The sequence below is a fragment of the Streptopelia decaocto genome (assembly GCF_964273445.1).
Source record: "Streptopelia decaocto genome assembly, chromosome: 1".
Classification (NCBI taxonomy): domain Eukaryota; kingdom Metazoa; phylum Chordata; class Aves; order Columbiformes; family Columbidae; genus Streptopelia; species Streptopelia decaocto.
In genome coordinates, this window is record NC_138663.1 from 87,471,232 (window position 1) to 87,752,235 (window position 281,004).

General features: G+C 46.0%; 7 protein-coding genes across 15 annotated transcripts; 5 read left to right on the forward strand and 2 right to left on the reverse strand.

The window, feature by feature from the left end:
- Nucleotides 1-6,667: 6,667 nt before the first annotated feature.
- GTF2E1 (general transcription factor IIE subunit 1) lies at nt 6,668-60,795 on the reverse strand. 3 transcript variants are annotated; one of them, XM_082043252.1, is made up of 5 exons: nt 60,688-60,795; nt 50,932-51,409; nt 14,792-14,993; nt 9,742-9,989; nt 6,668-8,444 (listed from the first exon to the last, which is right to left on the reverse strand). In XM_082043252.1, the coding sequence occupies exons 2-5, from the start codon at nt 51,377-51,379 to the stop codon at nt 8,014-8,016; spliced, it is 1,329 nt and encodes a 442-aa protein (XP_081899378.1). In that variant the 5' UTR covers nt 51,380-51,409; nt 60,688-60,795; the 3' UTR covers nt 6,668-8,013. The 3 variants fall into 3 exon arrangements, with proteins under 3 accessions (XP_081899378.1, XP_081899377.1, XP_081899379.1); XM_082043251.1 differs by lacking the exon at nt 60,688-60,795 and adding an exon at nt 59,791-59,923; XM_082043253.1 differs by lacking the exon at nt 60,688-60,795 and adding an exon at nt 59,637-59,715.
- RABL3 (RAB, member of RAS oncogene family like 3) lies at nt 60,025-74,945 on the forward strand. Its single transcript, XM_082043254.1, has 8 exons — nt 60,025-60,233; nt 60,735-60,826; nt 62,017-62,146; nt 64,898-65,012; nt 67,794-67,944; nt 68,621-68,692; nt 69,777-69,815; nt 72,442-74,945. Exons 1-8 carry the CDS (start codon nt 60,188-60,190, stop codon nt 72,505-72,507), a joined length of 711 nt encoding a protein of 236 aa, XP_081899380.1. The 5' UTR covers nt 60,025-60,187; the 3' UTR covers nt 72,508-74,945.
- Nucleotides 74,946-87,395: 12,450 nt separating this feature from the next.
- Nucleotides 87,396-108,588, forward strand: HGD (homogentisate 1,2-dioxygenase; the record flags this gene model as incomplete). Its single annotated transcript, XM_082076179.1, has 14 exons — nt 87,396-87,401; nt 87,582-87,653; nt 90,210-90,298; nt 92,028-92,133; nt 95,604-95,663; nt 96,123-96,214; nt 97,354-97,388; nt 98,570-98,649; nt 98,777-98,876; nt 101,232-101,356; nt 101,945-102,049; nt 103,439-103,565; nt 107,551-107,732; nt 108,341-108,588. The coding sequence occupies 14 exons, from the start codon at nt 87,396-87,398 to the stop codon at nt 108,470-108,472; spliced, it is 1,311 nt and encodes a 436-aa protein (XP_081932305.1). The 3' UTR covers nt 108,473-108,588.
- Nucleotides 108,589-112,023: 3,435 nt separating this feature from the next.
- On the reverse strand, nt 112,024-114,539 carry NDUFB4 (NADH:ubiquinone oxidoreductase subunit B4). Its single transcript, XM_082061309.1, has 3 exons — nt 114,304-114,539; nt 113,901-114,047; nt 112,024-112,183 (listed from the first exon to the last, which is right to left on the reverse strand). The coding sequence occupies exons 1-3, from the start codon at nt 114,502-114,504 to the stop codon at nt 112,124-112,126; spliced, it is 408 nt and encodes a 135-aa protein (XP_081917435.1). The 5' UTR covers nt 114,505-114,539; the 3' UTR covers nt 112,024-112,123.
- Nucleotides 114,540-161,517: 46,978 nt separating this feature from the next.
- Nucleotides 161,518-217,782, forward strand: FSTL1 (follistatin like 1). The gene is made up of 11 exons (XM_082056771.1): nt 161,518-161,645; nt 161,753-161,812; nt 202,366-202,470; nt 203,717-203,846; nt 205,406-205,438; nt 206,955-207,085; nt 210,233-210,351; nt 211,124-211,236; nt 212,443-212,553; nt 214,235-214,332; nt 214,585-217,782. Exons 1-11 carry the CDS (start codon nt 161,643-161,645, stop codon nt 214,627-214,629), a joined length of 948 nt encoding a protein of 315 aa, XP_081912897.1. The 5' UTR covers nt 161,518-161,642; the 3' UTR covers nt 214,630-217,782.
- A 4,310-nt stretch (nt 217,783-222,092) lies between these two features.
- Nucleotides 222,093-236,836, forward strand: LRRC58 (leucine rich repeat containing 58). The gene is made up of 4 exons (XM_082043718.1): nt 222,093-222,636; nt 231,493-231,621; nt 232,938-233,215; nt 234,666-236,836. The coding sequence occupies exons 1-4, from the start codon at nt 222,116-222,118 to the stop codon at nt 234,872-234,874; spliced, it is 1,137 nt and encodes a 378-aa protein (XP_081899844.1). The 5' UTR covers nt 222,093-222,115; the 3' UTR covers nt 234,875-236,836.
- On the forward strand, nt 235,447-279,531 carry GPR156 (G protein-coupled receptor 156). Of its 7 annotated transcripts, XM_082043711.1 has the most exons (12): nt 235,447-235,574; nt 246,657-247,259; nt 263,489-263,635; nt 263,752-263,894; nt 266,606-266,742; nt 269,076-269,211; nt 270,027-270,137; nt 271,161-271,286; nt 271,757-271,852; nt 274,565-274,801; nt 276,641-276,799; nt 277,402-279,531. In XM_082043711.1, the coding sequence occupies exons 4-12, from the start codon at nt 263,790-263,792 to the stop codon at nt 278,584-278,586; spliced, it is 2,292 nt and encodes a 763-aa protein (XP_081899837.1). In that variant the 5' UTR covers nt 235,447-235,574; nt 246,657-247,259; nt 263,489-263,635; nt 263,752-263,789; the 3' UTR covers nt 278,587-279,531. The 7 variants fall into 7 exon arrangements, with proteins under 7 accessions (XP_081899837.1, XP_081899838.1, XP_081899839.1 ...); XM_082043712.1 differs by lacking the exon at nt 246,657-247,259 and having other exon boundaries at nt 235,482-235,574; XM_082043713.1 differs by lacking the exons at nt 235,447-235,574; nt 246,657-247,259 and adding an exon at nt 253,619-253,731.
- Nucleotides 279,532-281,004: the final 1,473 nt, after the last annotated feature.

A 281,004-nucleotide genomic window follows, 5' to 3' on the forward strand; every position in this document is an offset into this window, starting at 1 on the left:
GGAGAGAGTCCAATGAAGGGCTATGAAGGAACTGGAGCATCTCTAATCTGACGAAAGGCTGAGAGAGCTGGGACTGTTCAGCCTGGAGAAGAGAAGGCCCAGTGGGGATCTTATTGTATATAAATATTTGAAGGGAGGGCATGAAGAGGATCACAGAATCACAGAATGTTATGGATTGGAAGGGACCTCAAAAGATCATCTAGTCCAGTCCCCCAGTGGATGGAGCCAGGCTGTTCTCCAGTGACAGGAACAGACGCAATGGGCACAAACTGGAACATAAAAGGCTCTGTCTGAACATCAGGAAATGCTTTTTTACTGTGAGGGTGACTGAGCACTGCACAGGTTGCCCAGGGAGATTGTGGAGTCTCCATCCTTGGATATATTTACAAGCCTGGACATGGTCCTGGGTATAGCCTGCTCAAGGTGGCCCTTGAGGTGAGCAGGGGGGTCAGACCAGATGACATCCAGAGGCCCCTTCTAACCTCAACCCTTCTGTTACTCTGTGATTTTGTATAGTTACAGTTCTTGCTGTGAATAAAAGTTATCAGCAAGGTGGACCCTGCTCTCCTTGATTCCTTGCCATTAAGCTATAGGCTTGGGTATCATCTGTTTAGTTCTCCCAGTTTAAGGGGCATTTTTTTTTTTTTCCTTATTTTTCCTCTTCAAAATACAAAGGGGCTGGGGGAAGGGAGTGGGAGGTGGCCAGGCCAGGAAGGAATGAAAGTAACCATCTCCAGCAGACCACTCTCCACGTACAGCTCTTTCCACTAATGTGCTCCATGAATCCTGCAGCTCCTGTAGAATCCCATGGCTCCAGTAAAAAACAGAGAGGATGAGCACGAGTATCTGAATCACAACAGCCCTCTGTGCTTCTGCAGCTGTCACTGCCATGGCACAGACCGCACCGATCTCACTGAACGTTTAGCTCCTTCTAGCACTAAAAAATGTTGGCTTTCCCACTCAGAGCACTCCATCGGCAGGCATGAGGTCAGAGCGGTTCCCAGTTCTACCTCACTGTTACATCCTCAGGTGTCAAAGGGTGTTTCAAAGGGGACAGAGAAAGGTCTGGTTTCACTGCCTCTTTCTACTCAACAAACATTACAAATAATATCTTAGTAATGCATGATTTATTTCCCTTCCAACAAGCATTTCCAGTATTGATGGTCTTTTTATGACTGAGATAGACATGAAGCAGTTTTTATATCCACTGCAGACATAAATTGGACTAGACACTTTCTGCAAACAGGGAGCCATTCATCTCCTGTTCATTGGGTTTGACCACCTGATGAAATCTACTTTCACTCACAGTATTCATTTGGCTTGTTTTCGGTGTTTTTAATGGCTTGACTCACACCTTTCCCCTGGCAGACTCCATTAGTGTGTGAATTAGCAATCCCACAAGGAACTCATTAGCACAGTGCCAAGCCAGAGGTCTTCGGCTCCTGGTAGCACCTGGTCCACTGGTGCACCAAAGGTGCTAGCGCCTGCTGCGTAAGGAGCAAAAATGCAGAGTTAAAAAACAAACAAACAAACAGACAAGCACAAAAAACCAACCAACCAAAGAAGCATCACTGAAAATGCTGAAAATGTGGAGTTTTGACAGCTGTCCAACTGGAAGAATCCAAATCTGCTGTCTATGAAGAAAAGCTCTTCCATTCTGGACTTCAGCCAGGCTGCAGTGACATGACTGCCTAGATAGCAAAAACTTCAACTACTATTTGCTGCTCTTGGCAGCGGCTCCCACCTAAACCATACAAAATTACTTTATCTGTTAAAGTTCCCAAAAGAAGACATGTTTCAGGAGGGCTGGGCAGCCCCCTACATGACCTTACGTACTTGTTTCTCATACACTAACATAACAGCGCACACAGATGAAATGTTGAAAGAAAGAGGGACTTTTGAATGTGACACCAAATTCATTTTTGCAACTGATTGCTGCGAGGTATTCTTGCACCAAATTTTCCAGCGTGGTGAAAGCAGGAGTCAGATCATTCGAACGGACTTGCAGGCTCCTGCTGAAGTTGGTTGCTAACTTGTGACCTTCCTGGTGCCTTTGTATCACATCCAAGAGGCTGGCATGCTTGGAGAATATTACCCTTCCTAATGGGCTCTGAGGTAAGGGAATACACCAGGACAAATGCACCATGAGCCAAGTCCCTCTTCAGAACCTTGTATATTTTTGTTTTGCTTGGATATGGTGCCCATGCAGCCTTGTAGAGTGTGTGAAAGTGAAATTTTTCTCAAGATGTGTCATTTACTAAAGCCCGTATTTCCTTCTAACCCCATTTCCCTCCACCTTTCCCTGTTGTAATGGGGATTGTTTTCATCCCCTAACATCACCAGAATGGCTGACAGATGTTGAAAGCACATCTTGGAAGAAAGTCTTGTATGGCAAAGGAAGAATAACTGTGGTCACAGCACAGAGAGAGCAGATATGTCTCCCTAAAAAGATTTTATAGCCTTATTTGCATTTTTAAAAAGGGGATTTTGTTAGAAGCAGCAAGGAAATATGAGAACTTCAGCAACCCAAAATATTCCCAAGAGACAAAAAGAACAAGTGTTAAAAAAACCCCACAAACCAATCCAATCCAGTTCTACCAAATCATATCTACTCCAAGGAGCAGCTAAGATTTGAGAGTAAGGGAGTGGCCAGACTGCCGCTGATGCAGGTTCCCTCCCCACTGTAGGAAATTAGGGGGCCCGGTAGGTGTTGCCCCTGAGCCCAGCCAAAGCCTGGTTTCTGGGAAAGGCATAGGAAGGGATAGACCTACCGCATCCTTCGTTAAGCCTCTCTGCCGGGACATGGTACAGACAGAGGCTGAGACCTGCATGGTGGACCTCTGCTGCAGCGTGACAGTGCCATGAGCCCCAGGAGGGGAGGTGGCACAAGCCAGAGCTGCTTGTGGTGGGGTGGTGGGGTGGAGAAGGGACTGAAACTGAGTTTTAAATGGACACCTGTGTGTGATTCCCACCGTATGGGACAGGGCTGGTTCAGACACTGCAACCTCGGCGTACCCAGGTCCACTGGTACCAACCATTAAATGGTGCTTGGCATAACGCCCCCTCCTCCCCCTCAATATATCTTAAGGAAAAGCGTGGACTCTGCTAACAGTGCCTGGTAAATGTGGCATTGGATCAGGTAGATCTCCTTTGTCAGAAGGGCAGAAAAAATAGGAACAGGAGGATCCCTTTACCAGGTGGAACTGCGCCAGGCTTCTCAGCTCTGTGCACAATTTTAGCTCACTGCAAAATTACCTCTGTTCATTTGCCTTCCTCCAGCAAGTGATGGGATAGCAGAGGCTGGTGATATGGATCCCAGGTGAAAAATAAGCAGAAGCAATATGTCAGGGCTTTAATCACATCTGTACAAGATGTGATTTTTCCTCCTTGCCAGACGTACCTTTTTTTGTACACGGACATTAACTCTCATGGAACAATATTTGATCAGCCTGCATTTTCAGGCTGGATCCCTGCCTGTTTCTCTGGCTGAGCAGCCCAAGGTTTCCCCCCACCGCTGTAGTCAGCTTTTGGCAGGATTTGCACCTCTGTCACTGTGAGAAGCCGGGGCGAAGCGCAGGCAGGGTCTCTAACGCACTGCAGTGGAGCCCAGTCACTTCCAATGCGGCTGGCTCAGCCTCCTCTTTGCCATCCCTGGCTGGTTCATTAGCATCAAACCGTTCAAAAGGATGGAAATTAAATTATATTTAGGTCAGAATCATATTTTAAGCAAAAATACCTATTATATTTAAAGCATCTTGTTCAGAGACTTTCTGTCTGCTGCTTCCAGGATGGCTGCACAAATGCTCAATGTCCTTAATATGTTTTTTTAATGATACAGTAGGTGCTTCCAAAATCTTATTTTTGTTTAAATATAAATTAGGTTCATTCCCTCTCTCAATCTAATTAATGCCGGTAAATAAGAAAGCACTTTCTGGCACCTCATTTAGGCATCCCAAGCAGGCAAAAGCCCAGATTTCCCTGGATAAGTTTGAAAAATAGCTGTGCCATAGTGATGGGGCTACAGTCCTGGACAGCCGGGCGCTGCTGATGCTCTGCCCTATGGGTGGGGGCAGGCAGGCAGGCAGCCTTCCAGGAGCACCAGCAGTCAGACATCACTCCCCACGCTTGGGGCTGCTGCTCATTTTAAGCAAGTGGCCTCTCCGTGACTCTCTGTGCAATCACATCTTAAACAGCTTCAAGCATCTGGCTATGCCTCCTATCAAGATTGTATGAGTGATGATATCCTTGGACTTTACAAATATTGATCTTTATTCTGGAAGCAGCTCAGCAGACCAAAGCTACCCTTCAGCCCTGGCTCCCATGCTCCTGGAGAAGATGCTGTGTTGACTCACAGTCAATACACTTTAAACTGGAATATATGGTGATGTTTAGGGATCCTTGTTTAGATCAGTACTGCAAAGCCTCCTGTGAACAAGCCACAGACATGGTTACCTTGCCCGGGGCTTCGAATGGGATAAGGCAATACCAGGTCTAGAACAGTGCGGAGCAATTTTTTGCAGCACTCTATGACCCCTACCTCCTGCAAGGGACTGAGCCCACAGCCTCACTTGTTTACACAGACACACTCCAGAGCCAATGAACAGCTGCTGCGGCTTCTCCTCCACAACCCACCCAGGAGAGCAGACTGGACAGCCCGCTGTTTTGCCCTGCTGCTGGCATGTCCTTCCACCTGCTCATAAACTTGCCATTTCCACAAAGGATTCATATTGCATTTAATTCCTAAGACAATTTTCTCTCTCCTACGGGGTCCCAGCAGGAGACAGAGACCCAAGCACAGCTGGCTGCTTGCCCCCCTCAGCCCTGTCAAACCTCCCCGCAGCAGCACGCCCTGGTGCTGCAGGCATCCCCCAGGCAGGGCTCCTTGGATGTCTCAGGGAGGAGGCGATGCTATTTTTCTGCCCTTCCTCCAGGGGATCTTCAAATCCCTCAACTCTCGCTGAGCAACAGTCTGTTTAATCTGAATCTGTTTGAAGATGGCAACAACACAGGAAGAGTTGGATGGAGGAAGCCAGTTTTTAGGAGCTTAGTAGAAAGGATGAAAACATTCCTGTTTTCCAGTGTTGATAGTGTTCTTCCCGTCCACCAGCAGCTTCACTGATCTGCTCTGGCTTAGGAGGGACATCACATCTGTGCTGGACCAGGGAGGACATCACTCTACTGTGGCTTCCATGACCCAAAATGGGAGCAGGGACAGAATATGAGCAGCCTGAGAAATGCGTTTTTCTTTGCAGCCTGAGCTGCAGTGCCCTGGCCTCAAGCACACTCATCAGATAAAACGCACTTTAGGCTGAAAGCCAGCACAGAAACTGGTTTGAATGGGGTTACACAGAACATTCACCCAGGAAGGCTTCAGCACTCGACCGTGCTCATGCTGTTACTGGGTTAGCGTTAATGCAGCACATGTGGTCCAGCAGCCACAGGAAATGGCTGGGGCCTTCCTCGGAATTGATGGCTTTATCCCTTGCGTTAGCACCAGCCTCCTGGCGGTGCCTGGCTTTGCTTGCAGCAGCGGCTATTCTTCCTCTTCTGGCACGCGTGCACAGCCCTGCTTCAATTGCCAAAAAACCCCAAACAAATAAAAGAACCCAACCAACAAAAAAAAACCAAAAAGGCACCATTCATTGTACATGCTCCTGTTCATTCAAGCACTGCTTGTCACGACAGGGCAGTAGCAGCCTGTAGTTGTCCTTTGACAACAGCCCTAACCGGCTTCAACAGGGCAGAGCAGCCATCCTTTGGAGCGCTAGAAGCTGTCGGAAAGGGCAGAAGCAACGACGGCATCTGCTCGTGTGCATCGGCCTCGCCAGTCCTGCCAGGGCTGTGTGTGGCGGCTGACAGGCGGAAGGCAAGCCCTGCAAACCCTGCACCGACTCCCTCATGGGAAGTGTGCTTTGCTGAACGATAAAAATTATAACCGCCGTACAAACCACAATTAAATGTGTTTATTAAGTAAAACCACTACTTTATAGATGATTATGCTGGATATAGATTCAGTATCAGTGCTCTTATAGTAAAACCCAGTATTTCTTCACTTAAGCTTTAGTAAACCTACAGTTTGATTTTGCAGACTAAAAACTCAGTATAAACTACTGGTGAGTTACGACCATGAGTAGTTGTACTGTATTCAGAATTAGTTATAGGTTTCTGTCTTCGGCTCCTTGTAAATCTACCTGCCTTTCTCCAGTGTTAACCTTGAATTCAACCAGACTACATCTAGACAGAATTGGTACAGCACTTTTCTTCCTATTAGCTGATCACTGAATCTGACTTATCGGCTCTGTGGCTTGACATCTTGAAGCTTGATACCAGATCTTGGAAGTCTGTCTATACAAGAGTATCATTTTAGCAATACAGTGCAATAGCAATACAGTGTCTGTGAGACCTCCGCCATCAGGCTATGCTTCCCTCGAGGAAGAAGGAAAGGAATGGAAGTGCTGATCAAAAAGGGCGTCCCTCAGCACCAGTGCAATAGAACATCCTTCCTGGAAATGTAGGAGATTCCAGGAGGCCTTCAAGGAAGCTCTGCTGCAGTGTGATTTCAAGTAGTCCTTTCCTCAAAGGATAGCCTCAAATTTAATTTTTTTCTTGAATCTAGGAAATCAAAATGACAAGCTAACAACATTCCCAACTAGGACATGACAAACTGGAAGGTGAAAAAAAGAAGTTTCTCTTTATTTATTCATCTTTAAAATGACTTGAAAGCAAATTTAAAATACTATTTAAAAAACAAGAAAAAGAAGGGGTTTCAAATATTAAGAAGCTGAAAATAAAACCACGCAGGACGCATTACAAGGTTAGCAGAACATAGAAAGCATAGTTCATATAAAACAGATTTACAGTCTCAGTGAACAGCAAATTCATGCTGCCCATGTAAATGGAACAGCATGTAATAATGTCCCTACCCTCTGGAACACAAAATTATTTTATCATTTTATTTTATTGTAGTACTGGATAGGAAAACACAACAATTTAAAAAACCCAACATTTTAAACTGAAAGAGAAAAAACATTAAAAACATGATATTGCTCTGTAGGCACTGATAAATGTTCTTCTATTGTAAAAGTGTGCCAAAGCAGAATTTGAAATTGCATAATTGCTCTTAAAATGATACAGCCCTGGTGTGACGTCAAATAAAAACGATGCTATTTCTCTGGCACTGCCTGACAGTCCTGCCCACCACAAAAAGTCTGCAACACTGGTGTTGGGACATGGCTGGGCAGAAGCGACAGGCAGCAATACTGGAAAATGAAGGTATCTCCTGATAAGTCAGAGTGCTCTGACAGCTCAGATCCATGGAGGCCTTTCATGACACTGACAAAGAGTGACTGTGTGTGCTTGCCAAGGCTTTCATTCTGCATTTTTCAAGTTATACCTGACCTTGAGGTGCTAACCTAGTTAGGAGTGAACGAGAGCAAGAAAAGGTTGCTGCCCACAGGGCTGCTTAGAAATAGCCACTCTGGTGGCCAGCAGCTGCTGGCAGGAGGTCAGCTACAAGCCCTGCCCAAGTTTGCCAATCAGCAGATGATGCTTCCCTCTCCTCTCCCCTCACCGAGCACAGTCAGCTGTAACGTTACTTACAACCTCCTCCACAGAGCACTCTGATCAGACCACGGAGCACTTGGTCCTCTGAGGGCAGGGATGTGGACTTCACTAGGATCTGCAACAAAACCAATTCAAAGCATTTGGGAGGTGGGGGAGGCAGCTGCTGGGGCCTTGGAGAGGGTTAAAGCAGTGCCTGTGCAGGGCACCCTGAAGCAGATTTTTACCTTGCAAGCATCCTTACTTCCGACACTTGTCCTCCCCTACCTGTTTTGGCACATGTAGCCTTCCTGCTCTCCCCTCTCTAGTAGGCGAAATAGCTGAGATTAGCAGTCCTGAGCCCCAGTGCCCCTGCGCACAGGGGAGGAAAGATGCACTTCGGTCTTCTGTTTTACTACAGAGTGTCTGGCTTAAAAAGTCACTTTTTATAAAAAATACCATGGCAGGAAGCAGTTAATCAAACATATCCTCAAACATGCGTCGCCCCATGGCTATGTAAACCTCTTTTTCTTCTGGCGTCATCTGGGCCACCAGCTCAGGGCGCTGGCTCACTTGGCTGTACGAATGTGGACGCCCGGCCACTGTGACAGTGGGGTCCTCTGCCACCACCTCAAACTCTTCATCCTCCTCCTCATCCTCTAGCCCATATGCTGCAGTGGCTGCAGCGGGAGGGCGGGGAGGGGATTCCTCCTCCGACTCGCTTGTCTCGCTCTCAGAGTCACTGGCATTGGCACCCGACAGAGGAGCGGCACCTCCAACAGTGACTGTTGAAGCAGAAGGTGTCTTCTTCTCATGGATAAGCAGGGCACGCATCACCTCCTCATTGTCATCCAGAGCCGCACGGCTCTCCTCACGCTCCTGGAAGGCATCCAGATCCCGGCCCCCTGCAAAGAGACACAAGGGAATAATTGTTTCCTCACAGAGATCTGGGTGACGGCCCCGAAGGCTTTCTGGACCCACAGTTAACTACTGCCACTGAGCATGCTTGGTTAAGTCACATCCTTTCTCTATGCCAGCTCCTCCTCTCCCTTAGAAGACAGGGATAGTTACATTTTCTCCTACTGTACAGTAAAAGTCACCTAAAGGAGTCAATTCAAAACTACACGTGAATTGAATGTCTAACAGAAAAACAGGGTAAGAAGTCACCATGGCTGGTGAATAACAACAACATCTGCTACAGACTGCAGGAGGAAGTTGTTTCAGTCACCTCACTTTGTTCAATCTATTTGGAAAAAGTTTTGGGATCTGTATGCTTGAAAGGTGTTACAAGCAAGAAAGAAAATTAGATATAATCTGGCCACTATTTTACATCCATTTTCTTCACTTCTGCTATACCTACATACTCTCCCCCTCTCCTGATCACTGCACTGCTCACAAACGTTCCCTTTGCCGCCTTCTCTTCCTATGGCATCAACAGTTTCATTCTATAATCCTCAAATGACCTGGTAGATTGCATCTATTGATCCACTCTTGTAAAAATCATAGAAGGTTTCTATTTCCTGTTTTTAATATGTAACCTTAAATAACACACCTACCAAAGCAGGATGTTACTACTAGTGGTTACAAGATCTTGACTATTGTCCATGGACAACCTGACCTCAACATGAATGAAAATAAAAGCAAAGACAATGAGAAACAAACAAAGCAATAAAGACTCACCTGCCATGGCGACAGACCTCCCTACTGTACTGCCTGAAGCTTTACTTCTAACATGTTCTTCATATAAAACACATTTTGAAAAAATAATGGGCAAGAAGGCAGCTGGGAGCACAAAACCACTGCTGGTATATTTAGTAGGCTTCAGAGTGACCGAATGTTAATAAATGTTATTTTTCACCAGTGACCTATTAGTGGGTCACCTTTCTAGATGAGACTGAAAGACCTTTGTCCAAAAGCAATAAACTCTGAAGGTGGAAGACATATCAGATAATTCACATTTTAGAAGCACAAACAATTTTGTGTGTAACTCAGCTTTACTGATCTAGATTTCAATTCTGGATCTAATAAACCAGGATTTTTTACATCTGCCTACACACCGGTACTTTGCACAGCAGAGGGGATCAGACAAAATCTGGAGTGTAAGGAGCAGCAGCTGTACACACACAGGGGAACAATTTCTGACAGCACTCTAAGAGCATCACATAAGCAGCACAGTACTTCTAGCTCTGTGAATTTTCTTACCATCTTTGCTTTCATCAGGGTCATAAGCTCCCTGCACCGTGCTCTCTCGTAGCCAAATTGGTCTCTCTCTGGCCGGCTTTCCTTCACTTGCAGACCGGTTAAGATCCTCCTGGTCCTCCATGCTGATGACAACGTTCTGGGTATACAAGTCCTCATATGATGGTCCTTTTGTAGTCCATGCTTCCCGATGGTGTCCACCTGCAAGGCCAGCTGCTGTCCCTGAACCAGCACCAGCTGCACGCTCCTTGCTACATAAAAGGCAAAGAGAGAAAACCGGAGCACTCAGAATAAGCCCTTCCTCAGCCAACATTGCAACACTTAAACTATGATTAGTTATCTCTCCTGGTCTCCACAGAGAACTTGCATTCTGATTTCTAACATGCAGTGCCAGGATTTTCTACACCAGCTTGCTGTTTTGAGCACCTAGGGGGTCTCTAATGGGAAACCCTACATGAGACTATGGCAATGTCCACAACAGACACTGAAAATAAGAGATAGCACTAAGGCTGCTGATGCAGTCACATAAAGTAAAACATAAAATCCCAGGATACCCTGAAATAAAAGTCACAGCAGCAAAACATAGTTGAACAATTATGTGGTATTTGGAAAAGTCTCTTTTTGGCCTTTCACAGCAACTCTATATTGCATTAAAAAAGCACTAAAGTTTAAACAAGTCAGATGATAGGCCCAGAGACCCAGCATGCTCAGATCTGTGAACCATTATTAATCACAGGACCCGTGAAGGAGTTACTTAATTGTGAAAAACACAGTTCACATTTTTGCTTGAATTGTGAGTGACAATGCCTGTGCTAAGTCACATCTCCTTTGTTACACAGGAGATCTGTACTACCCACAGACACAGCCTTGGGAGGACTGGGAAGTCCAGGCACCTTCAAACCAGAGGACTAGGGCTAGGCAAAGAGCTTTGTGTGGTGGTGTGTGTTGGAGGCGGCAAGACAGAACTGTCTTTATTGGGGAAGAGCTGGAGAAAGAGAGGTGATGGCTGATGCGAAGGGTACGGCAGTCAAAGCCTAGACCTCCTTTGTTTTCTGAGAGAAGCTGCAGCCAGCACATTTTCCTCCAGGCTCCCTTCTAGCCTGGGAGACTGATGCAGGAAAAAAACCAAACCACATTCCTGCTTGGATCTGATGGAAAGAGGACATCAGGTGGAGTATTTTCTGCATAGTGATGGCAGTAAGCCTAAAATACTCTCTCTGGCCTGTGCTGCTACATACGCAATTATCAGGGAAAGCAGCTGAATGGAAACTCACTGCTCTCCAGGTGGGGAAAACCAAATGTGACTATTGCTCTAATTCAAAATCATATTTCATCTTCTCAGAGAAACAGATCCACTGCAGGCTGCACCCACTCTCAGCCATATAATTTCAGTCGTGTGACTGCCAGTGGTACCTAAGGCTTTTCACAGGTAACAGGCCTGCCTGGACTCCTCCAGAGCAAATCATCAAGGATAATCACTGTGTCCCTGCTCTGCTGCCAGATGAGCTGACAGAAGCTGTCAGTGAGCACAGTTCAGTCACTGCTATCTACCCAATGACATTTCCTCCAACCCAGAAGCTTAAAATAAGGTTGCAGTTGGAGAAGACCTGAGTAATATGCTTTTCTTTTTTTTTAAATTCAGCAAGGACTTAACCACTGCTTGATGAACTAATTCTGCTGAATTTTTAGGGGTAAACAGTGAGGGGGAAATATGCAGGTAGGTGATAACCAACCTTATCCAGATAAAAAATAGCGGTGCCTTCAGCCACAGTTTGGATTAAGGGCTACTCACAGCCTCCCAGTAGTGGGCTTGCTGGGGTCTGTTAGCAAAACACTTCACAGCATCCATTTTAACACGTGTCCACACACTAACAGGTTCTGTCCTGCAGCCAGCCCCACTAGGAGACCTTCACTGCAGCTTTGAATTTTGGGGCAGAAGACTCATGCCCATGTATTACTTATATAACCTAAGGAATCACATGGAGACCTTCTTCCCAGTGGGTTATTTCAAATGTTGGTACCTTCCAGCTCACAAGACAGGCGTGTGTTCTGTGAAAAGCACCACTTTGCTTCCCACACAATAGAAATCTCTAACGAGCGTTTCCCTGACGATTTTATGTAATCCACTTTCCTCACACGATACACAATGCAGCTCCCCCTCCCCATGACTGCAGCGTGACAGCTAAATACTCAGTAGCACCAGGGACTGCCTAATAATACTGCTGCACAGAGGTCCCCATAAGTGTGCCTGAAATGGACTTTTTTCCTATGTGGTATCATTTAGCAGCAAAACAACATCCACGACATCAGGAACATTTCAAAAATGAAAGTAACAACTCTAAGAGACACTTACAGTATGAATTACTTTTAAGCCATCTACCGCAATGTCCCACGCTTAGGTGGAACCATCTAGACGCTTTCTACCTACTTTTGGACCCTGGTTAGCTTTGCAAACATGTCTCAATTTACTTCCTTGTTTGTGGAACTGCATCTTCAGCAACACTGTTGGTAGGAGCCAGCAGCCCCTCAAGACCAGGGGAATACTCCTTACTGCCAGAAGAGATCTTATTGTTCAGCAACCCTCTTCCAAAGTACAGGGTTAAACACCATGGATCAGGCACCAGCAAAAGGCTAGATGCGTGAGCTGCTTTACCCTTAAATATCTCTCTCTCTCAGATCAAGATTTGCTTCCCCCCACCCAGGTCCAGACTTTGCATGGCCATCCTGCAACCAGGAACCACTCAGACAGTGGCTGCTCAGTGGCCCAGATGTGGCTACATTTGCTCTGTTACCCATCAGTTGTTTTACCCTGATGGGAATCCCTTAATGAGTGGTTAGCTGCCTTTAAATGCGATATAAATTATCCTTGACATAGCTGAGGTATGACCCACAGAAACCACACTGTGCAAAGGGGAAACTACTTGAAATTTTCATCTCAACCCTGCCTAGACTATTAAGAAAAGGTCTTGCATAATGGGAATAACTTTTTATGCCATGTTTGAAATAAAGCACTTTTTCACTTAGCTGCTATTACGAGTTTGAACTTCGCAGCAGACAATCCATGGTTCTTGATAGCATGACCACAAAAAATTAATTCTGTGAAGATTTTTGTTATATAAAATCATGCTATTTTGACATAAGAAAATTGAGAGGATATTAAAATCCATCTGTTTTAGAAAACCACAGAGAAGGGCTTACATAAAGCAGGTTTCTTTTGAAACCTGTGGGGCTAATTCATGCTCTGCCAAGATTAAGAAAATTAATGGCCTCCTAGAAAGACATAAATGAAGATCTGCCCTGTTTCCCACAGCAGGTGAATGACAATTATGCAATGTCAGCATGGTTGCTTAGAGCTGTAACTCTCCTGAACACACATGAAGTCACATGTGTTGGTGCAAAGAGAAGATGCAGGCACTTTATGACCTTTTCTGTTTGTTTCAGAATCATCAAATGTCAGTTTTGTCAATGATTTCATACACTCAAGATTCCATAAAAACAGAGAGAATAAATGACCCGGAGTTTGGCACTTTCAAATAAAAATTTCACAGCAGTGCTTTTATGCAATTAGCTGTTTTGAATTAATAAGAGTTAATAAATAATTAAATCATAATGTGTGCTGAAGAAAGTTGTATTCAAGTAAGCATTTAAAAGGCTGCCTATTTATTTTGTCATTCCTTGCACAGAGTAATTAATCATTTACAATGTTTTTGAAGTATTTAAGAGTCAAGTAAGCGGGTGCTGCTATTTAATCACAGGACTGCACCAGGCTTCTGCTGTGACAATTTCCTGTGCACAGAAGAGGAAGACTGACAAATCACTCTCATTTTGGTGGGGTTATCCCAGTTCTACTATTTAAACTATGGAAAAGGATTTTTAAAGCAAAGTCTAGTGATTAAGCTTGGGCATAAAGGCTTCAAAGACTCCCCATATCACCAGAGACATATTGAGCGACCTTGGAAAAATCTCTTCCCCTCTCTAGATTGCTTCTGTTTTTCTATTAGAACGATGAGGAAAATTAGCTACCTTCTTGGCTAGAAAAAGACTATGAATAGACAAAGAAATTTTTATTATATTAATTAGAAACTGTCCAGCATGAACATACGAGGAACAGTCTCTCTCAAGGTTAGTCTGAGAGAAAAAAAAATACATCCTGCTTGCTCTCCCATTAACTAAATCCAAGCACCCCAAGGCACTGTGGGAATGCTTCCCTTCGTGGTACATTCCCCCTTGCCATGTTTTTTGGGTTTTTTGTTTTGTTTTGTGGGGTTTTTTTTGGATTTTTGGGGGTTTTCTTTAAACACAGAGAAGTGCATCACATTTCACCACAGCTGACAAAACTGACAGTTCCCCACATCTTTCTGCATTATTTAAACATCATCTGTTTTTGTACAGCTAGGAATGTTCTGAAAGAAAGTGTCATTTCCCATGGGTAAGAACATTTTAAAGAGTTTTTGACTATAACATGGTCGCCTCCCAAAAAGAAGAAGTATGTAACAAGTAGGAGAAAATCAGAAAAAAAAATACCCTTATTACAAGTAACGCCTTTGAACTAGAACGTTGTTATATGTGGATTTGAAATGCAAAGTCTAGAATTCAGATAGCTTCGTTTCAAAAGCTGCATAGAGGCAAAAGGAATAGATGAAAGATAAGGGTTTGAGAGAAAGAAGACAGTGTAGATGGCACCTTCAGAGCTTTTCCAAATCGTTGCAGTTTTCATTTCTTAAATACTAGGGCAAGGACTTGGTATTACACAGCAGCTGCAGCATAGCAAGTAACAGGTAATTCAAGTATCCCACCCCACAGAAAACTATGTGCAGAAGGCTGACCAGAAGAATCATCATTTGCCTTGTTTAGCAAAAAATTGTTATGGCCCTTTGTCTCCTTAGAAACCACACACTCCTTGGGGAATCTGCCAGTAGCCTGCATAGTTGGTGCTGAACAAGTAAGCCTTCAATGCAGCCAGAGGCTGCACAAGGTTTGGGAAAGGCTCACAGAGCAGACAAATCCACCACAGGGAAGCAGCGCAGCGAGAGAAGACCGGGCCCTCTCCCACCTCTGCTTCAGGGCGGGAATCTCTGTGGGTTCTGGCTCCAGGATTTCATGGGCCAAGTTAACATCTTCCGTTTCACGAAGCAGCGCGTAGATGGGCTCAATCTGCTCGTTAAATCTTGCCACGAGTGTCCTTGCATCCTTTTTCGGCATCGCCGACTCATCCTCTTCCACTTCGGTCTCACAGAAAGTACAGCGGAAAGTTCCTAAAACGAAAAAAGTTGCAAAGCATTGGAAGGAAAGCAACAGGCCCTGCTCTTTGTACAGCCTTTTAAACAGCAGTGCTTTGCTGTTTTCTTAGCTTGATGCTAAATAGCTTTTCTCCCCCTGACAATCCCTTCCCACACACAGTGTACCTGGTTGTTATTATTTAAGCAGAAAACAAAGCAAGCATTTTGATGCCATCCGGTGATACCCAGTTGGGTACAGTTTCTCGCTCTGAAAAGCCCAGATAGGCTGCAGCACCTCTACTGAGACATCGCCTAATCCCATTCCCTCTTTTTTGCTGCACATTTTAAGCATCAGCTACGACTGGGCTGTGATAAAAGGCTTCACAATATACCCTTAGGAGTTCAACTTATCTGTTTCAGGTGCTTGCATTGGTATCTCCCAGGCCACGTGAAGAGGCTAATTACACAAGGAAGCAGGGTGTATGTACTTTTACACTGCACCAACCACCCTGCAGTAACTCCTAGTATTACCATTTTCATACTGCAACTAATGCAAAAAAGATGGCTTCTCCTTCTGTTTCTGGGACAAAATATGCAGAATAGCCATTACTGCAGAGTTGCAAATGCAAAAACATATCCTACCTAACCCCCCGTATTCACTTATTGAAATTGAGAATGGCAAGATAAGAATCATATGAATGGCAACTAAGAATAAGCTTCTTTTAAAGACCTCATCAGGATGTATAAAACCAGGTCAAACATAATGGCAAATGAAATGGTTGCATGGCAATGCAGTTTCAAAAAACCTACTGAACTTCTGCACAGCAGGCTTTTCAGTTTCATCGCTCCATCTGCGAGGACATGCACAGTAGGACCTTACCATATGGTCCACTATGAGGGGAGCAGCACAGTGTAATGACTTATCCTTCCAAGTGCTGGACTGAGAATGTATCGCTGCCTCCTCAGAACACTTACATCCAGAGAGCGATGCCCACAGGCTTCTCGATTTCTCTTGTCCCTGTGTGTTGTGTTGGTTTTTATTTATTTATTATTCATTATGTGATTTATTCTGTGGCACCTATATACATCTACCATAATCTCTCAATACTCCAATGAAGAAAGGAAATTATCTTTTTACTAACAGGGACCCTGAGGCTAGGTCATATCAGGGATATTATACGCTTATGTCTAAAAAATCAGTATTAGAGTCAGTATTGAAGCCTGCTATACCACAGCAATGCTATGTACAAACACAGTCGAAAGAATAGGGTTTGCCCAGGGCACACAGGCATGATGTAAGGAGACAGGCTGGCAAGCCAGGGCTTCTGGTATCTTGTTTTGCTGCTTACACAGATTTGCTAGTCTTGTCACTTCATTTTTCAGTGTACCTCTTTCTCTGCCTGTAAGACAGCGATAAAAACAGACCTAACTTCTTCACTGATGTCTGTGAGGGCTAGACAATGCTTGCACGCTTCTTGGAAAACACACATAACACTGTTTGTGACAGAAGGTAGATCTGTCACCTCTCACCATAGTCTGTAGAGATGCAGTTTTCTACCTCGGCACCATCTGAAGTAGCTTTTGCTGATTGTTTCTCATATTAATGCAAGTTTGTTGTATATGTGGCCTGCAGTATGTACACATTTCCTGCAATAAACTCTCTCTTTAGAAAGTTTGTCTCATCTACGTGTAAGAGCTAGAGCACTGAACAACAGCAGTATGCAAAGTAAAGGATAAGTGGATAAAGTGCTCTTCTCTCCCATCCAAGCATGAAACACTCTGCTTATTTTTCAGGCTGTAAAAATTGCCCCTACCGATTAAAAAAACTGCACATTATATAAGCTGTCAGCCCAGCAAGCACTGAAGCCAAAGTTTGGTCTCCTTATCCCACATCTGAGACTACTGGCATGACAAACTGGCAAACAAGTTGAATCAATTTAAAATAATTAGCACATCTCAGTTCCCCCAATGGACAAAGTGAACAAACACAGGTTAATGAGGAAAACTCTCCTCTTTTTACACCACCCCAAAAGTCCTGTTACGTGTTCCTGAGATAGCTCAGACTTTTCACACTTCCTTCCGTGAAGCCCATGAGTATTTGCAAAATATTAAGATTGTAGGGAGAATGGTTCCAATTCAGAGTACCAAAAAATCAGAAAGTAAATACAGCTCTAATGAAATGGAACTCCTAAAGCTATCATGGATTTGCTGCAACTTGAACTCCTCAGGGTTCTTAATAAGCACACACACACCAAAAAAAGTTAATAGATGAATTAAGAATCTGGGAATGAGTGAAATGACAAGCTTCCTCCATTAATATGCTGATTTTTTTGAGGTGATGCAGCATTTTACAAGAGGTGTGTGTGATTAGAGAACTGGGAAGTTGCCCTGCCATGGCAGATGGCATTTATCTGTTGCAAACCTCTTTCGTTAAGATTTTAAGAGGTTACAAAATGTCACCAGAGCTTTTATGACATAGCTCATCACATCAGAAGTGACACATGTTCCGCACAAATATGAACTGCATGTGACAAACATGAAGTGGAAGCCATCCCAAGGCTGAGAATGGCAACGTTCCCACTCCAATGATGTATTTCTTCCTTCAGCCCTTACACAACTGATTGTTTTCCATTCAAATACACTGCATAAACCAGGACAAGTAGATGTCCTGGAGTGAACAGACAAGAGGCTTTCCTCCATTTTGCAAAACCTAATGGAGAGCACATACATCCCCTCCTTTCCACACATGCTCAGACACTCAACAAACCTCTCTGGCTGCATGTTAAAAGCCAGCCATCTGAAAGAGATCTCCTCATCTGCTCCCAGATTCTCCAGGGCAGATAGACTGGTAATCTGGCTCCCCAAGGCATACTAAAATTAAAGCAGCTCAAGCTCTGAAGTATAGGGCCAGAATATTGAGAGATAATTCCTAATGACTTGATTTCACTTGAGAGAAGGAAAAGGTCAACTGCCCACGCGCATTGCACGCATCATGTCCATGCTGCATCTGCTATAATTAAGAGATTCAACTGGATATAGCCTTCCTAAGTCTGAGCCCTTCTCAAAAGGGTTCACGCTTCATCTCCAGTCCAGCAAGGTGTCTTCCATCCACTCTGTCCTTTGCGATACTGCCCCAGACTCTTGCTACTCTGATTCTTAGAAACCACTTAATTTTCAGCCTAAGCTTATTCCTATTCATTTCAAACCTATTTACTCTTTTGTCAAAAACTGTACCTCAGCTCAGCTAGTCTCTTTTAATCCTTCAGGTATATTTACCAACTGCTGTCTTACTCATCCCTCCACCTTCACTTTGCAAGGCTCAATAAGCCACACATTTTTCTTTGCCTTTTAAAACTGGCCAATCATTGCTCCAATCATTCTATCAGCCCCATTGGGCACTTCCTCCAGTTTGCTCTCATCTTTCTGCTATAAAGCTGAAAGTATACACAAGTGTCCAGATGAGTTCTCCCAAAAGCCCAATGGCATTAGTGCTTCTCTGATAGCCACTGAGACCTTTTAAGATCACAGTGTAACAGATCATGAAAGTGCTGCCTCGATTATCAATGTGTGATTATCGCAAGATCTAGCAATGCTCCCAGGTCCTTCTTCCTCCTCTGTAGTTTCCAGTTGATAAGCTTCACATTTATAGGAGACATCTGCATTAGATGCTAGGTGTGTGACACTGTACTTTATACTATAATCTTTCAACTTCTTTTTATCCCTCAGCCTTCATCCTCATCCAATTATTTATTCTTGACTGCATCACAAAACATTAAGCTAATTTATTTTCAAAATCTCCCACAACGTTCTTTTAGAAGTAGCATTATTACCGTTACATGGAGAGTGAGCTAAAGCACAGATGGCACAATTTCAGAAGTATCTGCTGATTTGAGCAGTACTTGATTTGACATGCCTAAGAAATGCTTTTCTGAAACTTCTGTTTCAGAAAAGAGCATGCAGTGTTTTTCCAATCTTCTTCCAAGCTCTAAAACTGGACATCTCAAATGAGTTAGGAACAACAGCTAATGATAGCCTTTGAAAAGTTTAGCTCAAAATGACTAGTCCAAGATCACACAGAAACTCAGCTGGCCTGAAGGATAAGATCATGTTTCTGTGGCTACTACAAACATTTTCTTCAAGAAATTCCCTCACTCTCACGCTGCACTTTTTTCTTTCCACAAAAAGACAGAAAAAAGTGCATTATATGTGTACAGCTCATCTCTGTTGCTGAGCAAAGCACACATTTTGTGGGGGAAAAAATTACGTGCTAGAGAAAAAGTTACAGGATGTATAAGCAACTTCAGTTTCAGCACTCTCTAACCCCGAGTGCTTCATGTGATGTTAAAAAGAGAGTATTAAGACCTTGAGGAAAGTAGTTTCTTGGGTTCCTACCAAGAGGAAGCCGGAAAAATGCCTCCCACCATGTGATGCTGTGCTGACAGCCATATGGTTGATCTCCAAACCTGAAGCGCTCGGTTCCACACCGGCCTCCATCATGGAATAACAGAGTGGAATAACAGAGAAGATCACAACCTGCTTGTGCTGCGCGACTCGGCTGCACAGGGACCTGGGTTGCCTTGCCAGCTTGCTTCCTGGCAACAACGGGAGGATGAGAAGGAAACACCTTGGGTCCTGTCCTAGCTTCTCAGAAGAAATGTACTTTGTGGGAACCTGCTTTCTTACCTGCTTGCCCCAAGCCTGAGGTTTCCTACCCAGTCCTTCTGATCTGCTCCCATCCCAGTTCCTGGCTTTTTCCCGTTCTGGTGGTCCTGTTCTCACTAGCAAGTCCTGGTCCATCTAGTTCTGCTTTCTCAGTGTGGTTTTCTCTCATGTCTCAGACTTCCCTGTCCAACCTTCTTTTCCTGGGCTGCTTTTTCCAATCCCAGCTTCTCCCCACTCTTGTGGCTCTCTGCCCCACACTCTTTGATCAGCTAATTTTGCTTCTCAACTTTAGCCCCACTCAACAGATTAATTTCCTGTTTCAAACCAGGGAAATTAAAGATCTTTTCACAGCACAACCTGTCATTCAGAATACTCTAACACAGGCAAAGGAATATACATTTCTCCAGTCTCCTCCTCCATTTTCCCATCAGCCCATTCTTCAAAATGGCCAAACAGGTTTTTGATTAAATTTTCCTAAGGGATTTAAACTTTGTTGGATGCATAGAATACAAAACCTCAGCATAAAGTGAGTGTATTACAAAGTTTTGAACAGAACAAAAAACACAGAGCAATTCCTACGCCCGTCCTCCACAAACGATCCAAGCTCATGTAATGGAAATACTTAGCAGTATAAGTAATAGGCAGTGCTGTCAGTACAAATTATAATTAACTTCCTTTCATTTCTCATTGATTTTCAAGATTCAGAGGGCTGTTTACGACAGTAGCTAAAGGCATTTCTCTCCTGAATCATTAAAGACACAAAATAGGAGGCCGAATGGCTACAACAGACCTGGATCATTAGTTAATCATAACATATTCCATAATAGGATGTAAGGATACTCACCTACTAGAAGCAGCAATCTGAGGGTTTAAATTGAAGCAAAGAGAGTTTTAATGCCTTTAATGGACCAAGCTAGTAACAGAGATAATTTTTAAAAGAGTTGATTATACACTGAATTAATGATAATGCAGATTAGACTGTAGGACCTGTTGATCTCTAGTGACTCCCAGACTTACAGACTTCCCAGCCCTCAGTGAACTGTCCTTAGCATCTCAACGAGAAAGCAACCCAGCGTGTCAGAGTGGGAAAAATGTTCCTGCCCCATAGAAAGACAAGTTTCTGCAGATTTTATCATGTAGCTTTCCCTGGCTCCATCTCTATTTTCTCCCCATATTGGAGATCTATAGTCCCAGTACATTTGTATTCACATTTGACTTGCAAAACTCCAGTTGTTTAAGGCAAGAAATAGAGAAACCCACCAATAAAATCTGTCTCCTGAACAACACAGCAATACTGTTTTCTCTTGCAAGTAATTCAGTGTTTCTATGCATGCATTAAAAGAGCCAATTACAGAGCACAGTGTGTTACATAAACTGTAATGCCACATCTCATCTTTCTGAGACAGTTTTCATGGTCCACTGGATCTCAGCTCTTGAGGACACTCCACAGCCTAGGGCTGACTGCAGTCCTCTATCTTGAAAAGTGACACAAAAAGTGTATGTTTTTGTATTAATCCTGTCTGGGATAGTACAGAGTGGTGATGGTACAAGAACAAACACTGGACCATATGTAGGAAATCATAGAATCATAGAATGTCCTGATTTGGAAGGGACCTACAAGGATCATCGAGTCCAACTCCCGTCCCTGCACAGGACAACCCCACAGTTCACACCATGTGTCTGAGGGCGTTGTCCAGTCTCTTCTTGAACACTGTCAGGCTTGGGGCTGTGACACCTCCCTGGGGAGCCTGTTCCAGTGCTCCACCACCCTCTGGGGGAAGAACCTTTTCCTAATGTCCAACCTAAACCTCCCCTGGCACATCTTCCTGCCATTCCCTTGGGTTCTGTCATTGGTCACCAAACAGAAGAGATCAGCACCTGCCCCTCCTGCTCCCCTTGTGAGGAAGCTGTAGATCACAATGAGGTCTCTTAGTCTTCTCCAGGCTGAACAAACTAAGTAACTTTGGCTGCTCTTCATACAGCTTCCTCTCCAAATCCTTCACCAACTTTGTGGCCCTCCTCTGGACACTCTCAGCGTTTTGGGAAGATTTACTAACCCACTTCTGGAATGAGACATCCATCTTTGCCATTGAAACTGAAAACATATCAGTCTTCATCCCAACCATCTGAAAAGGCTTGTTTTAAAATTTCTCACTGTGGAGAAGATAAGGTATATTGCAACTGAGATGAACAACATTGTTCAGAGGAGGTGACGGCACAAAGCCAGAACATGACTGTGATATCTGAAAGCAGAGAAGTGAAAAGTACTTGGGACGGTGCTGCCCAGAGGAGGTGGTCACTGCAGGGGCTGTAGCATGAAGCTGAGTATGCAGCACTCCCGTGAATGGCGCTGCAACCAAACCGGGGCAGTGTTGACCGCTCTGACACTTAGCAGATGAGGCCTGTGCAGAAGTGAATGTGGACTGCTAAATACAGCATCCTGCTCCCCAAACTGACAGATCTCTTTGTAACAGGCTAAGTACAGCATCTACTCTGTCCCTCTCTACCTTACTTGAAGAGGTACTACCAGGTACATACAATTAGGATTATGGGCAAGAAGAAGGATTGCAACAACCAATACTAAAGGCTGCTTGATGCATCCTATTATCAGATCCTAGATTGAAATTTGCTAAAACATCTTTTGTATCGTAATTCTGCTTCAGATGAGCAAGGAAGTGTGTGGAGTGCATATTTATAAAATGTCAAGCACAATGGTTCAGCTAGAAACAGGGCTAGGAACAAATAATGTAACTAATACTGTTATCTGAAGAGAGATTTTTATCTCTCTATGAATTTTTCTGCAGTATGTGAATTCCTAAGAAAGTTGTGTTATCTACTGTTTATAAATGGGATCGAGACCCCAAAATGAAGAAAAATTCTTCTATACTTTCTATGCCCCAAATGCAGATCCAGTTTCTTCCAGGTATGTATATATTCTAGCACAAATGCCACTGAGTCAATAGCAATGAGATCGATACTTCTCAGTATCAGACCATAAGGTTTTAAGACAGTTTTCAGTGAATTAGAGAAATATCATTCGCCTGGGAACAGCTTGTTTTCACTGACCTGTTCAACATCATATGAGACTATACGGTGAAGGCAGGAGGATAAAATGCAGTTCAGCAGCAGCGTTCAACTGTCTAGCCTACATGTATAACAGGTTTGGGAAGAAGTCATATACTTCTACCCTCCAAATCAGCCTTCAAAAAGGTTTAGTCTATGTGAGTGCAGTGAGTGCAAAAACCACTATTTGAGCATACAATTCAACACCATTTCAAGATACAGCTCTGACTTTTGATTACCTGATTTTGAGCCTTAATAATGCTGCTTAAACATTTTTCTTGTTTCATATAGATTCAGAGTATTGAATTGCCCATCAGGTATTAAACAGAGAGTAAATATTTCATTTGGGATTAATGTCAATCAGTTTCTTTTCAAAGCTTCTATTATTGTAATATAAATGTAGCAGACACAGCATTTCAGGGCACTTCTGCAGTAGCACTATTTCTGATTCAGATGAGGTAATTCTGCCAGAAACGTGTTCAAGAGGGTTCAAAACTACAACTTGCCAACATATGAAAAATGATCAAAACAATTTGTTTAAAAAATAAAAACAAGATGGCAACTTAAAAAAAAAAAAAAGAGAGAAAGGCACACTCAAACACAGAGCAGGTTTAGCAACAGATGAAGAAATATATTTTATAATTGCCATTAACAACTGTCTCACTATAATCAGAAGGAAATTTCACTTAGCCAGTGCATATGTTCATGTATTATTTATTCTCCCTGAGAGCAGTGTGTAAATGTATAAAAATTGAGGGACTGGCAGTCCTGGAAAAAGAAGGTCTCTCTCTCTCTCTCTCTCTCTGTTAAGCTGCAGAGCGGATTTTATTCAGGCAGTCACATTATCCTAGGCATAATTTGGAAAAATGGTGGCGCTGAAATGTTATTACAGATGGCCAAGAATAGCATCCAGCACTTGTTCTGGACCCTCTCAACACAAAATGAACCCTGCTGTTAACAATAAAAGTAGGAATTGCTGAGATAAGACACCCTTGGCAACACCTTTGAATACATAGGGACAGCATCGTCCTTCCCTGAAAATCTTGCACTAGGGACAGGGAAACAGAAGGTTTCAGAGGCTTGTTCCAGATCTCCCTGTTTCAGGCAGTGGCAAACATGAAATACTTCCCATGCCTGAGATCCATTTGTTAAACCACACCAGCACTTCTGATTTTCTGGAAGAGATGTGTTCTTTCATGTTTGTTGTCACTACTGAATCCCTTTAGTAACATAAAATGTTTTCCCTGAGGAGAGGGATTTACAACTCTGGCACACCTACTCTGCTACTTGCCCAAAAAGGGCTTCAAATTCAATAGATGGTGGCTCAGAAATGCCAACAACTGAAACCCTTTACTGCCAAATTCTCTTTGGAGTTAATGTGTGGCAAGAAAAATTCCCTACTGCATGAACTTGTTCCACAAAGCTACTAGGGCCGCCAACAGAGAACAATATAGATTAATAAAAAAAAATTAAAAATGTCATTTTCTCCTCATGATAATAAACTCCAGTTAAAAAGAAGGGTACCTAAGGGAACACTCCATCGATGCTGAGACTTTGCATTCCATGCAAATCTGCTCATGTACACACAAGAAATCCATTATTTAAGAACAAAGAGCAAGAACAAAATCCTTAAACCATCGTCCCAAGGCAGTATGTGAAAGGCTAACAGGGCCAATGTCAGAAGCATGCATTTCTATAACTGTGAAACTGTGCTTCAAGCAGTGGCAGGTCTTGGGATGGTAGCAGCAGCAATGGCAAGGAAAAGGAAGCAAGGCAGCGAGCTCCAAGCCAGCACGTTTTTCCCAGCCTTATTTTCAATGGCGTCACACAACGGGCCAACATCAAGAGGACAAACTGCTCTTCAGTCTACTGTCCCCTTTTTGTTTTCTGTGATGATTTGGAGGCTCTTCACAATGAACAAAGCAGGTTTTCCAGAAGCTGGTTACTTAAAACCAGTCTATTATCAAAACAGATCTCCTGAAGGTCTGGAATAGCTCATGGGCAACATCTGCCAGCGGTGTACTGGTGTAAGAGATCATGCTCCTAGCCTGCAGTTTTTGAAGGTGCCTCAGCACTGCAAAAATATACAATAGTATGTGATAAGATTGAGCATTTCTCTCTGATTGACTTTCTGAGATTCACTTTTTGCTTGGGAATATGAAGACTGATGCAACCTAACTTTTTCTACTGAACTAACTTGTATTCTCAGCTACATGAAAAAGATCCCCTTCTGGGACTTGTGCACATACCCTTTGCCTGGAAGTGCCACCTTTTAACTGCTGCCTTGTGCAGTATTTTTACAAATATATGGATTCTTTTCATATTTCTCACATTTTATCACATGAAGCCTCACTTGTTACGTGCCATCAAGAAAAATGAAACATGCATGTATTCTTTTTTTGTACCTTTAGATATTCTTCTAGATAGTCATGCCACACCTTGTCTATTTTCTTCTTAATGCTATGCCTTTTAAAAACCAATTAGTGCAAAAGTTCTTCTTTCTTCTTTACTCTCAAAGGAAATCTCTTTTTCCCCTTCCTTGTGAAAACCAGGCATGCCAAATGAGACACCCCAAGCCCAGTCGTGGCTGGGAAAGGATTATAGTCAAGCCAGATATTGATCCTACCTGCACGGCCCCCTGTATATTACACGGTGCTCAGTGCTGTGGCCAGAGCCGGGATAAGGGAGTGAAGAGAAATCCAAAGAAGTATGATGGCAAAGCTTTCCCCGAAGATGGTGCACTCAGTGCCTGACAGCCCTTCTTCCCTCTCCATCCATGCAGAGCCATTAGAGTGATGGGAGAAGCACTGACAGCTTGGGCAGCACTTTGTGGCTGAGGGAGTGGTGGGCAGGAAGGACCCCATTTTCTCATTAATAGAAGAGAGCAAATGGGAAGAGAAGCTCCTCGGGACTGAGCTGAGCTCCAGACTGCAAGATGGTGCTGAAATGGCCCTGGGGGGAAAAAGTTGGGAGTTTCTAGGAATGCACAGATTCCAGGAGGTAACTTGGAAAACAAAGGGAAGTTAACACAGGCTAAGCCTACAAAAATGTCAGAAAAAGAAAGTAAGGGGCGAGGGGGGGGAGGAATTACAAAGCACCGGATGAAATGTGTGGAAGAAATCGCCAAGGCTGCTCAAATGCTGGCCCATGACACCAAGCAGGATCTCTGGTGAAGCCAGGACTGAGGTCTGGGTTAGTTCTCTCCCATGCTGCCTCAGAGAAAGAAGCAGCAGGGGAGATTTATCTTTTACCTTCCCAGAGAATGATCTATCTGTGCCTTTTCTTTTGACTTTTGCAACGGGAACCGCATGGGCCTACAGAAGTGAGAGGGACTAAAACAACAGCATGGCTTAGTGAGATGGCAAGTGCCATGGGCACATGCTAAAAAACAAGATTACTGCTAACAGCCCTTCAAACACTGAATTCTCACCACTCTCACCCCTGCTACCTGTTTGGAAAAGAGGTGCTGTTTTCAATTATTGCTCTTTTTAGAGGAAAAAGATCTTCTACAGCTAAGGGCAATTTTTGCCTTCTGCACTGCAATGTCTCATCACAGGTTTCATGGTAAAAATAAGTAACGCTCACCAATGGCACCTCCACACTGCAGGGTTTGTACATAACCCTGTCTTACCAGCATCCAACCACTTAAAAAGATTTAAAGAGCAAGGCATCCCATGTGCACACAACTTTCTTTAAACTATCCTCTCACTCCAGCAACTTGCATGCCAAAAAAAGCAGGTTGGAAGGGCAGGGACAATGAAATAAACTAGTTCCAAGAATATTTCGATTATTAAACCACAAGTAAGATGGGACATTTCAGGTGTTAGCGCTGCAAAGTGCTAAGAAACTGGCCCTTCTGAAGTGGCACACAGGAGAACTGGTAAGAAACAAAGACAGCAAGGCTAGTTTTCCAGTGCAGTCTGACCTATACATAACAAGAAATAAGCCAGTGAAGTAATTTATTTTCATTCTCACCATCTGCAACACCAGCAAAAGAACAGGACTTATTAATATCAAGAGTGTTTCAACAGTGTTTCTGACCTAAAGATTGCTGCTGTCACAGAGAACCCGCTAGTGATTTGACATCTCACTCATGGAGCTGTTAAAGAGATACTGATGAAGCTTATAGTAACGCCAGACAATGCAATAAAAGCCTCCTTGACATCTGCAAATTTTGAGAGTCCAGAGGGACCACCTCTCTTTATGTCATTCTCTCTTATTTCTGTTTTAAATTCATTTCTTCTTTCTTTCTACTGCTAGCATCTCAAATTAGATCACCTGAAAAATAAGAGCTTAATTCAGCCTTGCCTTGTCTTACCCTCCTTGTTAGAGAGCCCTCAGATTATTTTGCATAGGAAATACCTCTTTAACAACCTAAAACAGCACTACCATTTAAAAAGAAAGTATAAAAGAGAAGAAGAGCAGTTAAAATGTGAAGAAATAGCAAATTTCATCCCATCTTTTGTATTTTATAATGTATGTTTGTGAATGTGCTATTTAAGGTAGACTATGTGGACCTGACAGTCTTAGGAAAAAAGTATTTAATATATCACCTGAAATGTCTTCCAAAACAAAAACATAAGTTATCTATAAATAATGTCCCAGCAAAATGTATCTTTGGACATCAGACTGGATGTACACTGAAAGGAGATGCCATGACAAGTGGCCTGGACAACAGAAGCTAAAGGCACAAAATAAGAAATTTAGTTTAACAAATGTTACTAAGTTAACAAAATAGACTAACAGGTTATCTGATTTGCTGTTGATTTCCATTAGAAAAACAATAACCAAAAATGTACTCCCTATTTCATAATTTGACCAACTCTACTAAATCTGACATAATTTCATTAACCTCTTCAGTCAAACAGAAAAAAAAAAAAGGTAGCACGGATAAACTACTCTTCAGATCGCTAAAACATCAAAAGTCTGGAGCTGTACCTCTGATTTTGCCTTTAAGTTCAATGGGTTGAGTCAGCTTTTGCCTTGTCTGTTTTCTGAGTGTAGAGAGAATTAACGTTTGCGAAGTGTTTTGGGCACAGCAAGTGTCAAGTCATTTCCTCTGACACAGACCACAAACCCAAATCAGGTGTATCCATGGATAATGTTTCATACTATACATATAGACAATGCTTGTGAAGGTCCCAGAAACCTCTTAAATGTTTTTATTTGTGATGATCTACAATTTCACCCAGCCAAAAGCAAAAAGAAAGCGACCAGGTTTTCCAAGTTGCTGTTTAGGAGCTAAGCACACCTGTGGATATATAAAAAAGTATGAGTACATTTTAAAAAACCCGAACACACAAAACCAACCAACCAACCAAACAAACAAAAAAATTCCTTTTTTTCTTTACATATAGTCTTTTCTCTACCTGTAACTTCTCATATCTTCAAAAACAACTGCTCTCTGATAACTCATTTTTCAGAGCTGCTTCTCTCCTCTTCCTTCCCTTTTCCCAGGGGGAGCAGTGGCTCCACTGATCATGTGCAACAACAGCTCCTGATTAATTCTGATAGACAACCAGCAGTTAGCTGGCACATCATCATCATCGCCCTAGGATGAACAATAATCTGCCTCACCATCTGCTCCCAGATTTATTTTTAACCAGGCATTGCTCCCTCCAGTGCGGCGAGTGCGGCAGGAACAGCACCCTGCCCCCTGGAAGCGCTGTGCTGTGGGGTGGGGGGACATCCAGTCGTGTGCCACTGAGCATCACAGTGGATAGGAAACAGATGGATCAATGCGCAAAAGGAAGGAGGAAAGGAAAATTGCTTCTTCTCTGTAAGGGCAAGCTAGTGCCTGTTCTCTTCCAGCAGACAGGAAGGGCCTGCTGGTTTTTAAGTTCTTTGAGCAGGTTTCGTAATATTAAATGGTCCAAGGTGGCAGAAGTAGGGGGCGGTGATTTATGTTGACCATGTACTGATGGGAATATGCTTCCCCGCGTTTACTGAAGACTGTGCAAAATTCCAATGTAAAAGCTTTTTTGATCGCTTCAGTTCACCTCTGAAAGTTAAAACTATACAAGGTTCACAGACAGCTGTGCTGTTGTGCCAGTTAGTCTCAACCCACGACATTCCTTGTGTAGCGTGGATGTCATTCACAAACTTGCTTTGAAGAGGAGAACCAAGACATTCCATGAGCACAGGAAGCGAGCTGGGAGCCATGGGAAGCACACAAGCACAGGTTGCAAGTGGGAAGGCAGCGAGGAGGTTCATTTTGTAACTGCATAGCCCTGCTCACTGCTTCTATGCTCACTTTTAGGTACAGAAGTACAAGTCCAGGAGGTGACAACTGCATTGTCACTGTGGATGTGCCACTTCTGAGAAGTGCCGCTGTCACCAGCAAACCACTGCAGGTGGATGATGACATATTTGGAAACCAATGTCACATTGTAATACAGACTTTCAAAGTAATCAGGTGGAGGCTAAAGCTTTGTGCAGCTGGTGGAGTGAACTACCTATCTTTGATATTCTGTCAGCAAGATCTGATGACTGCACCACAGAAAAGAGCGAACTGTTGTAAGCAGTCTTTGCGATATGAACAAGAATTATCAAACTCTCAGAAAGACAAGCAGAGTAGCTATGAGGGATGTGAGAAAGAGTAGAAACATAAAGGGACCTTAGCAGGTCTCCGGTTCAGCCTCCTGTTCAAACCAGAGCTGGCTTTGCAAAGAGACCCAGAAGCTCATGACTTCATCCAGGCCATGTCTCAAAACCTTCCAAGGGTGGAGACCGCACAATCTCTCTGGAGAACCTGCTACACTACTTGACCATCCATCCTCATGGTGAAAAGGTCTTATATTGGGTTGAAACCCCTCTTGTTTTGATTTATGCCCATTGTCTCTTGTCCCCCTACCAGGTACTACCGTGAAGAGTTTGGCTTTATCTTCCTGGTAGTCTTGTCTAAGCGCTTAAAGACAGCTATTAGATGCAAAGCAGTCTGATGCTGGGCTGTCCTGCAAAACTTCTTATAAGCAAACCGGGGAGAAAGGATAAAGATGAATTGACACTAGGAAGGATGCACAACTGAAAAATATTCTCACTGAGCAGGTATCAGTAATTCAGTACGAGCTGGGACAACCCTATGAAGTGAGGCCTTGATGACAGTTAATATTTTCTACTGACTGGCGGATAACTAAATTTTGTGAATTTAATTCAAAATTTAGATGGCAGAAGGAGTTACAAATGCTTTGGGAGACAATTGCAATTCTAAACGGAGAAATGTTTGGAATAAGTATTATAAAATTCAGTAGAGACAGGTATAAAATAGTGAACTTGAATTTTAAAAAAAAAAGGAGGGGGGCAGAAAGGGAAATTGTTTCGGCAGCACACTGTAGAAAACCTCAAGTTTATAACAAAGGACAGAACCAGGAACCAACAGTATTGTGCTGAAAAGAAAATAAAAGAAAATCTGGCTGATGTGTATATTAATAACTATGTCATGCAAAGCATGAGACAACAGTATGTTATCCTGCTTTACTCTGCCCTGCGAACATCTCTGCTGATAAATTGGATGCAGCTTCAGATCCCACACTTGAAGGTGGGGATTGACTGCAACAGTTCCAAAGGAACAAAATGACACAGCTTAACATGTTTAATCAGGGGAAAAACTGGGAAGACAGACTTGTTTCGTTTTAAGAAGGTGGTGGTAGGGAACAGCAAATTTTAGATACTTAGTATGTTACAGTAATGAAAACGGTGACAAACTGTTCTTCAATTTCACACATACACACAAAAGATTGATTACTCATGGCTTTAGTCTGGGGTAAAAAAACCCTTTAGGTTAGGATATTAAGAAAAACAGAGGATAAGAAGCACTGGAATTTGCTACCGTGGAGGTTAAATTTAGCCCATCGTCCTATTCTAAAGCAGGATATCTCTTCTAGCCCTGCACTGTATCTGAAAATGGCCTTCAGCACATTCTGAAATGCAGATATCTTTTATTGTATACTCATTCCCTACTTCGTACCTACTTTTCAAAGGAGAAACAAACATAACATTTTTAAAGCCATAAACATAAAATTGAAAATCCAGTATGAAAAAATTAAACAGAGCTTCCCTCCCACCACTGAGGGCTGTTTAATAAATAAGATTGCTAATAACAGATTTCCTTGGAAAATTTGATTCTGCATCATCGTTCTGGTTCACAAACAAATGTTTTATCTCTTGTTTTAGGCTTTCTTCTGTACATTTTAATCAACAGATTGCCAATCTTAGGGTATGGTTTTCCTCTATGCTTATGCTGAAAGCCAGTAAGCCAGGGTCACAGAAACTGAAGGATCCCAAACTGCACTTCTGGAGCCCTGCACTCCTTACTGAAACATCAGTGGTACAAAAACAGCATCCGGGTTCAATACGCAAACTCCATGCAACAGCGTGCACACAGACAGAACACCTGGTCCTTTTAGAAGACACTGGAATCGTGGCAAATGATCAGGTCAACTGCCATTTTGCAAGCACAGCAGTCATTTGAGAGCTGTGAGATGTACCTTTCCCTCGCTGCAGGAAGCAACAACATCTGAACAGCTGCACAGTGTAGTGATCCCAACCAGGAGGCTACTGCACACAGTCAGTGATCCACAGCAGAGTCAACCTGAGCAGCTGCAGGGCTGTGCTATGCTGTATATGCCACTTGGCCTTCAGGCCCGTGCTGCACATATACGCTGCCCGCTGGATAAACTTGGCCAGTTAATCATACCAGAGGACTCTCTAGGCAGCTGTCACACCTGTATCACCCCATCATGTCTTTAAGTGAGGCAGGATGCTCTCATGCAAACTTTCTTTCACTCAACAGCAGAAATTATTAATAAAATTCTCTTCTGAGAAACTCCTGTAAGAACACTGAAGATCATCATGCCAGCGAACCTCTCCACGGGTGGGGTTCTGCACACTGTGCTGTGCCCTCACTGGAGTTCAGAGATGTAAGATTGTCCATTCTCCCTTCTTTTTAGTTCCAATAAATGATATTTTATTCAATATGTCACAGAGTCTGAGTGCCTTTTTTACTAGGATCATAGCAAACACTTGTACCAGTGCTTTACACAGATCCTCTGCTAACCTGTTTAAGTAAAAAGTCACAGTAGCGTTTTTTACTTTAACACAATATTTCATGTCTGGCTTGGCACTGAACATCTCATTATGCTCTTGTCCTGTTTTCCCAGTCTCCATCATGTGCGGGCTGAAAGAACGGTATAAAATTGTAGGCTGATTCCTATGAGAAATGCTTCATCTCACATTCTTTGTTATTGCTGCTAGCACTCTCAGAAGGTGGGTACATACACATCCTTTGGGAGACTCTGGATAGAGTGAAGTTGCTGCTTTCCAAGTGGCCTGAAAGAGAGCTTAATCCAGCTTGAATTATTTTGAGTGATCACCACTGAAAAAAACCCAGATCAGTAACATTCTTGATCCTTTGCACTTTTAAACAGTTTCAGGGGTGAAAACAAAAACTTAAGATGAGGAATGTTACCAAAAAACATCTTCACACTCAAAACTCTGTCCAGAATCTGAGCCAAGATATGTATTATCTCAGTTGGCTGTGATTTTTAACAAATCAAAATAAAGCACAGTAGAATAATGACTAGCACAAAAATTATTCTAAGATCAAGTGTCAGAGTTTGTTTTTATAAATAAAAGGGCTTTTCAATTAATAGTTTTCCTAATGTAAGTTAAAACCTATTATTTTTGTAGGACAGTTAAATGTCTCTTGTGGAGAAGACTGTTCTATACAAGAGTTTAACACAGACTAGACCATACGTGAGCTTAATTTCAACATGTGCCAGTTAAATAGGTCTTCCAGAATCGGAGGACGAAACTGGCATTCATATGGTGCATATGACAGCTGGAGAGGACTCTTCCCACTGCACTTAAGTCACAAGGTTCCCTTTATTGCCTCGGTCTCTGATTCTCACCCATAAGCTTTCAGCCTGCCTGTGGTTATTCCTCAGAGGCAGCTCTTCACACTCCCTCCATCTCTTGATGTAGAGGACAAACCCTTCCACCCTTCCTTCCTTCCTTGCCTGTCCCTTCTGAACAGCCTGTAGCCATCAATCACCACACTCTAGTCATGGCATCTGTCCCACCAAGTTTCAGTAAAGGCCACTAGGCTGTAATCTTCTAACAGCCTGGTGGCTTCCAGCTCCTGCTGTTTGTTGCCCATGCTGCGTGCATTGGTATAGAGACACTTGAGCTGGGCTGTCAGTGGTGTTACCTTCTTAGCAGAACAGCCCTTAATTCCTTTTAAGTATTTCATTGGTGTTTTCCTGTTGGCCTCTATCTGCTTTAAGTTAGGGAAGTCAGGGAAGATCAATACCTTGTCTGGTATCAATGTCCAATGTTTGGGAGGAATCTCTCTCCCCTTCCCTCCCATTTATCCAGTTCCAGCATTTTGTAAGGTACTGCAAATACATTTTCAAACAAAACCAGTGTTGAGGATAATTTTGGCTTCCTTCAAAAGTCTTCAAAAGAGTAAAAAAGTTATCTGTATCAGTTTCCTGAGCAGTATTCCATTCTTATTTTAGCAGTACTAACTAATGAAGAGTGCCACCCTACATTTGATATTTTGCAGCACAGGCAGATGAAAGGTTTTACAGTTTCAAACTGTGACTTGAGAAAGAAAATAACAATATCCCAGCCTTTCAAGTTTTCTCTGAGGATGAGAGTTTGAAAGCCTGAACTCAGAGTGTCTTCCTGAGTTTGTCACCAAGTTATTTCCAATTAGGAACACATCATTAACATATCCATGCAAATCATGTTTACAGATGTATATAACTTTGCAAGACCTCATCGTAACACTGACAGTTATCATCATTAGAGAAGAACATTATTGTCACAGTTCTTAGTTCTTTTTAATAAATTAACTTTGTTGCAAATAAGTGTCGGCATATTTTATTATTATACATGAAAATACAGGTTAGTGCAAGCGTACACTGTCTGACAGCATACAAGGCAGTAAACTCATTTGCAGAACACCGATATCTTGCACTTCTTTTGAAAAGAAAGGGCATTTGTATGTTGTGTCAGATGCATACATACAGAAGAAATTAAGTTGAAAAATCTACCTTAATATTGCTAATTTACTGATGCTTGAATATCAGTTATCCACTCTTTTTCAATCAAAGCCAGAAAGCTCCAATACAATTCTGTTTAGATCTTTCATGCCTATCACTAAAGCAACTTGTGGAGTCCAACATCAAGAAATTTTCTTCTTGGCCTCCTGGAATATATACGTTTTTGAAAAATCGCACAGAAATAGTATTCTGAGTACTTGTCTGTTCTTGTATGAAATGTACTTTTTTACAGAGAGAGTTTCCATCAAAAATTTCCCTTTGACCCTCAGATCAAGGGTCTTTCCTTATTTGCACAATCAAAGATCATCCCTTCACTTTTGCATCAGCTTTCCTTCTAATAAAAAACTCTGACTTTCCTAAATATTTTCAAATTAATTTTGCCTCATTCACAGCAATCTGGGGAATGAAGCAATTTGTTCTGGTTCCATCTGAACACACAGGGACCTGGGGATGTTTTGCCTTAGAGCTACAACTAAATGAGGTGAACAGAGAATAAAAACAAACCCCCAAATCACATAACCTTGCTCTGCTGGCACCTGCACCAATTGCTGCACCAAGAAAAGCTGAGGTTTTATTGGGAAACCGGCACAAAAGCAAGCACAGGGTTATCACTGCAATCCCAAACCAGAATATTCTCAGTTCTCCTCAGGCACAAGACGAGGAACAGCACTACAAAGTTAGTGGCGTCCTCTTCTGTGTGCTCCAAGGACTACGTTTCAGTGACTTTCAGCTAGTTCATAATTTGAAAGTCACAGCCATCCCCATTTAATATATTCATTGTATGCCTGATGCACATCCAAAGAGATTCATAAAAACACTGTGATACAGGTCAAAGATGCAAGAGAAATCCGTCTGCATTTCACAACAAAGTGTTCAGTACCTATAAAGGATTTACTTCAGGGTCAAGGAAAGCAAGACAAAAGATTTCAGTGGAAGCAAGAAGAAATATTCAGATTTTTGACGAAAGCAGTCAACAAGAGATCAAGATACTTTATTAAAATCCATGCAAGTCTTCTAAAGAGCACAAAACACTGGCTTTCAAATTTATAAACAAATCCAATTTAACCCTTAAAGAACAATATTATAATGCTCTGGATTAAAATAAAATAAAATAAAACAAAAAGAATCAAAGACAAATACTCTGACACTGGGCAACAGACTGGAAGTTATCCTGAAAGGGTATGGAAGAAATGTGAAGCTCCAGCTCATTGATGTCCAAAACTTTTTTGATTGCACAGCCCATCAGTAAAAAATTTGAGCACATACCCTCAATATAAAGGTATTTACTTACAAATTGCACACATGTACTACTGTACTAATATGTACATTAGAAAACAAACATAGAAATAGAATGAGATAGAGATGAAAAACTAGTTTACAAGTTTTTTATTTAATGAATGGTACAAAAATATTTTCTTCGTACACCCCAAGGGACTGTTTTGCATGCACCCCACTTTGGAGACTGCTGCAGACGGCCTTTTCTCCTCCTTCCTGCTCCCAAGAAGAGTATCTGCTCTCTTGCACCTCAGTGAGGAACAGCATTTACCTTGAGCCCATGCAGAGATCAGCAGCTATGATGGCAGCAAGCCCATGACTGGCATTCAGGATTTGGAGAAGGGTGGAGGAGAGCTGAAACTCACTGTTCATCTTGTTAGGGATTACACTTCATAACACACTCAAGGAAAACTGCATGTTGGTGGAAGCCAAAGCATGGAAGAGAATTTACTCATCCTGAGGGAAATTAGTAGGAACATGAATTTTTAGAGGGGAAAAAAAAAAAAAAAAAGTCAGCACAGTCTTAAAGTTTTGGAGAAGCTAAAGGATAATGGGAAAAATGGGAAGCGATCTATTTTGATCAGGGGAGGATGTTCAACGGTTTTGTATGCTCGGCAGCAAACTAAAGAAACATAGCCCAGATAAATTCATCAGAAAATGACCGCGTAACTGGTAGAGAACAGCCTTAGTGAGTGTTTCAAGGGTCTATCCTGGTTCACTTATATTTCAGTACTTTCTACTAAACATTTTGGTTGTAGAATTGTATATGCAATATACTAATGAGACAAAATTAGAAAAGGCAGCAAATCTTTGGTAGAAGACACAATTGGAATGAAAAACAGTCTTTTTAAACTACAGAAATTGTCAGCATTCAACAAGATTATGTTTACTAAAGACGAAAGCATCCCACTTTTCTTATTATTAACCCATACCAGCGCTTTACCTTCTATACTGCCTACAGAAGACCACTGTGAGCATCATAAGGCATCTTAGGACTGGCAGAATAAGGATGAAAACAATATATCATATAACTGTTCAGACACTGCAATGCTGGGGCAGTTATAATAACCTACACAGACAAGATCAAGCCTATGCTTGTGGCTGTACCTCTAGGGTTATTCTCAAACAAGGTAACTCCTGAGTAAGATACCAGTTACAAGCTTTAACTGCTATAACCTGAAAAGAAAAAGAATATCATAAAATATATACAAGGATTTTATAACACAGCTGACAGAGGTTCCTAATTGAAGAGTCGTCACAAGTTAGGGGATCAGTGTTTTTATACTGAGAAATTGTACAGCATACCTGCAAGCAAACACTGCCATTAAAGAAAGTCACTTCATATAGCCTTCAAAAAAATACATCAGCAAATACTTATTTGAAATTTTCTGTCGCACAAATTCTGATACAGGCAGTGAGCGGACAACAAAAAAAACAACTACATTAATTAATTCTCAGATACAGATTTCCAAAACCGACTTCCTGTCTCTCAGCATTCAGAAGCTTACAGGGTCTTAATGATCCTTTCAAAACTGATTATAAACAAACATACGGACATTAATTGCAAATCTCTCAGCTCTCACAGGGAGTTTCAAATAGAAGGCTCACCGTGCTGTTTACTTGCTTTTGCTTTCCCTCTCCTTAAGTACGCACTCATGCTTGGTACCACAAATGCTTCAATCGGAGCAAGCAGAATTGGCACCACTCCAAACTAAATTGCCATCTTGCTGTTAGAAATGCACTGTGCACAGATTTAACTTGTATTTTACCAGATTTGACATAAGTGAGCTAATAAATAAAAATTCAAATAAAAAGGAGTTCACAGAAACAAGCTTATTCCTTTCCTCTACAGGTGGAAGAGCAGCAGTGCCCCAATGAACTTGAATTTGTGACACAGCTCATCATCTGTACTCTGAAGAGAGGGAAGCAGGGTAAAAAAAAGATTCATTTTTGCCAAAGACAACAAAGTCTCTTTAAATATAAGAGAAGACAGAAGGACAGATAGACAGAAGAACATAAAAAAATTTGTAAACCCTTGTTTATAATTTTTTCTTCTAGTTAAATATAAAGGTGAAATTTCGGAACAGCGCTGAAGACTAGCAGATGCTCATTGGTATTTCTGAGGCATCAGTCCTTTTCACGTGGGATCTGGAGGCTCACAGCTGTACAAAACTGGAGATCTCCAAAAATACTTGGTAAGAAAAATTCTGCTTCTAAAGCTGTTCGTCTAACCGGACAAATCAAACAAGTGTGAAGAAAAGGTACTATACATTTCCCATTTTGAAGATGGAGAAAGTAAGTAGTCGGTCATAAAGCCATGCAAGTATGCAGTACAAGGGCTCATGCCCAATGTATCAACCTGCAAGTTCTGTTTGGTATCCAACTGACAGAGTCACCCAAGGGAAAATCTAGGAGGATCCAAAAGTTGCATGCTGATGGGGGCATGGGTCAAGCTCAGGCTTAGTCACACTTAGTTCTACAACTGAAGCTGTTAGTCCCTGCCTTAAACTGTAACCACTGCGGTCTTGACAACACACAAGGCAGCAAAACCTTAACACTCAAACTGCTGAATGTGTAGTACAGATTCAGGTGATGATTAGGATTAAATTTTGGAAGCAAATATTAAACTGTTGAGGAGCACAGCAGCCTTCGTTGCTCGAAAGCAGCAAGTTCTTGTCTGCTTTACAAGTTACTGCTTTTGTGGGTCATTTATTAATAACGCTTTCAGCTCCAGGCAGATTAAGATGAAACACTAAAGCATTTAGCAGTGGCAAGACCCTTTGCCAAGAGGAAGGACTAGAGGCAGGACTAAGGAACTCGTTCCTCAGCAAAAACATTCCACTCTGGACACGCAAACTTCATTTATCACATAAAAATGTTTGGGAGATGGTAAGCAGGCTCACCTGTGTGTTGAGCACACAGAGATCTCCTCAAGTTAAGTACTTTAAAATCCCCCAAAGGATCAAGTCAAGCACAGAACCAGCCCAAAGTCTTCTGAACATTTTAGCTTATATAACATCAAATACAGCAGGTGAGGATTATTTCCTCTTCCTTCATCAGCTTCTCTGACATTTTAAAGATTTTTACCTCAATATTTTTATACACACATATCAGCCAATGTAATTACAACTGTTACTGACTTCTCATATGAAAAACATGTGGGGTTTGTTTTTAAAATTGATGTAGTCTGTTTGCAACAATAATCATATATCCCTCTGACCTTGTATACAAAGCAGGAAGAACCACTGAGACTGCCATCTTTCCGTTTCAGCTTGAGTGAAGCGTCACAAATCACCTAATCCTTTGTCTTTTTTGGTCAAGTTACATCCTTGTCCTCCACTTACTGCAATATCCTGCATCTGCTTCTTTTTGGGCTGGAGGGTAGACAAGCAAACCCCTTTTTAATCAGTTTCACCAGCTCAGTGCAATTATTATGGAAATTAAAAAGCAGGTCTCTCTTCTCTCAAATCCAGTGAATTACATCCAGAAGTTGCTAATCTTCTATTCGCAACTTAAAACCACAGTATTCAAGTATTCCCACAATCACAGACATTAGAGTTTGCATACAAAAGTCATGCAGTAAATCTGCTAAATTGATTTATCTACCTGTCAATAGGATTGTTTTCAGAAGCACCGTATTTTAACCCTTTTTCTCAGCCTGAACTCAGCAAGCTGGATCATACTGTTGAAGACTAACAGCAAAGGCAACACAGAAAAGACAGCTTGCCTTAGCTCCACCTGTAAGTACAACCAAAGAATCTGTATTAGCCACAACTAAGTCCCCAGGAACAAGCAGAAGAATAACAATAAAAGCATTAAACAGCCCAGGAGGAAGAAAAATTTTGACTGCAAAGAGGGAAAATTCTTCCCTGGTGCAATTTTAGACTGGCTTTATCAGAGAGATTTTGTATTATTGAGCTTTCTCCTATGCTGCCAAAGCTGCTGCCTATTTCCCTCCTACATCCAGATTTCCTTTAATCATTGAAGACAGGATGCTGTGTTCTGACGAAATGCCTTTCCTGGCCATCCCTGGTGGAGGGAATTAAAAGCCTTGCCAATCCTTTTGAAATGCAAATCTTCACCAAGTAGGTTTCATGCCTCTTGCTATTGTCGCCTCTCCCTGAGGAGCACAGGTTAGGTGGAACAGTGAACAGTAGACCGTTTACTTATCTTCCAAAATGAATATCATCTTGCACTTGTGATCCCCTAATCTCCCAATTTTCATTCTCCTCTTCCCTCCTCAGCAAATCTCACATTTTTCAAGCAAAAGAGCTTGTTACCTCTAGATGGAGAAACAGATTGATCGTCCTGCAGCAAAATCATTAATTCTCCTATCTGCATAGCCAATACAGCTCGATAGAATTTCTTTCTTGAGTTATTAACTATTTCTGTTACATGTTGAGACCTTAACAGAATAAACATTCAATCTAAATGCTTTTTGTGTTATTAACAAAAAAAAATATTCTTCTGCCCTTTTTTTGGAGAGCACAGACAGGGGAAAAATATTTTAATTAAAAAGGACTACAATTAGAATGAGTAAGAAGCACACAGACCAATAATCCAATATATGACAGGAGAAGATACTGAACCTGACCCTCTGAGAGAGCAAGTAATTGTCAATATGAAGACTCCTTGCGTAGTTTGGTTCTTTTGATTCAATTTCAGCCCACAGTTGTGGGGGATGATGCAGAGAAAAAAGACTATTATTTCCAGAAGGAAAAGATAAAAGTTTTGTAAAACAGGACAAAACTCTCCAGATAAAAATGTACACTGCAAAATGTTCTCCTGAAGTCAGTGATGAGGGCTATATTGAATTACTAGAATGGTTAAAGCAAGACTGAAATTACAGTTCAAATACATATTTATGAGCAACTCTATACTGACAGAAGTGGAGTTCAGAGCATTTTTTTCTCTACTTTAGGAAGAGAAATGAAGAACTTTATACTATTCAACAATGATAGATTAGTATTGGTAAGAACTTACAGACTCTAATATTGAACTTTCAACAAATTCATACTGAAAATTTAATGTTCATAGCTGATTACTGATGTGCAGCATTCTTAACAATACAAACCCTACCTTATTTTTGGCTTTATTTTGTAATGGGACTAGAGGAAAAAAAAGAAAAAAAGAATATATTACCTACATGCATTCCCAGTTTCACCTATTTATTCCTCAGAAAACATGGTTGGCAAGAAAAAGAATGAGCACTATTGCTTGTGGAACACTTTGACCCTTCAAATATTTTACATACGAATGTGTTCAACACCGGTGTATACTGCTGGTTCTCTATTTCAGTTCTGCAAGTTTTATATACATGAGGCTGTCTGCACTTCTGATTACAGAAAGCAATGACAACCAATACGCAGTCTGTGAGCAAGAAAGGACTCTCTAGAAGAATTCGCACTCCTGCTCCTCCTTTTGAGTTGCTTTGCCACAGGCGTGCGGATCTGGCCACGTTTAAGTACAACTACCAGAGCCCTATAGTTGGCTGCCTCACAGGTACAGAAAGAATATTTCAGAGACAATATTCCAATACATACACCTAACCTTTTTGAAATGTGCAACTGCTTCAGACACAGTGAAAGATCAAGCTTTCTTGTTCAACAGAAGGCTAGCAGAAGCAAAGTCTCTTCATAACTCTGTAATCCACACAGAAATCTCTGGATGAGTCTCCCAAATGCTGCCTACATTTCTCCTACATTTCTCCATATACTATACTGACATTACCTTTATCTACAACACTGACATGCATACAGCTTCACAGCAGTTGGCCACTCTTTTGGAAAACCAGCTGCTGAATTTCTCGTACCAAAACATCACAAGAGGTAGAAGGAACCAGCAACTCCATATGAAGATTAACTTCAATATTGCTTTGAACTTGAGATTGCCATCCACCACATTTAAGAACCAGATTGAATCTGGCAGGGACACTAAAGTTCTTATTCTTGTGAATGAAAGGAAGCAGATTTTGTGTGCTGGCAGAGCATGTGTGGACGGCAAATGCAAAAAGTATATGTTTGTCATGTAGGGGGATGGCATTACTGCCAGCTATCAAGCATTTCCATCAGGGCACCTGCTGCAGTTCAACTTTGCATGCTCTTGCAGGCAACTTTTTCCTCACAATATTCGGCTATTTTGAAAACTGGCTGCCAGAAACTACCCTCATTGCAGCCCCTGAAGCACAACTGATCAGCTTGCTATAGAAACCCTATGTTTCTCACTCGCTTATACAACTGATATATCTTGGTAAGCTGGGAAACCAGTCTGAACTGACATAACACAAAGAACAGCTTGAATGTTGCCACAGGGGAAATTGTTAGTTTTCCAGACAATGCAGTAGATTAGTGGAAAAGGATATTTGTCCAAACTCACAGATCAAGATTCAAATGTACACTCGAGTACAGAATTAAGTGGCAATAGGGACGAACTTTGACCTCTTTTCAACACATGAAAAAATTAATTCATGCTTTCAAAGCGTGAAAAGCAAAATGAAAAAAAAAAAAACAAAAACAAAACAAAACGCCAAACCACAAACACACAACCACCAAAACAACCAAACAACAAACCCAAAACCAACCCACAAAAAAAAAAAAAATCACAAAAATACACACTCCACCTCCAAAACCAAATACCCACATCAGCCTAAGAACACTTTACCAGGTTGGCAAAAGACAGACTCTCTTCCTTTGTCTTCCCAACCTTCAGTAGTAAGAAATTTCAGTCTTCAGCCACAACCGCTTTTTGTCAAGTTATTCTTAAATTCAGGCATTGAAAAAAAACATTAAAGAACAGAAGATTACTTCACTAGACATACTGAAAATTAGGTCAGCCTGAGAAGGTATCTTTCTTTAACAAGAAGCAACTGAACTTAAAACACTTTACCTTGTAAGGTAAGGTATAACATCTTACCTTGCAAGATGTTATAACTTCTGCTTCTGTCTGTAAAGGACCTACTTTTCATCCTCAAAAAAATACTATAAAGTTCCAAACACACAAATCAAGTAAGTCAGAACTCCTCTTACCATGAAACTGGCTTCAGCAAGCCAGTCTGGGCACCTTTCATTTGTCTCCTAAAGTTTGTGTATGGCTTAGTAATGTTTACAAGACTTCCACATCTACTTGTTTAAATCACATTTTGTTCCAGGTTCCCCAAAGCCTCCTTCAGAACATACTGGTAGATGGGCAAGAAGTTTCTGCTATGCACCTCTACACAGCAGAGAGACAGACATATCTCTGACACATTTAAGAGGTACATGCAGAAAATGTTTTAAAAAATTAAAAATCCTTAAGTAAAATACTTCCTCTTAAAAGAAATACCAGCTGACCACAGATACTTTGCCTTTCCACTTCACCCCTTAGAACTTGTGTATAGTTGAAGCTGATCAAATCTACAGAATGAAGCATTTCATAGTAAAGCTCCTGTTACCACCTACTTCTCAATCTTACAAGACTTATTTATAGACTCATAAATGATTAATAGAGATGTCTATCACATTCCACTGTTACTTACCATTTTTGACCACCGTAACTATAGTATTACTGTGCCATCTCACCACCCATCAGGCAACACTGACAGTGTATCAGCACTATGCCTGACCTGCAGAGTGCAATGGCAGACGTATTTCAGTACAGGATGGACACACTTGAGCCTCTAACATCTACCCTGATAGCACTCTGTGAGAAAACAAACCATGCTGTATTACTCTGATCACATTTGAGAAACAAAAAGACACCAGGTTTTTCTGGTCAAGGACCAAGAACAGCTATACAATGACAGTCCAGGGACCCAGTCAGCAGTTTAAAATACGTTTCTCTAGAGCTCTGTAAGGGATTCAAGCTAATAAGCTCTGCCAGGGGGCCACAGCAGGTTATCAGTGGCAAATGAGGCATGCAAGGTGCTCTAAGGGCACAGCAGTGCTGTAACTCAGTTGTGAAATAGCAACTTGATCACAGCCTGCAATATATATGTGGAACTGCATATATATGTATTTATTTCTTTGGCATAGTTTAGGTAGCAAGCTCCAGAAAATTCACAAGATATCAACAAAGTTTGCTTCTTCATTTCACAATGATATTAATCTAAATTTCACGCTACAGTTTCCCCTTTCTGCTGACCTGAGTTTGCAACTAGAGAAGGGGAACAATTTAACATTTAATGTCTTTAAAAATAAAAGAAAAAAAAAAGCACCTTCAGAACAACTTTATATTATCTAGAGGAACACCATGTTGATCATTCATCAGTACACAGTCCATTTTTAGGCCAACTAAGTTAAAAATACCGCAACAGAATTTTTGAGAATCCAAAGACATTTCTCTTGAAAAGGTAAATTAAACATTCAACAAAATGACTGCATGAGACACACATCAATTTATTGATCGTACACATCAAGTTATTGATTGTTCAGAAACACGAGATGATTTAATACATATTTAATATAAAATTGGAAAAGAAGAATCCTTTTCTCTTCTCAGTAAGAGGTATTTCTGCTCCAGCTCATATGCACAACCTCAGCAGCTCTGAGCTGACAGTTCTTCCTTCCTCCTACTGCGGATAAATGAAGCCAGACAGTAAGCAGAGCAAGACGCAACTGGACAGAGAGAATATCCAAAGGAAGCTCATTAGGAATTAAAGAACTTCTTTTTTTTTTTGCACTTTGACCAAGAAGATGACACCAAAATATCAACTGAGTCAACATACTACACCCTCAAATTGCATCCAAGAACAGAGAGACCGCAACACCAGTAACAGGACATGAGCTCCTGATCCCCCTTACAGATAGCCGTGCCTAAAAGGATGACACACTTTACAGATAATATTACCAAGGATGTAGTTTCAAAAGAACAGCAAGTTACTAGAGTAAAAGATAGGAATGCTGCAGTCCAGCTTTCATCACTGCAAATGGCTGAGCAGTATTCACAGACTTTACAGAGATCTTCTTGCTGTTATCTATTTCAATTTGCAAAGCCAAGAGAAAAGTTGAAGTGATAACCTTTACTTGAAGGGCAATTATACTGTAAGTCAGGGCATGCATTTACCAGATACTTTTTTTTAATCTAAGAGACACACAGCACACTATCCAGAGGTCACTGTGCAATAAAAGGAAGTGACCAGCCAGCACTCTACAGGCAACAGCTTTTCTGAGTTACTCCAGTTACTTACAGTCCTCCAGTCTGATGTTCTTGCACAGCACAGGCTCTAACACTACCAACACCTCTTTCTCCAGCAAGCTGAGAAATTCCTGATTAGACTAGATGGTTATCTTTCAGACAGGGTATCCAACCCGCAGGGAATGAGTTCGAGTTACAGATGTAACCTACACATCCCTTGTAAGTCATTCTAAAGAGTATTCTTACTTTTAGAAAAGCATGCATTAATTCTGATCTGTTTTTCTCAGTTTTCTCTTCCCTGTGGCTCCAGGCTTTATCAAGCTGAAGCAGAGTAAAGCTGACAGGAACACTCTTGGTGCTTTTGCCAGAAATTTGAATAGAAAAAGAGAAACTAAGCAGAGCATGGGCAGTTTCCTTCTGTTGGTGTTTGCCAAAAGCTCTCAGTGGCAGCACAGACAAACAAAATGTGCCTGTAAAGTCAAGAAGAATCACACTGATGGGTTTACATAGACTTGGAAAGCTAAAAACAATTAAAAAAATCTTCACAGAATTTGAAGTCATTCAAAACAGAATTGCTCTGGATCCTTTCTTTTTCAAGGGAAGTTTCTGGAATGCCATTTACAAAAAGATTTTAAGTCCTTATTTTGGCTGGTAAAGAGCTGGAATTTATTGTAGTAGTAATATCGTCTAGCACATGCATAGCAGCACATGGTAGACAAAGCAATCCTGAATGCATGTTCTGTAAATCATTGAACCTAAAGGACAAGAACTTACAGCATAAAGATCAAATAGGATTGACTACATAGTGTGAACATAGAGAATAAATAGCTCTAAGTGATTTATTTTTTCTAATGGCTGGGAGAGATCACAAGAAAGAGATGTACCGAAATGGAGACAAGAGCTCCATAAGAAAAGGCAAGGCAAAAAAGAGGGATAAGGCGAAGCATAAGAAAAATTAACAAAATAGATAGGACAGGCTCAAAAGTAATTTGGATCAGATAAGGAAGATTTGAAGCTAAAGTAGAACTTGCCTGAGGAAGTAGTAATTCAAAACAAGAAGAGAAGACAGATCTGTTCTAAATAGCTCTCTGAGGATGAAGTGAGAAGCTAAGCACTCAGAAGAAAAGGCAGTAGCTCTAGAAGTCAACACATAAGACCAAGGCAAAAAGATCAAAGATTAGTGAAATTTCGATTCTCAGTAACAGGGCCCAAACCATATAAACACTCAGCTGCTTACAAGCTGCCTGAATGTGATGTAACGTTCCTTGTGACAGGTAGAGAAAACCAGCCTCTGAACATGTTATGAAGTACACAAATGACATGTGAGAGGCTGACAGTAAAACGAGTGGGGTTAAAATGAAATTCAAGGTGTTGTTTTCCCTTCTGTAAAACTGATACTGCCACCTCTAATCTGTTCTTTCCAAATTAAATTTCATATCAGCACAGAGAACAAGAAAGAGATCCAGATACAAACTGTGTTACTATTACAGTGCATCTTCAGGAACATTAAGATAGCTATATCCAAAATCATTCACTAAACCAAGAGCAAACTGCAGGAGGGCAAAGAGGAGAAAAGTAATTAGCTGCTATGCTTTCCAATAACAAAAGACCCTAGTGATTACAACTGCAATTAAGAACATCTCAACAGCATCATCTTCCTGATTCATGTTATGCACTTATCTTCCATCTTTTTCTTTCCACTATTATTCATGTCTTATCTAACTGAATGTTATGGTGAGGACACTTAATGTACAGCTGGACATAAGAGAGACCAACTGTGATTACAATATAGTGTTAACATCAAGATGTTTCTTCACAGTGAAAGAAACACTAGACTGGATAAAAATGATATTGCAAAGGTAGAAAAAAAATCAGAGGAAAAACCACTTCGTCTAGCCTTATATTTTCTTTCTAACATCAAATTCACCTGCTGCACTGGTGTGTATCCTGATACAGCTTGGTATTTAGACTACCTAAGGAAATCCAAGGCTGAGTAACAGCCAGTGTGATGCAATGCAGGATCCTGTTCCTGCCACTCCTTCACTTCATCCCTACTCTCCCTTTTGTGGTTTCTAGTTGCATACTTTCTTTCAAATTGACCTTGAATTTGACAGTCAACTCCAACACTACACTAGATTTACAAATATGATTAGGGTATGAGGGCAGGATACATCACAGAGACCTTCCCCAACCAGATCATATTAATCATGCTACAGAACACATACTCATGAACATAATTTCCAATTTTGTGACATTGAATAAGTTTATCTACCCAAGCCCCTATGCATAGAGAAGACAGCTCCCTCTTCTGGGTGAGACAATGCAACTCCTCCCATCCTCCCCCCAACATGCCACAGAACAGACTTGTGCATATTTAATTCTCCCTGATTTTTTTTTTTTTTTTGTTAAAGCTAATTGACAAGATGGTATTGAGTTGTTTAGATTACTCTGCAATGTCAGGAATTGGCCTGCAGAAACCAAATTGCTGTTGTTTCTACATTTAGAAGCACAGAGAAGAAAATTCTTCCCTTAGGTCTGTGTAGGAGCCTGATGAAGTAACACCCTATCTCTAGGCAGAACATGTGAACACCCAGTGTCCCTTAGGTCAGCATCCACTGTCAGCCCAGGTCTGGGAATAGACAGAGTTCAGCAGTGTCATTCACAGTATGCATTTAAAGTCTGGCTCTTCTTACTGCTACTCAAACTCTTTCTTGTACATCCCTGCCTCAAGAGATAGTCCTTACCTTGTATAAGGGCATGGCCACAGCTTTCCACCTGCCCAAAGCTTCATCACATGAGCAGCTGCATGCAACTGCTAGCACATGGAACAAAGAGTGATGAAATATCAAAGAACAGGTTGACAGCAGACAATGGCACAAGTGAAAGACAATGATCTGTATTTCAAGTGCTTATATTAGGATCTTATAGGAAAACTACAATCTTTTTCCTTTCTCAGTCATCCCACCTGAAGCATAAGGCTAGAAGTAACACTTTTCATTCACAGACAATTTGTGTTTTTCTTTCTGTAGATCTCAAAATACTCAGAAAAGTGGGTAAGAACTGTCCGCTCAGCCTGTAACAACCCAGCTTGCACCAACTCTCACCAAAGGTACTGCCAAGGCAATAAGCAGACAGCAAATCTGCAACCTCTTGAATCAGGAAGGTCTTCTTAGCTTTGCTACAAGTTTCTACAACCTCTGCAAAATAAAAGCAGGCTGTGTTCAAGTTGTTTGCCTCTAAAAGCAGCCAGTACTGTTACTGCTGCTTTGATAGGAATGGTAAAAACTGCCACTGAGGAGCAAGTGTGGTATCTGGAGATCTGTTCAAGCTTGTCATGTAGAACAGATGGGGCTAAAACTCATGACCTGGGCACGCCATGCTTAGAGCTAGGAGGCACTCACTGGTCATACAACCAAGTGATTCCTGCAACACATCTGTTTCTTTTCACTTTTCAAAAGATTCCTTTGTGAGTTGAATCAGCAGCAAAACTCTAATATTTTTGTCACTTTGCCATTCACCATCTGACAGTTTCTTTAGCATTACATGATTCCTGTTCTTGAACTTCCCTAAGGACCAGACAATACTTTTTTAACCTTTGACAATACAGTAAGTTTTTGGAGCTTTTTTGGGTTGAGATGTTTAACAGCAGAAAAAAGGATGAAGAAAAATCATATAATGCTTCTAACAACAGAGAGATCACACTCTCAAGTTAACATTTATAGCATTTTAAATCTATATTTAAAATTACTTTAGTTGCAAACTCACTCTTTGTTCAAAAATATTTTTCCAAATTAACTGGATGAACAGCAACCAAAGTACATCTCTACCTATACGCCCTGAAAACGTACCTTTCTTACTATCAATTATTTTCTCTCAGCGGACACATTTCCACCTTCCAAAACCAACAATAATCACATCTTCTGATGAAAAAAGAAACACCTCAATTTATTGCAAAATTATTCACAAATGCAGTAAAGCAGAGAGCTAAAAAAGCCTTCATTTCACAGCTGGTAACCTATCAGAAACAGACCTCTGCTAAAGTTGAAAGACAGACACAGATGCTGTGGTAAAATTTAAAGAGCACTACGGATCCAACATATGGACAGGCTCTTCACAAGCACTCTTAATTCACAAATTGCAAAAGAATGACTACAGTCAAGGGCAGATTTTGGAAACCTCCTCACCATCACTGAGAAGGAAAGGCAAGAGCCTCTTCTAACCCACTCACTCTACAACAATTGCTCAGATTTTGCATTTGAGTTGCAACTAGGCAAGATAAAAGCAAAGCACGAGAAAACACAGGACATCTAAACCATCACCATCCCTGAGTGACAAGGACAAAAAGCAGATAGTGAAAAAGGAGGTCTTTTAACCAAAAAATCACAAATTTAAATGCAGCTTGGTCTAGACTAGGGAACAGGATGCCTTCCATGCTCTACCTGCTCCATGGACAAACAGACTTTGGCTCTGCAGGCCTTTTAATTCACAAAACTTTATCAAAGTGGCTGCAGTCCAGGAGCAGCTCAGGTCAACTGTGACTGAAATTCATGCGGCTCCCAGCTACCCTTCTGGGAGAGGTTTATGTACAGTGCTGATAAGGGCTAAAGACATCCTTGGAAAAGGATGGCTATTCACTAGCTGATAAACCTTGTTCCTCTATGTGCCTTGTCCTCATGAGCTCCCTTTGTGAGAGACAAAAAGGTGTCTCAGTTCTTTTCTAATATGGAATTCCAGAGGAGCAGGAAACAAATGCAGACAACACAATCCACTGCAATATACAACAGCCATTCTCACTCAAAAAAAAAAAAAAAAAATATTGCTCATGTATTTACCCAGAATGGAAACAAGCAGCTATCTCATGGTTTGGAGACTATGTGACTTAAACAGTAACTGCAGAGCCCTATCCAAACCGGTATTACACATAAAAGCTCTTTGAGCAACAATATCATCATGAACTATTCTAGATTAAGCTATCATTGACTTAAAAACTATATAAGAAGAAACAGAATATATATACATTCTAGACAGGTATGCTCTTATTGAAAGTGAGGGTAAACTGGCTATCTTGTTATTTGCATCAATAGTGACAGAAACCAACTGCTGGGAATTGCTGGGAAAACAACACTCAGCCTTCCACCAGCAAAACTGCAAAACACTCTGTGTGCCAGTGAATGATCCTCCGTTGTGGAGACAGCCACAGCCAGTGCCTGTATTGCAGACAAACCCTCAGTTGACCTCATCAGTTCCTGGAGCACAAGACTGCTGTCAAAGCCAAATCTCAGCATTATTGTCTTCTGCATCTGCTCAACAGCCGATTCTTTGCTCTTGGAACTCACTGTCTACACAGGCTGGGAGGATTCACCTGCAAAGTGTTACTGGTCCCCTTGGGATGAGTGTCTCACACTCCCCACCATGTTTGTTCTCTGCACAGGTTCTCCTCTCCTTACTGAAGCAAACTGCAAAAGCACTACACCCCCTCAGCTCAACACCCATGGCTTTAGCTGCCACAGAGGATCATTACTGTAGAAAGCATGTGCATTTTCTATACTCAGTGGTGAGTCCAGAAAATCTGGGTTGGCACTGCTGGTTTTGGTGCTCCATGAGGGAGCAACTTCTTCTCGGAGAGCTGCACTGGATTACAGCAATGACTTTTAGTTGACTCTACTGGATTCTGCTTGTCTAATACTAGATATAATCTTGTTCAAGTAAAATAGAGTTTCACAGCTCTTGATCTTTGGAGGCAGGAAAGAGGGAAAATGACAGGCTCAACATTTTTTGGGTGTTTGCCCTTCCCCAAAACAGATTAGACATCAGTAACCCTAGATTAAAAGCTTCACTACCCTTAAACAGTGATTTTTTTACAGATTCTCATTGTGATAACTGACACAAAGAACCACACTCCAATGTTTCTGAGAGGTATCCTGACTTTAGCTCTTTTATTTTTGTAGAAAAGTAAGATTAGGACAAAGAATTCAAAAGTAAAAAGTTAAAGAAACTAATTCAAAAGGTGGAAGCCTAGTACCCAACCCCTGCTTCCTGCCTTCCCCCCAAAATAATCTCAGATTAGACTAGCAAAATAGGATCTCATCAGGTGCAGGTGTTCTTCCTTTTCTTCCCTGGAACAGAAGCAGAAAGTATTTGGACTGCCCCTGTAGACAATGATACCCAGAAAGGATTCTTACTTCATATGCATGAGACAGGTATGCACCTCCACTGAGACTGCGACACACACTTGAAAAAGATTCTTGTTTACTCCCAGCCACAGACAAGTCCATAATTAATTTCTTTTAACTTTTGTGAGACTGCTTTACACTGGGGAAACAAGGTTGCGCAGTATAATGACATGGATAGAAGAAAATCAAACAGTAACAACTGACTCTTTGAATGACCATCTCTAAATTAAAAATTTTTGCATATCAAAGTCAACCATATATATGGCCTCTTGGCAAACTACCAGTAAGTCATATAGTTCACAGGCAAGACCAGGTTATACTGAAGAACTGCCAACTTCCAACAAAGACAGATTACCTAATTCATCCTAGAATTCGATTGTGATACAACCTCCACTTCTCTACTGCTTGTCACTCAAGCATTTTACCAACACTGCTATTTGCCTGTACAGACTGTGTAAGTCTGTATACATTACTTATGTATTTTGCCCAAACACCACCTGCAGAAACAGAGTGCCCTCTAGCTCCAGTTCAACTCAAGAGAATTTCCTAAGACTTCATTTCCTTAATCTCCTGCATTTACAGACAAAGGAGAGAGCAAGAGCATTCTGTTACCTGTAAACTTACCTGTTCTGGGATCAAACAACTGGTTGGCTTCCAAGTCTGTGAAAGTGCTGAAGCAAATGGGGCATTTAAAAGAGGCGCGATTGGTGGAGTCTCTTTCATCTGTCTCAATCCTCCTCCTCATGTGGTCCAGCTTGTACTTCACCACATTAACCAGAAGGCGGTAGTTGATGAAGTAGTAGTTGTGACGGGTGGTTTTGCCATCTGGAGCTGTCTCTACCCTCATCCTGCATTTGATGAACTTATCACCCTTGAGGGTGTTGAGAACAGCCCGCAACTGCTTTCTATCAAACTTCAGGAGTTCTAACATATCCTCTTCCTTCACACATGGGTTCCTGATGAGAATGTCCAGAGCCAAAGCATGTTCGATGCCGTAAAAGCCACGCACCACGTATTTGGCAAGACGTTTGAGAGCTGCTGGGACCTCAGTGAGGACGTCTGGGTCAGTCATAGCAGGTTCAGATCTTGAGCTTCATGTATACTGCAATGTAAAAAGGCAGATGGATTCTTAGCTACTCTTCTGACTATCGAAGTTTTGATTTTTCTCACTTAGAGCAAAGAAAAGGATGGAGTGTTTTCTATTTCTCTTCCCCAAGCCCTGCACTGCCTCCTTAGGTGTTAATAATGCCAATGCTACAGAAGTAACATTAGGAAACAGTACCTCTCATGCAAAACAAAATGATGGAAAACTTTAAAAAAGCACACAAGAAACTGGTACCATAACATACGGCAGATTTCATTTCTACTCAGTCACAGCAACAGAACAAGAAAGCTGTCTTGAAGCCGAGCTCCAGCAGACAGCTTCGCGATCAGTTAAGACTTGTATCTTGGGAGAAGTAGAAAAAGGCTACAGCAAGAAATGTCCTTTGACAGCCCAAGAGAGGAACAGTCTTATGACCCCGGCTGATGTCACTTTATCGTACTCTAAGTAGCCCTGCCTGCTTCTAGTCCTCAGACACTGGGCAGAGATATTATACAAGGACAGCTTGCCAGCAGAGACTGGTTTGCATTCAGGCAAAAGCTCCCAGCTGCACAATGAGAACAGATACACTTTTTCCTTACTTTCTGATAAATAGACCTTAGTCGACCATCTGCAGCGTGAAAACTGTTAGCACTACCAACTCCTACATCACAGACTGCTTCAGCCTTGATCTTAGATGAGCAAACTGGTCCTTCCAAAGGGTCGATCCTTCATTTAAAGTGTCTCACATTCAGGCCTTAGAAGACCACAGATAATATAGCATGATAAATGAAGTAAAAGTCAAGACTTAGTGAACATGAGGAGATGATGTGTTTAAAAAGAAAAAGTATTCTATGAAGGATCCTTTGAGTTACTTACGACAACTTACTGCACTACCTGTGACAAGACAATAATTGCTACAGAAATACTGTATTTTCATTTTTCTTCACCTTAATATCAAATGGCACAAATGGTCATGGCAATTACATGCTTCTGTGACATCCACAGCATCATATATAGGATCGTATAATGCAAGGAATTTCTCCTTCTGTCACCTGTGCCACACAGGCAAAAATCAAGCCCCAATAGACAGTGACAGTAGACAACGGCAGTGACTACTCTGAAGCTGCCAGTTTTGTCTAGTGGAGAGAAAAAGGGAAGCAACTCCATAAGGCAGAGAGCAAAGGCTTATTGCCATTTCACAGAGTGGTTTTGCACATTCTCCCTCCACTCTTTCAAGTCTGTCCATCTCTAGGCAATAACAAAATTCCCCTCCACTCATAATGCACTTGGGTTTCCAGGTATGAAATGTTCAAAATAAGCATGAAGTATTATAGGTGCTTTTGAAATATCTATTCAGGGGGTTGTACTTTCAGTTAACTTCAAATAAAGCTTTGATTAGCTTTTTTCAATATGAGACTTCTATGCTAGTATAGGATATGAATAACCGTTTCTTAAGCAAAAGGTTTCTTCAACTGAAGAACCCCACACCTTAATGTCTTTGTTCATCATTGCTAAGCAATTTTTATCTGTGAACTAATATCATAAATAGTACAACTCTGCCAATCTCAATTTTCACTTCTATTATGCATTTCACACACTGTATATCTACCTCCACAGCATTCGAGTCTCAAATAAAGGAAAAAGAAGGTCAACACCAGAAGAAAGAATCTGGATTGATATGCTATTTTCTTCATCGCTATCATAAAACATGCAAGATCCTTTTCGACAAACCCCATTTTAGAACTTTTCTGTACACCCCACACTAAGACATCCCTCTGAAATCACCAAGCTGTACAAGTATCCAAGCAGCTGATGACTCACTCATCAGCTAAGACTACTGAAAAATCTGTGATCATTTACCACAATAGCCTGCTTGGATTTTCTTTTTTTTTTTTTTGGTATGAAAAACACTGCCTTCTCAGAAAACTTTAAGCAACATTACCCACTGAAGCTTTACTTCTCTCCAACCCCTACCCTCTTCTGCAACTGAGGCGGTATGTTCCACTTAAGGGTTATGGCTAGTGCAACTGGAAAGCAATTAGCCTGTCGTGTGTGGAGCTTAACAGTAAGTAAATTAAGATGGTCCACTCTTTTTTGCTGTTTGGGTAAAAAAGAAAACAAAACACACTTTCATACTTTTCTTTTAAAATGCTTCTCTGCTTGAGCTTTTCTTTTTTTCTAACTTGCAGCCAAATGGTATTCACAGTGCTCAAACTGAAATGAAATTAACAACATTTGTTGACTGCTGGTGTGCAAGCTCAGAATAGCCTACAGAAAACAATGCTCAGATGTCCAGCTCCCCTTCAAGGAAATTAAATCGAAATATGTCTACCATGGCATGAATTAGCTGTGACACAAGTACTACTAGAATCAGTTAGCTTTCTTTTGCATGCCAGAAACACAATGATTTGCCTCACACAAAGGACAGTTTTGTAGAGCTCTGCATTAAAAGTAAAAGCATTAGCAATAAAAGATGCCCCATGATGAGTTAGCCATATAGTATTTTTAAATTTCTAAGTTAGACCCAGTCTGAATACCATAACAGGACATACACAGCGATACTATTAATATAAAACAATGTCAGTGCAGAAGCTGGGCAGAAGCTGGCCGGAAGCCTTTATTTATTCAAATTGTTAAATCCTTTTCAGAGTTTAATAACATTAATGTAAAGATCAATTTTAAATAAAACCTGGCACCCCAGAATTAAAAAGTCAAATTTAGAAACTCAAAAGGTTTTTAAGTACTGATCTCAAAAACAAACAAACAAACAAACCTTCTATCCTCACCAATTCACTGTCCCTTAAAAATTCCTTGCAGGAAAACCTGGCAAAGCAACTTGTAGTGGGCTCAGTGACCTTCAGAACATCAGTTGTAACAAAAAAGGAGAAAAGTAGTTTTAAATAAGCACAACTCTGTATACCTCATCTGAGAGCTGATGGAAAGCATTTTCTCTGCACTAATCTCTTTGACAAGCGAGCTGCCGATTTCCACAGCCGCTTTCAAAACAGGTTTACGGCACAATTTCCCAAATGCTGCACTCAAACAGCTTAAACTGAGACCTACCAGGGACCAATAAATAAAACCACCTCTAGGAGTACACACTTTCCAGCAATAGAGATTTAACAATATTTCTTAGTGTCAATCTGTATAAATTTATCTTTTTCATCTAGTGGGACTAGGTGTTTTTGCACAATTATTTCTTCTCCTTTACTGGGAGATTTTTAGTGACATCCAAATCTTCTACATCCTCAGGTAATAACGGGCATCTTGAATATAGCACTGGTTTTCTTCCAGGCATGGATATGTGGAAATACAAGCTTCTGAAACCACCATAAACCATTCTCTTCCATTAAACTCCACTTCAAAAAGTTGATTAACATGAATTAAATTCTAAATCCTGCAGAAGGCAGCCTTTGGGTGAGACAACCAACTGGCTAGTGTCAGCTTTAAGAAAGAAAAGAAAAAAAAAAAAAAAAAGAACTAAAGCCACCAAAGAACACCCTTGTCAGTTGTTGCTACATGAAAGTCAACAATGCTGAACACAACTAACTTAGTTCTAAAAATAAGCATGGACACATGTTCAGCAAACACCAGTTTTTATATTACGTTGAGGTCTAATCAAAAGCAAAGGCTCAAACAAGATGTGTATGGCTGGATAAAGGACATATTTTGCCACATCCTTGATAATCATGTTCTCATATAAACTACATGATCCAGAACAATGGCATATCCTGCTGCCAGAACTCATCAAGCCAGCATGTAACAAATTGTTTCTCTAGGAAAGCCTGACATTTGGTCCACAAAGAATCCCAGGTGACAGCAGATGAGCTGCAAATCCTTACTACCTTTCACCCGGCAAGAAAGACTGTGATGCAGCTCACAAATTACAACCCAGTGCCACAAAAATATTAGTTTAAAATACAGAAGTGGGGGAGTGGGGGACTTTACCATTTCATCCTTGAACAGTGATTTCACCTTCCATCAAAGCAGTAAGTCAAGCCTGAATTAATTAAGTGTGCAAAGAAATGTGATAACATCTCCTAATAAGGTTTTAATGGACGTGCATCTGTTTTATAATAATGTCTGTACTGACCTTAATAATGTATAAACATCAAGGGACATTGTCAAGGAAAAAAAAAAAAGAAAAATAACGCCCAATATACACCACTACACAGTAAGCACCTAGAGCACCAATAATAAAGCACACTGGACAGGATGATATTCAGAAAGACCAAAAATAAAAAATTCAGAATTTAAACATAGGCTTTATTAAAAGACAGCTGTTGAGGAATTGTTCTGGGTAATTATATGAATACAATTCAGTATTACAGGTATAGGAGGAAAGTAGATCTGTGTATGTTATCACAGGAGGACAGCAACCCTAAAACCACTTTTTTTTTAATTGCTCTGAATGTAACAATAAATACTGATGTGGCTATAAAGGACAACACTGGGAAGAGAGACCTACAGTTACACATTAGTATTGGATCTGTTGGGTGAAGAAACACAGTGTATAATCTGTAAAATAGAGATCATACTCCAGGTTGAGTAAAAGTGCATGAGGCAGAGGTCTTGAGCATAACTAGAGATGTCAGAAAGGAAATCAAGAGGAGAGCAAGTGACCGCAAAAAAACACTCAGTATGATGGAACCAAAAGCCGTATAGAAGCCAAAAATTCAACTGAGAAAACATCTCCACTGGTCAGGACTTTCCTGATGCAACGAAGTACCTGAACTGTTCTTCTCTATGTACAAAGATTTCAATAATTCTTTCGAGAACTCAAACAGGAATTCTGCTAAGGATGTTTGATCTGTTTTTCTTCCTGCTTTTCCTGACTAAAGCTGAGATAAAAGATGAAAAGTACTAAAAAGGAGAGACATAGAAGCCACAATGTAGATTAAACTAGAACTAAAAAAACATAAAAACTTAAGTCAGCCAGTGAATTAGCCTGGATTTTTATCCAACGCTGCAAGTGAACATCACCCTATTTTAATGTGTAACTTCGAGTCTCACTGTTCGTATATTTGACAAGGCAAATATTTTAAAAGCGGGGTCCTGAAAAAGGAAGCAGACTGCTCTTCCAACTCCCTTGGGTATACAAACCCTTTATAACACCCCAAATCTCTTCTGGAGGAAAACTTGGGAGTTGCGGGGGTGTCTGGGAATCTAGGTCTATCAGACATTATGCTAACACTTGGAAAGATACTTCCTCTTTTTCCCCACATCTAATTTAAATTGTCAGTGCTCTTTTTCACTAAATCTTTGAGACCAGGTTTTGCTGATTTGTTGGGAAAAATGGTTCTGCAGGCTTCTGCCGTAAAATTTTTTAAAAGGAAAAAAGAAAATACTTGCTTACACTACTGACATCTTCTTCAGGAAAAATCAAAATCAGATTATAATAGAGTTCCTCACCTGTAAGCACTGCTACCAGGAGCCAGCATATACCACATCCCACTCCAGCAGGCACTTGCAAACATCAGATCCTAGTTTTGTAGTCTCTCACTCTAACAAAATTTAAAATTCTGACTTCCAGAAGATGACGAGGCTAAGCTGAGAGGAGCGATTCTGAATCTTCCTGAGTGAAGGGGAAGAAGGCACGAATTTCAGAATGACAGTGGGAAAACATGCCACCAAGATTTTAAATGTCTGTACAATGTAACCTCAGACACTACTCATCCTTTCCTGAAAATGGCACAGAATCTTCACTTTTCAGTTCTGCCTTTTTTTTGCCTTTCTCTGTAGTGACTGGATGATGTGTGCAACATGTCTCTATTATCCACAACTGCCTTTATCCCACAGCAGTTGCAAACCCAAAGTCTTCTGGCATTTTATCAAAAGCTTAGTGAGTTCTATTCCTTGGAGGCCTCAGGAATACCGCTGCTCGGCCTTCCTCCTGCACTCCATCTTGATGAGAAATCATCTATTTTCATTGCAAGAACTGCCCTGAAGTATTAAAAGAAAAAAAAAACATCTGCTTTCACTCAAATTTTGCCTTCTTAAGGGCATCCCATAAACTGAAACCAAGAGGCCACAAGTATCATAGGGTTTTCCTCACTGAAGATGAAATGTTGTGCTGCAACTGCACACAAAAAGGCTGAAAGGCCTGGCTGAAATTACGATATTTTCACCTAATTTCACAAGTAAAAATATATGAAATCACACAGGATAAGGCCACAAGATCTAACCATGCAAAGCAGAAACTGAACAATGCAGGCTCAGGATGTAAATTAAAGGACCACCTATGTGAATACATACAAAGAGAAGTCCTTCAAATGCACATTATCATTAACAAACTATTTACAGGTGTAGCTGTAGAAAAAAATGTAGCGCATTATTTATGGAACACCAAACTTAGTGGCTAGAATAGTGAAGGTACAGTTTCATGTTACAGCTTAAGACAAATTATACTCTCCCTCCCACAAAGAAGTTTTTTTTCCTTCCCAGTGTTCAGCCAAAACCCCTGCCATTCTGTGATAATTTTGACAGTTGCCAATTCATGTAGCAAGGTGAACCAAGCTGAGAAAAAAATGAAAAACATACCAAAAAAAAAAGTAAGGTATTTTACAGGGAGGGCAAGGAGGAAAAGTTCAAGAACCAAAACTTATGTTACCAGACTAGAATCTATACAAAGCAGAGAGTAGAAAGCACGGCTAGGGATGTAGAAGAGTGAGCTTTCCCCACATACTGGCAAAGATGGTTAATCAATTGTAATGTGAAGCCACTAGAACATTTTAACCATGGACATCAGAAATTCTCAAAATTTAAACTCTGATTGAACATATACGAGTAGAAGTATATCTGTTATTTTGGAGACATTGGCCCTCACATAATGAAGCTCTAAAGTTTGGGGTTTTTTTAAAGGAAAAAAAGAGGATTTCTCACAAATATCAAGCCTAAGAATTACACTCAGGTACAGTGGGCTTAACGCCAGCATTCCTTGTTAAGTTTCTGATAGAAAGAAAGCAGTAATTTTTTTCATACCCTGGATTATGTCACTTCTCATCATGATAGATGATGTGAGTACTATTGTCTGAGTTTCAGGAATTCCAGAAAGTAATACAAAGATTTATGAAAGCATCGGGTTCAGAAAAGTCTAAGTGCACCCAGGTGTGGCACGGAAGTGTATACACAGTGGATGTAAGGAATAAAGAAACAGAGAAGCTAAATAACAATATTCCGGGGTAGCTTTAATTCATGTGGTTTCTTCTTTAGAATAATTCCCTAAAGCATCCTGTGTGTGCCATAAATAGTATCTTAAAGGCAGTGGAAGGCAGGAATGAAACTCCCATCATCCCTTATTGCTGCCAGAGGGTATTTGCTCGTCTCCCAAGCACATGGCTTTGCCATCTCCCATGCCAGCGCTGGCACTCAGAGGATCTTCCAGTGCACCAATCTGCACCATTAAAAGGCAGAAAAATACCTTTTTTTTTTTCCTTCCAGGTTTTTCAACAGTGGTTGAAAGATATTAAGCCACCTATGTTTCATGAAAAGGTAGCTTAACTGTGTGCTGCTGAACAAGCTTTTCAGAATGCCGATCTTCCTTATTCATTCTGAGCCACTTGTAACACAAGTTTGCCAGTTGCACCCATTTAACAGCTTAGTGCCATTATGAGATGTAATGTTCATCACCTTCTCAGGGAACCAGCAAGCTTATGAAGCCATAAGAAAATTAGAGCCCATAAAGAAAATATCTTCTTGACCTGGAGACCTAAATGGTTTCACTGTATGGCTCAGCCGATGGCCAAATAGGGCACAAAAGAATGAGCTTAAAGATGTTCGTTTTGACAACAACAGGCTGTTGAGCCAACACATCCAGCTCATTCCACTGCACCCTAGATTTGTTACAGTGTCAATTACTCCTCAGCTTCCCATAATCTTGTAGCTTCCTTCCAATTACAAACTGCACAGACTGGACTGTAGCAGCAGACTAAGCTTTAAAGCCAAGAGAAGTGGAGAGCCCCTTATACTGTTTGTACGGCTTTTCTGTGTGAGCTTCAAACACCCGATTGTGTAGGCTCCTGTAAAGACATGAGACTAAACACACACAAACAAGAAATCCCCTATAAGCTGCACACGAGGAGAGGCAGATGGTGGTTTGGAGCCAAGAGCGAAGCAAGGTCCCAGGGCAGCGGCCCAGCCGCACACACGCGGGGAGTACGGACCCCCACGGGCGGGGCCGGCATGCCAGGCCCCTCAGCAACACCCAAAACTGGAGCCAGGGGTCCCCGTGGGCCATAGTACCCACCGCGGCTGGGCCCACGGGAGACAGAGCTGGGGGGAGGGGGCGCCCGGCCGCTTCCCCTTGTGGCACCGCGTGGTTCCCCGCGCGGTACGTCCGCTGGCTCCGGGATGGCGCCGCAGGGCGGGCACGGCCGCCGCTCCCCGGGGCCGGCACTGACCTGCCGCCGCTTCCAGCTCTCCCCGCTCCGGGCGGCGCTTTCGGCGGCTCCGCACGGGCACGTCAGAGCCGCGCGCGCCTGTGGCGTCAGCCGGGCGCCGGGAGCCTCGTCCAACTGCCCTCCACGTTCCGCGCGTGCGCGGTACCGCCCCCCTCCGTCCCCAGCAGCCATTCCGCTCCGTGGCTGAGCGGTAAACGACAGGAAAGGGAGCCAATCGCATCCCTACAGAGCCCCAGGCGTTCCCGCTTTCACATGAGTTAAACCAATCAAGGGTGAAAACGACGCCGGTGGTCGAGCAGCCAGCCAATGGGTGGAGTGAAGCAGAAGGATCGTGCGCTGCGATTGGCGGCGCCGGGACAGCCCGGAAGCCTGCGGGGTTGTTGCTAGGTAGGGTAAAATGGCGGCTTTGGACAGGGTCAAGGTTCTGGTGTTGGGCGACTCCGGTGAGTGTCCCTCCCCGCTCCGCCGCCTCCCGCACCCCTCCCGCCCAATGCGCGGGCGCACAGCGAGGGTGGGGGGCATATCCCCACCAACGCGGAGCCGGGGGGAGCGACCCTCCCCGAGGTGCCGGATGGTGCATGCGCACTGCGCCGCTCCCTTGCCCGGCCCCTCCGCTCACCCCGCCCGTCCCCCGACTGCAATCCGCCGGCCGGAGCCCCCGCTCCCTGAGCAACGCCGGCCGGGGGCCCTGCCCGCCCCGCGTCGCGTACCCTGGGGCCGGCAGTGCAGGTGCCCACGCTGGTCCTCGGGGCTTCGCGCCTTCTCCCCCCTGCGCTGCCCCGGCCGTTGGGCACTGGCCGGTGGCCGTTATCGGCCGCCACCGGGAGAAGGGCGGCGAGGGGACTGTCACGTTCCATCAGTGCTTCTCCCCATTACCCCTTGGTGTCTTCTACCTACCTTAGTGTGATCTCACAGGGGGTTTTATTCTCTGTGTACACTTGCAGGTGTCGGAAAGTCTTCGCTTGTTCACCTCTTGTGCCATAACCAGGTGTTGGGAAACCCGTCGTGGACAGTGGGCTGCTCCGTGGATGTTCGAGTAGGTTATGTGCCCGGCCTCTTGCTACTCATGGCTTAAAGCCTAAGGCAGGAGAACGGACTTGACTTTTTTTTTTTTTTTTTTCATTTTCATTACTCACCGCCCCAGAAATAAGTGTATTTTAGTGTTTTGTTTTGCTGAGCAAATTATCTTTTGAAGCAAATAATATTAAATGTGAGCCAAGCACTTGTGTGAGCAAGTTTTCACTGACCTTACAAGGTTGCCAAAAGCAAACAAGATATTTGTCATTCGTAGCGCCGCCACTTACTGCAGTGGCCACTGGTGTGTTGCAAGTCATGAAAGTCAGAAGGCAAGGAACTTAAACCGTGCCTCCCTGAGAAGCTCTTAATGCACAACTAAATTGTCAGCCAAACATATCAGGGGAAAAAAAATTGCTTGTGTAATTTGAGGGTACTGACCATGACCATAGGGTTGCTTCTCTTCCTTTCTCCTCATTGCAGGACCTGCTATTAAAGGAATGAGGATATTAATCTAATACATTTTCAGCCCAACCTACAGTCCTCCTGGGCTGGTGATAAATGCTTTCTCCCTTCATTGCTCTTTGCTGCACTCTCCTTGAAATGTGTTGCCATAGGTTAGGAGTGACCCTGTCTTGCTGTCTGTGAGTTTCACTTCAAAGAATGCTAAAATATATTTCCAGAATTTGGGGAAAGAAACACGGCAATCCTGATTGACTGTGGAGCAAAACTACCTAGCAGATTCTGGGGCAAAAATTGTTGATTGATTAGTTCAGTTGGGATGTCAATGAAAATTTGGAGAGGAAAAAGATGTGGGTAGTTGGAATCCGATGTGGGCACCTGTGTTTATATTCTTATGGTACTACCATGTATGTTTTAACAACTGTAAGAAGTCAGGACCTTACTTTCTCATCTGCTTTGGCAATATGTTATTTCTAAGCACATCATGAGGCATTAGGCTGGTTAATATTGAGGTGGAAAAGATACTCCCTGCTGACTCACCAAGCTCCATCTCAAGTAAGAACTGTGGTATCCAGTGGCCACTGCTTGACTCATTCCATCTCTCTTCTACTTGAGAGATTTGAAGTGGTGTCAATGTGAAAATTTACAAATTTCTATCCAATAATACTTTCAGCTGAATGTGTAAGTGTTGTGTGGATTAACTCCTGTGAGCTGGTGCTGTGGTTATGTACGCTGTGAATTTTTCATCAGATCCATGACTACAAAGAAGGGACTCCAGAAGAGAAGACCTACTACATTGAGCTGTGGGATGTCGGAGGTTCAGTGGGTAGTGCCACTAGTGTGAAAAGCACACGAGCAGTATTTTATAACTTGCTGAACGGTAAGTTTGCTTGGTGTAAGTCTGGTTTTATCACTGTTTCTGTTACAAGCAGTCACTTGGTTCTGAGATAGGATTCCTGTAAGTCTGGCTGAGGGCTATAGTGTTCTCTTTTCTAATTCCAGTATGTTTATACAGGAAAAAAAATGATACCATTTGTAGGCATAATTTTATGGATTCAGTTTTAACTGGAAAGCTATTTTAGGCAAACCTGTGCAGATGAGCTTCATCAGCCTTTTGCTACAGTCTTGTTCAGCAGGCGCAACAGGGAGCCTTTGAAGTTGCAGTGATGTCCCTTCCAGCTACACTTGCAGACATAAAGGTTGCCTTCACCTTTCTAGGCCTGATATACATGCAGAAATATGATTTATATTTTATTGTCCGTTCAGTTCCAAAAACTACAGCAGGGAAATCAGTATGTGAATTTATATGAACTTTGTTAGTGATATCCTACCCTGGCAAATTTGAACTTTTCTCTCATAAAATTGCAATATGCTGATTATCTATGTACTCATTTGATTTGCCACATTATTTTAAATATTCAAATCTTGCAACTTGCTGTGAATAGAAAGTAGTATTTTATGCCTTCTGTTGAGATGCTTACTTAAAGGCTTAGTAGTTCATCTGTGCCACTAGTAAGAGCAAATAAGATATTACGAAGTTAATAATGCAGTATTTCAGTTGTTACTTTTTGTCATCCAAGGATAGTTCACTAAAAATAGGTGTATACCAGATTAGCAACTGCTTTTGAAAAACTGTTTGATTCTCATTCCTTGTTCCAAGTCATTTGAGGGCCTTTCAAAAATGTGTTAAGCTATACAATAGACATTTTTTGCTCTGGGATTATTTAACTAGTTATTTCTTCCTCCTCTCCCAGGAGGAAAACTGTGTGTAGGTACTTCTTGCTTCTATTGTTAACCAGACCTCTGTAAATAAGGTTTGAGTTGAGTTGTGCCCTCAAAGCAAGCTGCTTTGGTATATGAAAAAATGTTATTTATTTTTGACACCAAATCCACAGTATGCCAGTGAGTGTGGGTCAGACTTGGAAATATTCTAGAACAGCCCTTTAGGAGATGAAATTTTGAACTTACGCATCTGAATTATAATTGATGACGTTATTAAGATAGAGTTATTTATCTCCCATGCTGAAAAGATACTATTAGGCAGTTCACTGTTGACTTTGGTAGTTAGCTTTGGCTCTGGTTTCATTCATTAGATTAATTCCTTCATTAGAGCTTGTCTCACAAATTGCCTCTGACTGACCTGATGTAAGAAGAGAAGATGAATGCGTTCCTTCTGTCTGACTATGCTTTCTGGGCTTTCAGTGGTCTGAAAAAACTGAGATCAAAAGACAGTTAATGTTTGATTGTGGCAGCCTCTGTGCGCACTGCCAGGGAGACCTGGCTGTTGACCGGGTCAGATACAGTTGCTTTGTTTTAATCGCAGGTCTTCTAGAAGCTTTGGTGTCCCTGGGTCTGGTGTGTGGACTATGATACTCCACGACAGTGACTTGGCAGTGAGGCCGGGGCTTGCAGACTTTAGTCGGGGAGGAACTTTGCCTTGAGTAGCCATTGGTCCTGCCTGACCTTTTTTGATGTTGACACGGTCTTTTTCTGCTGGTGCAACTAGACTACATAGGTTTTCAGTGAAGCAGATAAGGGAACTGGCCAATCAAAAGCTTAACTGGGGAAGAGAGTGTAGAGGTGGAGAGTGCTTCTCACAGATTACACAGCAGTGCCTCTGAATCCGTTGCTGTAGGCCAAGTTGTGTTGTGTCAGGCTTTCTCCCCCTATGCTAGGGGGAGATACACAGTTGAGTTGCATTTTTATGTTGTTCCTGAATTAAATGCTTGGAAAGAGGGCTATGGTCGTGTTATGCTGGATATTCTCATAGGAAAGTCTGTGCAGAATTGTGTGGGGTAGTGAAGAAAGTTTGTAGAAATGTGGTTTGTTCATACTGTGTACAGTGGGTGGCACCTTTGGGAGTAAAAGTGAAAGATTAAATGAGCAATTTTTTTCTACCAGTGGACTGTGAAGTGTGTTGAGAACAAATCCTGATGAAGACAAGGGGTGTAATTCCATTTTGTCTTTGAGTGAATGATGGTTTGAAGTCTGGAGGAAGTGAGAACATTCCACAGGTTGCAGAAGGTGTGAATAAATAGAAGAAATTTGCTAGCAGGAGTTGGTAATTGAGTTAGGAACTGTGGTTATCAGAAGTGGGTGTCTGTTAATAGCACAGCTAGGAAATTTGGCTAGCTGTTTTTCTGTCTCAGAATTTACGTTTTGAAGGATCATGGTAATGCAAAATGCCGGAAGCTTAATCTTAAATATATAAAATGTTATTAATTCATGTTTCTACTAGCCATTTGGTGGACTGTGAAAGTTTATCAGAGTCTGTTTCCCCTTTGGATACCTCCCCAAATACGTAGAATTAGTTCTAAAAAATGTGGGGTCAGTATCATTAGGACTAGACAGAGCAGAATCAGGGAATGCCTGTACGCCTCTTATGGATTAAACCCTGAGGTGGCTGTTTGTTCCTTCATTTCATGAGATTTTTCTCTTAGCTCTTATCCAATTCCTGTTAAGCAGCTTTAAAAAAAAACCTTTCAGCTTTACGCGTTCACTGTAACTGAACTGATTATACTTCCCTGTCTTCATTCTCAGATATCTGGGATTGTGCAGATGTCATTTTGGTAAGATCTGGAAAAAATATATATCATTAAATAGCATCTTGCTGTCTTCTTTTTCACTTTAGGGATAATTTTAGTGCATGACTTAACTAACAAGAAATCATCCCAGAATTTGTACCGCTGGTCTTTGGAAGCACTCAACAGAGATGTTGCTCCAACAGGAGTTCTTGTGACAAATGGGTGAGTGAAAAACATACATGCAGGATTAAGGCACAGTAATTCCAAGCTGTTGTGGAAGTCTTTGTTCATACCTAAGGCTACTTGAAGTCCACACAAAATTAGATGTGGCTAGACTTTCAAGAAAGAAAGACAAAAAAATTGAGAGTATCAAGGACAATAACTGTTCTTTTTGTTTAACACTGCCAATCAGACAATTCTGCCAGTAGATTCCTAAACTGTATGACAGAGACTTTGCTCTAAAGGAAAATAGGTTTATGTTGTCCTTCATTTGTCTGAGGCCTCTGTGAGAATGGGTCCATTCCCTGATACCTGAAGACTTAGAGTCATCGAATCATAGAATAGTTTGGGTTGGAAGGGACTTTCAAAGGTCATCTAGTCCAACCCCCCTGCAATGAGCAAGGACATCTTCAACTAGATCAGGTTGCTCAGAGCCCTGTCCAGCCTGGCCTGGAATGTCTCCAGGGATGGGGCATCTACCACCCCTCTGGGCAACCTGTGCCACTGCTTCACCACCCTCATTGTAAAATATTTCTTCCTTATGTCTGGCCTGAATCTCCCCTCCTTTAGTTTTAAACCATCACCCCTTGTTCTGTCGCAACAGGCTCTGCTAAGAGGTCTGTCCCCATCTTTCTTAGGAGGCCCCTTTTAAGTACAGAAAGGCCACAATAGGGTCTCACCGGAGCCTTCTCTTCTCCAGACTGAACAGACCCAACTCTCTCAGCCTGTCCTCATAGGAGAGCTGTTCCAGCCCTCTGTTTTGGTGGCCTCCCCTCCAACAGGTCCATGTCTTTCCTGTACTGAGGCTCCAGAGCTGGACACAGGACTCCAGGTGGGGTCTCACCAGAGCAGAGGGGCAGAATTTCCTTCCTTGACCTGCTGGCCATGCTACTTTTGATGCAGCCCAAGATACAGCTGGCCTTCTGTGCTGCAAGTGCACATTGCCAGCTCATGTCCAGTCTTTTATTCACCAGTACCTCCAAGTCCTTCTCCACAGAGCTGCTCTCAGTCCCTTTATTCCCCCAGCCTGTATTGATACTGAGGGTTGCCATGATGCAGGTGTGGGACCTTGCACTTGGCCTCGTTGAACCTCATGAGTTTTGCATGGGCCCACTTCTCAAGCTTCTCCAGGTCCCTCTCAGTGGCATCCTGTCCCTCAGACGTGTCAACTGCACCACTCAGCTTGGTGTCATCTGCAAACTTGCTGAGAGTGCATTCGATCCCACTGTCTATGTCATTGATGAAGGTATTAAACAGTACTGGTCCCAGTATGGACCCCTGAGGGACAGCAATTGTCACTGGTGTCCATCCAAACACTGGGCCATTGACCACCACTCTCTGGGTGTGACCATCCAGCCAGTTCCTCATCCACCAAACAGTTCACCCATCAAATCCATACCTCTCCAATTTAGAGAGAAGGATGTTGTGAGGGACCTTGTCAAAGGCTTTACAGAAGTCCAGATAGACGACATCCACAGCCCTTCCTTTGTCCACTGATGTAGTTACTCTGTTATGGTTACACTGATGTAGACCTGTGTGTCTGTACTGAGATGTGCAAAGCCCTTGTAAAGGAAGCGTCATAGGTTGGCATGTCTGTGTTCCAAAAGGCGTTCCCTCAATGCACCGAGACCGAGGAAGTTCACTTAATTATTTTTCTGGTTTGGGTGGGGGAATCACTTCAGGAGTATGGCTAAAATAAGTTCAGAAAACTCTGCTTAAACAGCATGTTCATAATTAGCTTTCTAACATCTTGTCAAGTATTTTCTCCTGTAACTCCATGCTCCTGTTATACATGTAGTCAAGGAGGTTTTCAGATCACTGATAAAGCTCACACATGAGCCGAAAAGCAATAATAAGGAGTAGCTTTTTGTGGGAAGAATATCAGTTGTTTTCTGCCCGTGCTGGTACACAGGTGTTTCTGTAGAAACATGAGAGAACAGAAAGAGGGTTTGCATTATATAAACTGCAGATTTATCCAGTGTTTCCACATACAGGTTCTTCACAATTGATTTAGTTTTCAGAAGGTTAATTTCTGTCAGGGACAGATGCTCAGCCACTAGCAATTGCTTGGTCAAGTTGTTGCTGTTTGTTGTAAAACTGCTTTCTAGAAATCTTTATTCAGGAAAAATGACATAGAAGTCTTTATCCTAGCTGAGGGGAATGATTGGAGCTTGATTTTGTGATCACATTTAATTGCAATACTATTAATTTTATAAAGGCTATCTTTGATCATTATTCATATATCTGAATCAAAGCTTATTGGAATTCAGCTTGTAGTGGCTACCCTTACTTGAATGCAAAACAATTAGTAACTTGCCACCACAGAACTGTCGTTGCAACCCTCTTTGATCTAAGGTAGAAAGGAGTAGTGTTTCACTGTTGCAATTTATTTCATTGTCCATCCTTAAAAACTGTATGTATGTAGGAACTTCAGATATTCAGAGATGCTAGCTCCCTGGTCTGTCTCTGGTTGCTGCATACACTTGGCACAATACTGGAATTCCAGTTTCTTGCCTGCTTGTCTTAGCATTTCTTCTGCAGTTCATCTATGCTGAGAAGAAATCAAACTCATGTGGTTTCTCTTTCCTTTCAATTCCTGTGTAATGACTTAGATGCAGAAGACCTTCCTTAATATACAGTTACAGCACATTCTCACTTAGACAGATAATGACCCTTAATAAATAAGTGACTGCTATTTGAAAGAGACAGGGAAGCTGATGATGCCCCTGTACCCACTTACATGACCATCACTTCATTCAGAATTGCATTTGTTTTCGTCATCAGTGACTATGACCGTGAACAGTTTGCTGATAACCAGATTCCACTGCTGGTAATAGGAACTAAGCTGGATCAGATCCCAGAAACAAAGCGCAATGAAGTTTTGACCAGAACAGCTTTCCTGGCTGAAGATTTCAATGCTGAAGAGATAAATTTGGTTAGTACCCTTGTCACCAGTGTTGTTTTTCTTTTGTATGGGACTGATTTCAATTTTTGGTAAGTAAAGATGTTGTTACAAAAATTGGGATTTTGGAGATTTTCTCAGTAATGCTGGGGTCATGCAAATTTTGACTGGCCATCCCCCTTGCTTGATGAAATGATCGTCTTTGTTTCACTATAGGGAAGTATAGGGGGTGTTAGATAAGGTCACTGAAGCTTAGAACTGATGGTTGTGAGTTTTCTCTTCCCTGTTCTTAGTTCTGACACAGACTATCTTTGAATGAAACATGGAGATCACTTTATATATATACATATATATAAAAATATATGTATATATATGTATAAAAAAATATACATGTGCTGTGTCAATGCTTGTATATACATACACATGTATGCACAATCTCTTGTATAGTCTGTAGAAATTATTCGCCAACTGTATAGCTGGTGGCAGAAGGAAGACGTGGAGCACGTAGCGGGGCACTTAGAATTCTCTGATTGACTCACAGAACAGAAGTTGAACTTTTCTTTCAAATGACTGTGGAGCAGAAATCAGCAGATACAGTGTTTTTCCTAACTGATTGCATGTGCCAGGGGAAAAGGTATGTTGATTTCCTTGTGGTTCCTTGCATTTATTTCCTTGTGCTGAATTTGTTTTTGTCTTCTGTGTGTTCTAGGATTGCACCAATCCTCGTTACCTGGCTGCAGGTTCATCCAATGCTGTCAAGCTAAGTAGGTTTTTTGATAAGGTAAGTCAAGTCAAATTACATTTTATTGTTCTGTGTATTGAACACTGTCTGTGATTTGAACATGGAACAACAGTCAGCTGCTCCTTTCATGTTCCATTTTTTATTTGGTCCAAGCCAAGTGTGGGGAGGCCCAAGATTGATCTACCTTTGGAAATCTCCAGAAAATAGCTGATCTGCTTGAAGGTTTGATCCTTGGTCTGCTTAGAGCAATGAAAGAGAACTCACAGATGTGCAGAGACACTCTGCATATGCTTTTGGAGTTCTTTGGTAGGGCAGAGGGTTTGCATTGTGCTGAGGTAGTAATGTGGGGAGTTACAAAACTCTGGTAAGCTCTGTTGCTCCTAGTTAAAGCCAGCTTTGAAGAATGAAGAAATTTGGCATATTAATCTCCCTTCCTGCACAAGAGAGCACCAAGGCTTACTGTGAAAATGACAGAAGGAATGCTCTAGTTTAAGCATACCCTGGACGAAGAGATCATAGTGGAGCAGATCACCTCCTGTAACAGAGCACACTTTAGAAAGAGACAATTTGGCTTGAATTTTCTTTGGAGGTGGGTGTAGGCTGTACAGGGTGATAGAAATAGCTTTTTGATTCTTAGATTAATGGTATTGCCTCCATAGGTATCCTTCAGCACAGACAGTTGGTGCTTCGCTCTCAGAGAGCAAGTCGGGCTGCCTTGTCTCAAGCATCCCCTATGTGCAGGGGCTACTCAGAACCATTGAGTTGTTATGCACAGGCAGAACGAGCTTTTTCTAGTGCTCAGAACAGCTTCACCTGCAGAGAGCGGTGGTAATAACTTACTGTGATGCGGTAAGGAGACATCCAAACCATCACCGCTGTTACTAAAGGGGGCTAACTATATCAGGTGTGTGGAAGTTGAGGATAACACAGGTTTACTAAGAATGGTGGGAGATGGCAACTCCTGTGTATAATAGAGCATTGCGCTTAAAGCAATAGGCCTTGTGCAGGAGATGTGGGTTCAGACCTTGTCCCATTTAGCTGTGAGTTTCAGTGCTCAGGTGTGAAGTGTTATTTGGAATCTGCATATGCTATGCCAGCTAAGGTCATTCTCTGTTTTTCACAGGTCATAGAGAAGCGATACTTCTTAAGAGATGGCAATCAGGTTTGTAATTTTTCCTCCTTTTTTTTTTTTGTTTCTCCCTGTGTCATGGGAAGTGCTGACAGAGACCTCTTTAAAACATGGGCTTTATGTGACTTAAATGATAATCTATGCTGGTACTTGAGTTTTTAAATCTATGGGAGCACAGCTGTTTTCAATAGACACAAAAAAGGTGACTTTTGTCTGCTGAAGTATTTGTTTGTAATGTGATTGGCAGTAAAATAAGTAAGTATGCTAACATACTAGAAGTTGCAAAAGGGAAGTAAAATGGGTAAATACGATTTCTTTCAGATCTGTCAGCTTTAGGCTGCTTGTTTGCAGATTTAGGCCAGCGATGCTGTCCTGGAGGTCAATGAAAAAGCTTTTTTTGCACAGCTGGGACTAGCATTTTTTTTGGTACAGGTAGTTTTCATAGAACCAGTGGAGCCACAATGAAAATGGCAGTGTGATAGCAACTTGTGGTTCATTGCTAAATGGCTGAATTAACTATTTTCAGTACAGTTGGTGAAGAACTAGCAAAATGACTCTTCTGGTTTGGGCAGGCCACTTCAACTTTTTGTGCCCCTTACCTTCCCATAGGCCGAGAGTAGGAGGGTTCCACTTATCATATCTGTGAGGTGCTTGCAAATTACCGTGAATAGCACCACTGAAATACAAGCAAATGTATCATTAGATATAGCTGTGCTGAAAGCCCCTTAGGGAGAGTGGGGAAAAAATACTCGCAGGTTACAAAACGCTTACTTTCTTTGAGCATTTTTTATGCCTTTTAAAAATAAATTTGCTTTTTCCTCTTTCAGTTCTGCATTATGCCTTTTTTCCTCCCCTCTCCCTTCCTCCCCAAATCCTAGTGAAATGAAGTCTCGCTTTCATGGGGATAATAGCTTAATGCAGAAATCTGCTTGTGTGCTGGTTCTTTTAGATGCATAATATAAGATTTTTATTTTTCTTATTTGATCATTTTTAGTCACTAGCCAGGGATTAACTTTATATTCCTTTTGGCCACGTGCCAAAGATTACAGCTTTCTGATGACTACTTTCACCAAACTCACTGAAAACAGCTCAAAAGCTTAAAGCAGATCTTAAGCAGTGGACAGTCCTATTTAAAGAGACAAAATCCAAATTGGAACTGGAGATTTCATTATAACCTCTTAATGTTATTATTTGAAATTATCTACTTAATGTAAGTCTTACAAATGTATTTGTGGGTTTTCTACAATAGGTCTCTTCGATCATTCGTGTTTTGAGGTATTTCTGTTACAGACTTCTTCAGGATGAAAGAATGATAAGTTTCAAATTGTAGCTATGGCTTCAATCAGATCTCTGAAAAATAAATAATTGTTACTCTTAATTAGTGACTTTGATATAAAAAATGCTAAAGCAGATAAGTTTTTAGCTATGGTGTTCTGCTACTTTTTAGTTACAATGATTGCATTTTTCCTGTTTGAATTCCCAAAGCAGTTTTGATGAGATGAACCTTTGTGCAAAATCTGCTTGATTTTTCCATTAGAGATGATTGATTTTCAGAGATGAACGAAACAATTCCTGAATGAATACCTTGCATATCTGTTTGAGTTTTGGGCCTGAAAAACCTAACTAAATTTAAATTATTTTTTTAGTGGACTTCTATTTTGAGTAAGCTCTTTAGCTTTCTCAGTTTAGCAATGAAGTGTGTAACCTAAATAGTATAATTTTTATTATAATTTCATCCCATACCTTCCATGCATGCCCATGTTCTCCTGGTGTGATTTGTAGTTCTTGGTTGACACCTTCCATTTTAATGTACTGTATTTCCTGTGAGAGTGTGGAATTGTTCTGGAAGGACGGGTTTACTGGGCCTGCTCTTTCTGCTTTTATGTAATTAGATATCTAAAAGTTATTCTGTATTGTAATCAAATAGTTGTATGATGCCACCAGTAGGACAGACATCTTACACAGCATTAGAAAGCAGTGCATCTTTTCTTTTGGGGATTCACAGCTGCATTGGATTGCAAATCTGTTCAAAGTACTCTTAAGCCAGAGAAGCTTCTGATGGTTTCAAGTAGATTTTCTTTGTAAGCACTCATTGTCACGGGGTAAGCAGTGTCTACAGATTGGCTGCAAAAGCAGGAGTGCTAATCCTTTACATTGTTGGAGCCATTTCTATTACAATTATTTTCCTAAAGCTTTCAGCAATTGATAAAACTGTACTTTCAACTACCGGTGAAGTGCTGCTGTCTCAGATTAGAAGGCATAAAGTCTCAACAGCTGTTTAACAGAACGTGGTAACATTATTTTATAGTTTTAAAAATGGAGTAGAAATTCTTGTATGCATCTGAATCCTGGAGGAAATATGGACTCTGAAATCTGCAATTAACTGGTTTAGGATTTGCCCCCAAAATTAAACCTTTTATTGTAATACTTGCCAAAAAGCCTTAAGGAGCTCCATAGAACAAACGAGCTATGCTTAAGTTTTGCATCTTGTTTAATTGATGGTGCTCCTCTAGCAGTAAGCTTAAGCATTTTAGTCCTGATTCTCAAGATGGTGTGGAAGAGGAAGGCGTTGCAGTTGGCTTGGTAACAGGCACTCGCATGTGGGCTAGAGGGAGCTCATGCTGATTCTGATGTGACAACTAATCTTTCATGTCTCTAGATTCCTGGCTTCTCTGAAAGGAAAAGGTTTGGAGGAGGAACACTGAAGAGCCTTCATTATGATTGAGTACTGAAGAAGTGGAAGATGACTCTCTGAGTTCGTAATGACATTCCCAATCTGACTGGATGCTTAAAGACAGTAATGCTTATGTCAAGCAGAATGAAATGATATTATGCTTTGGCCAGGTAAACTGCTGAAGCTACTTTTTCTGGAAAAGACTTGGGGAAGAATTTCCAGAAATCTAATCTGAAGCCCAAAGCGTTTCTTAGGATTGCAGGCTGTCTGCTCATATGGGAACATTTTGGGAAAGTGTGCAATAAATTGAATGCCTCTCACACAGCTGTGGGAGACTCCATCATACACAGCACATATATGTGACATCTTTTTCTCCATTTTGGAAAAGTTATGGACAGTCTTTGCAATTAATTACATTCATCTTACCTCTGAAAGAAAGATGACAGTGAGTGGGCTTCTTATTTACAGTAAAGTGAAAAAGTGAGCAAAACGTAAGGACGGGTAAGGAATGGAAAATAATAAATGCCTTCCTTAAATGAATGATGTCTCACCTGGAACACACTGTCTAGCCCTATTCAAAAGGGATAAAAGAAAAAAGCAAGAGATTAAAAAAGATTTGAAGCCTTAAAAAGAAAATTATGAGTAGAAAACAAGTGGTATTAATTCTGCTGCTTAAATTAAAATTGTTTACCTTGGAGAGGACAAAGTGAATCAAGTACTCCTGTTTATCTTTTCATAATTGAGTGCAGCCTTGTTCTTAAATTAAAAGGCAATGCATTGAAAGCTTATGGAAAAAGTATGTTTTTATACAGTGGAACAAATGTGAAATAGTCTTACTGAGCCTGAGAGCTTAGTGAATTCAGGAAACATGAAATGTAAGAACACCCTCTGAATTAAAGTGGGTAGAAATTTTAAAGGGAATTTAAAAAGTAGAAACTGAGCATGATTAGAAGGAAAGTTCTGTGATAGGGATGTTTCCTTTTCGCATTTAGTACAAAGGATAAAAGGAGACTTGATCTGGTCTGATCTACTGTCCAGGCTCATGTCTTCCTAAATAGCCCAAGCTTTGCATGGTTTCTCACCTCATAGTTATATGGAATGGCAAAAGCCTGATTTATGGCAGTGTCTTCTTTCCCTTCCTTCCTCACAGTTACCTCTAATGGTTAAGCCTCTGGCAAAGGCAAACTGAGAGCTAGAATTAGATATAAATACAGATCATTAACAAATGGGCATAGAAGAAAGTAAAATGCTGGTGTGAAAATGACAGTAAGCAGAGTTTTGCAGTCTCCAGATTACATCTGCCTGCAGCTCTTCTCTAGCAGCTGCTTGGAAATAAATGGAAAACTGCCTATTGCCACTAATCAGGCACAAAAATGACAGCTGGGTACATGAGTAAAACTTATTAAAAATATGAACACTTTGCTTTTCCTTAGGCCATTTCCAGAAAGGTCTTGGAGCATTTGCAGACATGACTGCAATAAGTTTTTAGAGGCCTGTATGAAATAGGTTATTAGTTTACATTTACTTTACAATTAGGGAAAATAAGGTACTGAAATATTCATAGCAGATAACCCATGTCTGAGCTATGCAGCTCATGACAGCAGCAGTGTCTCTGTCTGCTCCCTTGACAATGAAAGCTGGAATTATTTTCTCAAGGTCAGGTTCTGTCTTAGGGTAACCAGATCTTGGCTCCCTCAGGTTGCTGAGGAACTGCAGAGCAGAACAAGAAAGCTGGGGCTATTTTTTCCTTCACCCTGTAGCTTCCTTAGCAGAATTGGAAGTGTTGCAGAGTAAGGGAGGCCATTTAGTATAAGAAGCTGCATGAAGCAATAGTTGCACAGGTCTTTGATTCAGAATGAGCAACTCTCCACAGTAGCCCCCTTCAATTAATGAAAAAAGGACCATTGCCCAGCATGCTGTAGGGTGGTCTAAGCCCTCATTGCAGCTTACCTGTATTTGTGCGTTTTGCTCCTGAGGCTCCGCAAAGAAGAAATGAAGTCTTTGTATGAGAAATCTTGCAAAGGTCAGTTCATACTCCAGGAAGAGGAGACAACACATAGGTGCTGTGCATCAGTGGCACTGAAGGTGATGACAGTCAGGATTTAGGACCAAATTAGAAAAAGATGCTGTTGTGATAGGAGGGAGAGAGGATAAAGGGAATAATACAGAGGAAAAGTAGAACATGTGGGCAAGCAGTAGAAGGTTAGCAGACTGAGAAGTTTGCTTGAGGCTGCAGCTCCTGCCACAGGCTCAATTAAGTCTGTCTGCGCTCACTCATCCACCCATGATATCTTCATGAACTCTGCCCAGGATATTTCTGTCCACTCTTGAACTGACCTGCTGTGTGGTCTGACAACTGACTTCATGGTCAGTCTCACTATCTTGTCTGCAGTGAAGGAGGCTTCCCAGGAGACAAAGCTCTGATGTATCTGTTGATCAAATTGTTGTGCTTTCAATACACCAGAAATTAAAGAGTTTACTCTTGTTAATTTTAGTCTGTGTGTTTAACTTCAAGAAAATGAGTAATCAGAGTTGTTCCAAGCTATTTGTGTTGTCACAGTATTTATTGTGATACTATCACCAACCTTAACTCTGTCCTACGTAAACAAATCATCTAACTTAATAATTAGTTTTAATGCACTGAAATCCTTTAGACAGTTCTCATTTGCTTATAATTCTGAAGGGCAAAGGCTAAATTTCTGTGGTGTTCTCTATCTGTAATCTTGAAAAATGGCTGTAGACCTGTCTGACCAGGATTATGGTGCTTTAGCATTTGTGGTCCCAGACTAGAATAGATTGCTCTTAAAACACTTGTGTGGTTTTTTTTCCATGTATTTTGTACCTACAGTTCTAGTATTTTATCAGGGCTGAGGTAAGGATATTAGCATATTCAAGTTATGTTTAAATATAATCCTGAAACTTAATGGTTTCTCCATGCTTGGGGTTTAGATAATTGCAGTATCCCTGTCTTGTCGTTTTCACATTTACATGAATGGCACATACTGCAGCTCTCTTGAAATAGCTCCATATGGTTTTTGTTTTGAGTGGTAGCTTCTGTTTTCCTAAATGTAACGCATAGGCAGAATGGACTGAAAATTATAAATAAGAAAAACCACAGGAATTGGCAGAAGCTGTTGCAGGCACCATTAGCCTGCCAACTACAAGTAGGGTGAGATTAGGTCCATCTTTATTTTAATCAGAGGTAATGGCTCCATACACAAGTGCTGCCAGTTCAGCACCACACCTTGGTTGTACCCATATTGTTGTGTATAGAGCAAGAATACCTCACACTTGTGGCGTATATCAAGTGTTCATGATCCAGCAGGCGATGCGGAATGACTGTCCCAGTTCTTCTTTGCATGGATTTTTACCCTTACTCACTGCCCCATCCCTTCTGTGCTTCCACTTGGCTTCTATCTTAAAATGTCTGAACATCAGTTTTAAATTGACACTAAAGAAAGAGCTGTGTTGATATTTCTGCCAAATGCAGGCTCATGCAGGTACATTTGGGATGTGTTAGACTTCCCATGTGCACACAGGTGAAATGTATAGCAAATGAGCCTCCCCTCTTCCCAAGGTGCTTTGCAGAGCTTTCTGGTTGATTTATTACCAGTTTGACGACTGAGGGGATAGTCAGAAGCATGAGTATGTCCTAAATATGGAAAATCCCCCAAATCTGCCCCTCTTGATTTCCATGCAGAAGAGTAGGAAACCCATGCATACAGTAACCTTAAATGCTTGGGTGTATGTTTTTGTTGCTGCCCTTTGCAGCAATCTTTAGCAAAGGTGCTACTGTCTTTAAGCACATGAAACCTATCTAGTAATGGGATTTTAGGTGCAAGCTTCATACAAATTTTCATTATTGGTAATAATATTTGCAGAGGCAGCTGCAATATGCTCCATTTATCACAAATGAGATACAAACTGCTGCGTTGTAGCCTGCAGTCAATAGATTTTGTTTGGTGAGGTACACCAAAGTCAGCACTTAAATCCCCGTTTCTCAGTTGATAAGGTGGCAGACTTTACTGGCAGAAAATCTGCTGCTTTTCAGCAAAGGGAGCTTAATCCTTTTATTTCTTTTCTTAGCCAGCTCTTCCCATTAGAAGTCATGTTGCTGTCACACATCCCTTATGAGGACACTGGTTACTTTGATTCCTCTGTACGGTTGAGCATGTCTGTGGCTTAGTGCACTAGTTCTCTTTGACAAAAAGCCATTATCATTATTGATGAACCTGTCACTGGCTGGCAAGTTACCAGAAAGTGCTCAGAGGTAAAGCTTTCCCTAGGGTGTGCTTTGCTGCAGCACTGTGCGTGAGGTCCTCAGACAGACACTGCTTTGGGAAAAAAACATCAGGTGGAAGAGGGGAAGGAGAACAAAACCCAAAGTGGGATTCTTAGTATTATCCATTTGCACTGCTGTGGATTTATTCTAACATGTAATCAGCCAATGGGGAAAATATGTTTCTTTATGGTACATGAGAACTCAATGAAGAAGTTAAGAAGAATCTCCGTCACTAACTATGGGTGTATGAGCAGCATAAGGACTTTCCTGCTGTGCAGGCGAAGCTGAAATAAACCATGATTCTGAGAACCTGAGTCTAAACAGATCTTGAAATTAGAGGTAGTTCTCTAACAGCGGAAGTGATGATGCCTGAAACAGTTACTGGAAAAAAGCAGATATATCATTGTTTGAGGTTTGTCAAGGTAGAATTAGTTTTCTGAAAGATGTGCTTTAACGCAGCTTTGAGGTAAAGTACACCAGTATGTTTGTAAGTTGGTTTAGATGATTGGAGCTATCTATGGCATCAAAGAGACTGTGAAATCTATCTTGGGCAGTTCAGCAGCTTAGCCAGCTCCTGCTGCAAATACTGTTAAGTACAGAAATGTGCTTTCTTTTTCCTGCTTTAGCATTATATCACTAAGACACAGCTGCTTGTGGCCCTTGGGCTTATCAATGCACAGAAACTCTGGTTCCATACCTACTGAAATTCTACAGGGAAATCCTTTCTCAGCATACCACCACGGACTTCTCTCAAAAGATGTTGGATACAAGACAAACTCATAAAAAACGTGCTCTTTCTTGACTAGATCAACCAAATGAAAGCCTGGGCTCTGTGGGCAATCCGACTCAAAGTTCAGTCATTTCTTTTGACTGGGAGGAGCATGAAGTGAAATAGTGTGTGATTAACCCATGCACATCTATGTTCCCACTTGACCTAAAAGTTAACGTTTACAAAATGGAAATACACTGCTGACTTTGGGTTAAAGATTTATTAAAGGACAAGGACACCCTGTATCTTTGACAACTAGGACTCTTTTAGGAGATTTTATCTTGCTATCTGAGAACATCCTCTCCTCCTGAGGCTTGTTCTGCTGTGGATTACATTGGGTGTGATGGGCTGTCCTGCTCTTGAAGAATAAAAGGTTAGAGGACAAACTTCAGTGACTGTCCAAAATTAGCACCCTCCTTAGCTGTTGCAGCAGAGTGGAGAAGGACAGAACAGGACAACATGGCCAGATTTTCTCTTGACTGCTAGGAGTGATTCTTCTAGCTTGAAGGCAGAAGCATCACAGCAACATGAACAGGTGGCTTCTCAATCCTCTGTTCATGCAACATCTGCTTTTTGGTGACAAGGAGTGTGTGCTCTCCACCACAGACAACTTTTATGACCTTTCCTGCACAAATAAATGATAATAATTAACCTGTCTGACATTTGCTGCTGAATGGTCCCAGAAAAATGACAAGGACGTATTTCATCAGAGCCATTCTACAAAAAAAGTATATGTTATTAAAAGAGCCCTTTTTGCCTCAAAGCTGTTGGCAGTGATAAAGAAGTATAAATATTATTGCTTTATTTTCTCATAGAATGGCAAATGGTTCAAATAAGAGATTAAATCCCCTGGTACTAAGTAGTACAGTAGCAGATAAACCAAGACAGCTGCTCTAAAAAGCTCCTGTCCTGTTCGGCAGCATGTAAAGGGTTAACAAACAGAGATGAAACACAAGCTGGGGAAGCTGAGATCACAGAGGCAGGAGTGAATGAATATATTAATAAATATGTACATCAGTGAATGTGATTTAGCTGATGAGGATAGGTAGGAGAAGAGGTTTATCCTTTGAGAAAGAAGATACATCACTATGAAAAGCAGTGGGCCACTGCAACAGCAGGTTTACAGCCATGTCAGAAAGGATCTGTCTTAGTTGCCTTTTACATACATTGTGCACGGGACAGAAGAGCTTTACTTTTGGGACTGGACAACCACATGCTACAAGAAGAGATGGTGAGCCGTGATCCAGTAATTGTACTGATCATAGCAGCCCTGGCAGACTCCAGCCCATGCTGGGAGGCACTGTGCTAAGCATTGAGTAGAAATTTATGAAGTTGTCAGCCCTGCTCGGGAAAATGTATACCCTGATAGACAAATACTAAGGTAAAGGGACAGGAAGAACATACAGCCTTGCCTCTGCCACGTGGCGTGAAGTACACATTATATGGGAAATTGCTAATGGGGAGCATGGGGAAGCAAAGGGACTAAGATCCCTTGTCTCTCCCTCCCTTTTCTTCCAGGGACTCAGGTCATTCACCCATGCAGTGCCTCACTACCTCAGCTTGCAAGTGATTCAGCAGGAAACAAAAAGCCTTTTAATGCACGTGCTATGAATTCAAGTTATTTGAGTCCTCTTTGTCTATTGGATCAAGTATAAGCTGCCACATCTTCTATTGGAAAGGATTTTTCCATTCTTCTCCTCATCTTTCATTCACCACTGAGATATTGAACACCGGCTGTTAAATTTTCAAGCAAGACCCTTGGCACTGTCTCTCATTTGGCCTCTCTGACTTAGATGAGCTCCTTGCACATTGCCATCATGATGCCAGTGAGAACAGTTCAAATCTATTATAATAAACTCCTGGTATGCAGGTACGATACAGTTGCATATACATCATGTGGCAGCAAGTACAGTTGCATTGATTCTTGTGCCTTTTTTTGTATATATCTTTTGGGTCTTGTTATATATTTCATCTGGAATCTCCTTGGAATAAAGGCCAGATAAAGCCATGCACTGGGCAGATGTCATAAATACAGAAAAATGGCTGAGAAGGCACTGAATGCTTTTAATGCTCATTCTCCCATGCTTAATTCATTGTGTTTGTGAATCATGTTTATGTAATAACAATTCATTGTGTTTATGAATCATATTTAAGTGATAACGAAGACAGTTGCTAAAATATTAATGAAGCATATCTATACTTAATGTTTCATAAGATCTATATTTAAGAGCTTCTGCGACTAACTAAAGGGGTTGTTTAAGCTAAATCACAGAATCAATGAGGTTGGAAGTGATCTCTGGAGATCATCTAGTCTGCTCAAGCAGAATCAGCTGGAGCAACTTGCCCAGGACCATGTCCAGTTGGGTTTTGAATATCTTCCCAGCTGGACAATAAACAACTTCTCTGGGCAACCTGTTCCAGCATTTGACCATCACTTAATATTCACATCCAAGGGCAAAAAGTGTAGTCCACAGAACTACAAGCAATTCAGCCTCATCTCCACCCCCAAGAAGGGATGCTCTATTGCTTCAGGGCAAGTAATCCTGGAAACCATCTCCAGACACATGAAGGACATGAAGATGATGGGAGTAGTCAGCATGGATTTATGATTTCCCTCTTAAATGCAATGGGCTGGGTCAGAAACACCACAGAAGTGTTAAGAAATGTTCTTTTATGTATTTCATATAATTTGGAGGTCAACAAATCAAGTCTCAGCTCAACAGTATCTTATTAAATAGTTTTGTTTTTTTTTTTTTCCTGTATGGAATGGAAAAGAAAGGTTCAAAACATTCAGATGGCCGTCAAGTGAATAAAGTGATAGTACCTTGTCCTTCCTTAGGAAAAAAGAACAAGCAGGAAGTAGGTCTACCCATAATTAAAAAGGAACACCTTTGTTTTTACCTGTCCAACAAGAAGAAAACAAGAGAACAGGGTCTGTAAAGAAGTGTGAGCAAGGTGAAATGTAGCTCTCAAAGGGGAATGTAAGCTAAAATGTGATGTTATCTCTCCTGCTGTGTTTCTCAGGGAAAGGGGATCTTGGAAACCCCTGAAACTTCGCAACTGCAGTTTGCAAAACTGTAGTCACATGTATAATTTTTCTCTCAGAAAATAAGTGAGATGAACTCCTTACTCTTAAATATTGTCTGGTAGGAAAGCAGTCTCAAGGGTAGGTGACAGGTGACAGATAGTTTATTTCTTTGGCAATGATGAATCACTGCTCAGGGTGAACTAACACATTCACCATCTCTGCCTTGAGCTGGAGAATTCCTCAGGACTGGCGCAGATTTTTATGTCAAAGCTAGAAAAGGCCAAGGTATGGAGAGAGCCTCCCTGGGCAAATGGGAAGATGGGAAGCAGTAACGGAGACCTAAAGAAGACTTATAGCTTGCAGATTACTCGTTCTATCTTCTATACAGTCCTAAAATTACATTAAAACCTTGGAAGGCAACCGAGAGGCTGATGTGACCCCCGGTAAAAATGAGTTTGACAGCCCTGCTCTAGAGCCTAACACAGGGAGACCTGGTTCAAGACTTTCAGATACTGCCGTAATAAAATGATAGAAGTTCCTAGTGGTACTTATACCCAGCCCACCTGCATTGTAATGAGGTTAAAATTTGACCTGTTTTAGAGAATACATTACCTAATCTTGTACAGCTAGGTTAGCTGAGTCTGTTCCTGGTGACTATGCAATAAAACCATTAGTGTCATGAAACTAGAAGAGCCCAGCGCAGTCCCTGAACTGTCCCTAAGCTGAGGGAGTTCAAGGCAGTGGGTCAAGGTGGCTGTCAAGCAGGCAGAAAGTCCCAGTAGAGTTTAGGAAAGGATGGGACACTTGCTTTCTTTGGCCATGACACTTGCTAGCTCTAGGAGAGGATGAGATGTTAGTTCCAGGGTCATAGTCAAATTTCATTGTGTACCCCCAAGATATTTCCTCCTGATGGGGCTTATAGTAGAGCAGGTCACTGAAAAGGAAAAAAAAAAAAAAAAAAAAGGCCCTTTTTTTTGAGAGAGAGGAGAATTAAAAGTAAAAAAAAAAATCAAATAAAATCGATTTATTTTTTTCTGCCACTTCTGTGAACACAGAGCTACTTTCATTAGTATTCTGTAGCTAAATGCTTGCTGCTGCTCCTGCCTCAGCAACAGCTTTCTTGAAAAATATTAATATTTCAGAATTTGTAAGTTCCTCTCACTAGCTCTAATTACAGGAATACAAAATCCTCACCTACTTCTGCTACTTCTGCCCCCAAACTGCTGTTTAATGTTGCCATATAGTGTTTCACAGGCATCACTACCTTCACCAAGGTGGGGATGTGATCTCTTCTATCCCCAATGTAACATGTCTTGGAAGCATAATGAACAAATATTTGTTACACATTTAGAGTGTTGTATCTGAAAATTGCTAGAAGTATAATTTATGAATAAAGTTTATAAAACAGTTGCAAAAGTCAGTCTCCTTTGTTCTTAAACACCTTGTTTCAACATCTAAGGAGGAAAAGGAGTGGTGAGGGAACCCAGTCCCCCTCACCCCCTGTTTATTTTCTTCAAATCAATCCCGGGGTTTGTTCTGCAGAGAAGGGCCGGCGGTTGGTTAAACATAGACTGCGGTCTCAGGTTTAAAACCTCCCTTGGCCTTTCTCACCCCCAGCACTGTCAGCCTGCCACCAGTTCGGCTCGGTCAACCAGCTAGCAGGCTCTGCTTGGCAGGCTGCTTCGGCCAGATACCTGCTTGGGGTTTGTGTCTGCTCCAGGAGGACAAGGAGGACCAGGGGGAGGATGACAAGCTTACAGGTAAGGGGTTGGGGGCCCATGGCACAGCAGTGCTGGCTGTGGACACCTGTTCTCCGCTGACAGCAATTTTTTGGCACCTGTTTTGATTTTAATGTGCCACTCTGTTGTGTTTCAAAGCTCTCTTGGGATAAAGGATTTTGCTGTGTTTTGTCTATAAGTCTGCTTTTCTTTTCCTCTTCTCCTCCTTTGGAAATCATTCTTTGTCCCAGCACAGAACCTCTTCATCACAGGGTTTGTTCTTCCCTCACCCTTTGCACACACCCCTCCTCCTATCCTGGCTGCCAAGGGGGTTGTTTCCCTCTCAGCCTATGAAATGTGGCTGATAACATCTGCCCAGATGTTGCAACCCTGGCCACCATCCTCCCCAGCAGCCCAGGGAAGCAGTGGCTCCAATCTGGAGTAGTTTCTCCGTACCCCTCACAGGGCACATCGGCTCAGCTGTGCCCTCCTCTCCCAGCCCCAGTGGGCAGCCAGCCAGAGCTTTACCTGGCACCGTTTGCCAGAGCACGAGGAGTGTGGGGAGAGGGTGGGACTGGACATGGGTCATGCATAGGAATGCAAGGACTGCACCCCCAAACCGCTCTGATACCTATCTCATTGCACAGGGGCCAGCCGCCCCAGGGCCATCAGGGCACGTGAGTTACGCTGCAGCAGGCAGAAGCAGCAAGGGCTCATCCCAGAACCGCTGTGAGTTTCGAGAACTCGTGCAGGACCATGATGTTTCTCCCCAGTCTTCAGGGCTGTTATTGTTACTAAGCCTCTTCCTAGCTCTGGATATGCCTGTGATATGTACATGTGCTCCTTCGCCACCTTTTGCAATGCTCATTATTTTACATAGTGGTCTTACTTGTCTTCTTACACCTCCCTGAAGAGTCCTGCCTCCTCATACAGTAAAATTTCAATGTGCTCCTTTTGTGCTTGTCCGTGACCCACCCCCCCAGCTTTCACCATCCTCTTTCAGCAATGAGGCAGCCTAGCCTCCATACCATTCCAGACCTGTGACCTGCCGACATCTTCTGTCTCCATCTCAGACTGATTCCTAGCAGACCCTAACAATTTGTTGGCCAGTGTGACTGTGGCTGCAAGCTGAGCATGGATCAGCTGGCAATGGGAATGGGCTGCTCTGCCAGTGCCTTCTCTCTGAGATGCCATATACATCAGTACCTGGTCATCACCTCTACCCAGACCTCCTTCTTTTTGCATCTTTCCTCCAAAAGCATCGCTTCACCCTTCGTCTCCAATCCTCCCATCACCCATCCCTCTCTTCCCACCTCTACCAAGTGCCCTGACGCACCTCAGACCTGAGCAGGTCCTTTCATGAAGGGTCTGGCCCTAGACTGTCCCTGGCACTTTTGGAGGAGGTGGTTGGCGAGATGTTGGGGAGATGGCAGCTCCTGCTGAGGATGTGGGCTCTGCGGCACCATGGCAGGAGAGGGGCAGAGCTGTTACCCCACAAAGAGTCTGTGGAGCCCTGCATAGAGGGTGCAAGGCTGCCCTCCTCATTGCTACAAATGCTTATGTCCCTGTTTCTGTGGGTTTGTGTTAGACCCTCTGGTGTTGCCTGGTCTGAGCTGATATGAAATGCCATGCCTTTTGTCTAGAGATGAATGTTGTTTTCCTGTGTCCTGCAGCAGGAACTGATAGAGAAATGTATTATGCAGCGTTTGAAGAAGGGTCTTAATTATTTTGCAGTCTATGTGTTCAGACTTCAAATGTGTTTTTCCCATGCCTGCTGTCTAATCCGGTGAACAAAAGGTTATGGTTTATAGGTCAGAGTACGACACCCATTGTGAGCACTCTGCTTTGCATCCCAGTTATTCTAATCAATGAGTTTTGCTGAATTTTTAATGCGGTGCTGGACTTTTATCTCTCTCATTTTGTTGAAAAATGACAAAACAAAAAACAAAGTGGAGTCAGATGAATTCCTAAGATCCTGTTTGCATAAAAAGCTACAGGATCTCGAACAAAATAACAACAACAGTAATTAAAAGCTGGAGAGAAAACAAAGGACCACAGAGAACTTTCATTTTACAGAGAAACCACTTGCCCCATTACCAAATATTTCCCATCAGTCTACCTGACTGGAGTTATTTACAACATGGCTAGGAACCATGGAGGTCAGGCAGGAACCTAGAGGGATGTCGCTTTGGACCAAAAACCGAGTGCCATGCCATGGAGAAGAAGGGCTGGTTTCCATCTTTCTGCATTTTTTTCATCAAGGAAGGATGCTCCAGTGAGGGGTCATTTCTCCTGGCTTGGGGCCACCCTGTGCAATGCAAACTGAGAGGTGGGAGAGGGGCTCAGAAGGTCGGCAGGGAGAAGGGCCATGTCTGCTCCCAGCCAACCTGCAGGGACAGGGTCTTTGTGTGGTGCTCCAGAGCCCTGGAGCACAAAGCCTGTTGTGCATGCAGGGAGCTGGTGTTGCACAGCTATTTTTTGGCAGTCCTAGTAGTGTTTGACACTGACCCCTAAGAGGATGGAGAGAAGACTCTCTGAGGTCCACCACATGGAAAGACAAAATAAAAAGAGTGAAGGAGGAAAGCCACACTGAACATCCAGGCAAAGCCTTGGGGACACACTCAGGGTGATAAATCACCAGTCGGACAACATCTCCCCTCCTGTAGCTGCAATCCTCCCAACATCTTTTTTTCAACCCTCGATGCAGTTACCTGAGGGTATTTCTTTTTTCTTGGCAGAAGAATTGATTTGACCAAACAATGACACAGCAGCTTCTGCCCCCACTCTCAGGGCAGCAGAGCACTCCCACAGTCACCCCATCCCAAACACAACCTCTTCCCCAGCTCAGCTCCCCTGCCCCACACCACTCAGCCTCCTGCCTCGCTGGGTGATGCCCAGCAGCTCTGGAGCCCCCAGCGACGTGCAGCCAAGGAAGGCAGCAGCTCTCCATCCAGCCTGGTGGGAAGGGAGCCAGCTGCCTGCGCCGGGTGAGGTGCTGTGCAGCACCAACATGGGCACAGAGCAGCTGCTGGCAAGAGAAGTTTGCTGCTGAGTTGGGTTTCTTTCCTTACCCCATCCCAGCAAGCAGAAGCAAAAGGGTTTTTGGGGATCTGGATGGGTAGGCTAGCTGGGCAAGTCACTGGCTTTTTAGCTTGAAGGATGGGGAAATGGATTTCTTACATCAAATCATCCTTTCCCCTCGCCCTGGTACCATGCCAGGGGGCTGCCAGAGGCACATGCTGGTTACTAGATATGCAAACCCACCTAAGAGACACAGACCATACCCTCCCAGCTCTCCACAAGCTTAGTCGAGCATTTGGCAGGTGATGCTCAGCAAAGCAGCCTGCACGTTGCGTTAACCCTCCCCTTGCTGTCCTAATGGCAGAGCCTGCTGGGCCTTGCTGGCTATGCCTCCAGCAAACAAGCATGTCCCCCTCCTCCTCCTCTTCCCTCTTTCCTCCCCTGTTCATTAAGGCTGCCCTGCAGGCAAACACTCCAGCCACCTCTACATTGCTGGTAAAGGAGGATGCAGTGCGGAGGTCTTGGTTAATTCTGGAACTGCTGCAGTCCCATCAGATATTGCTGCATTTCTGTTTAAAAGAGTGAAGGAAAAAAAAATAAAAAGAAAGGCTCCAGTACAATACATTTGCCAAGGCTGCTTAGGTGACCTGCTGCTTTGCATATCAATGTGCTTCTTGCAGAACCCTGGGCAGAGCACAGTCCTAAAAATGCACATTGGTTTGTAAGAAGAAAAGAATGATGTTCCCCAAACTGACGGAAACCAAGATGTTTTTCAGGCTCAGGCTAAGCAGGGCTTCCAGACAGCCTGGCTCCCCAGGGAATGGACTTTCCTTTACAGGTGGCTGAAAGGTGCCTGAGGAAAGCTCATGGTTTCTCAGGAGGTTTCAGGTTTGCTCTCTGAGTGTCTGCTACACTGGGAAATTCCTAGAGGGCTGCAAATTGCACAAGGCTGAGAATCCCCGGGGGGAATAATCCAGACACTATAATAATATAATAAACAAGGTACAGGGGCTTTTGTCACTCCACCTTTGTGTCAGACCTCTGTCACACGGCACCAAGGGAGGGTGCCTGCCACTTGCCGGGGTGTCTCCATGCCAGAGCCCCCAGGCAGCTACTGGGTGGCAGTGGCTTCACAGTGAGCCTCTGTGTCAGCCAAGTGGCTTTGCCACCCCAGCACCACTGTGTGAAGGCAGATGAGTAGCCCGGCTACTCTTACAGTTGACAGAGGGGAGTATTAATATTTAACTCTCTCTCCAGGCCATGGAGCTGAAGACATTGATCGCTGCCAAAACATCTCTGCGTTCATGCAGAGTTCAACAGAGTTGCTTCATGCCTTTCTGTAGCATCTGAAGGGACTGTATTTACATTTCTGTCAGGGCAAAGCTAAGGTCTCTGTTAAACCTGATTTCCTTTGTGTGTCCCAGATTTACTGTGGGGCTTTTCTCAGTGCTGCAAAGGTGAGAGCTGCATCCCCTGGGGTCCAGCTGGCTTTTAGCCACGCTCAGACCACAGCAGCCATAGGCAGGGCAGGCATGGGAGGGTGTGCAGGGCTGTTCCATCCACAGGTCTCTTGGGTATACATCACTCCAGAAAACCAGATTATCAGCTGGAAATTATTTAATTCTTGTTTACTACCATGGTGGACAGTTCACATCCAGCTGGGCAATACTCATTTAGGGCAAATCACTGACACCGTGTAAGTCCCAGTAAAGTTGCCTTTCCTCCCTCATCCCGACTATGACCTGACCTTTTTCTTGATGGTCATGGGAATGTATCGCAAAGACCTGACAACCCACTGACTCCCACTTTCAATTCTTGACCATTCGAGGGCTATGACTCGGTGCACAAATTTACAAGGCAGTCTGCAGATGTTAGAACATTCACTATTCAAGAGAAGTACACCTCTGTAATGTTCATGCATACTTTTTCTCCCTATACATCACCCCATTGTTCTTGAATCTTACTGTATATGTGATATTTGGCATATTTCTCAAGTGCATTCATGGTGCAGAAAGTGGTCAAAGTGTACATGTAGATTTAACAGAAGAGCAAATCCTATCTGAGCTTCCCAGTCTACCATATGGTTTGCTAATGAAGGGAACTCAGGGGGTCCATGGCAACATGCAAGTGGGTCACTAAGGAAAGTCATATTTAATACAAAGAGTGCCCTCCCCCATCCCCAGGCACTGGAAAAAAAGAAAAAAAAAAAAAAAAAAAAAAAGAGGAGGGAAACAATGGACAGATTTTTTTGGAGAGGCTTTGCTTGTATTTTCAAACTGCTGATGAGCTGTGTGGTTTATTTTACAGTACATGTCAGGATTTGGAAATGAACACGTTTCTGAGGATCCACGCTGTCCAGGAGCTTTACCGGAGGGACAGGTACCAAGGTTTTTTTAAGTGATTTGTTAAAATGGCATGGAATAGAGTGAATATCTGTTCTCTAGGCTTCTTTTCAGTCTTAACATGTTTCCTTTCTCTCTGTCACCACAAAAGTCTCCAGGAGCCTTCTTTATGCAGGGCTGGAATAAGAAGATGCTGGCAAAAATCAGAATTAAAGATTTCCATTCATGCTTTCTATTTTTAAGTTACTCGTGAGCTTCCAAGTTTCACCTTGGGGGTTAAGACTTGCCTGAATTACCTCTGCTCAACAGCAGCTGTTTTCCAAAAGGAGTTTGCAGTAAAAGTGGCTCAGCCACACCAAGAAGGAAGCCGTTGGCTCTGGAATAAACCAGAGCAGAATTTTGAAGCTTGGTGGAGAGATAGTGCTCAGGCAGGAGAAGCTACTTTTAGGATTTCTGCAGAAATTTGGTTTGATGAAGCAGGCTTATAAGCCTTTGGCAGGAGAGCAGCTTCTTTGTAGGGAGGGGACATGAATTCCTTTGGTAATAAACCAACAGATTAATTCTTAAAAGTAAGTAACTTCTAAAAATGTTAGATTAAAATAAATTATGTGGGATCGTTCTGTTTTAGAGAAAGAGATCATGACCCATGTGATGTTAGCCAGTTGGGCCACAGAGGCAAGAACGAAACCCTGAGGAATTTAAGCTCTCTCATCTCCTTTGTGCTGGTCTCCTTTACACCAGCAAACATTTTGAGGCCAACTGTGCCCTCCCTTGAACATTCTGTGATCCCTTGAATTTGGATGGCAGCATTTCACGCTCAGTCAGTGGCATCCCTTGGTGCAAGTCAGCTCCTCTTCATCCTCTGTGCAAAAGGGGGCAGCAGAATTAAGGTCAAACAGGGAACTTCATCTTTTGCTTTTCCTGAATTTTCTGGCTCTCCCCAGTTCTGATGTTTTGCAGGTTGTGTGCCTGCATGGATAGTAACACAGCACACAAAGACACTTACAATACATATATATGCCCCCTAGGTCTGCATTGCAGCCTACAGTGTGCCCACAAGAAAGACAAACGGCTGTGCTGGATCAGCCTGATGGCTCAGCTAGTGCAGTGTTTTGTTTCTGAGACTGGCTACAGCAGATGGGTGGACAAAAAATATACGAGACACCTTAAAATTGGGAAATGGATAGTGGTGGCTGCTGGTTTGAACAGGCAGTGGGCAGTGGTGGATGTGCTCCTTGTGATTTCCTAGAGCATCACTGCTTTCCAGAGGAAGAGACCACTCCAGCTCCTGGCTGAGATACTCTCCTCTGGGACAGAGTTTGGTCTCGGTGTGAAAAGAGTTAATAGAAAAATCTGAAAACGAGTTAGACAAAAAAAAACCTCCAGTCCCAGAGGTGGATCCTTTCTCCTCTGCAGTATTTATAAGACTGGCATCTGCAGTCGTGCTGGCTCAGATGAAAATGACAAGGGCTATTGATCCCCCTGCTTCACTGCATACCCATACTGACAAGATGGAGTTTGAGGGATGGAAGCTACGTGCATTATGAGAGCTTTACCTCTTCCTTCTGCCCATTGTCAGGGCAATGTTTGATACCGTATGGATGGCTGATCCGCTCAGCTGCAGCAGGGTGGCAGGATGCTAAACTAGACCTTGCAGGAGGGAGATGGGATGGCAAATGGTGTATGACTGTCCCACTGGGGTTTTTCTTTCCTGCAGTTCTTGGATGCCTTTGCTTCTTGCTGATCTCAAACAAATAGATGCTGGCCTACTTAGAACAAAATGTTTAGATTCTGTTCTCTGAAAAGGAAGAATCTGTCCTTCAGTTATGATCTCACAAGGGCTGCTAAACCTGTGCTTGTTGCACCCACGTCTCTGCAAGTGGGAAAGTGCCCCCTTTGCACTCCAAAGGAGAACTGTCACTGTGCAGAAGCCCTACAAAAAAGCAAAGACTACCACACAGATCACTCCTGCTCTTGGGCAGCAAATAGCACTGGCAGGAGGAGGCAGCATACCTTTGAAATGCCCACTCTAGGCACCCTTTCCCTGTGCAGAGGGCAGGAGGAGATGGGGGCATTTAGGGAGCAGGAGAGAAGAAGCAAAGGTGCAGCTGCTGTGAGTCTTCATCAGCGCTCTGGAAAGCCAGACATACATGATGCTCTGGACCTGCCATTCTGAACACTTGGTCTCAAAAATATTTGTGCGTAATAACAGTCTGCTTTTCAGTCTGTAAACACTGGGAATAATTTATTTTTCCCTGATGCTCCTGTTGCTGACCCTACTGATCACTGCCCCTTACAGCTTGCTCTAGCAGCAGGCATGTTGACTCAATGGTTATGCCAAATCCTTAGGGCATTTCTGTGGCCTCTTGCATGTGGGAATGGGCTTTGTGGTCTGGCTGGTACCCTCAGAGCACCCAGCCCCACAGGAGCAAGAACTATACGACTGCTGGGACTGACACACCGACTCAGGAGCACAGCTCACCACATAGCATCAGGGTGCCAGCCACCCACCACAGTGTTCTATCAGGGGCTCTGGAGCTAAATCCCTTGTCACTGCTTCTCACTCCTTATTTTTTCTTCTCCTTCCATTCAGAATAACCCACAAGTCTGCCCATATGGCCTGTACGCTGAACAGCTCTCGGGCTCTGCCTTCACCTGCCCCCGACACACGAACAAGCGAAGGTACCATGACCCCCAGCAGTGGGCAGGGGATGTGGGGCATTTGGGGTGAGCATGGGGGAGCGATGGAGAGGCTGCCTCTGTGCCACCAGCACTTTCTGTGAGCTTGGGTGGGTGAAAAACCTCCACCCCACACTTGGAAAGGGGAAAGAGCAGAAAACCATGGGAGAGGATGATTGGGTGGGGTGAGTGGGCTGTGAAAATGCTGAGAAGGGGGGAGTTGGGATGGGGAAGAAAACAGTTTTCTGAGTGAGGAGAGGAAGTGGAGGGGATGTCCAGGGGGGCTGGCTCATCCTCAGGGGTCTGTGTGCTGCGCAAAACAACTTCAGGGTCTCAGCCCTGATGCTACTGCAAAAATATCACTGCTGTGACTGGCACAGGTAAGCAACTGATGGACAGTGTCAAACCCAAGCTTCTGAGCAAGAGTCTTCCCTTTTTCCCTCTTTTTTCCTCCCTTCCCCTCTCATGCTCCTGCAAGCTGGCCAGGGCCAGTGAGGCACTGTCTCAGGCTGTGCCCATTTTGGGGCTGGCCAGGGGCTCAAACCAGTGCCAGGCACCCAGCACACTGCTTACTACCTCGCACTCCCAGTAGTGCCGGGGACAGTTTGTTCCAGCTAGCAGCAAATGTCCCAGAGCTCTGTCCCGGTCATTGTGCTCCAGCCTTGACCAGATTGCCAAAGATGGGTTTCTCAATTTGCTTCTCCCATAGCGGTTTTTCTCTCCCTTCTGTTGTTCATTCAAATGAAAGGCAAATGCATCATCTGAGCTGCCTAGCAGAGCCCCGCTCTCCAGGCTGGTGCCGGCTCGCAGTGTGCGTGGGAAAAGGATGATTCATTGTTTGCTGCGTGAAGATGTCCTTCATGGAAATTTTCCAGCTCTCAAGGGAGAGCTCCCTCCTCCCCTCTCCCACCCACCCAAACTGCAACCACCGCTGTTAACACATCAAAGGCACTGGCAGCCCTGCCTAGCTCAGGCTCTCCTGATTACCTCTGCTCTCCCACCTGATTAAAAGCCCAGTTTTGGGCTGGGCTGTGCCTGTGCATAGTGTGCAGATGCCGGAGCGGTGGGGGTGGCAGGGGCTGCAGCCACAGACACAGCGGGCAGCAAGGATGGAGCATGACAGTCCCAGGCAGTGATGGAGGAATGGGGGACCTCCTGCAACAGTATTATCCCACAGAAAACTCTGGTCTTGGCTGCATGGGCTTGATGGTAGTCCTATGGGCATGGCCAGCCAGGCGTAGGAGGTTACTTTCAGTAATCCATCCAAGCTCAGATACTGGCTGTGACCTTCTGTCTCCTGAAAGCTCCTCTGTACTTTCAGTTACATGCTGTGCTCATCGCTGTCTTGTCTGAGCTCCTTTGTAGCTGTGTTTAAATGGGCTTTTTTTCCACCTCTGAGATTGCTGTATTTCAGGCACAGATAAAGCTCTATCTTAATTTTTTACAAACATATGTGTGTGTGTGAATGTAAATATATGTAATCATATGTAAACACACATATCGACATTTGCCTACATATGACAACATATATTTTTATTTAGAAGCTATGATAAAAAGCCATCTCTCTAGAAGTCTCTGACTGTGTGCTGGTGTTTGATATTTAATACATCTTTTGGTCCAGTTGCCACCAATGTAAATGTTATTCATGCCTTTAGGAGTTCAATCAGCCAGCAGCCACCCAGAGGGTTTAATCTCTTCCTCGGGCAAATCCAGGTCTTCTTCTTCTTTGTAGCTGGCTATATCGGATCCTGCCTTCAGTCTGCCATAAACCCTTCAAAGCTCTCGAGGAAGGCCACTTGACACATGACTGGGATGAAGTTGAACCTGACCCCAACCAGGTAACGCTGCTGGAAAGAGCCCTGGTCCTGCCAGGAGGACAGTCAAATATTAAGCCAACCAGGGGTGCAAAGGCGCTGAGCTGCAAGAGGTCTGAGGAGAGCTGTAGGGAGCTGGGGGTCTAGCCAACACAAGAGCTGGGTCCTGATTGCCACCTGATGTTTCTCACCTATGGGTCATCCAAGGAAGGACAGCCGTCAATGCAATGGTTGTTGCTTCCCACCTCAATGGGTGCTTGTGCTGCTTCCCAGTGTCACAGGGTTTGGTTTGTGCTGTCTGATGTCTCCCTTGTGGACTCCTGTTGGCCATCTCTCAGGCTGCTCTGTCTTCCTCTTCAGTTTCCCCCATCAAAGGCTTATCATGCCCCAGCCCAGCAGGGCGAGCATCAGCATGTCTCTGCCATCCATCCCCTCCTTCACTGCACTTTTGGAAAGGCTGCTGACTGCCAGCCTGTTTCCCTGCAGCCCTCAGGGGAAATCAAGTTTCATTCTGGAGAGTCACGCAGGGGCACGGCATTTGTCTTCCTCTGTTATGGCCTTGCCATCATCTTTAATCATTATTTCTTCCCTGTCAGTCCCAGAATGTTCAGCTTTGCTAATCTGACTCTCTCCTCCTGCCATGCTCTTCTCAACATCATCTTATGGTCATCGGTTTTTATTCCTCACAGGCTTTGCCCTTCGATGCATCATCATTAGCTAATTTCCAGCCTCCCAGCAGCCTTGCCATTTGTCTAAATACTTTCCCAGTTCTGCTGGAATATGTTTTCCAGCCACTGACCAAGGAGCAGTGACAGGCTCGTATTTAGGTCCCTTTGGTACTCCTTCCCAAAGGAAGCCCCAATGACTTCTGTTACCACCTGATCCAACTGTGGTGCCTTCTTGCAGCCAGCATCTATCATTATGGTTATTAATGATTACGGTAATTCCAAGATGCCCGGCTCTCAAGCATCTCAAGCCATTTACATCCAGTACCTCTTCTACCTAAGGGAGCATCAACGAAGTGCCTGCCCACTTCCCCTCTCACTGCTTTCAGTGGGAATCATCAAACCCAGAGGGGCTATTTCCTAGCAGTAAGCGGGATCCATCTTCCCACTTTTCTTCTCATCCTCTCTCAAGCAGAGCCAGAGACCAGGTTCAGTTTGTTGGACAAGACTGATGCTTCCCAGTGGTGCTTTGTGTTTCACCCAGCTCACTTAAAGGAGTTTTCCCAATCGTCATCCATCTAAAAGGATGGCCATATGGAGGCACTTTGTGTAAAGCCCATTGAAGTCAATGGGAAAAAACATTCTTTAATATTGCCTGAATTATAAAAGGCACAGGGGACAAAACAGAAAAGAGGACAAAGATAATGAAAAAATATGGGGTGGCATCCATGCAAGAAATGCTGAAACAAGAAAGCTTTCCAGCCTGGAACAGAAATGACCAAGGGAAGTTAAGATTGAGAGGCAGAGGGAAAACACATACCAATAACTAACATCATGTTCAAAAAGAAAAAAAGAAAAAAAAATAGGCTATCCTTTACAAAAATGCATTAACTGTGGAACTTCTTGCCAGACAATGAGCATAATTTCAAAAAGTGATTGGACAAACCTTGGAGAGAGAAAACCTATAAAAGTAATAGTAAGCACAAAGGTGCTGTATCTCAGGAGGCTCATGGATCATATATCAGGGAAACAACACTAAAAGCTTTCCTGTTTTAAGCAACCCATTGCTGGCTGCTGCTGTCTGTCTTGGACTTCTTTTCTGGCTCAGGGAGCTCATTCTGCTCTTCTTGCGTTGGGGAAACCCAAATGCAGCAGAGATGCGCAGAGCTGGGCAGTGGCTTAGTATCTTGCAACTGTTTCGGATGAGAGGGGCCAGGCACCATGTCAGTTGCCACCAGTGGGCTGGATGACCCCCACACAGGGGAATTGACAGGGAAAGGAGAAACTCATGGGTTGAGATAAACATAGTTTAATAAAATAACAATGCTAATATACTACTAATAATATTAATATCTATATTAAAAATGGAAATAAAATATGAAATAAAAGATACTCAATGCAATTCCTCATGAACTCCATCCACACTGAGCAGCCAGTCCCAGGAAACAGCAACTGGTCCCAACAGCCGATCCTGGAGAGAGGAAAAAGGCAGAAAGGCCCAGAGGCCTCTGCAAAACAGCAGGATGGCAAAAGGCCGAACTTGTGAAAGTCCCAAACAGAACTCCCCTAAAGAGGTCTCTGTCCCAGCTCTGACAAAAAGAGAGAGAGACCAAAAGATTCCAACTCTCCTTAAATGTGAAGCATGACACTGATGGCATGGAATATTCTTATTGATCAGCATGTATGTCAGTCAAGCTCTGCTCCGTCTCTGCCCCCCTTCCTTGATGCCTCACACCTGTGGGCAGAGTGCTCAGAATTGGCTCTCAGACCAGAGCAATTAAAAACACTAACTCTCTCCTGGGCTGTTATCTCCTTGTTCTCAAACTAAGTCCAAATAACGACTGCGCTATGAAAAAGAAAGGTTTCTAACTGTGTGAATGAAAATTAACTCATTTTCAGACAAAGCAGCACAATTCCCTTCAAATTTAGCTGGAATTTCTACACGGAGTTCAAAATTTTGAGGAGCAGCAGGCAAGGACACAAAGTCCCATGAGATTTGTTTTCTCAGGGTACCAGCTTAAAAACATGGCAAGGACCACCAGATGAAGTAGACAGAAGCAAGAAAATATTCTCATGGATGCCCAGAGTCACAGGCACTTCCATCTGAGGTCAAGTGTATTCATGCAGGGGATATTTCTGGCAGATGGTCACACCAGCATACTCCTAATTCCAGATGTTTGGGTTGGTCTGCACTGAAACATCCCTCAGAGAGGTGCCGCAGCACCTCGTTCCCAAGAGCTGCAAGACCCTGATTATGATATAGGCAGCAATAAATATTTCGAACTCCTCTGGCACCTTCTGCCTGAGAATCTTGACAGGCTTTGCAAGAAGCGATTAGCGCTCCTTGCAGCTCCCCCTCGGGCAGGTAGAGATATTTTTGCTTCGGGTGTGGGGAAAATGAGGTGAAGCAAACAGGAGTGTTATGCTCCAGTCATGGAGGGAGTGAATCATCCAGCGCAGCGTGGAGCACAGGACTGTGACAATTTGGCTGTGGAAAGCTGGTTCATCTGAATTTCTTTGCTCTCAACAGTGTTGTTACTAATAGAGGAAGAGACAGCTTTTAAATAGGATTTATTTTTTTTTAACCTTGGCACTACACAAGCCTGCCAATTTTTTTACAAAATTATATTCAAAAGGAAAAAAAGCTCCCTAAATCAAAAGAGATGTGCAAACCAAATTAAGCAAGGCAAAGAGGAAAGAGAAAGCTACCTCAGCTAGCATAGGACAGGGAAGTGGGAAGGGACAGGGGTCTGCTTTCCTTTGAATTTGCCATCGTTTGTGTTATAACAACTGGTATTGCTTTCTTGCTTTGTGCTTGCTGCAATCTAGCTGCGATGGAAACCTTTCGAGATCCCAAAAGCCCCTCAGAAAAAGCTGGACTTCGTAAGCGTAAGTTGGGGGACCAGGGCATCTGGGCATCCTCCATCTCTGCTCCCCTCAGGAGGTAGCGGGGCACATGGAATGCTCAACATTGGGCTAACAGCAGTGGTTTTGACACCTCTGGCTTGCAGAGCATCCATGGGAAAGGAGAGGATCCCAGGTTTCAACCACCTGACAGTGGACTTGATTTGCTTGGTTGGCTTTCAAGAAACTTTTCAAAAAGCCCCAAGCCCCAGTTCTCCCCAGTCCCTGTTCTGCAAAACATCAGCTCACATGGATTGCTAATAAACCCTTGAGATATTAAAGAAAAGCCAACGTGTTTGGCCAAAGGCCATATGTGGACAGGCTGGTAGTGGTATGGGAAATGAGGAGAGGGGGTGAGCCCCAGCAAGGGGGTGGGATGAGGGGAGGAAGAGGAGCTAGCCCCTGCCCCACTGCCTGCTGCTGATGCTTTGGGTTCACCCATAGGGACTGCACACCTTGTGCGGAGCTGGAGAACCCAGAGGACGCAATGGCATTGCCGTCCATATTTTTGTCTGCAACACCTCCATGTTCAACAGGTCAGTGACTGCTACACTGGAGGGTCTGGCTGTCCTGGGCTGGCTGCCTGCATGTGTATGTCTGTCACCATGGTGCTCGAGTCCAAAGGCTGAAAAGAGGGTCTACAAAGCTACAAAGATGATTAGGGGTCTGAAGCATCTTTCTTATGAGGAAAGACTGAGAGAGCTGGGTCTGTTCAGCCTGGAGAAGAGAAGGCTGAGAGGGGACCTTATTTATGTTTATAAATATCTCAAGGGTGGGTGTCAAGAGGATGGGACCAGACTTTTCAATGGTGCCAAACAATAGGATGAGGGGCAATGGGCACAGATTGAAACATAGGAGATTCCATCTGAATATGACGAGAAGCTTCTTTACTTTGAGGGTGCCAGAGCCCTGAAACAGGCTGCCCAGAGAGGTTGTGGAGTCTCCTTCTCTGGAGACATGCAAAACCCACCTGGACACATTCCTGTGTGATCTGCTCTGGGTGAACCTCCTTTAGTAGGGGGGTTGGTCTGGATGATCTCCAGAGGTCCCTTCCGACCCCAACCACTCTGTGATTCTGTGCCTGCTGGTGGCTAGCATAGCCAGCTGCTCCCAGCAGTGCTGCCTCTGTGTACCTGTACTCCCATGTGCACAGGCAAAGGTGTTCATGGTGTCTATGGCAGGTGTTTGTGAAGTAGGCTTTGCTCCATATTCAAGCACTGGGGAAGTGGGTGGGAAGGAGGGAGCTGGGCATCGAGATGCAGCAAGAGGGGATGTGTTGGATCCAGGTGCTCTTGTCCCAGGGACTGGAGCTGCTCCTTTGAGGTCAACATGCATGATGCCTCTGATGGGCATCACCACCCCCTGCAGCAGCTCACAAGGGAGCTCAGCCCCACTCCCCAGTTTACGACGCCTGATGCAGCCATGGACACAAAGGCAGAGACCTGGCAGAGGTTGTAGGACATCCTTCTTCCAGGCCAGGCACATTAAACCTCCCTGCCTCCTCTTCACTGGCCCACATATTGCATTGCCTACCCACAAGTAGCATTTCTGGTGCCAAAGGAGAAACCTCTGCCATGTCAGTCTCCCAGCTCAAAACTCCCCAGCTGGGGTTGTGGTATGTCCAAGCACTGGTGGTTTACAGTACCTTGACATTCTTGTTCTACTTTTTCTTTAGATGCCTTTATAATTCAGATGGCGACTTCCTGATTGGTGAGTTGACACTTTGGCTTTTTGTTTCCCTACAAGGGTCTACCCTGGTTGCCACCTGTCTGCCTCCAGAGCCTGGATCCTACAACTGTGATCTGGAGGAGAAGGTCAGCTTCACCCTCATGCCACCCAGATTTGGTGGCCTGGCACCAACTGGGGTGTCAGGCTGGTTGCACCATTCCTGTGCATGTCAGAGCGCACGTCTGTGCCAGACCTCAGCTTTGTTTTTGAGCAGTGACCCAGCTTCCTTGGCATGGTGCTCAGGGATCATTTCCCAGCACTCCCCAGACTGGTATTAGGCACACCACAGGCGGAGGTTTTCTGGAAAACATAAGTCTCAGGATTTCTTAACAGCTTACAGCTAGATCCCTTCATTGCTTCAGTCCAAGAGTATTTGGCATGGCAGCTTAGCATCCCACGTTCCGCCAGCCTCAGGCAACCAGACTGCCACAGTGAATGTTGAGGTTGGCACACAAAGTGTGCACATGCCAAAAAATATTGAGCGGTATCGGAAGCCTGATACTTACTTGTATCTTTCTTGACCGAGTGACAGAAATGCCTTGAGATCGCCAACAGAAACATTTATCCCATCAAATAGCTATTAAGTTGTACTCACTCACCTTCCTCACTACTGTGAAGTAAAAGTGCTAGGGCAGGTTTTGTAAATTTGCTAGTTTTTGAAGTCAAAACATGAGCTCTCCTGCACCAGGACAGTCACAGGAAATAATGTGGACATTGGTGAAGCATTGCTTCTACCCACAGGAAGCAGGGAGAATAGTTATTCCCAGACACCTCACACTGCCACAGTCACAACAAGGATGGGTATGTGCACCTTTGTGTGTGAAGATCATGAGACAGACAGGTATGGCCCCAAATGTATCAAGTCCCACCTATTCAAACTGTGGCACAAACCCTACACCAAAGGACCACAAGGTGCTGGATGGCCTAACCTCATGCAGGTACCTGCTGTGACAAGGGGACCATGGGGCTGGTCTGGAACTCTCCCTCCAGTGTGGTCATCACTGCTGCAAGGCTCTGCATGGGAGAGGGAACCCGGTGCTGCCGTGAAGCAGAGTCAGAAAGGGTCAATTGCTCTTCCTTGGAGACTGTGTGCTCTTGGCAGACATAGATGAAGGCATTCGCCACATCGCTTCAGCTCCTCTGCCTGGATTTTGTTTCCATAGTGCCCCAGCAAGGAAAACTGCTCATCACGACTGAGTTTGGGAAGATGCTAGTGGAGCCCAATGAAATTTGCGTCATCCAGGTAAGGGCTGCCTGTGCCTTGCCTGTGGCTCAGAGCTCAACATTGGAGCAAGCCAGCTCTTGCATTCAGCTGCTTATGGTTTGTCAGGAAAGTCCTGGCAGGATCCTAGTCTTCTTTTGTTTTCCAGCAAGGAATGCGTTTCAGTGTGGAGGTGTTTGGAGACACCAGAGGCTACATCCTGGAGGTGTATGGTGCACACTTTGAGCTGCCTGACCTGGGACCCATTGGTAACACTCTCCCATCAGACCTACAGTGAATTTCACAGAGACAGCCAGGAATTACAAGCCCAAATCTATCCTTTTATCTCCCATGCACACAGTCCTTTCCATGCACACAGTCCTTCCTAAAGACACTTTCTGTCCCAGCATTGTTATTCCCCTGCAGAGCAAGCATCCCCCAACTACATGTGACAGCTCAGTCACCCTGATTTTCCCCTGGGATTGAAGGGATCATTTCTCTCACACTGCCTTTTCCACTTTCTCTCTTCCCTTCTGGTTTGGCAGTCCTCATCTGCTGGCTCTGAATCTGTTCCTACCAAAAAAAACCTCAAAAGGCCATCATCACTGAAGCCTCTTACTTACAGATATGGCATAAACTGAAGTGACAGGAGTGAATTTAACCAGTAAAAGGAAAGGTATATTTCAGAGGCAACAGATATTCTTGAAGCACCATTTTAGATTTAATGAAGTGGGTTTTACCCCATTTCTGTTAACAGAGGTGTTTTAGAGCTCTAGAGCCTAGAGTCCCTTAATGCCAGAAGCTGTTCCCTTTGGAGAATTAGAAATGAATAAAATGAGCGGCACAGGACTGGAATCAGCAACACACTCACATCTCCGTTTTGTGCTGCCAGGGCGGATCTGCTTTCACTGAGCACAGATCTCATAAATCACAGACCCTCTCTGCCAGCTGCCTCTTGGTCTGTGCAATGTCATAGATCACGAAGACACAGACTTTAGCTGCCGTGACAAAGATATTGCCAGGGTGCATGGCACCTGAAGCCCCACTGGTTCCCCTATCATTTCCCAGCTTTCTGGAGGTGCTCAGCTCAGGTTAGTTCTCCTTCCTTATCCCTGGAGTACTCACCTCCAAATATTTCTAGCTCAGAAAAACAGTTAATGCTGCTGAAATTGTCTCAGTGGAAGGAAAAGGAACTTCCCTAAGAGCTAAAATAACTACCAAGCTCATATCAATAGTTTTCCACTTCCAGACTCGTGTGTTGGGGTTGGTTGGTTGATTTTCATTTTAGGTTGGGTTGGGCTTTTCCCCTGCTCTAGACTGGGCTTGTTTTATAACCCTCAGTCAGATCTAAAAGGCTGGCCATGCTTGAAGTAAGTTGAGTAGGTATTATCCATCAGTAACAAGCTTGGCATGGCCCATCTGTATTCAAAGGGATTTGCAAATACCTCCTAGGTGTAGTGAAACTGAAGCCGGTCATTCTTGTGGTGGAGAACCAGCCCAATTTGCAGGCATTTAATGGGACCCCACTCGAGCATCACTCCCATGTGATGTGCTGGACACGAGTCTTTGAGCACCGAGCCTACAGTGATTCTTCAGCAGCTTTCCTTTCAGTCAGCTGAGGTTACCTGCCTTCACCCACTTCTTGCACTCTGCGCCTGCTCCACTTGATTATTGATATTGTTGCCCCAGCCTGTTCGTAACATTTTTTTCCCATTAGCTAGTTTTGCAGACACTGTTGGACTGGGGTGATTTGTTCTTGGTTTTTTTGTTTGGCTTTTTTTTTTTTTCGGTCTCCAAAATGCAGGAATCTATTATAACATTTACTTTCTGGAGAAAAAGAAAAGGAGTGCACTAGCCTGTAAACCTTTTCAGGAGGTGGCAATTATAAGAGCTCCTCTTCTCACCACCTACCCACCTTCCCCTCAGAGACCAAGATCCTTTGTATTTCAGTCTTACTTTATTCTAACTTCACTTTTCACTTGAAAAATGACAGCTGGAGAAAAGCACTGACTGTTAAACCTTAGCAGCAGGTAGTAATGTCTGCATTTTTATCCAAAAAATTCAAACCCACTTTGTAACAATAATACTGATGATAAAAAGCCAAATACTTCAAGACCCATATGGTGCTTTGCATTTTGAAAATGCACTTCTCACGCTAACGAACACCTCAGTATGCCCATAGTCTGCAAGTATCACTAGCCCTTATTTTATTACTGTTTTTGCAAGCATTCAGAAATGCATTTGGCCCCCTCATGACACGCCTTCTAACTTCTGCATGGTGAAGTGTCCAACCACCATGATGTCCAGGAACAGAGAGCAATTCACCCTTCGTTTTTCACTTAATTCCTAGTTGCTATATGAGTTTAATTGAGGACGAAGTACTAATCTTGTTCTGATGGCAACTAGGGGAGACCTGTCTTAGTCACATAAGGGGTGTATTACGATTATCTTGCTCGTAGAAGGACGAGAAGTAATTACTATTTCAGCTTTCATGGTGGGCCAAGAAGCAGTAAAGTCATTCAAAAAGCAGAAGGGCACAAGCCATGAAACCAGAAAATTGCGCCAGCCTTTCACTTTGCTTGCAGCTTGCCCAAAGAGCTCTGGCATCTCTCTTTCTTCTGCAGGAGCCAATGGCCTGGCCAACCCACGTGACTTCTTGGTGCCCGTTGCGTGGTACGAGGACCGCCAAGTGTCAGGGGGCTACACGGTGATCAGCAAGTACCAGGGCAAGCTGTTTGCAGCCCAGCAGGTGAGGATGCCCTGGGAGAACAGGTGACACTGAAGTATAGTGACTGCTGGTGCATTGCCTGGGATATGCAACTTGGTAGCATGGATGTTGTGTCAGGAGGTCCTGCTGGGTTAAGTGGAGCAGGACTGAGCCCTTGCCTTGTCGGGCTGTTCGTCTTCCCAGTTGAGGCTAGTTTGTCTGGAAAAAAAGTGTTTGGGAAGACTTGGTTAGACCAGATTCTTTGCCTCGTTGTTTCCACACGTTCACAGTGACAGAGTAGAAAAGATTAGCTGGAGCTGCTGTGAAAAGCCAGGGTTTCCTTAGCAGAGAGCTAGTGTTGCAGCTGTTCAAGTGCTGCCTGGGCACTTGGAAGCCCTTACAGACCAAACCCCAGAGGCAGGGCTGAGGCTCACCATGTGGAGATGCTCAGGAAAACCACATCGTTGCAATATCGGGCTGTGCCAAAGGGCTTTGTGCTCCAGGCTGCCAATGTACTGGCACTGTACATCAGCACTAAACCCATTTTTAATTTAAGAGCAGTGCCCTGCGTACGTGTAGCAAAATTGGAAGGTTGTGTATTGGTAACCCTCTGTCTCTTTTCTTTGGTAGGATTTCTCCCCCTTCAATGTCGTAGCCTGGCATGGGAACTACACGCCGTACAAATACCATCTGGAAAAATTCATGGTCATTAATTCCGTCGCTTTCGACCACGCGGTAAGTCCTGGAGCTGGGCAAGGCAGAGCAATGCTGTGTGGATATTGTACCATCCAAACTCACCCTGAGCTACAGGGCCCGGCACCTGTTAAAAAGATACGTTGTGCTCTAAGAAACAGCGTGAAATCTTTTGCACTGCTTTCCCTAGGCCCAAAGCAAGCACTTGAAGGGAAAGACAACCTCCTTTGTGGTACAAAGACATAACTGGGGGTTGATCAGCTTCTTAAACAGCTTTATGCAGCTTAGCATAGAATTTCTGCACCCTGGAGGAGAGCTGAATACTGAAGCCAACACACACCATGCAACTCAGCAAAAAGATTTTTGCTTCAAATTCTTGCCTTGATTTATTTCTTGCAATTGCATAGGATCCTTCCCCTGGTTCTGCTGAGCCCAGCACTGAAATTCATTCAAAGAGCTGGCAGCTTTCATTGCAATAATTTCTAGATCTTATGGAAAATAACTAAAGCCAAAACTAATGTGAGCAGCTCTTCTAACAAGGAAACCAGCCCAGTGGGAGAGGTGCCCACAGTGATGCCATCTCTTGGTGCTGCTTCTGCAAGTGGGTGTGCAAGGAGAGTGGGACATTTCTAGTGAGATAACCAAGAGAAATTATTGTTTAAACTCCAGAAAATGCTGCCAGGAGACGGATGGGTTTGGGATCAAAGCCCAGAAAATCACTTTACTGGTCTAGAGATTTCAAAAACCCTTGAAGCAAGCCACAGTTTATCTGCACTTTGTTCTCCCTGTTTGTAAGCTAACGGGGCTGTGAGGCCAGATGCTTCTGGCAGGATGTTCCTGTCCTCTGTAACCAGCTAAGGCAGAGGGAGGGTTTAGTGGCAGGAGGAGTGCTGGAGACCGCTCCTGGAATTACAGTACCCCATCTTCCTCCCTTGCATCTGCCACCAGATGCGAGAGCATCATTGGTGGCATGAGGGTGGTAAAATACTGGGCCGGGTTGCCCAGAGAGGTGTTAGATGCCCCATCTCTGGAGACATTCCAGATCAGGCTGTACGGGGCTCTGAGCAACCTGATCTAGTTGCAGATGTCCCTGCTCATTGCAAGGGGAGGTGGACTAGGTGACCTTTGAAGGTCGCTTCCAACCCAAACTATTCTATGATTCTATGATTGCTGGGGCAGTGAAGGCTCTGTAAGGCTGCCTAAAGGAAGAACCATCCAGAGCCATCTCTTGCCCCTCATGTTCAGCATGGGACTGAGATGCTGGGGGCTGTCACACAGGGTCACAACTCTCAAGCACACTAGCAGGTGCAGGTGGTAAAAGTGTTTTGGCAAGGGAAAGGCTGCATCAGTGAGGTTTACCAGCAGGATGACTTGAACAGATAGCTCTAAGCCCTCCTTTGTTTCATGCTATTTTGCTTTCCTTTTTTTCAGGATCCTTCCATCTTCACTGTCCTGACAGCCAAGTCAACCCGTGCTGGAGTGGCACTGGCTGACTTTGTCATATTCCCCCCACGATGGGGGGTAGCTAACAACACCTTCCGTCCACCATACTACCACCGTAAGTCTGCTCTCTGCTGTTCGTGCTTGAGTAGAGGACTGCAGAAAAAAAAGCAAGCCTCCATTTAATTGAGAGAACACACAGGGAAGAATCAGTCTGATTTGTTGTCCTTGGCAGAGTTAGAGTCAGCTTCTTGGAGTCGGTCAGTCCTCACTGGAAAGCAAACAAAAACAAAGATGTTTCAACTTAGAGCATCTCAGGAAAACTCAGAGGTGATGGGCTGGTTGTGTCTGCATAGATGGATGCGTCTGTACTCAAGGAGCTCCCACTGAGACCAGGTGTATATTGAACTTGGCATCGCACAAACGCATCAGAAATTGTCCCATCATCCAGCCATGAATTGCTTAATATCTTATTAGAATACATACAGAACAGGAGAAAGGAAAATATGGTGTCACAGGTGGTGAGAAGCACAGAGGGATGTAGAGCTGGCCAAGGCCATCACAGGGTGAGATCGGAGTTACAGAAAAGGAGTGAATTTGCTCTCCTGAGCCCTTCTTCACCATTTGCACAGTGATGGAGGTACCTCTGGCATTTAAGAAGCCAGAGATCAGGAACTGGGCTCCTTCTCAGGCAGGGAGACAGTTGCTGTTTTGGGGATTTGGTTGCCATCACCATAGCAAGGGTGATTTTGGCAGGTTTTTGCTTGTTTGTTTTTTCTTGGGAGTTTTTTTGTTTCTTTTTGGTAGCACATGGCCACATGTTGTGTTGAATGGATGCTGGAAAGCCCGTTCCCCACATGGGATTGCCCTTCCAGAGTGGTAAATGAAGCAACCTGCTCTGTGAGACTGAGGAGGAAAGCTTATCTACCCTGCACCCCTTCTGTCAACAGCTAAAAAGCTATGAAGGTCACCCCACGGTCACTCTGAAGTGCTGAGGGGCTTTCTGCACACTTAGTAACCACAGTTTAATAGCCAGTTCCTCCTGTTACTTAGAAATATTTCCAAGTGTCTTGGGGGCTGGCAGAATTAGTGGTGCCTGCAAGCACAGTAGGCAGCTGTGCCATCATCCAAATAAATCCCGCAGGTAAATTCCTGCCCTGTCATTCTGCTTTCATTTGCAATAATGAATGTGACATGGAAATGTGTCTCCTGACTGGCTGGGGTAGTGCCAAGTCACTTGTATTAGACCCAAAGAGGTGAGACACACTGCCAGTTTACCACGATTAAGTTGCCATGCATCAGCAGATCTGTGCTACCTTTCCACAGACACTTTGTGTTAAACAACATGAACTTCACAGAATCACAGAATGTTAGGGATTGGAAGGGACCTCGAAAGATCAGCTAGTCCAATCTCCCTGCCGGAGCAGGAACACCTAGATGACACAGGAATGTGTCCAGGCGAGTTTTGAATCTCTCCAGAGGAGGAGACTCCACAACCTCCCTGGGCAGCCTGTTCCAGTGCTCTGGCACCCTCACTGAGGAGAAGTTTCTTCTCAAATTTAAGTGGAGCCTTTTGTGTTCCAGTTTGTAGCAATTGCCCCTTGTCCTATCATTGGTTGTCACTGAGAAGAGCCTGGCTCCATCCTCGTGACACCCTTTATATATCTGTAAACATTAATGAGGTCACCCCTCAGTCTCCTCTTCTCCAAGCTAAAGGGACCCAGCTCCCTCAGCCTTTCCTCATAAGGGAGATGCCCCACTCCCTTAATCATCTTTGTTGCCCTGCGCTGGACCCTCTCCAGCAGTTCCCTGTCCTTCTGGAACTGAGGGCCCCAGAACTGGACACAATATTCCAGGTGTGGTCTCACCAGGGCGGAGTAGAGGGGAAGGAGAACCTCTCTCAACCTACTAACCACCCCCCTTGTAATACACCCCAGGATGCCATTGGCCTTCCTGGCCACAAGGGCACAGTGCTGGCTCATGGTCATCCTGCTGTCCACCAGGACTCCCAGGTCCCTTTCTTGCTAAGCCTGTGGTAAAAGATGGCTGAAATAACTCATATTCTCTTGTCTGTGTTGTGAGCTAAGAGTACCCGTGCAGACAGCTACAGCAGCTACTCACTCGGCCACGGTACTGTGGCCACAGGCTTGAGCACTAAATTCAAGAAGAGCAGGTTGGTTGTCTACTCCATCCCAGCCCCAGGTGGGGCAGAGCTTGAGTGGGTAAGGCAGACATCGCAACAGTCAATTATCAAGACACTGTATGTGTTAGTTCTCTGAAATTAGTGCCGTGATGAAAATCTTGTACCATTAAGAGAGACATAACAGGAGAGAGCTGTTCTGGGGTAGAAGTAGCACATGTTCAGTGCTGCTGAACTCTCTATATATATTTTACAAGAGGCCTATTTTGTTTGCCAGCAATCCCCTGTTGCTCCTTTCCTCAGGTGCAGTGGAAATCCTGTGTTCACATAATCTTGCTGAACTCAGAGTCACAGTTTTCACCTTGCATTAGCTTTTCCCCAAGTATAAATATAGCAGTGGTGACTCAAAAATATTCCTGCTACACACCATAACAATTTCACATACAAAGGTAGCCGTGCAGCTCATAAATTCTGACTTACTCTTGGTCACCTTTCTCCATCCTTGGAGGCTGTAAATTATTCCTAGGGTCTTTGGATCACAGGTTGAAAAATGTCAGATGCAGTTTTTATACCATGAGCATATATTGCACCTGTATCTGAGAGAGCACTTGTGTGATTCTGATTACAGTGTGACCTAATATCTAATGGTTCCTATGGAATTCTAACTTGACAACATCCTGCTTCTTGAAGAAAACTTTATTTTACCCATAGGGAATGGAGGCACACCTAAGTTATCAGGGGTCCCGTAAGAAAGCTGTGAATTTCCTGTGGAGAATTTTGAAGAAGCTGGACACAGCTGACCTCTTAAGTCTCAGCCTGGTTTCCTACTCACTTGCCCAATTCTTCCTAAGCAATATTGTGAATTCAGCTGCAGATGCATTGGCAATCCAGCTCTTAGGGTCTGTACAGCAGTCTGAATGTGTCAAGCACAGTACATGAGCTGATTCAATGCAAAGCCCGTAACAATCCAGTCTTACATGAGACACTGACAACTTGGGATGAAAATTAATGGATGTTTGCATACATATATAGGCCAGCTCTGCTTTGAGCTAAATTAGTTCTGTTGTTAAACATTTCAGAGTCTCGATTGTACTTAACAAAGACTGAACTAGTGTTTAAAAAGGGCTATATATAACATAGTTACAGAAGCATGTCCTGGTTTTGCAAAAACTGACCACTAAGCAGAAAGTTGCCATATTGTCTAGTCACATCAGGTCTACTAAAGCTTAAAGTTTGGGACAGCAGTTGTTAAAGTACTTCCCTTGCAGGGAACATAACTCAGTAAGTACTGAATGATGAAATACAGTGATCCTTATCTAAGTTAGCAGTGTATTATTCCACTGGTTTCAGAGGGTCTACTTAAAGTATTATTCCTCAGGGAAGGACAAAATTTGGCTCCTTGTGTTTGGTTGCCTCTTGAGAAACAGGTAGATAATGCATGAATCAAAAGCATGAGCTACTGAAGGACCTGGCTGGACTGGAGGTGGTAGAAGAATATAAAAATTATTTCATGCTTATAGCCTGGGACAGCAGACCAGGCTCTCTCACCAGACTCTCGGCCAGGCATTTTGTGCCTGTAACACAGGGATGACTATACAGAACTTCCTTTCCAGCGCTTTAAGATCTCTAATCCAAGTCTGTAAATATCAGGTTCCACCATGCAGTCTGCATGCAGGCATAGTACTTACACAACTTGAGGTGGTAGGAAAAGCACAGGTCTACCAACTTCAATGCACCTTCGTTAGGGAACTCTGTTTCTGAATCCAGATATTTGGGAGTGCAGTAAAACCTTTACAGCTTTACAAGCTGTGCCTGTAGGATCCCCGATGTCTTCCATGTGACAGCTGGCTTAGGAACCTCCACTCCACCCAGTGCCAGGCCCAGCTTAGCTTGTGTGTGTCAGGGAGCTCACAGCCCAGCTGTGATGCCTCCCAGTCTCATCTCTTCTCTATGCCTCCTTCAGGAAACTGCATGAGTGAGTTCATGGGGCTCATCAAAGGCCACTACGAAGCAAAGGAGGAAGGCTTCCAGCCCGGAGGGGCCAGCTTGCACAGCATGATGACTCCTCATGGGCCAGATGCTGACTGTTTTGAGAAGGCGAGCAAAGCCAAGCTGGAGCCTGAGAGGGTTGCAGAAGGGACCATGGTAAGGAGCCAAGGGAGTCAGTATCATTTTGGATACAGCACGGTATACTGCAGCTGTGCCACTCTCAAAGTACAGCCTAGCTTCCTGCTGGCAAGCTGGAAAAGTACTTAGACCAAACTGCTGCAGCATTCAGCTCCCTTACCAATCAGCACTGTTCAGCTCCCAGGAGCTCCCCTGGAGCCATGCGATGCCAGGCAGCTTTGATCATCTGCCCACATAAATTGTTGCCTGAGCAGGAACCTGGGAATTTTCATGCTGATTAATTTAATTTTTGTCTTAGCCTATGGAGAAAGAAGTGAAACCCCTGACTGTCCTCCTTTCCGCACCCCTAACAATCTAATGATGATCATCGACAGACTTCGAACTAGAGCTGTGGGAACAACCTGGCTTTCCTGGACGTGCAGGGAATATACTCCTGAAAACTGGTTAACAGCAGCATTGCAATGCCAGCTCTGAAGAGCTTTCTCTCCTGGGTTGATCAGGCTGGAGGCAGAACTTGGCAGTGCTGGACCATGTGCACAATTCCCATTTGCAGTATAGCAGAGCCGCCTTGCTTGGATGCAAACTCTTGCTCTCTTATCCTAACCTATCTTCCCTCTTCCCAACAGGCCTTCATGTTTGAATCATCCCTCAGTCTGGCTGTCACCAAATGGGGCCTCCAGACCTCCAACCGCCTAGATAAAAACTACTACAAGTGTTGGGAACCTCTGAAAAGTCATTTCAACCCTAAGTGCAAATAAAGAGAAGTATTCATTGCTTGTAAAACTTGAGGGAAGACAGAGAAATCCAGTGTACCTACATGTGGTGGCACTGTCAATTTGGGCAACGCAGAGTGCTCCAGAGCAGCATTTCCAGTAGCCACCAAGCCACAGAAATGATCGTGCCTATGCAACTTGGGAAATGCAGGAAAAAGCACCACTGTTTTTAGCTTTCAACTACTCAATTAAAGCTTTCCTGATGACGTGCTGAAGCACTTGTGTGGCTCTCACCACATGTAGTTGTTGTGAATGCTGTACCTTGTGTGGACATGAGGGGACAGCCAGTCTCCATTCACAGGGCCTCCTGAAAATATGACCTGGTGTGTCTTTCACAGGGAGAAGCTAGGGCTCAACAATGCATTTCATGCTGTCTGTAGGGGAAGAGTTTTCCAAACAGAGCTGAAGGGTCTACCAGACCTAAGCCTCCTATTAGAACAGGGCATTTCAACCTGCTACTCTGTGAGGGGTTGCCAGGGAAAGACTTGAAAATCAGAAAAGTAGACTGCAAATTAGAGAAGGTTGGAGAATGCAAAACGCTTCACTGTTAAATGAGGGAAAGTTTCCTTTCCAACCCCACATTCTGGCCTTCAACACGTCCTTCAACACTGACTTGTTTGTCAGCACTTCACAAATTCTCTCCCTCGTTAAGTGTTAATTTGCAGCATAGCGAATGCAAAAGAACTTGTAAGGCCAGACATTTGTTCCTGGGAAGGTGCCCGGAAGAAAGCTCAAATGCAGACAACATTGAGGAGGCTCTCAAAAATCATTGGAATGTGGAAGTCTCACCCCTAGGTGGTGAGTTACACACGGTGGAGGCAGAAAGCATAAGCCCCAGGTAGGCTGGGAACCAGGAGCACAGCCCAGGCAATCCAAACCTCAGGCCTGTGCTTTAGCATGTACCCACGTGAAACAGTTTCTAAGCTTGGTGCTATCTGTTTCTTACTTCCTGATAGAAACAATTCTCAATTTTCCAAAAGAGAAGGAAATGCAGAGCAGCAACATCTAACTTCAGTCAGTTACATCCATCATTGGTTTTGGATCTGCACCAGATCCTTGGGGGAAAAAAATAAAAAAGCATCAGCTTTGAGCAAATATTACATTATAAAATCTACAGGGAGATGTTTACTCTAAAATAGCCATCTCAAGAAAGGACATTCAGGAGAATCAATTTGCCGGAGAAGCTGATTTAATCAGACTGATCCAGGGATAAATGAGGTCTAAATGTTTCACAGGCAAAGGGGAAAAGCTTGTTTTGTTTGGGACCTAAATTATCACCCAGTGATCTGCAGTCTTGAGTTTCTCTTGCTATAGACTCCTCACTGAAGCAGACATGGGTGGTAACACATCAGAAAAGGGTGAAATTCCACGAGGCAGAATCACTCTCCTGTCTTCACCCTACATTTCTGAAGGGAAACTCCCCTTTCCTTCCTCTACACATCCAGCACTGCTGCCTCAAACCACCAACTTCACCTCCAGTAGTGCAGCACATTTGTTACTTCCAAGAAAACCACTTAGAGACTTCTGCAAACAACAGAAAAGTAGGGCAGCCTTTCCCCAAGCACCACGCTCAAATCTGCAGGGACATAGCATCAGATATGCTCATCTGCAAAGGAAAGGGCAGGTGCCACAAGCAGCAATACAAGGCTGGCCTAAAATACTAGAGGCACTGCGCTCATCTACAACCCATTGTGAACCATTTGTTCAACTGGCCTGAAAAAAATACAGCTGCAAGGGAGAATTTACATGCGTGGCAACTCAAGTTCCAATTAGCTGAGGAAATGGGTCCTGGGAGATCAAATTAGTTTGTGGCAGCAGGAAGATAGTTAATTTAGCATGCTCAGACAAGCAATTATTTCTTTCCCTAAATACCACTTTCTCCATGCATTGATGCCTCTCTCTCTGCAGTGACCCACAGCCGTATCTTGTAATATTATTTGTGACAGTCTTTTAGAAGCTGTTCTGCAGACAGAATAATCTGGGTTTGCTTTAGTTAAGCTAGAAGAACACGCCGCAGAGACAGGTGCAAGAGGGTTGCCAAGAGCACATATGGGATTGCAAAAGCAGGCCACAGCCTTGCACAGCTGCTGCACACAGCCTTGGTGCCAAGCTCCCCATAGCCTTAACCTTTCATGACCTGGAGAGTAAAGGGAAGAGCTGCAACAGGAAACAATTAAAAACAAACAAACAAAAACCAAACAACAACAAAAACCTCAAACAAACAAACAAACCCACCCTAAAACACAGAACAAAAAACCAACACCAAAAAAACCTCACACCACACCAACAATAAGGAAATGCATTTTTACCATGACAGTGACTGAACACTGACACATTACCCAGAGAGGTTCTGGAGTCTCTCCATCTTTGGAGATACGCAGCAGCTGTCTGGATATGGTCCTAGGCAGCTAGCTCTAGGTTGCACTACTTGAGCTGGGGACTGGACCAGATGACCTCCAGAGGTCACTTCCCACCTCAGCCACTCCATGATTACATGAAAAACCTCATTGACTCACTCAATGATGAAGGAGGACTGCAAATGGCCCATGTTCGGACCCTAATCATGCAGGGAGGTGACTTAACAGAGCTGCTCTTGCCAACTCCACACAGGCTGCTTTTCTGGAAAGCAGAGGGGAGTTTTCAACTTCAGCATCAGACTAAGTTTTTGGCCCGGACATCAATATTTGGGAAGAAACCATTCCTGTACGATGTCTGAAGAATGAGGGTTTTTGGATCATAATGGCACCTACAAGCCATGTGAAAATTAGTCTGAATTAACAGTCTTTTCCCTGCATTCAAGTTTGAGTACTTCGACAGTAACAATTCCATATTCCCTATACCAGTTGACCTGAATAGAAAAGACGTGTGCTCCTGTAGGAATAAGCAGAGAAGACATGTTTGCAGGCAAAAGATCAACTTACGTTTGGTTTTATTTTTATCATGGCCTATTTGAAGTGGTGAAACAGAATTCTCCTATACTGCAAGGGAATGGATATAAAAAAATAAAAATCCTTTTTATTTCTTGTCTCTCACTCAGAGGAACCTCAGAATTAGTGGAAATGCTAGCCACATACACCATGACAATGTTCAGCTCACTGTTTCCAAGCCTGGTTATTTTATCCAGAAGTTTATTGAAATAAACAAATACATGGTTTAGGTTTTTATTAGGGAAAAAAATAAACTCAAGTTATTGAGAGCAGGTAGGCAGGCTCCTAAAGTTATTAGAAAAGTATCACAGAACTTGCCTATTATCCAATTAGGGCAAACTACAGAGTCAAACTGCCACCAGGAAGAAATACCTAGTAGGCAAACAGTAGTTCTTTGGGCTTGCTTAGTATTTTAGCCTGCTACTCATTTTAAACTTCAGCCTGTGCTGCTCTGACAGCAGAAACTTCCACAGTTCCAAAGGAGCCTCTACACGCAGACCAAAAGAGTATGCTGGTTGAGTTCAGGACACCCTCTCCTTATTTATCTGCATTAGATACTAGGATCCTGCATTTCTGCACTCCCCATAATTGTTAAAGATGCAAGACAAACAACGAGCAATTAAGTTTTATTCTTACGAAGGAGAAACGTCAGCACATAATACATCTTATTTTATTTCTATCCTGTGAACAGCACTGCAATTCCAGGAACTTAAAATACACTGAGTGGTCGCTCGTATTTACCCTCTCGGATAAGCTTCTCTTTATGATCCTGTGGAAGAAAGAGAACATTCATCATTATCCTATTAGAGAAGGAATTTCAATAAGCCTAGGACAGGAGAAAAGCAGGTTGAGTATTTCAGCATGTACTAAAGAAGTTAGCACCACATATGATCTTATGGGTCTCTTCCAACTGAAATGATTCTGTAGGCAAACTCTGGTAGCAGTTTTTGTGGTTAAAAAGCAAAAAAGAACAAGGCATTTTAGCTTCACCTACCAGAGCAGCAAGACATGCTCAGACTGACCTCTCTGCACATCTATCCACTCTCACAAGCCAGCAGAGACCAATTACCATGATGTATTTTTTACCAAACTAGTTGTGTCACAGCTAATTTATACTTGTAGTTTTTATCTCCTGCTTCTGGCTGAATAATCCAGTTTAGAGATCTAATTATGGAGAAACTTCTTAATAACTTGGCTAAACGTGCCTGTGTTCACTTTCAGACTATTTGTATCTCACTCTGGAGCCAGGTACCTTTCTGACAAGTCTTGTTACAGTACATGGACACTGCAGATATTGCCCAGATTCCTTCTGCTGGATAAAACCAGAAGACTACGTCAAAACTTGGCAATTTATCTCGTTTTTCCAGACATATAACAAAGACCTTTCAGAGAAAAAGAGTGTAACAGCTGTTGGACTTGATATACTAGCAGAAAACTAAGAAAAATCTCTAAACATCAGTAAAAGAACTAGAATAAAGGAAAAGAAACTGTCCTGGAGACTACATTAAAGAACTCACCTTAAATATTCCCAGGCAAGTATGTCCAGATTTCACTCTCACAGGTGTATTTTCAAATACTCACATGCTAGGCCACCCTTAGCAGGTAAGCCCCAGTGTGGCTTCACATACAAAACCAAACCAACATGACAATAGTGCAGAAATGCTGAAGTCTCAAAAAAACATTCACATCAATGTGCTTGGCATGTATCCTAAACCCTGTATTTTCGATTCATCCTAGTAAACAGCATCCCCTACAAATATTCTATTAATTGTAACTGATGTTTGTGCTCCCTGGCTTGTGACTTGATCTAAAAAAGCTAGTTTTGTGCAAAAGAGGGAAATAAAAGTGTTTTACAATAGCCACAAATTCACTAGCAAAAACAGCCACTATGTGCGAGTCACCTAACATTTTTTATGTATGTATATAGCTGAGTATTTTCAGAATTATCTACCATTGCTCAGATTCTAACACCCACATTTCAGGAGTTGGAACAGAAGCAAGATAAACCTTGCAAAATCTTAAAAATCCAGCTGAGATCAGGCACTCTAATCCACACAAGTGCTCCTTCCTGTTTGCTTCATTAGATTAATGGTCAAGCAATTCACAGAGACCTCACTACATCTGTCATCCATAAACTCCCTACTTATTTATTTTAGAAAAGCACGGTTACTGCGTGTCAACAGCTGAAAATCAAGAGTTTCTTATTACTAATTTACACTGTCAGTGCTAAGGAGAGCATTGTTATGACAAAACATCCTGAGCAGGGTAACTGTGATTTGCCATACTCAAGGGTACCACACAGGGCTCTTAGCACAACAGGACATTGCAAACAGTTATGAGGCTTTGAGAGAGCAGGCTCAACATCAGCCTCATTACTTAAACAGTATTAATCATTCTCAGGTGTAAGAGAAACCCATCAATTAAGCCTCCGGGCAGATCTACATTTTACAATTCGGTGTTCACTGATGTGTTGCCCACAGACTTACCCTGTCCACTTTAAAAACACCGGCCCAGAAGAGGAGAGGACCCAAGGCAAAAAGAGCCCCTAGAAAGGACGTCTTGGGCGTCGGGCGGAAAGTAGGGTATACATTCTGCGTCCTCGCGTAGGCCCAGCGGATCAAGGCGGGATCTTCCTGGGCGGGAAAGAAAGCCACGGTAAGGCCCCGGGCACCCTGCGACACCCCCCAACCCCGGGGCCGGGAAAGGCCGCGGCTGCCGCCCGGCACAGGCCGGGACGGGCCACAAGGTCACGGGGAGGGGAGGGCAGCGCAGCGCCCCGCCAGCACGGACCCAGGCCCGGGCCCCGCTCCGGGACGCCAGGCGGTGCGGACCAGGCCCCGCGACCCTCCCCGTTCCCCTTTGCCAGCCCGCGCCCCCCGCCCCACTCACGATGATGGTGGGCGGGTGGGGGTTGTTGAGCTGCAGCTGGTACTGCCGCTTCAGGCGGGCGCGGATGGCCAGGCGCTCGGCCTCCGCGCGGCGCTTCTCCGGCGACGCGTCATAGGTGTCCGGGTCGAGCTCGGCCGGCAGCGAGACGAAGCGGTTGGGCCGGTACGCCTCGGCGGCGCTGGGAGGGGGCCCCGGCGCCATCTTGTGCGCTCAGCTGAGCCGCAGGCGCCAGGAGGCGGGGCCGGCCTCGCGCCGTCGGGGGAGCCCCGCCCCCGCGGGGTACGCGTCGCAGCTGCGCCCCCTGCCGGCCCGCGCGGGCTCCACCGGATCACAGAGCGCTAGGGATTGGAAGGGACCTCAAAGATCACCCAGTCCAATCCCCCCGCCGGAGCAGGAACACCTAGATGAGGTTACACAGGAATGTGTCCAGGCGGATTTTGAATGTCTCCAAAGAAGGAGACTCCACAACCCCCCTGGGCAGCCTGTTCCAGTGCTCTGTCACCCTCACTGAGAAGAAGATTCTTCTCAAATTTAAATGGAACCTCCTTGTGTTCCAGTTTATACCCGTTGCCCCTTGTCCTATCATTGGTTGTCACCGAGAAGAGCCTGGCTCCATCCTCATGACACTCACCCTTTACATATTTATAAACATTAATGAGGTCACCCCTCAGTCTCCTCTTCTCCAAACTAAAGGGACCCAGCTCCCTCAGCCTTTCCTCATAAGGGAGATGCTCCACTCCCTTCATCTTTGTTGCCCTACGCTGGACTCTCTCCAGCAGTTCCCTGTCCTTCTGGAACTGAGGGGCCCAGAACTGGACACAATATTCCAGGTGTGGTCTCACCAGGGCGGAGTAGAGAGGGAGAAGAACCTCTCTCGACCTACTAACCAACCCCCTTCTAATACACCCCAGGATGCCATTGGCCTTCCTGGCCACAAGGGCACAGTGCTGGCTCACAGTACCAGAGGCGGGTGCGGCGGAGCTGGCGGGAGCGGCGTCCGTCCTTGCCTCGCCCCCGGGGCTGGCTCAGAGGGTGGTCAGGTTGGCCGAGGGGGTGGTCATGTCAAGGGAAGGTTGGTCCCTTGTTGACAGCAGTCCCTGCAGGTTAAATAGGGCATGGAGTCACGGAATCGTTTTGGTTGGAAGAGATCTTCAGGGTCATAGAGTCCAAACATAACCTAACTCAGGCACTAAACCATATCCCTAAGAACATCATGTACACATCTTTTAATCACCTCCAGGGATGGTGACTCCATCACTTCCCTGGGCAGACTGTTCCAACACCTGACAAGCCTTTCTGTGAAGAAATTTTTCCTTATATCTCAGCTAAACCTCCCCTGGTGCAACTTGAGGCCATTTCCTCTCGTTCTATCCCATCCTAATGGTCTGTGCCTTTCCCCACGCTGAAAGAAAAGGACCGCTGGGATGGAGCTGGGCTGCCAGGGGTGTTGTGCTGCCTAATTTGTTGAGTGCCCAAAGGGGATAATGAGGCAGCCCTGTGCTCTCTTTCCAGACCTAGGCTATGCACATTTAACCAAAATATCTGATGCTAAATAAGTGATGTATTGCAGGCAGGCTGGAAGTTGCAAAGTCCTGGTGTCTTTGACTTTCTGCTTCCACTCGTCTCTTTGATTTTTTCAACCACGGCTTGGCTGCTTAGATAAGCCACCAGATAACCTTCAGGATTGTCATGTAGTGAGTCACTGCCCTGATAAAATTTATCAAATCACCCTCTGCTGATTAATATGAGGCAAATAAAGCAAATGCTGGCCTGAAGGTTTTGACTTCAGGAAGTTTCTGTCTTGTCTTTATGAAGAGCTTTGTTCTCCAGAGGTGTAAAAAATACATGCAAGTTGTCTTTCTGGCAACAAACTTGCCAGTAAACAAGTTTTCCGCATTTTTTTCTTCTTTGGGTATACGAAGCAATGACAGCAGTTATGCTGATTGGAACCAAGTAAGTTAACGGCTGTGTATATATAGTTATGGCCTCATTTACACTGGGGTAACCTACAGACTCAGGTAATGGTGGGTGAGGGAATTACAGTTTGCTCCTAAGCACACACAAAATAATACTGCTGACTTTATTTAAGATGCTGTGCTTTGGCACTGCAATAATAGAGCAGAGGCTCTGCCTCACATCTTATGATTTCACTCTTCTTTTACCTAAGCACTTGGAAAACTATCTCCTTTTGGCCTGAGCGGGTAATTAGGAGTTGGGGGTTCACTATTTGATAACAGCAGGACAAAATTCCAGTTGGATATCCCTGCAGTTTCTATACCTTGAGCACACCAGCACAGCAGGAGGTACTTTTCCGCCTCTCAAGTACAAGCCAGAAGCCCTCTCAGAAACTCTCTGCCAGTGTTTATCCAGGTTTTCCACCCTCATTTTCTGTACAAACGTACAGCTGCAAGTCCAGGTGAAAACTTCAGCTGCCTCATTTGCATTCAGCTCCCAAGGAAATATGTCTTACATGCCCTGTTCCTTTCCTTTCCAGGGCTTTTATCTTGGGACGGTGTTTCTCCTGTTGCATGGAACAATTTACTCCCTTTACTTCCCCATTTCATGACTGTGACATGTAGTGAGAGCTCTGTGCCTCTCCCAGCTCCAGGATTGTCTCCCTCCATAACCAGTGTGTGGAGAGCTGTGTTAGCAGCACGGTACCTACACCAGCAGCACGGTGCCTACACCAGCAGCACTGCCATGTGGCACCCCGGTGGTACTTTTACCTCTGAGGCTCCCCAAGCACTTAGCATCCTGTGTTTTCCTGCCCATGCACGGCCTGCTTCTTTGAAAGCTGTTCCTCCCTACTCTCTGTTTTATTTCTTATTAAGTGACATATGCAGCCTCAAAACAGAGGGTGCATATTGGATTAGCATACTGGGACGGGATAGCTGCTCGGTGGGAAATAGTGTGTGTTTTTCCCCTCTTTGCTGCATCACAGAATGGAACTGAAAGCTCCCGATCCTGTGGATCTCCCAAAGGACTTTGAAACAATCAGATGCTTCTCCTCAATCTGCTGTCTCCTAAGGTCTGTCTGTAATGGCGTGGGACAATTCCTGTGGGCAGGAAGAAGCAAAGATGTTCTTGTGGTGAAGTCACTTGGCAAAGGCAGTGGGTTCAGGTCCCAGTCTTGTTGCAGACCCTTTGTGATCTTATCTGTGCAGGTCAGAGCTGTGCCTTCTCCCTCTTCCTGGAGCTCACAGCTGTGAGTCTGCATGCTTGGCATGCAAACAGTGCTGAAAGTAATTCTACTGGGAGAAAAACAGAAGGTGCAAAGCTACATTTCCATTAACAACGTAATGTACTGTATTAGAAAATTGAGCAACCAGCCGCTGTGCTGAAAACACCTTTGCATTTCATCTCTAATCACTAACTCATTCTCCATCCCAAAGGACTGAGCTCCCCACAGGGATTCTTTTCTGAGAAATGTCACTGGTTTCATAGGGTAAGAACATAACTAAATCCCTTCCAGAGATGTGTATTCTCTGACACTCAAGCTTGTGCATTGCAATTTGTTGTTTTCACTCCTCCAGAGGTGATTTTGTGCATGTGCTTCATTTCATAACAGCCATGTCCCTAACTTTAAAACACCATCCTTCAGCAAAAGCCCAAGACACCAAGAGTACGTGTCTAAACCTTGTATAAAACAGTGCAGGACAAAGACAGAAATACTGCAGTCAAAGCACTGGACGGAAATCAGTGATTGTTTGTTTTGTTTTGTTTGCTTTGGGGTTTTGTTTGTTTTTTTCTGTCTTTGTTTGTTTGTTTTGTTTTGTTGGTTTGGTTTGGTTTGTTTGGATTTTTTTTTTTCTTTCCTGCTGACAGAAACTGCTGCTCACAGTGGGAAATGCTGCAGTGACAAACTGGACTCCTGTGCAGACCTCCCGCATCATCCGCTCCTTCTGAGCCACCTCTGTCAGACTCCAAACACAGCCTGGCTGCTCACTGCAAACCATTTTTGAAACAAAATATTTTGTGAGAATGAACAAGACCCTTCTTGTCCCTATTTTTTCCAGCCAAATCATAAAGCTCGTTTGAATCTTCTCCTGACTGCTAGTGTTGACCTAAGGCAAGCAGCTGGAATTAAAAACAGGCACTTGTGAGAGTGGGGCCACTCTCAGTCGGGCAACACGGACTTGGACTACAATATGCTGGGCATAAAACCACATCTTTGTGAGCTCAAATGCAAGACAGAAAAGGTAAGATCCCAAGTGGTTTTCTACTTTTTGATCAAGGCTGATGATTATTGAATGTTTGAGGTTGGCAGTATTGAATCAAATTGACAATTCTCATATGAAAATACCTTTCAAGCTTACATTACCTGTTTTCTTTGTGATCACCAGGAACCAGAATGGAATCAGTCAAGAAAATTAACACTTCCCCAGAACCCAGTGGTGGGTTGACATCTACCGGCTGCCAGATGCCCACCCAGCCACTCTCTCACTCTCCCTTCACAACAGGACTGGGGGAGAAAATGAGATCAAAAAGCTTGTGGGTTGAGATAAAAACAATTATTAAGAAAAGCAAAAGCTGCTCACAGAAGCAAACCAAAAAGAGGAATTTATTCACTATGTCACATTGGCAGGCAGATGTCCAGCCACATCCTGGGAAGCAGGGCCTCCGTACACACAGCAGTTGCTCAGGAAGACGAACAACATAACAACAAATGTACCCCTAGCACCCACCCTTCCCTCAGCTTTTATTGCTGAGCATGACAGCATAAGGTATGAGATATCCCTTTGGTCAGTTTGGGTCAGCAGTCCCAGCTATGTCCCCTCCCAAACGCTTGCCCATATCCAGCCTACAGACCTTTGAGGTTGGGGGGTTGGAGAGAAAGGCTTGATGCTGTGTAAGCGCTGCTCAGCAATAGCCAGAACACTGGTATGTTACCAGTGCTATTTTAGCCATAGGTGCAAGGCATGGGACCACACAGACTGCTGTGAAGAAAGTTAACTCCATCCTAGGCAGATCCAGTACAAGGTCATCTTGAAAAGTCCTACATACAACTTGATTTCAGAGAGCATTCTCCTCCAAACCAGAAGTCTGAAATCAGCCACCTTTCTACGTCAGATTCTTTGGTTGAAACTGCAAATAATTTCCAGCTTGAGTTTAAAGTAACCCAAGATACTGACCTTCGGTTTAGACCTGTATGATTTTGTTGGTGGCTTTTCAGTCATGCTCCAAAATATACACAGACTAAATTTGTACGACTGTAGACACAAAGTCACATCTTTTCAGAGCGGCCAGGCTGAGTGACTCTGTGCTTTAAGTGAATGAAAGGAAAATGAACCTAAATCACAGACCTTGATTACCTATTTCCAAGGTGATTGCGCATGACACTTTCAGAAGACATAGGTTAAATGGTTAAATGTTCTGTCATCTCAAAAAATAGTTGCGTCTGTCAAACTTGCGCTGAGCGCTTGTGGTTGTCCTGTTTGCATTGGTTGCTGGGTTGGGTCAACATGTTGCTGGGCTCTGTTAGGAATTCTCGCTGACCTTTTGCAAGGAAAGTGATCTGGAAAACAGGGCAGGAGTTGACAAGAACACTCATATCACAAGAAAGTTCCCAAACAGGCATCCCGTACTTGTAATTCTCTCCTGTTATGGGCAAGAAGGGTCTTTTGGCTCCTGATTCTGTTCCATACAGATGAATGAACACTGATGTGTGTGCTGCTGACCTTCTTCTGAGGGAAATAGGTGTCAGGCATCCATCTGCATGGATAAATCCATGGTAAAAAGCATAGCGGATACAGAAGGGGAGCAATGTAAAACATCGTAGGACACAGCAGAGTTTTTCTAGGCTCAGGACAATTGTGTCTAGTTGCAGGATATAGCTATGCTAATAAATTCTCCAGATAAATGTAATTCATTCTGCGTTAAGAACTGAAGTCCCCAGTACCTTTATCTTGCAGTTGTTTGAAGAAAAACTGGCATGCAAAGGAAGGAGTTAACATAGTTAGGGGAATTATGAATAGTTCAATCGTTATTACAGCCAACAGGCCACCCATAAATGTGTATCAAATGTTGAGCTCAGCAGGAGTGAGTTACAAAACTAGGACACTTAATGAGTCATAAAGTGCCGGGAATAATGAGAAACGACATTAAACAAGCCATTTCTGCCTCTCCTGGGCTTGTCCAGAGATGGTGACAAGAAGCCCTCTGCTGTTTCAGCTTTTCCTGCTGAAATAAAATTTTTGAGTCATGCTGAATTATGGTTGTGGCCAAGCTGCCTGAGCTGGGGAGCTGGTGCCAGCTGGGAGGCTCTGGTGGGAGAGAGAAGCTGGCAGTGAGTATATCTTCTCCACTCCTTTGCAGGGTATTGATTGTAGCATTTCGTAACATAATTTTCTTAGCTCTCCCTCTGTTCCCAGCTCCTTGCAGGAGAGGCTATTAATAGTCATGTAACATTGAGTGGGAGAGCATGAAAAGGTCTGAGAATAAAGGGCTTAGAATAAACTACCATGGCAATTAAAAAGCTGAATGTCCAAGGATAAGTCCTGTTACTGCTTAAGGGTTGGAAGTGCTTGGCCAGCCAAGGAGTAACATTGTTCTTGGGCTTCCCCTCATGATGGCTGTCATCAGCCAGCTGTCATTGCCTCGACCAGCCTCCTCTGAACCCTCCATCAACCACTGGCCCAGGAGCATCATTGAATCTCAGTCCCTTGGCCTTAACTCTTGCCTGAGCTGTCTCAAGTGTGTGTTGCATTTAGTCTTGGACCACTATAACTCCAGATCCCAGCTTGACCTCAGACCTTCCTTGTCACTTTGGCCTTACCTGGACGTCCCTGGACTGTGGCTGGTCATGGTTATTGCTATTGGACCTGCCCTGATCACCAACAAGGCTCCCAGCTTGCCTTCCCTTGTGGAGCAGCCCCATCTTGCCATCCCTGGACTGCACCGTCACTCACAGAGCAGTGCTCAACCTCAGGACTCTAGGGAGTGCATGTGGCACTCAGGGTGGGCTCATATTGACACCAGTAAAAACTCAAAAAGTGGTTGTGGTAAGAGTCAATGGGAAGACACTCAACTGTTGCAGAAAATGTCTCACACAGGGTAACGGGAGCAAGAGGCAGTTGCCTCCCTGAAGCAGCTTGCAGCGAGACCCACACAGCAATACAAGGTGGGGTTACCCTGCCTGTACCCGAGCAAAGCTAAACTCACTCCTGATGGTACAACAACACAGGAAGAAAGGAAGAATTAACCAGGCAAGGAACTTGCACAGACATGGGTGGGTCCTTCTCTATAGCCTTCACCATGACGCTGGTCTGTAAAACTAAAAGGCTGGTTGCAGAAACTGAGTTTGATCAGCCCTCATGTGCTGAGGAGAACCAGCAAGAAGTTTGATGGCTGCTTGCACTTCCTTTGGCTTCAAGTCACAGGAAGACTCTACAGTAAGTGGAAGCAAAGTAGGAAGAACATGAACGCCCCTCCTTCAAATGTCTTGTGTACAGGCTGCTTGACACAGAGAAGACAAGAGGAAACAGGGATCAGAGTACCACAGGGTTGGCAGTTGCCATCTGCTAAGCATTTTGCAAGTGGTTGCCACCATGACTGCAGCTTTTTGTGAAGATGCTTGGAAGAAAGTGAGTGAGATGTGGCCAGGGGAGAGCTGGGAGAAGACTGAGCAGCAAATGAAGGAGGCAGAGGAAATCAGAGTGTGTTCAGAGAGCAAAGAGCCCCTCAGCAGCAGTGGGAATGTGGGAGGAAAGGGCTGGGAAGAGGAAAAACATCTGCAGATGAGAAGCAGGGCAGCAGATGCACAGTGGGGAATGGAGTGAAGGGCAGTAGGAGAATGGAGAAAGCTCTGTGTCTGAAGGGCCCTGCAAGGGTCACACCAGAGGCAGAAATCTTTCCTTTTGGAGCTGCAGACCACAATTACACTAGCTAGATTTGGGGGATGTGCCACTGTAAACAGAAGTAATTTATCCAAAGAGCAAACCTCTGTGCCAAGAGGTTATCTAAAGAAGTATGGAGACATTAATCTAGGAGGCAATTTTTAACCTTGGCAGCTGCCTTACCCAGTCTCCCCAACAAGACAGAAGAAACCTGATGAGTTCTGCAATGCTAAGGGATATTTCTTGTGTAGTTAATGTTCCTGATTTATATAATGATAACAAGAGCCCAAGGAAAGCACTGCTTTGCTATTTTATCTCTATAGGTCAGAAGTTTAAGGTTTTACTATTGCTATCATTCTTTTTTTTTTTGACATTGTAATACCCAGGCTGGACACTGTATATCTTTCCCACTAGCTGGCATTCTGCAGTAACAGCCTCATTTGTATTCTGTCTTTTACTTGCACAAAAAACCCCACTCTGCATTGCCATAACTAAGTACTTCCCACTGCGATACAGAGATTGCCAGAAAGTCAAACTAAATTCAACATGTCTCTGGTAACATATTTTATTCATACTGATGGTCTGCTTCACAGTGTGTTCTTAAAGACTTGCTTTAAAATTTAAGCTCCAGACTTCTAACAAAAAGTATAAAGCAAAACAAAGTGAGCATCTTTTTCTATGTAACTGTACAATGGAGCTACCTCTACTTCAAGGCTGATCTATCACAGATTTCAGGTTGTTTATTTTTTCCCACACAGGGCTTGAGCGTCTTCTTGTACAAGGGAGAAATTTGTGTCTTCTTAAGGAGTTATTATCTATAAAGTCCTGCTCTTTTTTCCAGTTAAAAATGAATTTTGGGCTGTGGAGAAGTTTTGGACTGGATGATCCTGAAGACTCAGGCTTCCTCCAAGATCCTGTTCATGAGTGGACTCCAGCAGGACACACAAAGTCCCTGACACCAAACCAACCCTTTGGGCACTGTTATTCTTTCTTGAGGAGCAGGAGTGACCATATCTGTTGGGGACTGAAGTCTCAGTGGCCCCTCTTGGTTGGATCTTCATGCAGTAGCCTTTTCCTCACATGATGGGTTTTTTTGTGAAAGGAAATCTGGATAAAGCCATGAAGTAACTTCAAGTGAGGTGTTGCAGGGAATCTGATGGCCAGAGCCATTTTTCACAGGGCTCCCCTTTGCTGTCAGCAAGCCCAGGGTTTCACCCATGGGTCTGGGCAGAGCTTACAGGGGCACCCTCCAGGTACAATAAAGGCTGTATAACATTTGGTAATCTGGCACACATTGACTACTGCTGAGGCTGGGAAGTATTTGGGCTAAACTAGACTCTTTCCACAGCCCATGGGGAAACACAGGATCTCCAGGGGATTGCTCACAGCTTCTCAGACATGTCTCAGGGTTGGAGGACTCACCACCTGGAGCTTACTCCATCATGTCAGAGAGGTGCAAGCTGAGTTCACAGCGGGCAGTGCTACTTTTCCGATAGGCTGAATGAGGCAGATCTCTCCTTTCTTATGTGGACAGATTAAAACACCTGGGGAGAAATGGGAAAAAAAAGAAACGTTGGCTGCTGGCAGTGATCTGTATCAGGAGAAACAGGGCAGGTCTTCTGTTACCCTGTGTGAGACATTTTCTGCAACAGCTGAGTGTCTTCCCATTGACTCTTACCGCAACCACTTTTTGAGTTTTTACTGGTGTCAATATGAGCCCACCCTTGGTGCCACATACACTCCCTAGAGTCTGGAGGTTGAGCACTGCTCTGTGAGTGACGGTGCAGTCCAGGGATGGCAAGATGGGGCTGCTCCACAAGGGAAGGCAAGCTGGGAGCCTTGTTGGTGATCAGGGCACGTCCAACAGCAATAACCATGAAACGCCACTGTCCAGGGAGCTCAACACATGACACACATTTATGGGCAGCCTGTTGGCTGTAATAACGATTGAACTATTCATAATTCCCCTATGTTAACTCCTTCCTTTGCATGCCAGTTTTTCTTCAAACAACTGCAAGATAAAGATACAGAGGACTTTAGTTCGTAATGCAGAATGAACTACATTTATCCAGAGAATTTATTAGCATAGCTATATCCTGCAACTAGACACAATTGTCCTGAGCCTAGAAAAACTCTGCTGTGTCCTACGATGTTTTACACTGTTCCTCTTCTATACCCGCTATGCTTTTTACCATTGATTTATCCATGCAGATGGATGCCTGACACCTATTTCCCTCAGAAGAAGGTCAGCAGCACACACATCAGTGTTCATTCATCTGTATGGAACAGAATCAGGAGCCAAAAGACCCTTCTTGCCCATAACAGGAGAGAATTACAAGTATGGGATGCCTGTTTGGGAACTTTCTTGTGATATGAGTGTTCTTGTCAACTCCTGCCCTGTTTTCCAGATCACTTTCCTTGCAAAAGGTCAGCGAGAATTCCTAACAGAGCCCAGCAACATGTTGACCCAACCCAGCAACCAATGCAAACAGGACAACCGCAGGCGCTCAGCACAAGTTTGACAGACACAGCTATTTTTTGAGATGACAGAACATTTAACCGTTTAAACTATGTCTTCTGAAAGCGTCACGCGCGATCACCTTGGAAACAGGTAATCAAGGTCTGTGATTTAGGTTCATTTTCCTTTCATTCACTTAAAGCACAGAGTCACTCAGCCTGGCTGCTCTGAAAAGATGTGACTTTGTGTCTACAGTCGTACAAATTTAGTCTGTGTATATTTTGGAGCATGACTGAAAAGCCACCAACAAAATCATACAGGTCTAAACCAAAGGTCAGTATCTTGGGTTACTTTAAACTCAAGCTGGAAATTATTTGCAGTTTCAACCAAAGAATCTGACATAGAAAGGTGGCTGATTTCAGACTTCTGGTTTGGAGGAGAATGCTCTCTGAAATCAAGTTGTATGTAGGACTTTCCAAGATGACCTTGTACTGGATCTGCCTAGGATGGAGTTAACTTTCTTCACAGCAGTCTGTGTGCTTTGCACCTATGGCTAAAATAGCGCTGGTAACATACCAGTGTTCTGGCTATTGCTGAGCAGTGCTTACACAGCCACAAGCCTTTCTCTCCTACTGCCTTTCACTCCATTCTCCACTGTGCATCTGCTGCCCTGCTTCTCATCTGCAGATGTTTTTCCCCTTCCCAACCATTTCCTCCCACACTCCCACTGCTGCTGAGGGGCTCTTTGCTCTCTGAACACACTCTGATTTCCTCTGCCTCCTTCACTTGCTGCTCAGTCTTCTCCCAGCTCTCCCCTGGCCACATCTCACTCACTTTCTTCCAAGCATCTTCACAAAAAGCTGCAGTCATGGTGGCAACCACTTGCAAAATGCTTAGCAGATGGCAACTGCCAACCCTATGGTACTCTGATCCCTGTTTCCTCTTGTCTTCTCTGTGTCAAGCAACCTGTACACAAGACATTTGAAGGAGGGGCATTCATGTTCTTCCTACTTTGCTTCCATTTACTGTAGAGTCGTCCTGTGACCTGAAGCCAAAGGAAGCGGAAGAAGCTGCTTCAGGGAGGCAGCTCCCTCTTGCTCATGACATGATCCACCAGTCACTGCAGTGAGTGGAGATGCCCACAATGCGTAGCCACAAACTGAATGAGTCCAAGGGAAATGGCAAAGCCTAGTGCTGTAAGGTCTGTATCAGTCTTTCACAGCTGGCTGGGATGCCTCTTCTGCTGGAGATACTGATAGGTCATTGTGTTTCTCTGTAATTTCCTGGGGACTGAACACATCCCATCAGCTGAAGGAACGGGGCAATGACTCACTCCTCAACCTGCCTAACTCTTTCCAGGATAATCCTTCTGACCAAGGATTGAGAATGTCTGGGATATACCCACAGGAGAAGCTAATATGCTAAAATGCATGTGTCTCAAATCCAAATGAAAATCTGAACATGATAAATCACTCATGCTGCACAACAGTCATCAAAGTCAAAGTGCTTTTTCTTTACAGTCGTGTAACTCCTCCCCAGCACAGAGCAAGACCCTATTTCCCATCCCTTTGCTTTGTCCAGTGGGACTATGTCACATCCTTGATCCTTCCTTGTTTTGCTTCACTTTAGAAAGAGCATGGGTAAACCAGGAATACCAAGTGCCTAATCTTAAAAATCTCCTGCATATGTCTTAAGATCAGTGAAATTATAAAGCTGAAACATTTAGATTTCTTGTTCTTAGACAATGTTTTTGTAGATGTATCATAGGGGTGAGATCTGCTCCTGACAGCAATGCTGCCCTTTTGCCAAGCAGTGATGGAAAGGTCTCTCTGGCCTTCAGAGGAGTCTCAGAGCAGAAATACCTCTGGCTGTACCCTTCCACCTCTGACAGCAGTCAAGGAAATTACTTTAGTTGACAGCTTATGGATATTTGTCATATTTTCTCACAGCACAACCTCTTTCAAATATCTTGTCTGAGTGGACCTATGTTGCATCTGGCACCAGCTTTATCAAACATTGGGTGAACCTGTCCATCAACTACATCTAGATTTATGAAAAGATTTGTGACAAATTCTTCTGATTTGTTGATCATGTAGTATACTGTTTACACTTTTGAGATGCACAGGCATGCACCTGCAAGGTGTGATATGGTGGTGAGAGGTCTCTTCCCTGGGAGGGAGAAGCTGTCACAGTCCATTATCTTGATCTTGTTCAGAAACAAAGGTGCAAAAGTATTTCTTGATCCTGGAGTCTAGACAGCCACAGCTTTAGTCACTACTAGTTTAAGCAGTTTCCTACAGAGGGCACCGGCCTCTGCCCATGGCCCTGAGGAGACCTTGAGGTACTCCATACAGCCCAGCTTCCTGCAGAGCAATGTCCCTCTCTGTCTAGGCTGGTGGCGTTATTAGCATTGGCTTGTCCTTGCCTGATACCTTCATCTTGGAGGAAAGGAGAAGCCAGGGATTGGGTGAGATGCCACTTGGTCAGAACATTAGTTGGTCAGAACATAGATATTTTGAGGCGGCTCCTCTGGAAAAAATTACTTTCTTGTTTGAGAGTTGCTTGTTGTTTGTGCCCTGTGGCAGTGAAAGCTCAAGATGTGACAAGGAAAAGGTGGTCATAAGCCCAGGGACAGGAGAAGTGAATCACCAGCTCCACAGCTGGAACTGACATTGTGACACTGCTTGACACCCTCCTGCTTTTATTCCTGTCTTAGGAATTTAGGTCTTTGGATCCATTCCAGGACTTCTGAAGAAACCATCAATCTTTCCTTAGCAGTGAGAGGTAATGCTGGAAGCATAGTGGGTTAATGATGACAGTGATAAAAATACTGATAAAAATAGTCTGACAATATCTCCAACCACTTTCACAGATTTTCTTTTTTAATGCAACATTTCTGTTTTGTTTGGCAGTAACAGAAGCACCCTCTCTTCCTTCTATTAAAAAAGTATTTTCATTTGTTTATTTTTCACCTCCTTTTCTCCTCCTTATACTGGTTGTTAAGGTTGTTAAGTAAACAAGAGGGGAAAGTGAGAGGGATAAAGGGGAAGAAAAAATTCAGGTTTTGGTATTTTGAATCTGTTCTTTCAACCAAACCCAGAAAAATGAGAAAAAAAATATGAGAAAATTCCTTTCAGCAAAAGCTGTTGGTTCTTCATGCTCCCTCAAATGAATTCCCACTGCACTGTGTGTCCCTGCATGTAGCAAAAGGCAAACTAGCGTGAGGCATCTAGAAAAGGTTGGCTCCTGACAATATCCCTGGTTTAGTTTTAGAAGTCCAGAAAAGCAATGGTAAGCAGCAAATCCTTTTTTTTTTTTTCTGAACAGTTATCCATAACTGGTGCTAGACTTTGCGAAGTAACTTTAGGTTGCTCCTTTCTGCACTAGTGATCAAAGTCTCCTGAGATTCTACATACCCTGGTCTGGTAGGTGTGCTGCAGTCTGGACAGGTTTGCTGGAGCGTGCTTGAGTCCTGCTCAGAGGATTATTAATGATGTGAAACCTCAGCTGCCTTTTCTGAGATGAAATCAGTGAAGCTCTGCAGAAAGCAGGAGGTGAATAGCAGTGACACAGCAAAACTGTTTCATAGAAAAGATCTTTTCTACAAGGGTTCACACTGCCCTGCAGACAAAAAGAGGGTCAAAACAAGCTCTGTACTCCTACCAAACATCTTGCAGCAAAACTATTGTTCTTTATGAAGCTCTAGAATACTTTTCCTCTCAACTTTTACACACAGCTGAATGGGGAAGGGGGTTTGAGCAATGCAGTCCCGAACTTGTAAAATAGTGGAAGGGTTCAAAAAGAAAGGGATCTCTGATCTAATTTGAAATTAATATATGTTTTCAAGATGTGTCTCTGCTGTAGCAGTAAAAGTAATAAGGATCAGTAGTAATTCTGACCAGCATGCTGGGTTTCAGCCCAAAGAAATATTCATAGAAGGAAAAAATAAAGGTTTATAACAGAAGAACTGACCAGACTGAAGCTGTGGTCAGTAATGCTTCTTCTACACCTTCATTCTTAACCCTGAGCTGCTTTCTGTGGGTTGAAATAGCTGCTGCCAAAATACTAATTACTTTAAAGAAGCTGCAGAGCCAATGCTTCCAGAGGAATTTCCTATTGTTTCAGTGTACTGTGCTTAAGTAAGCATCTGCTTCAGAAAATAACACTGGGGTTGCAATAGAGCTCTTCCAGATGCTGTTTAATTTTCCAAATGAAAACAAAGTAGGGGAAAATTGAAAATATAAGAGCCTTACTTAGACAGAGTCCTCTCTTCACTGTAGGCAACACTGAATACATAAGATCTCAAGCGAGCTGAGACAGAGCTCTGGGGATCCATCCTGAGGGGTCCCTGACAGAGGGCTCGGGTGGGTGTTGGTGACAAAGGGAGGCTGGTGTCTCCTCGGGAGTGCAGTGAGGCTGAGGACTCTTCACCAGAAAGGACGAGCTGGTGCCTTGGCCATTCAAAAAGGCACAAAGGAAGAAGGACAAAAGCAATCTCTCTCTGCTTTGTCCAGTAGCCAAGGCCTGATGTGAAGATGCAATGTGTGGGAGGGATGGAAAGGGAAGAAAATACACTGCCAGGCCCCAGTCTTGGTTGATTATTTGATGTCAAAACACGTTGCCATCTGATGATGGGGTCAAAACTCATTCTTAGGGCTGCTTTGAGAGGCTCATGCACAACATGCTGTGCTACAAAAGGGTGAGTAGGAGCTTTGTACCATTTCTCCGAGGCAGGAGAGCTCTTGATAGGGCAGGGCTGTGCAATCCTTCTGCCTGCTGGGGAATGCCAAGGGGCTTTGTACCTCGTGAGTGATTTACCATCAACCTGCACAGTGTTGTGCAGTTCAGCCCATGGCCCCCATCACCATTATCAGCGGGACAGTCAGGTTTGGAGATGTCTGCTGTTCTTACCCATTAAATCAGTGTGACTGATGAGCATTTAAACTGATGTCTGTCCATCTCCTTTGTGGGAAGCTCTTATTTATCCTTCACTCCCACCAGCTGCAACCTAGTGGATCGAGTCTAACAGCAAGCGATAGGAGGCCTGATTTTGCTTTTGGCTCTCTTAATGACCTTGGGAAATCTCTCTCCCTGTCTACTTTAGTTTCTCTGCCAATACAGTGGTAATAATATTTTTTTATCCATTTTTGTTGACAGGTTTGGGAATTATAAGCAGACCACATCCCACATGCTGGAACTTCATCGTAGAGATTGTTTGTTCGGTTTCCTAAGGAACCCAGGAGTACATCTGGAATGTCATGGTTGCTACACAATCATCCTGAGGCTTGACCCTACTGTCACACAGGAGGCATAGCCCAATGTCTAAGAGCTGAAGCAAAAATTTATCCATGGGAAGCTCAAGAAAAAAAATCTCTTCTGGTCACTGCAAAAGAGCAAATCCTCCCAGGCTAAAAGGGTAGAAAGAGAATTCAACTTCTGTGTTATCTAAGTGCTTAGTGCACAAGGTCAGGAGACAGTCCAGCTTTTTCTGAGTTATGCCCAGGGACATTTCAGATTACTCACATCACCTAGTATTTGGAAATACGTATAGAGCCATTTATAGCACCAGACATTTTCATCCAAGATTAATGCAGTGGGACTGCGGTGCTGCCAGAACAAAGTCCCTCAGTACCATTTGTATGTTGCCTTTCGCAGAAAAGACTAAGAGCCATTTGGCAACTGGAGGATATAAGTTTAAAAGGGGACAGAGCGAATTGTTTTAGTTGCCTCATGTTGGGCAGGAGATAACAAAAGAAATCAAGGGTCACATCACAGGGGTTTTTACCGTGATGATGATGATGATGGGTCCTCATTGCTATTGCTTCTGGTGGTGGGACTACAGTTCCTACACTGGAGATCGAACACAGAGTAGTAGTAGTAGCTATAGCACATCGTGGACATCTGCCCACTGTGTCCTTGGGCACTGCCTTGGGCTTTTGCAGCCCACAGTTTCAGTACCCAAATTTTGTCCATCCTTTGGGATGAACCCCAGCATCTCCGGGGAAGGCACCCCTCAGTCATGTGCTCTTCCTTGCTGGTGATAGTTGCCTTTCCCTTTCTGATCTTCCAAGGCTGGCTGGCTGGCAGCTCACAGCCTCAGAGACATCAGGTACAGGTAGAGTGACAGCTTGCCAGGGTGGGAGGATGAAAACATATGTTTAAGACACCCATTAAAGACCTGCTGACGCCTGATGATGAACATTCATGAAATGCTGATTTGTATACATTTCTGCTTGTGTAAAGTGGATCTTTTCATGGATCTTTTCAATCTCCTGGTACTTTTAGTAGCTTGATCCTTTGCGTGGGAATATAGTCTTGGTTGCTTGGGAAATCTGTATGTCCTAAGTCACTTGCAGATTCCTAACCTTTTCCCGCACAACAGACTCTGATACCTGGCTTGGACATAGCAATATCTTAGTGTCTTTCATTTTTGCTTTTACTACAGAATTATTACATTGCTATTCATATCCATTGCATCTGAAAAAAAATGAAAATAATGTTTACTATTGTTCTTCCTTATTATTAAATGACTGCTCTGGTAAGATCATGTTTGCCTATTTTGCACAGTCTTTTGTTCATACAGATGGAAAATTACAGTTACTTGTAACTCCATACAAACTTATATCTGAACAATTGTATTCCTCACAATCAAAATTAATAATAATTAAGGATAACTGGAATCTTAGTTCATAAAACTAAAACAAAACATTTCACTAGTGCAGTTTTTGTTTCTTCTGGCTTCTAATGTTTAAAAACAAAGTCTCATTATTCTAATCAGCAAGCCAGAAAACAGACGATGCCACTATTAGAGACCAGTCATATGTGTCTCATCAAGAATGGTGTACAGTTTGTCAGCACTTCACAACCTGAAATGCATTTGCATAAGTTCTTGAATGAACACTCATCAGTGAGAAATACATCTGGGAAATTAGTCCTGAGTCCTTATGCTTCATCAAAAAGCTCACACTGGTTTGGAAATGCATTTGCCCAGACAAAAGGTTTAGCTTGCCAGCTTTGCTGCAAGCTAAAATTTTTTGCTTCCCAATGGCTGTTGGAAAGGCTCACTGTAAATTGAGTAGGACCAACCCTCAGGCTAGTGCAAATTACCATGCACACAGTGCTGCTTCTTTGTTTTACTGTCAGTGTTCCTGAACTCACCTTATTCTGACTTCCCAAAGGCATCACTAACATCCTATATTTTAGCCTATATTTTATTTATGGTAAAAAAATGAATAAGATAAAAGTCATTCAAATCCTTGGTTGCTCTGTTGGATTTCTATTGTCACCTCAAAGCAGAGGATGTACTGGTTGTCATACAGTGCTGGCAGTGGCAGCTGAAGAAGAAATAACATAAAATGTGCAGTTTACCAAACAGACTTTGCAGAAAAATGCCACTGTCCTGTTACTCTCTGCCTTGCATGCTGCAGTTCTGAAATGGCTGTGAAGGAGGAGTGAGCATCTGGTTCAGTACCCAGCTCACTTCCCACAGGTCAAGAGCTGCAGCAAGCCTCACTTCTTCATGTTCCAGTCTCTGCCTGACCGCAGGGTGTTTGTCCTGGGGGATGAGGCAGACTTTAAGCAGAAAATAAGCTGCAAAGTGCCTGGTGCTGTCTCTAGGTATAATCCCATTTCCAAGAGCTCTGCAGGACAGAGGAGGATCCACTACCTGGGACTCTATACTTTTATACAAAGCTGGTGAGGGGTCTGGAGCACAAGTCTGATGAGGAGCAGCTGAGGGAACTGGGGCTGTTTAGCCTGGAGAAAAGGAGGCTGAGGGGAGACCTTATCTCTCTCTACAGCTGCCTGAAAGGAGGTTGTGGCATGGAGGGTGTTGGTCTCTTCTCCCAAGTAGCAAGAGATAGGGCGAGAGGAAATGGCCTCAAGTTGCACCAGGGGAGGTTTAGATTGGATATTAGGAAAAACTTCTTCACAGGGAGGGTTGTCAGGCATTGGAACAGGCTGCCCAGGGAAGTGCTGGAGTCATCATCCCTGGAGGTGTTTAAAAGGTATGTAGATGACGTTCTTAGGGACACGGACTTGGCAGTGGTAGGTTGATGGTTGGACTTGATGATTTTAAACGTCTTTTACAACAAAAATGATTCTATTATTCTATACTTCATCCTGCTATAACAAGGCTTTTCAGATATAGGGTAGTATTTCTCCTTTGCCTCAGGAAGGGACAGTCCCTGGTGTTGAAAACAAGGCAGTAGAAGCTTGCACAGCTTGTCCTGCAGCACTGGGAAACATCACTGACACCAAGGCAGGGCTCCAGTTGCTGCACAGACCTGTGACATGCTGCAAACAGGGCAGAGCAGAAGCAGGAGACACAGCATGTTGGTCTCACTGCTTCTAAATGGGGTCCACACAAGATCGAACCATATCGCATGCTCTCCTAAGCCACGTGAAGTGACAGAGAGCTCCCTTCCCCTTCACTTCATCAAAAGTTCTCACGTACTTTCTTCTCAGGCGGGGTTTTAGGTCCAGCCAAGGGGCTGAAAAGCAGGTATGGGAGGAGGTGGGCTATCAAGGACATCAAACTTCTCCAGGAGGCAAAGCCCCTGCCCTCTCTGGCTGATGCGTCCCCTGGCAGGGAAGGGAGACGTGCCCTCTGGTGGCAGAACCGGGGAGAAATAAGTTTAAAACCTTTCCAAACCTCCGGGACACAGGCGCCGAGGTAGGATCTATACACCCTGATCCCAGCCAAAATATTTGGCCTCCAATTAGGTTTGTACTGCCCTTGAAAGTCAAGCACGCGATGGGCTGCTTCTCTGCAGTCTGGGTTTCCTTGCTACAGCCAGAGGCTCAGCTGCCCTGGGCACCCCATCTTCCAGCTAGGACAGCAGATTTTGGAGGAGTCCTCCAATGATCCATTGAGAACTTGCCCTGCTGCCCAGCTCAGCTATTGAAGCTCCGAAGTATGCACCCAGGGTTATCAGCATCTGAGCACTTCGATACTGGCTTTGTCTCTCTTTGTCGCACAGCACTGTTAGGAAGCTTTTAACAATTCATGCTGAAAGATTGTCTCGGATTCAGATGTGGGCGAGAAGCAAGCAGAAGAGTTTTACTGCTCGCAGGGAGAGTCCAGACCAAATAGATTTTGACAACACCTGTGATTACAGTGAGCAAGTTGTTTAGGAAACTGTGAAGCTTTTGTTTCTTATGCATGATGTCTTGATCGTTCCAGAGCAGTCGTCTTCTCCACAGTGGCCACATTGTTCTTGGTATTGGTGGTACCCATCCAGCAAGGGGCTATGGCTTCATGCCTTCCTGGGTGCTTCCCTTTCACCCTTACTTGCTTCTTTGGGTGCGAACTGCAAGTCACTGAAGAATGAGTTTCTTAGGGCTGCTTTTCACCTAAAAGAATGCGGCAAAAACATCAAGTGTGAACTACTTCAGTGTTTGAGCAGCTGACTGTCCCCTTCCATCACACTACAGGTGCAGCACAGCACAGGCAGGAGCCATCACTGTTGCATCCACTCATGCTGATGTGACCTTGCAAATCTAAGTTTGGAGATCCTTAGTTTGCAAATTGCTTGAATCCTGAATGAAATTGCATTGTTGCTCCTAGTCACATGGAATATCCAAAAAGACCCTGATAACTACTCATTCCTATGAGCTCTGCCACGAGTGAAGGTCAGCAATGCCATTTCCACTGCAAAACCTCAATTGCTGAATGCTCCCCTCCTGCATCAGTGTGTGGGGTCTGGAAGGGATAGAGAAAGTAATTCCTGAGCATCAGGTCTCTGGATGTTTCCTCATCAGTACAACGGTAAGTTATCACTAGCTGTAGTTGGATACACTAGACCTGCTGAGTTTAAAAAGACTTTCCAGGTAAAAGCTTTATCCAGTCTCCCACTTTCTGCACTATCTTCAGCATTTCAGTGGTGTGGAACAACCGAGCAGGGGCAGCTCTCATCACGTGGGATCTCTGTACCTTGGTTTCAATTTTTCACTCAAGCAAGCCCAGGGCTTGGTGCTTGGTGTAACTCCTGTTACTGGTGCTGGAGGGACATGGAACACATTGGCAGATACCCAAAAAGGTTTGCTCATCACCATTGTTGCAAAGGTATCTCATCAGGTGGAGCTGCCTGTGCTTGGATATTATGTTTTGGTGGTTATTAGGATGTTCTGTTGTGGAGAGCTCAGGAGAGTTTAGGCATGTGCATAACAATCTTTGAAATAATTAAAACAGCTTGTGTGAGAAAGACTGTATGGTCAGTCACACCTAAAATTAATTGCCAAGGAAGGCTGGTGAAATAGTCTGTTAGCTGAGAAATTATTTCTCTAGCTCTGTGCACAGCATAAACCCAGTGGACCTGGGAAGACTGGTATCAAATGATAAACAGTAGATTGAGATTTATTTTTAAAGGGGTCCTGCAAACAGGAACAGCGTGCACAACTGTGGTACTTTTATTTCTTCAGAAAATGTCTTAAGAGCCCAAAACTGTTGGCTTGATGGTTTAATATATTTTCTGCTTAATTTTTGCTTTCAAGTGGGAATGCAAAGCCTGAAATTTCATTAACTTTGACGAGGTTTTGCTGAAGTTTCAGTAGTGAAATAGGGATGTTGACAGATCTGAAATGAAAGGCTGGAAAACATACCTATTCCCCTAACTGTGATTTCCATTTAAGCTAAACTTTTTTAGAATAAAGCAAACAAAAATCACTTTAAGAGACTAATAGCAACAGAAATTACTTCTCAATTAAAATTTGCACTCGCTAGTCTATTATCTTTTTGATAATGCTGCTAATTTTTCCATTGCTCGTAGAATGTTCAAGAAAACAAGAAGTAAAAAATTCAGAATTCATATCATACAAAACCAGCAGGACAAAAAAAAATAATTGTTGTTTGGAAAAGGACTTTCAGCTTCTCTTTTTGCACAGAAGTAAAAGCTCTTCTTGCCACTTGGAAGCAATTTTCAAGGATTCTGAATTGCTAGAAAGGAATACTTTCCATTTCCATTCTACTCTTCAGTTTTACATGGATTTTTTTCTTGTTTGGGGACTGTACTTTTGTCACATGCATTCAGTATGTTAATCACTTCAATTATTTATATATCTCATGATAGATTTTGAGGCAGCCTTTTCCACCCAAATACACATCTGGCCTATATAGTTTCAACTGGCAAAGGGATTTTTTATAACCGGATATTAAAATACTGTCTCGGTTCACTGATCCCCATAGAATCATAGCAAGGATGCAGTAGCAAAATATATGGAAAGTGTGTGTCTCTTTGCAGCTAATGGGGAAACAGGATTTGGCAGAAGATGCTCCTTTTTTGTGCAGTGGAGGACTGCAGGCAGCAGCCCACTGCTGGGAGGTTTATTCTGAGAGGTAACACGGCTGATGGTTCTGATATCTTATAATTCATTTACTTGTAATTCCTGTTTCAGCCACAAAACAGCCCTTGTAGTACCAGACTAGTCACTCATGCATGGTCTGTTGTATATGAGGCATTAGAAGGTGGGTTAATAAACACTATCAGTCCTCCAGGGAAGACTGCTGTATTTTCTATAGTATCCTATAGATTGTAGGGTCCTATAGGCTCCTATTTTTCATTGTGTCCACATTACCTACACTCAGATGGCAAGAAAAAAAATGCACAAGTCATCATCTCAGGCAGGTTTAAATCCATGTTATTCAGCCAATGATGCAATGTTGTGTCATATTCTCACTCTCAAAGAACACTCTCAACTTTGAAAAGAAACTTCACACTTTGCTTCTGGCCATTTTCATGTGCTTTAGCTGCAAAAAGGCAAAAATTAGACTGGGAACATCAGGTTCAGTCCCTTACCCTACTGTAAATTCCCTTCATGGTTCTTGGAAAATTGTTTGCTCTTGCTGTGACTTGGTTGCTGACCTGTAATTCAGCATGTTACTAACCAGTCTCCTGGCGTGTGGGGAGCAAAACCACATGGCACAGTTACTATAGCAATGAGACCCTGAATTCAGGTGCCTATTTTCATACACACAGCACTAGACATCCAGAGCAGCCCTGGGTAGTCTGCAAAGCCCCATGCAGCCTCTGCTGCTGCTTCTCCCATCTCCCCCGGCCTCACTTCACCCTCTGTCTTGGCAGATGTGTGTGCAGATGTGTGGCCAGCTGTTTTTGAAGCACCTCATGCCCTCCAAGGGCAAGGTTGCTAGGGTCTGGCCAAGCTCCTGCTGCTCAACAAGTGCAGAACAGGATGGGACAGGGGAGAGGAGATGGCAGGGAATGACTTTGGTCTATGGGAGAAAAAGAAGGGGTTTCCCAGTTTATTGGGTTTTTTTAGCAAAAAGCTAAAAGTGAGAGAACGCTGGTCCTGCTGAGGCTCACACCAGCAAAGCAGCCACATCTTTTGCGTTTCCTCCAGACAAGTGTCTAGGAGACAGAGGTGCTTGCAGGTGGCGCTGATATTGCTTCACAAAATTAGCCCTCAAGAGGCTCTGGGACAGCTGCTGAAGGGAGAGTCACACCTCAAAGAGCAGTGCAAAGCTGGCAAGAAAGGGGGTGGGATTGCTACACCTCCAAGGGATATGGGCACATTTGCCATATGCTTCCTTGACACAAAGGGAATGCACTCAGCTCTCTGCTCCCTGCAGAAACCCATAGCAGGGGTTATATCTTCTGGGCAGCATCCAGCCCAACAGGATCCTGGTTCACAATTGGGTTTCTGAGATACTGGTGACATAACCACAGCTTCCTTTGTCTCTGTCTTCCATGCAATTAGGTGTTTCAAAGACTCCTTGCTACCTACAACAGGCATGGGTGGCTTCTCCTCTCACATCCTGCCCATAGCATGGTCCAGTGGTCTGATTTCCACATGCACAGTAGAAAGACAGGGGTGCACATAGCTTTGCCATGAGTTTCAAGGTTGTAGCTACAACTGCAATGTTATGTCCTGTGACTCCAGCTGTTCCAGGCTGTCATGATCAGATGTGGTGTCCTCCATAGGAGCATGGCATTCTGCCCATTCATACCTCCAGCTGTCTCTTCAATAAAGCTAAGCATCACCTTAAAACCTGGATGTCCCAAGACAGCTATTATCTGCCTGTTATTTCAGCAAGCTCTTGAAGAGCTGTTTTGTTTTCATTTTACAAGGGTACCTATACCAATCTGCTTCAAATATGAGCCTTCTGGGATTTCAGTGCACAACCTGTATTCATCTCCTTCTGGATGCCTTTAGAGATTAAAAGTGTCTCCTTTCCAAGTCGTACTTTGCCTTGTTTCTATTTTGTAGCTGGATGTTGGCTTACCTTCCTTTTTGCTGAAATCTTCCTTAGAGTGAAAATGCTTTTTTCTGCTTAAAGTCCACACTTCTTCCAACACACCTCCTAAAGTCTTACAGTTTCTGTGAGAGTGACATCTATTGCAGATAATGACTTCAGATGAGAGACAAACACTTCCCTGTTATTCACTCAGTGCATAATAAATGCAGCAATTTCCCCATACGCTCCTGTTTCCTTTGTGGAGGCAAGGGCAGACACAAGAGAACATCTCTTTGGGGATGAACAGATGCTTCCCAGATGAATAGGATGGTGTAGCTAGGCTGTGCAGTACTTGTATGGTACCCAGCCTACACCACAGAAGTCATCTCATGGAGCTCCTGCTCCATGAAGGATCCATCCAAGGAAGGGATCCTTGCCTGACTCCTGGTATAGACCCACCATCAGCCCCTGTCCACACTCCTATACTCAGCCCTACGTCAGAGACACTTGTTGCCATCCCAGCCACTGTCTGCAGTGCAGAATCTGTGCAGCAACAGTTCCTCTGTCACTCCATGGCTGCAACAGCCCCGGTGTCTTTTGGCAGTGCCTCTGGTACAGACGTGGTGTGACACTGGCCATCCTGCCTCCACTCCAGACAGTTTTCATAAACTGCCAGAAGATTTCTACCTTTCTGCTCTATCTGCGTGGGGGACTAGGAAATGTATCTGTCAATAAGACGACGTTTTATTCTTTAACATAAACCTAGACAAAATAGTTCATCAAAGATTTTGCTGTGCCTCTGCCACAAACTACTGCAAGAACATCCCACCTCCACCTACTAGATCCTCTCTAAGCACCTTTTATAGTGATTCTTCCAGTTCCCTCAAGCTAGGGATGAGGGTTGAATTTAAGCAAGGAGACCACGTCATCTCATTAAAAAGGCCTTTGTTCGTGAACTGGTTTGGATATACAGCAAGATGGCCAGCCTTCACAGCCCACATACTTTACAGACAGCTATTCAGCTTCCTTTGGCTATCAAATGAATGTATTGAAGTAGATGAGATTATCCCAGATTTACACAGATAGGAATGAAAACATCTTCCCTGGGATTTTCAGATGACTAAAGTGACTTTGTGTTTTCAGATCAATTTGCCGGAGAGTGACAGGTGCGGTGGACAGAAGGCAAATTTCATACTAGGATGTCACTACACAAATCAGCAGAACCCAGGTTATAAGAGCAAAGAAATAGAAGGGAGTTTGGGAAGGTGGAGAAAGATTAAGTCATCTCTTCGGTCTGTTTACAGACTTTCATTAATGTGGTGGTTGAGAGGAGTGCTATTCTCCCCCTCCCTTTGAAGTGTCCTTTGCACAAAACCTTAAGGAAAAATTGCTTTGGCTCTGTCAACATGGGAATTGCTACTATTTTTGCTCAGCGTCAGCTCTAGTGGCACTAAGCACTCCAGGTTTCCTGCCTGGCATCTGTCCAGTCCCAATGCACACACTGGCTGTCTGGGTCCTTGATTCCCATTGATACCTAAAGGGAGACCTGCACAGGTGATGCAGAGAGGTAGGTGATAACATATAAACCTCCTGCTATTGTGGTCCAGCTATGGAAAAAGCTTCCCAGTAGATGAACAGGAGGCCATGAGCTGGTGGCAGAAGCACAGTAGCCCTTGTCTGACAGGCCAGGCCTCCGAGTGCTGGAAATTTTTCTCACTGCAGCCTTTGAATTCCAGCTTTGTCTAGCTGTACCAGCCTTGCTCCCTCCTGGGGCTCAATTTGGTCAGCTGGAGTGCTTTGGCCCATGTGGGTTATGCCACTTCCCCAAAGAGAGCACAGCTCTCCTGCCGAAAGGATTTTCTGGCCAGGGTAATCACATTTACATGAAAGCTTTTGCCAGCTTTGCTATATTGGGCTAGGATAGAGAGCTGGCTGAAGGTAAATGATAGTCTTTGAGATAAAGCTTTGCCAGAAAAACTTTTAGTGTGGCTTAGTCTTAATAGCTGCTGTGTTGGTGCTATATCTCTGGTTATTTTTAGTTTGCCTTTGCAATAGACAGACTCGTACCTTTCTCATGGATAATGTGAAATTCACCAAGTTCGGAGTGCACATTTTAATTAACTTAGTGTTTGCTCAAAAGAAAATGATATCGCTGCACTTTCATTTGATAATTTAAGTAATTCTCACTGGATGTTCACTCCTGACCTGTAAGCCCTCATATTTAAAACAAACCAAGGGGTGGCAGGGGAAGAAAGGCATTTTTTGGCAAGGAAACTGCTGCCCTCAGGCTATTAATGCATCTTAATCTTGAACAGAAAATGAAATCACTTTGGGCACGTGCCAAGCAATACAATGACTTTCCTCTGATTTCAGGGAGTTCTTGAACAGCCTTTCTCACATGGAGTACAAGCCATACTCCTAGGGCTTCCTTCTGCTCTCACTTTACACCCATTTCATATCCCTAGCAAGGCTGTCTCAGCAGAGTTTCCCCAGATTAACAAAAGAAAACCAGACCTCTTTGGTGCTGTTATTTATTATTTGTATTATGGCTTAGGGCCTATATTTACTGTTGCTGACACTGGACTTCATGCCTAGGGAACCAGAGGGCACATTTTTTTCTTCTGATTGTGCTTTTGAGCACAATTAACTCTAAACTGCATAACTTGCTGGTCCCCTCATAGTGTTACTCAGAAATATGTCTGAACCTCTCTCTGCAAGGCAGAAGGCCTGTAATAGTTATTGGGCTGCTAAAAGAAGCCAAATAGCATCCCCTTGTCACTGATTTGTCCCAGGGTTCAGTGTGTGGTCCTGTTTACCTACCCTGATGTCACAGTGGTGACAAAAGGGCCTGTCCCACTTCTCCTGCTCACCAGGGGGCTTCTGGCCAGCCCTTATCCCCCCACATGGATCTGGCACATTGGGTTGCAAGGTGAATTAGATTGTCTCACTTATTCAGCTTGAAATTAACCTGGGAAAATGTCTGCGGGGCTCATGAGTGTGCTGGTCTGAGCAGCTGCCCAGCCGTGCGGTGCTGGGGAGAGGCATGGGAGCAGGATGGCTCCAGCCACTGGTGACCCACAGTTAAACATCTTCCAAGTATTAGTTGGTAAGATGTTGGCTTCTTTCTTGACATGGACAGAAATGCGGGCATCGTGCAAGAGATGAACAGGAGGTGAGGGAAAGCAGCAGGGGGAGCAGAGCAGGGGCATGAGAAATTTATGGAAGGACAGCAAAAGAGGTGGGCTAAAGCTGAACATTTTGCAGGTGGTGGTGACTGTTGAGGAACTAAGGGCAAATGGATGGGAGACAAAGCGAGCTGAGAGAGAAGGGACTGGAAGAGCACAAAGCACAAATGGAGGGGTCTGCTGGGGGAAAAGAGCAAAATAAGTTGTCTGAAGCATAACAAAGTAGGAACAGAAGTATGCAGAGGGGTATGGATGCTACTGCCCCCAGACTTGATCCTGACTTTGACTTGCTGACTTCCCTCCCCAGCTGCCCTCTCTGCTTTTGACAAGGCTGGAGCAGAGGAGAGCTTGGATGGGTGCTCCTGATGAAGGGAAAGCACAAACAGGGGGTGTCTGCAAGGGCAGAGGGTGAGAGTAGGGTCCTGGGGGGAGCAGAGTGTAACCAGGGGTCTGGAGGAGAACAGCACATGTACGGACACTCTCTGAAGGAAAATGTCTCTGCACAAACACAGATTACCCAGGAAAAATAAAGTTCTGGGCAAAATGAGCTCAATGGAGAGCAGATAGCTGAGGCTATAAGCAAAACTCTGCTTTGACAGGCAGGAACGGTGTGCTGAAGGAGAAGGTCTTCATAGGGTCAAACCAGAAAGAGGCACAAAAGAAATTAGTGATGAAGAGCCAATTAGCACTTGAACAGAGAGGGCTCAGAGAGCACAGGCATCTAGAAGAAGAACGTGGGGTCAGGGAGCTGATAAAATGGAGAGCCAAGGGCAACAGAGTGCCAGAGATATTGCTGAGAGAAGAGGGAGGAAGCAGAGGGCCTGAGCTGCATCCATCATTTGAAGCAAAGCATTCAGCAGAGGTAGAATCATAGAACCATAGAACAGTTTGGGTTGGAAGGGACCTTCAAAGGTCATCTAGTCCAACCCCCTGCAATGAGCAGGGATATCTCCAACTAGATCAGGTTGCTCAGAGCCCTGTCCAGCCTGGCCTGGAATGTCTGCAGGGATGGGTCATCTACCACCTCTCTGGGCAACCTGTGCCAGTGCTTCACCACCTTCACTGTAAAAAATTTCTTCCTCATGTCTAGCCTGAATCTCCCCTTTTTTAGTTTAAAACCATTACCCTTTGTGGTGTTGTAATGCCCTTCTGGAAGGGAACATCATCAGGATGTCAGTGCAATGCATTGCACTGCTCAAAGCAATGAGCGGACCTTGTTCTCAGGAGTCCAGGTGCAAGCTTGTCATTTGAGCAGATGGAAAGGTACCTATCCCTCCCCAAAAGAGTGACTTCAGAGCACCTCTGAGGACAGCAATTCAGCAGCAGTGACATTGCACTCTTCCTGACATGGTACAGAGCAGGAGAAAAAGTATTGAGGCATCTCTAATTCTGCTAATGGGGCCTAGGGGACACGCTGGTGTCACTGGATCTTCTCATGGGGGCACAGGCCAGGCACCAGCCTGGGACAGAGTGAAGGAGAATCACAGCCCTGAACACCACTGCAAGACTGGCAGGATGCAGAGACCTGCATTTGGCACAGCAGGGAAATGCAGTGTTTCATGCAGATATACATCAGTGCCAAGTATCTCCAGTTCTGTGCCCCAGAAGTGACAGCAAAACCGGTTCTGGGACCAAAAGCCTTTCGTCCCTGAAATCTGACAGAAAATCTTAACACTTGCCTCACAGGAGAGAAAATTAGATGTTGTCCTGGATTTTGAATGCATGGGATAGAGTGGTAAGCACACACCTCATGAACAGCTTGTCAGGGCCCTGAGTGCACTCTCCCACTTCTATGATTTTGTCTGGCAGCCCCAGACCAGCTGGCACATCAGAGCTGGTGGAGAAAAAGGAGCTGGAGCATCACTTGCATATCTCTGCTGAGATGCTTTTGTGGGGACTTCCCCCTCCTTAGCCTGGGAACTGCTTTTAAGTTGTGGCTCCCTCATCCTTAGCTCTGCCTGAGCTGTGCCATGGCCATGTTCATGCCAGGCTGGTACCCCGCTGATGGGACCCCTGACCCTGCCTCGGGGTCTTGAATCCCTGGATGAACCTCAGGCTTGCCTCATCACTTTGGGCATTGCTGCTCCCTGCTGTGGTTTTATTGCATCTGGCAGGCTGGGGCAAGGGCACTTGTCCAGCAATGGAGCTGTGCTGTGGCAGGGGATGATGGATGGTTTCTCCTCTGCTGCAGGGGAACTGAATCAAGCAGGAATCATGGAGGATGACATCCCAGGCTCCCTTGGGATTCCCTTGCCAGCACAACCCCTCCCTGCAAGAGGGCAGTGCCTGCCTAAAATTATGATCCAGCAGAACACACATGGTGGCATCCACCACTGGCAAGCCCAAGAAAGGACAAGGGAGCAGAGCTTGCACTGCAGATAAAGATGATTGAGCCAGTGGAGGAAGCTCTGGAATGATTTTGCACAATAATCGCAAGGGAAGAGAGAAGGGGAAGAGAGGAAGGTTGTTCAGCCTGGAGAAGGCTCCAGGCAGACCTTATTGCAGCCTTTCAGTGTTTAAAATGAGCCTACAAGAAAGATAGGGACAGAATTTTTAGCAGGGCCTGTTGCAAGAGGACAAGAAGTAATGGTTTAAAACTAAAGGAGGGAAGATTCAGGTTAGACATGAGGAAGAAATTTTTTACAATGTGGTTAGTGAAACACTGGCACAGGTTGCCCAGAGAGAGGGTAGATGCCCCATCCCTGGAGACATTCCAGGCCAGGCTGGATGGGGCTCTGAGCAACCTGATCTAGTTGAAGATGTCCCTGCTCATTGCAGGGGGTTGGACTAGATGACCTTTGAAGGTCCCTTCCAACTCAAATTATTCTATGATTTTATGATTCTGTGATTATAATCTATAGCTGGATAGACCTTTGAGACACAAAGAAAGCAATAAGAGAAAACATTGCTCTTTACACACCCAACAGATATATGCCAGTCAAATAAGCGCTCAGTCTGAGCACCAGCAGTTCAGGCTGGGCCAAGAAAGCAGGATGTTAATGACTTTAAGAAGATAGCATTTCAAGTGGCTGCCTCTTATGATATTGCCTGTCCTGGAAACATGCCCCAAAAGATTCATGAAATAACACAAAGCTGGTGAAGAGCTGGCGTCACTCTTGATGACATTCTTATGCATGACAGACTCAGAGAAAAACATGACAAAAAAATCTAATAGCATTCACTACAAGCAGCAGAGAGTGCAGCCTAAAATTGAGGCACAGCAAAATGCAAATCCACACAGAGGAGCTAAATTATTTTGTCCATGCTGCAGATAGAAAAGATATCAGATTTGATTCAAAATAAAGCAAGCAGCTAATGAACAGCAAGTTCCTTCTAGAAGTCAGCCACTGCACAAGAACGTTGACACACCTTTCGAGATTTATACCATCAGGAGCATAAATGCACAGCTTACAAACTGGAGAAGGGTATAAATGAGGAAGACTAAGAAGGGGCAGTGGCAAGGAAATGTTGAACAAGACCTCCAAAGCTGTTGCTTTGAAATCAGGTTAAATAAACAAAAGAAAGGAAAATAGCACATCAAGACAGTTAAAGCGGGAGGTCTGGTAGTGTTGTGGTTTAGCTCCTAAGCACCACTCAGACAAAACCAGCACACTGTACCACTGAGTCATTAGTACATAAGTCTAAAACTAGAAAGATTCAAATTGAATGAGAAAAAAAAATGAGAGGAAGACAAGTTCTTCTAGCACATTTTCTTTCTTGAAATTTTTTATGGAATAGGAAAAAAAGAGAAGGAAGGGTTTGAGGAAGAGATCCATAGTGAAAGCCTAACGCTTAAGAGCGTCTACAAATAAGTTATCAGAAACAGCAACAGAAGCAGAATGTGGGATGTGCTGGATTTTAAAAAGAAGCAAAGAGAGCAAAGTGACTGCACAAGAATAACAAGCTCCCTTGGCTATTGCAGACTTTTGGAATGAGAAAAACATTGTCTGCAGAGAAAAGACTAAGGCTGAAAGGCAAGGAGAAACAGTGATTCCTACCAAAATGGATACACAGGACCTGAAAAAAAAAAAGACAGCTAAAGGGCATTTTGCTATAGTGCTTTATAAGAAAAAAAAAAAGGAAAAAGTAAAAAGCATGTTTTTTCACATGGTGTGAAAGCACAGGTAGAAAGAAATATCGGACATTGTTGTTCAAACAGAAACAGTACTGCAAGGGATGAATCATGATTTGTGTTATTGGCAGCAGCTGACAATTGATGCATTCAGTGGAAGAGAGACCACAGCCTGCTTATCACAAATTATTGTGAGAAGATAGGTTTTGTTTAGCTACGCCATTAGCTAGCAAATTTTCCAGCACTGTGGCGAATCCCATGAAGGCAAAATTCAATTAGTAAACAAGGGTGCCTGCAGTTCTTCAGACACAGACAGTGGGGTGAGAGGGTTCAGGAGAAGTCCCTGGGATGTCAAGTGCTCTCTGTGTGATTAATGTGCCGTGTCAGGGGCCATGAGGAGCTGGGGCCTAGCTATTGATGGAGACGTGCATAGAGTTGTGGCACTGTTAATATTTGTTATCATCTACAGTTCCTGAGCTGGCCTTAGAAACGCTGTCACCAGCAAGGAGGCCATTTACACCACAAGGCATGTGTTCACTAAATGACACAGTAGGCTTTAAATGCAATGGCAAGCTCTTCCTCTTCTGTCCACTACCTCCTCCAGCTGCCCCTTATTTGAATCAAATGGTGGTATATGCCATGCTCTGAGCTGTTTTTCCATTTGTAGATGGGATGTAAAGATGGGGAGGCAAGTCTTAAGAGAAACTCAGGGGGAGATTCTGGGATCTTGTTTCCTCTTGTGTGTGCACATGTGTGGGGATGAACTGAGCCACGAGGTAGGAGAGAGGCTTCGAGTGTCTGAATTCAACACTCTCCACTGTTTGCTGAAGGCAATTGCAGCTAAGCCAATGCAAGTGTTTGACTGTTCAATATGGTATCAGAAGTGCATCCTCTGAGTACTGCAATTTTGATGCTCATTAATTCCAACCTGTGGTTTCAGATAAAAAAAATTGAAAACGTGGCCCAGCTAGAACCAAAGACTAGAAGACAAAAGAAGAACTTCGCTAACTCTTCTGTTTCTTTGAAAGCTCAACATGAAGATCCCGAATTTCCCACACCCCCACAAAAGAACAAGCAAGTGCTGAAGCAAGAATGGATCTTTGTCTGCTACAGGTGTCAGAAGTAAGGGATTTTTCTTCCCTTTGAACATTGAGCTGTAATTTGTATTGATTCTGGCTGTGATCTGGTTGTCAGCCCATCTAAACAGAGATGCAACGATTTTGCAAAGGGAGGGAGGTGGCCAGCAGGACTGTGTGATCTAGTATGTGCCAGTCTCCCAACCTAGCCAAAACTCTGGTTGTTTACGCAAATCCCAGTCCTATTGCTTGTGAGGTCCTACAGTTGCATGTATTCACAGTCAGAGAACAATGTAGGTGGGAGGAGACCCCTGGAGGTCTCTAATCCAATCCCCTGCTCCCAGCAGGGCTAATTCTAAAGTTCAATAAGGTTGCTCGGGGCCAGGTGAGTCCTAAAATCTCGAAGAGAGGAGATTCTCCAGTCTCTCTAGGCAGATATTGCAGTGCTGAACCACTCTGCCCTGTCAAAAAACAAAATCCAGTGGGATTTTTATTTCTTGTTAGATCAAGTTGGAATTTCCTTTTCTGCTACCTACATCCATTGCCTCTCAGCCTTTCAACCTGGACCTCCGTGAGGAGTCTGACTCCCCCATAACCCTCTCATTAGTCAAAGGCAGCAAGAAGTCCCCCCACAACCTTCTCTTCTCCAGGATGAACAAACCCAGGTCTCTCAGCTTCTCCTTACACATTATGAGCTCCAAAGCCCTGGTCCTGGTGGACCTCATTTAGTATATCAATATCGCTCATGCCCTGGGAAGACCGGAAACAGTGCTCCAGATGCAGCCTCATGAGTGTTGAATAACGGGAAATAGTCCCTTCCCTTGGCTTGTCCTCCTGCTTCTGCAGTCCAGCATGCATTTGGCCTACATGGCTGCTGTGGTGCACTTCTGAGTCTTGTTCAACTAAGCTGTCCCCTGGAGGCCCAAGAGCTTTTCCTGCAAAGGCATTTTCTAGGCAGCCAGCAGCCAGCCTGCACTGGGAATGGGGTTTTGCGAGCAGTGCAAAACTTTATATTTGTCATTGTTGAATTTCGTGAGGTTTCTGCCAGCCCTACTTCTTCAGATTATTTTGGTCCTTCTGAATGGCAGTGCTGCCCTCCAGCATACCCACCACTTTCTCAAGTTTGCTATCATCTGCAAACTCCTTGTGTTCTCTGCCCCCTTTTCTTCCTGTAGATGGCAATGTTAAATGGTACTGGTCCCACTATTGATCCCCTGAGGAATGTTACTCATAACTGGCTTTCTAAAAGACTTCAAAAAACTGACCTCTATACTTTGAGCTCACCTATCCAGCCTGGTTTTTACCCATTTTGTAGTCCACCCATCCAGTCCATACCCCCCGATGTTAGCTACAAGGACACTATGGGCCAATGTTCTAGTAACCAAATACTTCATTTGGTAGGGGAGAAACACGCATGCACCTAGACATCAGCCATCAAAGAGTTTTCCTGTATCACATTTGGCCACATCTTCTTTGCTGGCAATAGATCAGCTGGACCCAGTCTCTCTGGAAAGTGGTAGAGCAGGACACAGGGCCAGGACTTGCACACGGCAGTAAAACTGTCAGGGAGTTATGGCAAGTGGCCAGAACCACAAGCTGTGCTATGCCAGTCACAGATGGGAAATGGAAATTTGTGACATTTTGTACTTCAACCCAATATCTGAACAGATTTGCAGATTGAGACCACATTAAAAAAAAATATATATATAATAATTTTTTAAAAAGTTGTCTTTCTCTCCCTGACTTATGTAACCTGCCAAATTTCATAGTCTTACCACAACACTGCAAGTATCAAAAGCACAAAGAAAAGTCACAAAAGGGTGGGGGAGGAGCTTTTTATTTTATCTTAAGGAATGTGCTGGGCTGCCAAGATTTAGGAGTGTGAACTCCTCTGTAAAATCAAAGGAATCAGGATCCACAGTTTTCAGCCAGGGTCCACTGGTTATTTCCACCAGTTAACCACAGCAAGCAGTCAGCTATAGCCCCAAAAGGCTGGGTTTTGTGCTAGTAAATACAAACACTGTTTCCTGAGGGGTCTGGCGCAGTCAGCTGAGGATCCAAAAGAAAAAAATGAAGGAGATGTCTCTAAAGTTCTTGCTTCAACAGCCTGAATTTCTGCTCCTTTTTGGAATTATTGAGAAACAAGTCTTCACTGTTAAAACTATTCTTTTCCCAAGCCTCTTTTCAGCAAGCAAGGATGCTGTTTCTGTAAGAATTTAAAAGGAAATACATGTCTGAGACAGAGAGCAAGAATGGAAAATTTCAGTACAAACAAACGGTGAACGTTTGGCAGCTGGGAGCTGACAGGGTTTTGTAATACACTGTAAGAGAGGGATTGTCTTGTTGGCTCTACCAACAGTCAAATTTCTAAGGAAAGAAAAAAATGTGCTTCTTGGAGTGCTTTTTCTTTTGCAGAAAATGCTCCAAAAGGCTGTTACGGTGGAGAACTGGGAGTTATTTTTTCAGATGGAGCCCAGTATGTTCCCAAAAATGTCTGTCACCTCCTTCTGTTCCTTTCCCTTGTCCCAGCCTTGGCCAAACTCTTTAGCCACAACCTTTTTTCTTCTTCCTGCTGTACTCAGCCTTCCCAACTCTAGCTTGCTTCCTCCTGCTTTTATTTTACTGAGATCAGCCTTGCCAGCAGTGCGGAATGGGAAACAAATGGCTTTAGCTTGTGTTTTCTGCACCCTACAGGGATGGGAAGCTTTGGCACAACTATAGGTGTCTGTCAGGAAGGTCAGTTAATGTTAAGTACAGTCATTAACAACAGAAGACTGCAGCAACCAGGGTTCACAGCCTTTCCCATCTCCCTCCAGGAAATGACCAAAGGATGTACATTTCTTTGCAGATAATCTATTGCTTTTTCCAAGGGTACAATGCTGGTTGTCTTAAGAGGGCTTTGCTTTGCTATGTTTCCATACCCAAACACTAAAATTAGGCATTTCCACTACAGAGCAGTATTTTTGCTTGAAAGGCAATCAACCACAAGAAGGTAAAATGGATCTGTGTCTGAGGAGGAACACCATGTCCATATCTCCATGTCATCACATCAGTTGAAGGCCACTAAGATGGTCGGCACACGTCCTGCACCCTCAGTAGGTGCATGGGTACCAGCTCTGATCTTCACAGGTTGGGTGAAGGCAGCAACATGAGTCTTTTCACAAGGCAGATGAGTTTGTCTGCTTGACTCACAGCTGGAGGCAAGGAGACTGATATTTCTGTGCCTTGATGATGCCTCTGCCAGTTGGACAAGCAGCTTGGAGAAGGAAATTTACCTGCAATGCAGAACAGAGTGGCAAGGACCAGATGGGAATAAAAGGATTTGTATTGCAACAAGACCACTGGGGCTGAAATAGAGAGAAAGAAGGCAGTGACTGTGTGTGGCAAAGCGTGGCCAGGGATATGTGAGACAGAACTGGTAGGATCTGGACTACTGGTGGAGATCAGACTGGGAGAGGGAAGACATAGCCAGAAGTAGCTGAGGTGGAGGGTCTGTGGAGAGCCTAACAATAAAGACTGGGAAGCATGGTTGACTGGACAAGGAGCTGCAAGAGGGAAACTGGGAGTGGGAGATGGATGTTTGGGGGAACGCTGAGGAGAAGAGGAGGGAGACTGCGTCTCAAAGCCAGAGGTAGGCTGGTGCTTTGGGAGCTGAGTGGAGAAAGCAAGCAGATTCTGAGGAGTGGAGGCAGTGGCAGGAAAGAAAACAGGACTGGGATGAGAAACGAGCCCTGGGTACAGCAAGGACCAGGGCAAGGTATGGATGGAGGATTGAAGCCAGGAAGAGATAGGGCTGGGTCACACTGTCACCAGGAGTGGCTGGGCAGCAGCCACCCACCCACTGCCCACCGGCCTCAGTGGGACGTGCTGTCAGCACACGGGCAGCATCTTCTCCACCTACTGGTCCATGTAAAGAAGCCGTCACTCCCCTTTGGAATAGACTCCAAGCCAACTGTTGTTCTTGGTGGGCATCCATCTGATATCATGATCTGGGGGTTTGTTGTTGTTGGTTTCTTTGGGGTTTTTTTAGTTTATTTTTTGGAAGATGGGACAGATGAGAGTCTTGCCAAGTTGAAATGCTTTGAGTCATCAGGACATGGAAGGTTATTTCAGATTGTCCTTTGCATTGCAGTGAAACCCCAAGTGACCACCTCACATCAGTTGCTCATCAAGAGCTCCACACATGGCCTCTGCTCCCCACTTCCCTTTCTCTTCCCTCCCGTTTTTTTAGGGTTGATGTCTGTCTGTGGGTGACAGACTCATCTTCTCCCTTGAACAGTAGGTACATCAGGAGACATCAGTGTGTGCTTACTGTGTGGTCTGACCACAGGCTGCTCCTGAGCCACCCGTACCTGCAGTGATTGCAGTGTGCCCTCTGCTGTCTTGCTATCCATGTAGTCTGGCGTTGCTGAGATTTTTAGAAGCTGAGCCACCTCCCAGAAGCAAAACCAACTGTGACCCCCAGCTGCCCTTGTACCATTTCCACAATTTGTGAGAGGTGCCCTCCCAAAATGAGAGAGGCATTTCCTAGCTGGGAGCTGCTGTGGAAGATGCTCTGCAGATGGCTTTGCAAGGGCTGTGTGCCCAGGCCACCCCTCCTGGGTATCAATGTGGTTCCTCTGCATATGCACTGTGCAACTTGAAAGGAGAGCCAGACCCCAGCTCTGAGCTTTTGTACACAGACCGGTGATTAAGACACCAAAATGTAAACAGACGCGATATTTTTAAAAGAAAAAAAGCCATGCAGATGGGTCATTTGTGATCTAGCTCTGTTAACTACCCTCTCACTTCACTAGGTATCACCCTCCCACTGAAGGACAGACAAAACATTTTTAAATTCATTCCTTTCCATGGCTTTTACCATCTGTCCTGTCTTCACACTCTTTGATGCATCCCTCCAGATCTAAATTCTCTCAATTTTTCTGCCTCAGTTCCCCAGTTCTGTCATGTTTTTTTCCAAACATCAGTATTTTCTTTTTTTTTCCCCCCCCCCCCCCTTTTTTCTCTATTGTCTGTTCTTGCTTCTTGGTTGCAAAAACTGATATCTGTCATTGGGTGTCCCATATCTCTCCTTAAACATGTGTGAACTGACAAATGATGTATCGCTTCCTTACCAGAGTGGCTCATCTGTTCTCATCTGTTCAGAACAGATTTCACTTGGGCAGTGTTTCTTGGCAGCCAAGGAAAAATCGCCATTGCTTTGGGGAAAATGTCTGATCTTTGCTCTGACCAAACAATGTAAGTTGTTTTTAATTTTGTTTACTTTGCCATTGCAGTATTATGTTTGCAAGAAAAGGAAGAAAAAGATACAACCCCCAAAAGGGAGAATGAATCAGCTCAGTGAGGCAGTATACCATTAGTCTTAAGTAAATTGGCCAGGTTTTTCTCCTGTTCCTCTATTTGTGCTTTAAAAAAAAAAAAAGATGTTTTTAACCAACCTTATGCCTGATCAGACCAGATGAACAGGAGCAGGAGGTGGCTCTGTGCAGTCGAATGCCTATTTACCTGCTATTAACGAAAGAAATACAAGTGAAGGAATTTGTGAAAAAGAATTAATGTAGTTAATTATATATTTCCAGTCAGCATTTTAGGTTACTTTTAGGTTTGTAGCAAGTTTACACTACTAATGCCTGAATACAAAAAATATATAATGACCTAACCCCCAATTTAGAACCATAGCCTAAATTCAAGCTAATTCCCAATGTTGAGTAGGCTTTGGCGTCCGTCTCTGACAGTGACTCAGGTCATCTATGCCAAGATACATCCAGGTCCAGGAGGTTTCTCAGACCAGTTGACAGCTCAATTTCAGATCGCTGAGCTCCTACATTTGGAGACCCCTACAGATGCTGAGGGAGCCCAGGTCTGGGGACATAGGAAGGGTAATTTTAGGGACAGCATGTAAACACTAAATGCTTCATTGGGACAGTGGTGCAGCACTGCAATAGGTGCCCAGGGAGGTGTTGGAGTACCCATCTGCAGAGATTTTCAAGACTTCTCTAGACAGTGACTTGGGCAACCAAATGCATATTGGAGATAGCCCTGCTTCAGGTAAGGCCACCAAGATCCCTTCTAAGCCAGTGTTTCTGTGATTCTGCAGGATTGCCCAAATGCACATGGAGACCCAGCCTGGCAGAGGTGCTCAGATCACACCCCCCTTCACTTTGATAGTCAGTTCAGCTCTGCAAACAGCTGCCAAAGAAGTAGTTGCTGCCCATCTTTCACCATCTAACCAGGTGCTCAGAGCATTTATCTGGAGTGGATGAGATATGCTGCTAGGCTTCAGGTGGTAAAAAGGGAGATAAGAGGAATTTTCCAACACTTTTGTTGAAATCACGGGGCTTGCAAGTGAGAATAAGTCAAAATTGTCAAGCCAGTTGAAATGAGGTCCGGTCCAGAAGGTACCGATCATGAGCTCTAATCCTGGAAACTAGGCCTTTCGCTTCCCAGAATAGCCTGGTAAAATGCAAAATACAGGACTGGGAATAGCATATCTCTGCACAGACCTCCCTTGTCCTAGGGCAGCCCTTGCTCATGAAGCAATAGAACCCCACTCCTTCCTGATCAGGGTGCTGACAGAGGAGTCCTGGCAAATCTCCCTGCAGCAGTATAAGATGTGGTTGTAAGTAGCTATTTTACATCTCTGCTGTAGCTGTATGTCAGTTCCTAGAGCTGAGTTGGCTGGAAGGGGCCTTAAGTATGTGCTGTTTGGAACTTAATTTCATTTCTGGATTCTTCTCATCTAGTGGCTCCTTAACTTTCTTGCAAACATGAAATAAAGCATTGCAGACTTTCCTTCTCAAGGCAGATGAGATCATGATGTTTGGAGAAATTTCAGCAGAAGACTCCAATGACCAGAATGGCAAAGTTATGTGAGGATGCAGAAAGGAGCTTGGTGGGTTCTTTGGATGGGCCCTCTCGTCTCAGTGACCTCCTCTGTAGCTGAGCTCGATGGGACGGGGAGTCTACAGAGCAGAGTCTGATGCCATTCCACTCGCTAGTTTCTGTTTGCTCGGGTCTGTACAATAAGTAGGTGGTCCAGCTCCATACATGTGGTGCCCCTAGCAGAAGATGATGCTTTGAGGTGGGAAAAGAAGAATCCAAACAGAAAGCCTTACTTGGCTTTTCCTTCCCTTCCTCCAACCCCCTTTAGTAGTTTTCTGCAGCAGGGGCAATTTGACCCCCAAACAGGGGTGTCTCACAAAATATGGGTAGATCTCAATGGTGCAACACAAAGGCTCTTTGTGCTGTATGCTGTGGAGTTAATCATCAGTCACAGTTGTCTACCACCAGTCTCTATAACCAATTACACACAGCATCATCAAAGTTAATTTACTAAGCTGTTAAAATGGCTGTACAGTACAGTGAGCCTCCTCCCACCATGAGCATCTTTTTCAGCTGTCCCCCTGCTGAGGATGCTTCAGGCTGGGTGGTCCCAGCAACACCCTGCGGCATTTTTCAGTCTTGTCAGCAGCCTGGAATAGGGTCCTTTCTTCTGAGCTCTTGGCTTCGTTTCCCAGCCTAAGTTACAGGAGTCCTGTAGAAAATGATTTGGAGGACAAGAGGCAGCTCTGATAATAGGAAACGTCTGTGAGGGATTGGAACATTGGCTTGTAATCCCCGGACAAAACTGCCTCATTTAGAAAAAGCGGGGGGGAAGCATGCAGAACAAAGATCTTATTTCACTTCATGAAATGAACACGTGGTGTTTTCTCTGGAATGGCTTGCTGACAAACGGTTCCAAATTTTCCAGGGACCGTGACTTTTATTTAGGCTCAGACAAGGCCATAAATGACTGAAAAGTATGTAAGTTCACAGCTTATGTTAATTTGTCATTTCCAGGCTCGATGCTAACTCATAGCCAGGTTTGCATTTCCTGGGGAGAGGGGTGGTGGGAGAGGCCTCTACTACCCCTGCCCCAGACCTTCTGGCCAGTTCTTGTGTACGTCATGTACAGCTTTGCATGGGGACAGAGTTGCAAAGTGTGGCTCCATCCAGATCCGCTGTGTCACCTGTCTGTTGAGCATCTCCCATCGAACTGCGACTCGCAACCACAACTCACAAACAAAATGAGCCAAAACTGCCAGCCCAGGTGTTTTGTCTGGAGCAGATGACCTTACACCTGGCTAAATGGAGACAGGTGCAAGCTTGTGAAAGATACTTGATGTCTGGGTTCAGTGGAGAGATTTTATTCAGCATTTTGGGTTCTAACATTTTTGTTAGAGATCTAACATTATTGCTAAATGGCTGCATCGCTTGCTATGGGAACTCATTGACACAGACATTTAAAGAGTCGAAGGTTCAGATCCAGTGAACAGACTCAATTTCTAAAGGTGGGACTGCTCTCCTGTTAAAGTCAGTGTCGGTTGTCCAGCTGGGATTTGAGAATGAGATGCCACGCTTCCACCACAAATCTGTCCCCTCCCTCAGCCTCCCAGCGACAGGACGTCCCATGCACTGTTCAGCTAGAACCTGCCTGTCCCCCTTTGCAAGCAAGCCCTCTGATGGTGCTTTCATCCTTTCCTTTTGCTCATGGCTTGCTTTGCTCATCTCTTCCAGGCTGTAGTGCTGCCAAAGAGGTGTCTCTCACCTCTCTTGCCTTGCCCATCTAAGGCAGTTCCGTGGTCTCTGCAGCATTGCACTGGCCCAGAGTAGTGAGCATGACATCTGAGCTCCACCACCCCGCTCTTGCAGTTTCCATTCTCCTGCGACAACTGGTCCAGTTTACAATCACAGCTTCTTACTCAATTTGCCTCCTATCAATCACTAACATTTCCAGTCCAAAACCTTTCTCTCACACAGGTTGAAACTGGTGACCTTTTCCTTTGGATTGGCTTTGTTTACAGCTATTTATCCTATTCTTACACATAAAAGGCCTGGCATAAATCTTGACCCACTGAGGCAGCTTGGCTGCAGCCATTAAAGGCCAACATGTTCAAATATGGATGTCTAAGGTCAGACACTTTCTCTGTACTTAGAACCTAATGCAACAGCCTAATTTGCAGGTGCTCAGGAACTGCACTTGCCAGCCTCTGTGGTGGAGCTGAGGGTGCTCAGCATCTCTAAGGGAATGATAGCTCTAGTTGAAGACAGGCATTGCACCTCTGTATAGGGGAAAACTAAAACCCCTTGGTTTCCCAGGGCTGGGAGGGGAATATATGATTTCATAGCATTGCTAAGCAATGACAAGAGCTGGTCTCTACGGTGAGCTGTATTTACTAACATACTGCACATTTTCTTGCTTAACAGCACAGTTTCTCATTTTATAAGGGTCCCTGAGCTAATGTTTGTGTCGTAGATCAGCTGTCCAAACTTACCTTGCCAACTCCCAAGCTTTCACATCTAGACCACCAGAACAGCCATCTCGAATTTGTGTACTGAACGTCGCAAGAGCCTGTAGTTAAATAAGGCTGTGTGGACCTCTCCTCCTGATCTCACAGACCTCTGGTGACTCACAGAGCTGCTGTTCCACACCCAACCCCCACTGACCCAGGCACAACTCACACAACTCAAACACGCTCTGAGCAGCAAAATTCCTGAACGCCTTCTAGCAAGCATTGCAGGCTTTGCCAAGGGCTGGGACAAATAGCTAAGTGTGTTTGAGTATATTCTATGCTAGTGGGTTGCCCATCCTTGGAGGATTAGAAATAGCCAGCAAAATTACTCAGGGTGTGGGTAAGAGAACCCTGGAACTCCTGTCCTCTGATCCATAGACCTGACCTGCACAATCTGTGAGAGGTTTTTGTATATGTATAATGCAAGAGTAAGGAGTAGGTAGCTATGGGATGTGAGTTCAAGATGCTCTCTGACAGTCCTGTAACAGTGTTGAGAGCCAGGATCTGGCAATTGTTTGAATGAATCAGTGGCATCTCGAGGTGCACTCAATTTCCATCACCACACAGCTGTGGACAGATTATGTATGGTAGGAGACATCCCCAGCCAGAGCTGCTCTGTAGAGGGTGACCTTAGAGGTCTCTGAGCTCCCATCTGTCATAGATGGATTGCATGGTGCTGAGGCACATGAAAGCCTCTACACAAAATCCTCCCACGTCTCACCAGGCTCATTAGCTCTGCGTCCATGCTCTCCCTTTCCAAACAGGGATTGGGTCCACATACCCCAACATCTCCTATGATGCTCATATTAATCCAGGTGTAACCCAGCCCTGTTGCCTCAGCCATGGGGGATCTCACAGACCTTTATTGGCAGTATCCTTAGTTTGAAGGAGCTGATTTCCCTGACCAATGTGCCTCCACCAGCAGATACTTTTTCAGCATGTTCTGAAGCATCATCCTCCAGGAGCTCTTCCACAGCACCTCCTCTCCCCAGCGCTGGAACAACTCTTCAGCTTTGGCTTCAAGCAGTGCTTCAGCGGGGTTCAAATACTGCAGGGAAGGGAGAAGGCATGGCTGAGAGAGTGAGGGAAGGGGGCTTATCAATGCATCCCCTTGAAATGCCCACTGGCACTTGGCTCTCTCACTTGGTAGTCAAGAGCTGTGGGTCCCACAGCCAAGCCACAAGTGATGATCTGCACCTTCTGCTTTACAGCAGGATTGCAAGAATTAGCACCCCTCTGGGGAATTTTGCTGGGTATTTCAGTCAAATGTTAAGCTTGCCTCTGCATGAGAGCAGTGATTGAGAGATGAGACAAGTGAGTGGCATGTGAAACACTTGTGTTTTATTGCAAGTTGCAATATAATTGATAGATTATAACAACCTGTGCCTGAGCTCAAGGCAACCTGGTTTGATTTCCTGCTACATTCATGAGCACAAGCCCCCTACTGTTTCAGCTAATGAAGAAAGTGCTCTTAATTGTGTGAATCGGGATTTGCCAGTGGTGGACAACCGCTTGCTCCACAGCAATAGCGCATTTGGGATAAGATGCCTGGGCTCATTGCATAGAACATGGCAGAGCCAGGTGCATCACTGTAGCTCAGCGATGCAGAAAGACAAAGGAGCTGTAATAACATCATACCATCGGAAAGTCCTGGACTCGACTCTCTCCTCTGCCAGAAGTGACCTTAGCAACTTCTCAGTGAATGTGTCTTCAAAATGTGGGAGATAAAGGGGAAGGACATGAAAAGAAGCAATGATTGTTTCCTCACTCATGGAGAATAATGTTACATTTAACAGCGCATGCTGTGAAATGCATGTGACATTAGCAGGTGTGGAGGTGAGTTGGGGCTCTGCCTTGCAGCGTATCTCCATGGCAGTATGTACCTGCATGCTGGGTTGTGATGTAGCATCACACGCTAGAAAATCCATCTTAGGAACCATATGGTCTCTTTCACCTGCCTGTACGATGGACAACTCACCTTACCTTGATGCTGGTCCCAAGGGCTATTTTGCTGGACTCCTGCAGCTGCCTTTTGCATTATCAGACCTTTCAGGTCTTCTGGGGCCAGGCTCCAACGAGCTGCGGCAGTAGCACTTAGGCTAGAACCCCTCAAATTATCTGAGCACTAGTGCCTTGCTAGTGACTGCCTTGTTTAGATGGAATAAGGTCCTTGCTCATCTAAGCAGATAAGCCACATCTCCTCTGCATCAGGGTAGATGTGCCAGGCGGTCTCTGTGAACAACCAGCACGTACATACTGCCCGGGAATGCTCTGTCCTTCATGCCAGATCTTGCTTCAGGTGCATAAGCTGTGTTCATTGTGGGTAAGGAATCACAGTAATTCTGAAAGGAGCATATCCCAAAGAGCACAGCTAATGGGTTTGTCAGCTCTGAGCTGTTAGGCCATGGGCTAGCAGCATCCTAGAGGGTACCAATCTGCTGCTGGCTGAGTAGAACTTCTCTTGTGAGAGTGATTTTAGTTTGAAGGCTGTAGCAGACTTATAGGAATAAACAAGCTCATTGGATAATTCAGGTTGGAAGAAACCTCAGGAAGTCTCTAGTCCATCCTCCTGCTCCAAACAGGGTCTCTTCTCCAGGCTGAAGAAGCCCAGTGCCCTCGGCATTGCTCACGTAACTCTACATGACACAGTTGCCTCCAGTCGCACACGAGCTGAGCTTTCTCAGCTACAACCTTGCTGACCTGCTGTTCAAAAATAATACCCTGCTTCCTAATTCCACCAAATAACACTGCTGCAAATTTCTTACTCTTCAGTGGGGCAGGTTACTGCCCCATCCCCAAAGCCACTTGACAAAAAACTTGGGTTTCTTCAGTCATCACCTAAAATGCGGTGGGGACAAGGCGGTCACTGACTTCAGTACAACACTGCAAGCACAACCCCATCCCTGAGGGCTGATGTTTCATGTGGCTGGGGGGAAAGGAGGAGACATGAAAGCTGTGGGTGGTGGACAGGAGTGAGGTAATGTGGAGAGGGTGATATCATGGTATAGCCACAAGGGCTGGGTGAAGGCCTTAAGAAGTGATTTATTGGTGCATGTTTAGCTTAGTTTCCCCAGGAAATGAGGCTTACACAACCACTTTGGGTGTATATCTTTGCACATGCTGTAATAAGGGAGAGGCTGCAGAATGAGAGTAACCCTCGTGAGGCACCGGAAAGTCCAGGGCAGTGATGCTGACAGTGGCCCAAGAATGGAGAAAGCTCCACTTGCAGCCTGCACTTTATTAAACACAGGAGAATGTATCCACCCATGAGAAGTACACTTGTGTGAGTCCAGGCTTTCTTCGCTCTGCTTCTCAGACAATGGCTTGGTACTGAATTTCAGTTGTGTGGCCACTTGGGCATATATGTGTGTATCTCAAAATGTGTAACAAAATGTTTGTTTTAAAAGTAGTGGTGTCTGGAAAGTAAGCGTCAGCAGAAATAAAATATTGATGTGTGTAATAGAATAACATCTTCCCTCTAGAGCAATGATTCCCAATTTTTTTGGCCCACCAGAGCATTGCAACCTTCAAAATTTCAGGCGAACATTGTTCAACCTTATAATGAAGCTTTTAGCTGAAAGCGTTTTTATGATACTACTTCGGTTGTGTAGCCAGCAATGATGAATTACCATATCCATTATGGCCACAGCTTGAAAGCACAACTGCAAATGCATTTACTTTCCCTTTATTCTAGTGCTTACGATTCACTCTCCATGTTATGAGTCCATCACAGAAAAGCAAAGATTCCTGGCAGATTTATTTCTTATGCACTTAGGAAGTACACACCAGTTCTTTGTAGTTTACAGTTTATAATGGTGAAAGTTGGGAATAAAAGTTTGTCAGATATCATGTATTTGATTATAAAATGTCTGCCTTCATACACAGTGTATAGTAGACTCTGGTGCATGTGCTGAGAGTGTTTCGTGCTGCCTGTAACAGAAGAAACAATACAACTTTTCCCTGCCTAGGTAAGTTCCCTGACAGAACAGACATCCATGCTCCCACGAACACCTCCAGCTCTATCACCATCCTCATCTTTCCAGCAAAGGGCTAAAGACTGTTCCTCCTCACTCTTCCAGAGATACGCAGGCCTCGTCTGCACGCAAAAGTTTTACCTGATTTAAGGGGGTAGCTGTACAAACAGCTGTCTCCCCTTGTGGGCACCTGTCCTCTGTGGGACAGGTAACATCCTCTCTGATGCTAGTGTTAGAGATGCACTTTGGTTTTCACCTCTACTCATTTCCACATGATAAAAACTAACTTGAAGAAATACTCTTTGGTGCACATGAATGCAAATGCAGAATGGAGGATTAATCCTTTACATTGTGTTTCATATTCAGTCCTTTGATTACACAGAAACAAACAAACAAACAAACAAACATGCTCATAGTGACCTATATAATCCAGCACACTGGCTAATCACACTTAATGAGGTGATTGCCCATGATATCAGGGTGGGAGCGGGGAGACCCCTGCTAGTGCTCTGTTCCCAAGAGTCACTTTTACCCTCTGGAGATAGAGAGACTCCTCGTGTAGCTCTTGTGCAGAGCCAGGCATCAAGAGGCCAGGAATTGATGAATCTTTTAAAACGTATTTACCATTTGCTATTCACTTCTTTTTTCTTATCATGGCACTCACATCAGGGTGACTCAGGGTAAGCCTGATTCTGATCCCATGGTGCTTCTGCAAACTAGAGGCCGGCTGAGTTCAGCCATAACCCTGCCTGCTTTGTGTCATGAGGCAAGGCAATCAATGGCTCCAAAACAAGGAGGTACATTGTGAGAGGTGAGGTATTTTTTAAAAAAAAGACAATGAAAACCACATCACTCAGCATTAGCAATGAAATAATCAGGCATCTCTTCAGGATAGATTTATAGCCTAGTACCACTCACAGCAAGAAGCAGAACTTGCTTGGAGAGGATGCTCCATAAATGCAAAATTAGTAACAGTAGTCCTAAAAACAAAACACAGCGAGGGAACATAGCAGGAGGAAGCACAGCTAAAGGGCACAGCTGCTGTGATCAGTGCAGATGTGGGCTGATACAGGATAACACTTTTCCAGAGTTTACTCCTTCCAGCAGGATGCTGAAATAATCTTTGGTCTTGGTGAACAATGAGGGGACACATGCCAGCATCTCCCATGGTGCCTGCTCACATGGAGGGCACAGAATAAAGCAGGGCAAGAAGATGGACAGTTTATGGGGATGCTCGGTTATGGAGCAAAATGGGATTGGAAAGCTGGTGGTGTCACTTTTGGCTACAGCCAACCTTAAAACTTGAGGAAAAGCCCTTGACAAGCAGTGTCATGGCGTTGCTTGCTGTGGAGATTTCTCTATGTGCCTGGGACAGTCTGTCTCTTTGCATTGTAAGGTCCTGCCTTCCTGCTACCAGAGGCTTTCAAAATTCAGAGTTGAAGAGATTAAACAACAGGATCACTGGTATTTATATGTGAACGAGCACTACTGGGCATTTCAAGTGGGATTACAGCCCTCTGTGCCTGGCACAACACCCCAGATGCCAGTTGCGCTCAGGCAGTGCCATTTGGATCCTAACACACAGTGGCTTGAAACCCTTGTTTTCAAACCCCCCTGAATCCCGACACGGATGGCCCCCGTATCCCCGGCCGGCACTTCAGCGGGGCCTCAGGGCTGGAGCACGGAGACAGCGGGTTTCTACAGCTGAAAGCCCATTTTGTGCCTCAATTTCCCCCTTCTTTTTTTATGTGACAACGTGGGGGGCGGCTGTGACCCCCTCAGCGGGGTGCTCTCTGGCCGGGCTGGCTGACACTTGTACCCGGGCATGACTGCGCCCCGCTTTTCCTGGCCCCCCAATAGTGTAGGGCTCGGAGGGCAATAATCGCCCGGGCACTCGCTGGGCCAAGGCGGCCCGAGCCCCCCGCCCACGGGGCGACCGAGTCCCCAGTGGGGCGCCGAGGGGCCCGCCGGCGGGAGCGCCGGGGACACCTCCGAGGAGCGGCGGGGTCCGGGAGGGGCCGCCCCTCACAGCGGGCCGGGGAGGAGCCGGCCCCGGGGCGGGGGTAGGCGGTGGGGGTCGGGCCGGGGGTGGAGCCGCGGGCTGGCGGGTCGGGGTGAGGGGGAGTCCTCCCCTTCCCTTCCCGATCAAGCCGGAGCCGGGGAAGGCGCCTCCGCAACTCCTCCTGCCCCGCCGGTGCCGCCAGCCGCCCGCAGCATGGTGAGCGGGGCCGCCCGGCGGGAAGTTTGGTGGCGGCGGTGGCGGCGGCCGCCCCGGCCCGCACTCACCGACCCCCCCCATCCCCTTTCCCGCTCCCTCTCTTGCAGATCTGGAAAACTCTGCCGCTGCTCTGCGCTCTGCTGGCCGTCGCCCGCCTGCGAGCCGAGGTAGGCGGGGGGCCGGGGGCGGGCGGGCCGGCGTGGGGGGAGCGCGGGGCTCCTTCTGGCGTTTTCCACCGCGTCCCCCTTCCCCGGCGCCGCCGGGCCGCATCCCGGGCGGCATCCCGGAGTGGGGAGGGGAAGCTGCCGGGACTGGGGAAAGTAGCAGCCGGGGCGGGAGGGAAGTTGCGGGGCCGCCGGGCCCCTCCGTGAGGGTGAGGGAGATGCATCCCCACCCGGGCCGGACCCCCCTGCCGCCGGGCTGGGCTCCCCCGAGTAGCCCCTTCCTCTCCCTCCCGCTCTTTCTGTCTTTCTTTCTCTCTTTTCTTCCCTTCCTTTACTGCAATGACATTGAAAACCATTGAAAGCCCCCAACTCGCAACGCCCCCCCAGCTCTGTTGACAGAACATAAACGGTGCCTGAATTCCCGGTTGCGGCGGCCTCCGTAAAAAGTGAGGTCAGAAACAAAATATTTGATAATTACGGCGGGGGAAATGTGGAAGTGATTTGAGGAAAATGAACTCAAGCTGGGCTGGGGAGGGAGGCTGAGCCTGCTTGCTTGGGGAGGGAAGCGGTCCCGCTCGGGGGGCGGCTCGTCCTCCCGGCCTGCATTTTTTCTCCCTACATATTTCTCCCAGATGGTGAGCCCCACCCTAGAGCATCGCAGTTTGGCTCTGCACAAAAAAAAAATGAAAAAATAAAATAAAAAAAGCATAAACACATCTGATTTGCTAGAAACGGTTCCCTCTTTTTCTGCCTCTTGCCCGTGGACCATGCTGCCCTGGTTATGGCAAAGAGGGCAGTTTAGGGTGAAACACATCGCTCTTGCTCTGTCCCCATAAGCAAAGCTTCTTTGGTGAACTCCCCGCAACTGCCAGCCGCTCGCTGAAGGGTCGAACAGTGCAAAAGCTGGGGCACGTGAGGAGCAGAGGTGAGACGGGATGGTTGCAAGACAGCTCTAGTCGTGGCTGTCGTGAAAACCGAGGGGAGCAGGACTGAGCTGTAGTGTGAGTTAGCATTTCACATCTGCCCGTACGTGATAATATTGCAATACACTTTCATCCCCAAAGCGTGACGTACTTATGTAGTCAGCATTTCCATACATGCCCTCTGACATTGTCCTGAAAAAGCCAGAATGGTTATCTGTTTTATTAGGAACCCTAAATAAACCGTAACCAGTTCTAGTCCAGAAACCTCCATAGGAAGCAAATACACAGCAGTGCACTCATAAGACAATTTATAATAACAGCTAAATAGTGATGGCAGTGGTCTGAGCAAAGCCTCTTGGAGTCAGTGACCCAGAGAAACATTGCCAAGGTGTGTTTGGCCCTTGATTTCACCACTGCCACTAACATTGTGTTGACTTGGTCAAATTGCTAAGTCCTGCTATTTGCCTAATGCACTCTAATTTGGAATACCTGGATGGCTTCCAAAGTGTAAGTACTGTCATGTCTCTGTGCCTCATCTGCAAACTGAAAGTAAGAAAAGTGTACAGCCATCATGTTCAAAACTTGGTTTTAAAGGCCAGTTCATGCTTGAGTGGATAAATGAATGATTTGCCTGTTTTCAGGGATAGTGGTCCAGGTGTCAAACCAGTGGATGTTTTGCTTCTATGCCACTCTGAGTTCAGCAAAACCTGCGAGTGATGACTGAGGTTTGGGTCTGGTTTCAGGGAAAACTGACACCTCAGACAGCTTTTGTTTTGGGGTTCAGTTTTATTCCTTGTTGCTGGTAGCTGCTGAGTGATGACCATCAGTCCACTCACCAGCAGTATCCCACCCTCTGGGATATCTAGACCTTCTCATTTTCTAGGGAGTGGGCTGTTCTTGAAGCCGAGCTCTTGCATTTGAGAGGTGGCTTTGATGGTTGCCTGCCTCTAAATGTTTCTTATTACCACTTCCCTGCATTACTGATTGGCATTTAATAAAATTAGTATGGCATTTTCCTGTGTGGTTTTCCTTTTTCCAGATTTTGGAAGTGATAACCTCTGTATTTCTTCTGTTTCTGCTGCAATTTGCACTTTGTGCCTTTCAGTATGTTCGGAATATTAACACTGAGCCTTAAGCTTCTAATCCTTTTGTCGGCAAAACTACATCTGAACTGTACCAGGGTTTTTGTACAAGACTCATTTCTACAACATTGTTAGGTGCATAATTAGAGTCTTTAAAGAAAGAAAGAAATTGCTTCAGTAAATGTTCCTGGCATGACTTTGTGCAGACTGGAAAAATCTGAGGCTTGCCAAAACTTGGGAGCTTTTCTTGGCCCAGTTCAGTAATAGTAACAAGAGCAATAGATGGTGAACTGTACTCCTCAGATGGAAGCCAGCCACCAGCTTCAGACAGTCCTTTTTATCGCTTTCTTCCTGGATCAGGCTCTCGATGAGGCAGCCGTTCACTCGTATTAACGGGGATGTTACAGAAGTGAAGTTGCTTGTGTTCTCATCTGGGGCTTTCCGAAGCAGATGAAGTGATTTTTTTTTTTTTTTATTTTAGTATGGGTTTTTTTTGCGGGGGGGTGGGGGGCGAAGCATCCATTGCAATAGAGGAAAAGGGAGAGGCTCAAAATGTCTGATGAATGTATTAAAAGTTAATCAGCTGTTCATACCCTGCTGGAGTAAGTTACCTAGTTAACACTGGAGAGGAGTCTAGTTGCTGTTGGACAGTGTCCCTGAGGTCTGAAGGGTGGCGTACAGGAGCACTTCCATTTGTGGTACCACTGTAATTATACCAGCATCGTTACATGTCACACCAGGATACTTATTTTGAAATAAGGGTGAGGTGGTTTTCATAAATTATTTTGGCTCAAACCTGATTGAGAAACATCAGGAAAGTTGTTTTTCGCCATGAATTTTAGACGTTAGCAATGGGGCTTACTCCAGCATGAGTATATTGGCGTGAGCTGCGGACAGAAGTCTGTTCCCGAATCCAGCCTTGCCAGGAGGAGAGGTCACTGCCCTGGCATGCCCTCTGCTTCTTGCCAGTTTTCTGGCCGTTCAGATTAATCCCAGAGACCCGTAGCTGTTCTCTTGAACTGTCCTTAACCCATTTCTGGCCAAACGAGCCAGCCTTTTGAAAGAGTTATGTAAACATTTTAATCTGACTTGTTTCATTTTGCCTAAAAAGGGCTAGAGGAGGAGAGCTGGAGGCTCTCGCAAGGAGATATACTGACAGATGTGAGGGGGCTATACCCCCCGAGCAACGTGGCGATGACAAGCATCTGGAGGCAGATTTATGACCTTTTCTAATAGCACAGTGTTTGCAGTCTCTACGTGTTGTAACCCTGGGATTAATTTTTCCCTCAGTGTAATTTTTTGACATGAAAAGCCGAAAAAGGATGTTGAGGGGGGAGACAAGACAAAGTTTTCAGCCAAGTTCTGTCTGCTTAACTCACCTGAGCGCTTCTTTTCCATCTGACTTGACTGCTTTTGCATGCAGGAAGGGTGATGCGCCACCCCTTCCAAGTCCTGTTCCCCTTTTGCCAGCAAAGTGCTTGTGTGCCTGGGGGGAGATGGAGCTGGCAGTTCAGCTGGTCTTCATAAAGCCTGGTGTGCTTCCTCCCATTGGGCTGTTCACATAGTCTGGCCAGCATTGTCAGCTTGCTTTGGTTAAGCTTTTCCCATGGTTTTGCAATGGTGAAGGCTGAAAACTGCTGTCTTAAGAGATTAAATTGAATAAATGAAAGTTGAGATGTAATTGCATAGCTGTATTTGGCCCAGAAGTTATAATTTTAAGAAAGGTCCGTTTACCTTTGAAATGAAGAGGTAGAGACTTTGTAGATAGTTCAGTCCTCGCTGGTAATTTTTGTCCATGGTAAGAAAAGACACCATGGTGCCAGTCATGTGGGTAACTCGGGCTGTTTTTAACATGCACTGGCTTTGTTCAATAAATCCCAGCAATCACATGTAACCCACTAATGTAATAAAACTACCTTCCCAGGTCTAATCTAGCAGGCACATCTTCAGTCTTCAGTGGAAGGAAATACAGCATCCTTTTTTTTCTCCTGAACTGGTTTTGGAGTTATAGGCATCTTCCTGCTTGAAACTGTGTCCTTGAGTGCCAGACCAGGCATTGCTGGAGTTCCTCATCAAGGCCATAAGCATGTTTTAAATGGGGAGCCAGGGAAAACGTGATTCTATCCTGGGGACACGGCAGAGGCTCATCTATGCAAAGCCTGGTTTTTAAGGCACGTGCTGTGCCGTGGGGCAGCTGCTGTGCTCCGGATAGTCCCAGGGATCAGAGTCCGGGAGACTAAACAAGCGGTTCTGTCTGAGGCACCTTGTGTTGTGCTGGAGTCACTGGCCAAATGCCCCATGTCCAAGTGTTTGAACAGCCTCCCGGCTATTTTGATGGGACCACAACCTCCAAGCAGCAGCGTGCGCGGCAGAAGCTCTGAAGCAGAAGCGACGTTGCGGAGCACGTATGTGTGCGTGGCACCCTGGTGCTCCTTCTCAGTTGGAGCTGCCGTCAGACCCAAGCTGCTTTGTGCAAATGCTTTGGAGCTGAGTGAATGACTTTATCTGCCAGAGTGCAAATTCCTTTGCTGGTAATTAACAGGGGGCTGCTGCTGGGGGCTGCCTGGGAGGCAGCTCCGCTCCCAGCACAGGAGGGAAGGACTGGCTGAGAGTCTCCTGTTGCATTTTCCAGCTGCTGTTGTTGGTACAGCTGCTTACCCATCAGGAGGCACTGGGGCACCTTTGATCTTTCGTGTGTGGTGTTATACGAGCTGGGGAATGTTTCTCTTTGTGCAGAAGAGAGTTTGTCACAAATCTCAGCCAGATGTGTCTTTCCGGGCTCATGAGACTCCTATTAACCAGGCTGTGTTTTTGCCACATATCTTGTGAGCTAGATGAGATTGGTTCCCAGAAATGCCTTATTTAGCTGCATCAACTCAGGGGGGTTGGCTTCTGCTGTACTGTGATGTCTCAGCTAACCTATGAATAATCAGCATTTCTTTGGAAAGATTTATCCCTCCCAGCATTGTCTCTGAGTTTAGCAAAAGAAAAAAGCAGATTGCTTCTATGCTATGAAGCGTGCTTCCTTCCAGAACTGCTTCTGGGAGGCGGGCACGGGGTTATACACATCTTGACTTTCCCAGAGGTTGTAGATTTTTCCACAGCTAATGTGCTAAGTTAGATGTGAGATCGTTAGAGCAGGGGCTTATTTGCTCTTGACTACAGGGCTCTGATTGCAATTTCTAGGCATTGCAGCAGTAAATAAACAAATGGCAGATAAACAGGCCTGGAGGCTTCTGTGCTATCTGTATTAAAGCACAGATAACCGCAGCACAAGCACATGGTATTTTCTTACTACTTGCTCTGAAGTGTGCTTCAGCTCTGATCTGGACTGAAGACACCAGCCAGCAGTAAGTAACAAGGGACTGTGTCCCTTCTCTGCTGTGCAAACCAGCTACCCACAAGTGAAGTTCATAGAAGATACTATGAAATCTTAGTGCCTGCTCTATGCCTTAGCTCTCCCACTTATTACAGTGTACCTCTGGGTTTTGACATTGGGCCCATGGTTGCAGTGGATTCGTTGTAGGTTGCCTGTGAGAGATAATGAAGGAAACCAAGCTTGTGCTCCAGTCTGCACACGTGGAATTTCTTGAGACACCCTCACCTTGTCTGAAGTGTGTCAAGGGGTCCGTAACCTGGAAACAATATGGACGTTCCTCTTAGACGAACACATTTGGAAAGAACAAGGGGTTTGGGGCAGATGACTGAGGTGGGATTTGATATCTCATTAGCTCAGCTGTAGGTGGATCCCACATTTCCACTGTTTGACAGCCAAGCAAATATTTTGGCAGAAGAAACTAAGCACTGCTTGAAGACTGGAATCTGTTTTTTGTCTCACTGGGAAGAGGGTGCCAGTTCTCCTGTGCGTCTGAGGAAAATACCCAATGCACCAGGAAAACCAGGAGTTGAGAGGAAACACTTGTTAGAACCCATCTCATTCACCTCTGTATAAGCACTGTAGGATGGCTCTCTGTACAGTGTTTCCCTTGGCTGTGCCCTGTCAACCGCTGTCCCAGAGATGGACCACTAACCACTTTCTCTAAATACTGTGGTGCTATGTAACGGACCCCATAGTAACCAGTTTTTGTTTTGATGGGAGAAGGGGGTATTAAAATCCTGGATAAGAGAGAAGCAAGAGTGGGGTGACAGGGATGGGCTGGCAAAGGTACTTGCCTCTGATGGAGAGATGCACTGGTGAACCTTGTCCTAAGGCAGGAGCCCGTGGGCTGGGTGTGCCTCCTGCCATCAGAAATGCTGCCCTTGGCCACTCTTTCCTCATCACCCCACTGCCAGGTTGAGGCATTTTGGGGGTTGAGTGTCAGGAGGACAGAACAAGGAGTTTCTGTCCATCCTCCGGGACAGGCAGAAAAGGGACCATTGGACAGGCGCTGGCCGGTTGCCAGATTGGCCTCCAGTGCCACAGTGTCTAGGGATGGTTTTGACAGCAGAGTCTGCTTTTTCCCAACAATTAATTGATCCGGAGGATGGTGCCTGGGGGGGGCCCTCCATGCTAGGGCGGCCCCTGCCATTTAAGTGCTGTAATTGTAGCCTGAAGCCAAGAGCTTTCCTTATGCATGACGTAACTCTTTGCATATGTACTCCTTGCTGCTCTGGGACTTTCTTTCCCCTCCTGTGTTTTGGCCACTTTTTCGTGTTTATGTTTGAGAAGCTTATGTATGAGGGATTGGAATTGTTGTCTCGTTTCCTATATGTAGGAGGAAGCGATTTCCTCAGGGAATTTTTGCTATGTCTGGATCGTTTCGTTGTCTGGGTGAGTAAAAATTCCTCAGGGATAACCAAAAAGGTTGTGACCCAGCTTTGGTCTGCAGCTCGCGCATTCAAACCCAGGGCTCTGGAAGATTAAGGTGGCAGGGGACCAAGCATTCACGTTGAAGGCATCGCCTTCAGCTTGGCAGAAAAGCTGCGGTATTCCAGTCTGAGGACAGCATGTTTGTTCTGTATGATGCAAGCTCTGGGGTATTCCAGCCCCTCGATGATGAATGCCACGCAAATAGTATACGCCTAATCTTATTCAGGCTGTGCTCCCCTTCTCCAGTTGCCCTGGGGATGCATGGTGGCAAAGTCAGGTCACAACAGAGACTCCATGGAGCCTCCTCTGCTTTCTCATGGAGCTCCATTCCTTATGTCCCCAGGACTAGGGCCTGGACCCGTTGGTGGAGGATGTGTAAAAGTAAGGAGGGAGTGCTTTTTTTTTTTTTTTTATTTTTTTTTTATTTTAACTGCCTAATCTATACCCCGTCTGCAGTTAAAGAGCAAGCCTTGGTGTCTCGGCTTGCTCTTGTGCCGAGCTTTCATAGAATCATGGAATGTCCTGAGCTGGAAGGGACCCACAGGGATCATCAAGTCCAACTCCTGTCCCTGCACAGGACAACCCCAAAATTCATACCATATGTCTGAGGGCATTATCCAAATGCTTGAACACTGTCAGACTTGGGGCCGTGACTGCATCCCTGGGGACCCTGTTCCAGTGCTCCAGCACTTCAGGAGGGCAAGAGGCGTGTCCTCAGGCCTTTGTTCACCTGAGAAGTGTATGTGGGAAGACATGTGCACACCCACAGGATCCTTCCCCGCAGCCCATGTGTTTTGCCAAGATTTTCAGAGGGGATAGTGACAAAACATGGTAATGCTTTTTGGCATCGTTCAAAGCATGCCCCATTAGAAAAACAGACTGTTTCTTCTACAGTGTATCACTGCATGCCCTGGGATTAGTAGCTGCCTGTACAAATTGTAGCCATTAGGGTCCTGTCATATCCGGTTTTACACATCCCCAATAAGTGATGCCCCCCTTCCTGTTCTGTGAAAAACGATACATGCTCTGGAGTATCTCCAACTCAATGTGTCTTCATGGTCCTCTTCTATGAGCAAGTAGACCATTAATCTTTTTATTCTGTCCCAACAATACTAGTTACGCCCCCATGCTCAGTGATAATCAGTTCCTTCCCCACACTATTATCTCCATCATGTACACGTCGCCGGTTTAGGGGGCCCCTCAGCTCCATGCTTAGTCCACTTCTTTTAGTCTCCTAGCAGCTCCATTCCTCCTGTCAAAGCAGAACAGTTTTTCCATGGCTGCCTAAAGTAATGGAGCTTTATGTGATCTTATTCTCTGTTTGTTGATACCTTTGAACCTCCTCGAATAACTTTTAAAACCAACACCCACTTTCAGCCATTTTAGTGAAGTATATTAATTTCCTACAATATACTGTGTTCCTCATAAGTTTTGTAAAAGTAGATGCTGTGATGCAGTAGTTACTGCCCCACCCGAGGGAAAAGCTCCAGTGTGAGATCAGCTTTTACTACAGACTAGAGAAGTGTTTTGTGAGTATTCCCTGCTGATTGCAGTTCATACCTTCGTAGCCACCAAATGTGATCAGCCTCGAGACGGGAACCTGTGAGAAGCAGCTCGTCGAACAGCTTGTGGTTGCTCAGCTTCACACTTTATGGTTTGTCCTTCCCTCCTTGGTGCTCAGAGCTGCATGCAGGTCCTCCAGGAGGGTGTCATGGAGGAAGCTGAGCCAAAGCGTGTTTAATCGTGGGACACAAAAATGGTTTGTGGTTTACACACGCACACAGAGCCACCTTTCTCGGCCCTATTATGGAGTAACTTGCTGGTGACTCCTGCAACCCAGAGCTGGGATGGGGGAGTGGAGGGGAGCACAGCAAAATTCACGATCTATGTGGAATATTTGGGGATTTCAGATTCTACTGGGTGAGTTTTAAATGTTGCTGTGGTATATGAATAGTCTGAAACCTCACAGTGTCAGTGCAGTGCCTGGGCCACTGAACTTTGTGTGCGTGGAAGCCGAACGAGACAGGAGAACAGCTGGGCATTAATATGGCCTCACAAGTCACTGCCAAGCTCTTCCGCAGTGCAGCAGCACACATCCAGACGCTGGGGTGAGTTGGACCATCCTGGCTGCAGATGCAAGGTTAACAGTAAACCAGCATTAAACAGAGACAACTGTTGGGTTTTGGTTGGTGGTTTGTTTTTTGGTTGGTTGGTTTTGGCGTTTGTGTGTGTGTTTTGTGGGGTTTTTTGTGGTTTTTGCTTGTTTTTTGTTTGTTTTGTTTTGTTTTGTTTTCCAGGTTTATATTGTTTTGTTTTCCAGGTTTATATTTCTTTGTTCTGGGGTTTTGGCAAGGTGGACTAAAGGGGAGTCTGAGCGCATGTGGCTCAAACAACTTCAGAGCCTTGTAGGCATCAGGAAAATGCAAACAGACTCTTGTCTCCAGACCTATTTGTTCTTACTCTTAGCATCATGCCTTGATTTGTCTGTAGGCTTCGGGCAAGGCACCTAATTCATCTAAGCTGCAGTGTTCGTATCTGTAAAATACGTATAATGATGGTGCTAAGCCTCTTGGAAGGGCTTATGAAGCTGAATGCATTCCTGTTAAAAAAAGTTTAAAAGCTCCATGCAGAAGGTGCAACAAGCACTGTAGAGGGTCATTATCCTTATCAACAACAATAACAGTAGTGAGGAAAACAGAGATAAAATGTGGACCAGAATTGCCAGGCAATAAAGTGCACAAAGGGCTCTTACAGACCACATTTAAGAAGTGAGCTGATGGCCCACAGATGGGAAGGAAGAGATGGTTGCATGTTTGCATGGAGCCAGAGAAAGAGAGAGGAGGGGTGTAAGGTGGGAGGGATGGGGTGTCTCACAGTGGGGATTGCATTTCTGGAGCGTGTGTGCTCTCAGAGGGGAGCTCCAGCCATTTGTAGCTCAGAGGAAACAAATTGGAGATGGTGCTATAAGGGGAGCGCTGGACATTATGGCAATGTAGATTTCCCTGTGAGCTTATGTTGTGGTTAAGTAGAGGATCTTGCATGGGGCATAGTCGCTTGCTTTCCCTGACTGGTCTGCCAAAGGTTGACAAGGAAGAGAAGATGGGTTAGCGATTTCCGTTGGTTGTCATGGTAACTAATGGAAATTACCTTTTTTTTTTTTTGTTATATATGAAGATGTTTGTCAAAACAGCTGGGAAATATCCTCTGTCATTTTTTTTTTCCTTTTAATGTTTTCACTGCTGTCTCCTGGTCTTAAAAAGCATGTTGTTACCAGAATGTTTCTGGGGAGGTTATACAGAGTTTTTGAGTGCTGTAAAGTGTGTCCTGGCCTTCTGCAAGGCACCCATGTGAGTATTTTCTCACCAAGAGGCCTAAAAGTAGGTGCCCAAGATCACAGGTAGCCTGATTCCCATGTAAATGGTAAGCAGATGATTAGCTACTCTGAAAAAGTTCAAGCTGGATGAAAAGGGGATGATAATGCCAGTTTGTCAAAGCTGAGTTGTCAGGCTTATTGACATAGTGACAATAAAGAGCTTGGAAAATTTCAGATTAGAGGTGTGGGTGAAACATGATGTATTGTTATTACTATTTCATGTAAACATCAGCATGTCTTGTCACTAAAAATCTGGCTGTCTACAAACTCCACTGACACTAAGAAGGACAATTTTCCCCACAAATCAGTAGATGGTGAGGCCAGAAGGAGCTCTTGTGCTTCACTTCTACCCTCTTGCATAATACAGCCTATATATCCACCTCTTTGAGTAATTCCATTCGCTCTGGACTTTAAAGCGTGTCTTAAAAAACATCTAGACTTGATTAAGTAATTACCACAAATGGAAAATACCACTGTGTTTGTTACATTGCTGCAGTGGTTAATTACCCACATGCTGCTACACCTAATTTCTGGGTTGCGGTTGTCTAGTTTTGATCTCTGAATGCTGAATCTTGAGTTTGATCTGCTAAAAAGAAGATGCCTTTAGTACCACGCGTCTGTTCCCCACTGTTGTAACAGATCTGCGACAAGGACTGCTCCTAGCCTCGTCTTTGGAAAACTAAACAGCCTGAGCTCCTCAAGCCGTCCCCTGGTGAAGTCTGCCTCCTCATCCCCCGCTCAATACTGGGTCTCCATGCAGTGCTGTCCCTTTTCCCAGTCTGTTGATGCTCCCTCGCCATGTAGTGACCGGGCATTTCCACATGCTGTTACTGGGAATCCGTGCAGCCTTGGGCAATAGGAGTTGTGAAAAGAAAAATGACAAAAACCCAAACAATAGGAACCCTAATTTAATATTATAGAGTTATATATAGTAACTCACACACCATCAGGAAGCGTACCTGGCAAGGTTTTCATAATAGGAGTCTTCCCATGGTATGCAAATTTGCTGCTGTCCTTACCGACTAAAGCCTTGGTTTTGTGTTTCCTACAGTACACGCTTAAGTTGAAGCTCAATATTTAGAGGCTTCTTGACGCCCTCTTGACGCCACAGGTGAGATTTGACTGGGCTGGGGGCCGGTGGGATTAATGCTCAGTGCAGATCATGCCCTGTAGCAGGCAAAGGGCTGTATCGCAGCACTGTGGCCAGCTGGAGCCTGTCCTCTGGTAGCAGCTTCAGTCGAGCCATGCTAGAGCTCACACTGCTCAGCCAGCGCCCCCAGCACAGTGTCTCTTCTGTCACAGGGACCTTTACACCAGACCAGTTGACTGCTGGGCTTGTGGGCCAGTTTGAGTTCATGGGCTGCTGGGGTGGGAAGAGCAGCTACCACAAACTGCATCATTTCATGATAATCACATAACCAGAGGTGGTGGCAATTGAGATGGCAAATGAGCAGTACAGCTCCCTGAATACTGAAGGCGTGCATACTGTTCCCTTGCTTGACTTAAAACAAAAATTGCTATTGAGGTTCTGCTAGTTAAGCAAAACTTTCAAGAGGAGCTTGCAAAATAGTCACAGAATTCTGCATCTGTCTGTATGTTTCTCTGTAATGGGAACCAGTTAACTTCAAAGAAGTTCAAGCATAGTTCTGTAGAGATTTACCAAAAGATAAAACATCTATGCTTTTGTTGCCTTCCTAGAGAAAGCTGTTTGGGCATTAACCATTGCTACTTGTCACAGGGAGAAGTATTAAGTGCCTTGTGACTTGCACAAAGGGGTCTTTACAGGTTGCCCAGAGGGGTTGTGGCTGGAAACATTCCAGGCCAGGCTGAACGGGGCTCTGAGCAACCTGATCTAGTTGAAGATGTCCCTGCTCATTGCAGAGAGGTTGGACTAGATGACCTTTGAAGGTCCCTTCCAACCCAAACTATTCTATGATAGTCTGGTAGTGCTTTGGGCACAGTAGTGGGGAAATGCATGGTCTCTTGTATGCCTACACTTAGAGTATCTAAACCAAGCAGTGATGGTTTGTAGAACTAGGGCCTCAGAGCTGTTTGAGGCTGCATGTAAGCATGTCTCTGCAGTGTGAAGTCCCATCTGAGTGCCAGCACATTCTGCTATTGCTCCGATTTGTATTCTTTTTCTCATGGCAGAGGCTGGTGGATGAATGAGGCTTTGTCAGGAGGAAGAGTCCTCTCTGATGTCGGAGGCGGGATCTATTCCTCAGTGTGCCTTGGTTTGTTTAACACATGGGTGTCAGTCTGGCACTGAGGGGGACACAAAGAACATGCAAGCTGCCCCCCCTCTAGTCAACTCAAGCCATCACCAGCAAGTCTGCCCCGCATTTGATATAATTAGAGAGGTGGAAGCAGAGCCAACTCTCTTGCTGTTCACTCCACCCTTCTCAAACAATCCATTTCTAACCAAATAACAATACAGGAAAATTTTCCAAGAGTAAATCTTGCTCACTTGCTGTCCTGGGGGCCATGGACTCTCTTCTGAGATGTGTTCATACAGAGCTTGTCACAGGCTGGGCTGGATCTTGACTTGGACCATGGGAAGCTTCTGTTCTAAAAATCCATGATAAAGATGCAGGGATTATTACAATACCCCTTCTATGTTTATTTTTCTATTTACATATTTAAATATGGGTGTCTACGGGCTTTCACTCCTCTGAAAGAAAGCAGAAAACTCTCTGTGGTTTTTGTTCTCGGGTCCATTCCAGTTCATGCTTCGGGAAGACTGAGTGGGTTAGGGTGAAGGTTTGTCCTTTGATAGCTTTAAGGCATCTTTCTGGAAGGCAGCCTTAACTTTGTAGAAGAGGCATTCAAATAAAGAAAGCTCGTGCACTTTTTCTGTGGGCAGGCTAGTTGGCAGTCATTTTTCCTTTGGTCACTGACAAGACATGAGAGGAGGTAGTTCCCTCTCCCGAGGTGATGTTCTCGCCTCTGCTCTGCTGTGAGCTCAAAACCCATATTTTAATAAAAGTCTGGAAAGGGGCAGCAAAGCCTTGTGTTCCTCAGAGCAGTGTTTTGTGTTTTGTTTTTTCGCTTTCTAAACTTGGACCCAAAGTTTCTTGCAGCCTATCTCTAAAGGAGCGGTTTAGCAGCAGGTGCGAGCTGCTCTGCTCGTGAGCTGCCGTGGAGCAAGGTGAGTGCCTCCTGTACCGCTCTCCCTGTGTGCTCCCCATCCTCCTCCTCTGCCCCTATGCAGCTGAAAATTGAACTCTGCCCCAAAAAAAACTCCAGTTGATGGGGAGGAGGGGATACACAGTTCTTTATTTTTTGTCTTTGCACAGGCATGAGCAAAAACGCGGGGAAGCAGAATGCAGGGAGAGGGAAGGATGTGCCTCCCTCTTTGCCCCATCCTGTCCCCTACTGCTGACCACAGCCCCTTGCAGGAGAGGCTCCTTTGTTGGCTGCTCTTTTTTTTTTCAGCTGCAAGAGAGCATTCAGGCTTTTTCAGAGGAGCTGTGGCCTGTCCCCATTGTTCCTCTCGTACAAAACCTATGGGGGTCATCATGGGTCACCGGGATGGAGAAGCGTTGCCAGGCGAGCTTCTCCTCCTGTGCCCACTCTGCTGGGGGGAGTGCAGTGGTTTGTGGGGAGTGGGTTTGTGAAGGCTTCAGCAGCTTTGGCAGCCCTGAAGACAGGGCCTGGCCCAGTGCTCAGGTCTGGTGGTGGAGGCAGGGAGTCTGTCCAGCATGGACTGGAGCTGTGCTGCAGCTTATGCTGCATGAGGCCCAGGGATGGCTCACCTGTCCCTGCCATGCTTCCCACCGTCAGAGGCTGCTGGAGCCCTTGATGAGGCCTGGCAAGGCCTCTCCTTCATGCCTTCCAGAAGTGGACAGTGGTGGGGGGCGATTTCCACCGCCCCAAGGGGCCAAGTGCCCATGGAGTGCTTCCCTGGTAGGGATGGAGGAGTTGTTAAGCACTTTTTTATTGCAGAGATGACTCCAGAGAGCATTAGGGGAGGTACTCAAGGACAGAGGGTACCGCAATTGAAGGATGGATGCTTCTGCATCCATCAGTTTAGTTCTGTGTCAGGGAGCTTTGTGTCTTTGCCCATACTCATGCAGTATGTGGGCAGGGCAGTGTCATGGACCAACTGCAGTTGTTGGCTGGGCTTACCTGCCAGGTCTTGCAAGGCTCAGTTTTGCTTCTCACAGACTTCCTGTGTGGTACTGGATAAGCTGCTGAAACCCAGGGTGCTGGAGACATAATAGATCCAAGGTTCATGGAGAAAAAGGGGATTTCATCTCTTAAATGGTGATACAAGTACTTCAGGGTGGATACTTTGGTAGGACCCTTGGTCCTACATCAGTGCATGAGATTGTAAAGGAGAGCTTTAGACCTTGTGACTGCCATTTAGGTGATAATTCCATGCAGTTCATGCCTGCCCTCAGGAAGCAGCTGTGTGATGCAGTGGCTGAGAAACATGCACATAGCTGTCTCGGCTTTCAGACATAGGGCTGTTCGTTTAGCCCACAGGTGTTCACGCAGCAAGTACCAGGAGTCCCAAGCTTGTTCCTTTCTGCCTCTGTCCCATGCAGCAGCATGACATGCTCCTAAAAGGTTGTTGAAAGCATTAGGATGTCTTGGGGAGGAGTGCCTGTATTTGCATCATTATTTTTGATAGGATTTAGCTGTTAAAAGCCAGGCATACCGCATACTGCTGGCTGCGGTCCCAGTAGTAGTGTGGTCTGATCTCTCTACAGTTGCATGGTTTCCAACAGGGAAACAGAGAGGTGGGAAATTACCATGTGTTGGCTCAGATGAAGGTACAAAACTAAGGTAAAATGAAGAAACACAGCAAAGTCCATGCATGAAGCTTACAGAAGTAAATTGTGTCTCATGGACTGTTGCTTAGTGTGTTTGATCTAAGAGAAGGGGAAGAACCTACAAGGTTCAATGGGACATTGATGTGACTGAACAGGGTCACTAAGGCAGGGCTGTGCTGACATCCTGGTGGTTTGCAGGATATGAAGCTCGTGAAAGTCAGTTGTGTTTTGCTATAAGAAGGGACTTGGAGGATTAAACTCAGGCAGCTGAAGTGCTTCACAACCATGGACATCTGCTCCACGCTTTGGCTGAAATGGCCATCACGCAGCAGGGATGACTGGACAGGTCACAAAGCGTGTCCGGAATTGCTTATGGCACAACATGTGTTAACATTGACATCAGGTCAGCTTTACTGTGGTGAATGAACCAGTAAGCTGCAACACATCAGGAACTGCTTCACAGCCTATTTAGGTACTTTTGCTGTAGGGTGAGCATTCATTCCTAGAGGGGAGAAGCAAGCAGCCACAAGCAATGTCTCCTTGTAGATACTTGATTTTAATCTGCAACGTGGACTCGATGTTGCTAACTGCAACATTAGGGGCTGCTTGTATAAATGATCACTGCTGGGACTAGGCTGTGTTTATCTACAGGTTTCACAGGGTCACCAAGCACAAGGGTACCAAGCACAAGAGCAAATAAAAAATACTTGCATGGGTAAGGAATTTGTGGTTCATATGTTAACTGAGAATCAGTGTCAAGTCCCCATGAGTGAATACCTCTTACCGATCAGCACAGATCTCTCTTTGGTCAGGGTTGTTCTCTTCTGAGTTAGCATGCTGAAATGACTCAGGTCATGCATATGCTAAAGCACTTATAGTGCAAGGAAGGAGATACAGCCAGCAGCTGGCTTTGCAGAGGCTGTGATAAAGATGTAAGATGTTGTGATTCCAGTAAATCTTTCATTGCAGGCTAGGATTATTACCTTATCTCGCTTTTGCTATGGGCTAAAGAAGCACACATAGACTGTTCCTTCAGCTCAGCAGGATAACTTTCTAGAGCTGGTATCTTATGTGTGCATCTGACCTGACATCTCTACACCCTCACAGGGTCTGGGTGTTTGGCATGGAAAGACTGGGGCAAGCTTTGGAGGTTTTATCCTGGGAGGGCTGTTAAGACCTGCAACAAGGAGCTTTTGGGGCTTCATTGGGTAGTGGGCTTCTTTGTTTTTTAATTTGTTTCAAATGGAGCTAACCCAAATTATTGGGGAGCTGAAAAGTAAGATCTGTTTTCTTTGAAAAGCAAACCAAGAGGCTTTACTGATAAAATGAAGTGCGCTATTGTATTACCGAACCTTTCATTGCACAATATTAGACTTTCAGTAACTGCAAAGCCTCAGGGTGGCCTGCAGCACCCTGCATGTGTTTATTGTGGCTCAGTACATTGTTATAATATCGTTACTTCTAAAATCATGTAGGGTAAAACAAATCATGTTAGATTTCCTGCAGCCTGCATGTTTGTACAGGTAGCATCTAGTGTAACTTTGTTCAGCACGGCAAGCATGACATCCAGTACATGGGAGTAATGTCTCCACATACACGGTGATATGTACTTAAGCAATTTGTTCTCAGTATTCAAAAGGCTACCGCTGTTTTCCTGGTGTGCTTGAGTCAAAGCCAGCTCTAAGAACACATTTTAATAAATGCCTTGGGTGTGTGAATTTCCTGGGTTTTCTTAAATCTTTGTTGAAAAAGAAAACCTATTGTCCTTTCTGAGTTTCCCATCTTAATTTATTTCAAAGCACGCCATTTTACCACTGAAATCTCTGTTCTGCATAGAAGAGGATCTGGTGACATTAGGAGTTGTAAAAACAGACTGTTTATACATTCAGGGGATGTCATTGCTGGAGCTGAGCCCCGGGGAGGGTGTCAGAAAGGGGGTGGGAGAGCTCTCGTCTTCGATATACCTGGTTTAAGCTGGAGGCAATGGACAATGCTCCTGCTCTTACAGTGGGCTCTGGGCTAGTGGGGCGTGAGCTGTGGGGATATCTCTGCAGACCTGGCTTTATCTTCTTCGCCCACAGCTCCCTTCCCCTTGGGTGAGCAGCAGATAGCCACATCAGCCTTTACAGCAGCACAGGATGCAGCAGAGAGGCACTGCAGCAATTCCTGTAGAATAAACATCTTTCATAAGCTCTTCAGCTCCTTTATTTGCCCATTTTCTTTCAAATCCCTGCTAAGCCATTCACAGCTGGGGAGACATTTTGTTCTGTTCTCGTCTGCTCTTCCTCTCCTTGGATATACAGCCGCGAGTCTGCAATCATACTGAAAACCAATGATCGTCAGCAGTTCAGTCTAGTACACCGGGCTGTGAACTGTAGTGGCTGAAGCACAAGCGTGTATTTCTTTCTGCTGACTTTATTAGAGGAGCAATAAATTCTGGCTGGCCGACAAGGTGGACAGCCAAGGCTGGCAGACAGCTGTGCAAGCTAATGTCTTAAACTGCTGCGGCTGGATTTGCCGGAGGCTGCGTTCTGAAACCCTTGGTCTCCCTCAGTTTTATGTCTGTCAGAGTTCATTTTTTTTCTCATCTGAAAGTAACACCAAAAATCCACTTGTCTTTACTGGGTGCTGCCGTAGAACCTACCATCCCACAGAAGTATCTCCTGCACCTCCCCAGTGCAGCCCTAGCTGCAAAAAGAGCTGCTTAGCTTCACACACAGACTTTGCTAACGGTGCAGCAGAAGCTGGGGCTGTTCTGTGTTTAATTGAAACTGCAGAAGCAGCGTGACCTTCTTTGCAGTTACTTGCCACGTTCATTAAATGGGAAATTTTCTCCGTCGAATACCAAAATTGTTTATACTGCATTAAGCAAGGGAGACTTGCCAAATATTTTATGCTTGTTTAACTTAAAATACATTCAAACTCAGTGTGCTCCCCCTGTCTTTGATTTGATTTTGACATGAAGCATGTAAAACACCGAGTTTTAGCCTGCCACAGATGTCTCTGTGGTGTCTATACAGTTCCACAAACAAGGGGATTTGTAGAGAAACATTAACTCAGCCATTTCTACAGTGTTCCTAGCAAAGGGAGAGCATGGCAGCTGCCCTCTCTTTGTGGAGCTGAGCGCCCCAGAAATGAGATTATTTTCAGACAGTGCTGTGGGCTGGGTTTCCAGCAAGGCTGAAGGCTTTTGTTTCTTTTTCTTATCATTGTTTCCAGCGTCTGTGAACATCAGGCTGTTTGGGGGGGAAACTCTGCCTTGGCAGAAGAAACAAAGTAGTCCTCATTATTTTTTTCTCATGGAGGCATGCATAAAAAAGGTAAATAAAATGTCAGTCTTCTATAGCGTAGTTCCCAAGAGGCTGGGAAGCCAACCTCCTGTGATCAGCAGGGTCACCTCCAGTTCGGGGAGTGGTACATGGGAACCCTAGTGCTTGAAAGCATTGGTAGGGTTGTATTTGCAAGTTGTATCACAGAGACTCCTTCTGTTTGGGGGGCCTAGCAAAACTTTCTGATGTCTGGCTTCTTGGTGTTATATGGGAAAACAGATGCACAAAAAAATGTAACATTAAATGAGCAAGCAAAAAAAACCCCATTGAATTAACCTGTCCCCAAGCCAACTGAGCTGGCTTTGGTAATTGGAGATCTGTTGTCTGTGCAGAGATCTTGGCTTCCACTGCCACTATAAACTTTCAGGCTTCTGGGACGTTTCCCAAGGTCTGGCACGATCACCTTCACTGCTGAGGGAGCAATGGCTGCTGTGCAGGTACCATTTACTTCTCTGTGCACCACTGCCTTGTTGTGTATCTTGCTCTACCACCTTTTTTTTGCTCTGGATGCACCCCAGTCCCATGTTCCCAAGCTTCAGGGCATAAATCTGCTGAGCTGCAGCTCCAGCTGCCATGAAAAATTCATTTACATTGGGACATAAGTGCTGCTTGGGTGGTTGATGCTTGTGTGATCAGGCAAATGGCACTTGGAGGCAGTGCCTTGCATTGGCAAGACCTGGCTGCCCAGAAGGACCTGGTCCCTCTAGGTGTGGGTCCTGGAGGAGGGTGGTGTTCTGCTGTTGGGGCTGAAGAGACCTGGGACCGGCGGTGCTGAGCTCTGTCTGCAGCTGGTTTGGCATTCCTCAGTGCTGTTTGCCTCTGTGGTACAGAGCATTTGTAATTAAATTTCGCTGTCCGCTGCATCATCTATCTCAGCCCATTAGAGCATTTGCTGTTTAATTACTTAAGCTACCATCAGATCTCTGTAAGGTAGGTTGTTACTACATCTCTCTTACTGCAGACAAAAACAAGCAAATGAAACCATCACCTCAGTTGGTCTTCATGCTCTGTCTAGAGTTGTGGCAGCAACCCTTGACTCCATAGTGCCAACAGCACAGGGCTCTGCTTCTCTTTTGAGGAAAAAATAAAGGAAAAAAAAACAGTGGAAGGTCAGCGATGAGAAGCAAGCCTCCCATGTGCTTGGCTCTTAGATCCACAGCGCTTGCTCACCAAATGACTGAGGAGGGGACTGCGGTTTCATCGGTGGAGCAGCAGTAGCTCAGCCACCTTCACAAGCAAAGTGTTTTAGTACCTGCGCATTCAGACCGGTGCCGCTGCTAATTTAGGCTCTAAGCAGGATCCCACCACATGGCTGGCTTGCTAAGGGAACGTAAAACACACACTGGGACCTGCTGCCACAGGATCCAGGTCCCACATCCAGCTCTAGCTCCAGGGGATGGTCATGTCCTACCTGCTGTGCCCTCTTCTGTCTAGTCTCAGTCATGTCCTGAGCCTGCCTCTTCTATGCAAAACATCTGCTGCTTCATTTCTCTACCCTTGTACTATTTGTCCTAAATTACTGTTTTCTTCTGGCACCAGCCCTGCTGGCTGTAATGACTGATGACCTGCAAGAGAGATGTAGTTCCCTGTCTTTCATTTCATCACCCCGTGCTGTGCCCCAGGCAAGAGCTGCCTGTGAAATCCTGCAGTCCCAGAAGAGAGCTTGTTTGGTCATCATGTTCAGCTAGTGTTTGGTCAACACAATGAGGATCCATGAGCCATAAGGGGAAGGATTGTTCTTAGCAGGGACTGAAGTTTCAGAAGTAGTCTTCAGATGCTAAAAAGGTCACTAACTGTGTGCAAACTGGTGATTTCCACAAACACACACTTGCACACACACCTGCTGCAGCCTTTGAGAGATGTGGATATCTCTCCACAAGCAAGAGGCACCAGGGGGACTCTCCCACCAAACTCAGGTTCTTGCAGACACGCCAAGGACTGTTCTGTGTTCTGAGCACAACAACTTTAACAATTCCTCGAACACGGACAAAACAACTTATTTAACTTGTTCTCAGAAATCACTGACCTTTTTCTGTTGATGCTTCAAAAATGAAAAGTCAGCCTGAGGCAAACACCTGGCGAGGAAAATGTCAACCTGAGCAGTTCAGTGCTGGCAAAGTTCTCAGCAGCAGAAGAGGTGGTTTCATAAGGGGAAGTGTCAGGCTGTTTTTAAGTGTTGGGTTGCTACCCATTCCACCTGTAATGTGGTGTGACACCTTGACTTCTGTGAATCAGATGGCTTGTCTGCTCTCCATTCCATTGAGGACCTTTAGAAGAGGTCAGGCCATGAAGTACAAACCCAGCCAAAGTTGGAGGTAGATCAGAGCTGCTGTTTCAGATGTACAGCTCAGGGTGCCTTGTTTGTTTTGTTTTGGTCTTTTTTATTATTTTTCCAGCCACAAGGACATCTTGCAAATACCAGTTGAGGGGAAAATGATGCCTTCGTCTTGGCTTTTAATAGATTTCCAGTCATCGCGCTTGGGTCCTTGCAGGTTGTGGCTGAGATTCTGTCATGGCTTTGGCAATGCACAAGGCTGTTTGCTGTCTTTGAGGCCAAGTGGGACAGAATGGTCCACATCTACACTGTTAAACTGTCTTAAGTCCTAATTAGGGTTGCTGTGTGTGAATAACCTCTTGGTTACCCGTCATCTGTGCGAATACCTACACCATGTCTGAGAACTTGCAGACCACACTGGTGGCCCTGCTTATGCTTCGACATCACAGACATCTGAACTTGGGTGCTTAGGACTGTCCTGCCAGTGCCTGGCCCTCTTGAACTTCCCAGGGTGAGTGCAAGCTCTCAGCCCATTGCAGAACCACTCAGTTACCTATTTTTTTTAAAATTGTTTTTCTTCCCTTTCTGGGTGGTGTTCAGGAGGGGGTTGCTGTCAGTCAACCCTTTGTGGCTTCTCTCGCAGCCTTGGGGTATTCCTGTCACCGGCTGAACTTCAAGCAGCTTTGCTGGGATTAGCCTAGACATAAAGGGTTACTGAAGTATCTGTGATATCTGTTATGAATTCACTCTGTTTAGTACTTCAAACTCTTTCTCCTTGCTCCTGGATTAGTAGTCTTAGCTATTGCTAATGAGTTTGTTAGAAACACCAGTACGGAGATGAACTGTCGCTGGTGAACTCTCATAGTTTGATGCATGCTGCAGAGGAGTCCCCAGATGGTTACAATTTCTGGTTATTCGTGACAGAACTGCAAGTAGCATAGAGGCTTGTGTAACACCGTTATCCGGCATATGGGTTGTGTCCCCACTACAAAATCTCTTCTATATTTCTGAGCAGTGGAGGTTTGTGCAGTAAAATACATCTCCCATGAAAGCTTTTCTTGTCCTCCTATCTCTCCATGTAAAATTCTTTCATCAGCAGCCTCAAGGACAATGCTACATTGCTGAGATATTTAATTCTGCAGAATTTGTATTGGGAAAGAATATAATTGTATTTTTTCATAACAAAGCCATTATATTGTCAAATCTTAACTTTCTGTTGCATTAGCGAACAGCCAGTGGAGATTGCTGGGAAAAGAAAGTGCATAGCTTAACCTAAATTTTTTGCTAGCAAGAAAAATGGAATGAAAACAAAATGAATTTATAATGAAATGGATTTATTTCTGGGCTCTCCCATTGTGCTGTTGTTTGCTTTCTTTGAGGGCATTTATTGCTCATTAGCATCTTTGGAGACAGGAGTCCATTATTTACCCAAAGAGCAGCCAACAGTGGAGAGACAACAATGCAGCCTCCCTCCCTTTCTCTCCCCTCCATCCTCTGCATCCCTCCTACATTCCCAAAACCAGCCTCGAGTTTGTCCTGAGGGGGATCATTCTTTGATGGGGAGAGGACAACTAAGTCTGTGTGGTCTGCTGCTTTCTGTTGGAGATGCCAGCAGAGACAGAGGATTTGCTGGACGCCACCAGCTCCTCAGGGCCAGGTCCCTGTGCTGGGGAGGAACATGGGATGCCCTCCCGGACCATGGGAGGCAAAGTGTTGGGTGTCTGAGCTCGTCTGTGCTTAATCAGCCTCATGGGAAGCAGGGTGACAAGGGCTGTTTGAGGAACAAGGAGGAGGATGAATGTGCGTGTGATCCCAATGAAGAGATTTTGTGAAAGGCTGCACAAGAAGGAATAGTTTCTTTCCGTGAGAGTTAAAGCCAGGAGAAGAAGGTGGGAGAGCCAGATGTGAGCCGTCTGTGTCAGCATCCCTACCCTCCTCCTCCTTTTCTCCCAGGAATTGTTCCTGAGCCCTCTACGTGCTCCATCTGGGGGAGCTTAGATAAGTAAAGAGATCCCAGGCATCTGTGGCAATTGTTGCCTTGTAGCATGGCAGTTTTAATTGCAGGATACGTAGCCCTGGTTTACTAGAGAGGGTTTACAATGTGGGGAAAATGCTGCCTGTTTTTCTTTCAGCTGCTTGTTGAGATAATAGCATGTTTAATAATGCCTATCAGCTCCAAAACAGTAGGGGATTGGGTTTGGGAAGGGGCTGGTCCCTCTCTGAAACACAACTGAGTTTGCCTCATGTTAGGAGCTGTTGTTCTGTTTGTTCCTAGCCTAATACAATCAAGAACAAATCCTTTGTTTCTCCATCCCTAATCTTGCATGCCACATCTTGTTGAGTGGAGGATTCTTTTTCCCTGGAAGAAACAGGAATTTGACGGTCATGACTTATTGTCCTCAGTATAATCTTGGCTAAGCTTGCACTGTAGCAAAAATATTAAATTCAGTATTGGAACTTTTCTTTGCTCTCTTCTGTCTGTAAAATAGTGTTAAACTGCATATTTTCACCCCTGATTTGACCTGTCCCCCAGAATTCCACTGCAGTGGAAGATTTTTGGATCCCATGCTTCTTTAAAAGTGTGGTTGATAACAAAGCAGAGATCACTTTTATGAAAGAGCATTATTTATTAAGACAGACATCTGTTACTGCTGTCTATTTTCCTCCCTTATGCTGGGCAGGATGAGGGAATGAAATGCCAGGGAGGAGAATGTGCTGTTTAAGTTATAGAATTAATATGCTTTAAGTTAAGTTAAAGTATAGAATTTATTCATATGCCAGTATGAATAAATAGGTATGAATTGGCCATTAATACAGTCAGTCTTGACGTTACAGGAAGGCTCATAACTTTAAGAGGGTTTTCCAACCAGGCTTTCAATGGGCATGAGAAAGGGAAAAAATAACATCCTTTAATCAGTGTAAGATAAATGGAGTTCTATGCAGAGGGGGACTGGCAGCATGGATGTGGAATTGTTGACTCAAGAGGTGCCTCCCAGCCCTGTGTGTTTCCTACATGTGGGTGACGCCATGGGAGCTTTGCCGTGTCACTCAAAGGCAAGCATTTGTGATGGAGAGTGTTGCTGGAGGGCAGCAGGACCGGTGTGACCAGTGTGTTGGGAAGCGAGCAAAGAAAGTCATCTGGACAGGCAGGGAGTGGTTAAGCCGGAGCTCCGTGGGGAGGCAGGACACAGTGAGACCAGCGAGTGGTGGGGGATTGGACTAGATGATCTTTTGAGGTCCCTTCGAATCCCTAAAATTCTGTGATTCTGTGAGTCCTGCCACTCAGGTCTTGTGAAGGTCTGTTCTCAGTCTCCAGGGAGATTCCTGAACAACAAAATAGATTACAGCTTTTTATTACTGGCACCTTTGAGAGCATGAGGGCATGATGTCCAAGTGATCATTGTTGAAAAATGGGAGATCCAGTTTAAGTTTCCTTTTAACCAAAAGAGCCAAAACCCAAATTTTCCGAAGTGTTAGAAAGGGTTCAAAGCCTTTGAGAAAACAGAAGGCTCCATGTACAGTGTTACAAGAGTAAAAATCAATCAAGGTGGGAAGAAAGCAGTCTTCAGTCTGACAGCACAGAGCAATGAGAGCTGCTGGCAGCTGGAGGAAGTTCAGCACTAATGAACAGAAGTTCTGGCACTCAAGAGAGAAATTATACAGCAAGTGGACAGCAGGAAAGGTTGTGTAGCAGAGAGACACCCCAGAGTTTATTACCAGGACCAGCTTTGCTGGAAACATCATGCTGCAGCGGTGGTGTGAAGGGAACGCGACCAGTTTCTCCTCTAGGCTGGTGCCTTTGCTGCTCCTGCTTGGAGCTCCCTCATCTGGGGCAAGACTGTGGGTGGGAAGGATGGTGCCAGGGGGACCTGGGGCTCAGTGGTGCTGGGGGGCAGGGTGGGAGCTGTGCCAGTCACAGCTCCTGTGGCAGCCCTGAGTTGTGATGGTGGTCGGGTGGGTGGCACAAGGCTGTCTGTGGAACAAGAATTATAATTGTCTCAGAGAGGCATGGGGAAAGGGCCCATCTAAAGAGGTTACCCCAAAAGAGCCACTTCTTCAATCCGTCTTCCTTTACTTGCTTCAGTTTGCCTTGTGTGAACATGATAGTGGTGTAGTTCACACACTTACAGAGAAAGTGCATGCCATTAATTCAGCCCACCTCTGAGTCATGACAGTGGAGGGAGATACAGGAGTACTTGCCTCAAACCACGTGATACACACAAACTGGAAGGGCCATGCTTTTCAGCGCATGTACAACAGGAGCAGGCCAGCCCCAGCAACAGGGCCTCCCTCACACAGAGAAACGGCCATAGTGGCCAGCTAAGGGAGTCCCATGGTTTTGCAAGTGGTCCCTGGCCGAAGCCTGTTGACATGCCTCTGTTTTGCTGGCATGAAGCAATGGGGGCATCAAGATGCAAGATGGGGAGCTTCACCTCTCATTTCAATGAGGCTGAGATTTTTCCCTTTGGATCCAGTTGGTCTGGTGGTTTCTCTTCCACACACTCTGGTGGTTGGCTGGGCTTTTTTTAAACAGGGAAATGCTTATAATTCCGTGTCTTGGTGTTTGAGGGAGTGAGGGCTGCAGCTGCCGGCCAGGCTCTGAGCCTATCTCTGCCAGCAGCCTGGGCCTCAGGCTGGTGTGATCCTTCAGAGCTGCCTTTGGCTCTCCTGAGCTGTGCCAGCCTCACCCTACCAGAGGGAAAGGGGGCATTTGGAGGGGCACAGGGAGGCCCTTTCTCTTGCTAGTTGTGAGGGCTGAGGCAGAGATCCTGCAGCAGTGCCAAAATTTAAGTGGGAACCACTGGTGGAGACAGTATGTTGGGCTGAAATCCTGCCGGACCACTGGCAGACTCTCCCTTTAACGCCACGATGGGGCTGAACTGCATGCCAAGACCAGGAGCAAGCTTCCCCAGTGTGTTTGGGGTTGGGAGTTTGGTTTGGCTTGTGCTGAAGCTGGGCAGGGGAGATGGGGTGCGCACAGAAGGCTGCATTGCAGCCCCCTGAGCTCCTGCTAGCCTCTTCGGTGTTGCACAAATCCTGGAGTTTCTGCCCAAGACCTCAAGCACTCTTTGGGTTTCCTCCCTATAGCACACATCGCCCAGCGGAAGGCAGTGCTGCTTCATGTGCCTGTGACTTGCTCTGGGAGCCCTGGGAACAAAAGAGATGAGAAATGCATGTTGTTATTAAGCAGGTTTGTGCACTGATAGCATCATGCCCTCTGCATTTTGCACTCTGTTTTCCTCAAGGCCATCATAGCCCTTAGGGGAAAGCAGGGGAGCTGCCTTTTATTCTGCTGGGCTGGCTGGTGGCCCTGAGGGGTCACTCCTGGCTCCAAAGCAGAGAGGGTTTTGCCAGGACCTGGCAGCATACCTGGCAGAGGCAGGTTCACTGGCTGGCAGCTCCGCCTCCCCGGCCATGCGCCCGCAGCTGCTTCGAGGAAAGCCTGCAAGCCAGGAATGCGTAAGGATGCCAGCGTCTGTGCACACTCACAGCCTTTCATCTCAGAAATGCAGCCCAGCCAGGCCACAGGGCAGAAAGCAAAACATCCTGGGAAGAGCTCAAGAACTATTAGAGAATAGTTTGTGCTTTTGGAGGTGATTCAAGCAGTGATCCCTCTTCTAGGAACGTGGGCTGCGGGAGGTGTGGAGAGCCTCAGGGTCACTAGCAGGGCTCAGAGACATCTCCCTCTAGCCCAGGGCAGTACCGAAGTTCATAGCAGGTCACTAATGCCTTGTCGCTGTCTCCAGAGCAGCGAAAAAAGAGAGACAGGCAACTGCTTGGCTTGTCATCATTGCATCTGGCTGGCACTGGTGTGGACCTAGATAGGCTACCAAAGTTCAAAAGCCCCATTTAAGGTGGCTTCAGCACTCAAGTCTTTCATCTCTCCACAACTCAGGTCACCTCTGGGTGCTTGTATAGGCAATGACAGTGAGTCTCTTGAAATCGGCCATGACGGAATGAGAGAGCTGGGAAGAAGACCTTGGCACCCTGCTCCTCATGTTTCTTCATGAGTCCTGGGCACTCTCTGCTTCTCAGGTGAGCCTGAGTATCTTCATACCACTCCATAGGGCAGGTGTCAGCCTCCCATTTGAGCTTCAGCACGCAAACCTCTCGACACCCATTAGCTCGCGAGCTGGGCTCGACTGCTGCCAGCAGAGGGAAAATGCTGTTTTCCTCTGCAGAGAACTGTGTGGCTCAGCAGGGAGGCAGGCACAGGTTCCTCAGGGTCTGAGGGGTGGGAAGCGATGGGACAGGACTGAGCGTTTGAGAGGGGACTGGAGCAGAGCCGGGGTGGAGAAGCATGTTTGCAGTCCCGATGCAATTGGACTGGGACTGCAAACTGGGAGCTGCCTTGTTAAATCAGTGCTGTTTACTTTGCTGGAGTGACTCAGAGGAGAGGACGCTTTCCCTGAAGCAACATCTAACTGGGTTATCATAACCACCAAATAGAGCTGTGGCTTTGTTTTTCTGTTTGTTTGTTTTTTAAAGTCAAGCCATGGGAGCCAGCATCAACAGTCTTCCCAACTAGACAGGAAAAAATTCCATGATTGCAGAGAGAGGGGGAGAGAGAAGTCTGCAACAGTTCTGCGTTATTTCCAGACACAGTCACGAAGAGCCAGATGGAAGGAGATGAAAGAATGAGAAGAATAGGTTGCTTTAGACACCAAATAATGATGTTTTAGGAATAAATCCATGGAATTTTTTTTTTTAATTCCTTAGCTGAATCAGAGAGTCAAACCAAAAATTTCATTTCAGGGCAGCTGAAATTCATTTTTTATTCTCAGCAGAAAAAAAGAACTGACCAAACAAAAAATTGCTAAGCTTATGAAAACGTGTTTTTATTTTCTTCTCTTCAACCTTTAAGTTTACAACACTTATATTTCAAAATAAAAAAGGCAAAATAATTCATCCTAGCTTTGATTCCAAAATTATTTCTGTTCTCTGAAGTAGGCGCAAATTTCCAAATAGTTTTGGTCAACCTCAAATTGCATTTTCCAGTGAATTAGTTCTCTGTCTGAAAAAATGCTATCCAGCTTTATTTGGGAGTTATAGGAAATCAATAATCACTTCTCCTGTTTCTTAATCACAGAATTGCCTTTGGGCTGCAAATGCTGGTGGGTCTGTGCTGTTAGCCTGGCATGGGGGCCACGGGGTAATAAGGGGAGCTCTGCTCTGGGAGAAGTGGAAAGCGACCGAGACAACACGTGTGGGTGTGGGGTATGCTGCTTCTTGTGGACACAACAGAGGTTATTCTCTTCTCAGTTATGTTCACCCTTCGCTTTCTGTGCTGTTCTGCTGCTATGAGAGGACACATAGTTGTAACAGGTACATTGTGAAAGCAACAGCTTGTAAGCTAACAGGTCAGGGGAGTGTCAGCGAAATACCATCCGTCTTCCTCACTGATAGCCCACACGGCATAGTTTATCTCCTGTTCCCCTTCTGTTTATGCTGGGTTAATTCAAGAGTGAGATGGGGGAGCCCACGAGGACACAACAGTGTGAACACAAGCAGCTGGCCTAAGAAGAAGCCATGATGTCCAGCTGAGCATCCTGAGTGAGAGAAGGTTCAGCGAGAGCTGCAGGAGCAGCACAGAGGCAAAGGGACTGCCGATGGCTTTGGCACCAATAGCCCGAGGCGATACTCATCCGTGGAGCATCCGTGGGAAGCACTCTGGACTTGGGAAACGCTTGGGCTGGAAACACTTGGACTTGGAGATTTTTTTTTTCTTTCCTCCCAGCTGTGGCAGTTGCCATAGTGACTGGATTTTATAGCATATTTCACAGCGATGCTACCAATTTTCTCATGGCCTTCTCACCTCATCAGAGCTTCCTCTTGGCCCTGTCAGTGAAGAGATCAGCTATTAAGCACAAGTCTGAGAGACTTACAATAGTGCTTCAAGATAGGTGTGAAATGGTGTTAGCTCTGCACAGGGATGGTTTCAGGTGCTGGTGCCTGGGCTGAAGGCTTTCTGGGGACAGCAGGGGCAGCAGGAGTTGAAAAGAAGTAGCTGGTTCTAGCTCGGGGGTCACAGTTCGCCTTGCACTGGGTCCCAGATGGCCCAACACCGCTACTCTGTGGTCCCAGTGTGTGGCTGCAGGGTGACCGCCCTTCCAGTTTATTGGGATTTGCTTGTTGCTGATTTTATGTTTCTGAGAGCAGAGAAAAAGACATGTACACCTCTCCCTGTAGTTTGTATGCTTGTGCAGCCCTCCTTGTGTTCCTCTTGCAGCAAGGATTTTCACTTAGTTTTTACAGCAGTGTTTTTCCTCTCCTCTTTCCAATACAAATGAGTAGATGTACACACCCTTCTGGCCAATGTCAGGTCTTCAACAGTAAAAGCTGAGGTTACAAGAACCTAGAGAGCTTTTTTTGTGCCTGCCCACCTCCTGAAATCCTCGTTTGCATTTTGGAGGTTGAAGTATGACAGAGCTTTGGCAGACTTGCTTTCAGCTCCCTCTGGCTACAGGGACACAGTTTAACCTTTGATGGAGCTGCATCTTTTTGGCAGATGTACCACTGATCAGCAGCCTTCCCAATCTTCTCTCCTTCTTGCAGGTTTGTTTCACCTGGCTTGTTGTTTTCAGATTTTCCCATTAGTCTGATAACTATTCCTGACTGTATGGTTTCAGGAGGCAGATGCTTTGTCAAGGGCCAAGAAAAGTTGTCTAGACAAAACAATGCCTAGTAATGGGATTTATTCCGACCCTTCCTCACTGTACCCACTGTGTAAAGGGGATCTCATGACTCTTCATGAGATAAAGAAGTTTCAAAGGAGAGAAATTACTGTGGCAGATGGCACTGTCCCCTGGGGATTCCCTCTTGCAGAGCCATCTCCTGCGGAGCCATTGAGTGGAACAGCCCTGAAGCTGCTCTGAATTATCGAGGAGCTGAGCAAGTTCTTGACCAAGGCTGGAAGATGAGAAATGCAAGACTGGCTTATGTCCAAGTCTGTTCTCACCCTGCCTCCCACACTGAGGCTGACTCAGTGCTTCCCTCCAATCTCACAGCGATTTCCATTGCGCTTTTGCAATGTAATGTGGTAGAAAGCAGGCGAAGAAGGACCAAGGCGCAGAGCTGGGAAGAGGGATCATCAAATCCGTTGCATTAATGATGGGAAGAAAACCACTGAGGTCTCTTGCACAAGGAGCCGGAGGCTGCTGGTAAACCTCAGAGTTTCCTGCACTCCGTGTTCCCCTCATGTGTCCAGTTACTGGAAGAGGTGAGGAGATGCCATAGGGTTGTAAATCTTAACTTGCCTCTAACTGCTTAGCTCGCTCTTCCCTTCCCTCTGTTGGAGCCAGGTGGTGGCTGAGAAATGTGCCAGATTTGGATCCCATTCAGAAATAAATCATCCCAGCTGTCTGGAAAAAGAGGCAACAAAACTTACTGGCAGAACTGGTAAAATCTGCAGGGCTTCTGAGTGTGGGAAATCAGGCAGATGAAGGATGGAAAAAGAGGGATTGTCATGACACAGAAGGGGCTGTAGGTCACCACAGATTTAGGTGCTGAAGAGGAACATTTGAGGTTGTATGTGGCATGAACAGCATCAGTGTGGGTAGTGAGGGGAGGGGACTGCGGAGCAAGTGCACCCCAAAATGGGGAAGATGATCTCAGGGCTCTGGTGCTGAGCTCTGTGGTGCTTGGAGAGGGAAAGGGGTGATGGAGTCTGTGTTTAATGGCTAGGAGGAGTCTGTGCTCCCCTTTATGTCTGGAGGTCAGGACAGTGTTCCACCTCTGCCTGCCTGCCCTGAGGAGGAACTCCTCCTCATCCTCCTCCCTCACACCTTCCTGTAGGCAAGGGCTTCCTCTGACTTGTCTCATGTACTACCCATGAACAAAACAGCTCCTCCTGTTGAAATTCAGGAATCGATGCTGGTTGTGTATTTATTTATATATTTTAAACAAAACAGCATGGAGAATTGTGGCTCCCAGAAGTCCAGCCATGGCCAGATGGAGTCTGGCCCAGAGCACTTGAGGTCTGGGAAGGATAGTTGTACCCTAACAGGGAGTATGATTTGTATGTCAGATAGTGAACTGGTTCCGGCCCTGGACCAGGGAGCAAAGGAGTTGAACTGCTGCCTTCTAGTAGTTCTTGAGCAAATCCCCTCCCCTGGGCCTTTCTTTGTCAATCTGCCACATGAGGAGAATGATACCAATCTCACCCCACAGGCCCTATGGGACTAACTTAATTTAGGACCTTTCACATGCACTGAGATCCTTCCCCGTGCATGAAAGTTATTTTCTTATGCAAATATGAAGTGATTAACTGGATTCCTCCCCCTGAGAACCTTGGTGCAGCAGCAGCAGCACCTTCTCTCCTTCCGTGGGACTGACTCTGCCGTGCTTGCAGCTGAAGCCCCTCCAGCCAGCTTGGCACGCACAAATCAGTCTCTGATCTCCTGCCTCCGTGCCTTGCCAGGAGCCAGCGCTACCAAGAAGGTTCCTGGTGGCTGCAGAGGAGCTGGCAGTTCCACCGCACGATGCGGCAGGAGGTAATCCCGCGCCTTCTTCCAGAAGCACTGCAGGGATGGGTAGAGGAAAGAGTGCTAAGAAACAGTGCAGTTTTGGGCCATTACATTTTTTGGGGCTGTGAGCGCAAGGGGATTTTTAGGGTGAGTGGCGAAGCGAAGCTGCAGCAGGGAGAGCGCTGCCAGACGCGACCTCCCTTCCTCCTTGCAGCCATTTTCCAGACTTGTTTGTGGTAGAGATTTCCTCTTCCCCAGACTCTCATGTCATTGTTCCCCTTATGGGGCCTCACCGGTCATTGCCTTCTGGTGGAAAATATGAGGTTGTGGGGGCCAGAGCGCAGACATTCCTTCCAGTTTAAAAGGGAAAACAGAGTCCTTGTGCAGTGGAGTCCCCGAGGGAGGTGTGCCTGGCTCCGCCACTGTTAGCAGCATCGCACTGGAAGAGAAATCAGCTGTTCGGCAGATGGCTTTCTCCCCTTGATTAGGTTGTGGGGAGAAAAGCCTTCTTCCTCCCAATTCCTGCTTCCCTTTCATTGCAGCCACCAGCTCCTGGCTGCTTGCTGTGGGACATGACAAAGCCATGGCTGGTGTGTTAGGGCTGTGGCCCCTGTCAAGGGGCCAGGCCATACGGCCACTGGGGTCACTGGGAAGGTAGAACTCTCTGTATCCACCCCGCCAATCTCTGCAAGGCAGTACTGCCATGGTAGTCTTTTCTGTAGGAGCAGTAGCATCAGACATCTTCATCTCCCTGATGTAGCCATGGACAAATGCCTGCAAGCAGGCTACCCTGGGCAATGTTGTTTTTCCACAGCCCTACACAGAAGTCACTGACCTGGTGGGCCCCTCTCATCACAGAGGTCAGTTAGAGCCTTGCTGCTCTGATATGATGGACACAGCCAGTTTGTGGGTCACGGACTGAGCAAACCAGCAAGGCAGGAAGGGTCACACACAGATGGATGAGGTATAGGTTTTGTGGAGGGAACCTCCTCTGAGCTCTGGGAGTTACAGGTCCCTTCCTCTCTTGCCTGCTAGTCTCTGAATCTTAAGTTTTCTGGGAACGCACCTCAGTTCCTAGCATGGGCAGAGATGTGTGCTCTGGCTTGTTTCCCATTAGTGAAAGTCAGCTGCCATTAAATATTCACCTATTAAGCATTCAAAAGCCTTTAAAGGGTTGCATTTTGTGTGATGTGTTTAGTGAGCCAGGCGTGGATGTCAGCTGAGAAGAAGAAGAGATACCAGGAGAGTGTTGGGAAGGGGGATGGTGACTGGGAACTGTACAGGGAGTGCAGCAGCTCCAGGCACTGTGTCCAGATGGCTGTTCACAGCCCTGGATTGCAGCTGACTGAAATACCTCAGAAGTGGAAGCTGCAAGGGATGGATGAAAGTAGAAGAGAGACACGGTCTGTCCTTCAGCACAAGGAAGATGTTGGGGAGGAAGCACAAGGGTGAGCGTGGGGGAGACCGAAGCAGAGCTGGAGTCATGGCAGGGGGGCTGGGGTGAGGACCTGCCCCCGGGCTGCAAGCAGCAGTGGTGCTGAGTCTGCTGAGACAAGAGGCTGAGCTGAAGGCATGTTTCATGGGGCTCTGCAAAGAAATTACAGCCTGGTTCCCTAAGGAAGCAAAGCTATGTCAGCAGGCTGTCTGTGCCTGCCTGTCTTTCACCTCCAGCGAGTATTGAATCTATCAGCCTGTTTCCGCCACAGCTGATAAAGCGGTAGAGGCCTCCAAGATAATGGGATCCAGCTGGTTTTGTGACTCTAGGTGACTGGCTTAATGAGGGGGGCTTGTGAAGACCCCCCCTGAGGAAGGAGTCCACACGCTGCCCTGCGACTAGCTGACAGACAGGCCGTGCAGAGAGAGCTGTTGGAAGCTGGGCTTCATTAGTTCTGCTGCTCGCAGGTCGGCTTTAGGATTTAGGGGAGGAGGAATCCTGAAGTTCTAATGGTGCTGGACCCCTCTGCATCCAACGCAGGCGTCACGCTGACACACTTCAAATAGGATATTGTTAGGATTGGAAATACTGTCAAATTCGTCTGGTTGCAGTGCCCTGAGGAATCGACCGCTGGTCCAGACTTTGCCTCACAAACATCTTCTCCTTTTTAACTAGCTAGCTTGGGGACAGCCTGTTTTCAAGCCTTATGAGCTGCCCATCATCACCTTTGCTGGTCTGAGCCCCAGTATGTGTACCCTGGGCCTCCCAGAGGCAAGGGGAGGGGGAGGTCCTTGGGGAGGGTGGGGGTGGTTCCAGAGGGTGCCACTTTGGGACTGGATAACACCAGACCTGAGGAAGGGTTCAGCTGGGTCTTCTTGATGTGACCCTGCACCAGTGGGTTCAGCAACCTCTGATGGCAGGTTTCCTGCCAGAGCAGAGGGGACAGATTGCTCCACAGACTGCTGTGCCATCCTACTAGCAATGTCCTGGGAGGCAGGTTTTACTGGGGAGCTGGACCAGAAATCAGGTGTGGTTCAATCCCCACGTGCTGGGCTTATCTCCATCTTACTTTTGACAACTAAAAATCAAACCTTCCAAGTCGGACTTAAAGGTATAATTTGTGTGGGGGTTCTTCCAGAGCCTGCAGATGTCCTGAGGCAAAAGCCCTAAGGAAGAGAGATTGCAGTGTTCGCCTTACCCATCTATTTATGGCAAACCCAGTGTCGGGGGTGCCTGCTTGTTTCACGCTAATCTGCTCAGTTTATGCTGCTGCCAAATTTCCGCCCCGTCACACCAGAGTGTTAGAGGATCCAGGGAGCTGCCGCGGGAATTGGGTCAGGTTTACAGGGAGGGCTGGGCACTTTGCTTGTTAGTCACAAACCGGAACAATGGAACAAACATGCTGCCAGAGCCAGCAGCACAAGTGGCCGGAGGTAACAGGCTGCCTGCCCGTGCGTGCCCTCCAGCCAGCTTGGGATCTCTCTCCCCAGGCTCCTGCAGGAGGGCAGGATGCAGAAAGAGCTGTTTTACCCAGAGGCACGCTTGGGTAATGGGATGAAATCCATGAGCCAAATGCTTTCCCAGGGCCATCACTGTGCAGGAGTTGCTATTAATAAGTTTTCCTGACCTCCTCAGAGCTGCTCTGCAGCCCAACTCTCTCTTTTGGATACTGCAGCACAACATAGTACCTCTCCTTCCCAGCCCCACAACAGGGCAGAAGGGACGTTTGGGAGTCAGGAGATGTGGCCTCTCAGCTTTCTGCATTGTTGACCTAGCGCTTTGTGTCTCCAAATCTTTCTGCGCTGAGAAGAAAACATTGCCAAGACAACAGCTGAATGAAGCGCTGGGTTTTGCAGCTGGATGTTGAATTGGTTTCCAAATCATGCAGGCAGCACTATGTACAGGTGGCACCTTGGTGTATTCAGAGACCCTTTATATCTCATATCTCTATATCTCCTGTGTTAATCATGGCAGGGAACAGGCAAAAGGGATATGGATGGGAAGCCATAGGGGGGAGGCTGAAATACATAGCTGGAAAGCTTGTTTCTCCCTGTCTGCATGAAGGGAGTCTATTGTGAATTGTACTGGTTATATCTGAAAACTTCCTCACAGTTTTTTTGCTGCTGCCTTCCCTGAGGCGTGAGAATCTGTGCCAGTCTTGCAACCCCAGATAGCATTTTCGTGCCCTTTAGTTTTGCCTTTTGGGTGTAATACTCGAGTTTGTGTAATACGTGGGATTACCTCCCGGAGGAGGTTTCAGTGCTACACCTCTGGAACACTTTGATTTCCCTGCACATCAGGCAGGGCAAAAATGCAAAGCCTTGATTTTACAGCAAACAGCACAGAGCATTATGTGAGGGGTCAAGTCATTTTACGGATTTCCACAGACTAATGCCAAAAGAGGAAAAAGACCTACAGTCGCTGCTGATAGCAAGAAAAGCTTTTTAGTCATGTCAGTAGGAGCAGGACAGCAGGTAGTATTAATATTTCTCCAGTGCAGTGTGGGTGCTGAGAGAAAGACTTTTGAGATCTCCAAGACGAGATGTTCTATGGAAGGATGTGCAGAAAGCAAAAAGCAATCTGAGGGGTTGTTTTCAAGCACATTAACTCCCCACCTCGTAGCAGAGTGGTCTCCCTGCTCACTTCCCGGAGCACATATAATAGCAGGAATCCCTGCTGCTCCCTTCAGGCAGTGGGGCACTGCGGACGTGCAGCTGCTTGCACAGCTCTTCTCTGCAGGTGAAAGCTCATTCTTCCTTTACAGAGGTGTTTTGTCGCTGAACTGTTAATGGTTTCAGCTTTCACAGGCTGGTTGGGAAAGTCCCCATTTCCACCAGGTGACACCAGGCAAAAGTGTGGCTCAGCAGGGGCCAGCGGAGGGAGCAGCCAAGGGAGAGCTACAACGAGCAGCTCCCTTGTAAAACCAAAGAGCCATGGTGTCTCTTTTCCTTTGTGTGTGCCATCACTCATGTCTTACTGCAGACACCGCACTGTTTTTGTGCAGTCCCACCAGTGTGGTACAGGCGTGGCAGCTAGTGCAGGACCTCGGGATCCTATGCAGACCCATATATGACACCCTGTGTTGGGGCTTGGTCCTGGACACCCGGGTGCAGGCAGGGGCTCGGAAATGCTCCCAGCATCTGCACCTACGCTGGGCTGGGGGTCCAGCTCCTCAGCGCCAGTTTCTGCTGGAGATGAGAAACAGTCCTTCCCGCTACCTAATTTTAGCTCTCCACCTTGAGGCTCTGCTTTGCTGGTTGCCATGGTGATCCCTCACTGCCGGCGCTGCCTGCGGGTGCCTTGGAAATGTCGTTTTTGCCTCTTTGCTCCCTGGGAAGCAACAGCTGAGGCAGAAGCAGTGCCTGTGGCTCACTGCGCTGTCAGTTCAGGTCTTCTGCTTGGCTCTGGCCCATTTGCATGCAAGAATTCTTTCACAGAGTGTTAGCGATTGGAAGGGACCTCGAAAGATCACCTAGTCCAATCCCCCCGTTGGAGCAGGAACGCCTAGATGAGGTTACACAGGAATGTGTCCAGGCGGGTTTTGAATGTCTCCAGAGAAGAAGACTCCACAACCTCCCTGGGCAGCCTGTTCCAGTGCTCTGTCACCCTCACTGTGAAGAAATTTCCTCTTATATTTAAGTGAAACCTCTTGTGTTCCAGTTTGTACCCATTGCCCCTTGTCCTACCATTGGTTGTCACCAAGAAGAGCCTGGCTCCATCCTCATGACACTCACCCTTCACATATTTATAAACATGAATGAAGTCACCCCTCAGTCTCCTCTTCTCCAAGCTAAAGAGACCCAGCTCCCTCAGCCTTTCCTCATACATCTCCCGTATGAGGAGATATATGCTCCACCCCCTTAATCATCTTTGTGGCTCTAAGCGTAACCCTTTGTCCATGAGGTTACGCTTCCTAGCACCCCAAAAGCAGTGTATGTTCCTGTCCCCATTCAGCAGACAGTCTGGGCTGTGCATGTGTGATGCTGACGCTGCCCAGCTGCTCTGGGTTTCTGGCTCATGAGCTGTGGCAAACAGCTTTTTCTGGGGCCTTTGCCCAAGGAGATGTCCAGAGAGGTTGTGTCCCTGTGGAGGCAGTGGGGTGAAGAGCCAGGAGTGCCCCTGTGCCGTTGGCGGATGCTCGGGATCCAGGTGCTTCTGCCCTGGCTTCATGCCCACTGCTCTGAGATCTTCACGCTGGCTCTCTGGGCAGCAGAGGAGTAAGTAAAAGCATTTCTGAAATGGAGCAAGCTTGGGCATTGCACCTGAGGCAGAAGAGGGGAGCTGCTTTGTCACGGCTGGCGGTGTAAATGCCACCGTGCAGCAATTAATAATGATTTTCTGCCCTTTCCCTTCCGCCTGCCCGAGCGCGCTGTGCACAGGGATGAGTGACACTTCCCAAGCCCATGGTGACAGAAAAGGCAATGGCAGCTTGCAGGGAGGAAACAGTGTAAAGAAAATGTGATTGCAGCCCTCTAATCCTGAAATGAATTTAAGGACAATGGCATTGAAACACTGTGGAGTCTTTTTGTGTGTGTGACCTTGCATTTAAACCTTTGCAGTTCATATTTCCAAGCTTTTACATGGTAGATGCGAGGACGAGCTATATTATATTGAAGTGGCAGCTGCCATCCCCGCTTACTCACATGACTCCAACAGATGGAGCTTTATAAAGAGCAAACATGACGAGGTCCAAGGTAAGAGCAGAATATCTGTCACAAGAAACTAGCTGGCATCATCTGGGAGGTCGCCAGATAATCGGGAGTGAAGATTATAAAGCCTCATTCGCAGACCCCCACCATCCTCATCCATTCATCCACCGCCAACCTCTGTCGCACTCCCAGTTACACACAGGAGACTCTAGCATTTGCTGGAAAGGCGTCTGGGGAGCCAGTGGAGAGAGCTGCTACCCCATGATGCGCCGTGAACCACCCTAGGGCTGTGTGGCCCTACCAAGGGGTAGCGGTGGCAACTGCTAACTTCATCTGTGTACAGGCTGGTGGAGAAAAGTGTTTTCTGGCTCTTGCAGGAGGTGAAGGCAGGATCTACAGCAGCAGTGGCTGCTGGTGCCTGGCAGAGGGGGGCACCTCAACCTGCAAAGCAGCTGCACTAGGTCAGGTTCCAGGTGCAGGGTGGAGTAGATGTAGGGTATGAGAGGTGATGTCTGGTGAAGAGGGTCTCGGAGATTTTGGGAGGTGGGCATGTGAGTAGAAGGCTATGGTTTGTAGGTTGTAGATGGAGAAAGTGTGGTTTGTGGGGTGAGCATTGCAAGGGTGAGGGGTGCAGGGGGCTGAAAGAACTGGGGTGGAAGCTGAGAGCTGCTTTCACTGAAGCTGGAGGAAGGACCCAGCCTGGTAGCTCTTGCCATGGCTGCTGCTGCTGGGAGAGAGGATGAGCAAGCTGGCTCTGAGAGACCCTGTGCCAGAGCGAGAGGGCAGGCAAGCAGAGCAGCTTGATTACTTTCTTTCTCTGGAAAACCCCTGAGGTGGACACAGCAGTGCTGGGACATGGCAACCACCTCTGACCCACTGGCAGCCTGGGACGGCTTAGAACAACAACAAAGAACCAACCATCAAACCATCTAGCTGTGGTTAATAACATAAATCAGAACAACATGGCTCTCTAGTCTGGTAGGAGGCAGATTGTCCTCAGTGGCTGTTCTGACAGCATGACCCCGCCAGCATCCCCACCCTGGGTCCCAGTGGGAGAGCTGTGGGATGGCTCCTGGGCCTGGCGCTACAGGGGAGGGAGCTGTGGCCAGGACAGCCTGGTTTCCAGCGCACTGGCAAGGGAAGAGGACTCTTGCCAACAGAGCTCGGTCCCTGCGGACACCTGCCGAGGCCAGCTGCGATTGTAGTGGTGCCATCTCAGCCCAGGAGGCCAAAGCCGGGCTTGGTATCAGTGGGCACGGCCAGGAACTTGGTGCTGGTGATCCTGCCTGGCTATGGGTCAGGAGGGGCAGAGCACTGCCATCCATTGCCAGGCACCCGGATCATAGGCCTTGGTGGGTTGCAGTTCAAACCCATGTCTAGCTCATTTTTCCCTGGTCTTTTGCTCAGTGAAGGGGTGGGCACGTTGTTTGAAACCCTTTAAATAGACAAGCACTTAGGTGCCTCCAGTGCGTTTTAGGTGTGGGAGTGCCGTAGCCAGACTCCAACCTGGGATAATTTGTTTTTTCTTTGCGCTTTTTGCAAAAGGAGTTAATCTTGCTTTCCTGCCCTATGTTGTGTGAGGTTGCTTTGTGCAGTGAAGCACTCACATTGGTCCATCCCACCCTACAAGGGCCTAGATCATTTCCCCCAGCGCTCCACCAGAAGCCAGCTGAGGTGGATGTAGCAGAAGAGGCAGTGCGTTTCACAGCTCAGAAATGATAATGTGAAAAGAAGATGAAGCGGCAGAGGGAGAATAACAGGCTGTCCACATGGGGTGAGCAGGCCTAGGACACAGTGTGTCTGAATACTAAAGGCTGTTTCAAAAACTGGGACCCAATTTGAAATCACTATGTCTCTGCAACTGGGTCCATCTTTTTGAAACAGGCTGTATATTTTTATTTTACAGGATAAGCTGTGAGATAGGAACATTTGCAGAGAGTAGAAAAGCATTTGTCGCTATGAGAACCTGGAGGGAATTCCACACTTCTTGGGCTTGATGGCTGCACACTATACCCCCAGACAAAATATTCTGAAGACTGGGGCAAGGTCATTCAGAAAATGGTCTGGCTGTCACTGTGGGCTCTTCAGTAAAGTAACAACCTACTGTAAAATTGTGGTTCAAAAGCAAAACAAAACAAACAAAAAAAAGAAAGTATAAAGAAGCAATAGCAGAAAAAATGTGTTCAACATTTGTTATTAAATGTATCAATAGTGCTTGGTCCTCAGGCAAATGCTGCTCTTTTTATCACCTACTTTCAAGAATATATGATGGAGGTACAAAGATACCACAGTGAACTGAGGTTAAGAATAATACTCAGATTAGAAGGTAAGAAAAGTTGTGTATAAAAGTTCTGTATAAACAGAAGAGTTACAGCAGATGTGATTGACCTATCACACTGGTTATTTTACATTCCTTAATCTTCTGTCTCTGATACAAAAGTGTTGAGGGAGCCAGTTGGCTAGGCTGAACCAGATACTTAACATACAGGTGGAAAATGAGTCACAAAGGAAATTAATGACAAAGCAGGGAGTTAAACCAGGGTCTTCAAAGTCTGAACCCCTGGAACCATCTTCTCTTTTGAAAGTCTAAGTAAAAAAATTATTCAACTGATAAAAGTGAATAGTGGTTTTATTGAAAACATTATTAAGCTGTGGAGATCTTCCCTGGTAGGTGTCACCAGTTTGAGTCACCAGTAGGACTCAAGAAAAAAGGATTCGACAGTTATGTGAACAACAAGAATTCTTGTGATGACTTTGGCTAGGAGAAAACTGTAAAGCGTATAAATTGTGCTGCAGGGTATAAGTCAACTGCTGGCTGTCAGGGACAGGAAGAAATTTTCTCTGTGAGAAGGTTACTGTATAATTATCTATGACAGTGTTTCCTCCTTTGAAGTGTTTAATCTTGACCAGTGGAGGCAAGATAATGGGTCATGTAGTTTTGTGAAGTTTTTTTGTGACAGGGGCATTATCTGGTGCCTGATGGACATTTCTTCCACCTGCTTGGTATCAAACCTTTCTCCAGGGTAGTATTCACCTTCTTCTTAAATGCCTCAAGCAAAAACATTTCTGCTCCCTACCTTGATGGAAAAAAATATTGAAGACAGCAGTCCTTGACATGAGCAAATTATTCTTGCTATTTGTGCTAGGTTCTCTGTTGCTGATGCTCGCTTCAGTTCTCTTAGCTGATTTTCCAGGAGTGACCTCAAGGAAGCCCTCTATTGCTGGGGCTGTAGCCCCAGCTCTTGTGTCTGCTCCTGGTTATTGTCTGAGCTGTCCCGTCTATTGCAGTCACGTCTTTCTTGTCTGTAATCTGTGCCTTACCACCCTGGTGCTCTTTGGTCCAGTCTAGAGTTAAATGTGATATTTTTTTAAAGCCATGTTGCTGCTGTTTCAGGTAAATTGATGTATTTTGTGTCTCTTGCTTTGTATCTTGCAGGAAGAGCCAAGGAGCAAATCCAAGATCTGTGCCAATGTTTTCTGCGGAGCTGGGCGGGAGTGCACAGTGACTGAGAAGGGAGAGCCAACCTGCCTCTGCATCGAGGTATGGGGGCAGCACAGCTTCTGCATCTGGGACAGGTGTCACTAACACCACCCTCCAGCTGGGTTTTGGTTGCTGGAAGATTCCCATGATGTGATGAGGACACAACTGTTTTGGAGCAGCTGCAAATTCACAGTGGCTCTTCAAACAGCTGGGCCTTTCCCAGTGTGGTGTGGGGAAGAGCTCTGTAGGTTAGATATTGTCTGGAGCTTGCAATTTTGATACTCGCACAGCTGCCTCTGGGGTCTTTACACACACAGGAGACTTGGCTGGAGGTCTTTTGTTGGGAAAGCCCAGCAGGGTATTGATATGCAGCTGGCTTTGAAGGGCACTATAAGGAGTGGTCTGCAGGCTCCAAGACAGCCTGCCATCACTGGCATCATTTGAGGAGGCTACAAGCACCCTACTAAAAATCTGCTTTTGTAAAATGGAAATAATTGTGGTAGAGTGCTGTGAGGATGAATAGCTTCATCCAGCAGGGAGCCACAGATGATTAGAAGAGCCTTTCCCCGTTGTAGAGACAGTGTTTGCCTACTCTGCTCTGCCCCGTGCTTTCAAACCATTCCTGCCTGGCTCCTGGGAATGGGTGTGAGGCTCTTTGTTCCCACTTCTCACAGAGCCTGCAGCTCTGATGTGGCCAGCCTGAGCACTGGAGAGTGAAATGCCACATGAGCAGGAAGAGAGTCTGTCACTCAGTGTAGGCTTGGCCAGACTGAAAGGGACACAAGAAAGAAGCCCACAGCCTGAAGAGTGGCACTGGCGAGCTCTCCCTCTGCTGTAGGCTGTGCTGTTTGCTCGTGGCTGATGGTTTATTCCACATTCCATTGCAGAAAGGTGGAGCAGGATCTACAAAGAGATGTACAGAGCTGAGCAAGCACAGGTGCATGGAATTGATTAATAGAAACACCTCCAGGCAGGCCCATCCATTGCACACAGAGCAGCAGTTGCAGTATTATACTCAGTATTTATGCTGGGCACTGATTTCTCTTCTGGGCTCTGCTTTCAGGAAGGCTCTTGTGGTGGTGGTGATGGAGGCTGGGATAAAGGGAAGCATTTGAACCCACACCCACAGTCTCCTCTGTGCAGGTTTTTCTGAGATGGTGATGGGTGGGTTCAGCCTGCTCCAAACACCTTTTGGGCTATTCCAAAGGCTTCTGTCAAGCTGGACTGATGCTGGGACTCATCTGCTTCCCTCTAAGTGTCCTGAAGAGGCAGGTAAAATGCTGTTTTCTCTGGATCTCTCACACAGAAATGCAAACCTCACAAGAGGCCTGTGTGTGGTAGCAATGGCAAGACGTACCTGAACCACTGTGAGCTGCACCGTGATGCCTGCCTCACTGGCTCCAAGATACAGGTGGATTATGATGGCCACTGTAAAGGTAACCCTGTGTTCGGGAGTGATGAGGGCCAGCAACTCTTTTAGGGATGGAGAGCTGGGAGCCAAGCGTGATAACAAAGCACGGCAGAGGTCTTGCCAGCCAGGACCCTGTCCCACAGTTACTGAGTGGGCTAACAGGGCAAGCCTGGGAACAACAGACGGGTTCAGCCAAGAGTCCAGATCACCAGGCAAGTTTGTGGTGATGAAGGAGGCCTGAAGTTGAGCCATGAAATCAAGTCAGGGTCAGATCCAGTGATGGTAACCAGGATCAGGCACAGGCCTGTAATTGCCAGACAAGTCCATAGTGATGCAGTCCGTAGCAGTCTGACATATAGGTGGTAAAATGGTCACCACATCAGGGCCTAGAGGAACAGGACCTATGGCAAGTACAGAAATGGTTGTAACAGAGCTGGAGACAGACATACCTACAACATAACCCCCCAGGCAAGGACTAGGGGCGGCAGTGTCAGCTGTAATGGACTCATGGGTAGAGAGTGTGGATGGAGGCCCTAGGTGAGGTTGGCAGGGCCATTGAGACCCTCATTAGTGCACTCACGGTCCTGACACCTTGGCTGTGGTGGGATCTTGGAGCTATTGTCCCCCTGCATTGGTGGGAGAGGGCACTCAGGAGAGCAGGGCAACTTCTTGCTCCTGTCTGCCTCTCTCTGAGCTCGTGGATTCAGCCAGGCAGGTCACTGGGTCTACCTGCTGAAGAAAGGTCAGGCTCTCGGGATAAACCCCAAAACCCCATACTACCATCCAAGTTCACAAGGGACCTCAAAAGCCTTAGGAGGAAAGATTTTGTCTCAATGATGGGGCTGTTAAACTCACTTCTACACCTTGTGTCCCAGCCTTGCACATGCCTATCTCTCCTGAATGAGAGGTACCTTTGTGAAAAAAGCTGTTCCAAGGGTGAACAGGTGACAAGGGAAAAGTAGCACAGGCCCAAACTGCCTGGCGTCCTTTGCTGCTTGAGTGAAACCTCTGCCAGAACCACGTGTAGCCTATTGCTAAGCAGTAACTCAGAGCCATGGCATCACTGAGATAGGGAGGGAGCTCCTTTCCTGAGACCATCTAGTCTAACCCCTCTGCTCAAGCAGGGTCACCTAGAGCAGATTAAACAGGACTGTGTCCAGTACAGGGTTTCTAATATCTCCAAGGATGGAGACTCCACATCCTCTTTGGCCAGCCTATTTTAGTGTTCACAGTAAAAAAGTGTTTCCGTCTGTTCAGATGGAATTTCCTGTGTTTAAATATGTGCTTGTTGCCTCTTGCCCTGTCAGTTGAGGCTACAGAGAACAGTCTGGCTTAATCTTCTTCATTTCTTCCCATCAGATTCATAAACATTTATGATATTGCCCCTGAGCCTTCTGTTCTTCAGGCTAAACAGTCTTTAGCCTCCCCTCGGGTGACAGATGTTCCAGTCCCTTAATCATACATGTGGCCCTCATGTATCCTAAGGTTCCCAGTTTCCTCTGCCAAGTGGCACCGAGGGTAGAAAGAGATTTGTATTGCTTCGTGTTGTGTCAGAAATATCTTCTTCTGTCTTTCCACTAACAGAGAAGAAGTCTGAGAACCCAGCTGCAAGTCCAGGTAAGAAGCCATCTCCTTGTGTGGCTAGGGCCTCTGTGTGTATTTGGGAAGAGAAATGTCTGCTGGGGGAGTTGAATGGTTCTGCGTAAAAGTGATATCTCTGCACAGGCTGCTGCAGTCTGAGATGGTAAATCAGCTGAAATATGATTACCCAGCTCTCTACTCCTGTGTAACCTTTCAGAGCTCATACATCTCCTGGGCTCTTCACTGTGCTGGGGTGTCTTGAGGACTGTACAAGGTGCAGAGAAACCCAGTTTACTCCCAGGGACACAAGCTATGTTCATCACCCAGGCTGAGGGAAAAGACACTCTTTTGCATAGTACATTGGGGGATCTAAGACACAAGAACTGTGGGGCTGTTGTCCCCAGCTCCATGAGCACTCTTTTGAAAGGAGACTTTGCTTAAGGAGTGGTTAACTGATGAGAGCAGGGGTAGCACTACATAATGAATGGGGCGTTGTCTGGGGAGTCAGGAGATGTAGCTGAACCACCTCTTCCATCAGCCAACAAGTCTCTGTGATTCCCTGTGCCTGGTTTCTCCCTTATGCATTCCCATCCATGGCCTCCAAGTGCTGGATCTGGATAATTGTCAACTTCAGCTTCCTAGGACAGATGAGAGCAAACTCTCATACAAATTTTAGGGAAAGGACCATGTTCTGGGCACGGCCAGCACCTCAAAGCAGTTTCAAGGAAGTTCAAAATTAAACATGCAGAAACTGTCCGTCCGGTTGTGATTGTAGTCACTGGATTCAGAAGGAGATCCTTAGTGTGTGTAAGCGACACAAATGCACACTGATTCCCCTTCTGGCTCCATTGGCCTCTGGGCAGGTGTGAACAACTCACAGAAGCCAGAAGATCTAGTTTTTCAGTTTTGCTTCGAAATGCATAATTCAGTATCAGCACACAAGATTATATCCACCTAGAGAAACCTGTGACTCTGGAGAGCACTGCAAACAAACCCAACTTGACCCCTTCTTATTTCCAGTCACAGTGGGCAAATCAGGGCTTTGAAGAAATGAAATCTCCTGAGATATTAGGCCCTAAAATCCAAGTCCTGGGGAGAGCATGGTGGAAAGGCTTGCTCAGTTGAGTGTTCACCCTTGCAGAGGATATATGTTTTGGTACTTGAGGGCCCAACACCTGTCCTGCATGGCATCAGGAAGCCTGGAGACACTGTCTGTCCTTCCTCCTTCGGTCTGGGGACTCTTCACACCAGGATGAGTCAGCCCCAGGTTTTTCTTTCAGGAGCTTCAGGGACAGGAAGGCAGAAGGGGTTTGGGAGGAGTGTCGTTTTCAGGCCTTGCCACATGGTGTCACCCACAGCCCATCCACGGTTCAGCACATGGCATCTCTGCTTTGATCTGATCCTGGAGCATCCCCAAGGAGAAGGGGGCCTACAAATGGCCATCAGGGCTGCCTGGCTGGGTTTTATTTCCAGTCATCTGTCTGTGGTCTCCTTGCTGACTTCATTTCTCTCATCCTTGCTTTTTCTTCTGCTACACCTTCTCCCATGACAGTCGTCTGCTACCAGTCGGACAGAGATGAGCTTCGTCGACGCGTTATCCAGTGGCTGGAAGCTGAGATTATCCCAGATGGCTGGTTCTCCAAGGGCAGCAACTACAGCGAAGTCCTAGACAAGTATTTCAAGGCAAGTAGAGCACCACCTGCCTCAGAGGCCAGAGAACATTTCTGCAAAGCAGCTGCCATGCCCGCACCCAAGAGGCTCCAGTGTGTAATGGGCTTGTCAAGCTGGGGGTCAGGGTGGTCTGGTATGTCCTACAGTGTGGTGTATTACGGGCTGCCTGCAGCAGCTGCTGACAGAGCCACTGACGTAACTATGTGACAGCCCAGACCTGGAGCATCCCTGGGGAAAAGGAGGAGGGGCAGGCCAAGTGTGTCTGTTCCAGGGGAGAGAATAAGTGATCTCAGGGGACAAAAGACAGCCAGAGGAGAAAAGGTAGGTGAAAGGGCTGGAAATGCAGGTAAAAGGAGCAGGAAGCCGGCGAAGCAGGGACCAGGAAACCTCCTTTGTTCCAGACAGCTGCAAGGCCATGTTGAGGTGGGAATAGGGGACACTTCCGGGCTTTAAGGGGAATATTTGCTTGCAAGGAGTATGGCTCAGTTGTGTCCAAGAGCTGGCAGTTCCCTAGTACTCTACAGAGAGTGAGGAGCCACGTGAGAGTCTCGGGCCCTGCAGTAATCCCGTTCTTCTTCCCGTCTCCCTGTCAGTCTGTCCCTCAGCGCATCCCCACCCCCTTTTGTAACCTGCAGATTACACGCTTCTCCCATGCTCCTGCCACATGCACTGCTGCGTCCCTCCCCCTCGCACTGGGCTCCTGATAAAGACTTCAAAGCATTCAGGATGGAGCTGGAGGAGCAGGTGGGGAAAGGGCGAGAGTGTTTAAATCATAAGCTGTTGACAGTGAGAGATTAATGGTGTCTGACAGGAGCTAGCGCTGCAAGCAAATTTGCCATGGCAATGGCACCCCCTGGTGAGACAGAGGAGCTGGTCCCTGCGCTCCAGAGACCATCTTTGCCTTTGTGGCCATTAATGCTGTTCTTGTCTGTGGAAACCCACCTGTGGCCCCACTGCCTTGGGTGCCCCCGCCAGCACCTAAAAGCTGCACGCGGTGTCCTGTGGAGCTGCTCAGTCCCTCCCTCTGCAAACGTGCTGTCCCCAGCTGCCTTCACAGAGAGTCTCCCCAGGCCATGGGCTTTGCTGAAATACATGAGCCAGCCACTGGCTTGCTCCAGTGCTGCAGCACAGCCTGGTCACCTAGCCAGCCCCACACCAGCTGGGGTGCTGGTGAAATCCTGTGGCTGCAGCTCAGAGGCCGACAGCCTTGTGCTGTCTTTAGTGTCCCCGTTTTTCTGGAACAGTGATCCCAGGCACAAGTGGGTGAAAGTTGCCATGACAAAGCCATACCTTTTCTCAGACCAAAGGTTGGTTAGCCTGGAGAAAAGGAGGCTAAAGGGAGACCTTATTGCTCTCTACAAGTACCTGAAAGGAGGTTGCAGCAAGGAGGGGGTTGGTCTCTTCTCCCAGGTAACAAGTGATAGGACAAGGTGAAATGGCCTCAAGTTGTGCCAGGAAAGGTTTAGACTGGATAGCAGGAAAAACTTCTTCACTCTTGTCAGGCATTGGAACAGGCTGTCCAGGGAAGCAGTTGAGTCACCATCCCTGGAGGTGTTTAGAAGACATTTAGATTAGGTTCTTGGGGATATGGTTTAGTGGTGGACTTGGCAGTGCTAGGTTAATGGTTGATCTTAAAGGTCTTTTCCAACCAAAACGATCCGAGGGGGGAATTTCCTTCTTTGTCAGGTGGTAATCCACCATATCAACAAAACTTAAAGCTTTGATGTACTTTGAAAGCAGTATTCAGAGCCTGGAGCAACCTGGGCCAAGTCCAAGCAAAACAAACCAAATGGGTTCAAGCACACACAAATTTGTTTCTCCAATGAGGGTCTGCTGTCATTGGAGGAATTCTGCAGTGCCCAGCCCCAGGGCTCTGCACACCTGCCCTGCAAATGGCCTGACTCCTGCCCTGCACGTAATAAACACTGGAGACAAATATGACATGAAGCTTTTCCTATTTCTCCTCAATGTGGAGGTTTGTAGATGTGGCATTAAGCTGTTTACCTCCTAGAAGCCTGACTTGTGTGGATCACTGGGATGTGGGTTGTTTGTCAAGTAGGCCATGACCTTGAGGGATGCTACTTCAAAAGGAGTGAGGCCTGTAGTGGGAAGATGCTCTGTTTTGGAGTGTCTCTGGGGGACCACGTAAATGCAGACCATAGCATTGAAAGACAGAAAAAATAGCTTAACTGGGTCTGGATCATGAAGCAAACTGCGGCCACTTTCACAAGAAATAGCGGGATGGGAAGCTTCAAAGTCTAGTAGAAGCTGAGACATGTTAATGGAGCAGTTATACACAGGCTACAGTGCTCAGAGTAATTTTCCTAGCCCTACAGGTTTCTCCTGAACCACAACAGATTAACAATAGGCAGTGTCTCCTCCAGCATTCCTGGAAGCACCGCACAAGGAGACACAGTGACCTGCCCCAAGTCACACAGCAAAATTGAGCCGGCAACAGTCTGTGTGCAGAATTCATTTTCCCCTCACTGCAATGCAGCTGTCTCTGAGGGGGCCCAGCAGTTCCTGCTGAGTGCCCAGCACTGCGACATAACATCTCCAAACAGGAAGGCAAAATGCAATTACTTCTTTGGGAGTACAGCCAGGATTTGGGGGCTAAAGATCCTACTCTTCAGTGCCAGGAGTCCTGTGAGGACCTTAAGAAGTTAGTGGCAAGGTGCTGTGCTGTTCCATTAAGTTGTTCCTTCATTGGGATCAGCATAAAATTGCTTCTTGTGATTTTCCCTTTTGTCATTGTCACGGTCCAGGCACAGCTTTGGATTTGCACATATTGGAAAGCTGACACCTCCTCGAATGCAACTGGTCTGCTTTAAGGCAGGAGGTATATGAGAAGGCTAAGAGCTGGCTGGAACAAAGAGAAGAAATGGAGTTAGAGCCATAAATCAAGCCTTAGGAGGTGAATGAGAGGCAGCGTAGCTTATCAGTGAGAACAAGGCTAGGATGATGTCTGCCAGTTCTGATGCTAGTATGGCATATGTTGCTGCTTTTCTCTGAGCCTCTGTTCTTTGTGCAAAACAGAGATGATGCAACCTGTTTCACTAAAGCTTCAGAAATGCTAAGTGCATAGGGAAGAGGGAGAAGAAAGTGGTACACTGAACTGATAAAGCAGACCCTCTCACATCTTCCTATCTGTCCAAACAGAGCTTTGACAATGGTGATTCTCGCTTGGACTCCACTGAATTCCTGAAGTTTGTGGAGCAGAATGAGACTGCTGTCAACATCACCACCTACATGGACCAGGAGACCAACAAGCTGCTCAGGTGGGCAGTGAACAGGAGGGCCAGATGTGGTAGAAAGGGGTGTGAAAAACCTGCTCATGGAAAATATGTTAGGGCTTGCACTTACAAAGCTAACAGTGTATGAAGCGTCTTCTCATTTAGTTGGATGTGAATACCACAAAAAGAAGCAGTCCCACTCCTACCCTTCACGTTAGGCCTTGCATTCCAACCTTCCTTTGCATTAAATCTAGTAGGTATGCAGCCAGAAGATGAGTTAGGTGACAGAAAATTTGTTGTCTTTCTTATTTCCTAATAAATTCACTTTCCAGTGGACTTTACTCACCTTTTTGCTTGTTAACTAGATCCAGTGCAGGAAGATGGTGGGAAAACACAGCTCATGGGCAGCCCACAGTTAGAGCTGGTGCAAGTGTTGCATGAAAATGTAGTTTGAGAGGTTTTAATTTTTCTCTGTGTGTGGCCCTGTCTGTGAGACAGCAAGGAGGACAGGCTGCTTGTGGTTATGCTGTGCTTGCCTCTCTGTTCTCACAGCAGCCTGTAAATGTCAACAGGGTTCTTTTCCTGCTCTTCCAAATATCTTGTCGCTTCCTAGCCCTTCATCAGAAAGGGAGTATTTTTGTGTCTGTTTTTCTTTTGTCTGTATGCTGTGAGGTTTCCTTAGAAAAGCCACTCCTGCCAGGCATCTCAGAGCCTTCCTGGTTATTACTGGTTTTACTCCTCTGTACTCTGAGACCAAGAAAGGAGGGACCTACCTGGTACAGCCCTATGCAAAACATGCCTCTGTGTTTCCTTTCAGGGGACTCTGCGTAGATGCCCTCATCGAGCTGTCGGATGAAAATGCTGACTGGAAACTCAGCTTCAATGAATTTCTCAAGTGCCTCAGCCCATCCTTCAACCCACCAGAGAAAAGTAGGAACTCCTCACTTATATTGGGGAACAAGAAGGGTACTGGAAAGGGAGGAAAGAAAAGAGACCAGCTTTGGGCCAGACATTAGATGCTGTAACTCTGCTCCAAGAGATAACGTTGATATATTTGGACCTCCCATCTGACAGCACCCCTTGTCCCTGCACTATCAAAAGTACTGCTTTTTCTGTCCCAGAGCTCCCAGAGCTCTTGTGATGAAAAAACTTGTGATTTTAGAAGCATGGGCATAGGTCAAATGGATATGGTGTGTTTGGAAGGTCAAGGCATGGTATTTAACAGTACAGAGATAAATCGTGAGGAGTTCACGTCTAGATAACTTAGGAAAGTCAGACCAGACCAAAGTCCTGCCTTTCACACAGAGAGCCTCCCTGATGAACATCTCAAAGTTCACCATCCTTCCAAATCCTGCTTAGCGCAGTTCATGTGGAAGCAGCTTGGCATTCTGCTGACCAGGCATGCCTAGCCATTCAGCTCATTGTCTCCTCAGGAGGTGCTGGTCCAAAGGTGGAAGATTTGCATCCCACTGCAGTGGCACCAAGGAGCAGACAGAGGCTATGCTTCTTGGGGAATATTAAAGTTCAGTTCTCTGTTGCCTGTTTCAATTGTAAGGCAGGGATGCTGCACCTCTCCCAGAAAACACCTTCAGCAGGTTTTTCACTTAACACTATACATGCCCTTGAATGCTTTGGGGTTTAAACATATAATTTGGGATTTAAACATATAATAGAGCTGTGAGAAGAAATGTCAGGTGAAATGAGATATTGCTTTTTCCTCCCCTTCTCGGGGCTACAGCAAATACACAAAGCATTTCCCCAACTTCTCCCCACCTAGAACAGGAATTGTTTCAGAGTAACCAAAACTTTCACTTTGGAGGTTCTCTTTTGTTTATAACAGATTAGGAAATTCAAACAAATCCAGTATTGAGATTTCATTTGGAATTGAGAATTTGAAACGTGTTCTTTTGGGGAAGCAAAATGAAGTGTTTGACTTTCCCACATTATTTTTTTGGCTAATTTCACTCATCAAATTCAGCATGAATATTTTAGTCATTATGAAACTTTTAATAGTTAGTGGAAGGAAGGCCTCTTTGAAAACCTTGTACCTCTTCTCGCTCAAGGCATCTGCAAAGTATGTTGTCTTTAGCCTGCTCGCTATCTCACAAGCACTGCCCTTGTTTTGTGCCTCTCTAGAGTGTGCCCTCGAAGATGAGAACTATGAGGATGGAGCAGAGACCCAGGTGGAGTGCAACCGCTGCGTCTGTGCCTGCGGGAACTGGGTGTGCACTGCAATGACGTGCGAGGGTCTGTATGCTCTCCAAACTATTATTGTATTCAATATTGTACAAAAGGGATTTCTGCTTCCTATCTTTCTGAGGGCAGCAGCGCTCCAGGTTTCTTCTCTCTCCAGCTTTTCCTCAGCTTCTCTATGGGTGGTTTCTGCACCATCCTCCCATGCTCCATGTTGGCCAAACCCAAGCTGGTCAGAAAGTGTGTAACTGGGCTGGGGGTAGTGCTACTGGGATTTGTAGTATGGATTTGTTGTCATGAGAATTTGGCACCAAACCTTCCAGACCAGAGCTACTCTGCATCCAGCTGGCTTGGGGAATGCACAGACCAAAGAGGTCACTGTCTGCAACCATATGTGTCGGTGTAAGTCATCTTTCCTGTATGTGTGTCAGTATCCTTACTGTATCTGTATTTACAGTATCTTTAAAACAGGACCTAGGGTCTTGACTTGTTCCAGAGGGGAGATAGGAGACTTTGTCTGGTAATGTCAAAAAGCACTTCAGCTTCCTGCCATAGAAACTGTCGAGGTAGAAGAAAATAGTGGCGATGGAGATGAAAGGAGGTGGTGTTCATTGTAAGGCAGGGTTGTTGGTCTGTCTGCTCTTCCTCTGGAAGGCCATTTGTAAACTTTCAGAGTCATGTTACGATTGTGAGAATGTCATGGTGGGCTTGTGAAAAACAGCTTTCCATTTTGCCTTCTCACAGATGGTTTGGGGCCAGTGGCAAGCAGCTTTCCCCTGCCTTGGGAAATGTAGGGGTCCTTTTCAAAGAGCCATGTCCATCCCCGCGAACTCCGCTGCCTTTTCAGCCTCCTTCCCTAGAAACCAGGCCTTTGCCTGAATATTGTTTTCAGTGCTGTGCAGGAGCTGTCAGCAGTACGCTAGTTCAGATCTATAGCCAGTAGGTTGGGCATAGAAGGAGAAAGGGGAACCGCAACAAGTATGTACAGAGTTTCTTTCATGTTTATCTGGCCTTCTGCAGCAGAGGCTTCAGGATTATCTCAGCTCAGACTTGACTGTGGCAGCAGGAGCTCACCTCAGAAAAGATAACTGTAATACTAGTGGAGCTGACAGAGGATCTGTGGGTAGGTGTCAGAGCTTAAGCAACCGAATGAGAGACTTTTTGCTGCCTCCCCAGAAAACCAATTTTGAAGTTGCTATGCAACACCTGGTCGTGCTGCCTACTTTGTTCCCTACATCCATGGCAAAAGCATGCAAGGGAAAAACAATTCCTTGACTTTCTGCCCATGTCAGAGCAGCAGAGGGGTTAGAGGCTATTGTTAGAGGGATAATGAAACCAAAGAATCGGATCAGATACATCAGCAAGTTGCATCTCCAATGAGTGAAGTTACCTCTTTGTTAAGCATCAGTTATTGTACTTGAATAGCACTGAGCTTCCATTTATTCCCTCCAAGAGGCCAAGATGTTAGAACTAATTATAGATGCTGCTTTTAAATAATATGTAGCCTCTTCGTTGTGGTTTCAGTTTTTATCATCTGGGAGGGAGAGACAGGGACAGACTGGATACCCAGGTTCTGAAGTCCCAGGCAGCCACAAGGCCCGTTCCCTTTCTAAGAAACCAACCAATACCTTCATCCAGCAAAGCCTTCCTAAGCTTGAGGTGTTTTTTGTTCTACGTGGTTCAGCCTCTGCAACTTGCATCCCCTATTTGTGATAACGCTGAACTCTGTTTTCAGGGAAGAATGAGAAGGTGCCTGCTCAGAGACAGCGACCTGATCAAGACTTGACTGAGGAGGAGCTGGCTAGATATGTTCAGGAACTGCAGAAGCATCAGGTTAGCATAAGACTGGGAAGATCTGCTTGCACCAAGTCTCTCCTTGCTAGAGGGGTTCCCTCTGCTTCTGTCACCTGGAGACTTCTGGTACACAATAAAGGGGGATCCCTCTTGCCTGTGAGGACAAATTCAGGTGTGGGGTTTTGAGGTATAAACCAGTGTTGGCATTGCCTGTGGATGGACCAAAGGCTTTGGGGTACTGCTAGCTTCTGTGTCAGTGTAGAGCTTCACTTTTGTGCTCTCTTTCTCTAGGAGACGGCCGAGAAGACCAAGAGAATGAGCACCAAGGAGATGTAAGGGGCCTCCACACCGGAGGAGCCCAGGAGGATGGGCCCAACCTGCCGCCCTGCCCTCCAGTGCTGATTGCAGTATGCACAAGTGTCTGCTACAGTTGCCCAGTCACAGATATTTACATTGTATAGCGATGGGTTATTTGTTTTGTAATACACAGAGAATGGGGCCAGGAAAAGGGAGCAGAGCCCACCCATTCAGGGAGCTTCATTGCTGGGGCCTTGGAAGGCTGGGAGGGACTTACAGCAACCTCTGGGACCCTGTCCCAGAGCAGACAGCTGCTCCCTCCAAGAGATAACAGGGATTTCTTGTTCCTCTGGATCTGGGGAAAGGATGGAGGTCAGTGCTGGATAGAAAAGGTAGTCTTCAATCCATACAACCTGTCTTGGCTGCAGAAATACAGGCCTGGCAGTTTTGTGGCTGAGCACGTGTGCTGCAGGGCATCATTAGCCGAGGACCTTGCCCTTGCCCTTTGGTTCAAGCTCCTCAAAGCTGGTCAGCCTGGTGTGATGGTACCATGCTGCTGGCAGGAGTCCAGCACGTTCCTCCTTGTTTTCCACCAAACTGTCCCCAGCAGCTCCTCCAGTACATTGTGGGCTCCAACATAACATTGTTCCTTTTGACCTCATCTCACTCTTACTCTCCCTGCCCCCTCCTTAGAGGTGCTATCATATTTTTTTCTTATCACATTCACATGCTGACTCCCCCTTTTGTTTTGTTTTTGTTGTGGGTTTTTTTATTACGTTATTTCCTATGGTAGTAATTCAGCTTTTGTATGTTTTATAGCTCTAAATCTTTCAAGAAAACCCAGCCTGTTGTTTTTTGTTTTTTGACAGTGTGTAATACCCGTGCACAGTTTGCATCATGCTGTGCTCAGCCACCGCAAACACTACAAGCAACTTGTGAGCCCTGTGCTACAGGGTATTTCTCAACTGGGGACAGCGATGTCCTTCGTGGGAAGAAGAGACAGGGCTGGATGTAAATAGTTTCACCAGGCAGGGATTGACAATGCAGCTCTAGCTCTTGCTCCCTTAGCTAGCATTGACCATGTGTTCAAAGTCTATGCTCATGCCTCTCTATATTGCCAAGAGGAATGCACCAAGTAGTCTAGAGACAGAGGGACCAGGCAATTCCATTAGCAGGGTATTTGAAAATGCTTAACTACGTTGAAGTCTGGGCCATGAGCCATCATCTTGGGCTTTCCATCTCCCTCTGGGGTGAGGCAGCAGCATTCTTTGATTCCAGGTCTGAGTCTGAAGTCAGGGCTGGAAGCCTCATTACTGATGCATTTCACAGTGTCTCTGATCAGACTGTCTTTGACCACCCTCAGATCCCTTCATGGATAGTTTTTGGCTGACCCATTTCTCAGAGCATTGGTCGTAGATATAAATGAAATGCTGTTTTGTTGACAATCATCTCTGTAGCCTTGAGCTCAGCTGATTTTCTCCTGCAGTTGTGGAACGTACTTCATACATTCACACACCTGAACATCCTGTTCCACATTCCCTTCATGCCTCTGCTGTGCATCCCAAGCAGGTGCACGTACCCTGGGCTGAGATGACTGCTTGTGACTTCCATCTTCCTGTTTGCAAGCAACTTCAGCAGTTGTTGCGAAGTGTCTTGTAGTCCCTAGTGCTTACTCAAGTGAAACTCCAGTTTCATCCACAAAAGCCTGTTCTGCTTGAGTGAAGATCAGCAGGACTTTTGTCCCAACCTTCCCGTTTTTGCACAGTGCCTTCCTCGGAGAGGAAGAATGAGCTGGTACCTCGCAAGTGTAGGAAAAGAAGAAAGCTTGGTCCCTCCTGTGGTCTCACCCATGAGTCAGACTTGTTAAAGGCTGTCTGGTCTTTGAGCTGTTTTCCTGGTGTGAACCCAGAGGACTCCCACTGACTGGCACAGTACCACATTTCCAGTGAGAATCATTGCCCACCCCACCATGCTCGGAGATTTTGGCATAATAGAACGAAGGAAGCTGGTTGCTTTCCCATGAGGGCCTGGATTTGAGAAGCTGTCATCTGTGAAGGTGAGGGGAGTGAGTCCACAGGAGCTGAGAGTAGTTGTGGACAAGGCTACATTGGGATGCAGTCATGTTCTGGTAGCACTGGAGGAAGAGGTTGTTGGAATAGGAGCACCCGTTAGACATAACCTCACTCCTCCCCAACAGTATGAGCAAAACAGCTTCATGTGCTGGATCTTGAGTCATCACAGGAACATTGTTAATGTCTTGCTTTATTCTGACCCTGCTCTGAAAGGTAGTTTGTGCCTTCCAGATCACTTGTTTCCAGCTTGGATCATTAAAGTGCCTTAGAGAAAACACAACAGCTTGCCTTAAAGGCTTTCCCTGGATGGAGATAACATCTTGTCCGGTCAGGAAAACCTCAAACTGGGAGAAGCCAAGCATGTGCAGGAAGGGGGAGGCTGATTTATGGCTGAAGGGCTTCTGTAGGCTGCATTAAGTGATACGTTCTCTAGTCCCTGTCTCCTGTGCATGTGCGGTCTGCAAGGCTGGCTGCTGGGGACAGCGAGAGAGGTGGGTGCTGGTGGCTGAGGTTTATAGAGCTTATGCTGAGGGAAGGGCTGCTGTTGGGCAGGGCAAGCTGAGCATTGAGAAGCCATACAATATCTAGGATGGCCTGGGGCAGCGGGGCAGGAGTGCAGCAAACATGCCTCTGCTGCTTGTGGAGCCTTTTCCACCTTGTACCATCAAAGGGAAAATGCAGCTGTGGAGGGTGACGCCAGTTCTAAGGGCTCCAGTACCTGAAGGGGACTGAAACATCTCACCTCCCCACTCCAAGGGGAGGGAGAGCCATTCGGTGAGCGATTGCAGGCTGTACCCCACAGCAGGCAGGCTGGTTGCTGACTTCTGCAGGGTGACTTGGCTGCCAGGGAAGGAAGTGCTGGATTCTAGCCATTGCCCTTTGGGACACTTGCTGTACCGACTGCAGGGAAGGGAAGGCGTTTTTTTTTCTCTTGCAAAAAGCCAAAATGAAGCAAAGAAGTCCCACTCCTCCCTCTATATTCCCTCCTCTATGTGTGTGAAATTTATCAGTATTCTGTAGGTTTCCTTAGCGCACTTAATTTACTTGATTTTGTAATTTTTTTGAAGCTGGGGGGTTTGGATATTACTGCCAAATAAATGAAACAAAATTTTAAACATAATACATTGTGGTTTATTTCTCACAAGCCACGTCCTTGCTTTCCATATAAAAAAATCAGCTGTCATTTTGCACATTTATACACAGATCTTAATGTGCTTGAGAAATGTGAAACACAACTGTCTCTATTTTATTGCTGGGGAAACTGACGTACAGCGGTACAATCACGTGGGGAGCCAGCGGCAGAGATGCAGCCGGCAGCCACGACTCCTGCAACCCAGCCACGCACTGTGAGTGATAAGATCACTCCAGAATACTTTCAGTGTTACCTGTTTGCTCCCCTGTATGCGATCACAAGAAGAACATGTATTAGGGTCATGCTGCCAATAGAAAGGCGAACCACTGGAGAATGGGAAGAACAGAGAGGGATACAGGCAGTGGAGTACAGGGCAATCACTCTGTCCTGTGTGGCATTATGGGAGCCTCAGCCAAGTACCTCCTGGTTTGGGCAGTACCTTTCAGGAAACAGATGGATCAGGTGGAAAGAACCCAGAGGCGGGTAAAAATAGTAACTAGAGGCCTTGAAAATGTGACTTACAAGGACAGATCAGAAGCCTTAGGCACAGTTAAGGACATTTGTCTTCAGAGGGACACTGCTACCAAGATGAACGTACCCTGTTCACTGTGGCAGATGGGACACCAGCTTCAGTTGCAGACCTAGATGAGACATCAGGGAACACTTTTGAATGCCAAGGTTAGCACAGAAGTGGAAGACACTTCCTTAATATTTCACAGGCTTCCTTTCTGTATAGATTTTAAGAACAGACTAGAGTAACAGCTATCAGGAACAGACCGGGTGTTGCTGATCTGACCTTAACGTGGGAAAAGACGCTGGTAACCCTCCTGAGGTCACTTCTGTTTCTGGTATGTCCTTATGAAGACAGGGCTGAATGGCTCTTGTCACCTTTTGGAGAAGAGGAGACTGCGGGGAAGTTTACATCTTCTTCACGAGGGGAAGAGAAGGAGCAGGTGCTGATCTCTTCTGTTTAGTGACCAATGACAGAACTCAAGGGAATGGCAGGAAGATGTGCCAGGGGAGGTTTAGGCTGGACATTAGGAAAAGGTTCTTCCCCCAGAGGGTGGTGGAGCACTGGAACAGGCTCCCCAGGGAGGTGTCACAGCCCCAAGCCTGGCAGTGTTCAAGAGACTGGGAAACACCCTCAGACACATGGCGTGAACTGTGGGGTTGTCCTGTGCAGGGACAGGAGTTGGACTCCATGATCCTTGTGGGTCCCTTCCAACTCAGGACATTCTATGATTCTACTTTTGGTGAAGTGAACAATGAAATAACCTTTAATGGTGTTGTATAAAGGAGGATAATGTCTGACTGTTCATCTCCCCCATACCTGTAATGGACTTGTCAGCTTCTACTCCTGTGAGCTCTTCTGTGCAAATGACAGTCCAACAGAAGAGAAGGCTGAGTTGCCTCATTTTCCTTTGTATGCTCCAGAGCTGTTAATAAAAAAAAAAAAAACAAAAAACACAACACATTGCATCTTACATGTAACTTTTCACACCAAGTGGCCTCTTTAGCATCTACCAGCTGCTGTGTAAGCAGCTTTAACTGCGGCATTCCCTGCCCATTCACCGCTCAACTGTCAAGTGGGTCTGCTTTATTACTTTAATTTCTGCTGCTAGAATTTCCCAGGATTTTAGGAAGGAATGAAAGGAAGTGTCAGTTACAAATTTAACTAGATGGCACTATAAATACTTTGCCTTGTGCTTCATGGTTACTTACAGAAGCAAAATTATTTTGGGGTGGGAGAGAGGATGAGCAGGAAGGTTATTACCTCTAGCAGAGACCTGGTAAAAACTCTGACCTGTCTGTTCATGGAGGTAAGCACATCTGAGTATTAACGAGTTGCTGCACTGTGTAGCTACATGCGCTTAATCACAATTCTCCAGCATTGTTAAGCGTCAAACTGAGAAATATGCTAATTAAGTGGTTGAGAAGACTCTGAACTGTATTTGTAAGGTATTTATAGAATCATAGAATCATTTTGGTTGGAAAAGACCTTTAAGGTCATCAAGTCCAACCATCAACATAGCACTGCCAAGTCCACCTTTAAACCACATGCCTAAGAATCTCATCTACATGTCTTTTAAACACCTCCAGGGATGGTGACTCAACCACTTTCCTAGGCAGCCTGTTCCAATACCTGACAACCCTTTCCATGAGTAAATGTTTCCTCATATCCAATCCAAACCTCCCCTGGCGCAACTTGAGGCCATTTCCCCTCGTCCTATTGCTTGCTACTTGGGAGAAGAGACCAACACCCTCCTACAACCTCCTGTCATGTAGTTGTAGAGAGAGACAAGGTCTCCCCCCTCAGCCTCCTTTTCTCCAGGCAAAACAGCCCCAGTCCCCTCAGCTGCTCCTCACCAGATTTGTGCTTCAGACCCCTCACCAGCTTCATTGCCCTTCTCTGAACTCTTTCCAGCACCTACTCTTTCTAGTAGTAAGGGGCCCAAAACTGAATACAGGATTCAAGGTGCAGCCTCACCAGCACCAAGTACAGGGGGACTATCACTGCCCTAGTCCTGATGGCCACACTATTTCTGATATAAACTTTAATTATGAGGACAGGAACAAACTAATGTATCATAAGACTAGATTCCTAAAAAAAATGAACCAATTGACAGGACACAACTTTGGGAGAGTACAGGCTTAAAGCCCTACAGGAGAACACCAAATCCAGATGACAGGAGTTATCACTTCAAAACATTTGTAGTGGTAAAATCCAGAGTTCATTGGAGCACCAAAGGATGGACAAGTGGACCATGAGTTTTGTGCACAGTACTCTGGACACCTTCAAACTCAGCACCTTTGCTGCTTCACCGATTGTTTTGAAACTCTTGCCTGGTACAAGCCAGCCATGGTTTGTTTATGCTTCTTCCACTCTAAGATGAGACACTTTTGTGTATAATAAGTGTTTTAAGCAGGTAGGACATTGTTGTTCCCTTTTTTTTTCTTTCTTCAATGCATCCCAAAGAAGCAAGTCTGTTTCTTAAGCCTGGACTTTGTCAGAGCAAATGTTCCCCTGGGCTGTGAATCTTCTTATTGTCATCATATATGGCCACTGCTTCTTCCAACGGGTGATTACTGATTACACTGCTGTTAACCTGTGTCCAAAGGGCGATGAATTGAAATCACAAATCTCAAGCCGCCTGTTCGTAGATGGTACAACCAGGGTCAACTCCGTGTCAATCTGTAACCTGTATCAGGCCTCTTCGCCTCAAAGACTCACCTGTTATGCATTAACTCCTGTCAATGCTCCAGTTCAGGATTTAAGCTCTCTTTTATCCAGGCAAGGAGATACACCAAGGTCATTTCTGGATAGGCACCTCTGGTTTGGTGCTCCACCAGCAGCAGGTATGCAAAGACCAAAGCGGAGAAACCCTGAACCAAACACTGTTTGGACAGCAGAGCCAGTGACACCACAGGCCAGGCTCTGCCACCAGCAGCCACAACAGAGGCCTTGGGGCAGAGGTGGGACAGACAGCACCTTTCCTCTGGGGCCTGAGGGTGAGTGAAAAGGGCAAGACGAAGGTTATTATTTAATTTTTCAGTTAGAGGGACTCAGGTTTACAGTCGCCCGACTTCTGTGAGCCTGGTGTAAAAGGCTGTGAAGGGAGCAGGTGCCATTGCACAGGAGGTTCCACTTAAATATGAGTAGAAACTTCTTCACAGTGAGGGTGACAGAGCACTGGAACAGGCTGCTCAGGGAAGTTGTGGAGTCTCCTTCTCTGGAGACATTCAAAACCTGCCTGGACACATTTCTGTGTAACCTCATCTAGGTGTTCCTGCGCCGGCAGGGGGACTGGACTGGATGATCTTTCGAGGTCCCTTCCAATCCCGAACACTCTGTGATTCTGCGGTTGCCAGGCCCTCCCCGGACACCCAGCGGGTCCCCAGCAGCCTGGGGCTGTAACGATAACCCGGGGCGGGGGGGGCGGGGAGTAACGGCCCCACGGAGCAGTAACGGTAACTCCCTAGCGGCACGCGGGGGTGTCGGTCTCCCCTCACAGCCGCTGTCCCGCCCCGCCTCCGCGCCTCTTTTCTATGCTCGTTCCGGGGCTGCGGCCGGGCTCGCTCTCTCTCCGCCGCCAGTCCGTGGGCGCCCCGACACCTGGATAAAAGCGCTCTCCCCTCTCCGGCCGCGGGGGTTGTTCCCTCCTCGGCGAGCCGTGCGCCCGGGATCGAGCATGGCGCCATGGGGCGCCGTGGGGCCCCGGTGGCCGGCGGGGGATATTCAGATTCCGGGGCGGGGAGGAGGCGGGGCGAGGCGTGGGAGCCCCCGGGGTGACGCAAGGGGACGTCGGTCGGTGCGAGGGGGATGGCGGCGGCGGGTGGCGCGGCGCCGGTGCTGGAGCCGGAGCCACCGCGGGGTGGCCCGGCGGCAGAGGAGGAGGACGAGGAGCGGGCGGCGGCAACAGCAGCAGCGGAGATGGAGCTGGCAGCGGAGCTGGCGGCGCTGCGCAGTGCGGATGCGCGGCGGCTGGTGCTGTCGCCGCGGCGGCTGTCGGGCCCGCTGCCCGCCGGGCTGTCGCAGTGTTTCCCGGCGCTGGAGGTGCTGGACGTGAGCGGGACGGGGCTGGCGGAGCTGGGCGCGGAGCTGCTGGCCCTGCCGCAGCTCCACACTCTGCTGGCCAAGAACAACCGGCTGGGCGGGCCCGGCTCGCTGCCCAAGGGGCTGGGGCAGGCCCCGCTCGGCCGCTCCCTCCGCGTCCTCAACCTCAGCGGGAACCGCTTCGCCGAGGTGCCGCCCGCCCTGCTGGAGCTTCACGGGCTGCAGAGCCTCAGCCTCGGCGGCAACCGCCTCCACAGCATCCCGCCCGAGATCCAGGAGCTCCGCAGGTGAGGGCAAGGCAGGGCACCGGGCGGGACGGGCCCCCCGCGCCTCCGGGGCCGGGCCTTTGCCCTTGGGGGAACGGTGAGAAAAGCCCCGGCGGCTGCCAGACAAACCCAACCGGATTTTCCCGCTGTGAAGCGGGGTGCCGCTGGCAGCACGCCTTGTGTCTCGCTTCTGCTCGGGGAGTGAGTTTTGTCCAGCCTCAGATGTCTCTAAGCACCGCTGCTGCTAACGTGTCACTTCCCCTTCCCAGGAGAGGAGTTACCAAAACTCAAAGCCACTCCTCAGGTGGATGATGGGCTTTCTGCGCTCGCTAAGTGGGCGACTCTTGGTTTTCCTAGTCCTTGGGCTGCCTTGGTGCCGGGGAAGGCTCTCCTAATGACAGTGTGGTTGGTATGAGTGAGTGTTGAAGGTGCTCTGTAGCTTTGCTTTAATACAGATCTCTAGGCAAGAACAAAATAAAACTCTAGGTCTCATGCAGCTTATGGCTGCACAATGGACTGCACAGGAGAATAAAGATCTGATTGTGGCTTATGCAAACAATAGGACCTTTCTGCTGATTCAGCTCTATCTCATCGAGTGCTTGCTGGCATGGTTGGTTTTTTGGTTATATTTCCACCCATCCAACTCATGTAGATTTGACAGATCAGCTGACAAATCTTCTGAAGTGTAGAGCCCCAGGCTGTGCTCAGGTGCAGAGGTACATCTGGCTCTGGGGCTGGGTCAAACCACCACAGGCCAATGACATGGAAACTGGCTGAATCACAGCAATTGGTAACATTGGTGGGGTGGGAACAGATCCTAGGTGGGACTGGGCATGGACTGCCTGCATTGACCTGGGGTAGCTATTTCTGAAGCCTTCTGTCCTCCTGGGCAAGCTGGAGGCTGTGTTCTGACTTGCATGTTACACATGGACACTTCAGTGTGCTCTGCTGGTTTCTTAAGCCTCAGTATGGGCTCTGTGTGGCTCAGTGCTAAGACTTTGGGTCTGAACTTTTTCACCACAGCTCTTTGCCAAGAGACTTGCCAGAGGCAGCCTCTCTTACACAGATTTCTGCAACCTTGACCCTAAGTAGCTGGATTCACCCCAGTAGCTCAGCAGAGCTGCATCCAATGGAAGCAGAGGATGTTGTATGTGGAGTGCTGTCACCCACGATCCTAGGTTGGAGGTACCAGAACTGCTTGAGTTCTGGTGGGAAATGGTTTTGTCTGCTGCAGTATAATACAACTGGGTATGCAGCGCTTGCCCAGATGGCACAGCATACGCCTCTTGAGGATCTGGAGCAATTTTGTGGTAAGCCAAGTTTGAGAGATGCCATGAGGCATTTTGAGCGCTAGAGAATGCCCAGGCCCTTCTTCACTTTGGATGCATCCTGGGTTGGGGCTGTCAGGAAGAGGATGAACCTTAACTTTCTCTCTGTTCAGGAGCAGTTGCTTCAGGGATAATGAAGGAAATGAGGACAATGGCACCAGCTTCATGGAAGAGGAGGCCAATGGAAGAGGGCAGTTGTGCGTGGGACATGATCCCTGTTGCCTCCATAGCATGCATGCCTGGTAGCATCCAGGATGTGGCTGGGATCTGATTGTTGTACCCACCTCTGTCCTGTCCTGCAGCTTTTCTTGGGCTAGTCATGCTTGAACCGTAGCATGACAATTCTGAGAGGGCAAATGCAGACAAGGCTATTGAATTGTCTGTTATCGTTACAAAGTGATGTGTCAGGTAGAAAAACTAGACTAGACCAAGCTTGTGTCTGCTGCCTGTGTAAGCACTGCTGACTCACTGAACTTCTGCTGATGTGTCACCATAATATAATTGAACTTTAGCTCAAGATAGCAAATCTGTGTTCCACCAGGATTGTCAACTTCTTTACCACTGTGCCATCAGTGACCCTTCTGTATATGGGACAGCTTAAGTAACAAAAGGGAGCAACACACTTGCTTGCCAGAGCTGGGAGAAAACAGTACTTTATAATGTAATATTCCTTCAGAGGGAATCCTGAATCTACTCTTTGGGAGCCAAATAACCAGTAACCTGACACCCTTGCCAAAAAGATAGTGAATATGTACTGGAGAGAAACTGCTGCCAGACCCTCCTCCTGCCTGCCAGCAATAGGGGTATCTGCAACATTAGCATGTGTCATGTTGCAGTGGGTGAAACGAGCCCGAGCAAGGGCAGTGCAGATCCAGCTGTTGTGGCCGGGCAACGCAGAGACATCTTTTCATTTCTGAACTCTGGGCTGGGAGTTGGGACCTGGCGTAGGTCTTGGTGCTTCTGTTAGCCTCCCAGCTCAAGCTGCAAGTGTCCATCTCACTACTACTGGCAAGCCAAGACTTTGAGCTTCTTTCCATATGAAACATCCCATTAAATACATTTTTCTCATGTCTTGTGGTCTCTGAGACCACAGAGGCAGCACCACAGGCAGCACTTTGACTGGACATGTTCCTCCTGCTGGTACTAGAGTTCCTGAGGCCAGGAGTTGTCTTCATCCCGTGACCCTGGCAGCTTCCCATTTGTTTCAGTCACTGATTATAGAGCGGAGTTGCAGAGATCTAGAAATACTTCTTATGTTTCCAGGAAATGTCTGACCTCTGATGAGATTTAAAAAAAAAAAAGCTGGATAACTAAGCCTCACATCTTTCCTCTGCACCTTATAGTCTCCTGTTGTAGTTTTTGGAGGGGTAGCATGTCAGTTTTAGTGAAGGCCAGGAATAGAGCAGGTAAGGAGTCTACAGGGTAAAGTTAAAAGAGTTGAAACCTGACGGGTCAGATTTGCCAAATGAGGAGGAACATGCTGGCAACTACAGATGCGAAGGCCCTGGAATGAGAAATGTGTGCTATCTTCACATGAAGATACTAAATCCGCAACTTTGCAGCAAGCTGGGGTCAGGCATTTTGTGCAAGAACTTTTCCCTAGCATGTTCCTAGTGATTTGGCAAGTTAATGAACATCAATAAGAATCACAACCAGTCCTGTTTCTGTCTTGTTTTGCTCCTTCCAGATTAATCCATTTGCCCCATCCTTGCCCACACAAATCTTTGTGTGCGGTGTAAGATCGTGCACTGAAAGTGAGTGCCTTTCACCTGGTTATCAGTAACCTCCTAGGCCATTGTAGAAGGACCACCTATAGATGCTGTGATGCTTGAAGCTTCCTTCACATGGCTTCATAAGTGGATGATCATGATTGCTCTGGTGATGACAGCAGGTTGATGCTGATCATAGCATGCCATCACCAAGGATGAATAGCCTTTGCTTCATGATTTCCATTAGGAAAATGCAATGCTCTTTCCACCTAATTCCACTGTAAGTGTCCATGGTGACCTGCAGCAGCCTCTTAGGCTTCTGAGAAAGGTAAGGGTGAGCCCTGCCGAGGGCTATTTTTAACCACATTGAGGCTGTGCCAGCCCCTTCTGTATGCCCACCACCCCCAGTTACTGTAAGCTAGGACTGTCAGTGCAAGACCTGAATTGCAGCATTGGCTGTTGCTGTGAATTTAGAGTAGAAAACGCACCAGAAGGATGAGAGCAGCCTTCCTTGTGCTGCTTTCCTGTTTGTTGCCAGATAAAAGATGAGCTTAGCATAGGTGGACATAAACGTCATCTTCTCTGTAGTTCTCCATTCAACACTGACCTTGCTGTGTTTTCAATGTGAGATGTTATGGTCAGTCAGTCTCTCTCTGACTTGATTCACATTCCCCAGCAGCTCCTGACCTGCGACCTGATCCCACCACTGTGTTGGTTGTGTGGATCGTTCTGCTGATCCAGCCAGGGCTGCACTAAGGGGCGTTGTGTATTATAGCTGGTGAGCTAAAAATGCAGTCATCTTCTTGTGCCCATTCTGGACAAAATTTGACAAGTCTGATAAAGTGCCACTCTGATCTTCACTTTCCAACTGCAGCTTTTGGCATAATGGTTCCTGGATTTCCCCATGCTTGGGGAAGGCGTAAAAGGAAAAATTCTCAAGAGCTTAGCGAAATGCAATTGATACGTTGAACCTCCTGAAGTCCATTTTGAGTTCAGTGTTGTAGTTAATGCTCTTGCGCTCAGTATAGCACCAGGAGCAGGTGGAAAGAGCTTGGAAAAGAGCCAGACTCTTCCCAGGTGTCTGCCGTGCCTGCTCCGCTCCTTCTTGCTACAATTCCTCTAGGAAAGCCCAGTTGTGTGAGGGCTGGGTGGGATCAAAGGCCTCAAATGCCTGACTGGATTCATCCAAGTTTTGTGTGAAGGCTTAGATGCAATGAAAGTATTTGAGTATTTGCTTTTATTCGTGGGTAGTATTAAGCATGTTAGACAAGCATACACTTAAGAGTGGCTGTTACAGTGTGGGAAAAACGGCAAGTGAAGCTTTGATAAAGATACAGCATTAGGAAATCTGCTTGCTGCCTCCCTTTTTCTTCCCCTCTTCAAACATTTTGCAAATAGTTTTCAGGCGACCGTTTGATCTTAAATTTGCATGTCAGCAAAGGCAACGCAGTTCTCTCAGGAATTAGCAAATTGTAGAACAGGGTTAACAGGAGCATGTTGTGGGCTGCTTTTAAATTCCTCGCTTCCACGAGCCTCAAAATTGCCCTGGAAATTTCTTGCTGAAAAGTTTATCTTAAAAAGACCTGGAGCTATTTCAGGCTCAGTGTGTCTTTTCTAGATTACCTATTTACATGCATCTGTTTGATGTCAGCTGTTAAATCTTATCCAAAGAAGCATCTGCGGGGAAACAGGGTGGATTGAAAATTTGAGTATCTTCTCTGCCAGAATACATTCTCCCCTTGAAACATGACTATGAAAGTGTCATGGTAATTGGTAGGGTATCAAAGGTACTTCTAGTGCTCAGAGTGGGCTCTTCTAACTGAGTGTTTGGGGGCTTTTTGATTGTTTTGTGCTATATGATGACTTGGAAACCTCAAGGGCATATGCAAGCAAGAACATGCAGTCACTCGGCATGTTAAACTTCGCTGCCACCCCCTGAATCGATTCATAGTTGTCTGAGCATTTCCCCACTCCCTTCCCCTATGTAAAAGGATTTACACAGCTACCGTACAGCCCAGCGGTATGAAATCCCCTGCTAGAGAGGCGTGACATGCGATGGGCTTGGTGTGCCCGCTACTGCTTAGCAGCAATTAGTACTGGCTGTGCTGTGCAAGCCTGCCTGTGAGGCTGAAAGGGACTCTGGCATTTTATTAGTATATTTGTAAACATTGCTAAAAGGCAGGAGGGAAAGAGTCTCCACTAGTTACTCTGTCAAATGGATTTTTCTGTTTCTGTTGAGATGGATTCTGTTAGTGTTTGTACCCTTTTGAAACTTGCTCAGACAGATCCTGTGTGGCAGGTTGGAAGTACATAGTTTTTTCTAGCTTTAAAAATAGTAGCTGAGCTTGTGTTCATTTGAGGCTGGTTACTCTCTAGCTTTTTAAAGTTCCTGGACTGACTTTTGAAAGTCCAGAAAAATTCCAGCCCTCTGTGTACACAGTGACGCATGAGACCTTAGCTGGCTGGTGCAAATGACTGTGCAGATTAATGATTGTCAGAAAAAACAGGCCTTAGTGTGAAAGGTTAGTTAGAAGTATTCACTAAGCTCAGTCCCATCTCTGTTCAGGGTCCTCCTGTGAAAAGCTATGTTAGATGTTGTGGATTGCCTGGTTAAAGGGGCTCTTTTGTGAGGAGGGCAGAGCTCAGTAGTGCTCTCACTTGTATTGCCAAGCAGAAAACCGCCCCCCGAGTAGTTCAGCTGGAGATCTAGCATGGCCTTGGCCTCTAGGTACGGGCTTAGTACAATGTGAAAATTGGGCCAGGAGTAGATAAGCTGGGAACAAACTGTGGTGCCCGTGGTGTGGTCAGTGCTCACTGCGGAAGGTACATGTCTCTTGAAAGTCCTTGCCTGTGTTGTGATTAGCTTTGCTCAAACGATTCTTGATGCTTTAATTTGATGCAGAAATCACTGTTACTAATCCTTTCATCTTGCTCAGCCAAGACTAGGCTAGATCCTTCTTTATACCAAATTGTATTTGGGCAATGGGAGTTAGGGATTTCTTTTGCCCACTGAGCAGGATTTCAGTGGAAGCTATAATAATATCTTTGCTGTATTTAAAATAAGTTTCTTTATAGTTTCAAAACTTGTTCCATGTGCTTTTTTTGGTAAAGTCACTATCCAATTAATATCTTAAGTTGATGTTAGAAATTCTGAATTTGCTGTACTAGACTGGGTCCAGTTAGTCTACAGATGTCTGAGGTTCAGGAGACGAGTAAAAAGAAAACAATTTTTAAGAAACCCTTTGTTGCCACTGAAGGAATTATCTTATTTAGCAGATTTTTAGTTAGTGACAGTTTGTAGTCTGATGTTGGGTCTTTATATACTAGCTAGTATAACTGAGCATTCTCATTACACAGATTTAGGTTGTATGATAAGTTGATCTTGAAACTTAGACATTTTGCACCTTGAAATTAATTTCAAAAACATTATTGACTGTATATTTTGCACACCTGTTCCCCTTCCCTAGTAGTATGTGTTTTGAAGTGTGGCTTTATGGGCATAATTGTCTTTAAACACAAAGAATGAAGAGTTTGTTATGAATTTTTCCTAGGAAGTGGAGACTTGTACCCATCTAAACCTTGTTTAAACAATGAAAGCCACATTACTAGAATTCCTTTGCCCACCAGTTTTCTGCGTTTGCTCCAGCAGTGTCATTGAGTTAAAATATGCCTAGGAATTGTATGGTCAGCAGTTAAGTTCCTAATGAGTGCCAAGCAGCCTAAATCCACCTTGGGATGCAATGGAGGTTGAAGGAGGAATTTTGGTGAAAACTCTGAGCTTTGTTAAGGGATCAAAATTTAATTAAAATTAATCTCCCCCTGACATGGTGCCTGCTCAGCAACTTTCCTCCTACCCCCACTCCTCACCTGCAGGTTGTCTGTGGAAGAGAGGCTGCTTTTGAAACATGGGGTTTTAGTGGTGGGATTTTTCTGTGCACTTTCTTGCATGTTCAGAATAACCTCCAAATGTGCTGTTCCAATTTATCTCTCAGCTGAAGCACGTTTAGTTACTTCCTTTCATACAGTCAAATTGAGTTTAAATATGAGGCTTAGAAATGGCTCAATTTAGTGCCCACGATTTCATATCTTTGGTATCTATCTTTCCTTTCATGTACACCAAAAAGGTAAGTGAATTCAGGGGAAGTTAAGCTCCATGAGCATTTCCTCATGTGTTGCTGTGGTTTTGTTGTTCTATTCTTTGCTGATGGGCAGGTGGACCTCTGTAGCCCAAGCAGATGCTGTCATTGGATCTTTAGGGTTCAAGTTTCTTGCAAGAACTGAATGAAACAGTCTCTTTCTACTGTTCTTCTGCTCCAACCCAGGGAAGCCTCGGGGAGGAGCTTCTCTGGCACTCCATGCGTGCTCTGGCACAGTGGCAGAGTTCAGGTCTTCTCTGGGTTGACCAGCGTTTCCCCTGAGTGGTTTGGTCGTGTGTTTCTTTGCCAGTTATATCACAGAATCACAGAATGTTTGGGATTGGAAGGGACCTCAAGAGATCATCTAGTCCAGTCCCCCTGCCGGAGCAGGAACACCTAGATGAGGTTACACAGGAATGTGTCCAGGCGGGTTTTGAATGTCTCCAGAGAAGGAGACTCCACAGCCTCCCTGGGCAGCCTGTTCCAGTGCTCTGTCACCCTCACTGTGAAGAAATTTCTTCTCATATTTAAGTAGAACCTCTTGTGTTCCATTTTGCACCCAAACCATCCATAACCTTTCTCAGTTGCAAGGGTGAGATGAAGGTGTCTCCTGTTCCAAGGAGGTTATAAGCTGTTCTTTAAGATAGGCTGACAGAACCTGGATGACTTCTCTTTTCCTGACCCGTGTGGAATGCTTGGTGGATCAGAGGGGGCCCACATACCCTGTAGTTAGGCAGCTAACCCGGGTATGTACCGGAGATCTTGAACCAGCACCTGCAGACATGACTGAGGGATCCACCTTTTTCAGGCATGGGAAGAAGTGTTGTCTGGACTGCGATTAGCAATAGTGTCTCTTCCCAGCCAGAAGTACCCAAACTGAACCTGCCTTTGCTGCTCTTTCAGACAACACCTGAGAACAGGGAAGAAAAACTATTTCACTCTGTGAAATGCGGACCTGAAGCTATTATGTCAAAGAAAAGTGCTTGCCAGTTTTTCTCCCTAGAAGGGCAAAGATGCACAGCAAATACTGGCCACTCCACCTGGCAGAAGGGATGTGGTGCCTGTCTTTGTTCCTGCCTCCCATCCACTGAGTTTTCGCAGGACATTCAGTGATTTTTTTTTTATTATTATTTTATTTTATTTAGGCCCAAACTGCAGTTAAGCCTAGCTTATGTTTTTGGTAGCTTTTGGCTCCGTGACTCCATTATACTGAAATCAATCTGTCTGAGAAATTGTGTGTGGGTGCGTGTGTGACTTAGATGCACTCTGTGCTGTTTGTCAGTGTGTGAGTTGTATCAAAGTGGGACTGGGTGCCTCTGACTTCTGCTGAACCGGCAGCAGCAAAAGCTGTGTCAGCGCTGCAGACCCTGTGTGTGCGGGCTGCTCGTCCTTGGAAATACGAGCAGGAGCTTTGCATGTGGGGTTGGTGTAGGAATACATAGTTGTCCAGTGCCTACCTGTAGATGTAATGGTGACTGCAGAAGGCTGGAGGTAAATTTCAACATTATCTGTTGTGAAACAGCAGCTCTGTTGTAATTTTGATGTGCAGCTCAGCTTTTTTTTTCTTCCTTCAGCAAATTATCTCCTACATTGTCATCTGTAAAGTCTTCTTTAAGAAATGCAAGAGATGAGAAGACCTAGTGTCAAATGAAACTGGAGATGACCTTAATGAAATAATGCAGTATTTTATCTTCTCTTTTTCAGTTTAGAGTTTCTGTATCTTGGAGGGAATTTCATTACTTCAATTCCACCTGAATTAGCAAACCTGCCTTTTCTAAACTATCTAGTGCTGTGTGACAACAAGATCCAGAGCATTCCACCTCAGCTGGCACGGTGAGTATTTGCTGTCATCAACCACCAGCTCTAATTAACTCTTTGAACTTTTTCTTCTGTGTGTGTGGATAAAAGCACCTGGGAGGACCTATTTGTCCTTCAGTTTGTTGATGTGACTGGACTTGGACAAGAAGATCCTTAGCTTGATGCACTGTAGGAAGACCATGAATATATAATATGGAAATCTCAATCAAGGGTTATGGAATAAAAAATATCACCAAGTATACACTTTAATATTTAATTAATAGATTTGTGCAGCCATGAGAAGTACCTGAGCAACCTGGAAAAGATGAACTGCCATGCTACCACATTCTTAGTGATGAAAGCTTGATCTATTTTGTCTTTCACACAAAGCCTTTTTGTGTGTGCTTTTGTGTAGTACCATCCCCTGTGTTCCCTTGGTGTTTCTTACTCTAGGATCTGAGAATGTTTTGGTGTTCATTAAATCCTACAACACAGCTCTGGAGGATAAATTACTGCTTCATCTGTTTCATAACGGGGATGATAGGACACTGCAAAAGCTGTACGGGTAGCCAAAGATAGGTGAAGAATTCAGTGTGTAACCGTAAACCCAAAAGGAATTGAATGGCAGCACGGAGTTTTCTGAGTTGGAATTTGACAGGAGTAGTGGGATTTTTCTTGATGTACAATGCCAACTTGTCTTGTAGCTTGTCCTGGTTGGAGAGCATCCCTGGATGCTGTGCTGGAGCATTGCTTTGTACTTACTGTGAGAGGAGAATGTCTCCTCCAAAAGCCAAAAAACTGCTTGTCACCTGTACCGATGCTAGCCTGGCTTGACCTTGTTTAGCTTTTGAGATCTGGTAGTATCACAGCACAAGGTGATGCAGCCACAAGCAATGAAAACGTGGGGTTTTTCAGGGCTGGCTGCCTACCAGCAATTACGCTTAATGCATGAGTGAGAGCAGGTGACTTATTCACAGTATTGCATGGAATCATTCGTGATGCATGCACTGGGTACGAGGAAACATTATTTCTTCTGAAAGTACTCAGTTTGTATACTTTTGTTCTGGGCTACCTTTTTTGGGGTGTATGTGGAGGGAATACTGAGAGGGACAGCATCATATTTAAGGCTGTGGTTCTTCAACAGGCATTCCAGAGCTGAGCCAAGTTTTCTAGAGCCTTGTGTGTGCTGGAGTAAGAGCAGCTCTTTTAGCGTTAATTTATGCATTAAAGGGAAGAAAAGCCAAAGAAAAAGAAATTGGTGGGAGAGGGGAGAGTAATCAGGTCTCTGTGTAATGCAGTTGTGGAATGATTTTGCTTGCACATCTTGACTGGGTTTGCATCTCCATCCTCAGGCTGCACTCCCTGCGTTCCCTTAGCCTGCACAATAACCTGCTGACTTACCTTCCTCGAGAGATCCTTAACCTGGTTCACCTGGAAGAGCTGAGCTTGCGTGGGAACCCACTGGTGGTTCGGTTTGTCCGTGACCTGACCTACAATCCCCCAAGCCTTCAGGAGCTGGCTGGACGCACGATTAAAACTCGCAACGTTCCCTACGCTCCCAGCGATCTCCCAGAGAATCTTGTCCGGTATCTGAGCTTGGCCAGCAACTGTCCCAATCCTAAATGTGGGGGTAAGTTCACCTTCACTGCTCTGCTTCCTGCTTTTACCTGTTGGGTTTTCTTTCCCTCTGATTTGCCATGACTTCAGTAGCTCAGTCAGGTTAGATGTGGTGTTGCATCCAAACCCTAGCTGTGTTTTATTGCCTCCTGCAAACTTGTCCTTAAGGAACCTTGTTCGCTTAGGAATGATGTTCAAAGTTGTAGTGCTGGTTTACTGTATTTGCATGGGAATGCAACACAGTGTTTCTGTTGGAGTCTTTGCAGCTCATCCCAGCCCTCTGCTATCCTTTTATGGTCTGAAGTCTCCAATCCGTCTACCCTGAAGTAGCTTAGTCTAAGTAATGGGCAAGGAGAACTTTTGCAAGCACTCTTGCTGAACAGCAAGCTTCATTTCTGGATGGAAAAGGGGAGAGAGGCGGTGGTGTTTGGCCCTTACCAAGAGCAACTTATTTGGCTCTTGCTTGGGACTACTTGTTTTCCTGGAAGGAGAAGACTTCATAGAAAAGCCTGGAATGCTTGGGCTTAATCCTTATCCAGAGTAAATTATCTGATCATTTAGCCTTCAGAGGATTAAGGAAAAAAATTAATCATTAATTAGTATCTACCCTGCAGTCATAATGAAAGCTGTTATCTCCTTACAGGACAATATCAAAGCATGTTCCATAAGCAAAGACGGAAGGGCTGGAACTTGTGTTGGAAGGGGGAAAAGAAGTTTCCTTTTTTAGAGCTTTGCACAGTTTGGATAACAGCAGATTGGTTTTGCTCTTTTTTTTTCCACTTTTCCTTAGGAACTAGCACAATACTGCAGTGTTGCTCTAGCACTGCAGGAGGAAAGCTTACTCCAGACTAGCTAGGACTTAAAACACCACTGGAAACTTCTGAAAATGTCAGTGTCTAAAATCACCTGCTGTGACAGGAAGAGAAGGTAATTGTATGTTACAGCAACATTGTTGCCATGGAAAGTAGCATCCAAGCTCAGCATGGTGACTTCACTCAAGCAGAAGAAACTTAGAGCTGTGAAGGTTTGTTTGTGAACACGTTTTTTGCTAGCTGGTAGAAGAGGTTTTACAAGTTTGAAAATAGAGTGGATGAATTAATCTGACATTTAAGAAGTCTGCAAATTCTCAGTCTGAGATTTCTCCCTAATGCTTAGAAGAAATTGCCAAATTCTTTGGATGTAGCTGCCCTGCATCAGTTCCTGTGGAGTGTGCTGTTCTGAATCACCTACCAAATACATTTTTACAGGATTATTTTTTGTTTTTGCGAAGAAATGTCTCATTTCCATAGGTGTTTCCATAGGTCCTTTCTCTTCCTCCAGTGTCCCTTGTCCTTCTGTGTCTAGTGCTGTGTCAATTAAATCCTAATTTGAGGCATCTACACCAGACACAACAACCTTGCAGAGCTTACAGATTTCTCCACACAGGGTCTTACATGTTGTTACTGTCCCCTCTGCCCTTACAGGTGTCTACTTTGACAGCTGCGTCAGACAAATCAAGTTTGTTGACTTCTGTGGAAAGTATCGCCTCCCACTGATGCACTACCTGTGCTCCCCAGAGTGCTCCTCTCCCTGCAGCTCTGCCTCCCAGAGCTCAACTTCCCAGAGCGAGTCTGACTCTGAGGACGAAGCCAGTGTTGCTGCACGCAGGATGCAGAAAGTCCTTCTTGGATAACAGCGAGCAAGAGGAGAAGACTGGAAGGCAAACGTGTTTGAAAAGCAACAATGGAACAGCAAGGCATGAGACTCTGGCCTGAAGGACTCACAAGAAACTGTCCTCAAGTCCATGTAAGGAGCAGAACATCTTAGCAAGCCTAGACTTGCTTGATGCAGCGCTACTTGGGAGAACTAACGCAGTGGCATACTGCCTGTAGGGTGCCTGGGGTGGTTAGAAACACCTGCTGTCTGGGAGACAACCCCCTCCCTCGTACGAGCTGGGGAGGGAGATTTGTTCACAGAAAGGTTTGGGTTGGAAGAAACCTTGAAGATTATCTAGTTCTAATCCTCCCTGCCATGGGTAGGGACACCTTGCAGTAGACCACGTTGCTCAAAGCCCCGTCCAACCTGGTCTTGAACACTTCCAGGGATGGGACATCCACAACTTCTCTGGGCAGCCTTGTTCCTGTGCCTCACCACCCTCACAGGGAAGAATTTCTTCCTCGTATCTAATGTAAATCTGCCCTCCTTCAGTTTAAAGCTGTTACCCCTTGTCCTGTCACTACATGCCCTTGTAAAAATTCCCAGTTCTCACTGGCAGATTGAGAAGAGTTTTAATATATGACACTTCACTGGACTTCAGTTGTGCTGCATAGCAAAGGAGGCTGAACCAAATCTTTTTACACTATGATAAACCAGAAACAGGCTAATGATGCCAAGTGAGTATGTGTGGACCCCAATGTTTTATGTAGCGTTTTGAGTCTTTGCTGTCTTTGATTTCAGTTACAGATTTTACACCCATCTACTAAAAATGGGAGTTGGTTTTGGTTTTGTTTTTTTTTCTTCAGGAGTAGATTTTTCCAAACTCTGGTTACTCTGCCTAGAGGTGTAGTCTCTGTGCCATTACAGGTGTTACAGCCATCATAGAACTGAGCCATTTTTTTTTTTCCTCGTTATACCAAGCTGCTTGTAATGTTTCCTCCTAACTGTATTCATTGTTTTTCCTCTGTCTGCCTCTTCCCGTTACACTTGGAGCGTTACTGTCTTTATGGTGCCTTCAGAAAACAGACCAGTTGTTCTTCTGAGACTTGGTATTACTTCAGACTTGTGACCGTATGTGCCTGTGCAAGGGACCAGATGCGATGCTCCATATCATGTTTTTGAGTCTCAGCTTACTGGAGCAAATCTACCTTTGTATCTATGAACTGCAGGAAGGGTCTTGATTGACATTTACTGTTTGTAAACAAGTTTGTGTCCCTGCTGCAAGTAGCTCTGCTGTGCTTGGTACAGAGTCACTTTCTGTTTTTAAGGTAGGCAGCAGCTTAATGAAGCAGAAGTACTGAAAGAAGTGCCATGGAGAATTTTTTTTTCTTATTCATAACATAAGAGGAAAAACTGGTAGGGAAGATTAGGGCGCGTTGGCTGAGCATCTTGCACAAGGTGGTTTTGAAACTTCTTGCTTATTTATTTGTTTGCACTTGCTCTTGTTATAATACCTTTGGCAGTCTGTTGGATTGTTCAAATAACACATTCAGTTATCTTAAACTATATTTAAAGGAAAGCCACAGAAAATAGTTCAGAATTTTTAAGTATCAAGAAATAGCTTATAAAAATAAGTATTATGAGTTGACAGGTATCTGTAAATCTGCTTTGTGGGCCTGTTGTGTGTTTTGCTCAGTGAGAGCTGCACCTTTATTAGTATTTCATGGCAGACAGTTCTTTCGATGCAGTTTCAGAATGAATCCAACTGTGCCTTCAAGTGCACAAGCAAACCAAAAACATTGTGTTAAGCTAAATGAACACGAAAAACTTTTCTTAACCCACTTTGGCCCTACATGGAAAACTAAAAACTTATGCTCCTCTCCTGCATTCAGAAAACTCATGTACCTATTTGAATATCTTATGGCAGCTCTGTGTTAATGGTCCTGTTTAATTATATGTGACACTTTATATATTAAAGCACTTTGATAATTCCACTCTTTGTAACTAGCTTTAGTGATGTTTTTTTTTTTTATTAGACTACAATTTTCCTTTAATGTGACCTGAAGAACCAGGTCTGTGAAACTTTGTACATTCCAGTCTATCTTGGTGTGCAGGTTGAACTTCTTGTCTTGCATTTCCTTGATAGCACCGCTCATATCCCCAGTTTCCTTTAGAGAGAACTGGAATTTGAAAGAAATTATCTGACTGTAAAATAGCACCCTGTGCATCATTAATCATTGCAACTTAGTCTGAAGATTCCCCACACTCACAGATCCACAAGGAACTAAATTGCCTGTGCTCTGTGCCTTTCCAAATATTTTTTTGAGTATATTTTTAAGACACTATAGGGTATATGTGCAAAGCAACTGGATGTCACTTTAGCAAATTCTGTGAGGTTTGCTTGGGAAGAGCCACCTACAGATTTTGAGAGAGACCAACTGCATACTGTTAGTTAAACTGGGGTCAGTGAGTGGCCTGTGTTTTGTTTTTCATCTCCTCTTTCAGATGCTTCTTCCTGTTCCAGGTAGACATTGTCGTACCAATGCTGAAGGACAGTAAACTGATTGGAGAGACACAATTTTAAATTGGCTGCTGGTATAACAGTAGTGAGCAACTCAGTGATGAAGAGCTTGGTTCTCCTGCCAATGGAAGTGAGCCACACAACTTGAGATCTCAAGATCTTTTGAGCTCAGGGCTGTGAGGTACCACCTTCCTTTCTTCACGTTAGCAGCAGTTGTCTTGAAGTCATGGATTTTTTTTCACTTCACAGAGTTAGATTCCACCACGGTTCCTGTTTGCACAGTGGCACCTCTGTGTGTGACAGGCTGAGACCAGAGGTGACTGGTTCTAATTTATCTCCATCCTTAACAGCATTCTCTTTCTTAACTGAAGAAGGCATCCCCTTTATGCCCCAATTCTAATAGGGCTAATAGGCTAATCTTTTTCACAGCTTCTTCACTGTAGCCACGTCAAAACTTGACAGCTTATGCAGTTAATGTCTGTATGCATTTTTAGACTTGATAAAATGTCTCTTTAAAATTTATATATATTCCTGAATATAGCTATCAAATTTTCTTTTTGCTGCTGGACTTTAAAGTGCAATTCAAGTAAGTCAGAATTCAAAACAATCAAGGACTTGTAAGAAAAACAAATGGTTGGTTGATTGATTGTTTTTTTTTTTTTCCCTCGGAGGTGGATTTGAGAGGACTAGGTATGCAGGTTTGTACTGTAGTGCCTAACGTACTGAGCCCATGGGGGTCAAGTGTTTCGGCAATTGTTAGCCCCCAAAGACTGGAAAATGTACTGAGCAACAAAATAGGTAAGGCACAACTTGAAAATACAGTGATGGATGGTAGGGACTAGTTCCTACTGTCCCTTTGTCAGGGGCCCTGAGAAGTCAACAGTGGTTTTGCCAGCATTATAGCCCTTTGTGTCAGTTTTAAATAGTGGATTTCAGTTCCGACAGATGTGTCTCCAAGTGAAGTCTTCAGTCAATGTTTCGGTATCAGTCCCCTTGTTGCTACAGCAGCCCAGCACGTCTGGCTTTTGAAACTCTTCTTAAGCTGGGACACAAGTGTGTGAAGCAAAGTTGCTCGTTGGCTCTTCCCTGCAGGGCCGGGGCCCTGCCTGCATTCATCCCCTGCCCCCTCGCCTCCCCGCCAAGGGGAGCTGCTGGTGCCTTTCTGAATGCAGGTACTTCATGTGAACAGTGGGGTCGTGTTAAAAAGAAGCAAAATATCAGCTTGACTGGAAGCAACTTATACACTTGCCAATCCTTTTATGTTTCTCTTTCTTTAATAAGAGGTGAGACTTGAGGAAGTCAGTAATGAATATTTAAACATACTCCAAAGTGGCCAGATGCAGTTTTTCATGGGCTTCTGTCCTTGTCATTTTAAGTCTTTGAAATCTTGTGTTGAATTATAATGGGAGTTGGGGGGGAGGAAGGGGAGAACCAGCTCCTTTTTGTTCCTTACTCTTGTTGGCAATAATGAATGGAAGGAATTTAATCCAATGAAAGTAATGAAACTTAATCCCTGCAATGTTTCTTTGTTACTCAGTTCAAAGAACTATTTTAATGCATCTTATTCACACCATGCTGTCCCTCCCCAGCTGAAGATCCTTCAAGTAGACTACTTCACAATGCACACAAATACAGCGGTAACTCTATCTTGGAAACCTTTCTATTGATTATTTCATTTGCCTGCCTGACTAGAGGATTGATCTTTTACTGACCTGAACGTTAAGGATAGAAAGGGTACTCATCCAGCCCTCTTGTTGAATTTTTATCATGAGCATTTGTTTTAGGAAGTCTTAAAGTGCCTTGTGTTTTTAAAAATGTATTTTGCTAGAAATGTATGATTGCAGAATATCTCTAACAGTATTTCATTATGAGCTGTAAAACAAATTGCAAACACTAAACCAAAAATGTTATTTCTACAGTTGTCTGTCCGTTATTTACCGGCATCTCGATTCTGGTATTGCTGCAGGTAGAACCCTTGCAGAATTGTAAACATAAAAAGTGGGGCTATACCTGGTGGGGGAACAGATGAGATTTGACCGGTGCTGTGTGAAACAAAGAGTAGGTGAGACTTCCAAAGGGACTGCTGAAACTGTTGGGGCCCTCTTGGGACAGATCAGCGTGTGTGTTACAGAGCAGACCCTGGTCTACTTCTGGTATACTGTTGCAGAGATTTGCTCCACAGTTTAAAGGTAGAAGCAACTCACAGGCAAGACAAATGTATGAACAAGAGAAGGCCAGTGTCATGGTGGGATTTTCCAGCAACAGGAAACAAGAGTCCTAAAGTTCTCAAGTTGTTTCTCTGTTAATACGCCAACCCTGAAACCTAAAAATGATTTTTTGAATGTTCATTTTCTGATCATGTTAACTGGCTAATGTGTTCCCATTTCTTGTATAATCCCATGTTTCCTCCTACATCCTGAAGAGTTTTTGTGATCTATTGCCAAAATGCTCCAGATCCTGCTGTGCAATTACCAGTGCAGAAACGTGGTGTATTGGAAAATGGGACAGTAGGAAACAAGAATTACTTGATATTAACTTCAACAGAAACTATTTCAGAGATGGTTCAACTTCATATGTAATGAAAAACCTCTCAAATGATACAGCAGCCCCATTTCAAATATGGTAAAATACCAAGGAATGCAGTGACCTTGCCTGTAATAAAGAGGCTTCAAGTATTCTTGCTTCTTTTTGTTAATTGATTTAAAGAGAACCTTTTCTGTGCCTTCTTAATACCTTTCTTATATTTGCAAAAAAATCGTGGAAGTGCTGGTTCAAAGAAACTTCTGGTGGTCTCTACTCCAACCTCTTCATTTAAGCAGGATTATCGCCAGCACTAGTTCAGTTTGCTGTGGGTTTGTCTAGCTGAGTCTTGGGAACCTCCAAGGATGAAGAGTCCAGAATCTCTCTTCCTCTGGTGTTATAATCTCTTTCCAGTGCAGAAGTCTCTCCAAATGTCCAATATCTTCCTGACATGATTTACCCATCTTCTAATCTCAAGGAGCAAATCCTGGCTCTCAAACTTTCTTCTCTGCTTTTAGCACTAATGCAATGAGAAGAGTGTAAACAAAACATGACATAGATGCCTGAAGCAGATGTTCAAAATGTCAAATTTGACCTGTTAGGCTCAGGTGGAATTGCACAGATCTGAAGGGGAGTGTTATGCTGATGCTTTGGAAGTGCTCTTAATAAAGCAGAGCTTTATTAAGATGGGCTGCCTTAGGTGGTCAAGACAGCCAGAGCCGAATGTATGCACCTTTTCCTCTGCACTGAGGTTTTGAGTGGCAGCTACCAACTGTTTAAAAAAATTATTGGAAGGAAGTTGTAGTGCTTCACTGAAGAAGGCCAGGGCCATCTGCATCCTTAGTCATAGTCTGGAAATAGCAGGCCGTGTCCAAGTGTCTCTTACCTTTCCAATAGCCACTGCTCTATGGTGACTTACCAGAAGAGGGTTGAGAGCGTGTGTTTGTGTACCACAACTTGTTGGGGTCTCCTCTCTCACCCATCAGCAAAGTGAAGAGTTTTGGCAAGAAGGTTTAACAGCAGACAAGGTCCTTTCAGGATAGAGGGGAAGGTAATCCATAGCACAGCCCAAGTCTTTCTTCCAATTGGTCTTTTGTGGTGATGTGAGGGTGCAGGTCATCTGATGTCAGTCCAGGGATGGGTCACCTAGGGAACACCGAGGACCTTTCTCTTTGCCCTGGCCTGGGACTTACTGGTGGCAGCTCAAAGCTTGCTATTGAACTTGCAAAGGATTAAGATACCTTCAGAGTGTTGTCCCAACCCCCTGTCTGTAACCCCTTCTTGACTCTGTGGAAAAAGCAGCACCTGAAGTCAGTACTGGTCAGCAAGTTGTACACTTATCCTAAATACTACACTTTGGTTAGTGTCGAAGCCTCGGAAGGCTACCTGCCATTCACACATTTCTGAAGATTATAGCTGGTGTGTTCGCAAATGTATGATTTCTCCAAGCTGCATCGTTTCTCGTATAAGAAAATGTGACAGACCAGGAGTATTACAAGGTCCTTGCCTGTGCTGTGACACAGGTGCTGATGAACTGGTAAACTGGGAGGGCAAACAAGCCCTTCATCTGGATGACAGTTTGGGTGCAGGCAGGGGATCGCAAGTTGAAGCCCAGCAGGTTGGCATGTCATCCTTTACATTAGCAAGGACAGAAACATCTACTGGTGGTGAGAGGACCGCTATGAAAGGTGCGGGATTGTTTTATTTGGGGGTTGTCCCTGAAAGAATGAATTTCAGCCTTAGGGCTTTGAAAATGGGTAGAAAAGGAAAATGCCATTGTGGAAAAATGTTTTTCCATAATTCCTGGGGGTCCTGGCATCCATCTTAAAATTGACTTTATAACAAACATGCGTAAAATCGGGCAAATGTTGCCCTTTGTGCCAGACAACATCATGTGGTTCCTCTCCAAAGCCTGGCTTTGAAAATGCTGTTTTATTAATTCTGGGGAGGGCAGCCTCATTGTTTCTCAGGAACAACAGCCACATGGTTGGTGTAGATGACTTAATGAATTCTCCTTATGAGCAGGATGACACTGAACAAGTCTTCACCAAGCTGGCAGATCATGGAAATGGGAGGAGTGGGGATGCAGAGCTGGACACTAGAAGTGAGGGACCTTCTTTTTCCCTTGACGATAGCTCTCTGCTTGCAACGCGCTGGGTGTTTTTTTTGGAGGTGTGAGAAGTCTGGATTTTGGAGAACAACCTTTGCATCAGGTAAAGAGGTCACTGCAACTCTCCTATCTCCTTGGCAGAGGATCCCTCTGAGCTGCTTAGGGCAGGACTTTGTTGCCCTGTGTTTTGCTCTGCTCTTGGTTGGAGGGTCCATGAGGCTCCCTGAACTCAACCCCCTACCCATAAAGCCTCCCCACACACAAAGGGGGCTGGTGAAAGCACTGGCTGAACCCCGCACTTTATTTCTGTTGTGCGTAATACTGCTGAAAGGGACTCACTGGAAGATTTTAAAACATCCCTTGCGTTTATATAAGCAAACTCCCTTTATAATCCAAATCAGACCTGAGCGGTTTGCAGCAGTGTTTTTTATCTTCAAATAAATGCTGCAATGTGTTTTCCAAAGGTGGGTTCCCTAGTTACTCTCTTCAGATATTTGGAGTTAAATTGCATTTTTGTTTGTTTTTCTTTCTTTCTTTCTTTAAAGCAGTAGTGAGTCTTCTACTGAGAGATATAATCATAAAAGGCCTTGCAAAAAAACCCCATGTGACTGGGCTCGTTGAAACACGTTTTGAAACGGTCCAGGAATGTCTGAAACTTCATGTTGGCCTTTCACAACTTGCAATCCCGTCTGGCTGCCTTGCCCTTTGAAAACCTCTTCAAGAGGTGACCTTTTGCCATGGTTTGTGGGGAAAGCCCACCCTAAAAGCCTGGCCACCTGGCCATGGCTCGACCTTGGTCCCAGTCACAGCTCTCCAAGCATCCTGCCTAGAAACACTTTGCAGTGCTTTTAGGAAAACAAATTTTGTTTGGTGTGTATGTGGAGGGGAGAAGTACGGCCTTGGGAGGCAAAAACCTGCCTCGATCAAATGCTGCCAGCTGGCATACACCAGGCGTGTCACGGCAGCGGGTGTTTTCATCCCTGTACTCTGAGGTCTCTACGAATGGGAGCCTTGAGGAAGAAACCTGCTGTGGAGCGTGTCCAGGAGCATCTCATTTGCTTCTCCATCTCTTGATAAAGACTGCGGGCATCTTACCCTATTCATGTGGCAGTGAAAAGTATGTGTCTGGTTTACTGCTATAAATTTGGCTTGCATTAATAGTGGCTGGCAAAGTCCTGATGGGGTGTATTCTTGCTCCTATGTTCCCCACTTCAAGCAGGAGATTGTGGCTAGTGAATTCCCCCAAGGAAAGAGAGCAAAGGCAGGCAGGGCGTCTCCCAGGGCCAGCATATTCCTGTGGCAAGCAGGAGCCTGAGCTTGTGCTTGTTTACTTGCACCAGTTGCTCATAAATGCCCCTGTGCAATGCCATTTGCAGAGCGGGGGATTAGCAGGGTTTGTCTTCCATCAACAGTACAGAAAAACGTGTGTGCAATGTGCAAGGGGAGGGGGAGTTACTGTAATTCCTGCTGGCGAGGATGTTAAAAGCGTGGATCCCAACGTGGTCTGGGGGAGGCACAGCTCCGGCTGAGCCCTGCACATAAAAACAAGAGGTTCATGTGAGGTGCCTCCCAGGCTTAGGAAATACCACTATGCAGTTGACCTTTGCATGCAAAAGGTGATTTTTCTCAAAGAAAGAGGCTCCCCAGCAGTTGCATCCTTCTGCTCAGGGTTGTCACAGGGGTGCTGTTCTGACAGTTGCAGATCTGCCCCTCCAAGGTGGCTGCCTTTGATAAGCGTATTGAAAACAGGTGGCAAAAGTGTCACTACTGTGTCACACTATCAGTTACCTAAGTTTTGTGAGTGTTCCTCTTATGGTTGAAGGAATACAGACTCATGAATAATTCCTGAAACCCAATACCAGCTTCTGAACCAAGGGTCTCCTGACAGACAACACCTTCCAACATCCTTTGTGGTCTCCTGGCAAAAGTACAACTCTAGGTGGTGATCTGTGACATTTATCATGGGGTCTGAGGGTGGTTTCTGTAACAGGTGAGTGAGGAGGGAACATCCTCTTTAATGGAATGTTCTGAACTCCAGTCCCTCTTCAGGCAAGCTGTATTTTCTGCTTCAACAGATTTATGGAATAGGCCTTCTATACCATTCCATGCATCATGTCTAGTGAAGATAAGTCTCATCTGATGCTTTTTTTAAACCATCATAGTGTTTTCTCCAGCTTTCTGGGAGCAAAAGTGAAACCTAATGATACTTTGACACAACAAAATGAGGCATATCTGCTCTGGTCTGACACTACTTAGTGATGGTGGTGTGATACAGGGTTTGTGAATAGAGGCAGAATATACTTCATCATGGTTTAAGGTAACAGATGTTGCTTTTTCCATGTATAGGAATGTAGCAAGTTAGAAATACGGAAATATTCCTCACAAACAGTTGTTTCATGTTGATCATATTAGTGCACTGGCAGATAAATCCTCCGCTAATATCTGGGATGATGGAAAGATTCAGCAAATCCTTAAGATGCTGACTAGTTCATCACCAGTGGAAAACCTTTTCATCCTTCCAAAGGTTCTCCAGACAACTCTAACAGTTGTGGTCCTGATCCAGGCAGCCACAGGAGGTGACCATGGGTCCGCAGCAATTTTGGTCATGCAGTACTCTAATTCCTGAAGTGGCTGAAACGGCATTTGAAAAGACTGTTTCAGTCATCTTTTGCTACTGCTCCAGGTGCCAAGATAATGTGTTTTCCCAAGCCTCCTTCCCAGAAATCTGGTACACCCTTGAGTTTAAATAAGCATTGCAGAAGCTGAGCTGGTGTTTTATTAGAATGCGTCAGTGCTGGCACTCCTGGTTAGAGTGATAAAAAAGCCTTCCATTGCCCGTGTTTTCTCCTCATCGTAACGTGCCTGAACATCCCGGATCTGAGGGGTTTCCACCTGACTGTTGAATTTTACATGTCAGCCAAACCATTTCATCAATTACTTTCTCTTCCCTTTCCTTGTACAGAAACAACTTTTTCAAACTCGAAAGTCCTGTTGCTTTTGTCATTAACTGTTTTTCATTTTTTTCCAGGGTGAAAAAAGCTGACGAATGTCTTCATGATCTTTTATTCAGTAATAAGTGTTCTCTCTGTGCAAATTTCACTGGTAAACGTATAGTCAAAACTTTTTCACAGGCTTTTTTTTTTAAGAAAAGAAAGGCATGTTTCTTTTATTTTTAAGGCATCCCATGATGAACGGCTTTCGAAACCTTCAGAGAAACTGAGGAGTTCACAACATCAGGGCTGGTGCGTGTCGCTCTATGAAATCTGTGATTATAACGCTTCTAAACGACAGCAAGCAAAAACTCCTGTGGGTTGTAAAATATTTTCCCATCTCGGTTTTTAAAAGTTGGGGTAAAGCAATCTGCAGTCGCTGCTTCGAGTTTCTTAGTGGCAACAAAGCAGTGAGTTTATTTGTCAAAGAGCTTCAAAGCTCAGTTAAAAATTCTGTACTAGAGATCTGTGATTTTTGAGGTACATGTCCCTGACTCAAAGTAACTTAAAAGCTGTAGAAAACCTATCATATGACTTGTATTTTAGGTGTAAAATGTGGGCATATTTAGGTCAGTGCCTCTCATGCATAAGATGTGCTTAAGCAGTTGTTAAATCAGGTATTGAGCCTCTACGGAAAGCTGCTGCAGAGCCGCACTTGAAACAATAGTTCTGCCTTTAAAATCCGTTTGTGCCAGATTTACAGATGGTAAAAAACAATTGTTTCCTCACATGCCAGGCTTGCATTTGCCTTGTTGTTTCTCAGTCGTCACTCTTCCTCCTCCTGTTCCTGCTCCACTTTCCCTATTACCTTCAGCTGATGAACTCCCGACTTACAGCAATATTGTGGCTTAAGCATGTACCTTAACACCAGTAGTGTTTAATGTCATTCAGCCATTGTTACTCAAGTCCTAAAGCTCAGCCTATTCTTTCTGCAGTGTGTGCTTGTCTTCCCCACCATCTGAGTTCATTGTCCAACATCTCATGGTGATGCCGTAAATTAATATTTTATCCCGGGCATGGAGGAACGCCACAGCTTTTCCTTCTCCATGCTACTCACGATATCTGCACTTGCTGCTCTTTGGACATACTGATCTTCTTCTGACTTGACAGATTTTGTAGAGATATTTGCTGCACAAGATATTTGGGGCACATGTCAGTTCCTTCAGTGATACTAGTCATCTTTTTACCTTCCCACTTATCCCAGTTCCTTCCTTGAACTCAAATTTACTGAATTATTCTTGATATTACAGATATCAAAATGCAGATGGTGGTAACTTCAATTTCCTGACCCTGTTGCTCATAACCCATTCTGCCTTTGTTTCTGAAGTCAGCAGCGCTGTCCTTGTGAAAGTCAAGGGTTGGCTTTGATTCAGCAGATTGACTCAGCTCTTCAGCCTTACAGGCCTAGCTTTGCTACCGTTTGCCTCCACACAGCACCCCTTTCTTCTCTCATTCTCTCTTGTGCATAAGGATTTTTCCATGACCCCATCATACTCCTTTTCCCTTCCATTCCTCGTGTTGCAGCCCCTTCTCTGGCAGCTAGAAGATAAGTCCACTCTGCCAAGGATCCCCATTCACATGGATGAGCTTCTCCACAGTGCTTGTGCAAGTGGCTGGTGGCCTTTCTTCTTTCTGACCTTCTTCTTGCCTTCTCTTCTTGCCCTCTTCTTCCTCCTAGTGAGCCTGGAAGCACCACCTTCCACCGCTGGTCTCCAGCACTCCATAGCCGTACCCACAGGGATGGGTAAGGACACAGACAGCTGGTCTCTGCTCCAGGATGGCCCATTCAAGGTGGACATCAGAACCTCCTCATTCAACATGCTCCCATCAGCCTCAGGAACAAGCATCGAGCGATGAACATCTCCCACCAACACCTTCTACTCCATGTGCTTGTCAGCTCAGGTTCAAACTGAAGTCTTTGTCTCTAAGGGCTGCCACAAGCAAGGGTTTTCCTTGATTGTGAGGATCCAGAAACAGGGATGTGCTGTTCTTGCCTGGCAGCAGAGTGTTTGATAGCCGGGGAGACAAGTGCCAGGCCCCTGCTGTGACAAGGGACAACCTTAAAAGGAAGGTGGTGGCCTGTCTTGCCAGCTCTTACAAGGAAAAATACTTCAGATGTGGCAGCTAGAGCCAGAAACAAGGGACGCTTCTGTTGTGCACTGCATGTGCATTAGATCTGCATTAATAGAAAGGGGTTTGTTTTTGTTTTTCTTCTCTGTTGTTAGAAAGAAAAACATCTTCACCGTGCCAGGTAGAAGAAAGAACACAGTGAATAACTGAGGTGAGATCATTGTATGACTTCATGAGTAGTCACGAACTGCTACAATTGAAGGAAACTATCGTTTGCCACCTGTTATTTAGCAGACAGGCACTGCTGAAACTCGGCTCCACTGCAGACTTTATTGTTTCTCTGTCAAATCCTAAGAGGCTGAGATACCTCCCAGGAGACCACTAATCACTGCTGGGGTTGGGTGTTTCTGGCAGCACTAAGTGAACCTTAAAAGGTTTGGTGGTTCAGATTAGCATCAAAGAGGCTGAACACTTCCCCTGGGTTCCAGGTCATGCTAAACCTTTAATAAAAATCCTACACTGAGTCTCAATATGAAAAGAAAGGGCGAGCAGGCTTATTGACGGCATCTAGCATGACCAGTCCCTCACCTAAAATTAGCCAAACTCCTGGTATCCTGTGTCAGCATGTGCTTGGGCACCCAGGCATGGTCTTTCACTGAAGTATCACCTAACCTTGGAGGACATTAGTCATTCACTCACCAAAAATGGGGACCAATGAATACCAAGTTTCCAATGGAAAATACAAATAGGAAAAACAAGAAGCAGAAAACCACCTGGTTCTTCAGGTTTTTTTCCCTAATTTTCTGTATTATGGTAAAAAAAAGTCATTCTATGTCCAGCTCAGTTGAGGATGGTCTTCCCACCAGCAGACCCTGTGGTTTGCCACAAGAAGCAATTCTGCCTGATCCCATCCCTGTGAGAGGGATGTACCCATGTCTAATGAAAGCTGTGCACATGCCCCTTCCCCATGCTGGAGTAGGGGAGAGAACGATTCACCAGGTTTCTCTCTCCCCATCCAGCCACTGGGACTTGTATAAACTTAATAGCTTTGAGACTCCCAGCCCACTGTTGAATTTGTTGCAATTTGCTAGGTGGTTTACAAATTATTGGTGAAGAGGAGATGCTGGGCAGACAAACACATGCAATGAATAAGCCTTGTTCCCTTAGGACATCACCCTAAAAATGGGAATGGTCCTAACTGGTCTCAGAAGATCTCATCAAAGATGAGGCAACCGTTTGTCTCAAAGTCCTGAGACCAAACCTATATGAACATCCTTGTTTGCCAGAGCCAGACAGATGCTTGGTGCCTCCTCCACCAGAAAGCTTGGTCACAACCTCCCTCGATTCCCTTACACACTGCCTACACATTGTGGTGTAAGGTCAGCCTGCTGCTTTCTCAGAAACCCTACCATGGCTTCCTTTTCCTTAACACAGCACCTAATTCATAACCTCATGATTTCCCCTTGATGCCATCCTGAAAAAATAATAATTAGTGTGTGGGAAACCAACTTACAGGAGGTTGGCAACCTCTCTCCCACATCTGACAGAGGATTTGCTCCATCCTGCTGCTCTGCCCCGTCTGCAGGCAGGCTGATCCCAGCATTGCCACTGGTGGGGTGCAGAAGGTCTTCACAGAGAGTTTTTAACACCCCATGGATCTGCTTAATGGGTGGAGCAGAAAGGATCAGGGAGAGTTGAAGCAGACCTGCCTTTCCACTGGCAGTGAGCACCAGATCCTTTCTTACAGGGAACTAGCCAAATGGTGGCTGGAAGGAGATCATGCCTCAGGCCCAAGCCTTCCATGAATTTCTGACCTGACCCCCTGTAAGGCAGATCTTGGATAAGCCTTATTTTGTGTAAGAGACAGGTGGGATGAGTAGGGTGTTGTTAGCAAACCAGTTTTCCCTAGTGGGAGTGAGCTTCGTTTCCAAGCATGTGTAAAGCACGCTGGAGCTGATATTCCTGCCCAGATGTGTTCCAAGTGTTGTAGCTTTTGCTTACAAGGGGATGTGGGTTTCATGCCACTAGCAGGTGCTTGCCTTCCACCAGATTCTTAGTCTTCCCTTGGATTCCTCTGGTTTTCCCCATTTTTTCCTATCCTCACCCGGCTCACTCCTAAGATCTTGGACCCCACCTAGCAACAGTGGGGTCCACATCAACCATACAAAGATTGTAATGTCATCTTTCTGAGACATTATTTCAAATCTGAGAAGATGCAGGGCTGTGTGTTACAAAGAAAGTGGAGTTTTTTAGCTTGCCCTGGGTGGAGCAGCACTAGGTGGCCTAATAATTTGCTGTGGAAGAAGTGAGTTACAAACTCATCCTAAAGTGAATCACATAAATATGGAAAATAGGCTTGAATGGGAATGTGACCTGGCTCATACTGCTCTCCTCAGCTGCATCTAGCCTCTCCTGGCAGAGATTTCACCGTGTGAATAGACAGTCTTCCAGGATGTATTGGGGGGAATGGAATGAGCAGTGGGAGCCCCTCTGAGTGCAGCTCTTTGGCTCAATTTGCAAGAGTGGCCCACACAAGTGCCCAGTTGCCTTAACAAGGCAATCAATTATAATTGGCAGCTCCTGTTAAGGAAAACAAAGAGGAGTTAAGAAGGGACTATTTAGGGAGGGTTACAAAGCCAGTAGGATGGTATGAAAGTACCAAGGGTTTATTTGAGACTTCAGGAACCTCAGGAAAGTAGAAGGAAGTTTAAGTGGTCATATCAAAGGTCCTGTGAGCTGGAGGAAAGGATAGGAGCTCCTGGAGGTTAAAGCAGAGGCTGGTGTTTGCTGAGTGGCTGCATTGTGTGGGGGACTCAGCCCTGGTCTGTGGGGGCAGAGTGGTGTTACAGGATGGGCTGCCTGTCCAAAGCGCAGCACCCAGCCTCACAGCCTGGAAATGGGCTGGAAAAGGCAGGATGTTTCCAATGAACCCTGCAGAGAGAATCTTCAAATGGGCAAAAGCTTCGGAAATTTAAACTCAAGGGACTGTGGGCTAAATGGGTATGTGAAAAGAAGAAAATGTATCTGTTTTTAAGATTCCAGAAAAAGAAACTTTGTTAATAAGATAAAAATTTGGAAAAGTTTCATTTTTAAGACTGAATTGGGCAAAACTGGTATTGCTTAAGTGTGGCCAGATACTTTCTCTTACAGAAATGGTGCAACTGCTGGCTACTGCATGCTGAGAAAGGAGATAGTGAATGAAAGAGATAAGGGTGGTGCTTCATGTTAATGGCAACATTACCTGTTTTACAATGAGGGGTAACTCTGAGCAGACTGTATGTATATCAATGCACTAATTAGTAAAGCCCAAGAGGGAGTACTCTGTGCACGGCTGTGTGTATAACTGACTGCCTCATCAAACGAGACCTGGGACGGATGTCTCTCTACAGGCTTATTTGCAATGTGTGAAAAGAAAACTATATTTGCATAGAGAATTTAATTCTAGGACACATCTGTGGAGATTGCCTGCAGGCCAACGACAAGTCTCATGAGAGTTTATAAGTGTGCTGGATGATAATTTCCCAGCAGAGGATGCATCCATCCAGCACATGCTGTCTCCCCTTTAGATTCACAGTGACGGGTAAAGAAGAATTTGTCGCTGAGCTACCAGCAGTTAGTTGCCTCATTACAATCAATGTAAGCAAAGTCAGGACAATCACAGGTAGTATATATGAATTCGGATTTTCAAAGAGACTGATTTTCCCCAAACTGAAGAAAGTACAAATTTCAGTTTGTCCTGAAGAGAATATAGACAAATTTAGTGAAATCTGACTGAAAAGCGAGTTGCTTAAGGGACGTTTAGCAGGTGGCTAAAAGCTGTAGTTAAAATAGAGGGCAGTTTTGATGTTGCTGTGTTTGACACTTGGGTTGAATGTGAACACTTCAGAATGGACAATGTGTATGTGTTAAATGGGTTGAAACCCTGCTACTTAGGAGGGTTGAAACCCTGCTACTTAGGAGGCTACTTAGACCTTAGGAGAAAGGGGTTAATGCTAATGACTGACAAGTAGGGGGTCCACAAAAGCAATCTCCAAGCCCACTTTTTTCAATGGTAAACTTGAAGTAAATATAAAATTGTTGTATGAAGCCTGGAGCAAATGACATGGGCCCTGTCTCCAAAAGGAGGTGCTGTGTCTCAGATGTCCACAATCCCCAAGAAGGATCTGGCAGATAAAATGTATAAATAGCTCTGTGCGGGATAAACGGGATGCTGTGGATGAAGAGCCAGAAGAACAGTGAGGAGGTGTGAGCAGGTGGTTTATCCTTCCTATTGGGCAGTGTGATGGTCACTGAACCCCTCTGGGTAGCTCTGCAGTCTAAATTTTCAATAAGATTTTTAAAAAGAGTGGGGACTGAGCCAAGCTGAGTCATGGAAAACAGCTGGAAAAAACCCTGCATCCTACCTCCCCTGGCAATTTCAACCAAGTTCAGCTTTTGCTTTCCCTTCTTAGGATCCAGCCTCGGACTGAGCCATGCCGATGTTGGGCTCCAGTTATACCCTGGCATGGGGTGATGTGTTCCCAACATGGGGTTACTGACTGTTCTCTAGGCACAGCAGGATCCTTTGGGATAAAAGGGGCCTCATCCCTGCAGAGATAATAATACAACTCAACTGTGGGCTTTCTGCCCCTCTCTGGACCCCTATTCACAGAATCACAGGGTGTTAGGGATTGGAAGGGACCTCAAAAGATCATCTAGTCTAATCCCCTTGCTGAAGCAGGAACACTTTGAGGCTACCTGCCAGCATAAATCCTTCCTTGGTATGTACCTGTAGCACATCACACGCTTTTCTGCCTCCAGACAAAACACCCAGGCATTTACCTGGAGTCCTTAACATCCTGGCTGCAGACACATGTTGTTTAAGAGAGGCAAGTGACAACTGGAGGGATGCCCCAGCCCTTGGAGGGCTGCAGAGCTAGCTGGAGTGAGGTCATGGTCCTGCTTCTGCTGGGTGAGGAATAAGAGGTGACACGTGCACACCTCTATATCTATTGGTGCAGAAATGTCAATGCCCCCTGAGCTTTGATTTTTCTTTTTTTTTAATTATTTTTTTTTAGCGCTAAACCCAGGAGCAAAACTGAAGCACTCACAAAGCGGTGCTTCCCTGCTATCACTGTTTACAAGGAGCTTAGTAATAAGCATGAGTCAGTGGGGCAACATGAGCGTTTTCTGTTAGCATTGGGAGGAACCAGAAATGAGGTACCTAGCTCCTGTTTCTGTGTGACCAGTCAGCTTCCCGCTTCTCTCCCCTCCCTCCCCACCATGAGACATTTTGGTTTATTATCCTGGTTTTACAGAGGTGGAGACCAGATTGGTAAATCCAGACTAAGAGCCTGTATGTTTTAAAAGAGGTCAGACTCCAAGAGATATTTAGATATGTGGGACCTTCATTGCAGCCACTGTGAGCTGCAGATGTTCTGCACCTCTGCAAATCAGGGTACTGCTGCTTCCAGTGCCAAAATACAGATTTAATCCATATTAGGGCCTCCAGCTTTCAGACTGCTGGCCACCAGGGCTGGATCTTAGTCTTTCAAGGCTTTCCAAAGGGCTTTTTCATTCTCCTTTGAACATGGCAGTAAGAAGGCTCCTAGCTCCTTCACCTGCTCCAGATGTCACCATCTGCCCCACCAGGAGCTCCAGGACTGAAACCCAAAATATCTGCCTTTGTCACCAATTGGTGTCCAGGCTGGGAAATGCTTTCTAGAGGGTGGTGTGTTAGACTCCTTGGGGAAGGGCACATCTCTCTGTTTTCCCTCAGAAGAGGATGGGAAAAGGGAGTGGAGCAGTCCTACTGCAGATTCCCCTCTTTCTCCTCTGGAACTTCAGTCAAATCCAGCAAAAGGAGGTGGGAGCTGCTGCCTGAACTGGTGACCACAAGCTGGTTGCTTTTACCATGCTGGAGAACTAACAGGTCTGTGTGTTTATGACAGTGCCACGTGGCACAGCATACCTAACAGGGCTGCTCAAACCTCTCCGCTCCCATTCAGACCAAGACTGCATCTGGCCCATGGCTCTGCAGGTTTGGGAATTAAAGGACAGGAGTGAAAAAAATAGCACTCTTCATGCTGAGGCCTGGCAGAGTCAAATAATGAGGTAACCAAGAGTGTATAAAGACAGAAAACCTGTGTGGCCTTATGGCTTTCCACAAACAACCTTTTCCAGTAGCACCTGGCACTTTGCTGCAGGCTCGGAGAGAAACTGGTGCTGGAGCAGAGCTTTTGGCTTTCAGAGCGGGGGAAGAAAATCCAGTAAAATTGAGTGGATGTCTTGTGGGGAGAGACCAAGAAGTTGCTGGGGGCAACAGGGTTGTAGGAGGCAGAATGAAATGGGCAGCACCGGGATGCTGAGAGAGGTGGTGGGTCTGTGCACATGACACTGAGTGTTGCTCATGCAGACATACCTATTGCAGTAGTCACGTTGGCTACCACTAGCCATGGGGCTGCACAAGCAGGTTGCAGAGTGCAGGCTGGCCACCCTCACATTTACTCACCTTCTCCGGCCGGTTTTGCCACAAATGTGGGGGTTTTGTGCTGCCTCAGCTGCAGGGAGGGCCCAAGCCAGACGGCTTATTACCGGCCGGGCTGTGTCCCCACCTGCAGCAGCGGTGCAGGGACAGGAGACAGGCATTGCCGTGGGGCAGCAGGACGGCCCGTGGGGCTAACGGGACGTGGCATCGTGGTCAGGTCAGATATGGCCGGAGGGGTGTTGGTGGGGCTCTGACACGGGAGGTGTTTTGGGGAGGGGGTGACACTGCTGTTGCATGAAGCAGGCGCGATGATTACGAGGGCGAGAAGGCGCCGGTGTGAAGCAGGGTTCAACCCCCCCGGGGTTTTTCCCCGCCGCTGCGAAGTGTTGTCCCGGGTCAGATGGAAACGGGGCCGGAGTCCCGGCGGAGCCGCGGGCCGGGCGGGCGGGAGGAGCGCCGCCGCCCCGGCCCCTCCCCGCCGCCCGCCTCCGCCGGGCCGTACCGTGCCGAGGCGCTGCGGGGCGGCAGCTGGCGCGGAGCTCCGCGTCCCCCGGCGGCGGGGGGCTGCTCCCCGTCTCAGCCCAGCCCGGCTCGGCCGCTGACGGAGCACTCGCCCCCCCGCGCCGATCGCAGGCAGCCCCGCAGGTTCGCACCCCACGCCCGGGTGCCGTCCCCGCAGGTGGGTCGGGGTCTCGGGGGGACTGGGGCGAGGGAGGCCGGCAGCGGGGGTTGGGGCTGCCCCGCTCCAGCCGGTCCTGCTGGAGGTGGGGTGGCTGAGACGAGGGGTGCCGTTTACCTCCCGAGTTGCTTTTCTACCCCGAAGCTCTTTGCTTTTGAGTGTTTGTCTCCCCTTGCTCCCGTCCCCGCGGTGAGCGGGGTGGCGGGGGTGCAGCCCTGCGAGACCCCCAACGCAGCGAGGCCGTGGGGCTGGGCTGGCAGTTGCCAGAGGGGAAAGGTGGCAGCACCCCCGAGCACTTCCCCTCCCAAGCGGGTCTGTCGTGGTTTGGGGTCTCACTTTGGGGATGGAGCGCTCGCTCCTCCTTTGCCGTTCGCTGGCTTGGCGGTGCCCAGAGTACACCCCTGAGTTGAAACTGGTGCTGGACTTGAGCCGGAGTTTTGTAGCTCTCTAGAAAATGCTGTCCCAAAAGCTCCAAGCAGCGCTGTAGAAGAGGCTGTGGGAGTGGGAGCCTGACGGCACTTTGCGATAGAAAAGGGCCGTCCTGCAGGATGCAAAGATGTGCAGTGGCAGCGCTGGTTAGTTTGTTCTAATGAAACTGCAGCTACCTGGGCAAGCTGTATGCATTGCTGAATTTAATTTTGGGGGAAGAAAGGTTGCAACCAACCCCACGGTGCAACCTGCCCACTTTGGGGAGACAGAGAGAGAGGGACTCATGTGCCCCTTCAGCGCTGGATCCATGGTCCTGCCCCTGCTTGCTGGGGATGAGAGTCCCCCAGGAAGCACCCCAATGCATTTGCTCCTCTGCAGCTGCTGGAGCTGAGCATCACACAGCAGCCTGGGGCTCGGGCATGTCTTGGGGATAGCAGCTCATGGAGCTCTCTCCCAGACCTAGGTTTTTCCACTGCCCCACAGGTGATCTGCAGCCTGAGAAGGGCGGGGAGGAGGCCAAGGAAACTGGATCCTTGGTAACCAGGAGCTGTCAGTGTTGAGTTGCAGTTGGCGTTTCTTATGCATCCTTAATGTATCTACTGCATCGGCTCACCCACCTGGTGCTGGGGCATTGTGTGCCCCTCTCTTGTTGCACACACCTGTGCTTGTACAGTTGACAAGTAGCTCTTTCCACCCAGATTCAGTTGCGCCTCCAATTCTGGAGCTGTACCTCTCAACCCGAGCGAGCCTCACCGCCATCTGCAGTGAGCCCCAGCTGGTGGACCTCCTGGAAACACTGATGTGGCCCTGTCACTTAATGGGACAGTTGCTTTGCCCAGCAAAGGGAGGAGAAGCCTGAGCGAGGGATCGCTGGGTGCATCTGGGCAGCCTGCAGTACCTGAGAGGTGAGATACATGAGCTGTGGACATCTTGGGCTTTTAGAGCCTGGAATTAGATCTGACTGCTAGGGGGAAATATTCCCTGCTGCTCAGTCAGAAGGGGCGAGGAGAAAGAGTGCTCCATTCTGTCTCTTCCTTTGGGGACACAGGATGTCACTTGATTTCCAAATCCTGCCAAATTTAGAAAAAAAAGAAAGAAAAATATGCCAACCTTGTTATGGTTAGCATCTGTCGTCATGCTTGGGACTGTCCGGTTTTGCAACTTGACCATCCTAGCCCTGCTTGTGAAAACACAAGCTGGTGCTGCAGAGACTGTGAGGGGCCGGTGTCTAATTGCACGAACTGTGCCTTTCTGCCAGCTTGTGAAATGTAGAGCTCTTGAGGGCATAGGCTTCATCTGAAAAGTAGCTTTATGAAAATATCCCTTCTGTGGCCTCTTCCTCCTCTGCGTTTGATATCTCAGCAGCGAACAGTTTCAGTGGGAGTGAGCCTCTGCTTTTTAATTAAGTCATACACACCTCAACCACAAGGTAGATCTGTCTTGTAAATCAAAATACTAAATCATCAGGCTTTTTTACTTCTTATTCATGACAGCTCTCTAAACATGGTACAGTAAAGAGAGGGAAAAAATTGCAGGCTACACCTTCCCATACGGCTGTTTAGCCCGTTGCAGTTCATCAGGCTGGTGCAAACACCCTCAAGGCAGAGGGAGCTGATGGTGTGAGGGATGCTGGAGCTGCCAGCGGTGCCTGGGGCTGAGTGGTGCCTCAGAGCAGCGTATTGGGGTGCATGCACAAATTGGGAAGCAGTGGCATTTGATAGGAATGGCCTGGAGAAAGGCAGTTTACTGAAGGAGGTCATGTCTGTAGCTGGAGGGAGGCAGGAGAGGACGATATGAACAACATGGATGGGCAGGGACCTCAGGCTCTGAGCACTGAGACCTGTCGATGCTGTGCTGGGACAATGTCATGGTGCCTTGAGTCAGTGTGCCAGTGGGCAAGTGTGAGCATCACACAGCCCCAACAGGGTGTCCTGCAGCATTCTTGTCCTGTGAGGCACGGATCATAGAATAGTTTGGGTTGGAAGGGACTTTCAAAGGTCATCTAGTCCAACCCCCCTGCAATGAGCAGGGACATCTTCAACTAGATCAGGTTGCTCAGAGCCCCATCCAGCCTGGCCTGGAATGTCTCCAGGGATGGGGCATCCACCATCTCCCTGGGCAACCTGTGCCACTGCTTTACCACCGTCAGATGTGGGAGTGATCCCTGGCACGGATCTGGGATTGACCAGCCCCACAGATGGGGGCTCACCACTTGACCCACAGTGGCTGCCCGGGAGGCAGGGGTGGCAAAATATGAAGCAGATACTTGGGCATTTTCGCACACCTCCAATGTTTCTTCTCCCTGGCTGCACCAGGCAGCCTGGTGGGCAAGAGCCATGTTTCTGTGGGCACATGATATGGTGGCCACACAGTCTGGCCATGCAACCAGCTGGGGCTGTTTCTGATGAAGGTGCAGTTCAGCCTGGAAATGGCCGTGTGTTTTCAGAGGGGCAGCCCCTGCTGCCCCACTTTCAGGTCATCCACCACATGCCTGGTGCTTAGGATGGGGACTCTCCTGGTTTGGGGCCAAATGGGGACACAGCCCCATGGAGGCAGAACAGCACCTACAGGTGTGGTCTCCAACTAATAAATGAAATTATTAGTGAAGTCGTTATGGAGTAGTGAAACTCCAAGATTCTGCCCAAAGTGGTGATAAACTTCTGCTCGGTCTCCTTGTTCATGCAGCGTGGCTGCTGGGCCATTAGACACCACAACCTCCAGTGGGGGGTCAGAGGCTTGGCCATGGGAAAAGGCAGCACTGCATCTTCTGGGAGTTGTGCTTGGGCATGTCCCCTGCCCTGCTTCTGGTGGGGGAGCTGCGCCTGCCTTAGCCCTGAGTGATGAGACTGCAGTCTTGCAGCAGGGATCCTGCTGCCCCTCTCATTCACTGCAGAAAGGTGGGCTTACACGAGCAACGGTGTCACTTAAATTTGTCAAGAAGGAGCTTTCCAAGGGTTTCTGGCTGTTTCCCCCTGTGGCTGGGCACCGTGCAGGGAGCCTTGCCGAGCTGCCCAGCGCAAGTGTGAGTGAACTCAGCGTGATGGACGGTAGGGTCCCAACCCCTGGGCTCCCAGCCGCGTCAGGGAGCAAGAAACCTGGAGGTTTACACTAAATTAATCCATGTGCTGCTCGGCTTCTGCTACAGATGGGCACCCGGGAGGGTCTTTGCATGGCACAGGGTTGCTCAGCAATGGCTCCAGGCATTCAGCTCACCTCCTCGTCAGGTCTGGTCATGTCGGTCTCATCTGTGGCAAGCTCCCCAAGGCTCTTGGCATTTCCTCACAATTTTCCTTCCCTTGAGCATCTCCAATCTAGTCTGTGTCTATTTCTCATATGACTGTCATTGTACAGCAACAGAGAGTTAAAAGACTTATCAGCTCTGTGGTGGGAGATTGGTGAGTCCAGGTACTTGCAGAACCATGTGGTGGTTGAAAAAAGTCATTGCTTTTTTGCATGGAGGTTTTTTTACATTCAAAACATAAACCACAGAACTGAAAAACTGCTGGGTGGGTATATAACCTGCATTTAAAATGTTAAGAAGACTAGACACAGAGCTGAACATGCCAGCCTGGTGCCATCCTCCCAAGATGAAGGACCTACAGTGAACAGACATGCAGTGCTGGCGTGATCAGTAAGGTTGCTGTTCAGAAGTTGCTGCCTTCGTAATCATGGGAGATTATCAGAAATGGATAGGTGGCTTCAAAATTGCAACTAGCTGCACTAAAAGTGGAATTTCACATTTCAGAGTCACCCTGTAAGCCCCCTGTGTGTTGGGAGACAGAAGCAGCTTGTCCTGCATCTCCTGCCTTTGCATAGTGCAAGGCCCTGCAGCTCCTGGTGGTTATCACCTATACCCTGGGCATGGGTGACAGGGCAGGAGCATAGCCAGGGACACTGCCTGGGTGGGAAGATGACCCAATTTGGGCACTGTGACATGACCCGTTGTGCAGCTGTGCGGTGACCTAGCTGTCTGTCTGCCTGCCAGGAGTGAAGGTCTCCGAGAAGCCTGGAGGTGCCTCTGGAAATCCCAGGGGAAAGAGCAGGATGGAGCAAGAAGGCGGCATGGTTCCTGAGAAGCAGAGTGATGGCTTTGCAACTCCTCTGTGTTCGCAGGGACTGAGGCATTGTAACCCAGGTTTTAGGATTATGTGATGAGCAGAGTTTCTTGGTTGTCTTTCTTTTTCTTCTTGTGTTTGCAGGGGAAAGTGTGAAAACTTAGATGCTCAAGTTTTAAATATAAATTAAAAATAAGCTTCAGATATGCTGTATATTTTAACTTGTGACTTTTAACTAGCTCCGTTGGGGGGGATGTTGCAGTAAGTCTAGCTTGTGATTTTTTTTTTGTTTTGTTTTGATCGCTTGGGGTTGGCAATATTGCAGGTTTCTCAGATCAAACAAGGAGGGATCTTGTTGGACAAGAAGAGCAGAAAGGAAAATCAGGAACCTCTCTCAGAAGTGCCAGCATTTTCTGAATTGCAAAACTCAGAAAGAATGATCTCATGTCATTCGTCTCACTGGAACAGTTATCCAGGCGACTTGCTGTTCTGAGTGTGTGACCCAGTGTCCTGTCTAGCTGGGGCTAGTCCCCACCAGAGCAGACCTCCATCTCCGATCAGCAGTGCTAGTAGCAGCACAGGCATGGGTGAGCCAAGATCCCCTCCCAAGGCAGCAGGAGTGGCTCCACTCTCTGCACATCACTCCTTCCCCCCAATTGTTCTTCTCTGTCTCTCTGGCATGCAGCAAAGCTGCACATTGCAGCTGGCCACACAGCGATCCTCCCAGGGTGTTCTCCCCAACAGATGTGCTTCCCCAGATGTGCTCTGCACTAGCCTTGCAGAGGTGTATATGTGTTATTTCTCTGTTGGGGCCGACACAACCAGACAGGATTACAGGGCTCATGAAAACTGGCACATTTCTGAATGCAATTGTTCTGTTGTCTGCAATTTGATGTCTTCAGTTTTCCACCTTTTGACTCACTGAGCCGTGACATCGCCTTGTTCTTTGGGAAGAAGTCTCTCTTTCAACACTAGATCAAAAGGAACCGGTTGGGGTGAAACATTCATTCTGCCTGCTCTGGGCCCGTACATGCTGCATCAATTTTTCAGCTTCTTTAAGTCTTTTTTTCCTCTCCTTTTTCGAAAGACAGGCTTTGAAGGGAAGAAGTAACTTTGACAGTCAAGATGTGCGTTTAGATGTCATCAACTGCATCTTTTTTGAGGGATATTTATGTGTTAGTCTACAGTTGTTCAGTATTGGAAGATAAGTAATCTTTGGTCTTGAAGGATCTAAAGAAACAGGTTTTCCAGCCCTGAAGATCAGCCATTGAGATGACCGCAAATTGCTTTTATCTGAATATTGTTTTTAACAGTTGGTGCTTCTTTTTTACGTTAGAGATAATGGTGCTAATATTTTTTCATGTAGTTCAGCCACTTGTTTCCTATTAACTTCACATTGTTGCTCAGCCATGGCCAAATACCAGCCATGATGGCCCAACCAGCTGGCAGATGTAATACCACAGACACCAAGGGTGGCAAGGGGAGGACAAGGCAAGCAGAGCTGATGGGCTGAGCCTGATGCTGTGATCACTTCTACAGAGTGTGCGGGCTGTCAGAAACTGCTCTCACGGTGTTCCCTCATGTCTGTTTGAAAATCAAATGACTGTAAATACCACTTACAGTCAGCATCACTTTCTGGCTTCCCTTTTCCCTCTGTGATGTTCAGGCTAACACAAGGAGGTGTTAATGCCCCAAGCCTTTCCCTTCCTCTTTCTAGGAGCTGAATTTTCTTCTGAAATTACCCAATGGGAGCCTAATGTTTCTGGAGTAACAAGCACAGGCAATGAGAAATAACTCCTCTTGGGTGATGAAGGGACTGAGAGCAGTCCTGTGTAGAAGGTCTTGGGGATACTGATGGATGAGAAATTGGACGTGAGCTGGCAACATATGCTTGCAACTTAGAAGGCCAGCCATGTGCTGGGTGGCATCAAAAGGAGCGTGGTCAGCAGGCCAAGGGAGGTGATTCTGCCCCTCTACTCTGCTCTGGTGAGACCTCACCTAGGGTCCTGTGTCCAGCTCTGGAGCCTCAATACAGGAAAGACATGGACCTGTTGGAGAGGGGCCAGAGGAGGCCACAAAAATCATCAGAGGGCTGGAACAGCTCTGCTGTGAGGACAGGCTGAGAGAGTTGGGGTTGTTCAGCCTGAAGAAGAGAAGGCTCCAGGGAGACCTTATTGCGGCCTTCAGTGCTTAAAAGGGGCCTATTAGAAAGACGAAGAAAGGCTTATTCCCAAAGTCTGTAGTGACAGGACAAGAAGCAACAGTATTAAAGTGAAAGAGGGTAGGTTTGGTTTGGACATAAGAGAGGAAATGTTTACCATGAGGGTGGTGAGGCACAGGAACAGACTGCCCAGAGAAGCTGTGGATGCCCCATCCCTGGGAGCATTCAAGGTCAGGTTGCATGGGACTTCGAGCAACCTGGTCTAGTGGAAGGTGTCCCTGCAAGGGACACAAGGTGGGGGGTTGGGCTACATGATCTTTGAAAGTCCCTTCCAACTGAAACTATTCTGAGATGGTGCTCTGGAAGCAATACACTAGAGTTGTTGTGCATCTTGGCCTTAAAAAAAAAAAAAAAGGCAAACCTCAAAAAAACCCCGCAGATCTCTGCCCTCAAGAGAACCTCACATTTTAAGGATGTGTTTTCCTACCCGTGTTGCTGTCTGTTCCCCCAATCATTGCCCAACCTCATGCTGAAGGGCAGTGACTGGTCCCCTTGGATGCTCTCCAGGCCATGGAGCAGTGTTCCTACTGGCTCTTACAATGCCTGTTGCCTTTCAACAACCACAGTAGTGCCTGCTTTGTTGCATACTAATGAGCACTAATTGTCCTTGGCTTGTTATCAACGTTGTACAGGAGCTGTTTGCAGAATAGTGGGGTGGGATCTGGGGAGACCCCAAGGGGCTCCTGCCCTTTGCTGAAGGGTGGCTTCATGGGGAAATGGGGGCTGAACTGATGGTCCTTGTGGAAACATCTCCATTTGTGAGCCATGGGAGGGGCACACCTGTTGGCCTTATGGCAGCCTTGGTTGTGGTCCACCTGGCAGGTGGGCTCCCCCTTTGACATGGCAGGAGTTTACAGGGAGTTATAGGGGCTATAGGTGATTATACGTCCTTAAATACACCTGGGGGCATGGGGAGGATTTGAGCCCTTTGGGAAGCTGGGCAGCACTCACCTGCAGCCTTTCTCAGTGTGAAAGGTTCAGTGCCCATCTTCTACCCCCAACCCTGGGCACTGCACACAGCCTCTCCATGTGCTGTCTCATTTACCAGCATTATCCCTGAATTGTTCACCTGAAGCCTGTCTGTTCCTGCCCACTGCATTTCTACTGTTGTTGTGATACCTGGCATTCACTGCAGCAGCTGGAGATCTCCTGCAGCTGTACCCTTGTCTGATAGCTCAGCCTGAGCAATGAAGGGCACGGAAGCCTCTAGAAAGTGGTCCTGCTGTGAGAGAAGTGCCACGACAGATTGCTATAAGCTAGTGACAGGGAGAGGCTTGATGGAACTGGCTTGCACCAACGCTATTGGAAAAAAACTCTGTCATGCATACAAAATCATAAATCTGGCTAATGTGTGATACAGTGTTTGTAGGATGTGGTGAGCTGATCTTGCACTGGGAGCAGCCTTGGTGCAGGCAGGACAGTGTTCTGACCCACGGTACCTCAGGGCTTCTGCCAGTGGGGGAATTGCGGTTGTTGCTTCAGAGGTGGCTCTGCTAATTTTCCATGAGTGGCCCACTGACCCGGATGTTTTCAGGCTGGGATTTATGACTTCTCTAAAGTTGAAAATCAGTTTACACAAGCTGAGAATGATGCCCGTAGATTTTCTGGTATTTGAATCCTCATTATCCCACATGAAGAATAACAAGTTTCAGACCAGGTCCTGGAGACCATGCTTTGTTGTAATTTACTCTTTCTTTGCTCATGTAATGACAGGAGTTTTTCCAAATAAAGGACTTGTGAGGAGAGGGGATCAAAATGCTGGCCGCAGCAGCAGGGAAGGATGGAGCACCAGCCAGTGCAGGGGATGCTTGGCTGGGGAGCAGCCTCAAGGAGCATGATGTGGATAATTTTTTTCCTCCCACCTGTTGTTAGGAGCAAATAGGGAGTGAGCTATTGCGTTTCCTCCCCAGCTGCTAACGACGGGAGACTTGCTCATGGTCGTGCACTGGAAGCTAATTAAAACCGGTGACAATAGTAACTGAGTAAGGATGCTTGAGGATAAGTATGACCTCATGTCTAAAATGGTAATGAGGCCTATTAAAATCCCCACCAAAAAGAGAAACGCAAGAGGGAACAGAGGCAAAGGTGGTGCGAGGGGAGCGGGCACAGGCGTGGACAATACCTGGCAGCCAAAGCACTGGGAGGGCTGGGGAGCACAGAGATGCCAGGCTTTTAAATCTTTTTAATAAAGAGCTCGCCAGGCTGCTGCTGGGGCTGAGCCAGCAAAAACCCTTTGGGACATTTGTCATTCAAGTGTGTTCCTCCCCTGCTCACCCAGGCCAGGATTTAGGTTCCATTAGGTGATGGCAACACTTGCTGCTGTTTGTTGTTGTCTTCACTTGCTGGTTCTTTGCTGGAAGAAGGTACCATGCCAGGAAACGAGCAGTGGCTGGTGGGAGGGGACCTGCAAAGAGACTCCCTGAAATTGCACCAGTGCAGGAAAGCATGCTGGCAGAGGGAAGCTGTGGTGAGCTTGAGGGTGCTGGGGTTCCATGCTCCAGCTCTGACTGGCATGGCACCCCATTTTGGCTCTGCAGCTGGGATATAGGGACTGAGGGCTGCCATGATGCCAGCGTGTCTTGATTTACAGGGTGGTGTAGCAGGGTTCAGGATGCCACCACACTCTGCAGGGACCCACCCCCTATGCTGACTCGCCTCACCACAGAGGACAACCTGAGGGACACTGGGAGGTGGGCTCTCCCCATCCCAGCTCTGGATGTGCGTGGCATCGCTTTGGGTAAGCTCAGCCTTGGGCTGCCAGACCCTTCCCTATGCCCTGCTGACGGGGGGAGGTCCAGCATGTGGCAAAGGCTTCTTCTTGCTTGAGAAAGCTGACGCTCATTCTTCTGGCAGGGCCAAAGGTACGGCTGGATGACGGCTGAGGATGTGCTATGGAGCCGGGATTCAACTGCTCTGAGCTCTGTGATGGCAGCTCCAGTTTTAGCAGCCAGGAGCAGCAGCGGCAGGCACTGCAGGAGCTCTGCACTGTCACAGTGGTACGTACAGAGGCAGGGGAGCGCTCTGGGATACGATGTCTGCTCCAAAGAAATGGACTTGGGTGGAGGGATGGAGAGGGGGCACAGAGGCACAGCTCCCAAGCAATCCCTGTGCAGCCAGCGGCTGCGCACGGTCACCTGCTGGGATGGCCTCCAAAACAAGCCCTGCCTAGATGACACCCAGCAGTTAGGCAGAAGGTGAGGAGGCAGCCACGACAGTCAAGTTGTGTCAAGCAGCTCTCCTGTATGTCGGCCAGTGTGACAGCTGCTTAGGAGTGGCCTGGGATGGCCTCCTCTGCCCTTGGCCTTTCCCATCCCCTGGAACTTCAAAGTGCTTTTCAAATATGAATAGAGCAGGATTTAATTAAATGTAATCCTCTATAATAAATGGTACCTCCCCCCCATCACTAAGCCAGTAGAAATGACACTGGGATGCACTTAGTTGCAGTTGGCTCCATTTGAGGCTGCTGGACGGACCAGCAAGGCTTGGCCTGCTTGGCTCTCCACTGCATCCTGCACGACCACGGGCCTTTAATTAGAAGACCATAAGCTGCTTGGCTCCTCTGGCCCTGGCAGCTGCCTTACAATTAATATTCCCCCTGCTAGGGCCAGGATTTACTCCGCTCAGCAGCAAATGAAGCGCTCAATCAACTTCAAGTAGCATCAACATCCAGGGAAACAGCAGTTGGGGTGGAGAGGTGTTTGTTGGGAAAGGAAAGGTGGAGACTGCAGGGGTGTTTAGGATTCCTTGGTGGTTGCTGGGAAGAGGGTGCATCAATGTTTTTGGCAGCAGACAGAGGTGTAAAGATACTGCTGGGGGATGCAGCTGGGAGTGAAGTGTGGGAGCTCTGGGATGCTGACTCTGCTCTGCTCACCTTACTGGCAAAAGCCAGGTGTTACCTTCAGGCTCGACCAGGCAGGATGCAGAAACAGAGTGGTGTTACAGCCTCATGCCAGCCCCGACCAGCCCCAGCAGCTGCTCTGAGCTCCAGGCAGGTGGCAAGATGGCCCTGATTCATGCTGAATGATGGGGTTTTTGCAGAGCAAGTCCTGCTGTAAGGGCAGGGGGACCGACCTGGCTGACCGTTTCCACCGTCTGGTGTGGTCTTCATTTGCCAGAGAGCCAAAAGACGCCTTGGGGAATGGGGAGAGGGAAGAGGAGACAGGGAGCAGCTTGCAGGAGGGAGATGAATGTCTCCCCAGGGATCCCTTCATGCTGCTGCAAAGCGAGGCTGAGCCCTGCGTGCAGCTGTATCCCAGCACAACGCAGCAGCAACATCGGCGCTTCGCTGGCTGCCTCTCCCAGCCAGGGGTTTGCCTTACCCAGCAGTCCCAGCACTGTCCCAGTATGTGAGCTGTCAGGAGCACAGGGATCAGCTGTGCTTGTGTGGTGGTGACACATTTTTGTTTTAAGACTTATGTGTTGGCTTTAATTCTCTAAGCTGTGCCTTGTTCTTGCTCACCCGGAGGAGATGGAGCCTGGCTAGTGAAGAGGGAGAAGAGGCATTGGCTCGAAATGACTGCCTTACTTCTCACTGCAGTTATTTCTAGCAAGGCTGGAAGCAGAAACAGCTCAGACCTTGAAGGAAGAATTGGGAGTTCGGCAGGGTGGCAGCAGTTGGCAAAATAGTTTTCTGCCAGAGTAATAGCATGCAGGTGAACTGGAATACCTGGGAAAGGACTTAGCACCAGAGGAGTGAGGAGGTGTGTGATCCCAGCTCAGTCTCCATCCTCCTCCTTCCCCTTAAAAGGCATGCACCAGCAGTTAAGTAAAAGTAAAGGGGTTTTGTTGGGGTTTTTTTAAGGAAAAAAAAAAATCAGTAACATGCACACATAGCATGTGTGAATGAACCCACACATCCACATCCTGTTAAAAATGCTGGAGTATTCTAGATCTGCAGCAGAAAAAGGTTCTTGTTTCATGTAAGACCATTTTATCCATCTTATGTTAATAGGGAGCAAGCAGAGAATATTTTTAGATGGAGACTTAAAACCACAAGGTCGCTTGTGTGCAAGGAGAGAGGTGCCTCCATTGTACCTGCTTTGGGAGTGTCCCTCAAAAGCCATTTCTCAGCTGATGTCTGCCTTGGACCAAGTTAGTTTCCAGCCAGCTGGGAGACGGGTGCGGCCCAGCTCCGTGTGTCACAGCGTAACGCATCTGAAAAACGCTGTCCCACTCCCTTTTGTGTGTTTTCTGCACCGACTGGCAGCTCTGCTGCTGGTTCCCAGTCACGTCAGCTGTCTGGTTGGTTATCTGCTGCATGTAGGGGTCAGCCATGGATGCCCTACCCAGCTTTCCAAAGAAGCGTGCCACCAAACTGGGGTACCATGAGGTCTTTCTCCAGAGGTTTATTTCCAGAGAAGGACAGTGGGGAACTGTCACCCATTTTCCTCTCTCCCATGACCAGGCCTGCCTGAGGTTTATGAGTCACTTGTATGGCTCTATTATGTATTTGGCTAGTTGGCCGTGAGAAGAGGGCTCCTGTGCTGCCCTCTCTTCCTGTGCGCTCATCAAGTGGCAGCACGTATGTCCTGTCTACACACATCTCCTTAGCCCTGCCACCGGGTCTTGATCTAGTGCCAGGATGTCTGCTCATGAGGAGGGGTTTGGGAGATGTGGTTTAGAGTCCTTTCTGCCTGAGCAGGAGCACCCAGGGGAGTGACCATGCCAGCAACATCCTCTTCCTCCTCATGCCTTTTTCCTCCCCTAGACATCATCTGACCGCACTGGGAAGAGCTCCCCGTCCTTCTCTGCTGCTCTCCTGGGAGTTGTGTGGACATTCCTGACCGGAGGAGTCCTGCTAGCACTTTTCTTTCTTGTCTTCACAATTCGATTCAGGAAAAACAGGTAAGGGCTTCCTTCTTCTGCCATGAAAGCTCCCCCAAGCTGGGGCAGCAGGGTCAGGCTCCTTCAGGGCCAGGCTCTGAGCTGATGGACAGCTAAGGATCTGGAAGGTACAAGCTTGAAGGAGCAGCATAGGAAAGAAAGGGCAATGCCAGGGATATTGCAGCTTTTTCTACACACCTGGTGTTGATCACTGGTGGAGACAATCCTGTTGGGACTGCTCCCTTCCTCCTTGAATCAGGGAGCTGTGAACAAGACAGAGCATGGATGTCCTTCAGTGTGGCACAGGCAGCAGTGCATGGTCTCATTCAGAGGGTGCTATTCAATAAAACCATCAACAGGAGTAAGCAGAAAGAGAGCTGATCTCCTTATCTACTCCGCAGTCTTGAGAGCAGCACTGCGAGCAGCATAGCTCCATGAGCACAACCATCAAGCTCTCCACAGTGTGCACATGTCCTTCCTCCCGTTAGACCAGTTGGAGTTTGAAAGATATGCCTTAACCTTTTTTGATATTGGTGGTTGTCCATATGGGTGGGGGATATGATCTATACTGGTGAGAGAAGCTGATGGTGAGAACAGGCTTTCCTTGGTGCTGTTCAGCCTGCACAAGGGATGTAAAATTCCTGCTCCCTTGAATGCAGCATATATTGAGTAAAAGGCTCAGTGATTCGCAAAATCACAGAATGTCAGGGATTGGAAGGGACCTCAAAAGATCATCTAGTCATCTAGTTCCTCAAACTAGTAGCTAGTAGCATAGTAGCTCAAACTGTCTCAGCCAGTGCTTAGCATTCCTCAGCAATTCCAGATGTCTCACCTGCTTCCTTACCACCTTCTCCTCAGCTTCATGGGTCTCTCAACTGCTTCCCCCATAGAGACACATCCCTCTCCCAAGCTTCACCAGGGAAAGCCTTTGTGCTCCATGGGCTGTTGTTTTGTGGAGAGGTGCATCTGAGTGCAGCCCAGGCTGCTGCTGTTCCAGGGCTCTGGTTGTGTTAAATTAAGGCTCCTTATAACCACCATACTGTCAGGAGACTCCTGCTCGGGAGGGTTTATCTTGAGCCCTGCGCCTACGGTGGTGCAGTAGCTGCATGACCTGCATCCTGGTCCCAAGTACTTGATTTACTGAAGCAGAGTGGTGTTGAGTTCACTGGCCACCTTAGTTGTTTACCAAATTATTTAGGTCCCTGAATATATCCTCAGAGTGAAGCTGTGATGAATGTGTGTTATTTATTTGCACTGCAGCAAATAAATATGAGTCTGCCTACTGAACCTGGGAGGGCAAAGGAGACGTTTTTCAGCATGCAGCTGGGAGGTTGAGCTGATGAATATCTTTCCCCAGGGGCTGAGGCAAGGCAAAGAAGACAGGGAGGGAGAGAGCCAGGTTGAATCCCAGGCTCTGTGTCTGCGAGGCAGCAAGACAGGAAGGAGCTCAAGAGTAGACAGATGCAATGACTTAGCAGGAGATCGAAGGGACGGAGCTATGCAGGGGGTGGTGGGATTGTGAGTGATGGGGTGAAATTACAGAGGAGAAGCTGTAACCTGAACATTGCTGGCAGCTTCCTGACGTTGAGACTGTCCTGAGAGGGAAGGTATCTCCTTAAAGGAAGAAGCAGTGGGAAGAGCCTGTTCCTGGAGGCATTAGTAGCTGCTGTACCCAAAGCTTGCTGCTGGGGACAGTCACCCCAGGCTGTGCTGGTGAGGTTTTCCACTTCTGCCCCTTTACAGCAGAGCACAGTGGAGGAAGATGTTGGCCTTGAATGTGGGGGGCTGAGCTGGATACTGTGCTGTGTGTCCCCTGCGAGACCATGAGGCTTGGTAGCGCTGTGGGGACATGTGGCCGTGGGACATGGTGGCCCTGCTGCACAGCTTTGCATGCCTGGTATGGGCACTGGTAGCAGAGAGACCTAGCTGTGGTGACCCTGGCTGCTTTGCTGCCAAAAGCCCATGGCTTCCCACAGTTTTGTCCATAAAGACGCTGGCTGAAGCTGCCTCAGGGATGCTTTTCTGTGCCGCACATCCATACAGGGGCTAGAGGTGCCATGGAGCAAGCCTGGTACCCTTCTGTTTTAGGGAGAAGGGATCTTGCTGTCCCACAGGAAAGCTGGGGTAGGGCAAAACAAATACTTAGTGAAGCAGCCCAGCAACACAGGGGAGCGGATGGGGTGTGCACCATGGAGCAATGGGTGAGTTTTTGGAGAGCTGTGAACAGCAGGGGCTGGGGGGGGACAGTGTTTCAGCATTCCTTATAGCCATTACTGTAAGGGGACCTTGCCCCTGTGCTGCCAGGTCATGACGCTCAGTAACTGTCACCACCTTCCCTGCTTTGTTTCCTGGAGGATTGTGAAGATGTCCAGCCCCAATCTGAACATTGTGACCCTGCTGGGCAGTGGCTTGACTTACACTAGTGCTTACCTCTTTGGGATTCAGGAGCAGAGCCTGCCATCCGGAGGCTCAGTGGAAAAGCTTATTCAGGTGAGCGGGTGGTTTGCTGGGACGGGTGCCTTCACATATGCACACGCGTGCATGTTCATGCATGTTTGAACATGCTCTCTCTTAGCTGCAGCCTGTCGCCACCTCGCTGCTGGGTGCATTTGGCCAGGCTGTGGCTTCCACATACACAAAACGCAACCACATGCTTTCTGTCTGAATGGCCTTTGCCGTTCATGCAAACCACAGCAGCACCAGGGTTGATGTAAAGCAGGTGCCCAGGGGAGAGGGCAGCACCTGTGGCAGCTGCCCCACAGGCAGGCAGGCTGCTGGGCTTGTAGAAATGCAATAGAATCATAGAAGAGTTTGGGTTGGAAGGGACCGTTAAAGGTCATCTAGTCCAATCCCCCTGCAATGAGCAGGGACATCTTCAACTAGATCAGGTTGCTCAGAGCCCCATCCAGCCTGGCCTGGAATGTCTCCAGGGATGGGTCATCTACCACCTCTCTGGGCAACCTGTGCCAGTGTTTTACCACCCTCTTTGTAAAATATTTTTGTCATGTCTAGCCTGAATCTCCTCTCCTTTAGCTGCCTGGCTCTCCCTGCCTGCTCCTCCAACGAGAGCCCCTTGGAATGGGCAGAAAAACGCAGGCAGCGGGCATGCCTGCAGAGGCATATGCACCTTTTAATTTATTTCACCCTGCGGTCAGCTTTCTAGTGTCCAATATAACCCTTCAGAAGCCAAATGACCATAGACGCATCCCCACCCATCTTTATCGCATCCCTGGGTGGGAGGGTGCGGGGTGTCTCTGCAAGCCTCACAGCTGCCCCTTCAGCCCCCTCCCTCTGCCCCCCATCAGGTGCGGCTCTGCCTGCTGTGTGTTGGGACCTCCCTGGTGTTTGGCCCTGTCCTGGGCAAAAGCTGGCGGCTCTACAAGGTGTTCACCCAGAGAGTGCCAGACAAGCGGGTGGTGAGTACACGGCACCCCGGGGGTGGGGGACAAACTCCTCAAGGGGGGCAAGCACCAGCAATGCAGGATAGCAGGTAGAACCAGCACATGACAGGGATGGGTGCCACAACCACAGGTCTGGTTGCACACCTGGCTGGGCGCAGGCTCCTCAGTTATTCCTGCACAACAAGGCAGGAGCTTTTCCATTTTACAGGCAAGCAGGTGCCCTGCCAGGCTGCTTGTTCCCCAGTGGAGTCCTGGCCCCATCACCAAGCAAGGTCTTGTTCTCATTTATGCTGGCCATGTGCCTTCATTATGCTACATGCTGGTGTTTGTGTCCAGGTTTGGGATGATTATTTTTGCGGGATGAAAATAAACCAGGTATCCTCAAGGGCGTCTGATGTAGGCTCATCCTTAGATGCATCTGATCTCCTGTTGAAGGGAGGAAAGTAGCACTGCGTACTCCCCTGCGGCACTGGAGGGAGCAGATACAGCAGCTGGGAGGGAAATGGGAGCCACCTATATAAATTTGTGCATGTAACAGGGCACTAAGAGCTTTCAGTGGCCACTTTCCAAGACCGAAAAAAATGGTCTTGGATGAAAGGTGAGACAAGAGGGTTTGCAGGGGAGCCAGGAACCAGCAAGGACTCCCATTCCTGAGGCACCGGGATCTGTGTTAAACTTGCAAAATAATAATCCTAACAGCTTTTTTTTTCCCCACCCTTTTTGTCTCTGCTCGTGAAATGGGCATAAGAGATAAGGGATGGTACTCTTGTTTCGGAAGAGCTGTTTTCTGTGATAGCATTTACCAGCTAGCCACACCATCAGGAAGGGTTTATACCTGGTCCCAAGCCATATTAGGTGTCGAAGAATTTGGGAGCTGTGGCTGACTCAGATATAGGTGTGCTGCTGGACTCCACTCTGGGTGAAGTATTAGGATGGACATGTCCTTTGGAAGAAACAACCAGAAGGAGATCCAAGGGGATGGAGGTTATTGGTGTCTGTTTGCCCCCACAGTAACACTTACTTCTTGCATGTTTGCAGATTATCAAAGACCTCCAGTTGCTGGCAATGGTGGCAGCATTGGTGCTGGCAGATGCCGTGTTGCTCTTGACCTGGGTATTCTCTGATCCAGTCCAGTGCTTCCGAAGCCTCAGCATCTCACTGCGGGTAAAAGGATGAAGAGGGACAAGGGAGGGCTGCACCATGTCCTGTCTGATCTCTGTGGACAAAGTTGGTAGATGATGGTCAGGCATTTGGAGGTGCCATTTGGGGGGGAAAAAAAAAAAAAATGAAAGCTGGAAATCCTTCTAGGCATTCCAAGTTGGGTTTATGTATGGTCTATTACAGAGATGAGGGTGCACTGGAAAACTTGCAGGTCTATACAGGTCACCTTGGTGACATGGGAGAGCTCCATAGCATCTGCAGATGCTTTGGAGAAAGGTTTAACCAGCCGTGTTAGCAGCAGAGTGCCCAGATCTTCTTCACTTTAACCCTCTGCCCCTGGCAGCAACAGCTCTTTCTTCTTAGGAATTCACAGAGGAGACTCACTCAGATGTGTACTCTGTCTGCCCATGTGTCTGTGTCTGCTCCCAGGCTGGGGCAGGAGCCTTCACTTCTACCTTCCCCTTGCCTCCTAGGCCACAGACAAAGGCATGACCTGCTCCGTTAGCCGGGTGCAGTCCTGCGCGTCTCTTTATTCCGATCTTTGGCTCGTTCTCATCTTAGGGTTTAAGGTACGTAACCTCTTTATGGATTCTCGCCTCCTCCCAGTCTCACAGCCTAAACTGTATAGCAGCATTTGTATTATAGTTTCACTGCCCTCACAAGCTATATGCCTATCACAGATTCCAGCCACTGCTGTTGGTCTTGAAAGCCCTCCCATCCCTGGTCCTTCCTATCTTGACGTTTTCTTTCATTCCCTGGTAAAAGCCCTTTTAGCCACTTTCTTCCCTGGTAAAAGCCCTTTTAGCCACTTTCTTCCTGCCTCACCATCTCTTTGACGTACACCGTGCACATACTGTCTCTCTATTTCTCCCCCTGGAACCCCCTATGCTTTTTTCATAAAGCCTCAGATGACTGTGCCGCTGTGATGCACTTTGCAGCTCATCTCAAGTTCTCTGACTCCAAATGAGGGAGGTGCTGACGACAAGTGCTTGGTGCCTACCTTTACAGGACGTCTATCAGCTTAATTATACCACTGAGGGGCACTTTCACTGGTGTAGCTTTGCACATGGCCATTCTTATTCCAGCAGAGTTAGTTATACTGATGTAACTACATAGGTATAATTATTGCTGTAATTATCTGTGGTCTCATGTGTCTCTGGGTTGGCAGAGGCTGGATGCATTTCAGAAAGCTGATGTTGAAGCCTGTGAGATCACAGCCTTTCTTTGGGAACGGCTCCTTCCCTGCGTGCAGTACAGGCAGTTCCTTTCTGACTCACTGTAGTATAATACTCGTTGACCATCTACCCAAAATCATAGGAAAAAGGGCAGGAAGAGACCTCATGACACAGCCAAGTCCTTCTTCCCTCTACACTTCATTTTAAAGACATTAGTTGAACCTGTCCTTAAAATGACTTTGATGCCAAGGTTTGCAGGCATTCCCTGGGCCGTCAGTGCTGTCTCCACCTCTTATTTTATGCAGAGTTTGTGTTAAGAGCATAGACAGGTAGTGCTTTTGCCTACAGCTCCTACAAACTGCTTTTTCGAGTGAAACATCCCCATTCCCAGTCACAGGTACTCTTCACTGAACCTGACCCTGGTCCTATGTACCTTCTGGGGGTCATGGAGTTATTTCTTTAGTGGTTTCTCTGGAGCTAGTCTGGATTTACACTAATGTGAGAGCAGGCTCTATGTTTGCGTGTACGTAGCACTTACCTTCAACAGCATTAATGTGCTCAGCCCTTTTGTGAAGCCGCTCAGTGTATTATGGTTTTACTGGCGTAGAGCAATGTACAGAAATGACTTGCCAAGGACATGCCTGGAATTAGGAGCAAAGTCCTCTGCTCAAGATTAAAACAAACAAACCAAAAAATTAGGCCTGTGCTTATTGAATGTCCTGGTTTACCAGACGGTAGTACTGTTCTCTATGTCCCAGACAGACTACATGAATTTTAAATGGGACTTTGGTGCTGTTTTTTTCTTGCTCGCATCTTAGGAGCTGGCTTGCCTTTGGGTGGTATATTTGGAGGTTCCCTGTGGCGAACATGGTTCCGATTCAGCACTGATCCTACAAAGCAGGGTCGGGTGTCAGCCTAGTTCCCAGTGAGACAGGTTTCACTATTACAACCACTTCCTTGAGAATTTGTGGTGCTCTGAAGTTGGGAGTCTCACCAAAGACCATGGACGTGACCCTCTCTTGCCTGCAAGAGTGTCCATCCAGACCCCAACCCTGGCAGTAGCCATCCTGGTCATCAAGCAGCCACAGCATGGAGGTCTACAGATCATCTGCATTGCCCAAATAACTATTTAACGTCTCTTAGTAGAAGGCAGACAGTTGGGAATCACAGGAATAATGTAAAAGTCCTGTTCCCTGTATTCTGGGTGCTTGCAGGAGCAGGATTTTGTTATATGGTATTTCCAAATGATCCTGGAAGCAGACCATGCCCTGTGCTACAGAGACAGACAAAAAATACTCAGTGTTTCTTGCTGGTGACACCTGGGAAAGGAGGGGTTCAGCTTGCTGGTTAGTTTAATCCTGAGCATACTGGAAAGATGCACATGTGGGACGCTTAAGGGGCAGCGTGGTGAGGATGTCTGCTCTGAAACAACTGACCCTCTCCAGGAGGAGGAAGACCTCTGTGTACAGAGCACTTCTATAGCTCCTTCCACCCTTGCTAGAGTCAGGCAGGAAATGGCAAAGGGAAGGGAGAAGAATTGCACCTGTTAGTTTCCTGGATTTCTATTTAAAGAGGCTCCAAGGACATCCTCTTCCCTCTAGTCTAAACCTCCAATTCTTTTGCCTCGCTTTTTCCTTCTGAGTGTCTTTCTGAATCTCCTTCCTGCTCCTTCAGAGGTATGTCGCTGCTGCCCCCACACTGCCACTCCCCCACAGGGACTTCCAACTCTTGTATGTCCATCTTTGCTGCTCCTGCTCCAAGATGCCCAAGGGGAGGTTTTCACATCTTGTCTCTCCCAGCTGTGCCCTGCTCCATGGCATCTCCTGCTGACCTGACCTTTGGCTCCCCACACCCCTCGGTCAGGACCCCCAGAGCCCCTTGGCTCCTGCCCTCTCTCCCCAGCCCCACATCTGACCTGCCACAGCATGACAGGCCTTTGCTGTGGCGTCACCACCCCGCACTGGAAGTCTGCATCATAGATCAAAGAGCATTAATTAGGATTGCGCTGAGTGTATCTGAGCTCACCAGGCTCGGTACAAGGTGGGAGATGACAACACTGTCAGGTTGTAATTTTCCACACTCTGGAAACCTTTTTTCTGCTTCCAGAGTATCCTTCTGCTGTATGGGACCTACTTGGCCGGTCTGACCGACAATGTCAGCTCCCCACCAGTCAACCAGTCCTTGACGCTCATCGTCGGGGTCAATCTCGTTTTCCTGGCTGCCGGCACTGTCTGCTTAGTTCACCGTTTCTTCTGCACTTGGCACAACTTGGTGTTTGGCTTTACCTCTGGAGGCATCTTCGTGTGTACAACTACAATCAACTGCTTCATCTTTGTCCCACAGGTACACTGCCACCTCTGTCCCGTCACCTGGCTGAAAACAGGCACATTTTCAGAGTTTAACTACAGCAGCAGCTGTGTGGGCTAAAGCGCTTATTTTCCTCCTTTCCTCAAATGTTTGGACTCACCCACTTAGTTCATCCTTCAAGCCCCCATGGCTCTCCTTCCCCAAGCAAGTCCCCTGAGCCTCCCGGGAGTGCAGGCGCATTGCAGAGCTGCTGCTCAGAAACCCTCCTGCAAGAATGTGCTGTGGGTGGCAGCCACATAGAGGGCACATGTGGAAGCCAGGTGGCTGCTGCCCTCCTCCTCCTCTTCCACGTGGGTGGCAGGGTCAGTCCTTCATGCAGTTGTCCTCTCCCCATACCCCACCAAGGGTTTCTGCCCACAGCAGGGACAGAGGTGGGGTCCGGCAATCCAGATGGCCTGGCCTGGCTCGGAGGTGGTTCCCAGGGGAGGCTGTCCTTCTCTGTGTGCTTGGAGGAGGAAGCTGGGCTTTACTGCAAGTGAGGGGGAGGACATGGAGGTGTTTTGAGGAAGCCTTTTGTGGCAAGGCAAGGCTGTTCAGCTTCCTGTGTCCTCCAGGAGCAGCCTGGTGTGCCTGGCCATGACATTAGTGGGAAAAATGCTCCCATTGTTACAGGGAGAGGAAACAGTTGTTTACTCAGTGTTATGTTTGGAGGGATGTTTGGGCTCAAGGAAATGAGGTGAGAAAGGGAGGAAGAAATGAAGCTGAAGAAAGAGGAGATCTGTGTAAGAGAGGGCTCAGGGGATCTCACCAATGTGCATAAATTCCTGTGGGGGTGGAGTAGGGAGGAGGGGGCCAGGGTCTTCTTAGTAGTGTCCACTAACAGGACAGGGGACAATGGGCACAAACTGAAACACAGGAAATTCTGTTTAAATATCAGAAAAAGACGTTGTTGGTTTTGTTTTGTTTTTCTGTGAAAATTGTAAAGCACTGGAGCAAGTTGCCCAGAGAGGTTGTGGAGTCTCTGTGCTTGAAGATATACAGGAGCCAGCTGCACATGGTCCTGGGCAGCCTGGTCCTTGCTTGAGCAGAATGGTAGGACTAGATGATCTCTAGAGGTCCCTTTCTACTTCAGTCGATGCAGAGTCCCAGCCCACTAGGTGACCAGCCCATGGGAGTGGGATCCAAACCTCCTCTGACAAGTGCCAAGCCTCCTGATGATGCTCTGCCAAGCGTGAGGTCTCTCGGGGTGAGGGTGGAGGAGATGATGAGCTGTACTTGCACTCTGCCTGCACCATTTTTTCTGCTGTAGCCTGGGGGCCTTGAACGTTTTATTTAACTTGGATCTTTTAATTCATCAACTTGTTTTTCCTAGTGGGCTTGCTCTTCTATTGCTCATCCGAGATCGATGAGTAGCTGGAGCTGGGCTGCGCGAGGCTTCCACACAGACACAAGATGAGAAAACAGATACTAAGCGTTGCTGTTTTTCAGCTTGTCACTGGTGATTTGGGAATAAAGAAGCGTGCGTGACACTGTCTTTGTCTGTCACAGAGTCAGGCAGTGGGGAGAAGGGGGAAGGGGCTTTTACAGCATGCTTAGGGGTTGCAGCGCAGGCAGGCGCCCACCCTCTCTGCATTAGAAGCTGGAGCCAGGGACAGGGCAGGGCTCAGATGGTTGGGAGTCTCCAAGCGACGCCACAGCCCCTCGCCCAGCCGTCTCTCACCACCCGTCTCTGCTCCTCCGTCACACCCTGCCTTTGTCTCCCCTCTCCATCCCTTTGGTCCCTTTGTCTCCTTCGTGCTGGAGCTGTGCCTGCCTCCTGCCACGTCAGCAGGGGCTGTGCGTACCGCGACGATAACGCCCTCTTCCACTCCCCAGCTCAAGCAGTGGAAAGCCTTTGAAGAAGAAAGCCAAACCGTGAGCCATATGGCAAAATATTTCACCAGCCCGAGCAGGAGCTGCCGCTCCATGTACAGCGAGGAGCAGCTCTACCAGCTGATAGGGGAGAAAAACTCCATGAAGCGGCTGCTCACTGAGGTACGGGGCTCTGCCAGGCCCCCTCAGCCATGTCGGCTTCTCCCCTTCCCTTTGTGGGCTGAAGGCTTTGCAGGGGGAGCTGCCCTTCCGTACACGCCAGTCCACACTGGTGCTCCCCCTCTGACCTCTTCCCTTTGGAGAGGAAGAGCCACTTTGTCACATCACACCCCAAAGTGCCAAAATGTAGGCAAGATCCAGAGTGTTTCAAAAAAACAGGGAGGGTGAAGAGGAGAGCCTGGTTCCCACAGCCCAGTCAAACATGGTTAATTTAGAGGGGAGATGCTCCATCTCAGGAAAGCCCCCAGACACCTGCTCCTCCACCTACACTGCAGGGGCAGGAGCACCCCAGCTCACAGAGCTGCCTGTGCTTCTGCCCATCTTCCTGTACCCACCTTTGTGAGGGTTTGAGGGGGCTCCAGGGGAAGACAAGGTCACACATGCTGCTGGTGTGGCTCTTGCAGGCCTGCTGCTGCACTGCTTCAGAGCACCTCTCTATGCAGAGAGGGACAATACTTTTTTCTGGCAGCGCCTGCTTCCACACTGGTGGTATTTTCATACCCTTCACTCACCCCAAGCTTGACAGGCTTGTTTGTTTGATGCAGAAAAACGCCGTCATCGAAAGCCTGCAGGAGCAAGTGAGCAGCGCCAAGGAGAAGCTGATGAGGCTGATGTCTGCAGAGAGTGGCTGCAACCCTCAAGTGCCACCAGCGGGTTCCTGCAGCCAGAGCTTGGGAAGGCACAAGGATGCGCCAGGGGACCACTGCTCCCCAGATCCAGAACAGGAGGGGTGGCAGCCACCCCAATTGCTGTGTACATCACCTCTTTGCAGTGATGCTCAGGACCACCAGAAACATGTGAGCCACGATCCTGTTTGCTCTCGGGTGCTGCTTTTTGATGTGGGGGACAATGTTGAACGTGGCCTGAAAGACACTGGAGAGCGTGGGACACCTGCGGGGCAGGGGCAGCCTCTGGAGCAGCTGCAGGGCCAGGACATCTCAGCTGGCGTGGCCTGGGAGTCGTCCCCCAAAGTCAGCTATGTGAGCAGTGAGAAGCTGCGGGAAATCTTGCAAGACCTGAGCCTGGATGGCAAAACCTACAGCCCAGCCTTACCTGGGGGACCCCCATGTGGCAGCTGTGGTCCCGCAGGCGAGCAGAGAGGACCATGGCGGGTCCAGGAGGGCTACCCAGGCATTCACACACCCCTCAGCCCCCATCTGGCGAGGCGGCGGCGGAAGATCCCACTGCCCGTCACCTCCACCCACTTCCCCGGACACATGTCCCCTTGTGCCAGCCGCAGGGTGAAGGAGGAGGGTGGCTGTGGCCGTGGGGAGTCAGCACACATCTCCCTGGGAAGGGGAGAGGAGATGGCTGGCAGAGGGCTCCTTCAGCCAGCGTCGTCCCCTCCAGCCACCCCTGGGGAGGTCTGCCTGCAGCCAGAGGGGTGGCCAGGATGGCCAGAGTCCCAGGGTGCTTCACCATGCACCCCGCGGGAACAGCAGCGGCGGCAGGGCCCCTTGAGGGGACCCACCGAGCCCTCCCTGCGTTCGCTGTACTATTACCCAGACTCGGACTCCAGCAGCAGCAGCTCTGAGGAGATGTTTCACGGCTGCCACCGGCCCTGCTGCGAGGTGTGCTTCCAGAGCCCGCGCGGCTCCCTGAGCAGCAGCAGCACGGACATGGACACAGACACAGAGCCCAGGGGCTGCTTGGACCACTGGACAGAGCACTGTGGTGGGCCCCAGCCTGTGGTGAATTTCAAGGAAGATCTGAAGCCCACCTTTGTGTGACTGGGAGCACCCCTGCCCCAAAGGCAACTACGGGAAGTGATCTTTACCATCCCTGAAACACTGTGTGTTTTCAGTGATGCTAGAGCCCTGTGTCCCTTTGAGGGATGCATCTTGCTCTGGCACCTGGGGGTCTGGAATAAATCTTGCTCTCCTTTGGTTTGCTGTTTCAGCCCCAGCCTGGTCAGCGGTGACTGTGTTTGGCTGAGAAATGGTTGGTAGCACTCAGGGAGGGAGACAATGGGTTTTGCCTTGGCTGCTCTGGGCAGCTGCCCGTGCCCTGCAGATACCACGTCTGTCAGTCCTGGTGCCAGCAGCCCAAAGACTGGGGCTGAGCAGCCTGTGGGAGCCCAAACTTCATCACCTCAGACAGGTTCCCCTGCGAGCACTGGGTGATTTGCACCAGTGGGGAGCAGCACCACATCTCAGAAACACACGTGGCTTCTTGCACGCAGCAGCAGACGGACAGACAGAGGACTCCTTCCCCCAACGGTGCTGATGCCAAACCTTCCACCAGCATCCCACCCACCTGGAGACTGGAGACAGCTGGACCTCTAGGGGCAATTGCAGTCTCCCACTCAACTGGGGTACTGCTCCCTGGCAAAGCAAGGACCTCAGAGTGGGGCACAGTGGGGGCGGCTTTCAGAGGGGTGTTTTTTGGTAGTGTCTGAGTGAGAAAATGAAGACCGAAGGTGCCATCCTTAGAGGTGTCTTCGCAAGTTCAGTTGCATGGCCATGGGCGAGACTCCAGTCAGAGACAAAAAGGAAAGACGAGCTAGCAATTGTCAAAGAGGACCTGAAAAGGTTTTTCTTTTATTGCTTTGTTTTTCTGGGGCTTGTGCCCTTCTGTATGCTTTTGTATAGATGATGTAGTCTGGAATGAGGTTTGTTTAAATTAATACAGTCTGTTTAATTTTTATCTTAGAAATATTAAGAACAGTAAATCCAGTGTGCCTGCTTTTGTTGGGATATTTGTGAAGGCATTTCAGCATATTGTTGCCTCCACAGGAGAGGTCTGGGATGCTGAGACCCTCTGGAGAAAGACTTCGTTAAATAGGCAGGTGACAGGAATCCCAAACCCAATTTTGAACAACACATGTTAGCGCTGCCCCCTCTGTTACTCTTTATGACAGTGAAATCCTTCACTGTTGTGTCCTAACAATATTCCCATAGCCCCTCTTCATTCCTAAAATGAAAACACCCCAGAGGGCGATCTCACTTTTCTTTTTGTCACCTTTAAGTAACAGAAACCAGTTTCCTTCATTTTTTTCTTTTTTCTTTCAGAGCTGCCTGAGCGCTTAGAGGCTGGGGCTGCCTGTTTAGTTCTGGCCTGGGTAAAATGTATTGACTGTGTCTTTCCTACTGATGTGGGGCAAATTCGGAGGCTGGAAACAGAGAGACGCAGCTGCGGTGTGAGTGTGTGAACCGTCCTGCAGCCCCAGCAGAGGGGACCTTGCTGGTGCAGAGGGGTGCTGAACAAGCCAGAGGTGGGTAGGAGCAGGGTGCAGGGGCTGGTTAGAAAGGCATGCCACAGCGCACCCCTCCGCACAACTTTCTCGAGCACCCCAAAAAGCAGGTTTTATTGTCTGAATCCACCCTGTGCCACGCCGAAGCCGCAGGGAGCTCCCGTAGAGCCAGAAAGCGCCGCACCGCCTGGCCGCAGGCAAGCGGGAGCGCCCTGCGAGCATGCAGCTGCCGGTGGTTTATCGATAACCATCATTTATTTATCTGACAGGCCGGAGCGCGTCCGGCTCCGCAGCCTGCGGAACCGGGATGCCGGCGGCGAGATCCCCGGCCGCGGGGGCAGCCCGGGAGGGTTCGGGCAGGTGGGGCTGGGGTGGCTCTTTGCCCACCCCGCTCCCCGCCCCGGAGCTGGGGAAAAGCCGCCTGCAGTTCTGCGGCGCTCGCAGCAGGGGCTGCTGGTGCCGCATCGGGTGCGCTGAGCATCCCACGGCAGAGCATCCCAAGGCATCCCCACGCCGGGACAACGGGTGGGACAGAGAGGTGGCTAGAAGGCTCTAGGATCCATATTAAATATGGGGCAAAGACACTTTTCCAAATTGGGGCTGACTTCTCCCCACTCCCAAGCTGCTCTGCAGCTGGGAAAATAGGAAATTATAAACCATGAAGCCACCCGGAAGCAGCTGATATAAAAATTAACTTAAAATCTACTAGTGAATGCAGACCATCACCGCCCCCACCCCCCGCCCCAGGACTTTGGACCTGTGATTTGTTTGGAAACACATCTGTGGAATTCGGGGTATTTGGGGTTGCTTTTATGTCTGGTGACCAGTAGTGACCAACAGAAAACAGCACATCATGTGCATGCACCTACTAAGGTGACCAACAGCATCCTGGCTTGTATCAGAAATAGTGTGGCCAGAAGGACTAGGGCAGTAATTGTCTCTCTGTACTCAGCAC

Bases quoted from the DNA above. Each gene is read 5' to 3' on its own strand.
- GTF2E1 (XM_082043252.1), bottom strand. From the start codon at position 51,379: ATGACTGACCCAGACGTCCTCACTGAGGTCCCAGCAGCTCTCAAACGT. The intron at 14,994-50,931 runs GTAAGTTTACAG...TTTTCGTTTTAG, and splicing joins GTTGTTTGATCCCAGAACAG to GAACTTTCCGCTGTACTTTC. The intron at 8,445-9,741 runs GTAAGAAAATTC...GTCTCTTTGCAG, and splicing joins CCCTGATGAAAGCAAAGATG to GGGGCCGGGATCTGGATGCC.
- RABL3 (XM_082043254.1), top strand. From the start codon at position 60,188: ATGGCGGCTTTGGACAGGGTCAAGGTTCTGGTGTTGGGCGACTCCG. The intron at 60,234-60,734 runs GTGAGTGTCCCT...GTACACTTGCAG, and splicing joins TCTGGTGTTGGGCGACTCCG to GTGTCGGAAAGTCTTCGCTT. The intron at 65,013-67,793 runs GTGAGTGAAAAA...TTTCGTCATCAG, and splicing joins GGAGTTCTTGTGACAAATGG to TGACTATGACCGTGAACAGT.
- NDUFB4 (XM_082061309.1), bottom strand. From the start codon at position 114,504: ATGGCGCCGGGGCCCCCTCCCAGCGCCGCCGAGGCGTACCGGCCCAAC. The intron at 114,048-114,303 runs GTGAGTGGGGCG...TTTCCCGCCCAG, and splicing joins CCCACCCGCCCACCATCATC to GAAGATCCCGCCTTGATCCG. The intron at 112,184-113,900 runs GTAAGTCTGTGG...TTTCTTCCACAG, and splicing joins GTGTTTTTAAAGTGGACAGG to GATCATAAAGAGAAGCTTAT.
- FSTL1 (XM_082056771.1), top strand. The intron at 205,439-206,954 runs GTAAGAAGCCAT...CTCCCATGACAG, and splicing joins GAACCCAGCTGCAAGTCCAG to TCGTCTGCTACCAGTCGGAC. The intron at 210,352-211,123 runs GTGGGCAGTGAA...GTTTCCTTTCAG, and splicing joins GAGACCAACAAGCTGCTCAG to GGGACTCTGCGTAGATGCCC.
- LRRC58 (XM_082043718.1), top strand. From the start codon at position 222,116: ATGGCGGCGGCGGGTGGCGCGGCGCCGGTGCTGGAGCCGGAGCCACCG. The intron at 222,637-231,492 runs GTGAGGGCAAGG...TCTCTTTTTCAG, and splicing joins GAGATCCAGGAGCTCCGCAG to TTTAGAGTTTCTGTATCTTG. The intron at 233,216-234,665 runs GTAAGTTCACCT...CTGCCCTTACAG, and splicing joins TCCCAATCCTAAATGTGGGG to GTGTCTACTTTGACAGCTGC.
- GPR156 (XM_082043711.1), top strand. From the start codon at position 263,790: ATGGAGCCGGGATTCAACTGCTCTGAGCTCTGTGATGGCAGCTCCAGT. The intron at 271,287-271,756 runs GTAAAAGGATGA...CTTGCCTCCTAG, and splicing joins GCCTCAGCATCTCACTGCGG to GCCACAGACAAAGGCATGAC. The intron at 274,802-276,640 runs GTACACTGCCAC...TCCACTCCCCAG, and splicing joins GCTTCATCTTTGTCCCACAG to CTCAAGCAGTGGAAAGCCTT.